The sequence below is a fragment of the Adiantum capillus-veneris genome, chromosome 25 (genome assembly GCF_014529385.1).
Source record: "Adiantum capillus-veneris isolate H3 chromosome 25, ASM1452938v2, whole genome shotgun sequence".
In the NCBI taxonomy this organism is placed as follows: Eukaryota; Viridiplantae; Streptophyta; class Polypodiopsida; order Polypodiales; family Pteridaceae; genus Adiantum; species Adiantum capillus-veneris.
In genome coordinates, this window is record NC_140955.1 from 125,686,542 (window position 1) to 125,964,471 (window position 277,930).

Genomic DNA, 277,930 nt, shown 5'->3' on the forward strand with positions numbered 1-277,930 from the left:
TGGGGGCAAGAGCTTTTGCAAAATGGGGGATTGATTATGTCGGACCCATTTCACCTCCTGCATATAAGACTCATGCACAATACATCATTGTGGCTACAGACTATCTAACAAAGTGGGTCGAAGCAAAGGCAACTCAAAAAGCAGATGCCAGGACCACGGCACAATTTCTGTATGAATACGTCTTTGTACGATATGGATTGCCAATAGAAATTGTGAGTGATCGAGGCACACATTTTATAAATGAAGTGATAGAGATCCTTCTAGATGAATTCATGGTAATCCATAGGAAATCAGCCCCGTATCATCCACAAGCAAACGGACAAGCTGAAGCAACAAACAAAACCATATGCACGGTCCTTACGAAGATTGTATCTGAGTCGAGAACTGAATGGGACCAAAAGTTACATTCAACATTATGGGCATATAGGGTGGCGTATAAAACATCAATAGGAACGACCCCATATAACATGGTTTTTGGGCTAAATGCTATCTTACCAATAGAATTCTTGATTTCAACCTTAAGGGTGGCTAAGGACCTAGAGTGGACAGGGCACGAGCTTTCTGATAGAATAGATGACCTGGAAAAGCTAGATGAGCTTCGCCTAAAAGCAGTAGCTTCTATCTACGCTCAAAAAAGGCGACAAAAGGAATTTTTTGATAAGCATGTGCGGACTAAAGAGTTTAAAGTTGGGGACTATGTCCTAGTTTACACTCTGAAACAGCATGCTAAGAAGCTTAAAAAGCGAGGGATGGGACCTCTGGTGATTAAAGATCTATCACCAAGTGGAGCCGTCAAGCTTGCTACATTAGACGGAGAAGAAATGCCCAATTGGATTAGTGGATGCAGAGTGAAAAAGTATCTGTTGCCGCTAACACAAGACATGCTTCTCAAAATACATCAAGAAAAGCTGCGTGTCCAAAAAAAGAAAAAGATTGTAGAGGAAGCGCAAGCCGAGGCGAAGGAAAGAATGGAGAAAAGAAGACTACTGCGTCAGAAACAGCGCAATGAAGGAGCAATACGAATAAACGCAGTTAGTATAACAGAAATGGGGAATGACAAAGAAGAACCCATCATTGAATGCAAAGTAGGGACCAACCAAATCAAAGCCAGAGCACTATTGGATTCAGGAGCTCAAGCTAACCTACTTTCACTCAGTTTGTATAGACAATTGACAAATGACACGAAATTACAAACTGCCAAGCAAGAGTTAAAAAGTTACTCTGAGAACTCAATCAAAACTGTCGGATGCACAGTTTTACATATACAGATTAACCAGTATGTGTATCCTCATATGTTTTACGTGGTTGAAGACCAAGCTACACAACATCCATTATTGCTAGGACAACCATGGCAGAAGCAATACAATGCAATGATTGACTGGAGTTCTAAATCAGTGCTTATCAAATACGAAGGTGAAAGTCAATCAGTTAAGTTCACCAAAGGAGCAGAGCCAACTCCAAAGGAAGAATCCACGGACAAGGGCAAACAACAAACAGAGAAAAAGAAGAAGCAATGGCAACCAAAAGTTTCTATACAACCGGATTGCTCTTCGACGAGGAATTCTCAACAGTGGATAAGGAAGACAAGCAATAATATAACAGCTCAACCTTGGGAAAAAACGGAGTCAAAGTTGGTATGGAGACCAAAAAAGGCTGTGCCAGAAAACACAAACAGAGTCTTCAATACCAGACAACAGAGTGATCCCCGACAATCAAGGACAGTGAAACAGATCTGGATTCCAAAGAAGTTCATGACGGCACAAAGCTACAGCAAGCAAATTTGGATCCCAAAGATTTGTAAACAGGAACTCCCTTCAGTACAATCCACGGAAACTCCTAGGTATTTCAAGGCGAGGAAATCAACACACAGAACAAAGCAGGTTTGGGTCGCAAAGAGTTTGTGGCAAGCACAAGCAAAGCGGAAGCAGATTTGGATTGTGAAAAAAGACAACAAGGTAACGAAGAATCCATCTACTGATTCTACTACCAAATTGCCAAAACCAACCCAAAACCCGACCACCAATCCATCAATCAAACAAAGAGCAGCTTTATTGGAAAGAATGTTGTATCGTCGCTCTACAATTGCATTGGGAACTTATGACCAAAACAACTACAATGCTTCACCCACAGACACTTCATAGTCGTCCGGGAGGACTCAGACTAGGAGGGGGGGAGGTATACAGGAGCTACAAAGCAGCTACAAGCGGGAAAAACAAAGAAAAACAAAAATTATATTACAAGGGCAGTGTCTTACATGATTTTGCAATTTTTTATGTTTGATTGCGGATATTGATAATATTTATGCCCTTATATACCTTGTTTTGCAACAAGAAGAGATCAAATGATGAATTTGGGTCTCTAGATGTGTAAATATCACTAAATAAGAGTGTTTTTGGAGCTAAAAAGTGGAAAAAAGTGGTAATCCAAGTCCAGAAATCACAAAGAAGTGTATATTCATATACACAGGGTTACCAGCTATTTATCGTGTATGTTTGGAATTTTTTGGCTTCAATTTGCTATTTTCCTTTATTTTTTATGATTTTCTTAATAAAAGTAAAAGAAAAATAAAAAAGCAGGTGAAATGAGATCGGAAAAAAGAAAAGAATAGACGGTGATGGTCCTAATGACAAGGGCAACCCATGGTAAAAATTGGGTACAATTCTGAAAAAGTTGCGGAAAGCCCGAAATGACAATATTTTGGCAAAGTGGACAGATTTCTCAGAAACAGGTCAAAAGGAGTCCAAATTGAGAAATTTCAAATCCTAAAGTGCATTTCACGACGAGATAGGAGCACATGTCAAATTTGGTAACAAGTGATCCGGGAAGCCCGAAGTTAAGTATTTTTCACTTCACTATCAAGCTCATTTCCACTATTACCTTCTTGGAGAGAGCAAAGAGCACACAGGAGCATCCGACCTTCTACCGCCTTCTACGACTGCTACGAGAGCTCAGAGGACACCAGACATGAGAGGTAGACTCGTTGCCATAAGCTTTTGATGCTTATCGTTAACTTTTGTCGCGAAAACTCACCAAAACCAAGAAACAAGAGCAGACGGGGAATGGGGAAGAACGCTAGGTAGGGGCACAACCGCCTAACCAAACCTTGCAAGAACTTAGAGGTGGGTTACCCTAGTATAGGAGATGAGTTTCTAACACTCAAAGCTCGAGAAAGAACGACTGAAAAAACCCTAGGTCAACAGAGCCTGCAAGAGGCAAACAGAAAAAAGTTGTCGGAACGACACAAAACTTCTCAGGAAGCTTAACAACATCGAGGGCAATGCAACCATGGAGTATCTCCGGGTTTGGATCACCAAAAGTAGGTCGGAACAACCGATTCGGCTGCGGACACACAAAGCGTCATTTTGGCATAACGGCTAAAATTGACGACCAAATGACATGAAACTTCACAAGCAGCTTCAAATATACATGGATGACTTATGTTTGCAAGCAAAACCCAAAAGAAAGCTGATTCACTTACCGATGGTGAAAAAGACGCTTTCGGGCAACCAAATGGAGAAAGATGGAGAACGGGGAGCCAAAGTCAAGTTCAACCAAATAGGTGGCTTCACAACATATCCAATGAGCTGGAAATGCAACTCTCGAGAAGAAAAGTTGAAGAAATTCAACTCCAAGGCAAAAAGACGACTTCGGAGACTGAAATGCCTATAAGGGGGCTTTTTAGCTAAACTGATGACTTTTTAAGTTGAAAACTAGTTAGCAGGGCTTAGGGCACTAGCACAAAGCATTCTTTGCACAAAAAAACCAACATTTCAAGAAAAGACATCATACGCGTATGATGTCTCACAGCATGATTTTCACATCCATTTCAACATTTGAGTGCATAGCCTCATTCCACATGTTAATCACATCCTATGAACCAAGTATCATGAGAATTGGAGTTAGAAAACCCAAGGAAAACCAAAAAGACGCAAAGTAGGCCATAAAATTGATTTTTGGTCCTAATTTTCAAAATAACTCCAAACTCATTGAAACTTTGTAGGATTGTTGATTAACACATCTACAAGCTATCTGGAACCAAAAAGCACCATTTTGACACAAAAGACATCATACGCGTATGATGTCTATTTGCACTTACAGAGCAAAAAATGCTCATTTGTCATCATACATCCATTATATATATCTAATACATGCTACATATGAAGTTTGGAACCATTTGGTCAGGTGGATCACCCCATTAGCCAATTAAGAGAAAATCCTTCATACAAAGCCTATTTTTGTCCCAAATCCAACATATTCAAGTCCAAACCAAGATTTGAGTATAAACAGTCCTTCACTAGCACATGGAGAGTCCACAGAACCAATCCCATGAAAAATTGATGAAAAAGACATCATACGCGTATGATGTCTCCAGAGCCATTTTTAGTCCAAATTCTATCCAAACTTGATAAATCCACTGAATAAGCCTATCTAAAGCCAAAACCAAGCTTATAGAGAAAATTGGTCCAAAAATGCACTAAAAGACATCATACGCGTATGATGTCTCACTATGTGATTTTGGCACCTCAGGGCTTCAACCACCAAACAGAAGTGATCTACATGCCATTTGAAGGTGAACCACCAAGTTTTATCCAATTTGGATCATAAAATCCATTCCCTTTCAAAATTTTGCCAAGAGCCTGAACTGGACTAAACTGGCCAAAACTTGACCAAATGGGATCCAAACTCAAATCCAAGCATATGATACTCATGTATACACTATCAGCTACAAGCACAACCAATATGAAGTCATTCTGACACAAAAGACATCATACGCGTATGATGTCTCAAGCATGTTTTTGAGCCGAGTTTGCATATTTTTTCACCTACATTGCATCCTTAGGCCCTGAATAGCTCATGTTTCAATTTTCAAGTCATTTGAATAGTTAAAAGCTTCATTTCGGCTTTCAGTACTAAAAAGACGCTAACTTCTGTAATTGGAGTTACAGGATCCATGGATTCCACTAAGTCATCGGCAACTAAGAGAAAAAGACCAACCATCAAGGATGCTCTTGCAGAAGCAGAACCTTTTGATATTCCAACAGAAACCCTCAAGCCAACCAAGACTTGGGTGGAGGAAGCAGTACTAGAAAAAGAGGGAATAAAGATCTACCAGGGGACTTTCAGAGATCCTCAAGCGCAATCGGTCGATGTACCTATGATCCCACGAGAATTAGTGGATTATAGCAGATCAGAGAACATCAGCAGATACCTGGAAAAGGCTGACTTACATAGGTTCTTCACCTCGAGACCATCAGGTGTAGACACAAGAAGAGTGTATGAGTTGGCAACATCCATTCAGAAGGATGGGAAAGCCACGTTGACAGCCATGGATGGAGAAACAGTTGAAGTACAGATCACTCCACAGCTCATTGCAGATGCATTGAAGCTGCACAACAAAGGGAGTTTTGTCAGAGAAAGAAGGGAGGCCATAGAGGTCTATGGATCAAAGAAACAAAATACAACCTACGGAGATATGGCAGATCAACGAGCGGCAACCCTTTGCCGATTATACAACCAGTTTCTCCATGTGTGCAGTAAAAGACCGCAGAAGTATACTACACCACCCCATGCCATTGCGACAACCATCACATGGGCACTGAAGAGCAACATGCCAAAAGAGGTGAATTATGCTCAATACATCCACGAGCAAGTAATCGCCATGCACAACCAGAAGCCAAAGTACATAGGAGGAGGAGAAATCCTAACAAGAATAGCTTATGAAGCTATTGGAGCGAGGGATCAAGGGCCACGGGTTCCCTCCCAGAATGAGTGGCTTAGAGAAGCCGATGAAGAGAAAGAACAGCAAGAAGTATCCAAGAGGGCGTCCACAAGAGCACGCCGAAAACTAGAAATAGTTTCAGAACCTGAAGAGGCTGTGGACGAGCCGCTCAAGAAGAAAGCGAAGAAGAAGGCTGATCCCAAGCAAACCAAAAGTCAAAAAGCCGCAAGAATGGAAAGGCTGGTGGAGCAGTTTAGAGCGGAAAGAGCTCTAATGGGGGACTTTGAAGAAATGTGGGTGCCAGACCCCACTAAAGTCGGAACCAGCTCAGCCAGGCCACATGTTGATCAATATGATCAATATATCAGAGCTTATGAGGAGTCGGAGGCCATACTGGAGCAGCAACCTGTCGAGCCTTATACTGAAGAGGAAGTACAGCTTTTAAAAGGTGAGCTGAAAAAGGACGACAAGGAGAAGAAGGAAGTAGATGAGTCTACTGAACTTCGAGAGAAAGACGGGCAAGCAAACAAAGGGAAAGCCAAGATGACTGAGGACAATCAACCCTCCTTTACTGATGTACCAAGCCCGAAGAAGTCAGAAATTATTGTGGAGGAGACCACAATAGAAATAGAAACAGAAGTTATGGAAAAGCCGGAGGCCGGGACCAAGGAAAAGGAGATAGATCCAGTTCAGCAAAAGAAAGATGATTATGAGGATCTGGTAGCGATCGGATACAGTGAAGAAGAGGCCCTGGAGGCAGTTTATGGGATATCCCTACGAAAACAAGATGATCGGAAAGGGACGAAGGAAAAGACAAAGGGTACAATGGAGAGTGAAGAGAAAATGGACGAACAGAACATACTAGAAGAGCCGAAGCCATTGGAGGTGGTGGCAGAAAGAGCTGTCAAGTTGACAGATGAAGATGAAAAAGACATGCACATGGTGCATGAACTGCTCAGCAAGATTAAAGAAAGATCCAGAGCAAAGGAAGTAGCAATTAAGACAGCAAAACAAAAGGAAGCAGAGTTGCAGAAGAAGTTAGAGAATGCTATGACTGAATCTGAAAGTCATAAAGCATCACTCTACGACGCAGAAAATGAGAGAGACGGCTTGATACTCCAACTAGCCGAAGCTTCAAGAGAGGTAACAAGTTCACAGGAAGCAAAGGAGCGAATAGAAGATGAGCTGGAGGCAGCCAAGGATGAGCTCATTGAGCTAAGGGAAAGAGTCGAACTTCAAGAAAGGACAATCACGAGACTCAGGACCACCCCTAGAGCTAGCAGAGCAGGAACAAAACAAGAGGGAGCCCTCGTACCAGCTCTAGAAGATCAGGTCAGAAGTTTGCAAAGAGAGCTAAGGTTAGAGCAAGTGCAAAGATTGCACATGGCGGAGGGATCATTGGCTGCAGAGGAGAGGCTCACAACAGAAAACCAAACACTAAGGACAAAAAATGAGGCCCTCCGCAAACAGCTCCAAGACCTCCAAGAGCAACAAAGAAGAGAAACAGAGACACCACAAGAAGAAGCAGGGGGAGCAGCCATAGAGCTACCAGAAACTAGAGAGGCAACCACAATTGAAGATCCAGCCCCAGTTCAAGAAGTGGCCTCAACTTCAGGAATCTCTAAAGAAGAACAAAGGCTCCAGGACCAAATAGAAAAGTCAACAGAGGAAAGTGCCAAGGCGGAAATGGAATGGGAAAGGAGACTCCTCATCTCCATTAGACTTCAAGGTTTAGACACAAAAGTGCTCCATGAAGAGTGGATGCAACCCAGCCTGCCTTTCCCTCTGATGAAATTTGAAGTGATAAAGACGAAAAAGAGAATAGAGGAGGAGCAGTATGTCGCTCTTTACGAAGGCGACATCACAAAAGATGAACAATCAAAGAAGATTGTAGATTCTCAACCTAGATGGAGGAAAGGTTGGCTGAACAAATACCCAGCCTACCTCATCTACTTGGTAGAGGCTCCAAAGGAGATTCGGGAGGATGCAACCTTCTGCCCGGTGCCAAGAGTCAGAAGCTGGAAAGAGCATGGCAGGATTGCAGAAAAGAAGCCAAATTGGCTTAATTACCAAGGATGCCAGGACCAAAGGCAGGAGAGAGAATAGGTAAAGCCTACATGGTGAAAACCCTAACGGGCACCATCAAACTCTTTACTGGCTCTCTTGACCTTTCGTGTCAGATGCTAAAGAAAATCTGCAGGACTCTCTTAGCATGCATTGAAGTGTTCGCGCCAGATAAAGCCACGACCTCGAGTCTACTATCGACGGCCGACACAGTGACGGATATGATGTATGATCTTTCATTGCAGCCATCACCAAAGGTGTTACATCTCTTATACCAAAGAATTATGTTTTTGCCTAGCTTCCACATGCAAACATTCGAAGAAGCTTTCTACACCGGCTTTTTCACTCACGAAAGAAAAATATTTGGCCCAACCTTGACCATCGGCAACCTACGCTACGAATCACATTTGCAGATGCTCAAGACGACAGGACTCTATTGACCAAGCCTAAAAGTCATGTCAGGGACGACATGAACGCGGAGGGGGGGAGTGTTGAGCCAACAGAGGAAGTGTTGAGCCAGCAGAGGATCACACCCACATTTTTGCTCACACCCATCATTTTGTAACCATTGATTGTAATAAATGTCTTTCCGACATTAATTTTGATTTGAGCCATTCATTAAGTAACGGGACTCAATTGAGTTTCCAGCTTGTAATCCCGAAGTAATTTCACCTGTTGATGTAAATAATTAGAGATGTTCTCACCTCCAAGGCTGAGGTATATAAGCCAAAGTTTTGTAACCTAAAGAGGATTCAATTAATCAAAGTGAGTTTTTGAGCGCAGTGACTGTGTCTGAGAGAGAGAGAGAGAGAGAGAGAGAGAGTCTTATCTTCTTGCTACGCGAGCTACGGGGCCGCCATTGGAGAAGCGACACCGCCATTGTGTTAGCAACGGTGAGAGCTACGCACAGATACCAAGAGTGCGCGCTATCGGCTTCTACGTGTGGTAAGTTCCTACGAGCTTCGGTGTGAGTTTTCTTCCAACTCATGTGTCGGAATAGAGCGTGCAGCATATCTATAGAACCACAACGAGTAGAGCTACACATTAGTACCATCGGGGTCAAGTTTTGGTCACCTGTATTTTTCGGCCTGTCTTCATACGCGTTTACCGCACGGAGTGGTTATAGGTTGATTTTGCAGTTCAAGTCTTTAGGGTGTTGTTCTTACCTAGTGTATAGACTTCCCCTTGAGTTTGAGATCGATTCAATGATTCTAGATCCTGTTTTGTATAGCATTCGTTCGTAGTACGGATTTCAGTCACTTGCGTATTTTAGAACTTAGATTTGATTTCCTTAGTAGTGATTGTCATTAGAAGGTCGAGTAGGTGATTTGACACCCACCTAGTTGTTTCCATGCGCCTGCGGGTCAAGCTCCGTCCTCGTCTGACAAATTCTGTTGTTGGTTGAGTTCTTGCTATTTAGCTTCAACTAGCGACGTAACCGCCTTAACAGTAGGCGTCACCCCCCTAGGCGTCGGACCCTTGCGTGTGAAGCCCGGAGGCGTAGTACCCGTGCCTCTGGCTACCCAGTACTGAGAAGCCTCTGCCATCTGAGCAGGCGTCATCCGTGTAACGAAGCCCATGAATGCATCTGCACTCATGGAAGCGGGATCTGGAATCTCGTATGCCATACTAAAGTCCTGCACAAAGAAAGTAAAATAAAACGTCAGAACACAGTTGTTTAAATTAACTTAAAGCTTAATTTTAAATCAAAGTCTTCACACAAACACTTACAGCCCTAGGCCTCGACGAGTGAGGCATCATCGATAAGATCTTGCACCGTATCATCGTCTATCTCTAATTGCAAACATAACTCCGCCCCAACTCGTTCTGGCAGATTGTCTTCATCCATTGCATCTTCATCTACAAGTGTCCATTCTGGCTCGTCTGCGTCATCCCTTGTATATCTGTCAGCTTCCTCTTCCATACCTTCATCCATCTCATCTAATGTCACAATAGTATGGACGTTGTCTCACTGACTTTAGTCCAGGAGATCTTGCCCTTCAAATACTTGTTTATTTCTTGGAGCAACCTGAACCACAAACCACCATTGTCTCTCTCGAGGGTCCGGTACAAAGACCACTTGCTCGCAATGTTCGGGGAGAGCAAATGTGTCGCTCGCATCTGTCCAAGTCTTTGTAGAATCTATTTGCACAAGTTTGTTTCCATCTCTGCGTACCGTTGCATTGCGACCAAAAGTAATCACCTTGAACCACTTCACATCCAACAAAAACATCTCAAACCTCATGAAGCTTACTTTCAGGATATCTGACACCAGACCATAGTAATCCAGGTTGCTAGTGCTCTCATTCGTGTCTCTAGCACTGGCCCTGCTCTTCTGCATGAAACTAACCATTACCCCACTGTCAAACGTGTTTCTTCTGCTGTCAATTTGTTGTGTTCTGAAATGCTTTCCATGCGACCACAGTGCCATGTATGTATGATACTTCAAGTCACATCCAATAGCTAGCTCTTCCTCTTCTAGAGATATGGGTTCTCCGATCTGTCGAGCTGCTCTCACTGTCTTGTCCAACCGTGCCATTGTAGGGAATTCAGGTAGAGGAGCGAGATAGTCTGGCAAGGGTAAGCCTCTAGTCGTTCGACTTCGCCTGAAATCCTGTCGCTCTAGATTGCGTCTCTCTTTCTCTTCTTCGTACCTTTCAAGCCATTTTTGCATCGGCGTTGAATTTAGTATATAGAACTTCATGATCTTTTCTCGCATGGCCAGGTTCATTTTCTTCGGCACCCCTTGCCCTTGCGGCTCCTCTCCCACCAGTCTTGCATCCTCTTCATCGCTCCACAGTCGAGGCATTTCTGGGTCAGAAACGGATAGAAATTCGGTCGTCAATACAAGAGACTCTTGCACCAACCATCCTTCTGCCATGCTCCCCTCTAGACACGCTTTTTGGCGAACAAAACCCTTAAGTGTTTTCATGAACCGCTCTAGAAAGAACATCCAACGGTTGTGGACTGTACCTGCCACTGCAACCTCATCTACTACATGGACGAGCAAGTGCATTTGGATAGTTAGGCAACTCGTGGGTAGATACTTCTCAATCATGCAAACTGCCTCAATGGAGTTAGCCCTTGCAACTGCAATAGATTCCACCCGTATCTCCTTGGAAGAGATCCACCGCACTAGCTCTGAAATCTTGTATATGCAGGTCCGCACTTCCTCCGTTAAACACCCCTTGATCGCAATTGGAAGAATGAATTGCAAGAACTTATGCCAGTCGTGCGATTTCAACCCTGATAGTTGATCGTCACGGGTGAATGCTGTCTTGAGACATCGCATATATCCTGTTGGCGTCCTGAACTCTGAAATCACCCTTTTCACTTGTCGCTTTTCGTTTTTTAGCAATACCCATGGCGCTCTTGGAAGTTTTGTTTGACCAACTGCATTGGTGAAAGGCCACAGCTCTGGCATCTTTCCAACCGACTGCAAATCATCTCGTGAAGCTCGATTTTCTTTCATTCCCATGATTGTCTTCTAGAGGAGCTCTCCCACATTCTTGAATATATGCATTGGATCCAGCAAATGGTTAATTAGTAGATCACCCCAGTACGGTAACGTATGGAGAATGGACAAACATTTCATTCCTGGAACAGGTTGCCCCTCATGTTGCTCCCATCGGCGACGCCACTCTTGTACATGCATAGGACGACATTCGACGCGACCAAGCTGGCCTTCGCGCAAGTGATGGCCATCTGGAAGATAACGGTGGTGGCCTTGATAAATTGTCTTTCGAAGAGAGGTATAATAGCACACATCCAAAGACTGCCCGCAAATTGGACATGCATTGTATCCCGAAGTTGTTAGTCCTGCATATATCAAAGCATGAATCAGGCCAAGGCAAAGGGCTTGCGAATAGCGAGAATTTTGTAAATCAATAACCATTACCAAAAGCTTCTCCGTATCCTGGCCAATCATGCATAGTCCACATAAGAAGTCCATGGATCCTTACATGATGTTGTCCTACTGGTTCAACCGCATCTGCTATGTCGATCCCATGCCATAACTCCTGGAGCTCGTCAACTAGTGGAGCTAGATAAACATCCATGTTTTTTGCTTTGAACTTACCAGGTACAATCAAGCTTAAAATCAAATGATCCTTCTTGATAGCAAGCCACGGCGGGAGGTTGTAATTGATAAGGCACACAGGCCAAGTGCTCCATGACGAGCTTCTCAAGCCAAATGGATTGACTCCATCCATTGCCATGCCCAAACGCAAATTGCGTGGTTCACTCTTAAAATGTGTCAAGGTATCTTCAATGTGCCTCCAAGACTTCGAATCAGCAGGCACCCTAAATGTTGCGTCAGTGGATCTATTCGTAGAATGCCACCGCATCAACTTTGCAATGGAACCACAACGAAACATGCTTTTTATCCTAGGAATAATAGGGAAATGCCGCAACACTTTAGCTGGCATTGTCTCGCCAACTGCATCTTGTTTGTAGCGCATTGCTCCGCACTTAGGACACGACAGACAATCTGCGAATTCATTGCGAAAAAGAATGCAATCATTTGGACATGCATGAATCTTGTTGTAGTCCAAGCCAACTGAGGTCAGAAGTTGCTTTGCGTTTGGCCTAGAGGGGGGCATTTCATTGCCAACCGGGAGAAGTTGCTCCCGCAATAACCTGTTTAAGCCACATTAAATTAAAATTAAAGCTCTCCGAGCACATCACCGTTGCAATCGGAAAATCTCTTTTGTAAATTACGTACCTAAACAAAGCAGTGACGCTTGCATCTGACCACCCGTACACTGATTGAAGATTCAAAAACGCCAGACAAGTACGAAGCACAGATATTTTGGCACCTTCATAGATTGGTTGACGTGCCAACTTTCTCAACATAAGACCATATTAGGTATTTTGGTAAAAATCTCACATTATGGGAATCTCCAAATCGACCAAATTCATGTAATTTGGGAATTTTCCACTTAAAGTGGGAAAAATTGAGGTGTGTGGCTAGTAAATAAAGTGAAAATCTCATAGGATTGTGGTGTTGATAAACACCAAAAGTCAAGAGGATGTACAACACATGGATTTGAATAATAACTATAAATTACATAAAACAAAGGAAGATACAAAAAAGATTTTGTTTACAAATTGACTAGTATAGTCACAATAGAAGCTCCACATAATTCTACTCCACATTTGATACCATATCTGAACTTTGATCCAAGTGTGGCTGATGTGCACGAGTGAGGCCTTCTTTGGCTTTTAGAGCATGTCTTTCTGGAATCTTTATTCTAGAAAATGGTCCTTCTTTGTTGGGTCTCCAGGACCAAACAATTGCATCTATAGTTTCCCACACTTGTGGGTCCTTATAGTTGACAACCCAATAACCCTTCCAACAATTACTGTAAGCTTGAGTATCTGTCATCCCACTTTTTCTCGCGCAAGGTGCCCAATATTGAATCAAGAGTTTTCTGTAGTTTGGTGATGTAGGCTCATTATCAATGTCAGATAAAGCCATTGCAAGCCACACTCGATAGATTTCTGTGTCACTCGGAACAAGCATAAGAAAGTCACCTTGGTGCACATCAGACATAGGGTCAAACTCTTCCCTTGGCCTATCTCGTTGAGGCCCACAAAAATGATCGTTTAACTCTTCAAGGCCTAGGAATCTTTCTGCTCCTTGTTGCAAATTCATTGTAGTGCTTTGTAGGTGAGAATATTCTTGAGTTTTTGGCCAAAACATTTCATACAAGACTCCCTCTGATATGATTGCTTTTCCAATCTCTTCAATTACCTTACTCCAATAATCTATCACGGGTCTATAATATCGCGGAATACTTGAACCATTCCCTAAATTTTTCCAAAATTTTATATAGTTCTTTAGCCCCAAAATGACTTCTTCGTGGGCCTTGACATACTCAGCCATTTGTACTAGAGGTGGATCTCCATGTGGTAACATTGGCTTGCCTTTTGTGTCTATTTTCCAAAGGCGAATACTTCCACTCCAACTTGATACACCTACATGTGCCTTATATTGCATCATTGGTGTCTCATCCTGCATAAAGAACCTGAACTGAAGCGGTTTGGAATGTCCAACAAGTATGTCTTGTCCATCACAAAGATAGCCATCACAATATTGCTTGAAATCGGGGATCTTTGTGAGAAAAAATGGAGCTGGAGATGAAGATGAGCTGTTTCGTAATGTATCCATCAAATGTGGCAAAGTATAGGTTTGTGTAACTCTCAACTTCTCTGAAAACCTACTAAACATGGCGTCTATGTCCTCATGTGTATGCCCAACCATTAAAAATCCCAGCTGGATGGTTTTGAAAACACCCCTTGCAACAAGATTTGACAAATAGGCAAATAAGTATCGATTTTTGTTTTCCCTTGCACAATTATCCAATTGTAGCAACAAGTTCTCTGGCAATCTGCAAAATGTTGACCCCAATTCCTCTTCTGCAATTTCTGACGACTGCACAATGGGCTCTTTTCCATCACTCAAGTTATGGTAGTCCAAAGCATCCCTTGAGTTCAAAGCATGTAGTAGTGAAATGTTGCTCCTTGGAAGTCCATTTGTTACTAGATCACCAAGAGGATGCTTATCTATCCTCTCGAGGTTATGTAAACAATTAGCAATTGAGCCAATTGTAAGATTTGGATCAGCTAGCCACAAACCATTCAAGACAAAGTGTCTGTAATGACCTTCTCCATGTCCATGAGTGATCATGCCAATCAATGCCACCTGTAGATTATATCCTGAATCCACACCCTTGGGAACAATGCGTAATCTAGGAATGGCAGTCTTCTTTTGATCCATCTTATCATGGATTATGCATACATATTTTTGTGGTTGAGTTTCTAAATACGTGCGCCATGCATAATATAGGCTTCTGCAACTCTTTTGTTGTGCCATGTGAACTTCTCTCTCCCTCAAGAGAAGAGCTCTCTCTTCAAGAGAAGGTTTAGCTTCTAACCTTGCCTTGATTGAGCTACAAATATTGCACTTAGAGAACTCACTCGTCTTTGTTAAAGTGACATGTGGGTACTCTTTGTTCCAAATTCTACCAAAGAGAATTGGGATAGCTTCTTCTCATAGCCCATTTGGTCAAGTGTCGTGTTGATTTCACATAAAATATCCACTTGTTTGTATGTTGATGGAATCACCAATTGAGTCTCTCTTGAGCCACCTAGCAGTGTTCTACTTCTATGTGGCATCTTCTCAGAGTTGTTTTCCACAAACTCATTTAGTAGTGCTCTTGCTAAACTAGTATGTTGAAGTCCCCTTCTCAATGTACATGTGTTCCCATGTACATATTGACGCACACCATTTTCAAAGTTCTCCTTGTATCGATAAAATGATGTCTTTGGTATTCCATGTAGCTCATACCATGCTCTACAACAAACAATAGAGCCATTTAGCCTGAATTGGTATCGTGACTTCTCATCTTTCTGATAACATATAGAAAGAACATCATAAACATAATTAGTGCGTGATTTTTGAGACTCTCCCCAAAATTGTTGTCGTAACCTTGTCACCATATCACGATCTGCAAATTGGCAGCATTTTTGTGCACAACAATCAATGCATGATACCCTTTGAATTGATTTGTTTGAAAGGTAAAAAGTCGAAGCTGGTGCTGCTTTTGATTTTTGAGTCCTGTTCATGAAAGTGTATCGTCTCTTCCTTGACAACTGGACAACATTACTCCCATCAAGTTTTTTTCCAACATTGCCATCGTTGGATACATCCTCATATGTAGCATGCATGCCATCAACAGGAACAAAGCGTTGTAATGGGCTCCCATTCAACATTGTTGTCTGCTTGATGGGCCACTTTAGCAAAGTGATGCTACCCACTTCAACCACATCATCAATGCTTGCATTTTCTCTTTCAATACCCACACCCACACAATCAGGACCAAGTTCCTGAAAGTTGACATAATCATGTGGAAATACATATAAGATGGTCCCTTCATTCATGGTTTGCATCATTGTGTCATCTTTTAAAAGGACCCTCTGATTTCTCCAAGACTCTCGAATCATTGCTTCAAATTCTGGGCTTGTCATAGGTATTGCATCTGTAACTAGAGGATCAAAATGATCATGTTCTTCATCACCATTGTAGCTTTCGTGTGGATCAATTAAGTTCCCATTTAATACAAAAGATTGCAAAAGAAGCTTTGACCATCGAACAGCACTCCATAATGAGCCTTGGAGAGATGAAGTATCCATTGTAGGAAAAGGTAGGACCACATCCTTCAAGCATTCCTCCACTAGTATGGAGACATTTCCCAGCCCTATCTTTGTACCACCACAAGTGGAATCTGGATTTGTTCTACACACACAACCAATACCAACGATTTCATTGTCAAGTATCATATGTACTTTCTCCCCAGATTCGAAGTCCATCCTGTAAGTAAAAAGATTACATTGTTAAATCCATAGTTATAGAAAAATACTCTTCAAACAAAAAATCATGCTACAACATGAAAAAGGTTTGCATAGGTTGGACAAGTGGTGAACCTTGAGACCAAATCCTCCTTGCTATATTAATGGAAGCAAGGCTGGACAAGTGGTGGACCTTGAAACCAAAGCCTCTTTGCTATATGAGAGCATAGGTTGGACAAGTGGTGGACCTAGTTGTAATACCCACTGCCACCTATCAACTACTATAGGACTATGCTTTCCAATGTCCAAGTATCCCTTGAGTCTTTCAAGGTTGAACACGTGGTGGACCTTGAAACAAAAATCCCCTTTCTATATCAGAGCATAGCTTGGACAAGTGGTGGACCTAGTTATAATGCCCAATATCCAAGGTGAAATACCTTAGGACTTTGCTACCTTGCTTGCCAATGTTTACGTAGCCCTCATTTCTTTAATGGAAGTAAGGTTGGACAAGTGGTGGACCTTGAAACCAAAGCCTCTTTGCTATATTAGAGCAGGTTGGACCTAGTTTTAATACCCACTGCCACCTATCAACTACTATAGGACTATGCTTTCCAATGTCCAAGTATCCCTTGAGTCTTTCAAGGTTGAACACGTGGTGGACCTTGAAACGAAAATCCCCTTTCTATATTAGAAAGGTTGAACACATGGTGGACCTTGAAACGAAAATCCCCTTTCTTTATCAGAGCATAGCTTGGACAAGTGGTGGACCTAGTTATAATGCCCAATATCCAAGGTGAAACACCTTAGGACCTTGCTACCTTGCTTGCCAATGTTTACGTAGCCCCTCATTTCTTTAATGGAAGCAAGGTTGGACAAGTGGTGGACCTTGAAAGCAAATCCTCTTTGCTATATGAGAGCATAGGTTGGACCTAGTTGTAATACCCACTTCCACCTATCAACTACTATAGGACTATTCTTTCCAATGTCCAAGTATCCCTTGAGTCTTGCAAGGTTGAACACGTGGTGAACCTTGAAACCAAAATCCCCCTTTCTATATCAGAGCATAGCTTGGACAAGTTGGACCTAGTTATAATGCCCCTCCTTTCTTTAATGGAAGAAAGGTTGGAAAAGTGGTGAATCTTGAAACCCAAACCCTTTGGCTATATATATAGGAGGATCTTGGACAAGTGGTGGGCTTAGTTGTAGTATCCAATGTCCAAGGTCCAAGGTGAACTATGTAAAGACCTTACTTCCAAAAACAAAGTCGTACAAGTGGTTCTCCTTGAAACCAAAACCTCCTTAGTGTATTAGAACATAGCTTGGAGAAGTGGTGGACTTAGTTGTAATGGTGAATGTCCAAAGCAAACTATTATAGGACCTTGCTTCCCAAATCAAGTTTGGACAAGTGGTGGATCTTGAAACCAAAACCCCCTTACTCTATTAGAGCATAGCTTAGATAAGTGGTGGACCTAGCTGCCATGGAAAATGTTCAATCTGAACTGCTGCAGACTTGCTATTAAATGTCTAAGTAGAGCTAGCTTCTTTAATGGAATCAAGGTTGGGAAAAGTGGTGCATCTTGAAACCAAAAGCCCTTTATTGTATTAGAGCATAGCTTGGACAAGTGAGGGACCTAGTTTTAATGTGTGATGTCCAAAGAAAAGTATTACAAGACCTTGCTTTCCAATATTTGAATTGGTCAAGTGGTTAAAACTAAGTATAAAACTTTGACCATTTTCTTCTCGAATTGCCAAAAAGCTAGTTTTAGACACCCCTAAATGAAAATGGTTTAGGGTGGCCTTAAACAATGTTTTTTCAAAGACTTGAACAAAAGGGTTGCCGAAGAGTAATGACAATTTATTGTGGCTTGAAGTGCCTGAGTATGTGAAAACAAGCTTAGGTTTTCCACGAGGCAAAAGGTGACATAATAAGAACATTGGAAACTTAGGATTGACTATGTGGCCTAAACTTTGGCAAGTGAAGTGGTGGCCAAGTTTTGTGGCACAGTGTGCACTTGGTCCTATATGTGTTGACCACTTGGCTAAATCTAGGACCATAAGGCCAAACCTTTGGCACCTTAAATATAGTATGGGACATAATCTAGAACTGCTATAGTAAATTAGTAGTATAGCTAATATGTTAATATTTGTATTATATTTAAGTATATGCTGATATAATTTATGTTCAAAATTTCACTAATGAAGAATGTTCCCATTTAGCACTCCAGATGCGGGGTGTTAGGGCAATGCCACAATGGGGTGACAAGGCAGCGCTTCCACGTGAGGTTTGGGGGTAGCGCTCTTGATGGGGACGTGGAATATAGCGCTCTCGATGGCGGGGCTTGGGAGGTTGATTTTGGGATATTGTTCTGGGCGGGGTCAAGGGGCGGCGCCCCCGCGGGGCTAAGGGCAGCGCCCAAAGATTTTATTTTTTTTAAGTGAATTCCTAGTATAGAGTTACGCATGTTTTTCATATTTTCAACCATGATTTCTTTAATTTTGGCCGTGTGAATTGGTTAATTTTTTATATTGCTTTTGTTTTTTTTAATCCTATGATAAAACATGGACTTGTAGCATACGTGGCATTCTAATAAACCCTATCAAGATTAGGCACACAGAGAGCACACGAGCAACGCACACAGAGAAAGCAGGCGAGCAGCAAACACACAGAAAGCGCACACGGATCGCACACAGTTGGAGTATACGTGCGCGTAGAGGAGCAAGCTCGGCATCGTACACAACACACAGGTGGAGTGCACAGGATTGAAAGTTTGCGCACAAGATAAAGAAACAGCAGCGTACACAACGCTTTCCAGAAGGGCAGGATCGGGCAGTCTTCTCAGGAGACATTGCACACCTCACGAATAGAGAAAAAACAGGTATTTCTCTCTCTCTCTCACTCTCTGTCTTTCTCCATATAGAGAAGATGGTTCTCTGTAACTCTTCTTGCACACACACTCTCTCGTCAAAAGACAGAGATACATAGTTTAAAAGTATCCCCGCACACATACACATATTCCCACACATCGTCTTCCTCTCTTCCACATACATAACCACAGTGAAATCTGTTATCTTGCTGTCTCTCTCTTGAAAATACATGCACATATTCCCAGACATCGTCTTCCTCACTTCCACATACATAACCACAGTGAAATCTGTTATCTTGCTGTCTCTCTCTTGAAAATACATGCACATATTCCCACACATCGTCTTCCTCACTTCCACATACATAACCACAATGAAATCTGTTATCTTGTTGTCTCTCTCTTGAAAATACGTGCACATATTCCCATACATCGTCTTCCTCTCTTCCACATACATAAACACAGTGAAATCTGTTATCTTTCTCTCTCCTCTCTCTAAAAAACAGGTATTTATCTCTCTCTCTCTCTCTCTCTCTATCTATCTCTGTATCTTGCTATCTCTCTCTTGAAAATACATGCTCATGTATGTGTGCGTCTGTGTTATCTATGTGTATGTATGTATATTTGTGTTATTTCATTGTAATACTCATACATAATGCAGATACACAATTACACTTAATTACGATATGCACACATAGTATATATACATACATAAATATCACAAATAACTAACACATTGTAATACTAGTAAAATTGAATGGAAGACTTACATGCGTGATCTGTTAAAGTCGATTCTTGTCGCGAGTTCTGGATGTATGCTGAGCTGATTTTCCTCTAATCCATTTGTAGATATGATTGTAACTTCTGTTTCTCAAAAATAGTAGTGTTGTTTAGTGATACACCTAATGGACATAAATGGTTTAAACTAGGACATGTAGACCAAAAATACGTGTATTTCTTTGGATGAATATATACACTTTTTGGTGACCCTTACCACAAGTGGTGGACCTTGAGACCAGTGGACTATAAGGACCTCCAAACAATACCTTGTACACTCAATCCTTCTTGGTATCTAGGTTGGACAAGTGGTGGACCTTGTTCAAATTCTCTAACCACTCTCTCTAACATGGTGACATAATTTAGGTGTGATAAATTCATATCTATGCAAACTAATATCAGTTTAGGCTTGTTAATTTGAATTTGTTTGAATTTATGTACAATATAATGATTTGAGGTTTGCATATTTGAATTTAGGTGGTATAATGATATCTTTTTGTGGTAAACTTGAATTTAAAATCAATTTCGCGTGGAATATTTTAAATTTAAGTAGTAAATTTTAATTTTTTTATAAAAAAGTTTGAATTTTAAAATTTGGGCGGGATATTTTAAAATTTAGGCGGGATATTTAAGATTTGGGAGGGATATTTTAAATTTAGGCGAGAAGGTTTTGAATTTATAGCGAGATCTCCCTTACATAAGAGAGTATAGGTTGGACAAGTGGTGGACCTTCAAGCTAGAGCATCCATGCTACTGGACATGATAGGTAGGGAATCTAGTTGAATATTGTATGTATAATATATATGTAATAGATCTAGCATGGACAAGTGGTGGACCTTGGAACAAAACCCCATGTAAAACATATCATGCACATACCAAGTGGTCAAAAAAAATATCATTTAAGATATAGCCTTATAGGTTGGACAAGTGGTGGACCTTAGCACCCAGATATTCTTCATATAATGACATAGAGTGGAAAACGGGTGAATCTTGAGACCAAACCATGCTACTAGCGATAATAGCTTGGACAAGTGGTGGACCTTGAAAGTAAACCCCCCATCTACGAAATATCGTGGGTTTAATGTATTTCGATGGAGCCTAGCATCTTGGAGACATGGTGCAGCTTGCTTCTCGTCATGTTTCAATGGAGCCTATCTTGGACAAATGGTGGAGCATCCTTCTCTCCATGTTTCAATGGACCCTAGCTTGGACAAGTGGTGGACCTTTGTTTCTCTCTATGTTTCAATAGAGTTAGCTTGGACAAGTGGTGGACCTTGGAACCAAACCCCCATGTAAAACCTATCATGGTCACTCCAAGTGGTAATAAAGAATAACCTTTAAGATGTAGCTTATAGGTTGGACAAGTGGTGGACCTTAACACGCGCATATTCTTAATATAATGACATAGAGTGGAAAAGTGGTGAATCTTGAGACCAAACCACTCAGGCTACTACCAATAATAGCTTGGAATAGTGTTGGACCTTGAATGTAAACCCCTCATCTACGACTATCGTGGGTTTAATGTTTTTCGATGGAGCTTAGCATCTTGGAGACATGTGCACCTTGCTTCTCCTCATGTTTCAATGGAGCCTACCTTGGACAAATGGTGGAGCATCCTTCTCTCCATGTTTCAATGGACCCTAGCTTAGACAAGGGGTGGACCTTTGCTTCTCTCTATGTTTCAATAGAGTTAGCTTGGACAAGTGGTGGACCTTGGAACCAAACCCCTATGTAAAACCTATCATGGTCACTCCAAGTAGTAAGAAAGAATAACCTTTAAGATGAAGCCTTATAGGTTGGACAAGTGGTGGACCTTAACACCCACGTATTCTTAGTAAAAGTGGTCAATGTTGAGACCAAACCACTTAGGCTACTAGCAATAATAGCTTGGACAAGTGGTGGACCTTGAATGTAAACCCCTCATCTATGAAATATCGTGGGTTTAATGTATTTCGATGGAGCTTAGCATCTTGGAGACATGGTGCAGCTTGCTTCTCGTCATGTTTCAATGGAGCCTATCTTGGACAAATGGTGGAGCATCCTTCTCTCCATGTTTCAATGGACCCTAGCTTGGACAAGTGGAGGACCTTTGCTTCTCTCTATGTTTCAATAGAGTTAGCTTGGACAATGGTGTGACCTTGGAACCAACCCCCATGTAAAACCTATCATGGTCACTCCAAGTGGTAAAGAAGAATAACCTTTAAGATGTAGCCTTATAGGTTGGACAAGTGGTGGACCTTAACACGCGCATATTCTTAATATATGAATAGAGTGGAAAAGTGGTGAATCTTGAGACCAAACCACTCAGGCTACTCCAATAATAGCTTGGACAAGTGTTGACCTTGAATGTAAACCCCCTCATCTACGACATACGATTAATGTGTTTATTATGCGATGGAGCCTAGCATCTTGGAGACATGGTGCACCTTGCTTCTCCTCATGTTTCAATGGAGCCTACCTTGGACAAATGGTGGAGCATCCTTCTCTCCATGTTTCAATAAACCCTAGCTTAGACAAGGGGTGGACCTTTGCTTCTCTCTATGTTTCAATAGAGTTAGCTTGAACAAGTGGTGGACCTTGGAACCAAACCCCCATGTAAAACCTATCATGGTCACTCCAAGTAGTAAGAAAGAATAACCTTTAAGATGTAGCCTTATAGGTTGGACAAGTGGTGGACCTTAACACCCACATATGCTTAATAAAAGTGGTGAATCTTGAGACCAAACCACTCAGGCTACTAGCAATAATAGCTTGGACAAGTGGAGGACCTTGAATGTAAACCCCTCATCTACGAAATATCGTGGGTTTAATGTATTTCGATGGAGCCTAGCATCTTGGAGACATGGTGCAGCTTGCTTCTCGTCATGTTTCAATGGAGCCTATCTTGGACAAATGGTGGAGCATCCTTCTCTCCATGTTTCAATGGACCTAGCTTGGACAAGTGGTGGACCTTTGTTTCTCTCTATGTTTCAATAGAGTTAGCTTGGACAAGTGGTGGACCTTGGAACCAAACCCCCATGTAAAACCTATCATGGTCACTCCAAGTGGTAATAAAGAATAACCTTAAGGTAGCCTTATAGGTTGGACAAGTGGTGGACCTTAACACGCGCATATTCTTAATATAATGACATCGAGTGGAAAAGTGGTGAATCTTGAGACCAAACCACTCAGGCTACTACCAATAATAGCTTGGACAAGTGTTGGACCTTGAATGTAAACCCCCTCATCTACGAGTCATTGGATCGTGGGTTTAATGTTTTTCGATGGAGCCTAGCATCTTGGAGACATGGTGCACCTTGCTTCTCCTCATTTTTCAATGGAGCCTACCTTGGACAAATGGTGGAGCATCCTGCTCTCCATGTTCCAATGGACCCTAGCTTAGACAAGGGGTGGACCTTTGCTTCTCTCTATGTTTCAATAGAGTTAGCTTGGACAAGTGGTGGACCTTGGAACCAAACCCCCATGTAAAACCTATCATGGTCACTCCAAGTAGTAAGAAAGAATAACCTTTAAGATGTAGCCTTATAGGTTGGACAAGTGGTGGATCTTAACGCCCACATATGCTTAATAAAATGTGTGAATCTTGAGACCAAACAACTCAGGCTTTAGCAATAATAGCTTGGACAAGTGGTGGACCTTGAATGTAAACCCTCATCTATGTCGAAATATCGTGGGTTTAATGTATTTCGATGGAGCCTAGCATCTTGGAGACATGGTGCAGCTTGCTTCTCGTCATGTTTCAATGGAGCCTATCTGGACAAATGGTGGATACACGCTTCTCTCCATGTTTCAATTGGACCCTAGCTTGGACAAGTGGGTGGACCTTTGTTTCTCTCTATGTTTCAATAGAGTTAGCTTTGACAAGTGGTGGACCTTGGAACCAAACCCCCATGTAAAACCTATCATGGTCACTCCAAGTGGTAATAAAGAATAACCTTTAAGATGTAGCCTTATAGTTGGACAAGTGGTGGACCTTAACACGCGCATATTCTTAATAAAATGAAATATATGTGGAAAAGTGGTGGAACTTGAGAGCCAAACCACTTCAGGCTACTACCAATAATAGCTTGGAATAGTGTTGGACCTTGAATGTAAACCCCTCATCTACGACATATCGTGGGTTTAATGTTTTTCGATGGAGCCTAGCATCTTGGGAGACATGGTGCACCTTGCTTCTCCTCATGTTTCAATGGAGCCTACCTTGGACAAATGGTGGAGCATCCATCTCTCGCATGTTTCAATGGAGCCTAGCTTAGACAAGGGGGGACCTTTGCTTCTCTCTATGTTTCAATAGAGTTAGCTTGGACAAGTGGTGGACCTTGGAACCAAACCCCTATGTAAAACCTATCATGGTCACTCCAAGTAGTAAGAAAGAATAACCTTTAAGATGAAGCCTTATAGGTTGGACAAGTGGTGGACCTTAACACCCACATATTCTTAGTAAAAGTGTCAATGTTGAGACCAAACCTTAGGCTACTAGCAATAATAGCTGGGACAAGTGGTGGACCTTGAATGTAAACCCCTCATCTATGAAATATCGTGGGTTTAATGTATTTCGATGGAGCTTAGCATCTTGGAGACATGGTGCAGGCTTGCTTCTCGTCATGTTTCAATGGAGCCTATCTTGGACAAATGGTGGAGCATCCTTCTCTCCATGTTTCAATGGACCCTAGCTTGGACAAGTGAGACCTTGCTTCTCTCTATGTTTCAATAGAGTTAGCTTGGACAAGTGGTGGACCTTGGAACCAAACCCCCATGTAAAACCTATCATGGTCACTCCAAGTGGTAATAAAGATAACCTTTAAGATGTAGCCTTATAGGTTGGACAAGTGGTGGACCTTAAAACGCGCATTTCTTAATATAATGACATAGAGTGGAAAAGTGGTGAATCTTGAGACCATAACCACTTCAGGCTACTACCAATAATAGCTTGGACAAGTGTTGGACCTTGAATGTAAACCCCTCATCTACGACATATCGTGGGTTTAATGCTTTTCGATGAGCCTAGCAATCTTGGAGACATGGTGCACCTTGCTTCGTCCTCATGTTTCAATGGAGCCTACCTTGGACAAATGGTGGAGCATCCTTCTCTCCATGTTTCAATAAACCCTAGCTTAGACAAGGGGTGGACCTTTGCTTCTCTCTATGTTTCAATAGAGTTAGCTTGAACAAGTGGTGGACCTTGGAACCAAACCCCCCCATGTAAAACCTATCATGGTCACTCCAAGTAGTAAGAAAGAATAACCTTTAAGATGTAGCCTTATAGGTTGGACAAGTGGTGGACCTTAACACCCACATATGCTTAATAAAAGTGGTGAATCTTGAGACCAAACCACTCAGGCTACTAGCAATAATAGCTTGGACAAGTGGAGGACCTTGAATGTAAACCCCTCATCTACGAAATATCGTGGGTTTAATGTATTTCGATGGAGCCTAGCATCTTGGAGACATGGTGCAGCTTGCTTCTCGTCATGTTTCAATGGAGCCTATCTTGGACAAATGGTGGAGCATCCTTCTCTCCATGTTTCAATGGACCCTAGCTTGGACAAGTGGTGGACTTTGTTTTTCTCTCTATGTTTCAATAGAGTTAGCTTGGACAAGTGGTGGACCTTGGAACCAAACCCCCATGTAAAACCTATCATGGTCACTCCAAGTGGTAATAAAGAATAACCTTTAAGATGTAGCCTTATAGTTGGACAAGTGGTGGACCTTAACACGCGCATATTCTTAATATAATGACATAGAGTGGAAAAGTGGTGAATCTTGAGACCAAACCACTCAGGCTACTACCAATAATAGCTTGGACAAGTGTTGGACCTTGAATGTAAACCCCTCATCTACGACATATCGTGGGTTTAATGTTTTTCGATGGAGCCTAGCATCTTGGAGACATGGTGCACCTTGCTTCTCCTCATGTTTCAATGGAGCCTACCTTGGACAAATGGTGGAGCATCCTTCTCTCCATGTTTCAATGGACCCTAGCTTAGACAAGGGGTGGACCTTTGCTTCTCTCTATGTTTCAATAGAGTTAGCTTGGACAAGTGGTGGACCTTGGAACCAAACCCCCATGTAAAACCTATCATGGTCACTCCAAGTAGTAAGAAAGAATAACCTTTAAGATGTAGCCTTATAGGTTGGACAAGTGGTGGATCTTAACGCCCACATATGCTTAATAAAAGTGGTGAATCTTGAGACCAAACCACTCAGGCTTTTAGCAATAATAGCTTGGACAAGTGGTGGACCTTGAATGTAAACCCCTCATCTACGAAATATCGTGGGTTTAATGTTATTTCGATGGAGCCTAGCATCTTGGAGACATGGCAGCTTGCTTCTCGTCATGTTTCAATGAGCCTATCTTGGACAAATGGTGGAGCATCCTTCTCTCCATGTTTCAATGGACCAAGTGGTGGACCTTTGTTTCTCTCTATGTTTCAATAGAGTTAGCTTGGACAAGTGGTGGACCTTGGAACCAACCCCCATGTAAAACCTATCATGGTCACTCTGGTAAGAGAAAGAATAACCTTAAGATGTAGCCTTATAGGTTGACAAGTGGTGGACCTTAACACGCGCATATTCTTAATATAATGACATAGAGTGGAAAAGTGGTGAATCTTGAGACCAAACCACTCAGGCTACTACCAATAATAGCTTGGACAAGTGTTGGACCTTGAATGTAAACCCCTCATCTACGACATATCGTGGGTTTAATGTTTTTCGATGGAGCCTAGCATCTTGGAGACATGGTGCACCTTGCTTCTCCTCATGTTTCAATGGAGCCTACTTGGACAAATGGTGGAGCATCCTTCTCTCCATGTTTCAATGGACCCTAGCTTAGACAAGGGGTGGACCTTTGCTTCTCTCTATGTTTCAATAGAGTTAGCTTGGACAAGTGGTGGACCTTGGAACCAAACCCCCATGTAAAACCTATCATGGTCACTCCAAGTAGTAAGAAAGAATAACCTTTAAGATGTAGCCTTATAGGTTGGACAAGTGGTGGACCTTAACCCCACATATTCTTAATAAAAGTGGTGAATCTTGAGACCAAACCACTCAGGCTACTAGCAATAATAGCTTGGACAAGTGGTGGACCTTGAATGTAAACCCCTCATCTACGAAATATCGTGGGTTTAATGTATTTCGATGGAGCCTAGCATCTTGGAGACATGGTGCAGCTTGCTTCTCGTCATGTTTCAATGGAGCCTATCTTGGACAAATGGTGGAGCATCCTTCTCTCCATGTTTCAATGGACCCTAGCTTGGACAAGTGGTGGACCTTTGTTTCTCTCTATGTTTCAATAGAGTTAGCTTGGACAAGTGGTGGACCTTGGAACCAAACCCCCATGTAAAACCTATCATGGTCACTCCAAGTGGTAATAAAGAATAACCTTTAAGATGTAGCCTTATAGGTTGGACAAGTGGTGGACCTTAACACGCGCATATTCTTAATATAATGACATAGAGTGGAAAAGTGGTGAATCTTGAGACCAAACCACTCAGGCTACTACCAATAATAGCTTGGACAAGTGTTGGACCTTGAATGTAAACCCCTCATCTACGACATATCGTGGGTTTAATGTTTTTCGATGGAGCCTAGCATCTTGGAGACATGGTGCACCTTGATTCTCCTCATGTTTCAATGGAGCCTACCTTGGACAAATGGTGGAGCATCCTTCTCTCCATGTTTCAATGGACCCTAGCTTAGACAAGGGGTGGACCTTTGCTTCTCTCTATGTTTCAATAGAGTTAGCTTGGACAAGTGGTGGACCTTGGAACCAAACCCCCATGTAAAACCTATCATGGTCACTCCAAGTAGTAAGAAAGAATAACCTTTAAGATGTAGCCTTATAGGTTGGACAAGTGGTGGACCTTAACACCCACATATTCTTAATAAAAGTGGTGAATCTTGAGACCAAACCACTCAGCTACTAGCAATAATAGCTAGGGATAACCATTAAGATATAGTCTTTCAAGGGGTGAGAAAGAATAACCATTAAGATATAGTCTTATAGGTTGGACAAGTGGTGGACCTTAACACCCAAATATTCTTAATATAATGATAGAGAGTGGAAAAGTGGTGAATCTTGAGAGCAAACCACTCATGCTACTAGCGATAATAGGTTGGACAAATTGTTGATCTTGAATGTAAACTCCCCATGTACAAAATAACGTGGGTTTAAGGTATTTCGATGGAGGCTAGCATCTTGGAGATATGGTGCAGCTTGCTTCTCTTCATGTTTCAATGGAGTCTATCTTGGACAAATGGTGGAGCATCCTTCTCTCCATGTTTCAATAGACCCTAGCTTAGACAAGTGGTGGACCTTTGCTTCTCTCTATGTTTCAATAGAGTTAGCTTGGACAAGTGGTGGACCTTGGAACCAAACCCCCATGTAAAACCTTTCATGGTCACTCCAAGTGGTCAGAAAGAATAACCATTAAGATATAGTCTTATAGGTTGGACAAGTGGTGGACCTTAATACCCAAATATTCTTAATATAATGACACAGAGTGAAAAAGTGGTGAATCTTGAGACCAAACCCCTCATGCTACTAGCGTTAATAGGTTGGACAACTGGTGGACCTTGAATGTAAACCTTCCATGTTTCAATAGAGTTAGCTTCGACAAATGGTGGAGCATCCTTCTCTCCATGTTTCAATGGAGCCTAGCTTGGACAAGTGGTGGACCTTTGCTTCTCTCTATGAGAAGAATAAAGTTAGCTTGGATAAGTGGTGGACCTTGGAACCAAACCCCTATGTAAAACATATCATGGACATTTCAAGTGGTGAGAAAGAATACCCTTTAAGATATACCCTTATAGGTTGGACAAGTGGTCGACCTTAACACCTAGATCTTCTTTATATAATGACATAGAGTGGAAAAGTGGTGAATCTTGAGACCAAACCACTCATGCTACTAGGGATAATAGCTTGGAAAAGTGACTGACCTTGACGTTAAACCCCACATGTAAACAATATCGTGGGTTTAAGGTATTTCAATGGATCCTAGAATCTTGGAGACATGGTGCAACTTGCTTCTTTTCATGTTTCAATGAAGCCTATCTTCCACCAATGGGGGATCATCCTTCTCTAAATGTCTCAGTGGAGCCTAGCTTGGACAAGTGGTGGACCTTTGCTTCTCTCTATGTTTCCATAGAGTTAGCTTGGACAAGTGGTGGACCTTGAAACCAAACCCCCATGTAAAACATATCATGGTCATTCCAAGTGGTGAGAAATAATACCCTTTAAGATCTAGCCTTATAGGTTGGACAAGTGGTCGACCTTAAACCTAGATCTTCATAATATAACGACATAGAGTGGAAAAGTGGTAAATCTTGAGACCAAACCACTCATGCTACTAAGAATAATAGGTTGGACAAGTGTGGACCTTGAATGTAAACCCCCCATGTACAAATATCATGGGTTTAAGGTATTTCAATGGAGCCTAGCATCTTGGAGACATGGTGCAGATTGCTTCTCTTCATGTTTCAATGGAGCCTATCTTGGACAAATGGTGGAGCATCCTTCTCTCCATGTTTCAATGGAGCCTAGCTTGGACAAGTGGTGGACCTTTGCTTCTCTCTATGTTTCAATAGAGTTAGCTTGGACAAGTGGTGGGCCTTGGAACCAAACTCCCATGTAAAACCTATCTTGGTAACTCCAAGTGGTGAGAAAGAATAAAGTTTAAGATATAGCCTTATAGGTTGGACAAGTGGTGGACCTTAGCACCCAGATATTCTTAATAGAATGACATAGAGTGGAAAAATGGTGAATCTTGAGACCAAACCACTCATGCTACTAGAGATAATAGGTTGGACAAGTGGTGGACCTTGAATGTAAACCCCCCATGTACAAAATATCATGGGTTTGAGGTATTTCAATGGAGCCTAGCATCTTGGAGACATGGTGTAGCTTGCTTCTCTTCATGTTTCAATGGAGCGTATCTTGGACAAATGGTGGAGCATCCTTCTCTCCATGTTTCAATGGACCCTAGCTTGGACAAGTGGTGGACCTTTGATTCTCTCTATGTTTCAATAGAGTTAGCTTGGACAAGTGGTGGACCTTGAAACAAAACCCCCATGTAAAACCTATGCTGGTCACTCCAAGTGGTGAGAAAGAATAACCCTTAAGATATAGCCTTATAGGTTGGACAAGTGGTGGACCTTAACACCCAAATATTCTTAATATAATGACATAGAGTGAAAAAGTGGTGAATCTTGAGACCAAACCACTCATGCTACTAGCGTTAATAGGTTGGACAAGTGGTGGACCTTGAATGTAAACCCCCCATGTTTCAATAGAGTTAGCTTCGACAAATGGTAGAGATCCTTCTCTCCATGTTTCAATGGAGCCTAGCTTGGACAAGTGGTGGACCTTTGTTTCTCTCTATGTTTCAATAGAGTTAGCTTGGACAAGTGGTGGACCTTGGAGCCAAACCCCCATGTAAAACATATCATGGACATTTCAAGTGGTGAGAAAGAATACCCTTTAAGATATACCCTTATAGGTTGGACAAGTGGTCGACCTTAACACCAGATCTTCTTAACGTAATGACATAGAGTGGAAAAGTGGTGAATCTTGAGACCAAACCACTCATGCTACTAGAGATAATAGGTTGGACAAGTGGTGGACCTTGAATGTAAACTCCCCATGTACAAAATATCGTGGGTTTAAGGTATTTCAATGGATCTTAGCATCTTGGAGACATGGTGCAGCTTGCTTCTCTTCATGTTTCAATGGAGCCTATCTTGGACAAATGGTGGAGCATCCTTCTCTCCATGTTTCAATGGACCCTAGCTTAGACAAGTGGTGGACCTTTGCTTCTCTCTATGTTTCAATAGAGTTAGCTTGGACAAGTGGTGGAACTTGGAACCAAACCCCCATGTAAAACCTATCATGGTCATTCCAAGTGGTGAGAAAGAATACCCTTTAAGATATAGCCTTATAGGTTGGACAAGTGGTGGACCTTAACACCCAGATCTTCTTAATATAATGACATAGAGTGAAAAGTGGTGAATCTTGACATCAAACCACTCATGCTACTAGTGATAATAGGTTGGACAAGTGGTGGACCTTGAATGTAAACCCCCCATGTACGAAATATCATGGGTTAAGATATTTCAATGGAGCCTAGCATTTTGGAGACATGGTGCAGCTTGCTTCTCTTCATGTTTCAATCAAACCTGGCTTGGACAAATGGTGGAGCATCCTTCTCTCCATGTTTCAATGGAGCCTAGCTTGGACAAGTGGTGGACCTTTGATTCTCTCTATGTTTCAATAGAGTTAGCTTGGACAAGTGGTGGACCTTGGAACCATACCCCTATGTAAAACCCATCATGTGCATTCCAAGTGGTGGTAAATAATACCATTTAAGATATAGCCTTATAGGTTGGACAAGTGGTGGACCTTAACACCCAGATCTTCTTAATATAATGACATAGAGTGGAAAAGTGGTGAATCTTGAGACCAAACCACTCATGCTACTAGGGATAATAGGTTGGACAAGTGGTGGACCTTGAATTTAAACCCCACATATACAAAATATCATGGGTTTAAGGTATTTCAATGGAGCCTAGCATCTCAAAGACATGGTGCATCTTGCTTCTCTTCATGTTTCAATGGAGCCTATTTTGGACAAATGGTGGAGCATCCTTCTCTCCATGTTTCAATGGACCCTAGATTGGACAAGTGGTGGACCTTTGCTTCTCTCTATGTTTCAATATAGTTAGCCTATATTAGACAATTAGTAGACCTCGAATCTCTCCATGTTGTCTAGAGCTGAGCTTGGACAAGTGGTGGACCTTACTTCTCCCTTCCCTTAGTTTACTAGCTTAAATGATCACTATGTATACTTGCTTAGATCTAGCTTGAACAAGTGGTGGAACTTGTATTCACACAAAACTTAATCCATTACAAAAAAAGTATATGTTAAAATAACATTTGGTTTTTTTTGTTTCAGGAAAGATGGCTCCCAAAAAACCAGGTAGCAAGGGTTGCTGTCTCAGTTGAATATACTTGCAATGATCTTAGGAAATGGTATGTGGACATACATGGTATAGAGGGTGCACAATTTCATAAGGTGCATCTATTTATTGCCAAAAAGGAGAATGACAGCTTGTTTGAAGATGTTGGACAAGTTGTGGAAGCATCTGTCTCTGTAGTTGATAGTCATCCAGAGGTGGAATGCATTGACATTCTAGTTCCAATGAATCTAGAATTTCAACTATCTCCAGGAGCATATGCATTGGAGCGCATGTCTAGAAACAAAGAAGAGACAATGTTTTCTCGAGGATGGAAGTTTGCAGAATCAAATCCAAATATCACAGCAGATCAACTTCAAAGCTCCATCATTGCCACACTACAACGAAAAAAGGTGAAAGCTTCACGACCACCATCCACAAAGAAGCAAGCAAAAGTGCAGAAAGTAGAAGCTAAGCGAACTAGTTCCATTTGGATGTAGACAAGGCATCTTTGGCATCCTCATCAACAGAGGGTTCAATGTCAAAGATGAGAATTGTGGATCCAGATGTTTTAGAAGCTGAGGCCATGAAAGGACAAGAAAAAGATACAGGTGGAATGAATAAGTACATAAATTATTTTCCTTTCCAATATAGGGAATTTGATATCCCTATTCAAAATTGTTGGCTTGCTCCTGATCACTATAATGCACGTATTATGGATAAAAAACACGCTGAAAGTGTGTTATTTGGATTTTCACGGAGTACGACCAAGCCTGCAGCATGTGCATATTTGATGCCTGTTCGAAATGCAAAATCAAAGAAGGGGACTCCTTTGGCAGTAGAAGAGGTAGAGGAGCAAAAAATTAAAGATTATCATTATTGGATTCTTGATGGGCAGCATTCAATCTATGCTGCAAAAGTTTTGCTTCACAATGAACAAAACAACAAAGAGATCTTTGAAAGACTGATTAGCGTGTATAAATTTAGAAAGGCTCGCATTGTTGTGAATGCTCCTCCATTTGTTGCAACTGCTATATCTGCCATTGCAAATGAGGAGGCTCAGGCATTGTATGTCAAGCAACCTTACAGCCAAATATTGAGACATTTACGGAGTCAATGGATCTTCTCAGGACGACCACCAAAGGCAGCAAGTGGAATTGCAGAGGGACATGCATCTCGTGGGATGGGATGTAAGTTATTTTCTTTGTCTTTTTGATAGTGTTTAATTAACAAATCTTGCTCAATAGTTTAATTATTTCTCTATTTCTTTTTAGGCTTTTCTTCGATTGGCAAGAATGAGTGCAGCAGCAAGTTGGATTGCTAAACAGGCACACATGGTCACGTACTCTGATTTAGTTTATGATTGCTGGATAGAAATCATTGAAAATCTAGAAGAGGAGAATAAGAAACCCCCAACAACTGTATTTAGATACCTTTGTGGCCTTGAGGAATCAGAGGTAAAGACTATTCAAGAAGAGATTAGAGATGAGAAGATTTTACTGTCAAAGAGTGCAAAGGATGGTGATGCAACTGACATGTATGATCGAATCAAGCAGTTGAAGCAAGACAAATTGATTCAAGATGCACTTCTTGAAGGCTTCAACAATTTGAATGAGTCTTCACCATGTAAAGACTGGGAGGAGGTGGTCAAAATGTATAACATCAATGATGTTGTTTATAAAACAATTTTAATGCTATGCGAGGAATGGATCAGATCTAGTTTGACGCGTGGAACAAAGAAAATGGCTTTTCCAGATGGAGCAATAAAATACATGCAATGGGCAATTCACCTTCAAAAGGAGAAAACTGAGCCTAGAGATTTGCCATGGTCAATCTATGTGGTGAGCCTACAAATGGAAGGCAATCTCTACTTGATGCGCCACTTCAATAATAAAGTGCCTATTGGCTTATGTGTTTTAGATATGACAAAAAACGTTGGAGGCAATTTGAAGTGGAGTGAGGAGACATTTAACAATGCTTTGGATGGGATCTTGGCTATTGCTGGAGGGTCAACAGATCCTGGATTTGTCTTTCTTGCATTTGTGGATTTCACTAACTTCACAAAATTGCAATGTGCCTTTCACGCCATGGGAGATAATCTGAGCTACCATTGTTGTGGTGCATTGCATCACTTTCCATCAGCTCCTTGCAAAGGAGCAATTCAATTCCTAACAGTTATTGCCTTCTTGGGACAAGGCAATGCATTTGAAGACCTGAGAAGAAGATCAGAGGAACATCCCATGCCAATTGATTGTTCTCTTCTTCAAGTAGCAGATAACGATATGTCAGATTTGCAATATTTGGAGGCCAAAAAAAGAGCTTTGGTCAAGCACTACATTCGTACATATTGTTTTGAAGACCGCAAGCTTGTTGATGTTTTTGGTGATGGCTCCTTGGTTGCACAAGAAGGAATACAACAGAAAAAAGAAGTTATCTGCTTAATTGATAGTGTGGAGGAGGCAAAAAGCGTGGAGACCATGCTGCTAGACTTTGTTAAGTCTCATGAAGATATAGAAAAATGGGACTTCAACAATCCACTTCGCAATCAGGCGACATTGTGCCTGTTACAGAGGAGTGCTCTCCACAAAGAGAAGAAGAAGAACAACAACACCATCCTCTGTCAATGGAGGACTTTTTGGAAATGGAGACACGTATGTTTTGAGTTTCTTGTGCATGTTAGTGTTTCTTGTTACTGATTTGATACTCTTAATGTTAGATTTTGCTTTATATAGTATTGATTGAGTTTGTATTTTTTATCTCAAGCATTCAAGGTTTGAATGTAAATAGTAAATTACTTGAGTTTTTGAATGGTGGATCTGTAGACTAAAACTATAACATTTAATACTCACAAAGACTTAATTACTTAAGAGCTTGAACTCAATAAGTTTTGGACCTTTTATCAATACCCCCTTGATATGATACATTAGATCGTAGCATGGTTAAATGGTGATGCTTCATAAATTGAACCTAGCTTAGACAGGTGCTGGAGCCTAAATTTAAACTAACCTTGCTAGAAGGGAGCTTATGTTTGGACTTTGAGAACTAGCATAAGTAATCAATTAGAGCATAGATTAGACATGTGGTGGTGGCCGGCCTTAGAGACCAAAATCTTAATGAGCTTGGAAAGGTATTTAAGTACTGCAATTTACTTAGTTTTAGTACTCATTAAATGCATAGCTTGACAAAAGGTGGACCTTACATGGATCCTAATTTCAAGAGGTGTGGTAGACCTTCAAAACAAGCTCATATAGCTTGGACATGTGGTAGACCTTGCATGAAGACTAGTTTAGACAAGTGTGGTACACCTTGTAACCAACACCCATTTGTTATATTAGCTTGGACAAGTGGTGGACCTTGCTTTTATGTTTCAATGGAGCATATTTTGGACAGGTGGTAGACCTTGTTTCTCTCCATGCTTCAATGGAGAGAAACTTTAGCTTGGACAAGTGGTGGACCTTGTTTTTATGTTTTAAAGGAGCATATTTCGGACAAGTGGTAGACATAGTTTCTCTCCATGGTTCAATGGAACCCACCTTAGACAAGTGAAGTACCTTGAAACCAAACCCCCATAATACAACCTACTAAATAGGTTGGAAAATTGGTGGGATATGAAACCATCCATGATAGAGCATAGTATAGGTGAAAACGTAGTGGTCCTTATATCAATTACCCATGCATAGCTTGGACAAGTGGTGGACCTTGATTCTCTCTATGTTTCAATGGATCCTATCTTGGACTAGAGATATATCTTACTTAGTTCCATGCTTCAATGGATTGTAGCTTGGATAAGGAGTGGAACTTCAAACAAAACTCCACAGCATAGCATATATTAACAATTCATGGGTTTTATAGAGATTGTCTTGCCTATTTTGGAGAGTTGGTACACCTTTATTCTCCATTCTTCAATGGATCTGAGGTTGGACAAGCGGAGCTGGAGAAGTGGTCAACCTTAAAATGAAACCTCCCATGCTACAACCCATCATAGATCGTATATGTAGTGGACCTTGAAACTCTTTATGTCCCTAGCTTAGAGAAGCATTGCACTCTTGATTATCTCCATACATGAAGGCAAGGTTGGACAAGTGGTGGACCTTCAAACCAGAATCTCTATGCAATAATAGGCAAGTGGTGGAGCTTGTTTTCTCCATGTTCCAATGGAGCCTAGCTTAGACAAACAATGGAGCTTGCTTCTCTCCATGTTTCAATGGATCCTAGCTTAGAAAAGTGGTGGAGCTTTGCTTCTCTCCATGTTCCAATGGACCATAGCTTAGACAAGTGGTAGACCTTGAAAAACCCCCCGTATACAACATATTATGGGGTTTTCATGTTTCAATGGCTCCTAGCTTGGACAAATGGTAGAGCTTGCTTCTCTTTATGTTTCAATGGATCCAATCTTAGCCAAGGGTGGACCTTGAAACAAGAATCCCCCCCCCCCATGTACAACGTATTATGGGTTTTGAAAGCACTGGGAGAAAATAATAGCTTTGATAAGTGGTGGACCTTGCTTCTCTCCATGCTTCAATGGAGCCGAGGTTGGACACATGTTGGAGAGAAGATGGTTGCCCATGAAATAAGACCATGCATGCTATAATCAATCATATGTTGTACACATGGTGGACCTTGCAATTGTTTTATATGCCTAACTTGGACAAGTGGAGGACCCTTGATTACCTCCAGATATCAACAACAAGCCAAGTTTGGACAAGTGTAGTACCACCAAACCAGAATCTATATGCTACAATAGAGTATAGGTAGGACACGCGATGAACCTTGATATCAAACCATCCATGCTACTAGAGATGATAGGTTTCACATGTGGTGGAACCTTGTATCAATGTTCTATGTGTAGTTTTTGACTAGTGATAGACCTTGAAACTAATCCCTCTAGGCTACAAGAAAAAAGAGATGGATGAGGAGGCTAGACTACTTTTGTTGCATCAATGCATCCCATGTTACCACATATACTATAGGGTTCTTGGATAAGTGTTGGATCTTGTGTCAATGCTCCATGTCTAGCTTGGACAAGTGGTGGACCTTGGTTCTCTCTATGCTTCAAATGGGCAATAGATTGGAGACACAGTGGCCTTTTTTTTCCAATGATTTTATTTTTTGGAAACCTTGGAGGCACCATGTAAGAGGCACTCTAAGTCTTCCATACAATGGACCTATTGGACTATAAAATAATGATATCTTTCTTTGATATTGTCATTATTTTATGCATAATATTTTCTTCTTTTTGCAGACACAAAGGAGTTAAGTGATATAAAAACTAGATGTATTTCACACTATGATTGGCATGAAGATCCTTTTGGGACACCAACTTTTCCTATTCCCAAAGATGTAATTTTCCATATTAACGGTGTGGATTTTGAAGTGCGACTTTCATGTATTGAAGGAGCTGGTTATGGGCTATTTGTGCATACTACCCTGGAAAGTGGTTTGACTATTCTAAACTATGGAGGGCATAAGTATAGATTTCAAGACTGGAAAAAGATATGCAAAATATTTCCAAGAGCTTATAAATATTCTCTTCTAGAGGATCCAAACATAGAAGAAGAGGAAGATCAATCATACATTATTGGTTGTGTAGAAGAAGGAAACGTGTCGGGCTATATAAATAGTTCTCACAGTACAAATGTCTGTCCCAACGTACGCTATACATTTGATCCAAATTTGCCACCTTGGCATAAATGCACCTCTTCACACATCAAGTCAGAAGAATATGGCCATGTATGCATTGAGACTATTTGTCAAGTTGAAGCAGGAGAAGAGTTGTTTGCTGACTATAACTTTACTTGACATTGTAAAGTATTGTACATGGATGGAAATCTCAAGTACATGCATCATTTTCATTTTTCATGGATGAAATCTCAAGTGAATATAACATTTGATTATTGTTTAGTTTATGCTCAACGAGAATCTAGAGTGCTCTTATGCTTTGTGTGTTGTCTAACATATTTGACTACCTTGGCCATAGAATCTTGATTCTACTCTAGATTTGTGATAAATCTTACCAAAATTTAATCAATGTCTAGGTTGGACAAGTGGTGGGGCTTCAAACATTACTGTCTTAAACAAGTGGAGTTATCTTACTTGAATAAGTGGTGGCCTTTGAATCCAAATCTAAGCCAAATCTCTAATTATTTTCTTGTAGTCTAGGTTGGACATTTGGTGGACCTTGTATCCATGTTTCCTCAACAAGGGTGGCTTTTAGTTTTCACTTTAAGTACTCATCTTTAATAAAGTGTAGGATGGAAAATGTTGAGTTAGTAGATTGTATTTTAGACAAGTGGTGTTTGGTGTACGAATGCTGAAAATGGTTGCAAGGATTCTAACAACGACTTTACCTTAAATAAATTTCTTACTAGGAGTTCTACATATAAATATGGTGAATAAAATTCTAGTGGTTTTGAGATACCATTTGTGTGTGTGTTTTCTTAGATTCACAAACTGGGATGGATAATGCTCCTATGGTTCAGTCAACAACTATAGAATCCATAGATTCTATGGTTTCTAAAGTGCCCAAGATGGATGATATTTCTATACTAGAGTCTAGTGTTGTGCAACTTGAGCAAGCTTCCAATAATGAGAACCAAGAAATCGATGCTTCAAAAATGCAACATACATCAAAAGAGACTGAAAAGTCCACTCACGAGCTATTGCCAATTGGTACTACGTCATGTAGCGTAGATGTTGAGAAATCCATGCTTACAATTATATTGGATTTAAATGGTCTATTGTTGAAACGTTCCCCTCAACCATCCTCACACCACAACTCAGTGCAAATGGATTCAAAAAGATATATTATACTCAGGCCAGGTTGCATCCAATTCTTGAAGACTATTTTACAAAGGTTTAATGTTGCAATTTGGTCGACAGCTACTAGGAATAATGTGTATCAAATCCTTGCAGCACTAAACAACTTAGCTGAGGATACATTGCCTTTCTTTGCAATTTGGTCGCAAGATGTTTGCTACACCGCTCAAACTCAAAAATTTAGACCCGACAATCCAAACGTTGAGGCAATGTTCAAGCCTCTAGCCAAAATTGCCATGGGGTTTGAATGTGATCCACAAAGAACAGTGCTTATTGATGACTCTCCTTACAAGGGATGTATTTCACCAGCAAACAATTGCATTTTTCCACCACAATTTGATGCTGAGAAGATGGTTGACAATATGCTCTTGGAGGAGCTACTGCCATACTTGATTCAGCTTGATGAGAGAAGGGATGTGCGTGATTTAATTGCTTCTAATCGTTATGGACAACCTATAGTGACAAATGATAGTGAATACAAACAAATCATGGAGTATTGGAAGCAGAAAAATGATGTTTGGTCAGCTAAGGTGTTCTTTACAAGAAGAATACCACCTGCAAAAGGTGACAGAGATGAAACTATCATTGAAGATGCAAGTGACACAAGCCACCGCAATGAAATGAGAAGAGCCCAAATACAAGAGATCTTGGCAAAGGAGCGTACACCCATTGAAAGCATGAAGGCGTCACAATTGACCACTTTAGCTAGGCAATTGGGTTGTAACACAAAAGGAGTTTTGAAGGCAACCACAGCAAAGGCTTATATAAATAAGGTGAAAGCTGAGAACAATCTTCTAAGGCTGGATAGAAAGCAACCCTAAGGTACTAGTGACATGTCATATATTCTTGATACACATGCTTGAACACTCATGTGCATGGTATCTAACAAATCTTTCTTTTTATTCCTTCTTGCAGGATCTTACAAAGGATACTACTAGATGGAGCTCAATCAATAGAGATTTTGATATTTTTGCTCAAAATAATGAAGCAGTCACCTACATTTTTTGTTTATCAATTTCTTGAGAGACTTTATTTTAGTTTGTAATCATCAAATGAAATGAAAAGTATCCTTCTTATTAAGATTGTTGATCTTTTTCTTGTTCAAACCTTTCAATTGTGATTTATAGTTTTGTTAGCATGAGATTGTGCTTTTTTAGTTTGAAAAAAACTGTCAAAGATCCAAGTCTTTTTGGCTTTACTTAAGTTATTAATTGTGAAAGATCCAAGTCTTTTTGCTTTACTTAAGTTATTGATTGCCTATGTAATAGTCCTTAAAACAATATCGGATGGCTTTCTTGCTCCCATGTCTCACATTGGTCTTTAGGTAAGACAAGTGGTGACCTTGAAAGTATGGTCTCATATCTCGATCAAGTGAAGAGACATGAAGCTTAAATATCACTACTATGTATCTAGTGTTAAACTCCATCGAGACAAAGACTAGATAGCCAAATTGCAGTCGAGTTTAAGTGAAAAATCCATTTGAGCTAAGGTAAAACTTATAGTGCCTCATTTTTCTAGGATTCTACCCCATCAAGGAAGTTAGAATCTAGCACAAACCAATTAAGACTCTTTTGGAGCCTAGATAGGACAATTCGTGGAACTTATGAAACTTATTATTGAGTTAGAGTCTAGTTTAGATAAGCAAAAGATCTTCAAACCAGCACTTGACTTTCTTACTATTCAATATTCAAAGTCCCTTGAGGCTAACAAATTACATACCCACTTGTAACCTAACTAATGAGTAATTATATAGATCTAAGCAAGTATATATAATGAGTCTTCAAACTAATAATCCAAGGGAAGAGAGTAGCAAGGTCCACTACTTGTCCAAGCTCAGCTCTAGACAACATAGAAAGATGCTAGTTCTACTAATTGTCTAATTATAGGCATGGAGAAATGATAGAAGGTTGACCACTTGTCCAACCTATCATCTCTAGTAAGATGGGAGGTTTGGCCTTAAGATTCACCATGTAACCAACCTATACATCATTGTATTATGAAGAGTAAAAAAGCAAAGCTCCACCACTTGTCCAAGCTAGTTCTAAAATCCACATGGAGATAAGAAAGCTCCACCATTTGTCGAATCTCTCTTCCATTAAAACATGAAAAAACTCAGCTATGTTGTACAGGGGGACTTTTTTCCAAGGTCCACCACTTGTCCAAGCTAGGATCCCTAGTAGCACGAGTGGTTTGGTCTCAAGATACACCACTTGTACACTCTATGTCATTATATTAAGAAGAACTATGTATTAAGGTCCACCACTTGTCCAACCTATAAGGTTATATCTTAAATGGTATCCTTTCTCACCACTTGAAATGCCCATGATATGTTTTACACGGGGGTTTCATTCCAAGGTCCACCACTTGTCCAAGCTAACTCTATTCAAACATAGAGAGAAGCAAAGGTCCACCACTTGTCCAAGCTAACTCTATTCAAACATAGAGAGAAGCAAAGGTTCACCACTTGTCAAAGCTAGGCTCCGTTGAAGTATGGAGAGAAGTAACCTCCATCATTTTTCCAAGATAGGTGCCATTCAAACATGGAAAGAATCAAGATCTACCATGTCTCCGAGATTCTAGGCTCCATTGAAACACCCTAAAACCATGATATTTTGTACATGGGGTGTTTACATTCAAGGTCTACCACTTCTCTAACGTATTATACCTAGTAGCATGAGTGATTTGGTCTTAAGATTCACCACTTATCCACTCTATGTCATTATATTAAGAATAACTGGGTGTTAAGGTCCACCACTTGTCCAACCTATAAGGGTATATCTTAAATGGTATCCTTCACCACTTGTCAAGGTCCATCACCACTTTTCCAACCTATAAGGTTATATCTTGAATGATATTTTTCCTCATCACTTGTAATGTCCATGCTATGTTTTACAAAGGGGTTTTGTTCCAAGACCCACCACTTGTCCAAGCTAACTCCATTAAAACATAGAGAGAAGCAAAGGTCCACCACTTGTCCAAGATAGGCTCCATTGAAACATGGAGAGAAGGATGATCCACCATTTCTCCAAGATAGGTTCCATTGAAACATTGAGAGAAGCAATCTCCACCATGTCTCCAAGCTAGGCTCCATTGAAATACCCTAAACCCATAATTTTGTACATGAGGGGTTTACATTCAAGGTCCACCACTTGTCCAACCTATTATCCCTAGTAGCAAGAGTGGTTTGGTCTCAAGATTCACCACTTGTACACTCTATGTCATTATATTAAGAAGAAATATGTGTTAAGGTCCACCACTTGTCCAGCCTATAAGGTTATATTTTAAATAGTATCCTTTCTCACCACTTGAAATGCCCATGATATGTTTTACATGGGGGTTTCATTCCAAGGTCCACCACTTGTCCAAGCTAACTCTATTAAAACATATAGAGAAAGAAAGGTCCACCACTTGTCCAAGCTAGGCTCATTGAAACATGGAGAGAAGGAACCTCCACTGTTTCTCCTAGATAGGCTCCATTGAAACATGGAGAGAAATAAGCTCCACCATGTCTCCAAGTTGCTAGGCTCCATTGAAATACCCAATACCCATAATTTTTTGTACATGGGGGGTTTACATTCAAGGTTCACCACTTGTCCAACCTATTATCCCTAGTAGGTTTGGTCTCATGATTCACCACTTGTCCACTCTATGTCATTATATTAAGAGGAATTAGGTGTTAAGGTCCACCACTTGTCCAACCTATAATGTTATAGCTTGAATGGTATTTTTTCTCACCACTTGTAATGCCCATGACATGATTTACATGGGGGTTTTGTTCCAAGGTACACCACTTGTCCAAGATAAATCTATTGAAACATAGAGAGAAACAAAGGTCCACCACTTTTCCAAGCTAGGCTGCATTGAAACATGGACCTTAATACCAAATTATTTCTAGTAGCATGAGTGATATTTTGTACATGGGGCGTTTACATTCAAGGTCCACCACTTGTCCAACCTATTTCCCTAGTAGGTTTGGTCCCAATTTCACCACTTATCCACTCTATGTCATTATATTAAGAATAATTGGGTGTTAAGGTCCACCACTTGTCCAACCTATAAGGTTATATATTGAATGGTATTTTTTCTCACCACTTGTAATGCCCATGATATGTTTTACATGGGGTTTTTGTTCCAAGGTCCACCACTTTTCCAAGATAACTCTATTCAAACATAGAGAGAAACAAAGGTCCACTACTTGTCCAAGCTAGGCTCCATTGAAACATGGAGAGAATGATGCTGCACCATTTATCCAAGATAGGCTGCATTGAAACATGGAGAGAAGCAAGCTTTACCATGTTTCCAAGCTAGGCTCCATTGAAACACTCTAGGGGGTTTTATTTTAAGGCCCACCACTTGTTTAACCTATTATCCCTAGTAGCATGAGTGGTTTGGTTTCAAGATTCCCCACTTGTACACTCTATGTCATTATATTGTGTTAAGGTCCACCACTTGTCCAACCTATAAGGTTATATCTTAAATGGTATCCTTTCTCGCCACTTGAAATGCCCATGATATGTTTTACATGGGAGTTTCATTCCAAGATCCACCACTTGTCCAAGCTAACCATATTCAAACATAGAGAGAAACAAAGGTCCACGACTTGTCCAAGCTAGGCTCCATTGAAACATGGAGAGAAGGAACCTCCACCATTTCTCCTAGATAGGCTCCAGTAAAACATGGAGAGAAGTAAGTTCCACCATGTCTCCAAGATGCTAGGCTCCATTGAAATACGCAAAACCCATGATATTTTGTACATGGGTGATTTACATTCAAGGTCAACCATTTCTCCAACCTATTATCCCTAGTAGGTTTGGTATCACAATTCACCACTTTTCCACTATATGTCATTATAATAAGAGGAATTGGGTGCTAAGGTCCACTACTTGTCCAGCCTATAAGGTTATACCTTGAATGGTATTTTTTCTCACCACTTGTAATGCCCATGACATGCTTTACATGGGGGTTTTGTTCCAAGGTTCACCACTTGTCCAAGCAAATTCTATTGAAACATAGAGAGAAACAAAGGTCCACCACTTTTCCAAGCTAAGCTCCATTGAAAAATGGACCTTAATACCAAATTATTCCTAGTAGCATGAGTAATATTTTGTACATGGGGGGTTTGCATTCAAGGTCCACCACTTGTCCAACGTACTTTTCCTAGTAGGTTTGGTCGCAAGATTCACCACTTGTCCACTCTATGTCATTATATTAATAATAATTGGGTGTTAAGGTCCACCACGTTTCCAACCTATAAGGTTATATATTGAATGGTATTTTTTCTCACCACTTGTAATGTCCATGATATGTTTTACATGGGGATTTTGTTCCAAGGTCCACCACTTGTCCAAGCTAAATCTGTTCAAACATAGAGAGAAACAAACGTGCACCACTTGTCCAAGCTAGGCTCCATTGAAACATGGAGAGAATGATGCTCCACCATTTATCCAAGATAGACTCCATTGAAACATGGAGAGAAGTAAGCTCCACCATGTTTCCAAGATGCTAGAGTCCATTGAAATACCCAAAACCCCTGATACTTTGTACATGGGGGGTTTACATTCAAGGTCCACCACTTGTCCAACCTATTATCCCTAGTAGCATGAGTGGCTTGGTCTCAGGATTCACCACTTGTCCACTCTATATCATTATATTAAGAAAAATTGGGTTTTCATATCTAAATGGATCTTTGCTTGGATAAGTGGTAGACCTTGAGACCTAAATACCCATTCTACACTAGAGCATTGGTTAAGCCTTATACACTTCAAGCATACCTTTAACAACAAGTAGTAGTTATTTGTTGACTTAAGTCTAGTTGAACTCCATGGTATTGAGACTAAGAGAGAGTGTAGCATAAAAAAGAGTCAGGATTTTAATTTGACTTTCTTTCTATTAATGAGTAGATCATAGATGGATTTTGGTATCTAATAAAACCTTAGGGTAGACAATGTAAAACTCATGTCTATTGTTGTGTTTGCATTAAGTGTTCTTGTTCTTTAATTTCAGAACCATTACAGAAAAATGGATTGGCTATATGCTGGCATAAATTGAAGAAAACTATTGAATTACCCATCCAACCTCCTCCAAGACCTTGTCCAAGGAATGAATCACCTCCTTATCACCTACCACTTGCTTTCAAGGACATCAAAAGAGTACTTATCTTGGATCTAGAGGGGTTACTTCTCAAGACAGTTGAAATGAAACATGGAGATTCTATGCCATCTTGGGCTCAACACATGCGACTTGTGGAGGACAAAGATGAAGTTTATCATGTGGTACGACCAAACGCACAAAGTTTTTTGGATTTTTGTGCTGAATACTTTGAGCTATGGATATGGAGTTGCTATAACTTAACAAGGGTGCAACGCATCACACAAAAATGTTTTCCTGAGTAGTATACCAAGTTCAAGGTGTTTATGAGTAACAAAAATTCCAAAATCCAAATATCATGTTAGGATTTACAAGGGTTTATCACAAAAATCTGAGTGATATTTGGAAGATATTTGAGGATTTGGATGCAAACAATACCTTAATTTTTGATGACACTCCATATAGGGTGATGTGGAACATGCCAGGGACATATCTTATATTTCCAAAGATGTGGAGGCAAACTTCCGAGCAACTTCAAAACTTCTTGCAGAGAACCATAATTCCATGGTTGGTAGGATGGTTGTATACAAGAGATAAGAGAGTCTATACATACAACACAATTGTAAATCAGTATAGTGATTCTGAGACAAATTATGTCCTTGGTGTGTACTTGTCAACACGAAAGCATTGAATAAATATGGCTATAAGATGCTTTTTTTATTCTAGTGTGTATCTTTCAACATTTGTATAATTTGATATAGTCTTTTTTTTTTATATAAAAGGTGTGTCAATTTTATGAACACTTGAATGGAGTGCACCCTACTCTAAGGGGACTTCAATGTACTATTGGAGTGCATCCTATTGTAAGGGGACTCTGATGTATTGCTAGAGTGCACCCAAATTTTTGGGGACTCATTTTTTATTTGATTGGGGCCTATGTTGGGTCATATAGTAAAAGAAATTCATTTTTTGTCAATTCATATCGAGGTTGCATTTATTTGGAACTATGAAAGAATTGATGTTTGATGTCAAAATAAAACTTGTAAGTGTGGATCAGAGAATTCATGGACTTTAAATATGTGAGAGGGATCTTTTTCTTGGGCACAAATGTTTGCTTCAAGAATTTTGTCATTACATACTTTATGTGAAAGAGTTTTAGAACCTAAAAGACTTTGAAAACAAAACTATGGAATCTAAGTGCATGTATTCTTGAATGGCTTGAAAGTTGATGTATACATGCATGTCGCCTTGATGAAGATTTAGATCTGACAAGATGGAAAGATATAATTCTTGGACGTTACCTTTGTCAATTTGGTAATAACATATTTAACTTTCTTTTAATATGGGTGGAAAATATATTATTATGTGCATTTGGAACCTAATTGCTTGACCTTCAAACCAAGATTCCTATGTTATTTTTTCATATACTTTTTTGTACTGAATTAAGATTGTGGATGCAAGGTCCACCAGTTGTTCAACCTAGATCTAAGAAAGTATATATACTGAGTCTTCAAACTAGTAAACCAAGGGAAGAGAGAAGCAGGGTCCATCACTTGTCCAAGCTCATCTCTAGACAACATAGAGAGATGTTATGTCTACTAATTGTCCAATATAGTCATGGAGAAATGATAGAAGGTTGATCCACTTGTCCAACCTATCATCTCTAGTAAAATGGGAGGTTTGGCCTTAAGATTCACCATGTAACCAACATATACTTCATTGTATTATGAAGAGTAGAAAAGAAAAGCTCCACCACTTGTCTAAGGTAGTTCCAAAATCAACATGGAGAGAAGCAAGCTTCACCATTTGTCCAAGATAGGTTCCATTAAAACATGGAAAACCTCATATATGTTGTACATGGAAGCTTTTTTCCAAGGTCCACCACTTGTCCAAGCTAGGATCCATTAAAACATGGATAGAAACAAGGCTCCACAACTCGTCCAACCTTTATAGCTGCGAAGTGTACCGGTTGTCTAAACTAGGCATGGGAAAATAATAGAAGGTCCACCACTTATCCAATATATTATCTCTAATAGCATGGGAGGTTTGGTCTCAAGATTTAGGAATTGGATGACCTGTATTTCATTGTATTATGATGAATTTGGTTTTAAAGTCAACTACTTATCCAAGCTATAAGTTTATATCTTGAATGGTATTCCTTCCCATCACTTAGAAAACCAATGATATGTTGTACATGGGGGGGTTTGTTACAAGGTCCACCACTTGTCCAAGCTAGTTTCATTGAAACATGGATGAAGACAAGCTCCACCATTTGTTAAAGCTAGACTCCATTGAAATCTAGAAAATCCATTCTATGTTGTACATGGGGTTTTTGTTTTAAGGTCCAACACTTGTCCAAGCTAAGATCCATTGAAACATGGAGTAGAGAAACACTCCACCACTTGTCCAAGCTAGGCAACATTGATAGTAGTTGGTTTATTTTGAAGATCCACCACGTGTCTAAGCTAACTCTATTGAAACATAGAGAGAAGCAAAGGTCCACCAACTGTTCAAGCTAGGCTCCATTGAAACATGGACAGAAGCAAGCTCCACCATTTCTCCAAGATAGACTCCATTGAAACATGGAGAGAATCAAAGGTCCACCATTTCTCCAAGCCAAGATCTAGTTGTCCAACCTATAAGGTTATATCTTAAATGGTAATCTTTCTAATCACTTGGAATACCCATGATATGTTTTACATGGGGGTTTTGTTCCAAGATCACCACTTGTCCAAGCTAACTCTATTGAAACATAGAGAGAAGCAAAGGTCCACCACTTGTCCAAGCTAGTCTCCATTGAAACAAGGAGAGAAGCAAGCTCCATCATTTCTCCAAGATAGGCTAGCATGGATAAGTGCACCTTGAAACCAACCTTCCTATGAGGCAATAGAGCATATGCTACATATTTTATGTATGCCCCATGCCTCAAATTAAGAAGTTATAGATTAGAAGTGGACCTTGCTTAAATGTCACATGCAATAAATTAAGGAAAAATAGCCAAGTGGATTGTATTCCTCAATGGATCCTTGCTTTCACAAGTTGTGAACCTTGAGTCACTTTTACATTAACTTGGACAAGTGGTGGACCTAGAAACCAAGCTCTCCATGTTGAGATAAGTTGTAGGTAGGACAGTAGAACATAAACAACGATAATGGATGCAATATACTCCTCTCCTAATAATCCAATTGATTGAAACCATGATATTTTAGTTGTTTTCATTGTGTATTGTATGTGCATAAAGTGGAATGAGACCTTAAGAAAACTCAAATTTTTGACAAAATCTCTATATTTTATACATGATATATTGAAAGTTGTCCAACCTGGGAATTGGGATTTTCCGACTTTACCTAATATGGTCTTACATGTCTTTAGGAGATAGGCGCACATCTTCTAGTGCTGCTTCGTTCGCGTTCTCCTCGCTTGTCTGGAAGAAGGCATCCAACATCTCCTCCATGCCATCATCTTCTGTCTGTAAGCCTTTTTCTGCTTCCATCCGTGGCTCTATATTGGTCGGACCTTCACGCATAATATTTTTTTTCTCTCTCTCTCAGATGTAGGTGCTATGTCGCGGAAATCAATGCCCGTTCCGTAGGAGTCGTATCGCAGATTCTGTACGGTTTCTCTAGCAAACTCTCCATACTTGTGCACATGCTCATTACATATCCTACGCTTGCGCAGGATTTGATACTTGCAGAGCGTACACGAGCATGCAATCTTTTCCTCCATGTTATTTGATGACGTTGCCATCTACAATGATTATGAATGTTGTTTTAATATATATATATATATATATATACTCCTCACAATGTAAACTACCTCGCATTCTCTAGTCTTGCCCAATCTCCGTACACCTCGGTCCAGAGGTGTACGGAGATCAGGACCACCGGGTCAAAATCTCGTCTTTATTGGTCAAATCCTATATGGGTAGACACATACGTGCACTCCCATGTGTACATGGCAATGCATGTAGCAGGCAAAACCCCTTTGCCTCTTTTAGTTCCATAGTTTCTTCTCTGTCTACGTACCCTATCTCGTTCTTTCTCTCTCGATCTCGCTCTCGCTATCTCTCTTTCTCTCTCGATCTCGCTCTCGCTATCTCTCTTTCACTATTTTCCTATCTCTCTCTATTTCTCTATTTTTCTATTTCTCTGCCATAACTCCTGGAGCTCCACTTCCCTATCTCTCTCTCTCTCTCTCTCTCTCTCTATATATATATATATATATCTATATAACTCTCTTTCTCTATCTCTAGATCTCTATTTCCTATCTCTCTCTCTCTCTCTCTCTCTCTCTCTCTCTCTCTCTCTCTCTCTCTCTCTCTCTCTCTCTTTCTCTCTAATGATCGAACGAGCGACTGATCTAGGGAGATCTAGACGCCCATGACTACGGAGGACTACACAACATCGACAGAGGCTGCATTAGAGGATCTAGCTAGGTCACTTTGGCTCGACATGCACAACATCCGGTCAGAGTACTGACCATGGAGGAGATCTACCTATCCCAACTAGCTCGTTTAGGCATTTAGTCCACACCCAGCAGTTTACGATTCCATAATATTTTATTTTGTCATCTTCTTACTCTGACTTTGTATCAGATCCATCACATTGTAACTTTCTTGTCTCATGTCTCATAGGTCACTTTGGCCTTTCGAAGACGTTAATATAACATTTCATTTCATTTCTCTCTTTAATTTTTTTTTCTTAAGTTTTAATTTCCTAAGCGTACATTAATTCTCTCTCTCTCTCTCTCTCTCTCTCTCTCTCTCTCTCTCTCTCTCGCTCTTTGATTACCTACACACACACACACACATTTCTCTCTCTCTCTCTCTCTCTTTCCTACATACACACACACACATTTGTCTCTCTCTCTCTCTCTCTCTCTCTCTCTCTCTTTCCTACACACACACACACCGCTCTCTCTCTCTCTCTCTCTCTCTCTCTCTCTCTCTCTCTCTTTCCTACACACACCTCTCTCTCTCTCTCTCTCTCTCTCTCTCTTTCCTACACACACACACCGTTCTCTCTCTCTCTCTCTCTCTCTCTCTCTCTCTCTCTCTCTCTCTCTCTCTCTCTCTACCAGAGAGAGAGAGCAAGAGAGAGGGGTTGGGGAGGGTGGAGATAGACATAATACCTGCGCAGCAGGTTTCGGCCAAGATCGGAGCAGGCGAAAATGGCCCCTGCGCGCGGATTTCGCTTTTTTTCCCCAATTTTTTTGGCGTCGATATACGTGTCGCTATACGCGTGGCAAATAAAGCCTTTCCACGCGTATATCGACGCACATTGCGACGCGTATAGCGACGCTTGCTAATGTCGTCATATACGCGTGGAAAGGCATGGCCGTCGATATAGGCGCGTCGATATCTTCATTTAGTGTTGTAGTGTCAATGCCTATATTTGTGGGTACAAGAAATCTACACACCCACGTCTATATGACAATGCATGTAGTGGACAAAACCCCTTTGCCTCTTCTTTAGCTGTAACAATTCATAGCAGCTTAATATCTCTTCACATAAAAAGAATCAACCTTTGAGTCATTAGTCACCTTGTAGAATATGAAAAATTAACTAAAGAAAGCATAAGTTCAATTGGTGTCATTGGTCCAATGGGAGGCCTAAGGTGCACAAAGATACATGGAAATATCTATAGGTAGGGAAAGATCAAATTGGCCCAAAAAATCTCTCAAAATATGGCATTGCTTGACCTTTTTTTGAGCTAATTTAACATGGCTAGTGGGTGAGTTAATAGGTGTCAGATTTTGATGGGAATATCTATATTGTTGTGTACCTAGTGCTTGCTCTCTGGGCAAAGCATTGAGCTTAGTTGGAACTCCCCCTTCATTGACATGCCCTAAAAGCTCTAATAGATAAGTACAGGTAGCATGTAAATGATTATACGAAGTGGAGTGAATTGATGAGAAAGATTCCACTCATGCCAAAAGTTAAAGACTCCTGTAATTTGTTATTTTTAGATACACACAGTTCAAGTCTTTATGTGTGAACTTGTTTTGCACTTAATTTAGAGTCCACTAACATTACACATTGATTTTTCATTGCAAATATATAGCACAACATAGTAGAAGCATAAATAGGAGCTAAAACAAGGAAAAACACCGAGCCTAACATCTCTTCATAGCAACTTAACATCTCTTCACAGCAGCTCCTTGTTTGAGGGATTACTGTGCACATTACATGTTTGCCTCCAATAAGGGGTGTTTCTTTCAATTATGTGATGGTATTGGCAAGATTCATAATATACACATCCTTTTTTTGCAATTGTCGTTGGAGAGTTTCAACCTCCCTCTTCAAAGAGACAATACTTTCTTGTAATGCCACTATTTTGAGCTGAAGAGCTTGACATTCGTACATCCACAAATACAAAGAAGCACTTACACCCATACACAACTAATTGCAATAGCCTAACAAACCTACTTCTGACCTCCCAAGATATTGAAGAACCATCAACATTCGTCTCACTGATGGTACGACGTTCTTCGGATGACCTTTGCTCACCCTCATGTGCGGCCTTTGGTGCAAACTCCGTGGACAAGCAAATATGTACGCTTTTGTTGTGAGGAGTACACGGTGGTGGGGGCATACAATTTGTGTTGTTCGTGAGCACCATGGTAGCTGTTGCATAAGGAAGCAAAGGATGAAAAGAGAGAGGGGGGAGGAAGAGGAAGGAGAGAAGGGGGCAGGGGGGGAGAGGGAGAGAGAGAGGAGGAGGAGGAGAGAAGGGGGTAGGGAGGGAGAGGAGAGGGAGGAGAGAACAAGATTGTTTTTCCTTTTGCTGGTATCTTTTGTTGAAAAAGTGGACTTTTAGTGCTTGTAGGTTTAAAAAAAGATCAAAAATTGATCTTCTGATATGTATATATGTTGGGGGGAAGTTTTAAGTCAAAAATAAATAAAAATAACTTTTTTTAAAAAAATGGCTCTTAGTGACCCACATTTTTGCTGATGTGGCCAAACCCCTTTACTCCCTTCACTTTCAAAAGGCTAGAGAGAGCAAGTGACCTCTTAGGTCCACATCCTACATATGTCTAAAAAAAAGGCTAGAAAAGTCTACTCAAAACTACCTTAAATACCCTTGTTCTCTTAACCCTACACAACATTAGCCTTAATCCTTAAAAATTAAAATTCCTTATAAGGCCCATGTAAAGTCCATATTTTTGCTAATGAAGGTAGAAATCTTGTACTTTCTCATTCTATATCGAGGCCTTCTTTGTGAATAACAAATAAAAATTCAAAGCCACTAAGCATCCTTAAGTTTTGAAAGGTCTATAGTGTTCCTCTTGTAAAAATAATCAATTTTTTTTTATTTTATATAAATGACACTCTAGTGGGACAAGTAATCGTATAGCGCTACCAAACGTGGTTTTTGAAACTCGCCTAAAAAAGAAATGAGTGAGAGAATATAAGGGTGTGTGGTCCTCGACACTATATGCCACGGGTCTTAATGAACCTAGGGCGATGAGATCGGTGGTGGGGGTTGAGACACACGGATCTCAAGGCACAAAAATGCCATAGAAAAAGTCAATGGTCATTTGATGATTCGGGATTTGAATCCACTACCTCGCGAATGAAAGCATGAGCTAACCACACACACTCATGTGGTTTGTTGAAATGAATGTGAGTTCATAATATTATTAAATTAGTCCATGTTTACTTCTCCCCATGTCGTTGTTTACTTTTCGTATCTTTGTTTACTTTTTAACATCAAACATTTACGTGTGTCTCTGTTTTTCTCCGTCGTTGATCCCACCGCTCTATTTTCATTTACTACCACGTGGTACATAGTGCTGAGGGTGTGTGGTGGGTTTGGGAAACTTATACAAATTAGCAAAAGTTTGCATCGTTTGCATAAGAAAAAGGTGTTCATTGGTCCAAAATAAGGAGCTACACTTTAGTTACCTCTTCCTAATCGCACCAAGTTCAAGTTAGACCCATATCTAAACTTCTAATTGTAATTGTAGGGGATCTTGACAAAATATCTAAGATCTTTGTATACACAACGAACACAATTCAGTTGGTTGACCCTTTGTAATGTAACCCAAAGGTAGAGGTTTTGAGGTTCATGGGTTGCATGGATGGGTGCCACCCACTTTCCTATGGGTATGCTACACAACAATGTCCCATGGTATGGCCCCTTGTGGGTGTGCTCTACAACAATGTATAGTTGTAAATACATGGTTCTCCTTGCTTACTTGCCCACATTAGGCCTTGTCATAGGGCCATAGTATGGTCCCTTGTGGGTGTGCCTGCTTCCTTTCCCAAGTGAATCTTGATGGTAAAAAAATAAAAAGTAAACAAGCTGAAGTGTTCACGGGGCCTTCAAAAGGCAAAAAGTGACTATTGAGGTGTCATGAGAGTTAAAACTCTATTTTAACAAGGAAACAACTCAACCTCTCACTTGCAATTGAAAGCCAAGTGCTTCAGACATGTACTCAAACTTTCAGATTCTGCTATTTTCAGCACCCGTGGAAAGCCAGGAACTATCGAATTTTTGAGAATGACACCATGGCAGCTAGCTTCGAGGACATTATCCTCGAAAGCAGTGAACTGATTATTGCCATGGGAAAAAAGAAGAATTCGGATGAGTGGAGCTAGGCATCTCTAGCGGTCGTGATCTCTTGCAACGAGTAAGGGTGCGTGGATAATGGTTCGCCATTACTTGGCATTGTGTAAGCCTTCTGATGTCTCAAACAGCCCCTCAAGGCTCGATATGAGCTTGAGGCTAGTGTACATTTTTTGATGTTTAATACGAGACAAGTACTCACAATTGTGAGTTTGACAAAAAAAAGATACTCTATAATTTTTTTGTTAGTCTTTTCAATAAGTTTCTTGAAAAAAATAAAAATAAAAAATTAATTTGTTTACTTAAAAACGTAGATTTGATAAGCATAGAAAATAATAAATAATTTAATAAAATAATTTTTTTTGAAACCCTCTATCAATATATTATATCATGGGGTCAAACTTATATATATTGTTTATTCATTTGCTCTTTAAAGGCCTAATTTGTTAAGCATGCCAAAAAATGAATGCACCTTTGGACTTTTGGAGAATAGCATTTAAAAGGCTAAGCATGCCAAAAAATGAATGCACCTTTGGACTTTTGGAGAATAGCATTTAAAAGGCTAGGATTTCCTTTTATTCATTCACAAGACTTTTAAGCTCCATATGTAATTTTGTAAAACAAGAAAATTTGAAAGACCTTGGCTCCTCGGGTACTAAGGCCTTTAGAGGCCAAACTTTTTAAATAATAAATCCATGTTAGATATTTTCGAGGTTGTCCCAACCATGTGCCTTGCAAATCAAAGCTTTTTTTTTTTTTTGGATACACTAGAGGGCCCACAAAGGGAGGTGCTTATCCCTTCCAAATATTAGCCATGTTACATGGTCGGGCAAGTGTCGCATACCATCGGGCAAGAGCCACATGTAGGCATCACCATGGCCACCTAATTGATGCACCATGTGCTAGGAGTGACGAAGAGAACTCATAGCAACCAGCTAGGAACCTCCTCCTCGGGTGACCCACCCCAGGAGGAGGATGCACTCGAGTGTCCAAGAGCAAGAGTCCTAGCAATGTAAACAGCGGGTGAGCACAAGGTGTCTCTCTAGAGTGTGACCCAACGAGGGATTTGACCCCTCAAGGCTTAACCCGTAGGTTGAGAGGCCAAAGCCTTACTGTTAGTCCAACTCTTTTGGGACAATCAAGGCTATTGCTAATTTGTAATTCACCTTTCAAAACAAGTGAAAGGGTCATGACAGCTTTCTAAAACAATAAGAAAGTGATAAAATCATTATGTTGAGTTTAACTGGAATTAATGTTCGAGAAAGGATTGCCTCAGCTTAGCCTTGAGCCGGTTGAAAATTGAGACTGGCCGGTTGCCCATGATAAAGGGAAGAAAAACCGGTGAAATATATGTGACAAAATAGCTCAAAAACCTTACAAATCTCAAAATCTTTGCTAGTATTTCCAATTTGTTTCTTTGCAAGGAGAAAACTGACCGCTTAATAAAAGAGACTTTCCCGAACACTAACTGAAATTAAGCTATAAGATGCAAGAAAAATAAAACCATGTGAAGCTATGAAATAAATGGTGAAAAAAAAAATCATTAATGTGTGTGTGTATATATATATATTATGGATGTAGTTTACTAGAGTTATGCAGGGTGATGATTCGTTTTAGAAAGGTGAAATAAAAAGATTCATTAAATATTTTAAAATTAAAATAACATTTAAGGTAAGTTTCAATCATCAATGAAAACTTTGAAAGCAAGGGACTTGAGTAGCTCAATTCTACTCTAATGCTTCTTTTACAAAGCCAAAATAAAAAAAAAGACTTTTGATTGTACCTCACTTCAAATCACGTCTCTTTTTATCCACCTTTTGTAAAATTAAAAAAGACGTACCTAGTAGCATGCATGGCAACAACATAAGCAGAGCGTCACTTCGAATCAAATCATGCCAAACTCTCTTTGAAGACCGCGGAAGCTGCTCTCGCCAGTGCCGCCACCATGGCCGTGTCTGCGCCTCTCCTGCCTCATTTCGCATTCGGTCACTCCTTCCCCAGCAAGCCCCCATCTCGCCAAGTAAGAGAGAGAGAGAGAGAGAGAGAGAGAGAGAGAGAGAGAGAGCATTCCGGAAGCAGCCCCATTGGTCTTGTCTAGCTGGGAGGGTGCAGCTAAGTATAGGAAATTCTGAAGCTGGGTTTGCATCGACACACACACACACACACACACACACACACACACACGCACACCATCCTTTAAGTGCATGCATTAATTGTATGTGTCATGGAAACTTCTGAATTGTGGTAAGAAAGTACAGGCTGCCTCTTGAATAGATTCAAGCACTATGGGCCTGCTATCAGATGGGTTACGGTACTAAGTTGCAAGCGGATTTTGGAAAGTCTCATGCCAGCTAAGCATAGCAAAGTGGTATGCTCCGTGGTCAATTTGGACGGGGGGACGAGATGAACTACGCCCTCTATGATCTAATAGGTATAGATAGAATCCAACTGTGAAATATATGGTTGAAAGCTGGGATTGTGTTTCTTGTTTTTTTTTGGGGGTGTGTGTGTGTAGCTGGCCGGAAACTAAATCTGCACCAATGGGTCATGGTGCATGAATCAAGGAGTCCCACAGCGCCAATGGAGATAATCCACTGCACTACCAACCGTAGTGCCTCCCTTCTCGAAGCATGTGAACTCTCTTGAGCTGGTTACTGCTCAGTACCGTTGTAGACCAGGAGATAATGTGAGTTTCTCAAGGAGACTAATTGTGAGCCATAGCCCATACTATCTCCTCCTCTGTCCACCTAGACTCTTTTCTGTGGTTTTGTCCTCCCCACTCCCAAATTTAAGCATGGGAGTGCATTCATATGCATCTTTCCCAGTTGTGCATTTTTGGAATGGCATACCTTCTTGAGAGTATCCCAACTCTTTCGCCGGGGGGGGGTGGGGGGGGGGGGCGGGCGGGCGCGTTGTTGTGGCACCAAGCTTTCCTCATTCTTTCCTCCTCAAGAGTAGCATTAACCATGTGTTTCTTGATAACGTCCCTCTCGCCTCTTGTTTCACCTTCTTCTTGACCACGTCCACGAAGAAGATCATGTTTACCCATCCCTCATTCTCTTGTCTCATCAGACTATGCTCTCAATATGTCATGCCGCAACGGTGTTGGGAGTTCGCTGTCAATTATGTGCGATAGCAATCTAGCCTGCTCCATGAGAGCGGCAATAGGCCGTGTCCATACTGGCGCTGCGTACAACAATGCTGGGGTGGCCAAGGTATCAAAGTGCCAGTCCCTTGTGCGTGGCTCTAGGAAATGTGCCTGGTGACATTACCACTCAGATGTTATCGTATCTTCCATTTCATCTACGTAATGTCCAAAGAGAGCAAGTGAGTGATGGGGCAGCCTTGCTTGGCATTGATGGTTCTAGCAATGCTATTTGATAGTCGTCCTAGAGAGAGATGAAGAATGCAGGAGCATTAAGTTTAGCTAACTCTATCTCAAATAACTCTAGAGTAATAACTTGAGAGTTATCTAAAATAATCAAATACAAAATCAAGGCAAGCATATACTGTCACGTGCACATCGAACCCTATGTGCATGTGGACAAGTTGAACTCCTTCTAGGGTTTAGGACAGCCTAGAAAGTGTTCTGGCATCCTTGTGAGCATGTATGCAGGCCTTCATGTGAAGACACTTTAGTGTAGTTGCATACCTCTGATTGCACATGAGCACATCCAGAGTCTGGTAGGTGTAAGGAGTGGGGAGTGTTCCCATAGTCTATTACAGAACCAAGCCTAGGTAGTTTGCATACGAGGCACCTCTTATTAGTAGGTTAGTAACTTATTAATAATTGACATTTAGCCAACATTTAGCAAGTCGAGGGGCTTTTAAGGAGCTTTGTTCTACCTCACTTGCATTTGATATAAAGGGTCACCACTTGGTCAAGTAAGTTAGTACCCTTAGTACCCTATGGGCAGCCAGCCCATCGGAACCCAATTCACCTAGCGTTTTCTCATCAGCACCTTCAAGCACCTCGCATTTCTGAGCCCGGTTTTAGCCTGTAGCAGCAGATCAACACGACACGATAGTACTAGATCAGCCCTAGCTTTAGCAGTTCCCAACCCTCAAGCACCAGTTTCAGCTAGGGGTTTAGATTTCAGCCCATTTCCATCGTCATTAACCCATCAACATCGGCTATAGTAGATCAGCCCATAGCCTAGCGTTTTGCATTTTCAGCCATTAGCCTCGGAGATCCAAGCAGTTACCGCAAGATCCGATCAACATCTCAACATTTAAGACTATTCTTTAGCCAATCTAAAGCAAATACATCTCTACATTGCGGCAGGCCAATCGACCTGAGGTGGGAAAAAGAAACCTTGGTGTGAGCACAAGGCCGCCAAGGGGTACACCCATATGAAGGTGTCACAAACTGCTGACGTGTCAAGCTACTGAAGACCTAAGCCAACTAGCAGATCCTGGCCGAGGGGCCTAAACCCTAAGAAGTAGAAGAAGTTGAAGTTCCCACCAACTTATGGGACCCCGTCCGATGGAGCCCAAGTGACGTAAAGACATTAAAATAAAGAAAGCCCACACACAAGCGCGCGGAGAAGATGACGTGGCAATTGTTTGGATTCGTGGAATTCATGTTGACAGCTCGTACGGATTTTCGGATTTTACGTTGATATGCTGACGTGGTAGAGTTGTATGGATTTTCGCGTTTTACGTTGACTACTGACGTGGGAGAGATGTACAGAATTCTGCTTCTGCACTGGTAGCTTGTGGGCATCTGCTTTTAAGTTTGGAGGCTTTTCATGTAAACTGCTTTTCATAGGCAAAGGGCCTTTAAATAAGTGCGAAGGGCTCAGTCTCTGGCACACTTTAGTGAGAAGGTGCAAAGTGCGAGTACCGGGATTGTACTGAGTTCAAGTAATATGAAGAAATATCGAAAGGGGCGCAAGGGTTTGGGGCCAATACTCTCTGGGGTGGAATCCTGCCACTCCATGTCACGTGTGCTCTCTCTCTTTCAGTTCAGTTGTTATTGAAGTGCTAATAGTCTGTTCAGTCTGTTCTTTTCTATTGGCACGTGGTGCCTGTCTTGTGACGGTGGTATTAGAGCATCAGGCGTGAGCTTTTGTGAAAGCATACTGGTCCTAGAAAAGAGCAGACATAGCAAACTAGGTGTCACGTGACACATCCAACCCTATGTGTCCGTGGACAAGCTACAGCACGACAAGGGTTCAATTGAATCAAGTCGGTCTAGAATAGGAAGTGATCTGGCACTTTTGTGAGTCTGTTGCATGTCCAGACACTTAGAGTAGATGCATATCCTCTGGTTGCACACAGCATGATCATCAGATTACTGTCAGAACCCATCAGGAGCATTTTTATAGTGCATAGATCTATTTTCCCTATTGTTGACATTTTTCACATATTATTTTTAAGTGACTTTTGTTCGGAACTAGGTAGGGCAATTTTCACAAGCAAGTATATCAAGAAACCTAGCGCTAGCACAGGAGCACTTGCTCAACAGGCAACTTCTCAATAAGACCAACCCCCGCAAGAGACCTAGCGTTTTTCAACCATCTGCAAAGCTAGCGTTTTTGCAAGACAGATCAGCCCTGCCGTTTTTGCCCAGCAGATCAGCCCCGGCGACAACAGAAGATAGTAGATTCCACAGCCACATAGCAGATTAGCCCAACGTTAGGAGATTTCCACTACTAGGAAGACATTCAACCGAGAAAAATCTCACAGTCACCTGGCGCTGCTCGCTATTGCTACCCCCCCCCCCCCCCCCCCCCCCCCCCCCCCTCTCTTGCTGCCCTCGCGTTGCTGGCCCCTCCCGCCTGTCCTTGCTCGCGGCAGCCCAGCTCGCACGTTGCCCTCTTCCGCCGCCACCACCCCCCCCGCCCGCTGCCTATTGAACTGCCACCCCCCGGCCCGCCTTATCTGTCCCCCCCCTGGCCTTCCTCTTTCCCGAAGTCTCCCTGCAATTGGCTTTGGAGGCATTGTTTCTTTGGACAGTGCTCGGCGCGCTCGGTTGCAGAGGTTTTTTCTCCGTTCGCTTCTTCGCCACAGCAGTAGACACAGATGGAGGCTCCAGCTCCGCCACAGAGGGACTCGTCCGAAGCCCCCTCGCCCGACCCCGCTGAGCCCACCATTCGACTTGCTCTTTCACCAATAGAGCAAGCGAGCCTTGCCGCAGAGGTAGAGCGCTTGCAGGCGACGTCTGTCATCTGCAAGATTCTCGGCACCCGACCTAGCAGAGGAGAGCTGCGTGACCTTCTCCAGGCCCGCCTTCTCGTAGAGGTGGGCAAGATCTTGGACGTACAGATACTCGGACGAGGTTACTATCAGATCGAGTTTGAGACCTCCGAGATGACGTCCAAGGTCATCGCCATGAGTCCACTGACCATCCGAGCAGCACGAGCCCACTTTCAACAGTGGAGACATGGTTTCGACCCACCTCGGATCTTCTAGTAGAGAAGGCAGACATCCCCATCTCCGTCTGCTTTTTGGGTTTGCGGAGGGAGTACTTACCACTTTTGTCCAGGATAGGCTCAGCCATTGGGACTGTCTTGGAGACACCTCGCACGGCAGCCTCAGTAGCTACCAAGGCGACTGGCATTCCCTTAGTTCGCGTTTTGGTCAGAGACACTCACACGCTCCCGAAGATCATTCTTTTGCCTTGGGTGAGTGGAGGTTGGTTTAGACAGAGTGTGAAGTATTTGGGCCCCCCGAACCAGTGCTTCATTTGTCGACAGATGGGCCATCTTGCGAAGGCTTGTCCATGGAGGAGACCTCGACCTACACCACAGACTCAGCCCCAGCCTGCAAGGGCTGGCCAACAGCCACAGACAGAGACACAACACACACACGCAGAGCCACCCATTGAGCCTGGGGCTCTAGCGGAGGAGGGATGGCATCAGGCCCGTGGTCGACGACGGCAGGGGCCACAGCGACAGCGTGGCACTCAAGAGTGGTCCTCAGGCGCCTACCCAGCAGCAGTGGGTTCCCACGGGGAACCGGTTCGGTCCTCTTGAGCAGGATGAGGTCCCTTCTCTAGTCCCCACCCAGCCTCACCCTCGACAGCCCCTCCCCCCCAAGAGTTCCCCCCCTCCCTCGTCTCCTGCTCCCGCCGCCTCTTCCCTCCGCCCCCTCTACCTCTGTCGCTCCCCCCCGCCCCTCTTCTCCACCGCTCCCCCTTGTTCCTTCTCCCCCTCCCGCTCCGGTTCCACAGTCGACCCAGGGGGCAGGGCCCTCTCCGGCTGCTAGGAGATCTCTTGGCAGCGCCTTTGCCACGAGTCGCCTGGCGAGAGAGAGAGAGCCTTTCTTGCGATCCCCTCTATAGGTACACACGTCTCCCCTTGCAGCTATCCCTCGTGGTCTGACGAGCATTGACATTTGGCGCCGATGGGACTTCTTCGACTACAACTTTACTCGTTTTCTCGGTGACCCCTCAGCAGATCATGAGGCAGCCTGCTTCAGGGTCCATGTTCTGTTCCTTGTAGCTAGGGGGACAGAGGCCTTGGACTCAGCAGTTGGCTTCTCTTTTCCCCTTTGCGGCAGGGACCAGACACAGGTCCTAGAGTTCTCTCACCACATGGGAGAACTAGGAGTCACAGACATGCTTAAGACTTTGTGGCCATTGGCCAAGTTTGTGGTGACACCTCCAGATACAATAGGATGTAGACACATTGTGGTTTACTTCTTTGCCGATACACAGTGCTTGCCATGCTATGTACACATTCATGAGGACTCTTGGATAGAAGAAGTTGCTTTGCGTACGGCTCGCTCTGCTTGGGCTTGGGCCAGGCACTCGTTGCAGTCACGTCTATCTAGAGGACGCTCGGATGCGGATTGCTCCCCATCCAATCCAGCCTCGAAGATAGCCCGTTTAGCCGTTGCGGCAGCATCTATTCTCTCTCGCTCTCCATGGGCGGATTGCTCCCCATCCAAGCCAACCTCAAAGATAGCCCGTTTAGCCGTTGCGGCAGCATCTGTTCTCTCTCGCTCTCCATGAGGATCGTCTCATGGAACGTGCAGGGACTTGGTGGGTCCCAGTTTCAGCGACAGCGGGGTCGACTGCGTCAGGAGCTTCAGCGCTGCCTTGTGGGAGGAGAGATTGATCTCCTTATGCTCCAGGAGCACCATCCGTGTGAGCCGCATTAGACGTTGTAGTCAGCTCTTGCGTGGACGATATGATACTTTTTGGTCAGCTGCTTTTGGACCTGGAGGCATCCAGGGTGGGGTATGTATGACTATTGCGGACACTTTGCAGCATGCCATTGTGGATAGAGGGATTATTGTGCCAGGCAGGGCTCAATGGATTACTATGCAGGTTCAGGGTTGCCTTGTGGGCTTCTTGAACATCTATGCACCCAATGTGGCAAGTGCTCGAGCAGAGTTTTGGTCACAGATAGTTGAGTCTCTGCCGTATGCAGAACACTGGTGCATAGGGGGGGACTTCAACATGTTGGAGGACCCTTTTGACAGGATTGGTGGTAGCCATGCTACTGTGCATGGGGTTGAACTGGCAGCTTGGAAGAGGTTTTATATGACTCTGAGGGTCTCGGATGTTTGGCAGCACTCTAGTTTTGTGAGGCCCCCAGACAGCCTTGCCTTCTCTCGTTCAGACCGCAGAGTGGGAAGAGTGAATCTATCGTGGATAGATCGCTTCTACACTAGTGACCACCTCAGTGACTTGGGAGGGATATTTGGCATTCTGGCAGGGACTTCCTTCTTGGACCATGCACCAGTGATCCTCACAGTGGCAGACAGGTAGAGGAGAGGGAGCACGATGCTTCACATCCCAGAGAGGGTCTTGTTGGACTCTGTACTCAGAGAGCGAGTAGAGGCTCTCTGGACAGAGAGCTTGGACAGACAAGATTCTCCTGTTGACAGAGTGGCCTCAGGACTAGCTCAGATTAGCCGTTTCTTTCTTCAGGAGTCTTTGGCTCGCCGGGCTGCAGCCAGAGAGGAGCAGCGCCTCAGACGGGGCATTGCTTCGTTGCAGAGGATGCAGGAGCAGCATCCAGACAGTCCTTGGTTAGAGGAGCAGCTACAACAGGCTCAACAAGAGCTTGTTAGCACAGAGGAGAGGCGACACGAGTTTTCTTTCCACTGACATGCATCTCAGTGGACACAGGTGGACGACAGAGTGACTGGTGCTTTCTTTGAGGCAGTGGGACCTCGGCATTCACATGCCAAGGTCAGTCAGCTGCGTAGGCCCAACGGGTCAGTTGCTTCTGAGCTTGAGGATATGCGTGCAGTTGCTACTGACTTTTACCGTGAGTTACTGTTTGCAGAGCCTCAGTCAGAGCGTCAGGATGCATGTAGGGAGCAGGTTTGGGCACAGATGCCTTGTCTTGTGACTGAGGAGATGCGTCAGAGGCTTGAGCTGCCTCTTCAGCTTGAGGAGCTGCACACGGCTCTTAGGGCCCTCCCCTGTGGTAGCTGTCCAGGTGAGGATGGAGTGACTCCCAGTTTTTTCGACCTGCTTGGCCCAGATCTCTGTAGTGCTTTTCAATTTATTTTGCACACAGGAGTGATGCCTGACAGCATGAGTGAGGGATTGATCTACCTCATTCCCAATGAGGGTGGCTCCTTGGATGAGATTCGACAGTGGCGCCCCATCACCATCCTCAACTCAGCCTACAAAATTCTTGCTAAGGCTCTGAGTTTGAGGATTCAGCCACTTCTAGAGAGCCTTAAACATGGGACTCAGACAGGTTTTGTCAAGGAACACAGTATCCTTGACAACATCTTTACATTTTGGGAGGCTTCTGCTCTAGCACGGCTTCGTGGTGAGGACCTAGTGATTCTTCTTCTCGATTTTGAGAAGGCATACGACAGAGTTGACTGGGACTTTCTAGAGTGCACTCTACGCAGGATGGGCTTCTCAGATGCTTGGATCAGAGGGGTGTCAGCTTTGTACAGACAGGCTCACAGTTAGGTACTTTTGGCAGGAGGTAGAGGTGATTGCTTCATGCTCACACATTCGGTTAGACAGGGCTGTCCTTTTGCCCCCTTCCTCTTTCTGTTCTATGCGGAGGCGATGAGTAGGTTTTTGGTGTCGTAGCATGTTGGTCTACGGGGCTTAGCACTCCCTATTCGGGGAGATGAGCTACTGGACGCTGAGTTTGCCCACGACTTAGCCTTGTACTTAGATGGCCAGGAGGCCAACCTTCACAGGTGTGAGTAGGCTCTGGAGACCTTCTGTTGTGCATCGGGCGCACTGATCAACTGGAGAAAGACAGTGGCTTTCTCGGTTGGTAGTGCTCTTGTGCTCGATTGGAGGCCAGGAGAGGGTTTTAGGTGGATTCCCCCAGGGACTGCAGTTCGGTACTTGGGCTGTCAGGTTGGTTTGGACTTGTCTCCTGAGCAGCAGATTGCTCCTCTCCTCCTGTCTATCAGGAGGAAGTTGTTACACTGGAGCTCAACACGACTTTCTTTGGCTGACAGAGTAGTAGTGGCCAACCAGGTGATGTTGGCGACTATGTGGTACATCACTTCTTGCTGGATCTTCTCGAGTTCTTGTATCAGCTAGGTAGAGAGGTTGATGAGGCACTTCCTTTGGTCAGGACGTGACACTCAGATAGCCCGAGCCAAAGTGGCTTGGTAGGTCATCACTCTTCCTTGTTCACAGGGAGGGCTTGGGATCATTGACCCAGCACAGCAAAGCAGAGCCCTTCTTAGGAAGTTCATAGTCAGAAGACTTCTTCCAGGTGAGGAGCCCTGGAAAGAGTTCTTGCTACAGCGGCTTCGTGCTAGGGTGCCTCAGGCTGGAGGCCCTTGGTGACCTTCGACCATATGGATCTTCACAGAGATGCGCAGAGTTGGTTTGAGCAGGAGATTGGAGGATCGCTTCGCTGTGAGTTTGCTTCGATCTTGGGAGCTCTTGCGGCGAGGCCTAGAGCAGAGACAGCCTACTTGCACAGAGGAGTGGCTACGGCAGCCCCTTGTCTGGAACCCCGTGGTTAGCACTCAGAGAGGCCACTTGGTTGGTAGTCGGCCTCATGTTTCCTGGGGTCCCATTGCAGCGGGTCCAGCGCGCTCTTTAGGTGAATGGTTAGAGTTCACAGGCTTGTCAGAGGAGGTGCAGGGTCTCCAGCTACAGGGCATGAGAGGGGTACAGAGCATGTGCCAGGACATCTCAAAGGTAGTTCCAGCTGAGTGGCTGACGCCTCTCGAGCCGGTAGCACCCAGGTGGATGGGAGCCTTGACACGATTGGAGGTTCTCATCTCAGTCAGGGCCTGCTCAGAGACTGTTCCATCCCTTTTTTCCGAGCTTCAGGGTGGGGGATGCTTATAGCGAGTTGCAGTAGAGGCCCCGCAAGTGGCAGAGTGCTGTTTTCAGAGGATCCGAGTGGTGGGCATCTGTGGGAGGACTTGTGTCATCGATCCTGACCCAGCAACTCTTGAGACTAGACACTGGAGGCTGTGGGCTTGGGAGTGCTGTCCACCGGCACGAGTACAGTGGGATCCTGGTGAGTGGCTCTGGAGGGACCCCTTCTCTTCTGCAGACCACCCAGGTGTCCCGTTCTTTCAGTACACTGTTCGATTGGGACGTCATATACTAGCAGCACAGAGAGAGGCCCGCCCCGCTGCAGCACCTCATTGGCAGGAGGAGGGTCTCACAGCCGAGTTCTTGGCAGCCTTCTGCGAGAGGTTGTGGGACTCCAGACAGCCGAGGCGAGTCACCTTGACTGGTCGCACACAGAGCTACAGCAGTTGGGAGCTGGCTAGTGCATAGTGGTCTCTCGACCGCATGTGCAGCTTGTGACCATCTTGTGGAGAGTCAGCGTCACTTTCTTTGGACTGTCCTTCGGCACAGCAGGTGTGGCTTCGAGTTCTGCGGCTGATGCCTGCTCTTTCCATTGCTTGACAGTACACTTGGGAAGCAGCTGCTTGGTCCACCCTCACGGACCAGGCACTTCAGTTTGAGCTATCTTCCATCAGCAGGATGATAGTGATGCAGGAGGCAACCTACACTCCAGCCTGCCACAGAGCTTACTCCACAGGAGTGGTGCAGTGAGAGAGAGGAGTGTTGGGAGCCTATCAGTGGCCTGACCCTCTGGTTCATCTGGCGGGCCCGTTGCTTCCGCATCTTTGAGGCTCGCTCTGTGCTCGAGGGACTACAAGGCAGCTCTGACCGCATGCGGGAGCGCAGAGAGGCTTTCCTTCGACTCTGGTGTCCTGGGCCTTTCTACACCATGGTCCAGGGTGTACTCCGAGGGCACTACCGACCACCTGTGTGGCTTTTCCCTCCCCCCATTTCTTGATTTAGCCCTATTGTACATATGCTGGTTTTTTCATTGGGAGAGTCTCCCACCATGGTTGTTGTAGCCCTCTCTTGAAGAGGTGGTTGTAGCCCTATGGGCAGTTTCAATAACTAATAGAAGGATCTTTTTCTCGGAAAAAAAAAAAGACATTCAGCCCTAGCGTTTTTTGGATTGCAGTTCAATCAGCGTTTTGCAGTTCCATCGCGACAAGATCGACTAGTAGACCAGCGTTTTCAGTTTTCAGCAGTCAAGCATCATAGTAGAACCCCCGAACCTCGCAGATCTCACCTTCACGTAGCAGATCCTCGTCGCACGGTCAGATCCGGCGAAGTTTACTGTTTCAGCCCGGAAAACGCAGATTTCAGCATCTGCGTTCGACATAGAGTCAGAATTCAGCAGATAAAGATTTTCAGATTTCAGCCCTTAGCGATTTTAGTTTTCAGCCCGTCCCGTCGTTGTCCTTATCGTCGTCGACATCGTCGGCAAGTCCAAGCATTATAGAGATTTGTGCAAACAATAGCATAGACCGCTCTTGCCATCGAGAGTGGGGCCCTTGGAGGAGGGTTTGGCAACATTCTGGTGTCGTATTCTTCTCTCTCAGTCTCAGTACCTTCATTCATAGTGTTTACCACTTTGGTTGTGATCATTTGCACTCTCTCACTAAAAGAACGGAAGGCTTTCCCTTCCATAAGTAAAAGGAACCCTTGAGCACAGTTCGGAGCACTCATCTTGAGCAAAGTTCAACATTCACTTCTGCTACATCTTACACTAGGGCTACTGGAATTTTATTTGAAGTATCTTCGAGTTCCGACCCTGGACTTATTAGCCACTCCCACCCTTACTTCATCGCGCATCAGGCGCGCTCCCGTCTACACCCCACTCATGTCTTACAGGGCATAAGCCATAAAGATCATTTGCAAGAGAAGGATCCAAGATTTGTTTTGAGCTGCTGTTTTTCTCAGAGGCAGTGCCATGCAGTGGTGGAAGTCTATAGCTACCAAGCCGCACACTCTTAAGGACCTGGCAAGCTTTCAAGAAAACTTCTGCCTGAAGTTATATGGTTTCTGACATCTTCCTTCGGAGTGCAACTTCTGGCAGAGTGGGGTATCTTGAAATGCTTGCCATGGAAACCCTAGCAGATTATAACTTGAAATTTCTCCACGTCTCTCAGTAGGTGTCTCTTTTCGAGCTAAAATCCTTGGAGGTCTAGTGTGATTGCCAAGTCTTGGAACTACCATCACCGCCACAGGAACATTGCTTATCGAGGCTTGTTTCGACTATTCAAGAGTTTGTGGATCATGCTGGGGTCGGCTACGACCTTTTGGAAGGAACCTAACCCTAATTTTTGGTACAGGTTTTAGGATGGAAAGTCAGTCGACTTTTCGAGCTTGACTGATGTCAAGATTGCTTTTTAAGTTTGAATTTTGTCTGAGAATCTGTTTGAGAACTTGTTTGGTGATCTTGTTTAGAATTTGTTTGAAATGGATAGTATTTGTTTTAAACCTGTCTTGGTGCTGATTTGAATTGTTAGACTCTAGTTTTAATACTGGTTTCATTGATTTGTGATTTTACTCCCGGTGGAGAAGTGAGAAATGTTGTTTTGGTATTGTTTGAACCTCAGAACGACGCAGACGGGATGTCTGGGGAGCGTTCCGTTGTATGCTTGAAAACCTCAGAATGACACAGACGGGATGTTTGGGGAGCGTTTTGTTTTATGCTTGAAAACCTCGGAATGACGCAGACGGGATGTTTGGGGAGCGTTTTGTTGTATGCTAGAAACCCTCCGAACGACGTAGACGGGATGTCTGGGGAGCGTTTGGTTGTATGCTTGAACCTCCAAGCGACGCAGGCTGTGGTCTGGGGAGCGTTTGGTTGTACAATCCTTTGAGCTCATGGCCCGGACCTTTTTAGGTTATTTGCGGGGGAGTGACGAGGTAGTCGTTGAGTAGCTTCATACCGCAGACCGTTTGTCTCAAGGGAGTGCTCAACGGCACTGTTCGTTGTGTCTTGTAACATGCATATGTGAGCATTTGTGCTGCATTGTGATGTGCTAACTACTGAATATTCCTAATTGGATGAGATTGCTTGGGTATGTAATTTTAGTGCATCAAGACACCGATGGAAGATCAATGCGTTCTGGGTGTGATGGCTAATTTTTTCTATGCCAGAATATTAAGAGTTCCTATCTTGACAATAGGAGAGGCAAACTCCTTGATCAAAAGAGCCGAAAGGAGAAGCCAACTCCTTAACAAAAAGAGAAAACTGATTGTCCCTCGGAAATTTTTGAGCTAACTTGAGTGGTTTTGCAGATGTGTTGTAATCGCGGACGATTACTTTCTTTCAAGAAGGGGGGATGTCACAAACTGCTGATGTGTCAAGCTATTGAAGACCTAAGCCAACTAGCAGATCTCGGCTGAGGGGCCTAAACCCTAAGAAGTAGAAGAAGTTGAAGTGTCCGCCAACTTATGGGACCCCGTTTGATGGGGCCCAAGTGACATAAAGACATTAAAATAAAGAAAGCCCACACACACGCGCGCGAAGAAGATGATGTGGCAGTTGTACGGATTCCCAAAATTCACGTTGACAACCTGTATAGATTTTTGAATTTTACGTTGACATGCTGACGTGGCAGAGTTGTACGGATTTTTGCGTTTTACGTTGACTGCTGATGTGGTAGAGCTGTACGGAATTCTGCTTTTGCACTGGTAGCTTGTGGGCAAGCAGATTCTGCTTTTGGGGAAGATGCTCTTAAGTTTAAAGGCTTTTCATGTAAATTGCTTTTCATAGGCCAAGGGCCTTTAAATAAGTGCATATGGCTACACGCTTCAGTGAGGCAAGGTGTAGAGCGCGAGTACCGGCATTGTACTAAGTTCAAGTAATCTAAAGAAATACCGAAAGGGGCGCTAGGGTTTGGGGCCAATACTCTCAGGGGTGGATTTCTGCCACTCTGTGTCGTGTGTGTTCTCTCTCTTTCAATTCAGTTGTTATTGAAGTGCTAAAAGTCTGTTCAGTCTGTTCTTTTCTATTGGCAGGTGGTGCCCGTCTTGTGACAGAAGGAGTAGAGCTTGGATAAGAGTAAAGCCTTCTTAAGCCAGATTGCAAGAAGTACCAAGGATCTAGAACCCCAAGTATCTGGGAATACGCAAGTACCCCAATATTCAGTGCATGGTCATCACACGAAACAAAATGGATACTCTGCCTGAAGGAGATCAGACTGAAGTTGGAGAAGAAGTCCCTACAACAGGAGGGCCTTTGTTGGTCCCTCCATCCCTATCTTCACCATGGATTGCACGAAACTCTATGGAGGCTTTGATGAAGTCCATGATGGAGATGATGCTACAACAGGTGGCTTAGACGAGTACATCAAGTACAATGTGAGGGTTTTCCATCCCGCTCACTACAATGACGTCGTGAGGATTGCTCTCGAGCAAGAAATGAAGCACTACAAAGGTAAGCCTACGAAGAACTAGTCGAGTCCCCTGCAGAATCAACACAATGGTAAGAACCACAATACCTCTTCTTCTTCTTCTCAATCTTCCACTACACCTGATGAAAAATCTGGTCAAGGAATAGTAGGAGATTGATTAAGTCTCGAAGAAAGAATCGAGTATGGAAAAGAAAGAAGATGTTTTAAGTGTCATGCTAAAGGTCACATGAAATGCGATTGTCGTACGGAATCACCTAAGGAAGAACTCAAGAATTTGCATCCCTTGTTAGTGTCATAAATGAGCGAAGTAGTGTGCCCCAAGTTTCTAATGATCATTAAATGACTCTCTATTTGATTCTGGCAGTATGCATGATGTGATTAGTGACTAGTCCTCTTGTGAAGAGCGCACAGTTAGAAGCTATTTGAAGAGATCCCATTGTGTCACATGTTGATTATGTGGCATTAGTTGAAGATCAAGGGGGTTAGAACTCCTAATCCTAACAAACCTACAACACTTGACCGTGGGGCATATGATAAAGGCTCAAGTTTGCATAAATTGCCAACGTAGCGAGGTAGTATGGATAGGCCCGCGTTTTGCCGAGGTGCTATTGTGGCACTGTACGAACACCCTCATTTTATGGGCCAGCCTTATTGACACTAGGTTTTTGCATCAGATGCTTTTGGAGAAGCAGCTTTTCATAGCACTGCTTTTGGAAGCCAAGGGCCTTTAAATATGTAGAAGAGGAGGTCTGTCTCTTGCATTCCTAGTTGTAGGAAGCAGAGGAGTTGCCCTCGAAACTGTAACCACTTGAAGCAACATAAAAAAACAGTGAAAGGGGTGCAAGGGTTTTGGGGCCAGTACGACTTAGTGTCTCTTGTGTGTAATGTGCAGCGGAAGTGGTTGATGGTGAATGCTCAGGATGAGTGCTCATTGCGTACTCAAGGTTCCTTTTACGCCATCAGAGCAAAGACTAGAGAGAATGATACTGTGAGTGAAGGTTCACACAGAGAGAGAGAGAGAGAGAGAGAGAGAGAGAGAGAGAGAGAGAGAGAGAGAGAGAGAGAGAGAGAGAGAGAAAAGACCAACACCAAATGGGGGGTTTGGCCCTCCAAGGGCCCCCCTCTCTATCGCTAGAGAGGTATCTGGCTTAGATTGCACAAATGCTGATACAATGGTCCTAAATGCTGAGATGCCGATGGGATCTTAAAGTAGGTGCTTGGTTCTGCGAGGCTAAGGGCTGAAATGCAAAAAACGCTGATGGAACTGATGAAATCTGAAAATGTTGGGCTGATTAGAGGGCTGAAATGCAAAAACATTGATGGAACTGATGAGATCTGCTAGTGCTAACAAGGCTACGGGCTGAAATCTGAAAATGCGGGGACTATGTTTAAAATCTGCAACTTCTAAAAACGCTATGGCTAAAAACTAACGATGATGCAAATTTGCACTATAGACTAAAAACGTTGGTGGACTGAATAGGCTGATGGAGAAACACCATGGATGATGATGGTGGTGTTGCTAGCAAAAACGCTAGGGGTGCCTAGGTACTGCGGGTACTTGGTGTTGGTACTGAGGGCACTGACTTATGCTTGAGAAGTGACCCACTTATATATACTAGGGTCACTTATATATGGGATTAAAGCTGGGTCGGACAAACTCATAAAAATTCCCACAATGTCTAAAATGTCACTTATTAATGAGTTAACAAACTCAATTATAAGAGGTGCTTCACATGCAGGTAAATACCTAGGTTGGATACTATGCAACTGTATGGGAACACTCCCCAATGCCTACACCTAGCAAACACCAGCTGTGCTCATGTGCAATTAGAGGGTATGCAACGAATCTAAAGTGCCTGGACATGCACGTCCTGCATATAGGCTCACAATGGTGCCAGAACACTTCCTAGGCTGTCCTAAACCATAGAAGTAAGAGTTAACTTGTCCACATGTACATATGGTTAGATGTGCACGTGACATCCCCCCCCTTTTGAAGGTTAGGTTCTGGTACGGAATTGCATGGCTTCCTTGTAGTCTGCCAACAACACTGGAGAATGTGTGAAGAAATCATCGTCGGCTAACTTTGCTGCGTGGGTGCTGCGATACTTGAACTTCAAAAAAGACTGGAGTGCTTGCTTCTTTGAGCTGCGCCAAAAGTGATGCAAAATAATCTACTCAAAGATCAAGATTTGATGATCTATTTGGACGACAAAATAAGCACCTAGCAGGTAGTGTTTCCAACTTGAAAGCGCATGAATCACAGCCAATAGCTCTTTCTCATAGATTTACATAGTCTTTTCTGGCCCTTGCAAGATTTTGCTTTGATTGGCTACTACCTGACCATCTTGCATTAAGACTACCCCAATACTCTTGCCACATGCATCACATTAGACCACAAGTGACTTCGTGAGATCTGGCAAAACAATTACTGGATTCGAAGTCATCTTTTCCTTCGAGATTAAAAGCTGAAATCTCTTTTTGTGTCCATTTGAAAGTGACCTCGTTCTTTTGCAAAGCATGTAGGGGTGAAGCAATCTGGGCAAAACTTTGGATGAACCTTTTGTAGTAGGAACACGGTCCCAAGAATTTACAGACATCATGTACAATTTTCAAGGCTGGCCATGTCTTGATTGCCTTCACCTTGGCAAGATCCATTCGGACACCATCCTTTGACACTATGTGTCCTAGAAAGTGGATCTCTTCCAAGAAGAATTCACTTTTCTTGGGGTTGTTGAGCAATTTGTGATTGCGTAGCTCTTCGAACACAATGGTTAAGTGACGCCTATGCTCCTCTTCATTCTTCAAATAGACTATCATGTCATCAAACAATGTGCCCAACAAACTTTTGATGTGGGCAAAAATACGATCCATCATCCTATTGAACGTAGCAGGAGCATTTGTAAGACCAAAAGGCATCACTAAGAACTCATATAGACCAAATGTAGTCTTGTGCACATCATCTGGCCTACTACAAATTTGATGGTATCCACTCTTAAGGTCTATCCTGTTGAAAATTGCTGCACCTCTAAATGGTCAATAATATCATCAATCCTTGGAATAGGGAACTTGTTCTTGATGGTATTCTTATTCAACGGATGGTAATCAATACACATGCGCCAAGGGCTAGCTTTCTTCTGCACTAGAAGCACTGCGGAGCAGAAGGGTGAAGAACTAGGTTGAATCAACCCTTTTTCTAACAACTCCTCTACTTGGCTCATAATCTCTTTTTATAACAGCTACCCTTTTACTACTCGGATTTTAGTGCCGATCCGCCCAACCATCTCATGGCGCCTGGCCTCCACTAGTGCAGGTGAAACTCTCGGCCATTGGATGTTTCACACTAGCCACACAATGTCCGGCCATTTGCGACTTCAAAAAGAGGGTCCCAAAAATTAAATAAAAATCAAGGGAAAGAAACCAACGAATAAGGTTAGTGGTTGTCACAGCCTTGTGACATATCCCCCCTTGAAATTGCAAATGTCCTCGATTGCATGCCAGATATACATGCCATAGATGATTTAGTGCGATTAGCACCCTTTTATCATCACATGTATCCGCAAGAAAGGTCATGAAACATAGATACAAATGACTTAATGAAACCTTTTTAGTTTTTTCATTTTTGTCTATCATAGAAGTGAGCATTATACCTTTAGCACTTGTTAAGCAATGTATACTTCTATTGCATTGAATCCCTATGTACGTATGATGTGCTAGCTCAAGCATCACCCCTCTTTTGAGCACGTTGAATTGGGCAAAGCTGCAATACATGTGGTGACTCTACTAGCTCACTTTCTTCCATCCACTTTGCATCCATAGGTGGATAGTTTTTGAACTTCACCAAATAACGTTGTCGGAGAGCGTAGTTCTCCATGGTCGACCAGGAAAGCACCGGGATTTTGGTTGGAGACATGAGCTTAGCAGACGTTCAAACTAGGATAAATGAGTACAGATAGACTTAATTAAGGTTTAATACAAGTATTACTGGTGATTAGAGAGAGTTTAAGAGAAAAGACTGCAAATAAGAATGCTATTAACTCTTAAAGCAGTTGTCACGTGCACATCTAACCCTATGTGTATGTGGACAAGCTATCTCAGGTCTAAGGTCTAGGTCAACTTAGGAAGTGTTCTGGCACCTTTGTGAGCCTGTGAGCATTCCGTGCATGTCTAGGCACTTAGATTAGTCGCATATCCTCTGGTTGCACACAACATATTCATTAGCATGGCATTCGGTACCCATCATGAGCATTTTACAGAGCATAGGACCCTTTTTCCCAAATACGCATTTTTCACTTATTTATTAATAAGTGACTTTTGTTGGAAAAGTAGGTAGGGAAAATTGCGCTAGCAGTTTTTAGCAGAAGAGACAAAAGACGTTCCAGCAACTTGTAGTGTTCTCTTCTCAGCAAGACCGGTAGAAGACAACCTAGCGTTTTCAGCCAACAGCAGCAGATCATAAACCTCGGGTTCTGCACCAGTTGCGAAAACACATTCACCGTGGCAACTAACTGAGTCTTGAACGCATCATCCTCAAGTTTCCCAGTCATAAATCCATGTACTACTGGAGGGACATTCACATCAACAGGAGGTACAGACTGACGTGGCCGTGAGCTCTCGCCAATCTCGAACACCATAGGAACTTCCTATCTGTCCTTCGAAGAGGAACCCTCTTCGATAATGCCCTTCCCTTTGTCGGCCATAGTGTAATCCCGCATTCCTGTACACTGTCTTTATCCAAAATAGCCGAGGCTCACTTCTTGAGGAAAAAATGATTTATGTCCCGGCAACGGAACCTTGAAACCCGCCCGTAGGGCGGTAGGCTTTGGATTTCACCCGAAATTCTTTACTTTACTTTAGAGAGAGAGAGAGAGAGAGAGAGAGAGAGAGAGAGAGAGAGAGAGAGAGAGAGAGAGAGAGAGAGAGAGAGAGAGAGAGAGAGAGAGTACTTTGCAAGAGGAACCTGCGACGGGAATTAACACTTAAGTATACACACGGCTCGGAAGCTAGAATGCTCCGAGCAGACGCCGACAACCTGTAGGCCCCAAAATTGGCGCCCCTTTCAATATTTCTTTATACTTTAGGAGGGTAAATTACAAAGAAGAGTCTTGGGAATCCTTTATCTGTATCCCGCTAGATACCACCTGTTCTGGCAAAATTTCGGCAGCACAACAGTCCCAAAACTTGCCTGAAACCAATTCCCCTGTTGGAACTCGCTTCTGCTGGCATAAACCCTCTTATTCTTGCCAAAAACAATAATTTCAGCACTCTGTGTTTACTGGTTTTTCATCTCTTTTCAGCCCTAAACAGCTCCCGAACTGTCGTCTAACAGTGGGGCACGGTTCCCAATGCTTCTGGCGTCATTGCGGCTGCAAAACAGTCCAAAAACAGCGTGTACACAGCGCTGAAAACGCACCTGTTTGGTGAGGTTACGACACTCACCGGTGCTTGCTTTGGAGTAGCAATTAGCTACTCCTGTTCTTGCTCAAGGAGGCTCTTGCCTCGGCACAAAAGCATGAAACCACACAGCTGTACATCAGTCAAATGAAGAGCCCTCTTCTGGGGCATCACATAACTGCATGTAGGGGAGAGAGAGAGCAGTGTGTAGTGTGCAGGTCATCAATCCTAGCACCACACTGTATATAGAGAGGAGCACTCCATAGCTCTTAACCTGTGACAGAAGACTGCAAATGAGCTGTCACGTGACACATCCAACCCTATGTGTCCGTGGACAGGCTACAGCATGACCAGGGTTCAGTTCAGTCAAGTCAGTCTAGAATAGGAAGTGATGTGGCACTTTTGTGAGTCTGTTCGTAGACCGTGCATGCCCAGACACTTAGATTAGATGCATATCCTCTGGTTCGACATAGCATGATCATCAGATTTCCATCAGAACCCATCAGTAGCATTTTTACAGTGCATAGACCTATTTTCCCTATTTTTGACATTTTTCACTTATTATTTTTAAGTGACTTTTGTTAGAAACTAGGTAGGGAAAATTTCATAAGTTTGCATATATAGAAACCTAGCTCTAGCACTTTCTGGTAGAAGAGGCAGCAGGAGCGCTTGCGCATAGGAAACTTCTTAGCAGGACCCCAAGATCTCTAGCGTTTTTACACCACAGCAGATGGGCTAGCGATTTTTGGATCAAGAACCTAGATCAGCTAGCATTTTTGCATCTGCATCAGCCTGGCGACATTAGAAGACAGATCACCCCAAGCGTTAGCAATTTGCATCAGTAGATCAGCCCTAGCGTTCGCAAATTTCCTGCAGCAGAAGATTTTCAGTCCCAGCGTCTTTGCATCTGCAAGACACCTCAACGTTTTTGCAGATCTTCGCGACGGAATCAGCCCTAGACTCAGCGTTTTTAGTTTTTAGCAGTCAATACGCGTAACAGAACCCCCAAACCTCGCAGATCTCACCTTTCCGCAGCAGATCCTCGCCGTATGGTCAAATCCCGTGCAGTTTGCAGATTCAGCCCGGAAAACGCAGATTTCAGCATCTGCGTTTTCAGTGCATCGTCGTCGTACCGTCGCCATCGACATAGTCACCGACATAGAGTCAGAATTCAGCAGATAAAGATTTGTAGATTTCAGCCGTTAGCATTTTCAGATTTCAGCCCGTCTCGTGGTCGACATCGTCGGCAAGTCCAAGCATTGTAGAGATTTGTGCAATCAATAGTAGACCACTCTCGCCATCGAGAGTGGGGCCCTTGGAGGAGGGTTTGACAACTTCTCGGTGTCGTATTCTCTTCTCTCTATATCTCTCAGTCTCATGCACCTTTACGCACAGTGTCTATTCACTTTGTGTGTGATCACCTGCACTCTCTCATTAAAGAACGGAAGGCTCTCCCTTCGCTAAGTAAAAGGAACCTTGAGCACAGTTCGGAGCACTCATCTTGAGCAAAGTTCAACATTCACTTCCGTTGCACCTTACATTGGTATCAGAGCTTTGGCAGTGTTCTGTATCACTCAAGGAAAGAACCACATAATTTTTTTTGCTTGTCAAGGTCGCACATAACCCAAGTCCTCTTGGGTGTGTCGATTACTAATTGTGTTTTTGAAGAGTGACAGGCCCCAGGAAAGAAGGGCTTGTCTAGCCTCCCCTTATGCCTCTTTTCACTCATTGAGAGTGGACCGTGCACTTAGTGGCCGGTCAATCGACATGAGGTGGGAAAAAGCAACCTTGGTGTGAGCGCAATGCTGCCAAGGGGCGCGCCCACGGAAAAGAGAAGAAATCGGGTGAAGAGAAGATCTTTCTCTAGCACAGATTGCAAGCTAAAGAAGAACCTCAAGACCCGCAAGAACCTCAAGAACTCAAGAACCCCAAGAACCAAGACCCCCAGGAACCCAAGTTCCTTGTGAACTCAAGAACCCAAGACCACACGAACCCACAAGAACCTACGACTTCAGTGGTTGGTCATCACTAGCGGAATGGATACTTCGCTTGGAGGTGATGAGCATGAGAGAGGCGAAGAAGAATTTTCCCCACCAGGAGGTTTTTCCGACCCACCCCCTTCCCCATCTACGCCAAGGATTGCACAAGCAGTTGTTTATGGACAGGAAGTTAGAACGCGAAGAAAGCAGAGCAGAATTGGATAGCAAGCACAAAGAAAGAAGAGCTGAAATGGAGCGCGAACACGAAGAAAGAATGGAAGCCATAGCCCGTGAAAACAAAGAAAGAATGGCAGCCATAGAGTGTGAGCACAACGAAAGGAAAGCCGCCTTGTTGCGACTCTTTTGTCAAGTGCAGGCACAAATGCAAGAGATTCAGGAAAAGGAGACTCTCTCAGTCTCTTCTTCTCCGAAGCATGACACACAAGATTTGCATGATGATAAGCATGATGATTTGAATGATAATGATAAGCATGATGATTTGGATGACAATGACAAGCATGATGATTTGCATGATCAAGATGTGATTTCTCACGAGCATGATGATTCGTATGACCACGATGTGATTGTTCACAACAATGATGGGTTAGTTGATACTGTCTCTAGTGAAGCTAACCTCATTGCAGATTCGATCAATCACGAAGAATCGATCTTGGTTCTCGAGTCGAGGTCCACAACACCCCCACAGGAAGATTCGATCAATCACGAAGAACCAATCTTGGCTCTCGAGCCTAGGTCCAAAGAACCCTCTCAGGAAGTATTATGTGTTCAAATGATTAGTCAGCACGCATTTGTCGAGTGTTTCATTCGTGATCGTTTTTTGTATTTTAGTTAGCGTCTTTATGGGATCCCTTTTCCTAGGCATGACATATTGTACGTTGAGCACGTTTCACTCATGAATGAGCACGGATGTATGCGAATGATTCATGAAAAGATGAAATGTTTGCATTCCATGTCTCTTCCTTGGCACGACATAGTCGTAGATAGAGCACAAGAAGGATTGAGCATCAAGCATCGGCATTTCCATTGTGATTTGCCACAGTTGATTGATTTAGATCAGAAAGTCAAGATTCGATCTCATTGTTTGCATGTGTTTGATGAATAGTTTGACACTTCGTCTCTATGTTCATCTACATTGCATGTACAGGCTCTACAGAAGAGTCGTATTTTTCCAGTCACTTTACATGGAATGGGTGTATGTTCATGTTTTTGTGTTGGAAGTGGTTTCAAGAATTTTCATCCTCGGAGATTCTTGAAGAAGATAGACGCATGACTATAGACGAAGTTGAAGCATTGAAGGAGCCATAGAAGACTTTGTGTCGCTTTCGCCGTGGCCCAAAGAAGCAAGCGTTGCAGACCTTTATGAAGTTTAAGTATCGCACGACCCACGTATCAGAGTGGGCCGGCGAAGAGTCCTTTCCAGGATTCTAGACGCTGTTGGCGATCTCCCTCGACGCCATATAGTTCGGTACTAGTACCTCACTTTGAAAAGGAGGGGATGTCACGTGACACATCCAACCCTATGTGTCCGTGGACAAGCTACAGCATGACCAAGGTTCAGTTCAGTCAAGTCACTCTAGAATAGGAAGTGATCTGGCACTTTTGTGAGTGTTCGCAGACCGTGCATGCCCAGATACTTAGATTAGATGCATATCCTCTGGTTGCACACAGCATGATCATCAGATTTCCATCAGAACCCATCAGTAGCATTTTTACAGTGCATAGACCTATTTTCCCTATTTTTGACATTTTTCACTTATTATTTTTAAGTGACTTTTGTTAGGAACTAGGTAGGGAAAATTTCATAAGTTTGTATATATAGAAACCTAGTGCTAGCACTTTCTAGCAGAAGAGGTAGCAGGAGCGCTTGCTCACAGGCAACTTCTCAGCAGGACCCCAAGATCTCTAGCGTTTTTGCACCACAGCAGATGGGCTTGCGTTTTTGGATCAAGAACCCAGATCAGCCAGCGTTTTTGCATCTGCATCAGCCTGGCGACAGCAGAAGACAGATCAACCCTAGCGTTAGCAGTTTGCATCAGCAGATCAGCCCTAGCATTAGCAAATTTCCTAAAGCAGAGATTTTCAGCCCTAGCGTTTTTGCATCTGCAAGACACCTCAGTGTTTTTGCAGATCTTCGCGACGAAATCAGCCCTAGACTCGACGCTTGCAGTTTTTAGCGGTCAGTACTCGTAGCAGAACCCCCAAATCTCGTAGATCTCACCTTCCCGCAGTAGATCCTTGCCGCACGGTCAGATCTTGCGCAGTTTGCAGATTCAGCCCGGAAAACGCAGATTTCAGCATCTGCATTTTCAGCGCGTCGTCGTCGTACCATCGCCATCGACATCGTCACCGACATAGAGTCAAAATTCAGCAGATAAAGATTTGCAGATTTCAGCCATTAGCATTTTCAGATTTCAGCCCGTTTCGTCGTTGTCCTCATCGTCGTCGACATTGTCGGCAAGTCCAAGCATTGTAGAGATTTGTGCAATCAATAGTAGACCACTCTCGCCATCGAGAGTGGGGTCCTTGGAGGAGGTTTGACAACTTCTCGGTGTCGTATTCTCTTCTCTCTCTATCTCTCAGTCTCATGCACCTTCACGCACAGTGTCTGTTGACTTTGTCTGTGATCACTTGCACTCTCTCATTAAAGAACCTAAGGCTCTCCCTTCCCTAAGTAAAAGGAACCTTGAGCACAGTTCGGAGCACTCATCTTGAGCAAAGTTCAACATTCGCTTCCACTGCACCTTGCATGAGCCTTCCAAACCTAAAAATCAGCGCCCATTTTTCTGCAAGAGGAAAGTGCACCATTTTGTGCCACTTGGCGCGATCACAAGCATTTTCCCGTTTTGGGGTTGCCGCCTAAAAATCTTCCGACTGGTTGCCCAGTTGACTTCGCGGCAGAGTTCTAAAATGTTCCCCTTGTCATTCCGGATGTAATGATGCGAACAGATTTCATGGCCCAAAATAGCTATTCCCTAAATTTTAGGGGATGCTTTCGTTGGACTCCCACTGGTCATTTGACCATCTATCCTCATTGGGACCGCATCCAAAAGTGCAATGTGGCCCAACTGTCGGATACTTTCCTTTGGTGACCTCACCTTGGCTTTGTGCCTTTATTGAGTTCAGTTCCTAGTATCCACCAACTTGCTAAGTGCGACGGGGGGACCTACATGATCAAACTGAGCCTAGACATCCTCTTACTATACGAATTCCAGTGCGGACCAACTTCGCGTCTGCGGGTGAAACTACCGTTCACATTGGCCATACAATGTCGGATTATTTGCAACTTCAAAAAGAGGGTCTCAAAATTAAAACAAAAATCATTGGAAAGAAACCAACAACTAAAGTTAGCAGTTGCCACGTCCTCGTGACGTAGTTAACAATTGCCACGTCTTCGTGATAGGGCCTCGTCCTGTATGGCAAATAGTGCCACCGGGTCCTCTGTGTCGTATGTCTCACACTGATTCTGGCATGTTCTGGCATTGAAGTCTCCCATAACAAAGACTTCCCCTAATGTAGAGTACTTCAGAATCTCATCTAACACGCATGTGTATGGGGATGATCTCTCCTTCCCCTCCCCTTCTGTCTTTGTGATAGCAAATCTGGAGCTTGAGGGGGCGAAGTAGCAAAGAGCAATGTAGATAATACTTGCCCGCGATAGCTGAAGGAGGATCCAAAGGTAATGGGCCTGTGGGTCTCGTGCACCAATCTGTATCCTGCTCTGGAGTCCTTGTCTGAAGAGTATAGCCACCCCTGCTGACCCTCGTGTGACATGCTGGCGAGTGCTCCCTCGATGTGAAGACTCCCATTGAAAGCCTTTGATCTTCGATAGACTCCGCTCTGGACTCTCACGTGTCTCTATAAGAAGTATGAGGTCCTGTCCTCTCATCACCTCCTCAAACCTCTCTGGGTGTATCCATAGATCCCTGTTGTAGTTCCAAACCGCGAGGTGGATCTCCTTATGTGTCCCATAGGCCTTGAGACCCTATGTGATGGTCTTGCCATCAGTGATGACCCTACCATATATATATATATATATATATATATAGAGAGAGAGAGAGAGAGAGAGAGAGAGAGAGAGAGAGAGAGAGAGAGAGAGAGAGAGAGAGAGAGAGAGAGAGATTAAATGAAATGAAATGTTATATTAAACATCTTCAAAAGGCCAAAAAGACCTATGAGACCAGATTGATACAATCTTGGTGGATCTAATACAATGTTTGGGTACAAAAATAAAATGAAGTAAAGTGAAAAACTAAAATCTTAACTGCTAGATGTGAACTAAGTAGCCAGCTGGAACTGTGTAGGATATGAGTAGGGGGATGAAAGTAGTGACTGGGGGACTAATACAACACAATGTGGGTGTGCGTGTGGGAATATAATTGGTGAGAGCTGATACAAAGGCTGATACAAGATGAGTAGGGTGTACAATCTTGAAAAGAGCTAAATCATAGGAGATCCATCATCGGTCGCTGGCGGATCTCATCAATCTCCTTCATGGTCAATAGTCTGACGGGGCATCGTGCATGTCGGGCCAAAGTGATCCGAATCCTCTGATGCACCCTCCATCAATGCTGGGTAGTCCTCCGTAGTCATGAGCGTCTAGATCTCCCTAGCTTGGTCGCTCGATCGATCAACGTGCCTCTGGTGTGAGGAGAATGTGAGCTTTGATGTGGTAGGTGCTCCTCTAGCTTCCCAATGTCCACTCTAAAGAATTCTGTAATCCGTCTTTGAGATTGGCTAGCATCTCCTCTCATTAGGCTCTCTCTGTGTCCGTGCAGCTCGAGCAAAAACAGACCCAGACATCTCTGGTCCTCATACCCCATGACTCTAGAGAGTGGTCCAAAGCCCTCTCTAAACAGGTAGTGAAAGCGTCCTTGTATCTTATAGTAAACTGGGCAGTGGCATGTGTAGTGCAACTCTGTCTTAGGCTCCATGTGACATAGGGGACATGTCCCAGCCTCTGCTGGTATTCCGCTATATCTACCAGTCTCGATCCGAAGCCGGTGTGAAGATGTGCGTATTTGGCCAATAGCACATTGTATCCCATGAGAGAAGTGGAGCCTCGTCACAAAACCTTCCTCAATAATCTGGAGAAGACGCTCTCTATAGAAATCCATCTTCGTGCCCACCTCTTGTGCCGGCTGTATCCAACTCCTCCTAGTATCTAGCTGAGTCAGGTCTTGGCGGATGAGTACTGGAAGGGGGGAAATTTTTCCATGCTGAACCCATCTGTACCTGAAACCATGATGTCATCTCCCCATACTAGCATGTTGTGTCACCTTGCAAAGCTAACTGTCGAGAGGACTCAAGTGCTAGGTGGGCATATCTGTCTCTGGGAAGGTCCCACAAGCGGTGAGGCTGATCTGGTAAGCGCCTCAACCACTAGTGGGGGGCAGCTAGCTCTGCTTGAATAATGTCATGTGCTATTGAAGCCTTGGCTCTAATAAGCCGCGAGATCATAGAGACTAGAGGCTTCTCCATGTCTCCCCATCCATCAGAGGACCCGACCTCCCGTGATGGTCCAATGAAGGCCCCCATATCTGAACACCATAAAGCAATGCGGAAGCCACCAGAGTGTCAGAGAGAGAGAGAGAGAGAGAGAGAGAGAGAGAGAGAGAGAGAGAGAGAGAGAGAGAGAGAGAGAGAGAGAGAGAAGAATAAGAAGAGAGTTTGAACGTCGTAGGAAACTATCCCAAGAGACCTTAAAGATCCAGCCGACGAGGAGTTGAACTCAAGACCTGTTATTCAAGAGGGAAATGGCATAACCAATCTACCACACTTGGGTGATAGAAAGGTTATACCATTTTCATCTTTTTATTAGCACGCACACACACACCCACACACACACCCGAGAAGAAGAGAGAGAGAGAAGAAGAAGAACAAGAGAGGGAGAAGAAGAAGAAGAAGAGAATTTTAACGTCATAGGAAACTATCCCAAGAGACCTTAAAGATCTATCCGACGAGGAGAGATGAACTCAAGACTTGTTATTCAAGTGGGAAATGGCATAACCAATCTACCACACTTGGAGAGAGAGAGAGAGAGAGAGAGAGAGAGAGAGAGAGAGAGAGAGAGAGAGAGAGAGAGAGAGAGACAGAGAGAAATGAAATGAAATGTTATATTAACGTCTTCAAAAGGCCAAAGTGACCTATGAGACCAGGAAGTTACAATGCGGTGTATCTGATATCAAGTCAGATTAACAAAATAAATTAAACTAGACTAGGGATAACAAGATATAAATACTGCGGAATCCTAAACCAAGCGGATAGGTGTGAAAGGCGAGAGGCGTGAAACGTGTGAACTGAGCTATACAATGTGTAGACAATTTGGGAGGGAAGTAGAGATCTATCTGCATAGAGATCCATCTTCATCTGCACTCTGGACGACGAAAAAGCATGGCTCGAATCCTTTGCTGTAGCCTCCTTCGAAGCTGTGTAGCTCCTCTTCTCCATCGGGGCCGTCTAGATCTCCCTAGCTCAAATGCACGGTCTATGAGAATGCCAGTAGTGCGGGTAGACCTCTCCACTGTTGGTTGCTCCTCTGTCTGTTCTTCTGGGTGTTCAATATCTAGTGTAAAGAAATCTGTGATCTGTCTCTGGGGTTGTCTCTCTTCAGCTCTCCTTAGTAAAGTAGAGAGAGAGAGAGATGAAATGAAATGTAATTTAACGTCTTCAGAGGTCAAAAAGACCTATGAGACCAAAAGTTCACAACGCGGTGAATCTGATACAATGTCTGAGTACCAAAAATAAAAATAAAAAGGAACTGGAGAAGGGGTACTATAGAATCCTAAACTGCTAGATGTGAACTAAGCAGCTAGTTGGAGCTTTGTAGGATATGAGTAGGGGGGTGAAAGTAGTGATTGAGGGCTAATACAAAACAATGTGTGTGTGTGTGTGGAGAGAGAGAGAGAGAGAGAGAGAGAGAGAGAGAGAGAGAGAGAGAGAGAGAGAGAGAGAGAGAGAGAGAGAGAGAGAGAGAGAGAGATGATGAAATGAAATGTAAGACTCAAGGGCCAGTCTAGCATATCTGTCTCTAGTAGTGTCCCACAAGCTGTGCACAAAGGAGACTGATATGGTAAGCGCCTCACTCTCCATAGGAGGGGCAGCTAGCTCTGCTCGAATGATAGCGTGGGGTACGGAGGCCTTGGCTTTGATCAATGGAGACATCATAGATACCAAAGGCCTCTCCATACGTCTCCAACCATCTTGGCCTACAGAAGGTCCCCATATCTGCACCGCATACAACATAGCTGAGGCTACTAAAGTATCAAAGAGCCATAGCTTTGTCCGAGGTTCCTGGAACTGAACCTGCGACACATCCTCTCCAAGCCTCCCAAGGCCGCATAAGCTCTAGTCAGTCTAGTCTTTGCTGCTCTCCCCAAAGAAAACCTCGGCCCAATAAAGACAACCCCAAGGTAAGTGTATTCATTTGTATACTCTACAATCTCCTGACCATATGTGAAAGTCAGTGCTTATCTCCTGATCCACTGTAGTGTGGTGTTAAACACCATAACCTTGGTTTTACCAAGGTTTACAGACAATCCACTATCCTTTGCAAAACTGTGTAATGCATCCAACTGTCGTTGCATACCCTTTGGTGAGTCAGAGATTAACACAATATCATCAGCATATAGCAACAATGGGATCCACGTCCTTGCCAGCTTGTAGCGCAGATAGTGTGTCGTGCTCTCTACAGTGGGTGCTCCTCAGTGCAATGTGCGTGACAATCTCACCCAAAACAGACTGAAAACAGGAAACAATAGACAACAACTGAGCTCACAGAGACACAACAGCAACAGTAGACCACAACAAATGTCTCGACTATCTCAAAGAACTGATACAGACTTTGGCGTGGCACCACACTCAGCTCTAGCCCAGGACTCTAAGGTACAATGGGGTGTTGAGGCTCAGATGTGCAGGGATAGTGAATAAGTGCTCTGTGTATAGACTCCATCCTCCCCACCACGACGTTGGACCAGATGTAAAAGAAAAGCTGATGATCCTGACCCAACAACTACTACTCACATGTACCACCATAAAGAGCCACCAACGGCTCATAAATGTCAGCCATGTGGTGACCTGGCCATGATGTCCACTAGACTAGTCCGTATCTCTGCTGCTACGTGTCACTGCCCAGCCCAGAGAGTTTGTCCAGTGTGAACCAGCCTAGACCTGTACTAACTCTGTGTCCTGTGAAAGTGACACTGTAGCGTGCTATAGGTTGTCCGCCACAAGACCGTTCACCGTCCCGGTGAGAGGAATACTGAAAAAACTGTGAAAAAAAAAACCCCACTAGGTACTGCATCAGTATATCTTTTGTGAAGTAGGTGCTAGGCCCAACCATGACCTTACATGCCTCAAAAAGTGGAGTTAAAAACACTGCACTTCTTGCAAACGCCTTAAGCCTTTGAATAGGCAGGAGCCCAGTATGATTGCATAGTCGAAGAACCCCAATTAGCAAAACAAAATGAGGCTCCACTGCAAAGAGATATTCTCAGTTTGGATCCAGCACATCTTTATCGTCCCTAACCATAGTGAGAGGAAAATGACCTGGTCCATACTTGCAAATGAACCTTGTACTTGTCTCGAAAAGAGGGATGATCATAAGCTCGAGTAATTCCGCAAATAAGGTCAAGCTCCATCGTGATGACAGAACGAAAAGCATTTACAGCAACACAGCAAATAAGGTGAAGCTCCATCGTGATGACAGAACGAAAAGCATTAACAGCAACGGGATGGCAACCAAGTGAATGCTTGAAAGCCACAAGGAAACAGCCAAAAGGCTCTGCTGTGATCGGATTACAAAAAAATTGCTCTCCCCCTTCGTTTGTTGACCATCTCCAGCTTGACCCAATTTAAATAGTTCCTGCAGACAAGTCGTGGGTGAGGGTGAGTGGGGGAGCCCGAATTTGCACTAGATAGGGGCGAGGGGGAGGTGGAACTAGATAGGGGGGAGAGGGGAAAGGGTAGGGGCGAGGAAGTCTAGATAGGGGCGAGTGGTGGAAGGGGGTGGGTAGGTGCGAGAGAGTGTGAGGGGGTGGGTAGGAGCGAGTTGGGAGAGGGGGGACTAGTTGGGAGGGGTGGGGCGAGAGGGTGTGGGTACGAGCTGGGTAGGGGGGGGGGGGGGGGGGGGGGGGGGGGCGAATTTGGGAGGGGGTAGGGAGACGAGTTGGGGAGAGAGGGTATGGGGCGAGTTGGGGAGAGAGGGTAGATGGGGGTGAGAGGGTGTGAGGGGGTGGCATTGTATATGGATTCCATGGTCCACTGGTTGAAAGAGGAGATGCTATAGAGCGCAGCAGTTGATGGAGAGCATGAGGAGGTACCATGAGCAAGACAACAATCATGAGCAAGGAATCCATCGAGCAGGACGGGCTTTGTGAAGGGAGATCACTAGACACAGAGGAGAGCTTTGTTATGTTTGGAGAAGCAGACACTAATGGGGCTGATGTTTGAGGGGGTGTGAACTCCTGCAGATCTTCTACATTGGTTGCTGACTTCGGCGGCTCGTTGGGCTCTTCCTTATCTGAAAATGAAAATGTGGAGGAGTTTGTATTCTCGGGCAATGGCAAAGGTTGAATAGAGACTCCATAACAAGGCGTAGACTTTGTAGCTTCCAACCACTCTAGCAGATCTTCGTCTGACCCTTCAGGTGTAGTAGGCTGTTCTTGTTCAGGGTTGGTTTCCATTGACAAAGAAACTTGCTGCACCACGGGATCCATACCTCCATCTAAGAGAATGGGTTGCATTGGGGAGCCAGAAGTATGTATCTACATGGCATCATTTCCCCAATCATGAAGTGCTTTAGTGTGTCGAAGCCATGGTCTTCCAATGAGCAAGAGAAATCCGCCCTCAACCTGGGGAAGACTAACCACAACAAAATCTAACTTAAAAGTAAAGTCTTGTACCTGCAGAGGCACATTGTCCACTATGACCATTGGGTAGACTGTCTTCTGGTCGGCTAATGTAACTGTGAAGGGAGCAGGGCGAGTAGGGTGTAGACCTAGAGCTAACATACTGAACTCGGGCATCAGGTTGATGCCAGAAGGTTGATGCCAGATCCACCATCTACTATCACTCCTGAATTGCCGACCCAAAACGGACACTGTCTGGCGAGGGCTTCTATAGTCAGTGAGTGGAGCAGCGGGATTGGATATCATATAGGATTCTGATGGTCGCACTGGGAGGTGCCCGCCAGTAGGACTTGCTCCAGGGTAAAGTGACTGAATAACAGCAAGGGCGTCACTTCTAAAACTTGCATCTAGTTGCAGCATGTCATAGAGGGACACTTGTTGGAAGGTGTTCTTCAAGATTGTCTCTGCTGTAAACTTCTCTTTTTCTACCTGTTGTTCCTCTGGTACCTTGATCTTCTGTGGATCGGAAATTGCTTCCAAGAAAGCTTCATCAAGATTGGAGAGCAAAGATTTGGATTCTTGCTTGCCACTGGGTGATGGCTTGTCAGTGGCTGAAGGCAAGGTATCCACTGTTGAGAGAATGTGTGGGGGAGTTGAACGTGTTGGAATACTAAGACCGAGGGCAGCTCTCTGGGCCCGAGTGAGGACACCCGATGGTTCCTCTATCAACTGCAGCGGCTTATTTTGAGGGGTAACCACGCGGGTAGAAGGGGGCGGCTGAGGAACGGTGCTAATTGCTATCAGATTGAGCTTGGGAAAGGTAAACTCATTCTGGCTTTGACTTGGGTTCAAAGCCGTGGATGCACGAAGTTTAGGGCAATCCTTAGTGTAGTGATCCTTCGTTTCAGGGCAATGACGGCAAGGAGGGGACCCTTCTGGCAGGGGGCATTTGCTTTGGTAATGCCCATATTCCCCGCATCTGTAGCACATAATGGGCCGATTCAAAGGGCGAGTTGAAGGGCGAGGTGGTCCTTGCTCCTGGTGCATTGAGCTGGAGGTGGAGGCATAGAAGCTTTGAGGTGATGAGGGAGCATGGGTATGATAAAAGATCTGAGAGGGAAAAGTGCTCTGCATACCTTGCATAGGAGGGGCTGTCAGCAAAGGTGGCATATGGTGTGGATGGCCACAATGAGAAACCATGTTGGATGCAGGTGCTGGCCCTTGTTGAAGAGAAGGACCAAGACTTTGCTGTATTTGTCGCAATCCCTTGAGGTAGTAGCAGTCCTTGTTCTCATGCCCGGACTTTTCGCAGGAGTGGCAATAAGCCCGAAGGGGACAGTCGTGTGGAGGGTGTCTTGGAGAGCGACACGAGCTGCACCATACCATAGCCTTAGTCTCTTGGTGAGACCGAAGCTCTTCTAGCTCCCTCTTAATTTGATCCAAAGCCTCAAGATGTGGTGGTTTCTCCTGGCGAAGAGAGATTGATTTCTCCTCTTGCAGAGCGCGTTGTAGTTTTAGGGCTTCAAGTTCTCTATGTAAGGAAGTCAATGGATCAACAGGACTTTCCGAAAACACAGAGGGGGTCTCTATGGGAGGGGAGTTGTTGAACAGCTTCCTAGCCCCCTCTATCCTAGTAGCAGCTGCGATGAACTCCTCTAGAGTGGCGTCGGGTCGGAGACTCTCTCGAAGTTTTTGCTGAGAAGTTTTGGGAAGCCCCTTCTCCACCCACTTCTTAACCATGAATTCACTGGGTTGCTGGGGAAGCTTGGCAACGAGAGACTTGGTTTTAGTCATAAGCTCTGCAAAAGTCTCCTCTGGCTGGAGCACCATGGTTGCCAACTCATCCAACACCTTCTCCTGGTAGTCACCTGGCCTGAATGTTGCACATAACTGTTGTCTTAAGGCTGCCCAAGTTGCAAAATGGTTCTCTGCAAACTGGCTGTACCATTTGTCTGCTAAGCCATCCAAGGTAGATGGAAAGAGTACCAAATAAGCATCTTCCCTGTTAAGACCTCGACCCCTATAGAGAGATACAAACCTCCTTGCATGGTCCTCAGCATCTTTTGAAGAGAGTCCTGTGAAGGTAGGGAACTTAATGTTTACCTTGGCCAAAACACTAGCCAACGTCTCCATGGCCCCTTGCTTAGCCTGTTGCTCAATAGCCTGCTGTAGCAGAATAGGAGAGAGCTTTACTGGAGAAGGTGATCTGGAAGATGTGGAATCGGATGGAGGAATGGGTGATGTTGTATGTGGAGGTATGGGTGATGAGGTTGGACTTCTACTAGGTACCAAGGGTCGTATTCTGTTGTAGTATTTCAGAGGGCTTAGTAGTGTGCTTTGACGCTCGACTGACCGCCTTGTATGTGTCATGCGGTGACCACCAATCCAACCAAGCTTTGGGCAAGAAAACCTGTATCTGGTTGAAGACAAGTCTAGACTCTACTAGACCCAGGCTGGACCGGGGACGAGGACTGGCTAGAGAGACCAGACCAATTGGACCAAGGCGAGAGAGGACCAGACCAACAGGCTACACAGTGCAAGGCAAAGTAGGCGAAGCTAGATAAACCCAACTAGCTTCAAGATTCGTACCTCACAGAGAGTGAGACTTCAGTTGAGGTCCCACCGTGATCGCCAAAATGAGAGCACTTGTAGCGCAGATAGTGTGTCGTGCTCTCTACAGTGGGTGCTCCTCAGTGCAATGTGCATGACAATCTCACCCAAAACAGACTGAAAACAGGAAACAATAGACAACAACTGAGCTCACAGAGACACAACAACAACAGTAGACCACAACAAATGAATCGACTATTTCAAAGAACTGATACAGACTCTGGCGTGGCAACACACTCAGCTCTAGCCCAGGACTCTCAGGTACAATGGGGTGTCGAGGCTCAGATGTGTAGGGATGGTGAATAAGTGCTCTGTGTATAGACACCATCCTCCCCACCACGACGCTGGACCAGATGTAAAAAGAAAGCTGATGATCCTGACCCAACAGCTACTACTCACATGTACCACCATAAAGAGCCACCAACGGCTCATAAATGTCAGCCATGTGGTGACCTGGCCACGATGTCCACTAGACCAGTCCGTATCTCTGCTGCCACGTGTCACTGCCCAGCCCAGAGAGTCCGTCTAGTGTGAACCAGCCTAGATCTACTGTACTAACTGTGTGTCCTGTGAAAGTGACACTGTAGCCTGCTACACAGCTGGGCACCTCTATTACCCTCTCTGTCAATGTAATCAGACACCTCATCAACATACATACCAAATAGATTAGGAGACAATGGGCAACCCTGTTTCACCCCAATGGTGGAGTGAACTAAATCAGATATCCCCTCTGGGGTGCATACATGTCCCATCACTGATCTGTATAGAGCCATAATCCCCCAAATCAATACTATGGGCACCCTCATCTCCTGCAGTTTGCGCATCAATCGAGCTCTCGGTACCATGTCAAATGCTTTGCGGAAATCCACAAAGCTACAATAAATCCGTCTCCCAGGTGACCTGCTCTCCTCAATGATGGCTCTGAGTGTCAGAATATGATCAAAAGTGGAGAAATCCCTCCTAAAACCGGCCCGGCCCTTTGCTCGTACACCCTCACCCTCTGCCCAATTACTCAACTGCTGCTCAAGAATGGAAGCATACAACCGTGCCAATGTGTGCCCAACCATGATAGTGCGGTAATTCCCAGGCTCTGTAGGATCACCTGCCTTGTAGATAGGCACAATAGTAGACAACCTCCAAGTCTCAGGTAACCCCTCACACATGGCACAATTGAACAACACTGCAAGAACCTCTACGAGCATATCTCTAGCATGTATAAAGTGCTATGCTACTAGACCATCATGATCATATGCCCTGTTGGTCCTCATCCTGTTAATGGCTCTCTTTACCATCTCAGTGGTAAAGAAGGTACTGTTAGGTGGACATGGCTCTGTAGGATCTGGAAGGGAGTCCTGTTCAGGAACTGTATATAACGATGTCGCATACTGGCCCCACACATCAGGAGAAGTAATCACAGGGGGAGGGGAGTGCTCATGAAAGAATTGCCATGCCTCTCCTGAGTCTCTACTCAAGAACAACTGATACAAGTCTTTCCATCTGGGCCAAATAAGCTCGTTTCTTCCGTCACACAAGGTGCCGGGAAGCAATCCGAGACTGTAAGTGATGACTCCTAAAAGAAGACCTCTCTGGAGCTGGGCTCTCATCTCTCTGCACTCATCATCATACCAACTATTATGGGGCATGCTCCCAGAATGTCGCCTCCGACCCGGCTGAGTGTGTGGGTATGCCTTTGATGCTACACCATGCAGTTTCTCAGTCAGTAAAGTGGTGCACTCCTCCACTGAGAGACCAGGACTAGCTGTGCATAGACGGCTATAGATCTCCTCTGTATAAACCGAGTCAGTCTCTGGTGTAAATGTATAACGAGTATGTGACCTGCCTCCTGATGTCTGGACTGTACTATATTTAAATGAAACGGACAATGTCAAAAGAGCATGATCCACTATTACACCCACTGATTTGGCTCCCATTATGAAATCCTGAATACAAGGAATAAAGCTCGGCTGTGCCATAACATAGTCCACTGTACTGGCCCCGTGTCTGTGTGGAAAGCATGTGAAACCGCCTACTCCTGGAAATCGCTGCAAGCCATTAAGTATGGCTAACCCATGTGTGGTCGTCATCTGTGAGAGAGAGAGAGAGAGAGAGAGAGAGAGAGAGAGAGAGAGAGAGAGAGAGAGAGAGAGAGAGAGAGAGATTAAATGAAAAGAAATGTTATATTAAGGTCTTCAAAAGGCCAGAGTGACCTATGAGACCAAATTGATACAAAAGTGGCGAATCTGTTACAATGTCTGAAAAGTGTGAAAGTGTGAAAATAAATGCGAAAAACTAAATACAAAGTATTAGATAAACTTCTTAGGAGCATTTTGGGTGTGTGGCTAGAATGCTTCTAATCCTTTGTTGTAGTCTCCTCCGGTGAAGTGTGCTTATGCATCTCGGTCGTGGTCGTCTCGATTTCCTATGCTCAATCGCCCTGTCAATGAGGGTGCCTTTAGTATGAATGTGGGTACTCCTTTGTGCTCACTGCTGGCCTCTCGCTTCTCCTTCCATTCCTGCTTCTCTCGATCCGAAGAAATCTGTGATGTGCCTTTGAGGGTGTAGTGCTCTTTGTCTTCTCATTAGATTATCCCTGTGCCGATGTAGTTCCAGTAGGTACAGGCCTAAGCACCTTTGATCTTGGTATTGCATGACTCTATCTAGAGGTCCAAAGCCTTCTTTAAATAGGCAATGGAAACGCCCACGTATCTCATAGTATACGGTGCGATGGCATATGTAGTGTAATTTTGTCTCTGGCTCCATTCCACATAACTTGCAAATTCTGCTCTCAGGTGGGATTCCCCTAAATCTGCCAAATTCAATTTCCAGCTGGTGTGAGGATGTACGAATCTGACCAATAGCACATCTCAAACCATGAGACAGGTGGGTATCCATGTAGCTCGGGCGAATCACAAAACCATCTTCAGATAGCTGTAGGAAGTTTTCTTTGTAGTCGGCCATCTTCGTGCCCAATTCTTGTGTAGGGTCTACCCATGTCCTCTTAGTGTCCAGCTGTATAAGATCCTGGCGGATGATTTTATTAATCTAAGTTCGTGTGATTGCCAATGATGGAGCCTCAAGAGAGTATTGGAAGGGGGGTAATCTTTCCATACTGAACCCGTGTCTCTGAAACCACGAGGACACAATTGGGCATACCAGCATGATGTATCTCCTTTCATTGCTAATTGTCGAGAGGATTCGAGGGCCAATCTAGTATATCGGCAATTATTTGTATCCCATAAACCATGTATAAAGGACACTGATCTGGTAAGAGCTTCAATTTCTATCGGAGGGGCAGCTAGTTCCGCTCGGGTAATCGCGTGTGGTATGGAGGCCTTGACTCTAATCATTCGGGAAATCATAGATACCAAAGGTCTCTGCATTGACTTCCAATTATCCTGATCCATAGATGGTCCCCAAATCTGGACCCCATTAAGCATAGCCGAAGCGACCACAATATCAAAGAGCCAAAGTTTTGTTCGTGGTTTATGAAACTGCACTTGTGAACACATGCTCTCCAACCCTCCCAAGGCCGCAGAGGCTCTGGACAATCTAGCATCCGCTGCTTTCTTAAGAGTAAACTTCGGTCCTGCAAATACCACACCAAGGTATGTGTATGCATCTGTGTACTCTACTGTATCCTGGCCATATGCAAATGTAGGTGCTGATCTCCTAACCCACTGCGGTGTGGTGTTAAACACCATAACTTTGGTTTTACCCAAATTTACCGACAATCCGCTGTCCTTTGCGAATTTATGTAATGCATCTAACTGCCTCTGCATTCCATGTGGTGATTCCGCTATCAATACAATATCATCTGCATACAACAACAAAGGGATCCATCACCCTGCAAGTTGAGCACCTCTGTCACCCTCTCTATCAATGTAATCTGATACCTCATCTATATACATACCAAATAAAGTAGGGGACAGTGGGCATCCCTGCTTTACTCCAATGGTGGAATGAACAATGTCGGAATCCCCTTCTGGAGTACGTACTTAACCAGTTACTGACCCGCATAAGGCCATGATCCCCCAGATAATCTCTTTGGGGGGCCCTAACTCTTGCATTCTGCGCATCAATCTAGCCCTTGGTACTGTATCAAAAGCTTTCCGAAAATCCACAAAGTAACAATACATCCTTCTCCCGCTTGCTCTTCCTTCCTCAATAATGGCTCTGAGCGTAAGAATATGATCTAAAGTGGAATAACCCCTCCTGAATCTAGCTTGCCCTATTGCCCTTATGCCCTCATTCTCTACCCATCTACTCAAATTTTGTTCCAGAATGGATGTGTATAGTCGGGTCAATGTGTGACCCACCATATTGTACGGTAGTTCCCGGGTATCATAGGATCCCCTGACTTGAAAATAGGTACGATAGTAGATAATTTCCAAGATTCAGGTAATGCTTCACACATGACCCGATTAAACAGACGAGCAAGGACTTCTGAAAGTAGATCCCTTGCATGGATCAGATGTTCTTCTACTAAACCCTCATGATCATATGCTGCTCTTGTCTTCATCTTATCAATGGCTTTTTCCACCATTTCCGTAGTAAAGAAAGTACTGGTAGCAGGGCATGGCTCTAGCGGATCTGGTAATGGAGGCTGTCCAGATACCGTATATAATGATGTTACATATTGACCCCAAATCTCAGGAGAAGTATTTGTCGGAGGCGATGAGTGCTCGTGAAATAAACGCCAGGCCTCGTGTGAGTCCTGACTCAAGAAGAGCTGATATAAATCCTTCTCCAGTTTGGGTAAGAATACCCTTTTCGTGCGACGTACTATACGCCGAAGAGCAATCCGAGACTGCTTATATGTGATGATCCCAAGTGTAAACTCTTTCTGGACCTGGGTTCTCGTCTCTCTGCTTTCCTCGTCGTACCAACTGTTTTGAGGCATGTTCCCAGATCCTCTCTTCTGATCAGGCTGAGTATGTGGGTATGCTTCTTGTGCTGCTCCATGTAGTATCTCTGTTAGCTGAGAAGTAATCTCCTCTACAATATATACTGGCTCGGCTGCCCACATCCTATTATAGATCTTTTCCACATAGACTGAATTAGTCTCTGGCGTGAAAGTATATCTTGTGTGTGTCTTCTTGCTTTGTACTTGAGAGGCATTGTATTGGAAGGAGATTGATAAGGTCAAGAGAGCATGATTATAACCGGCCTGTACAACGTAGAGGGCGGTACTATTTCAATTACTTGTTAACTTTACACAGTTGCGTCCAGCGACTAGAATGTCACTGCGCACACGAGACCGACACCCTGTAGGCCCCAAAGACTGGCGCCCCTTTCGGTATTTCTTTATTCAAATTAAGGTAGACGATCCGACCACTTTGCACAAGCTTTCACAAAGCTGTCCAAACCTGGCAAGGGCTGAAAACGCAGGTTTTCGACCTGATTTTGGCATCATAACGGCGCACAAACCCCTGTAGGTCAAAAGCACCTGTCTAGGACGGATTCCCTCGCTATCTGGAAACTTTCTGGTGAGCTGTCACAGAATTTCAGCGGGCTGTAATTCCCTGTTTTTCACTGCCAGGTGCCCAAAAGCCTGTACACGCATCCCAAGGCTCTCACGAGGCTTCCCCGGTGTTCCCTTGCAGTTTAGGTGCGAAACCCTAAACCTGCAGAAAAACACAGCAGGCTGTAATTCGCTGTTTCGGATCGTTTTTAGCGGAGCGAACACGCTTACGCGTGTCCCAAGGGCTCCCGCACGCAATGGGACAGTTCCCCTGTGAATTGGACGAGTTTTCACCCGAGAAAACTCTCCGAACTTGCAATCTTTCGCGATGGAACTGTGCGTACCTGTGGGGGATTAGCAATTAGCTAATCCGGTTCGTGTTCAGAAGGCTCTTGCCTTGGCAAAGGCGCATAAACCCCCAGAACTGTACATGTTCATCTGAATGGCCCAACTAGTGGGACATTACCATATGTGCCAAAAGGGAGAGAGAGATGCACGAGAGCAAATCATCGCGCTACATGAGATAGAGGAGAAGGCAAGCTTTCCATTAAAGCTGTAGACCTGCACCCACTACTCACACACACACTGTAGCTCACTTAATGCAAAAATCAGCCTCCTCTCTCAAATTGGGCGCCCCCTCTTGCTGATGGAAGTGGCAAAACTGCCTGGAGCCTCAATGTGTCCAGTTTTTCCCTTTTGAGTTAATTCTCTAGTTCCCACTGACTTATAAAGTTATAAGTGACTTTCCGAGTGGCCCAGACTTCATTTGGCGCACACAGGCTTCCATACTCATCAGAATTCAGTGCTAACCGGCCCGACCAGTCCCAGACTGACCAACCCCGACTCCCGCTGTGAGAACCTATTCGGCCGCAGCCGTTTCACACTGGCCATGCAATGTCCACTCTCACCTTTTCAAGGGTTCCAGGGAAAACAAGTAAAAATAAAAATATCTAGTACTTATTTACGGAAGGCAACAGGAAAAATACACCTCCTGGTGACAATGATCCACTGCAATCCCAACCGGTTTGGGTCCCACCTTAAAGTCCTCGATACTAGAAATAAAGCTTGGTGAAGTCATGACATAATCCACTGTACTGGCCCCATGCCTGTGCGGGAAGCATGTGAATCCCCCATATAAAGGGAAATTCTCTAGACCAATAAGTATGGCCAAACCATGTGTAGTTGCCATTTCCATGAGATGTCTCCCATATTCAGTGTGTTCTTTATCCTGTGAGTTTCTAGTAAGCCCCTCCTGTGATAAATCCACTTCTCTGAGCATTTCCTCAGAAGTATCATAGAATACTACTTGAGAGTTGGCCGTTCTGGCATTAAAGTCTCCTAAGAGAACGATGTCTCCATCTCTAGAGAACTCCCATATGTCATTATTCAATATGGAGAAAGGGGACTGTCCTTTAGGTGAGGAGTAGACTGAGGTATTCGGAGGGAAGTAGCATATAGCGATGTATAGAAATCTACCTGTCTCGGCTCTCATTCTCACCCACATATACCTTGCTTGCTCATCTTTCCTGATAATGTGTAGTAGTGGTTTCAGCTCCTCTTTAAATAAGACTGCTACTCCTCCTGAACCCCGGCTACCTCGTAGAGATCTCTTGTCTGGTCGACCAGCTGTTTCCCATAAATACCCCTTCACATGTGGCATAAGCTGTCCCGGTATCTAGTGTGTCTCTGAGTAGAAAACTATGTCTCTGTCCCTAAAGCTGTCTTCAAAGGCACCTAAATCTAGCCTATATGATCCATTACAATTCCACGCCGCTATCCGGAGCGTCGCCCATAGGTCTCGCACCGTCATGATGAGCGCTTTTCCAGAACCACTACTTTCCCTCCTCTATAAAAGGCGATTTTCCCCTTTTCGCTTGCTGCCCTAATCTCTGGCATCAACTCTTGCATGTGTGCCACTTGTGCCAATGTAAGGTCTCCCTAGAAAATACCGGTTTTCTTAAGAGTTGGCCTCTTCTTTAGAAATTCTTTCCTTATTTCTATATTCGGGAAGCGGAGAATAAGAGAGAGAGAGAAATGTTATATTAATGTCTTCAAAAGACCAAAATGACCTATGAGACCAAAAAGTTACAATTGGTGAATCTGATACCATGTCTGAGTACGGAAATTACAAAGTTACAACGTTGCCAAGTTAACAAAGAACTAACACTAAAACACTAAGGAGAAAGGAAATAAGGGGGAGAAGGGGGGATACGGGGCTCATGGGTTCAGATGAAATCTCTCATCGGTCGCTATCGGATCTCATCGACCTCCTCCATGGTCAGAACTCTGGTTGGGTGTCTTGCATGTCGAGCTAGAGTGATCTGTATCTTCTTTTGCAACCTTCGTCGGTAATGGGAGACCCCCCGAGGTCGTGGACGTCTGCATCTGCCAAGTTCAGTGGCTCTGTCAAGCAGTGTACCTCTAGTATGAGTAGGCTATGAGATCTGCTGTAATGACTGCTCCATTGGCCCTCCTCCGTCTGGTGTTAAGAACTCTGTGATTCGTCTTTGAGATTGTCTTTCCCCTGATGTCCTCAGCAAGATCTCCCTAAGTCTGCGCAGCTCTAGCAAGAACAATCCGAGACACTTCTGATCCTTGTATCTCATGACTCTAGAAAAAGGTCCGAACCCTTCTCTGACCAGGCAGTGGAAGCGGCCGCGTATCTCATAGTATGCCGGGCAGTGACATGTGTAGTGCAGCTCTGTCTCTGGCTCTAAGTTACATAAGTGACATATCCTGGCTCTTGCCGGCACCCCTTGAAATTGGCCAGTCTCGATCAAGAGCTGATGTGAGGATGTGCGTATATGTCCAATAGCGCATCTTATCCCATGAGATAAGTGTGTATCCATGTATGCTGGCCTAGTCACAAAGCCGTCCTCCGTGAGTTGGAGAAGATGCTCTCTGTAGAAGGCCATCTTCGTGCCCAACTCCTGTGTCGGCTGTATCCATGTGCTCTTGGTATTTAGCTGAATCAGATCCTGACGTATGAACCTGGTGATCTCTGTCCGTGTGAGAGACAAGGAGGGTGCATCCAAGGAGTATTGAAGTGGAGGTAATCTATCCATTTTGAGACCATGCGACTGAAACCATGATGTAATCTGTCCATACCAACATGCTGTATCGCCTTGTAGAGCTAGTTGTCGAGATGACTCCAGGGCAAGCCTAGCGTATCTGTCTCTGGGGAGATCCCATAGACTGTGCATAAAGGAAACTGATCTTGTCAGTGCCTCTACCACGAGGGGGGGGGGCGGCTAGCTCGACTCGAATAATCTCATGTGGTATTGAGGCCTTAGCCCGAATTATCCGAGCGATCATAGAGACCAGAGGCCTCTCCATACATCTCCATTCATCTGTGTTGCCAAATCTCCCATGGTGGTCTACTGAGGGTCCCCATACCTGAACTCCATAGAGCATAGCTGGAGTTACTAGCGTGTAAAAAAGCCTAAGCTTTGTTCGTGGTTACTGAAACTGAACCTGCGAACACATCCTCTTCAGTCCTCCCAAAGCTGCATATGCTCTCGTTAGTCTAGTCTCTGATGCTCTTCTTAGTGAAAACATCGGTCCACTGAATACTACCCCAAGATAGGTATATGCATCTGTGTACTTCACAGTCTCCTGGCCATACATAAGTGTGGGTGCCGACCTCCTGACCCACTGTGGTGTGGTGTTGAACACCATAACCTTGGTTTTCCCCATATTGACTGACAGTCCACTATCACGAGCAAATGTATGCAGAGCATCCAAATGACGTTGCATCCCCTCTGGGGAGTCTGAAATCAGCACAATGTCATCAGCATATAGTAACAACGGAATCCATGTCCCTGCTAGCTGAGCCCCCCTGCCGCTCTACATAGTCTGAAAACTCATCCACATACATCCCAAAAAGAGTCGGGGATAGGGGGCATCCCTGCTTTACTCCAATAGTGGAGTGAACCATGTCAGACATTCCCTCAGTGGTGCGTACCCGCCCTATCACTGTCCTACATAGAGCCAGAATACCCCATATCAGCTCTGTAGGCACACCCATGTCCTGTAGTCTGTGTATAAGTCTAGCTCTCAGCACTGTGTCAAAAGCTTTGCGGAAATCCACAAACCTACAATAGATTCTCTTGCCATGGTGTCTACTCTCCTCAATAATAGCTCTGAGTGTCAGAATCTGGTCAAGAGTGGAGAAACCTCTCCTGAAACTTGCTTGCCCTGGTGCTCTTATTCCCTCTCGCTCTGTCCATCTTCTCAGCTCCTGGTCAAGAACGGATGCATACAACCTAGCTAATGTGTGGCCAACCATGATGGTGCGATAATTCGCGGGAATCATGGGATCTCCTGACTTGAAAATAGGCACAATCGTAGACATACTCCAAGTCTCCGGGAAGCCTTCATACATGGCTCGATTAAACATCATAGCCAGGAGCTCTGCAAGCATATCCCTGGCATGGATGAAGTGCTCTGCTACCAGACCATCATGATCATGTGCCCTCCTTGTCTTCATCCTGTCAATGGCTTTCCTTACCCTCTTGGCAGTAAAGAAAGAACATGTCTCTGGGCATGTCTCTAGTGGGTCCGGCAGGGGTGGTTTCCCTGATGCTGTGTAGAGAGATGTGGCATATTCCTCCCATGTCTCAGTGGAGGTGACTACGGGCGGTGGTGAATGCTCGTGGAATACCCTCCATGCTTCGCCTTAGTCCTGACTTATAAATAGCTGATATAGATCCCGCTCTAGCTGAGATAGATGGGCCCTTTTCTTTCGTCGCACTAGGTGGCAAAAGATAATCCGTGACTGTCTATGTGTGGCAATACCTGTGAGCACTTCCCTCTGTAGTTTGATCCTCGTCTCTCTGCACTCCTCATCATACCAATTGTTTTGGGGCATGTTCCTAGATCGTCTCCGTGTTGGCTGGCTGTGGGGGTATGCCACTGATGCTGCATCATGGAGCGTCTCTGTCAATATCTGAGTGAGTTCATCTAGTGGCCGTCCCGGCTCTTGGGTGCATAGCTGCCTGTATATCTCATCCATATACACAGAATCCGTCTCCCTCATGAAGGTATACCGAGTGTGTGGGGACCTCGATTTGTGTGTGTGTGTGTGTGTGAGAGAGAGAGAGGTGTGTGTGTGTGTGGTGTGTGGCGCGAACCCTAAAATGCAGAGGCGAGCAGCAGTCGTTGTCGCGAACCCTAAAAACAGCGTCTGTGTGTGTCAGCAACACCTGCGCGAACCCTAAAACACAGAGGCGAGCAGCAGTCGTTGTCGCAAACCCTAAAAACAGCGCCAACAGGTGTTCGCGAACCCTAAAATAGAGGCGAACAGACTGTTCCCGTGACCAGTAGGGCAGCAGCACGTTGTGTGGGTGTGTGTGTGTGCACGCGCGCGCGTGTGTGTGGGTTGACGCCTGCTGTGTCAGCGCCTTGACAGTCGGGCAGCAGTGTTAGGGTTTTTGACAACAAGATAGGGTTTCACAGTCAAGCAACAGTGAGTTAGGGATTCACAGTGGAACAGCAAAGCGTGCAGGTCTCAGAACTGGCAGCTTGGGTGTGCGTGCGGTGTCCCACCAGAGAATTCCCTGCGGCCTCCCTCAACTCTGCGTCATCTGCAGTTCAGGCTTTGCCTTGATAGCTTGTTTCCGACGCATGTTCTGTACATCTTTAGGTTTTTCAGTTTGATTAAAGTTTTCAAGCAGCAGGTTCTTGTACAGCCAGCTTGTGTGTGTCGGTTGGTGTTATAGCAGTCAAATATCCAAAAACTCAAAAAAAAGTCTGTGTGTGTGTCGGAGTTTCACATGGATTTGGCCAAGCAATGTATATACAAGCGCCAGAAGGCCATGGAATCTTCGGATATGGATGCTTTAAGCCTTATCAAAGAATGTTTGCATGAGGATTTCGAGGATGCTCGCCAAGCCTGGGAAGGATCCGCTCCTGACATGGAAGTGCGCATTCCTATATAGGAGCTTATGGATCCCGTTGCTCAATATGCGCTCAACGTGGTGATTCTTTTTTTCCTGGGAAGAATGCCTACGGCTTAGGATGTAGGCCAATGGGTTGATTTCCTGCTCAAACGGCAAGCAATCCGAGGGGTTTATTTCGGCGCGCACGGGTTCTATGAAGTCTTGTTGGCCGACATGGATGCTCGGGACGCTTTGCTTGAAATGTCTCCTCTTTTCTTCAATACGCAGATGACTCATGTACTGCCCTGGGCTCTCACCAAAGACTATCAAAGTCTCATTCGTCACAAGTGTCCTGTTTGGGTTGAGGTGGTCGATTTTCCTCGCACCTGGCGTCACTTTCTTCCTTTGCTTGCTTCTCAGTTGGGCAAAGTCATTTGCCCTCCGAAGCTAGACGCAAATACAAACCGTTTTTGTATTCTGTGGGACATAGATATCCCCACACCAAGAGGTATTTCCATCGATTCTGGGGATGCAGTGGTTGGTAAGCGTCCATTTAAGCTTAAGTGGGGCAAGTTTGCAAACTCTTGTTTCCGATGTCCGAATGTCCGGAACCCAACCTGCAACCACCACCTTCAGCTGTTCCTACTCCTCAACCCCACTCAAATTCGAAATCTTCTGCTGACGTTCAAACCAAAAGTGTTTCAACCTCCTCTCCGACAGCCGGGGTGAATAAAGGCAAGGGGAAACAACTCCAATTGTCTGCACTTTCTGCCTCTCCGAATATTAAAGACGAAGGCAAAGAATCGGCTTCAACGTCCCAAGCTTGGATGTTGCCCAAGAAACCCGTTAAAGCTGCTACAGCCCGTATTTCGGCATCTTCTCGTAATTACGTGCCCCCTTTGAAGAATGTTGCTCAAAAAAAGCTCCCTTGTAATGACAACACGTCTTTGGCTGAAGCGTGGGACAAGGTGGTCCGTTCTTATAAGGAAGTTGCTACAGGCGAAGCCTCTTCATCGCAAGGTGCTTTTACTTTCAATCTTCCAAGTCCAGGTCTTGACCCACCTTCTTAGGTGATTGCAGCCGGGGAGGATGTGTCGATGGGCACTGGCACTTGAGTTTTTTCCCATTTTCTCATTTCCTCGCCCATTGTATATACCATATCAGAATGCATAGTTCTTTGAAGTGCATCTCCTATAATGTGCGTGGGTTATGCAATCACGACAAGTGGCGGTTAACATGGCACTATGTACATACATGTCAAGCAGATATTGTGGTTCTTCAGGAGCATAACCAGCATCAATTTGCAGGACAGACCTCTTACCTTGCAGGCTACTGGATAGCTTATGCAGGCTCGGCCGGCTATTCTGGTGTGATTATACTTGTTCGACACGAACTCTTCCTGACCTTGGTTTTTAATGACCCAGTTGGGCGATGGATGGTCATCCAATGTATTGTTAATGGAGAAGTTTTTGAATTTGGAGGCTTATATGCATACACAGCTTCTGCAGATAGGGCACGGTTGTGGAGCGCTATCTCCTCTTATTGTTGGCGTTCTAATGCATTTCTTTGTGGGGACTTTAATAATGCACCTAACCATGCAGATAATACTACTGGGCATTCTCACATGCTTCATACGGAACGGCAATCGTGGGATCAATTTATGATGACATGTAATGGACTTGACTTGTGGCCCCTATCGCATGCTGCTGATCCAGGATTCACTTTTCAACATAATGCTCAATCTATGTATCGCGCTCGGCTTGATCGCTGGTATCTTTTTCACATGCAACAATATGATAATTTTGTTTGCGAGTTGAAGATTGATTATGCTATGTGTCTTTCGGATCATTTTCCTGTATGCTTGAAGCTTCGTTTTGGCTCTTTTGATGCCAATGATCGCCTGCCCAAGAAGAGGCTATTGCATGTCAATAATGCTTATCTCAAGCATGAGCCTTTTCGGGCTATGATTGTGGATATTATCCCGCCTTTGATCTCCTAGATGTATGTTGATCTGGACATAGCCTGGTTCCGCTTTGTTATGCGTGTGCAATGTGTTATCCAGGATTATGGCAGGGATTATTTGTCACAATTCAGGGAACAAGTTACTCAGAGGCGAAGGATGCTTGTAGCAGACTAATGCACTTGGCGAATCATTCTTCTCTTACTGACACTCAAGCGACTGAGTTGTTTTCTGCTCGCGTTGTGTTACGGCACAATGATGAGAGGAAATTGGCCAAATGGCAAACTCACGCTCGACAACACGCTTTTGCAGATAAAGGCTGTTCTTCTAAACAAATTTTCCGGCATTTGCATCACTCCAGGCAGTCTCAAGCTATACGAAGAGTTAAATTACCGTCAAGGGAATGGACCTCTACTTTACAAGAGCTAGCACTCGCCTTACATTCTCATTATGGCAAGATTTTTGAGGCCCCTTCTTCTCCCACGAGCGTTGCTTGTCGCACGCGTCGCATGTTTCTATCCCATGTTACTCCCATCCTGTCGATGCGGCAGGCTCCAGACTTGGAGGCTGTTTTCACTGAGCCGGAATTGCATGCCAGCTTGCTTGATTTGGGTCGATGGAGGGCTCCTGGTTGGGATGGCCTCTCTGTGGAATTTTTCTTGTCCTTCTGGGATTATTTGAAGATGCCTCTGTTGCTCATGATGAATACAGCCTGGGAACAACAGGAATTGCCCTCCTCTTGGAAAGAAGGTTTGCTCAAGCTGATACCTAAGCATGCATTGTGCGAAGAATTCTCTCATTGGCGGCCTATTACACTTATGCATGTGGTGTATAAATTAATGGCCAAAATGCTAGCTAACCGACTCAAGTGCTTTTTGCATGAAGGCTTGCATCAATCTCAATACGGCTTCATTCCATGACGTCAAATTACTGATAACCTCGCGAATGTCATCATTGGTATGGAATATGAAAAATACACTCGATAAGATGTATTGGTCATGTAGGTTGACATTGAAAAGGCCTTTGATACTGTGCTTTGGGATTATATTGCGGACACCATGCAACACTTGGAATTTGGGCCTAGGATATCCCGTGTCGTGTTGTTCTTGTATGCACATAGCACTTCTGCGGGTTTGCTGGATGGATTTCTTACAGAATCTTGGCCTTTGGGACGGTCGGTGAGACAAGACTGCCCTTTGAGTGCTATGCTCTATGCGATTGCCACTCATCCCTTGTTTATGTATTTGGATTCCTTGACTTCAAGTGGCAAGCTACATGGCCTATCTTTACCTTCGGGACGGCAATTTGCTGGTCAGGCTTATGTGGATGACTCTTTGTTTATGCCTCGTAACCACTATGAGGATGTACAACAAATTATGCATACTCTTGACTTGTTTGGATTGGCGGCGGGTCTCAAAGTTAACTTTGGTAAGTCCAAGCTATTGCCTCTGAAGGAGTGTGACTGGCATCGGATATTATGGCCTGGGGAGATCGTTCCTCCACATGTTTTGGTTTGTCATTGGGTTATCCGTTGGGTTGGAATGTATCGGCTATGCAAAAACTGGATTGGGTGCTCCAACGTCTACATTCCAAGTTAAATTATTGGAAACTGTCCACGTGGCCACTTCATATACGTCTCAAGATTGTCCAATGCATCCTTGTGGCTTATGTGCAGTTTTAATTGCCTTTGTTATCCTTGCCTCGGTTGCGCTTGCAATCCCTCATGTCCAATATTTTAGAGCATTTTTGGCGGACCTCGTCTACCAAGAAGGGTCATCGGCTTCTCTCTATGGACAAGCTGTGTTCTCCCAAGCGGCTTGGAGGGTTAAATATTTTGGACTTGCGACGTCATCTTTTGGCCCGGAAAGCTATGCTGTTGCCTGTCTTGGTGGAGCAACAGCAACCCTAGACTCTCATGGTTACACATTTGTGTACGCACGTTGTCACCCCAGCTTTTGGTCATTGGCAACCGACTTATTGGGATGTTGTTTTTGGGAAGCTTGAAGGACACATTCCTGGATGTCCCTTTACTTCTCTCATTTTTGATTGGAAAGTTGTCACTTCGCATTTGGCTTGGAATGGTCCCAACTCATCATCAAGAGAAACTTCTAATTGAATAATCCATTCATAGGGCCTTCGCTCATTCACTTTGGTTCAGCAGTCTCCTCGCCAAGCATATTTTTTTTCCCAAAAAGGAATCTGTCAGGTGCATCAGGTGTTGGATGGCTCGGGTTATGTTATTTCGCTGATGCAGTGTCCCGCTTTCGGATGGAATGGGGACCATCAGCTGCATGTATATGTTTTCGTTTAGGAGGTCTGCATGAAGTAGGGCCTTCGCTTTCACTTTGGTTCAGCAGTCTCCTCGCCAAGCATATTTTTTTTTCTGTCAGGTGCATCAGGTGTTGGATGCTCGGGTTATGTTATTTCGCGATGCAGTGTCCCGCTTTCGGTGGGTCCTCACTATTCTTCTCTTTGGCGGAGATTCAAAGGATGCTTGCTGATTACTCACCCATTCCTCCTTCGGATGTGATTCCTCGCTTCTCTGATTGAATCTGGCTACGACTAGATTGGACTGCATCTTAGCTGCAATGTATATGCCATCCTTCAGTCTGATATATGGATTGTGCATCATGGTAATCGGTGTGTTGCTCTCCGAGTCATCCTTGTGTGGCAACACACAATGTCTCGTATTTGGCATAGTCATCTACCTTTGAAGGAACGGGTTTTCTTGTGGCGCTGCTTGTTGGGAGCTCTACCTGTTGGCAGTGTGTTGCATACTCGGCATATTGCACCTCCCCACTGCCCCAGATGCCTTGAAGCTGAGGAGACCGTGCCACACTTGCTGTGGCATTGTCGCCACTCCCAAGCCTTCATTCGGCAAGTGTCGACTGCTCTTCGACTGCGTTTTCCTTCCGGCTCGTTTCATAGACGCTTTTGGCTTTTTGGAGTGCTTCGGCCATCGCATTCTCAGTTTGCCGTGTTCTTCACTTGGGTCAGATTTTGGACCCTGTGGACTATCTGGCACCATCGGAACTCCTTAATGCTCCACGACACCTATGTTGACCCCTTCCACTATTTCAAATCATCTCTTGGTGAAGCACTATATTTTGCTCATGATGTTGGAGACATCACTCTTGATGCCTACAGGATTTACTTTGACTGTTTCTAGATTTTGGAGCCTTATAGTGCTCAGATTTTTGTATCCCTTTCTTTTCGTGGGTTTTCCTCGTTTTGAGGTTTCCCACTTGTAAAGTAATCAAAGCAGATTTACAAAAAAAAAAAAAAAGTGTGTGAGGGCCTCTCCTAATGGAGTTGTGCTAAACTGAAAGGTCAGGGTGAAAGACACGATAGATGATCAATTGCTACTCCAACTGGCCTAGTGCCCACCATGAAATCAAAAGGAATGAGACCCAGCTTGGGCCATAACATAATCCACTGTGCTGGCACCATGTCGGCGTGGAAAGCAAGTAAAACCTCCAGCTGTCGAAAATCTTTGTAGGCCATTCACAATGGCCAATCTGTGTGCAGTTCCCATATCTATCAAGTATCTGCCATATTCAGTGTATTCCTCATCTTGTGATAGTCTAGATAGACCCATCTCTGTGACGTCCAGCTCCCTAAGCATCTCTTCGGAAGTATCATAAAATATTGTCTAGTGGTGGGCAGTCCTAGCATTGAAATCCCCTAGTATGATAATGTCACCATCCTTGGAAAACTCCCATACGTCATTATCCAAAATAGCAAAGTGGGATTTTCCTCTAGGTGATGCATATACTGATGCATATTGTCTGGTGGTGGGCAGTCCTAGCATTGAAATCCCCTAGTATGATAATGTCACCATCCTTGGAAAACTCCCATACGTCATTATCCAAAATAGCAAAGTGGGATTTTCCTCTAGGTGATGCATATACTGACGTACTAAGAGGAAAGTAACAAATAGCAATGTAGAGGTATCTGCCCGTCTCTGCCCTGAGCCTCACCCACATGTACCTAGCCTGTTCATCCTTGTGTGCTATATATATGAGAGAGAGAAATGAAATGAAATGAAATGTTATATTAACGTCTTCAAAAGGCCAAAGTGACCTATGAGACCAGAAAGTTACAATGCGGTGTATCTGATACAAAGTCAGATTAACAAAATAAATTAAACTAGGATAACAAAATATATATACTGCGGGATCCTAAACTAAGCAGTACAATGTGAAGACAATATGGGAGGGGAGTAGAGATCCATCTTCATCTGCACTCTGGACGACGAAAGAGTATGGCTTGAATCCTTTGCCGTAGCCTCCTTCGAAATTGTGTAGCTCCTCTCGTCCTTCGGGGTCGTCTAGATCTCCCTAGCTCCAATGCTCGTCTATGAAATGCCAGTAGTGCGGGTAGACCTCTCCACCGTCACTGGTTGCTCCTCTGTCTGTTCTTCTGGGTGTACAGTATCTAGTGTAAAGAAATCTGTGATCTGTCTCTGGGATGTCTCTCTTCACCTCTCCTCAGTAGGGTTCCTCTATGCTTGTGTAACTCAAGTAGATAAAGCCCAAGACATCTTTGATCCTCATAACTCATGACCCTAGATAGAGCCCAAAACCTTCTCTGAATAGACAGTAAAAACGACCTCGTATCTCATAGTACACTGTGCAATGACATATGTAATGTACTTCTGTCTCTGGCTCTAGATGGCATAAGCGGCATATTCTTTATCTGCTGGTGTCCCTCTGAATCTGCCAGTCTCAATCTCGAGCTGATGTGAGGACGTGCGTATCTGGCCAATGGCACAACGCAAACCATGCGAAAGATGCGTGTCCATATAGCTAGGTCGAATCACAAACCCATCCCCCGTGAGGTGGAGAAGATGCTCTCTATAGAAAGCCATCTTTGTGCCCAACTCTTGTAACGGCTCTATCCATGTCCTTCTCGTGTCCAGCTGGATCAAATCCTGACGGATGAGTCTATTAATCTCTACCCGTGTCAGAGACCTCAAGGGTGCCTGAAGAGAGTATTGAAAAGGAGGCAACCTATCCATGGTGAAACCATGTGTCTGAAACCATGATGTCATCTGAGCATACCAGCATGATGTATCCCCATTAAAGGCTAATTGTCTTGAGGACTCTAGAGCCACCCTGGCATATCTGTCTCTGGTAGTATCCCATAGGCTGTGTACAAAGGAGACTGATCTTGTGAGCGCCTCAATCTCCATAGGGGGGGCAACTAGTTCCACTCGAATGATATCATGCGGTACAGAAACCTTGGCTCTAATCAGTCGAGAGATCATAGATACCAGGGGCTTCTCCATACGCCTCCACCCATCCTGGCCTATAGAAGGTCCCCAAACCTGCACCCCATATAACATAGTAGAGTCTACCAAAGTATCAAAGAGCCATAACTTTGTCCTAGGTTCCTGGAATTGAACTTGTGAACACATCCTCTCCATTCCTCCCAGAGCCGCACCGGCTCTAGTTAGTCTAGTCTCTGCTGCTCTTCTCAAAAAAATCTTGGCCCCGTGAAGACTACCCCAAGGTAATGTGTGCATCTGTATACTCCACAATCTCCTGACCATATTTGAAAGTAGGTACTGATCTCCTCCATTGCGGTGTGGTGTTAAACACCATAACCTTTGTTTTACCTAGGTTTACACCCAGGCCACTATCCTCTGCAAAACTGCGTAGTGCGTCCAGATGTCATTGCATACCTTCTGGTGAGTCAGATATCAGTACAATAATCAGCATAAAGCAACAATGGGATCCATGTCCCTGCCAGCTGGGCACCCCTGTCACCCTTTCTGTCAATGTAATCAGACACCTCATCCACATACATACCGAATAGAGTAGAGACAATGGGCAACCCTGTTTCACTCCAATAGTAGAGTGAACTAAATCAATACCCCCTTTGGAGTGCGTACATGTCCCACCACTGATTTGTACAAAGCCATTATCCCCCAAATTACCTCTAGGGCACACCCCATCTCTTGCAGTCTGCGCATCAATCGAGCCCTTGGTATGCTTTGCGAAAATCCACAAAGCTACAATAGATCCGTCTCCCATGTGCTCTGCCCTCCTCAATGATGGCCCTGAGTGTCAGAATATGATCAAGAGTGGAGAAACCCCTCCTGAAGCCGGCCTGACCCTTTGCTCGTACACCCTCGCCCTCTGCCCAGCTACTCAGGTGTTGCTCCAGAATAGATGCATACAATCGTGCCAATGTGTGTCCAACCATAATAGTGCGGTAATTCCCAGGCTCTGTAGGGTCACCAGCCTTGAAGATTTGAAGATGGGCACAATATTAGACAACCTCCAGGTCTCAGGTAATCCCTCACACATGGCACGATTGAACAACACTGCGAGAACCTCCATCAGCATATCCTTGGCATGTATAAAGTGCTCCGCTACTAGACCGTCATGATCATATGCCTTCCCGGTCCTCATCCTGTCGATGGCCCTTCGTACCATCTCAGGCGTAAAGAAAGTGCTCGTAGTTGGGCAAGGCTTGGTAGGGTCTGGAAGGGGTTCCTGTCCCAGAACCGTATATAATGATGTTGCATATTGGCCCCACACATCAGGTGAAGTAATCACTAGGGGAGGAGAGTGCTCATGGAAGAGTCGCCATGCCTCTCGTGAGTCCCTACTCAAGAACATCTGATATAAGTCTCGCTCCATCTGAGCTAGGTAAGCTCGCTTCTTCCGTCGCACAAGGCGTCGGAAAGCAATCCGAGACTGCTTGTAAGTGATGACTCCTAACAGAAGATCCCTCTGAAGCTGTGCCCTCATCTCTCTGCATTCCTCATCATACCAACTATTCTGGGGCATGCTCCCAGCATGTCGTCTCTTACCCGGTTGAGTGTCTGGATATGCCACTGATGCAGTCCCATGCAGTGTCTCAGTCAGTATATTGGTGCACTCCTCCACTGAGAGGCCTGTACCATTTCTGCCAGCTGTGCCTTCCAATAGATGGTCCGAGATCTCCTCTGTATAAACGAAATCAGTCTCTGGTGTAAATGTATAGCGGGTGTGTGGCCTGCCTCCTGGTGTCTGGGTTGTACTATACTGAAATTTAACGGACAGTGTCAATAGAGCATGATCTACTGCTATGCCCACTGGCGTGGCTACCACTGTGAAATCCTGAATGCAAGGGATAAAGCTCGGTTGTGTCATAACATAATCTACTGTACTGGCCCCATGTCTGTGTGGAAAGCATCTGAAACCGGCTGCTCGAGGAAATCGCTGTAAGCCATTAAGTATGGCTAATCCATGTGTGGTCGTCATTTCCATGAGGTATCTCCCATACTCCGTTTGCTCTTTGTCACCTAAGCATCTGTCAAGCCCCAACTCACCCGCATCCAGCTCTCGAAGCACCTCATCTGAGGTGTCGTAGAAGACTGTCTGCGAGTTGCCCGTTCGGGCATTGAAGTCCCCTAGGAGAATGATATCACCATCCCTTGAAAACTCCCAAATGTCATCATCCAGGATAGAGAAAGGCGACTGCCCTCTGGATGCGACATACATTGATGTACTGGGAGGAAAGTAACATATGGCAATATATAGGAATCGACCTGTGTCAGGTCTCAGTCTCACCCACATATATCTAGCATGATCATCTCTTCGTACAATATGCAGTAATGGTTGTAGTTCCTCTCTGAATAGCACTGCTACTCCTCCTGAACCTCTACTCCCGTGCTTAGATCTCGCATTTATCCTGTGAGCTGTTTCCCATCTGTATCCCACCACATGTGGCATTACCTGTCCAGGGGCCTGATGAGTCTCTGAGAAGAACACAATATCCTTGTCTTTGAAACTCTCCTCAAATGCACCCACGTCCAACCTCATAGACCCATTACAGTTCCAGGTGGCCATCTTCAGTGTGGTCCCATAGGTCTCGCACCGTCATGCAGTACGCCGCTCTAAAATCACCACCCGTCCATCTCTGTAGAAGGCTATCTTTCCCTTCTCCCTTGCCGCTGTAATCTCTGGCATTACCTCTCTCATATGTGCGAGCTGTGAGAGGGTCAGGTCATCACCGAGGAAAATACTTGTCTTTTTGAGAGTAGGCCTCTTCCTCAAGAATTCCTTCTTCTCTTCCAACGAGGGGAAGCGTAGTATGAGAGCTCTCCCCTTTGAAGACTCTCCCGGGCCATCACTTTTCTTACCTACCCTCCATGCCTTTGTGTGCAAAGGCTTTTCCATCCCCATCATGGATGTAAGGCTTGTGACCTCTTTCTCCACGTTGTTTATGTCCTTGAGACCGGTCACTCTCACATGCAGTGCTCGCATCCGCCTTCTTTGTTCCTCTTCGAGAGTCATGTTAATAAGTGTCGGTGTACAAGGAGTTTCTTGACCTTTCCCATTCTTGGCGACCTCGATCCATTTTTCAGCCTCGTCCGCCTTTTTCTGTGTCCTTGTTATCATCTCCGCCCATGAAGATGTCTTTGCCACACTCAGCTTCTCTTCCTCTGTGATCATCCTTACCTGTTCCTTAATTTCCTTGATTTCATCAATTACCGAGGGTTGAAATTCGCCTTCCTCTAGTCCATTGCTTACTCTATCAGGAAGCTCCTGTTTAAGGGCTGATACTTCTTTTTTGAGTACCCGTATCTCGGCGTTTGGGTTCTCCTGTTTGAGGGCTGATACTTCTTCTTTGAGTGTCTGTATTTCTGCGTTAAGGCTCTCTTTCTCCTTCTTCCATTGTGCGCCTTCATTGAAGACCATCTGAAGGAGGTTGGCCTTCTCCTTCCACCATCCTTCCATCTCTGTTTTCCATTCCTTCATTTCCCTCTCCATCTGCGCCATCCGCTTATTCGTGAGCATGAAGGTTGCCTTTGCTCGCGGCTTGCAAACAGGTGAGACATTGGCGGCTTCTGTGTCCTGTGCAGGGTCTTCTTCCAGTGGATCCATTCCGGTGAGGCCCAAAGAATCAGAGAGAGAGAGAGAGAGAAAGAAAGAAAGAAAGAAAGAAAGATTTTTAACGTCTATGTCAGGCCGAAATCGGCCTATGAGACAAATCAAATGTACATGGTGTGTATGTCATCCGTCTATCGGAAAGACAAATGAAACAAAATTGATACAAAACTGAACTGAATGTAGGTAGAGAGAGAGAGAGAGAGAGAGAGAGAGAGAGAGAGAGAGAGAGAGAGAGAGAGAGAGAGAGAGAAGGAGCGATAGATGGGCTGAGGAGAGGGGTGGGGGGGGGGGGGGGGGGAGGGGTGTTTTTACGCGATAGACAGGGAGAAAAGAGGGGGAGAAAAGAGAGAGAGAGAGAGAGAGAGAGAGAGAGAGAGAAGAGAGAGAGAGAGAGAGAGAGAGAGAGAGAGAGAGAGAGAGAGAGAGAGAGAGAGAGAGAGAGAGATGATATGATATATTAACGTCTTCAAAAGGCCAAAATGACCTATGAGACCAGCTGATACAAAGCGGTGAAACTAGTACAATGTCTGAATACAAAAGTACAAAAGTACAAAGGTACTGAATGCAAAAAATAAAAATGAGAAGTGAGTAGTGACAGTGAAAATGAAGTGTAGAGTAAGTTCTCAATGACACTCCGGATGTCGTGCTAGGATGTCCCTGATCCTCTGCTGAAGTCTCCGTCTATGGAGTGTGCTCCTGTGTCTCGGTCGTGGTCGCCTTGATCTCCCAAGCTCAATCGCCCTGTCAATGAGGGTGCCTTTGGTATGCACGCGGGCACAACTCTGCGCGGGTGGCTGCTCTCCTGGCTTTCCCGATCCAAAGAAATTTGTGATCGGGTCTCTGTGACTGTCGTGTCCCATGTTTCCTCAACAGACTATCCCTATGCCACTGTAGCTCAAGTAGATATAAGCCAAGGCATCTCTGATCCTCATACTTCATGACTCTATCTAGGGGTCCAAAGCCCTCCCTGAATAAGCAATGGAAGCGCCCTCGTATCTCATAATACACAGTGCAGTGGCATATGTAATGTAACTCTGTCTCTGGCTCTGTACCGCATAATTTACATATCTTGCTCTCCGGTGGTATCCCTCTAAATCTGCCCGTCTCAATCTCCAAATGGTGCGAGGATGTGCGGATCTGACCTATAGCGCATCGCAAACTATGAGACAAATGAGTGTCCATGTAGCTCGGACGAATCACAAACCCATCTCCCGAGAGTTGGAGAAGATGCTCCTTGTAGAAAGCCATCTTCGTGCCCAACTCGTGCATTGGCTCTACCCATGTCCTCCTGGTGTCCAACTATATAAGATCATGACGAATAAGTCTAGTGATCTCCGTCCGTGTGACTGGTAGTGAAGGTGCATCCATGGAATACTGAAAAGGAGGCAGTCTATCTAGGCTGAAACCATGCCTCTGAAACCAAGAGGTCATCTGCGCATACCAACATGATGTGTCTCCCTGCGTCGCTAACTGTCTAGAAGACTCCAGAGCCAATCTAGCGTATCTGCCTCCACGTGTATCCCATAGGCTGTGCAAAAAGGACACTGATCTAGTAATAGCCTCAATCTCTATAGGAGGGGCTGCTAGCTCCGCTCGAATAATCGCATGTGGTACGGAGGACTTGGCTCTAATCATCTGAGAGATCATAGATACCAAGGGCCTCTCCATGTTCCTCCACTTGTCATGATCCACAGATGGTCCCCACACCTGTACCCCATAAAGCATAGCTGAAGTAACCAAAGTATCAAAAACATCTCAAACCATGAGACAGGTGGGTATCCATGTAGCTCGGGCGAATCACAAAGCCATCTTCAGATAGCTGTAGGAAGTTTTCTTTGTAGTCGGTCATCTTCGTGCCCAATTCTTGTGTAGGGTCTACCCATGTCCTCTTAGTGTCCAACTGTATAAGATCCTTGCGGATGATTTTATTAATCTCCGTTCGTGTGATTGCCAGTGATAGAGCCTCAAGAGAGTATTGGAAGGGGGGTAATCTTTCCATACTGAACCCGTGTCTATGAAACCACGAGGACAGTTGCGCATACCAGCATGATGTATCTCCTTTCATTGCTAATTGTCGAGAGGATTCGAGGACCAATCTAGTATATCAGCAATTATTTGTATCCCATAAACCATGTATAAAGGACACTGATCTGGTAAGAGCTTCAATTTCTATTGGAGGGGCCGCTAGTTCCGCTCGGCTAATCGCGTGTGGTACGGAGGCCTTGGCTCTAATCATTCGGGAAATCATAGATACCAAAGGTCTCTCCATTGACTTCCAATTATCCTGATCCACAGATGGTCCCCAAATCTGGACCCCATATAGCATAGCGGAAGCCACCACAGTATCAAAGAGCCAAAGTTTTGTTCGTGGTTCCTGAAACTGCACTTGTGAACACATCCTCTCCAACCGTCCCAGGGCCGCAAAGGCTCTGGACAATCTAGCATCCGCTGCTTTCTTAAGAGTAAACTTCGGTCCTGCAAATACCACACCAAGGTATGTGTATGCATCTGTGTACTCTACTGTATCCTGGCCATATGCAAATGTAGGTGCCGATTTCCTAACCCACTGCGGTGTGGTGTTAAACACCATAACTTTGGTTTTACCCAAGTTTACCGACAGTCCACTGTCCTTTGCGAATTTATGTAAAGCATCTAACTGCCTCTGCATTCCATCTGGTGATTCTGCTATCAATACAATATCATCTGCATACAACAACAAAGGGATCCATGACCCTGCAAGTTGAGCACCTCTGTCACCCTCGCTATCAATGTAATCTGATACCTCATCTATGTACATACCAAATAAAGTTGGGGACAATGGGCATCCTTGCTTTACTCCAACGGTGGACTGAACAATGTCGGAATCCCCTTCTGGAGTACGTACATAACCAGTTACTGATCCGTATAAGGCCATGATCCCCCAAATAATCTCTTTGGGGACCCCTAAACTCTTGCATCCTGCGCATCAATCTGGCCCTTGGTACTGTATCAAAAGCTTTCCGAAAATCCACAAACCAACAATACATTCTTCTCCCATTTGCTCTTCCTTCTTCAATAATGGCTCTGAGCGTAAGAATGTGATCTAAAGTGGAATAACCCCTTCTGAATCCAGCTTGTCCTGTTGCCCTTATGCCCTGATTCTTTGCCCATCTACTCAATTTTTGTTCAAGAATGGATGCGTACAGTCGGGTGAAAGTGTGACCCACCATAATGGTACGGTAGTTCCCGGGTATCATAGGATCCTCTGACTTGAAAATAGGTACGATAGTAGATAATTTCCAAGATTCAGGGAATCCTTCACACATGACCCGATTAAACAGACGAGCAAGGACTTCTGAAAGTAGATCTCTGGCATGGATCAGATGTTCTGCTGCTAAACCCTCATGATCATATGCTCTTCTTGTCTTCATCTTATCAATGGCTTTTTCCATTATTTCCGTAGTAAAGAAAGTACTAGTAGCAGGGCATGGCTCTAGTGGATCTGGTAATGGAGGCTGTCCAGATACCATATATAATAATGTTACATATTGACCCCATATCTCAGGATAAGTTATCGTCGGAGGCGGTGAGTGCTCGTGAAATAAGCGCCATGCCTCATGTGAGTCCTGACTCAAGAAGAGCTGATATAAATCCTTCTCCAGTTTGGCTAAAAATGCCCTTTTCTTGCGACGTACTATACGCCGAAGAGCAATCCGAGACTGCTTATATGTGATGATCCCAAGTGTAAGCTCTTTCTGGACCTGGGTTCTCGTCTCTCTGCATTCCTCGTCATACCAGCTGTTTTGAGGCATGTTCCCAGCTCCTCTCTTCTGATCAGGTTGAGTATGTGGGTATGCCTCTTGTGCTGCTCCATGTAGTATCTCTGTTAATTGAGAAGTAATCTCCTCTACAGTATATACTGGCTCGGCTGTCCACATCCTATTATAGATCTTTTCCACATAGACTGAATCAGTTTCTGGCGTGAAAATATATCTTGTGTGTGTCTTCTTCCTTTGTACTTGAGAGGCATTGTATTGGAAGGAGATTGATAAGGTCAATAGAGCATGATCCACTGCAATCCCAACCGGTCTGGGTCCCACGTTAAATTCCTTGATACTAGAAATAAAGCTTGGTGAAGTCATGACATAATCCACTGTACTGGCCCCATGCCTGTGCGGGAAGCATGTGAATCCCCCCGATAACGGGAAATTCTCTAGACCATTAAGTATGGCCAAACCATGTATAGTTGCCATCTCCATGAGATGTCTCCCATATTCAGTGTGTTCTTTATCCTGTGAGTTTCTAGTAAGCCCCCTCTGTGATAAATCCACTTCTGCAAGCATTTCCTCAGAAGTATCATAGAATACTGCTTGAGAGTTGGCCGTTCTGGCATTAAAGTCTCCTAAGAGAACGATGTCTCCATCTCTAGAGAACTCCCATATGTCATTATTCAATATGGAGAAAGGGGATTGTCCTTTAGGTGAGGAGTAGACTGAGGTATTCGGAGGGAAGTAGCATATAGCGATGTATAGAAATCTACCTGTCTCGGCTCTCATTCTCACCCACATATACCTTGCTTGCTCATCTTTCCTGATAATCTGTAGTAGTGGTTTCAGCTCCTCTTTAAATAAGACTGCTACTCCTTCTGAACCCCGGCTACCCTGTAGAGATCTCTTGTCTGGTCGACCAGCTGTTTCCCATAAATAACCCTTGACATGTGGCATACGCTGTCCGAGTATCTGGTGTGTCTCTGAGTAGAAAACTGTCTCTATCCCTAAAGCTGTCTTCAAAGGCACCTACATCTAGCCTATATGATCCATTACAATTCCACGCCGCTATCTGTAGCGTCGTCTATAGGTCTCGCACCGTCATGCTGAGCGCTTTTCCAAAACCACTACCTTCCCTCCTCTATAAAAGGCGATTTTCCCCTTTTCTCGTGCAGCCTTGATCTCTGGCATCAACTCTTGCATGTGTGCCACTTGTGCCAATGTAAGGTCATCTCCCAGGAAAATACCGGTTTTCTGAAGTGTTGGCCTCTTCTTTAGAAATTCTTTCCTTATTTCTATATTCGGGAAGAGGAGAATAAGTGCCCTATCCTTTACGTTTCCCTTCTCATCGATTCCTTTCTTGCCCACTCTCCATGCACTCGTGTGAGTGGGCTCTGTGATGCCCATGCGTTGTAGTAGTTCCTTCACTTCTTCATCTACATTCTCTTTGTCTTTGACTCCTGTTACCTGCACATGCAGAGCCCGAGTCTTCCTTTTCTGCTCTTCCTCAATTGTCATATTAATAATGGTGGAGGTAGGTGTGGTCTCGGGCATCTGGGTCTTCCCTTTCTTCGCATCCTCAATCCATTTCTCTGCTTCATCAACCTTTTCTTGTGTCTTAAAGAGACGTTCCGCCCATGAAGATGCCGTTTTCGATTTCTGTTCATCTCCTTCCCGTAGAGCTTTCATTTGATCCTTCATGTCCTCAAGCTCCTTGAGCACCGAAGGTTGGTCGTCTCCCTTCTCCTTAGTTGTAGATTTGCAGGCCGCAAGTTCTCCTTTTAGCTCCTCGATTATTGCATCTTTTTCCCTCATGTGCTTTTCCATATTTGTTCTCCATGCTTCGAAACTTGCTACTGTCTCATCGAGTTTCTTTTGCATAACGCATTCTGTTACATTTACTTCGGCCTTGATTAGGTTTCGTAATTCTGTTTTCAAGATCTGAATCTCCTCATTTTGTATCCCCCGGGTCTCTCCCCTTAGTTCTCTCATCATGTCTCCATACATGGAGTTCCTTTAGATCTCCGCGCTCGCGTGCATTTCCTTCTTGATGTCATCTCTCATGTAGTTTAGCTCTGATTTGAGCATCATCTGGACCTTCTCCATCATTAGTTCATCACGTACCTTGGACGTTTTTCCCACTTGTAATGATCCTGGTGATAGTACAGTATCTCTGTTTCTCCGCTTAAATGTGGCTGTTATTTTTTTTTGGGGTGGTGTAGCTATCTACACCCGGCCCTTCCTCTTCGGTAAGCGGATCCATCGAACCCGCCCCGCAAATGTGGGGTAGGGTACTAAGGTAAGGGACCGAGAATAAGGCAAACTTTAAAAGTGTATTTTAAAGCTTAAAAGCCTTTGAACTTTAAGAGTTTATTTCAAGGCTCAGAAAACCTTTAAACTTTAACGTAGAAAATGTAAGACCTTCTACGCGTAGGTAAAGGAGGGCTGCCGAGGACCTTCTACGCGTAGGTAAAGGAGAGGTGCCGAGAAGATTCTACGCGTAGGGAATCACGGAGTACCGCGTCTCCTGCGTGAGCCCGCTGCCTCACTGCCTCACTGAGAGAGAGACAGAGCGAGAGTCCTCGCGATGGGGCCGCAACAGCTCCTCGCCATGGGGCTGCCTGCGTGGACATCCTGCTGTACTGCTCCCTCCCCAAACCGCGTGCGCTGCCTGCACACACACAGAGAGAGAGAGAGAGAGAGAGAGAGAGAGAGAGAGAGAGAGAGAGAGAGAGAGAGAGAGAGAGAGAGAGAGAGAAAATGAAATGAAATGAAATGTTATATTAACGTCTTCAAAAGGCCAAAATGACCTATGAGACCAATCAGTTACAAAATAGTGAATCTAATACCATGTCTAGGTACAAAAGAACTAGAAAAGAACTAGAAGTGGAACAAAATACTACTACTACTACTACAATCTAAAACTACGTGGGTGTAGCAGCTGATACAATAGGTACCCGGTAAACTGGATGTAACAGTGTGTGAAACAAAGATGGAAGAAATGGTGAGAATCCATCCTCATCTGCACTCTGGATGTCGAGAGAGTATGGCTCGAATCTTCTGTTGTAGTCTCCGTCGATGCTGTGTAGCTCCTCTCCTCAGTCGCGGTCGTCTGTATCTCTGTAGCTCCAATGCTCGGTCGATGAGAGTGCCAGTAGTGGTCGAATGAGTGTGGGACGAGCTCTGCAGTGGTGGCTGCTCCTCTGGCTGTCCCATATCTAGTGAAAAGAAATCTGTAATGTGTCTCTGGGACTGCCTCTCTCTAGCTCTCCCCAGTAAAGTGTCTCTATACCTGTGTAACTCAAGTAGATATAGTCCAAGACATCTCTGATCCTCATAACTCATGACCCTAGATAGAGGACCAAAACCCTCTCTGAATAAGCAGTGGAAACGCCCCCGTATCTCATAGAACACTGTGCAATGACATATGTAGTGCAACTCTGTCTCTGGCTCTCTCTGGCATAATCGGCATATCCTGCTGTCTGCTGGTATCCCTCTGAATCTACCAGTCTCAATCTCGAGCTGATGTGAGGATGTGCGTATCTGACCAATGGCACAACGCAAACCATGAGACATATGTGTGTCCATGTAGCTGGGTCGAATCACAAACCCATCTCCTGTGAGGTGGAGAAGATGCTCTCTATAGAAAGCCATCTTCGTGCTCAACTCCTGAGGCGGCTCTATCCATGTCCTCCTGGTGTCGAGCTGGATCAGGTCCTGACGAATGAGTCTAGTGATCTCCACCCGTGTAAGAGACAGCGAGGGTGCCTGAAGAGAATACTGGAAAGGGGGCAACCTGTCCATGGTGAAGCCATGCGTCTGAAACCATGAAGTCATCTGTGCATACCAGCATGAAGTGTCCCCCTGTAGAGCTAACTGTCTGGAAGACTCAAGGGCCAATCTAGCATATCTGTCTCTAGTAGTATCCCATAGGCTGTGCACAAAGGACACTGATCTGGTAAGCGCCTCAATCTCCATGGGGGGGGCAGCTAGCTCTGCTCGAATGATCGCGTGAGGTACGGAGGCCTTGGCTCTAATCAATCGGGAGATCATAGATACCAAGGGCTTCTCCATACGTCTCCAACCATCCTGGCCTACAGAAGGTCCCCATACCTGTACCCCATACATCATAGCTGAGGCTACTAAAGTATCAAAGAGCCATAACTTTGTCCGAGGTTCCTGGAACTGAACCTGCGAACACATCCTCTCCAAGCCTCCCAAGGCCGCATAAGCTCTGGTCAGTCTAGTCTTTGCTGCTCTCCCCAAAGAAAACCTCGGCCCAGTGAAGACTATCCCAAGGTAAGTGTATGCATCTGTATACTCCACAATCTCTTGACCATACGTGAAGGTCGGTGCCGATCTCCTGATCCACTGCGGTGTGGTGTTAAACACCATGACCTTGGTTTTACCAAGGTTTACAGACAATCCACTATCCTCTGCAAAACTGTGTAATGCATCCAACTGTCGCTGCATACCCTCTGGTGAGTCAGAGATCAAGACAATATCATCAGCATATAACAACAATGGGATCCACGTCCCTGCCAGCTGGGCACCTCTATCACCCTCTCTGTCAATGTAATCAGACACCTCATCAACATACATACCAAATAGAGTAGGAGACAATGGGCAACCCTGTTTCACCCCGATAGTGGAGTGAACTAAGTCAGATATCCCCTCTGGGGTGCGTACATGTCCCATCACTGATCTGTATAAAGCCATAATCCCCCAAATCAACACTGTGGGCACCCCCATCTCCTGCAGTCTGCGCATCAGTCGAGCTCTCGGTACCATGTCAAATGCTTTGCGGAAATCCACAAAGCTACAATAAATCCGTCTCCCATGTGACCTGCCCTCCTCAATGATAGCTCTGAGTGTCAGAATATGGTCAAGAGTGGAGAAACCCCTCCTGAAACCTGCCTGTCCGTTTGCCCGTACACCCTCACCCTCTGCCCAGTTACTCAACTGCTGCTCAAAAATGGATGCATACAATCGTGCCAGTGTGTGTCCAACCATAATAGTGCGGTAATTTCCAGGCTCTGTAGGATCACCTGCCTTGAATATAGGCACAATAGTAGACAACCTCCAAGTCTCAGGTAATCCCTCACACATGGCACGATTGAACAACACTGCAAGAACCTCCATCAGCATATCCCTAGCATGTATAAAGTGCTCCGCTACTAGACCGTCATGATCGTAAGCCCTCCTGGTCCTCATCCTGTCAATGGCTCTCTTTACCATCTCAGTGGTAAAGAAGGTGCTCGTAGGTGGACATGGCTCTGTAGGATCTGGAAGGGGATCCTGCCCAGGAACCGTATATAACGATGTCGCATACTGGCCCCACACATCAGGAGAAGTAATCACTGGGGGAGGGGAGTGCTCATGGAAGAGTCGCCATGCCTCGCCTGAGTCTCTACTCAAGAACAACTGATACAAGTCTCGCTCCATCTGGGCCAGGTAAGCTCGTTTCTTCTTTCGCACAAGGCGCCGGAAAGCAATCCGCGACTGTCTGTAGGTGATGACTCCTAAATGAAGATCCCTCTGAAGCTGGGCTCTCATCTCTCTGCACTCCTCATCATACCAACTATTCTGGGGCATGCTCCCAGAATGTTGCCTCCGATCCGGTTGAGTGTGTGGGTATGCCTCTGATGCTGCATCATGTAGTGTCTCAGTCAATAAAGTAGTGCACTCCTCTACTGAGAGGCCTGGAGCAACTGTGCATAGACGATCCCAGATCGCCTCTGTATAAACCGAGTCAGTCTCTGGTGTAAATGTATAACGGGTGTGTGACCTGCCTCGTGATTTCTGGGCTGTACTAAACTGAAAAGATACGGACAGTGTCAAGAGAGCATGATCCACTGCTACGCCCACTGGTCTGGCTCCCACTGTGAAATCCTGAATACAAGGAATAAAGCTCGGCTGTGTCATAACATAGTCCACTGTACTGGCCCCATGTCTGTGTGGAAAGCATGTGAAGCCTGCTGCTCCAGGAAACCGCTGTAAGCCATTAAGTATGGCTAGCCCATGTGTAGTCGTCATCTCCGTGAGGTATCTCCCATACTCAGTCTGCTCTCTGTCATGTGAGCATCTGTCAAACCCCAGCTCACCCACATCCAACTCTCTAAGCATCTCATCTGAGGTGTCGTAGAAGACTGTCTGACAGTTGCCCGTTCGAGCATTGAAGTCTCCTAGGAGGATGATATCACCATCCCTAGAAAACTCCCATATATCATCATCTAGAATTGAGAAAGGCGACTGCCCTCTGGATACAGCATATACTGACGTACTGGGGGGAAGTAACATATAGCAATATATAGAAATCGACCTGTGTCAGCTCTCAGCCTCACCCACATGTATCTAGCCTGATCATCTCTCCGTACAATATGTAGTAGTGGCTGTAGCTCCTCCCTAAACAACACCGCTACTCCTCCTGAACCTCTACTCCCATGCTCAGATCTCGTGACTGTTCTGTGGGCTGTCTCCCATTTGTATCCCACCACATGTGGCAACAGTTGGCCAGGGGCCTGGTGAGTCTCTGAAAAGAAAACAATGTCCTTGTCTCTGAAACTGTCCTCAAAGGCACCAACATCCAACCTCATAGACCCATTACAATTCCAAGTCGCCATCCTCAATGTGGTCCCATAGGTCTCGCACCGTCATGTAGAGCGCCGCTCTACAATCACCACCCGACCATCTCTGTAAAAGGCCATCTTCCCCTTCTCCCTTGCCGCTTGAATCTCGGGCATTACTTCTCTCATATGCGCAAGTTGTGAGAGAGTGAGGTCATCGCCTAAGAAAATACCTGTCTTCTTGAGAGTAGGTCTCTTCCTCAAGAATTCCTTCTTCTCTTCCAATGAAGGGAAGCGTAGTATGAGAGCTCTTTCCTTTGAAGATTCTCCGGGGCCCTCACTCTTCTTGCCCACTCTCCATGCCTTTGTGTGTGAAGGCTTCTCCACCCCCATCATTGATGTGAGGCTTGTGACCTCTTTTTCCACATTGTTTATGTCCTTGAGGCGACCTTGATGTTTTATAGCTTCACAGAGGGCCACACAAGCGACCTTGACCATGGAGTGTTCCCTCTCACAAGAGAGAGAGAGAGAGAGAGAGAGAGAGAGAGAGAGAGAGAGAGAGAGATCTGGGAAATGCTCTCCATGTTGATAGTAGATACAAAGCTGCATATACAAGTGATTGAGGGTGGTTTGTTGACATGCCCTCTATGGATAGAGCACAACAACTACTGCTACTGCCATCTACTCCTGGACACGAGACCACTGACTCGGCCTCCATATGGGTACCAGCGCTATCATGCTCCGAGAGCATAGATCTAGTGCATCTCCTCATGGCAAGGGAATAGATCTGGAGGGGAAGAAGCGTGACTCAAGGTTGACACAGAAGGAGATTGTCCTCTGGATCTCTCCACTCCTTAGCCTGCATCTCAGACGAGAAACTCTGCAATTATATGATCCCCAAGCATATGAAAGGCTGCCCCTGAGGCTTGATGATCATGCTGTAACATCTGAAATGCTAGAGAAATGCTGTCCTATGAGGGTGCCCCCTGATGGGCTAATCTGCTATACATTGGAGAGAGATTCTCCTAGCTCCCTTTACAAGGCCAGACCCAAGCTTCCCGACCCACTTCTTAGCTCCCACGACTTGGAAAAGAGGGGAAATATGGAGAAAACAGTGGAGACCCATAGGGCTCTATGGAAAAATCTGGTAGGGCTGGGGAAAAATATTCCCAGCCTGCAGGAGCCTATGTGGCCAAGGAAGAGCCAAAACCCAAGGCTACACCTGGCAAGGAAATCCCGACTGATTTCTGTTTGGTAATGTGCTGAATTTCTCTTTGGTATCATGGGGGCAACATGTTTACTATTCAACAAACTGCCTATTCCCCTCCACAATTATTTGGTTTAACAAGTGCATGAAGTGAAACCGCAAGGACCTGTTATAGTTGGGGCTCTGCTGCACAAAGTTAATTTCTTGCTTCTTGTTGTGTGTGACTGTAAACTTGCACTTCATTTTTAATAGCATTTTACTTTCAATGCCAAGTTTTTTTGCATTGTTGGTTGAATTTCATACATGTCTTTCTTAACTTTGCTTCGCAATGCAATATTTAGTCCACAGGGTGCAAAAATGTTGTGTTCTGTGTTGCTTGAAGTCGACATAGTTTATCTTTGCTTTTTTGAATTTAGCTGCGTAACTCTTTAGTTATGCGCTTGCTCTTTTATTTTCTTGGTTTATTGTCCAACTCATGTTACAAGAATCTCATTGATTGAGACTTATTTTGTTCAGCTAGTTTCTAATTTCTTGGGACACAAGCTACGACTCCCAGAGAATGGGATGAAGAGGAGTGTCCACACAGCTTCTTTCTTCATCAGAGCACATTCAAACAAGAACAATGGCAACTTATCGCATGATCTGTTAGAGAGTGGTGAGCATTTTCTGGATGATCTGAGTGACTGGATTTCAAAGAAACTTGCCCAGACAGCTCGTCCTCATCTGCCTGAGAACTTTGACCTTCTTGACTGGATTCCCAGTGGATTACATAGCAGAATTCATTCAGCCGAAAGAGCAGTAAGAATCTGTTCTAACTGCTGCAAGTTTTCCTCCCTCCACCTTTTATAATTGGTGAGTTGTTATTGAATCAAAGATGGCTTGAAGGGAAGGCCACATGCACAAAGAAACCCATAGGTCTCATCACCTATGAAGTTTGAGGGAAGCATAGCTACCATGATAAAAAGAGTGTGCAACCCTTGGGAGGGCTTGTTTTTCAACAAAAAACATGACATTCAAACAGAGATAAAATCTGCCAAAGCAATAGACCATGACTTTAGGCACTGTCACCTTGCATTCCTGACTGGTGTAGAAAACAAAGGCATCACCTAAAAGGAAACTATGCCAAAGGTCCCACCATGAGAGAAAAGCAAAGAACTTATCCCTCATGTCATGATTTTCTATGGACCATTCATGTGTAAATACCAATTGGAAAGGAGAGAGGTGATGCTTTGATGGTCTTGAGCTATGTCATGGGAAAATGGTAGAGACTGATTGAAAAGGACTTGAGCTATGTCATGGGAAAATGGTAGAGACTAATTGAAAAGGACTGCAAACAAAGAGGACTTTATGCAACAAGACACTACTATCTTCATTGATGTAAATAAGTGTTTCTAGAGACAAGAGTTAGGAGAAGATTTTGGGCTTGAATGACTAGGAGAGATTTATTTCAATCAAAGGGATTTTTACCTACTGTAAAGGGTTTTGCTTACATGAAGTGGGGGCCTTGCATAAAGCTTCACAATGTGAGCTTGATATCAAAACCTCCCTTTTAAGTGAAACTTCTGACAACTTCCACAGAACAAGGGTTTGTGACGACAAGCTTGCTTGAGCAATGAGGTAGTCTCTCTCTTTATGACACAAGATGTGAGATCTCTTCTAAGCTCTCTTACAACAACAAGGAGACTGACACGTGGGAGGATAGACAACTGTTGTCACCTGCGAAGAAGTTCTGACATAGGCATTCTCCATACAAAAGAAAATCTTTTATCAAATAAACATCTCCATACAAAAGAAAATCTTTTATTAACATAAACATCTCAAGGGTACAACCTCAAGATAAAATGTACAAAAGCCGATCACCCCCAAAAATTCCAAAAGTATACAACGAATGATCAAGAGTGTTCCTCACAGGGCTGAAGTATGGTCACAAATGGTCTTGGTTACTTAACTATACATATCATCATAATGCTCACAACCAGTATTGGGCACGCTCGAATAGATGGTACTTGTTGCATGCTATGCAGCATGATGCTTTTTCTTGTAAAATGTGGATGGACTGTGATACTATTTTATTAGGTCATGTTCCAGTGTGGCTTGGTTGGCATGAGTACATGCGATGAATCTCTAGTGCGCAAGCGGTCAGTACTCATCAATAATATCTCTCTTACTCATGACATATTTCAGCAGCAAGTGTCATGTTATTGACGGTCTTCATTTGCACGTATTAGATGATGTAGATTGTGCTTGGTATCATTTTGTCATGGGTATCCAACATGTGATATGTGAATATGGTAACTATTACATGGGGACTAATCATCAGCAAGTACAACATGCCAAGCAGGTATTGGGTGAGCTACTGAATGTAGGCGATTGAATTCTGTTGAGTTGGACTCAATGGCTGACGCTCATGATTGTCAGCTGATAATAATTCTTGCAAGCTTCGTAAATGAAAACATTGGGGTCGTTGTAAGCCTAAGGGGGATAAGCCTTAAGGGTTGTTCATTTAAAGGTTTTCTCAAGATTTTACATCACTTCTGACATCAAGATTGCATTAAACATGCTAAGAAGCCTGCTGACGGCAATTGGATGGCCTCCAAACTTGAATTGGAGCAACTATGCATTGATCACTTTGCTTCTCTTTCTACACCAAATGCACCCACATGTGAAATGATTGATGCTTGGAATAAATTGTTAAGCCTTGTGCATCCCATAATTGATCCTTTTGATGCTCATTCTCTGGAAAGACCTATCACAGAGGAGGAATTGCATTTATAAACTGAGTCGATGGAATCCTCCAGGATGGGATGGCTTAACTGTGGAATTTTTCCTTGCATTTTGGGAAGAGTTGAAGATATTCTATTATCCATCAATAAATCAAGCACGAGATGATGGGTAGTTACCTGAGTCTTGGGAAGAGGGCATCATCAAGTTATAGAAGCTATGTGAGTCACTGACAGATTACTCTTATGCTGGTAGCTTATAAGTTAGTCACCAAATTTCTTGCCCTACGCTTGACACCTGTTCTTCATTCAGGCTGCATCAAGCTCAGTATGGTTTTATTCCTCATCGGTAGATCAATGATAAGTGGCCAATGTATTTTTTGGTATAGAATATGCCAAAAATACAAATCAAGATATTTTCTTGTGGCAAATTGATGTAGACAAAGATTCTGATTCTGTGCTTTGGGATTTTATCTCCCACACTATGGCAGAGCTCAGACTATGGCCTAAGTTGCAAAATGCCATTTATTAATTATCTGAAGATATTGATGTTGCATGTATTTTGGGGTTTTTTTTTACCTCATTCGTTCATGGTCTTTGGGAAATCAGTTTGGCAAGGATGTCCCTCGTTCAATGCTTTATGCTATTTCAACTCCCCCCTTGCTATGTTAACTTGACCATCTAACAACCACAAGTCAACTTCATGGATTGTAACTCAATGAAGGATCTACTTTGTGGTGCAAGCATATGCAGATGATTCTTTTTTCCTTCCTCGAGATGATCAAAATGATCTCAAATATATTATGCAAGCCTTAGAAATGTTTGCATTGGTAGCAAGCTTCTTGGTTTGAATGAAAAGCAATGGCATTCTATACTTTGACTAGGACAAATCCTAGATTCTAACACTATTTCAAGGCATATGGGATACCCTATCGGCTGGAATATTATGCTTAAACATATGAGACGATGGGTATTGAACAAGTTGAGGGTGAAGTATGATTATTGGAAGCTCTCCACCTTGCTCTTGCATGTTCGACTCAAAATTGTGCAATCTACCATTTTTTTCTACCTTTGATCATCTGGACCAAATCTGATATTCAAAGTTTTATGCCTCTTGCCATGGAGTTCTTATGGAAAAACAAGCGCCATAAAGAAAGGGATTTGGTTGCTTGCCATGAACAAGGTTTGCTCACTAGAATCGCATGGTGGCCTCAATGTGCTGAACATTCGTAAACATGCTTTGGCTTGCCAAATCTCTATTCTTCAAGGTTTTATGAAAGGTCAGCAACCTTGGACTAAAATGTAGTGGCTTTGGGAATAAATCCTCGCACCAATGCATTTGGAGATTGGATATTCACAGTAAGGGCTGGATTTTGGATCATTTTCATGGTTCAGTCCTAGCTTGCTCTTCTACTACTGGACTAGTACAAATTGAAAGGAAGCTTTAGTTCCATCTAGATGGAGTGGCAGAGAAGAACCAGACGGTAATTCTCTTAGAGATGAAAATATACATTGGGGCAAGGTATTTGACTTGCTCGTAGCTATGGTAGAGCCTCCTAAACAGTTTCTTGCTGCCAGAGGTATATCTAGAGTGGATTATAAGGGTAATGTGATGTCGTTCCCTCTTGCCCAAAGGACCCATGGACTGGGGCATTATCATCGGTCCCTACAGTATAGAATTCAGCAAATGCTATAACCTTTTCAACCAGGTCCTCCATTGCAAACAGAAAAAAGATTGAGAGGTTGGTGCATCCCGTATTGGGATAAAAAGTATCCTCTGTATGATATGACAGCCAAATGCATGTATTAATTGTTGCAACCCGAGCCTTGGCTTGAAGCACATGCAAATTCTTTTTGGCATCGTACAGATTCTGTCACCATAAGGAAAAGAAGGCTCTCAGAAATATGGAACAACAAGATGCCATTAAAAGAAAGGGTCTTCCTATGAAGATGTCTCCTTGGCATTCTTCCTTCGGGCTCATCACTCTTAAAACGAAGAATAGCTTTAGCTTCTTGTCATTGTTGTCGAGTAGCAGTTGAGACTTCTCCATATCCTCTGGTTTTGTTTTTTTTTGAAGCAATTGATTCATCGGGTTTCATCTTCTCTCCGGCTCAGATTTCCATCTCCTGTCTTTGGAAAAATGCTATGGATGTTTGGATCACTTACTATGTGGTTGAAGCCTCATATGATCTTCTTCGCTTGGGTTCGAATTTTGCTTCTCTGGATATTAGGTAAATTACAAAATGCTGCAATTTTCGAGTCTTCCACTTTTGAACATTACACTTACTTTTGAAGGTTGTTGTATCAATCCTTATCTGACAGCGTTGTCACTCAACTGACTCAAGGATTGCATAGACCTCAGTTAGTTTTATTTGTAGAATATTTTGGATAATTGCTGAACCGCATCTTTAATTCAGCAACTTTGTACATTGATCTTATAAATTACCATTAAAAGAAACGGCTGTTTCTTTGGAGATGTATGGTTGGTGAACTGGCTGTGAGAAAGACATTAACTCAGCCTCACTCGTTTGGCAGAGTACTTGAGATGCAAGCGGTACAAGGAGACAATTTCTCATCTTCTGTGGCATTGCATCACGTCTCAAGATTTTTTGGATATCCTTTCTTTTCGATTTCGGGCCCACCTTCCCTTGCAATACTTTGGAAAGTATTCTTGGATTTTCAGATGCTTTCCCTCGTGCTAGACACTCACTCCACGTTTTCACATTGGGTTAGATATTGCGCTTTTGGTCTATTTGGGAGCAGCACAATTGAGCTTACTTGGCATTAGTGCTTTTCATCTCTATCGATGCTTATGTCACTTGCTGCAACAATCCCTTTTTGATTGTTGCTGAATTGGAGATCTTCATGTAGCCCTACTGCAAGTGTTTTATCACCGTTTCTGGTTTAATGCCCCCTCAGATTCACCACTTTGTAACGGATTGGTCTCAAAGGTCATTTTGGCCTTTTGAAGACGTTAATATATCATTTCATTTCATTTCTTCTTGCATTAATATCTCAATAGATAATTAATTTACCAAAAAAAGGTGTGTGTGTGTCTCTCCTATTTTGCACCTTTTTTTGGAGCCTGATGACATTGGTGGGGATGTTGTGGTATTTAGTCATTACTATACAGTATGGAGCTGATGGTCATATTGTCTTGTGAATGACCACTAAAGCCTTTAACTTCGAGATCTTTTTAACAGGGTATTTCGGGTTTTCCCTAGATTCACAGGTATAAGGAACTGATAAAGGTTTATGCACTGGCTTGCATGCTTTTTTTATGCATTACATTCAGCTATTGACTTCATGTACCTTTCTGTCAACTGTAGCAGGGGTAGAGAGTAATAAACTATCTTGTCTGCCTTATCTTTGGCATTAACTATTGTTCAACCATTGACGGCTGCTTCATATTGGTTGTTGGGTTCTTGCCTCTGTAACTTGACTTGCAATTTGAACAGGCAACAGTTTTTGTACGTGAGTGCTTACTACTGGTTATATTTTCTTTCATATTTGCTAGAGTTGGAAGATTTTGTCACTGGCTGAGTAGGTAAGTTAGAGCCACTCTTCTAATCTTCATTCTTTGATTTTGTTCATCATTTTCATTGTTACTATATCATTCTTTTGGTACAGGATCCATCATTCAAGACTTTACAAAGGGAAAAAAACACCAGACTTTGATTACAAAGGCACAGCTTATAGTGCAATGGAGGACCCGTTGAGGGCAGGACTTTTACTTTGGCAGCTAACTCACATGTAAATTACACCTCTATCTGCAAATTTAACATTAGCAGTCCGTCCATGTTCTATAATTTGAACAGTATGTTTTACCATGCATTTTTTACTTACTGAGTCTGCATAAGATCTGCTACAGTCCCATGCTGTCAGGCTTGTTTGATGACAAAGCAGTTGCACAGGCATCAGGAATAGCTTGAAGTTTGATTTGGTTAGAGCCATAAGAACAAAATGGGCGTTTGGTAGTGAGATGAGTACAAAGATGTGTATAATATTAGGGACCGCTCACTACTGCTGCTGGCACGCTCGCCATCGCTACCCCCTGCCCTGCGCTGCCCTAAACCAGCCAAGCTTGCCTCAGCTTCCCCCCCCCCCCCCCCGGGCCCGCGTCCCCCAACGCTCTCTGGGCTACTCCCCTTAGCTCGTCTTTGGTGGTGTTTCCCAAAGGCATCCACTCTGCCTTGTCGCTCCACCTTGCTCTCATTGATGCCCTCGATCCACCTTTGTTCGCCATCACAGTAGCAGACACAGATGGAGGATTCTGCTCCTCCATAGAGGGACTCAACTAAATCCTTCTTGCCCGACTCCGCGGAACCCACCATCTGACTTGCTCTGCTGACAGAGCAAGCGAGCTTAGAGGCAGAGGTGGTGCGCCTTTAGGCCACCTCTGTTATCTGCAAGATCATCGGCATGTGACCTAGCAGAAGGGAGGTGTGTGATCTCCTTCAGGCCCGCCTTTCATCTTCTTGGACGCGGCTACTATTAGATTGAGTTTGAGACTTCCGAGATGGCGTCCAAGGTCATTGTGCTGAGCCCCTTGGCCATCCGAGCAGCAAGAGCTCATTTTCGACAATGGCGCCATGGCTTTGATCCGGCTACCGATGCTCTTGTCGAGGAGGAAAACCTACCCATTTTAGTATGCTTCCCAGGCTTGAGGAGAGAGTACCTCCCGCTACTTTCCAGAATATGTTCCGAGATTGGGACCGTCTTGGAGAATGGACCTCCATTGACAGCTAGGAGGCCTCTTGGTAGTGCTTTTTCCACGAGCCGCCTGGTGCAGGAGGAGCAACCTTTTCCGCGGATGCCCTTTGTAGTGCAGATGTCACCTTTTGCAGCAGTCCCTCATGGGCTGACTAGTTTCGACATCCGTCGTCGGTGGGACTTCTTCGCTTACAATTTCATACGATTCCTTGGCGACTCTTCTCCAGACCTTCAGGCTGCTTACTTTAGAGTTCACGTACTTTTTCTAGGAGCTAGAGGGGCAAAAGCCCTGGACAGAGTGGTTGGTTTCTCCTTCCCATTGTGTAGCAGGGATCAGACTGAGTGGACCTTGGATTCCGTGATGGACTAGCTTCAAGTTCACGCTCTCGAGTTCTTTCACCACACAGGAGACTTGGGAGTGACGAATTTTTTTTTTCCGAGAAAAAGATCCTTCTATTAGTTAATGAAAACTGCCCATAGGGCTACAACCACCTCTGCAAGAGAGGGCTACAACAAGCATGATGGGGAGACTCTCCCAATGAAAAAACAACATATATACAATGGGGCTAAATCAAGAGATGGGAGGAGGGAAAAGCCACACAGGTGGACAGTAGTTCCATCTGAGCACCCCCTGGACTATGGTGTAGAAAGGCCCAGGGCGCCAGAGTCGAAGGAAAGCCTCCCGGCGCTCCCGCATGCGGTCGGAGCTGCCCTGTAGTCCCTCAAGCTGTCCTCTGAGAGTATGGATCAGCTCTAGCCAAAAGTCACGAACAGTCTCTGCTGGTGGCACAGGGCGAGCCTCAAAGATGCGGAAACAGCGGGCCCGCCAGATGAACCAAAGTGTCAGGCCACTGATGAGCTTCCAACACTCCTCTCTCTCACTGCACCACACCGGTGGAGTAAGCTCTGTAGCAGGCTGGAGTGTAGGTCGCCCCCCCTGTATCACTATCATCCTGCTGGTGGAAGATAGCTCAAACTGAAGTGCTGGGCCCGTGAGGGTGGACCAAGCCGCTGCCCCCCAAGTGTACTGGCGAGCTGTGGAGAGAGCAGGCATCAGCCGAAGAACTCGTAGCCACACCTGCTGGGCCGAGGGACAGTCCCAAAGACAGTGACGCTGACTCTCCACCAAATGGTCACAAGGTATACATGTGGCCGAGAGACCACTATGCACAAGCCAGCTCCCTACTGCTGTGGCTCTATGTGCGACCAGCCACTGAAACAAGGTGACTCGCCTCGGCTGTCTGGAGTCCCACAGCCTCTGCCAAAAAGCTGCCAAGAACTCGACTGTGAGGCCCTCCTCCTGCCAATGACGTGCTGCAGCGGGGCGGGCCTCTCTCTGTGCTGCAAGTATATGACGTCCAAGCCGAACAGTGTACTGAAAGAAGGGGACTCCTGGGCGGTCTGCAGAAGAGACGGGGTCCCTCCATAGCCACTCACCAGGATCCCACTGTACTCGTGCCAGTGGACAACACTCCCAAGCCCATAGCCTTCAGTGTCCTGTCTCAAGAGCTGCTGGGTCAAGGTCTATGACGCAAGTCCTCCCACAGATACCCACAACTCGGATCCTCTGGAAACAGCACTCTGCTACCTGCGGGGCCTCTACTGCAACTCGTTGTAATCGTCCCCCACCCTGAAGCTCGAAGAACAGGGCTTGGACAGTCTCTGAGCAAGCCTTGACTGAAATGAGAACCTCTAGTCGTGTGAAGGCTCCCATCCATCGGGGTGCTACTGGCTCGAGAGGCGTGAGCCACTCAACTGGAACTGACTCTGAGATGTCCTGACACATGCTCTGCACCCCTCTCATGCCCTGTAGCTGGACAGCCTGCACCTCCTCTTACAAACCTGTGAACTCTAGCCAGTCACCTAGAGAGCGCGCTGGACCAGCTGCCATGGGACCCCAAGAAACATGAGGCCGACTCCCAACCAAGTGGCCTCTCTGAGTGCTAACCATGGGGTTCCAGACGAGGGCTGCCGTAGGCGCTCCTCCGTGCACGTCGGCTATCTCTGCTCTAGTCCACGCCGTAAGAGCTCCCAAGATCGAAGCAAACTCACAGCAAATCGGTCCTCCAGTCTGCTGCTCAAACCAACTCGGCGCAGCTCTGTAAAGATCCATCTGGTCGAAGGTTGCCAAGGGCCTCCTGACTGAGGCACCCTGGCACGAAGCCTCTGCAACAAGAACTCCTTCCAGGGCTCCTCGCCTGGAAGAAGTCCTCTGACGACGAACTTCCCAAGAAGGGCTCTGCTCTGCTGTGCTGGATCAATGATCCCAAGCCCTCCCTGAGAACAGGGAAGTGTGATGACCGACCAAGCCACCTTGGCTCGGGCAATCTGAGTGTCGCGACCTGACCAAAGGAAGTTCCTGATCAGCCTCTCTACGTGGCTGATACAAGAACTCGAGAAGATCCAGCAAGAAGTGATGTACCACATAGTCGCCAACAACACCTGGTTGGCAACTACTACTCTACCAGCCAGCGAAAGTCGTGATGAGCTCCAATGTAATAGCTTTCTCCTGATGGACAGGAGAAGAGGAGCAATCTGCTGCTCGGGGGACTAGTCCAAACCAACCTGACAACCCAAGTACCGAACTGCAGTCCCTGGAGGAATCGACCTGAAACCCTCTCCTGGCATCCAATCTGGCACAGGAGCACTGCCAACCGAGAAAGCCACTGTCTTTCTCCAGTTGATCAGTGCGCCTGATGCACAGCAGAAGGTCTCCAAAGCCTGCTCACATCTGTGTAAATTGGCCTCCTGGCCCTCTAAGTACAAGGCCGAGTCGTCGGCAAACTTAGCGTCCAGAAGCTCATCTCCCCGTATAGGGAGTGCTAAGCCCCTCAGACCAACCTGCTGTGACACCAAAAATCTGCTCATCGCCTCCACATAGAACAGAAAGAGGAAGGGGGCAAGAGGACACCCCTGTCTGACCGATCGTGTGAGCATGAAGCTCTCACCTCTACCTCCTGCCAAAAGCACCTGACTGTGAGCTTGTCTGTACAGAGCTGACATCCCTCTGATCCAAGCATCTGAGAAGCCCATCCTGCGTAGCGTGCCCTCTAGAAAGTCCCAGTCGACTCTGTGGTATGCCTTCTCAAAATCGAGAAGAAGAATCACAAGGTCCTCCCCACGAAGTCGTGCCAGGGGAGAAGCCTCCCAGAAGGTGAAGATGTTGTCAAGGATACTGCGTTCCTTGACAAAACCTGTCTGAGTCCCATGTATAAGGCTCTCCAAAAGTGGTTGAATCCTCAAACTCAGAGCCTTGGCAAGAATTTTGTAGGCTGAGTTTAGGATTGTGATGGGGCGCCACTGTCGAATCTCATCCAAGGAGCCACCCTCCTGTGGAATGAGGTAAATCAGGCCCTCACTCATGCTATCTGGCATCATTCCTGTGTGCAGAATGTACTGAAAGGCACTACAAAGATCTGGGCCAAGCAGGTCCCAGTACTCCAAGAAGAAGCTGGGAGTCAGCCCATCCTCACCTGGACAGCTACCACGAGGGAGGGCCCTAAGAGCCGTGTGCAGCTCCTCAAGCTGAAGAGGTATCTCTAGCCTCTGGCGCATCTCCTCAGTCACAAGACAAGGCATCTGTGCCCAAACCTGCTCCCTGCATGCATTCTGTCTCTCTGACTGGGGCTCAGCCGACAGTAGCTCACGGTAAAAGTCAGTAGCAACTGCATGTATATCCTCGGGCTCACAAACAACTGACCCATCGGGTCTCCTCAACTGATTGACCTTGGCATGCGAGTGCCGAGGTCCCACTGTCTCAAAAAAAGCACCCGTCACTCTGTCACCCACCTGAGTCCAGTGAGATGCCTGTCGGTGAAAGGCAAACTCATGGCGCCTCTCCTCTGTGCAAGCAAGCTCCTGTCCAGCCTGCTCTAACTGGTCCTCCAACCATGGACTGTCTGGATGCTGCTCCTGCATCCTTTGTAGTGAAGCAATGCCTCGTCTGAGACGCTGCTCCTCCTCTCTCGCTGCAGCCCGTCGAGCCAGAGACTCTTGGAGAAAAAAGTGGCTAAGCTGAGCTAGGCCTAAGGCCACTCTGTCTGCAGGTAGAGCCTGGCTGTCCATGCCCTCTGTCCAGAGAGCCTCTACCCTCTCTCTGAGTGCTGAGTCCAACAAGACCCGCTCTGGGATGCGAAGCATCGTGCTCCCACTCCTCTGCCTGTCTGCCACTGTGAGGATCATTGGTGCATGGTCCGAGAAGGATGTCCCTGCCAGGATGCCCACTGAGCCCCCCAAGTCACTGAAGTGATCACTAGTGTAGAAGCGATCTATCCGCGATAGATTCACTCCTCCCACTCTACTGTCCGACCGAGAGAAGGCAAGGCTGTCTGGGGGCCTCACAAAACCAGAGTGCTTCCAAACATTCGAAACCCTCAGAGTCATACAAAACCTCTCCCAAGCTGCCAGCTCAACTCCATGCACTGTAGCATGGCTGCCACCAATCCTGTCAGAAGGGTCCTCCAATATGTTGAAGTCCCCTCCTATGCACCAGTGTTCTGCCTGCGGCAGCGACTCAACTATTTGAGACCAAAACTCTGCACGAGCACTTGCCACATTGGGCGCATAGATTCAGGAAGCCCACAAGGCCACCCTGAAGCTGCATAGTAATCCACTGAGCCCTGCCTGGCACAATAATCCCTCTGTCCACAATGGCCTGCTGCAATGAGTCCGCAATAGTCATACATACCCCACCCTGGATGCCTCCAGGTCCAAAAGCAGCTGACCAAAAGGTATCATAACGTCCACGCAAAATCTGACCACATTGCCGAAGGCGGCTCTCAGACAAATGGTGCTCTTGAAGCATAAGGAGATCAATCTCTCCTCCCACAAGGCAACGCTGAAGCTCCTGAGGCAATCGGGCCCGCTGGCGCTGAAACTGGGGCCCACCTAGTCCCTGCACGTTCCACGAGACGATCCTCATGGGGAGCGAGAGAGAACAGATGTTGCCGCAACAGCAAGACGGGCTATCTTCGAGGTTGGCTTGGATGGGGAGTAATCCGCATCCGAGCGTCCTCTAGATAGTTGGGAGTGACGAATTGATATAGACTCTGTGGCCGTTGGCCAAGGTTTGTGTGACTCCACGAGATAGAGCAGGATGTAGGCACATTGTGGTACACTTTTTTGTTGACATACAGAGTACACCCTGCTATGTATATGTACATGAGGACTCCTAGACAGAGGAGGTAGCTCTATGGAGTGCACGTTCTTCCTGGGCTTGGGTTGGACAATCACTACAATCACGCCTATCTTGGGGTCGCTCGGATGCGGATTACTCCCCATCCAAGCCGGCCTTGAAGATAGCGTGGTTGGTTGCTGTTGCAACATTTGGTTTTTCTCACTGATCTGAGGATTGTCTCATGGAATGTGCAGGGATTAAGTGGATCGTAGTTTCAGCGTCAGCGGGGTCGCTTGCGTAAGGAGATTCAGAGATGCCTAGTGGGTGGTATGATTGATATACTTATGCTCCAGAAGCATCATCTTTGTGAGAGCCGCATTCGGCGTTGTGATGAGATTCTGTGTGGTCGCTATGAGAGCTTTTGGTCAATTGCTTTTGGGCCTAGAGGCATCCAGGGAGGTGTATGTATGACTGTAGCGCGGATAATGCGTCGTGCTCTCTACAGTGTGGGTGCCCCTCAGTGCAATGAGCGTGACAATCTCACTCAAACAAATGAAAACTCTCTCATACAGAATGAAACACAGAAACAACGGATAACAACACAGAAACAATGGATAACAACAGAGACACAACAGTGGACCAGAACATGTGGACTCGACTAGCTCAAAGAACCATGTACAGACTCTGACGTGGCAGCACACTCCGCTCCAGCCCAGGACTCACAGGTACAAATGGGGTGTCGAGGCTCAGATGTGCAGGGATGGTGAAGCAGTGCTCTGTGTAAGACCTCCTCTAGACGACTACGTGCCAGATAAGATAGAACTGCCCCCCAAAACACGACTACTCATATGTACAACCATAAGAGCCACCAACGGCCCATAAATGTCCAGCCAGCTAAGTCTATCTCCGAACTGAGTGGTGGTGGTGACCTGGCCACGATGTCCACTAGACCACCGTAGGTACCCTACCACGTGTCACTCCCAGCCCAAAGGGTCCGTCCAGTGTGAACCAGACCAACTGTAGCTAACTGTCCAACTGCCTGTCCTGTGAAGTGACTGTAGCCCTGCTACAGGTTGCCCGCCACAAGACCGCTCACCGTCTCGGTGAGAGGAAGACTGAAACTTTGAAAGAAAACTTCTAGTATGCACAATGGTGAGTTCCTGGATCTGTCATCCAAGAGATAGAGTGGTGGCTACTGCTGCATCCGAAGGATCAGCTTCTGGAGGTGGGGCCATCAAATCGATTGTGGGGCCTTGCTGTATGCGAGCTCTCCTGTCAGTAAGTGTGTTTCCTGAGAAATGACCAGCCACCTGCTGCTGAGCCGATGGTAGCACCTGTCCTGTAGTGTACTGAGGACATCGAGTAACACAGCCATGCCGATGTGCTCCAGCAACTCCATCACAACAAGTCATATTTTGCATCTGATGCAATGGTGAAGACTGAAACCCCTGAGGAGGAGGATACTGTTGTTGTTGGTTGTAGTACTGAACGGGAACTGGAGTCTATGAGTAAAGTCCCATAAACTGTTGAGAAGGACCCGTTGCTGCATGCTGCACTGGTGTACCTGCTCCAGTCCACCCATATCCCATACCCATCATCGTAGGCTGCGTTGCCCTATTTTCCTGTAACAGCAATTCTCTAAATCCTTGGAGTTGATTCTGAAGGTCACTAATCACTTGAGACTTTAATTTCAGGGCATGCTGGAGTGTGAAAATAGTGGCATCCCTATCCGCGATGGCGCTTTCAGCAACCTTCAGAGCTCCCTCCATAGCTGCGTAAGTAGCTGCGTGACGCTGGTGTGTGGCTGCTAAACGCTCTGCTCCCAGCTCAATGGTGGCAATGGCTTGCCTAGACTCCTGCAATATATCCTCCGATAGCCGAAAAAATGATGTAGAGTCCGATCCTGTAGAATGTCCTCTAATAGTGTCAGGGTGAAGAGAGCTGGAGAGTGGTACAGCTGGTGGGACTGGTGTGACAAGTGGCACTGCTCGCTGTGGACTAGGAGCATGCCTCTCTGGACTAGGCGCATGCCTCTCTGTCGAAGTAGAGATGGTAGGAGTGGTTGCCGCAGGACTAGGCATAGGAGAAGAAGCAATTGCCACTGGGACATGGGAGCTAGTCACTGTGGTAGGTGTAAAAATAGCAGCAGTAGAGAGAGGAACACACACTGTAGAAGTCACAGCTGTGACATGCATAGTGTGATCTGGACCACCTGAACTTACCATCGAATCAGTAGTGACCGTATGCGAGGAACGTCGAACTGGTTGCTTCACTCGAAGCTGTTGGCTTTCGGAGACTGGCAGGGATACTAAAGATGCTACTGTGTCCTTCACTACCTTTGCCCTCTTTTTCTTTGGCTTTTCAGATAGATCCTTTGTTTGTTCAATATCTTTCCCTTTTTTCTTAGAGCTTTTACGCTGCATCGCCGCATCCACATCCATAGGACTAACAGGTATATTAATCACCCAGGCCAACATCGGAGCTGCGAAGCATTGAAAGCTAGATTGCACAGATTGCACCTGAGCTCTGAATCTTTTAGCCCGAGACTGTAAAGAGGTAAATAAAATTTGATGAAAGCCACATGGGATGGTGTCGATGAGGCAGTATAGGCCTTCGCAGTGCGAGAATATAGTAGGCACGTCACATCTGGCCTTGCCCTTGCCCTTGCCGACTTCAGGATCTCTGACCAAAAAGTAATACTTGAAAATGGACCAGAGCTGTTTATTCCTTGCATAGCCAGCATGATTCGTACTGAGTAGTTCTTTGCATGCCTCGATTGTCGCAGCTTTCCAAAGTTGGGAATAGGTGCGCGTAGCCGGTTTCACTGCAGGAAAAGTTGTCATCCCCAAGGCGTTACCTATTCGTGTAGCACTCAGTGGGTGTCCTCTGACTTGGGGAAAAGACTTGAGGAGTGCATGCACCATATCCATGGGAATATCCGAAGGCAGATCGATGTCTGCTAATGCTGACAATCCTAGCTTGTGTAGCTGGTCTTTTGATAGGACTTCTCGAAGCGACGGATGAGGCTGCTGTAGATGGAAGTTCAATGTGAACTTGGTTTGGGTCTTGGAAGAAGGAGGCCGAGGAATTGGATGACCCAGTACCTGCATGATGGCTTTTCTCTTCTTTTGGTTCTTTACAGCTTCTTCTTCATCATCCTCTTCCTCTACCTCGTTGCTCGAAGACTCGGAGTCGGAAGCAGAGCTTGATTCGGACTCCTTGTAATTTTCATCACTGTGATCAGTGGAGGACACATCAGTGAGGCCATGGCTGGATGTATCCACATCCTCTAACTCTGCAGAACTTTGGGATGTCTCAGTTGGCCTCTCTGGAGAGAGAGCTTTTTTTTCCTTACTTGCTTGCTTGTTCCAGCCATTGTAAAGAGAATTCCTGGTTGTGTCAATCTGCAGTGTGGAGTGCTAACTCTGAAAAAGCTTGAATACGCAAGAAACGAATAGCTTGTCCTTTCAAAGCGATGGAGGCAGCGGATGTGGAGTTAAAAAAAACTATGGCTGTTTTAAAGCACGCGATGGATTGAAAACGATGGGTTCTGATTGCTAATCGATGGATGCAAGCGGAATTGGGCGAGGGGTTTAGGTAGGTTAAGGGCGAGGGGATGCGTATAGGATAGGGGTGAGGGAGTAAGGGAGGTAGGGTCGAGGGATATTTAGAGGATAAGGGCGAGGGGGTTGAGGGTAGGTAAGGGCGAGGGGGAATAAGTGGATAATGGCGAGGGGGAGATAGTGGATAGGGGCGAGGGGGGAGAGAGTGGGTATGGGCGAGGGGGAAAATAGTGGATAGGGGCGAGGGGGCTGAGGGTAGGTAAGGGCGAGGGGGAAAATAGTGGATAGGGGCGAGGGGGTTGAGGGTGGGTAGGGGCGAGGGGGAGAGAGTGGGTATGGGCGAGGGGGAAAATAGTGGATAGGGGCGAGGGGGTTGAGGGTAGGTAAGGGCGAGGGGGAAAATAGTGGATAGGGGCGAGGGGGGAGAGAGTGGGTATGGGCGAGGGGGTTGAGGGTGGGTAGGGGCGAGGGGGAAAATAGTGGATAGGGGCGAGGGGGAATAAGTGGATAGGGGCGAGGGGGAGATAGTGGGTAGGGGCTAGGGGGTTGAGGGCAGGTAAGGGCGAGGGAAGTAAGGGAGGGTAGGGGCGAGGGGCTGGTATAGAGTAGGGATGAGTGTGTTTGCGGAGAGGTTAGGGACGAGGGGTTTGGGGTTGGGATAGGTAGGGCGCAACGATCACACTCGGTACAAAGTGATAAAAGTGATAGCAGAAGCAAAGAGAAGGTACAAAGTGCTAATTTTTGAGCAGCTACAAATCTCGAGCAGATAAAAGGGAGGGTAATTTTGACTCATTAGGAGATTAAGGTTCTACAGCAAAGCTGAAAGTTTAATGGCACCAAAGGTTTTTTCTGCTATTGGAATCAAAGTTCTTTGACATAAACTCTACCATATTCTTCCCCTAGACAGTATGGCATTGGGAGTCTCATCAAGTCAAGTCCTTGATTACACCTTGTTCATTATCCCAATTGCCATCTAAGCAGAGTCCGCAAGAGTCCCCGAGCAGATTCCACTTGTCAAATTGAACAAAACCACTCCGACGAGAAGCTTGACTGGAAGGACCTTAATACTTATCCGCAAATAACAAGACATAGCAGAAATTGAGACAGTAACAGAGCATCCATTCTGGTGGAAAGCTAGTCGTGAGGAGAGCAGAACTGAGACAGTAACAAAACACCCGTTCTGATGGAAAGATAGTGGGGAGAAGAGAGATGGGACATAGAACCTACAGATGGCGGGATAGTTGCAGACCCTTTACTCAGAGGAGTAATAGCACTTGATTCTGGAGCCATTTACCAGTGGCAAAGGAACGCCTTCCAAAGTGACTAACTGGACAGCCCCCTGTGGCAAAACCTCCTGTACTCTAAAGGGCCCTTGTCAAGCTGGAACCAGCTTCTTTGCTTTTTTCAAATATTTTGCCTGATAGAGTAGCACCAATGTGCCTTGCGTTATTTTTGGCTTTCTGAGGTGGCGATCATGCCACGCTTTGCGACGAAGTTGTTCCGCTTGCAGAGCACGAGAAGCTAAAAGGCGGCTTTCATCCAATAAGGTGAGACGGGAGATAGAGGCAGATTCCATGCCCCAACTTGCACGCAGACTGCCCACCCTAGGGGAACCGGAGTTGAACTCAAATGGAGCTATGGCTTCCAAACCGAAAGCGAGTTGAAAAGGCGTTTGATTCGTTGTTGCTTTGAAAGATGTGCGGTATGCCCAAAGAGTGCCGTGCACAGCCTGAGCCCACGATGCTGGATGGAGATGACATGCTTTCCTCAGTAGAGCGATCAGAACCTTGTTGGTGCTCTCGGCCTGTCCATTGGCTCTAGGGTAATAAGAGCACGACTTGCGATGAAAAATCTTGTAATTGGCTAGCAAATTTGAGATCATGTCATTGACAAAATGACTGCCTCTATCACTGGTGATCTCTAAGGGACATCCAAATCTGCATAAAATATTTTCATATAAAAATTTGGCCACTGTATTGCCGGTGCAATCTACTGTCGCTAGTACCTCTGCCCACTTTGTTGCATAGTCTGTAGCCACTAGTAGATATTTGCGATTACCTGGTTGAGCCGGGGGATATATTGGTCCCACAAAGTCCAAACCCCATCTCTCAAAAGGTAGCCACGCCATCGAGACCTGCAAAGGACGGTTGGATTGCTTACTCGGCTTCGGCCCACATCTCTGGCACACATCACAAACCTTAGAATATGCTATTGCATCTTTAAAAATGTAGGGCCACCACAGACCACTCTGTAGAATCTTCTGAGCAGTGATGTGACCAGGGTAATGGCCACCAGTGGGACCATTGTGGGCATCCTCCAGAATATCCTCCACCTCATGAGGCGAGACACAACGCTTCAGAACACCATCTGGTCCCGCTTTGTAGAGCTGGCCCCCGATCAGAGTGAAAGGCCTGGACTTCAACAGCAATCTCCTCTTTTGCAGTGGGGATGCCTTCTCTGGGTGCAGCCGAGTAGATAGAAAATGTAGGACCTCGCCGTACCATTCCGGTGTTGTATCTATTTTAAAAAGACTGCTATCTGGAAAGTCATCCGCAATCCCAGTAGCTTCTTCGCCTGTGTAAATGCGAGAGAGGTGGTCAGCCATTACATGATGCTTACCAGGACGGAGTACCACTTCAAAATCAAACTCCTGGAATAGGAGGAGCTATCTCCATACTCGACATGCAACCTATGGCTTATTAAGCAGATAGCGCAAGGCATGGTGATCAGTGATAAATGTGAAGTGGACCCCTAGCAAATAGTGACGAAATTTGTGTAGAGCATACACTATAGCCAATCCTTCCCTCTCTGTGGTGCTATAGTTTCGCTCTGCTTTGGTGAGCAGGCGACTTGCATAATGTACAGGGCGATCCAAGTTGAACTCTTTGCTAGGCTGAGTCAGCACAGCACCCACAGCCAGCAGACTGGCATCTGTATGCACATGAAAAGGTAGGGCCCAATCCGGGGCAACTAGAATAGGCGCTTCAGTGAGACGTTTTTTGAGGTATGCAAATGCTTCGGCCTCAGGTGTTGACCACTGGAAGGGAACAGCAGCACTGGTGAGCCGGGTCAATGGTTGAGCCACCTGTGCATACATACGTATAAACCTGCGATGATAGCCGGTGTGGCCCACAAAGCTCTGAACACCTTTGGGATTTATGGGAGGAGGTAACTTCAAGATAGCCACTATCTTCTCTGTGTCCGGTGCCAAACCTTGAGCAGACACCACATGGCCCAACAGTGTGCCCTCTGTGACCAAAAAATGACATTTGTTCGGATTGAGCTTCAAACGTGCCTCTCTGCACCTGAGGAAGACTGCAGAGAGCTGAGCAAGATGCTCCTTTAGATTTTCTACTGGGGTCGAACATTGAGCACCCGAGAAGGTGGAAAAGTCATCCATGAATATGCGAAGGTGATCAGTAAGCAGAGGACAAAAGATGAGATATACTATGCGATTGAAAGAAGGCGGTGCATTTTTAAGCCCAAAAGACATTCTAGTGTAGATGAAAATACCCCAGGGAGTCACAAAAGCTGTTTTGATTTGGTCGTCAGGATGTATTCCTAACTGATTGTAGCCGCTGAACCCGTCCATAAAACTATACAGTACATGGCCAGCGACATCTTCGAGGACTCTCTCAGTAAAAGGTGTCGGAAATCCATCCGGGATTGTGACCTTATTCAGAGCCCGATAGTCGACACAAACTCGAATTTTGTTGGACTGCTTCTTTGGGGCAATAACCATAGGAGACAACCATTCTGAGTGCTCTACTGGTACAATAATACCTGCTTCTTGCATTTTTTCTAACTCGATTTTGACTGCTTTTGCATACTTGGGATTCAGTTTGTAAGCACGTCCTCTGACCGGCTTAGCCCCCTCAACCAGAGGAATTGTGTGGACTCCTAGCTCTGCTGGGATTCCTTCTAAATCGTGGTAAGACCAGGCAAACACATCTTTGAAAGAGCGCACGAAAGAGATTACCAGGTCGAGTAGAGCGGGGTGATCCCATAACCAAGTGGCTAATAAGATGGGCTGATGGCTGTCAGGGCCTCCTAGGTTGACCTCTCTGACTGGGTCAGGCGGTGCAGTGGTCGAGGATGCGTCAGGTGGAGAAGATTGTGCCGCCTCTGTTAGCCTTTGGACATTATGAGCTGGCGTCTGATCAATGTTGAAATCAGTATACTCTTCCTGCAACCAACCTGATGGAAGCTCTGCAAATGGTAAATCCTCAGATACCTCAAAGTGCTCCGGCATGGGTGGAGAGTCAGATTGAGTAGAGGCTAAGGAGGGAGCTGGGGTGTTGGCCAACTCTTGCAAGGGAGACTTTTTTCCCCTTCTATGGTGGGTTATAGGCTCACCCAGGCCGACGGTTTCCATCAAGGGACCCTCTGAAGGATGGGCACCAGAGACTGGTCCACTTGGTTCTGACTCACTTGAGACTGGTCCACTTGGTTCTGGCTCACTTGGCTGACTGGGATTCTTGGTCTCAGGTGTAGCTTCAGACGTAGGATCAGGGGGATAGGGTGAATCTGTTGGTTGAAGAGAGACTACATAGCATTGCATCGAAGAGGTGGCTTCTAACCACTGCAGTAAGTCTTCATCGGACCCATCGGGAGGGACCGGCTGCTCCAAGTCAGGGCTGGACTCTACTGACAAAGAGCTATGCTGAACGACCGGATCCATACCTCCTTCGAGACGAATTTGTTGCATTGGAGAGCCAGGAGTATGTATCCACATGGCGTCGGTTCCCCAGTCGTGAAGTGCTTTCGTATGTCGCAACCATGGCCTACCAATCAGCAAGGGATAACCTCCCTCTACCAGGGGAAGATTAACTACCACAAAATCCAAGTTAAAAGTGAAATCTTGTACCTTCAGAGGCACCTTGTCGACTATGCCCACTGGGTAGACTGTTCTCTGATCAGCCAATGTAACAGTGAAAGGAGCAGGTTGGGTAGGCTTTAGACCTAAGGCCATCATAGTGAATTCGAGCATCAAATTGATTCCAGATCCTCCATCAACGATGACGCCGGATAGCTGGTGCCCAAGAATAGATACAGTGAGGCGAGGACTTTTATAATCGGTGAGGGGAGCAGATGGATAGGAAATCAAATAGGACTCTGAGGGCTGTACAGGGAGGTGCCCGCCACTAGGCCCAGCCCCCGGGTACAGAGACTGAATGACTAACAGGGTGTCACTTCTAAGTGTTGCATCAAGCCTTAGCATGTCGTATAGTGACACCTGCTGAAAAGTATTTTTCAAGATGGCTTCTGTTGTGGGCTTGGCGCCTTCGAACTGGGCTCCTTTTGTGACCTTAATCTGTTCCAAGTCAGCCACTGCTTCTAAGAAGGCTCCATCAATGTCAGATAACAAGGAAGTTGGTTTGCTCTGAGCAATTGGGAAGGACTTGTCCTATGGGTCAGGTAGACCAGAGTGAGGAAGTGGAGACCGGCGAGGTGGACCTGTGGGTAGACTGAGACCAAGAGCTGCTCTTTGTGCCAGAGTAAGGACACCAGCAGGCTTCTCCACTTGCAGAGGCTTAACCACATGAGTAGCAGGTGAAGGTTGAGGCACGGTGTTCACAGTAATCAAATTTATCTTCAGAAAGGTGAATTCGGGCTGGTTCTGAGTCGAGCCTGAAGACGTGGCTGCCCTTTGCTTGGGACAATCTTTACTGTAGTGATCCTTCGAATCAGGGCAATGACGACAAGGAGGGGACCCCTCGGGTAAAGGACACTTGCTCTGATAATGCCCATATTCTCCGCATCTGTAGCAGAGTATGGGCCGATTGGAAGGACGAAACGGGGGACGAGGTGGTTGCTGCATGGAAGTTGAGGCCGAGGTGTAGAAACTTTGGGGAACTGAGGGAGTACTGGCATGATAAAAACTGTGGGGTGCAAAGTTGTTGTGCATACCTTGCTGCATAGGGGGTGTTGTCAGCAGAGGAGGCAACTGGTTTTGATGGCCGTAGGGTGAGACCATGTTGGATGCAGGTGCTAGCCCTTGTTTGAGAGAAGGACCAAGATTTTGTTGTATTTGACGCAATCCCTTGAGGTAGTAACAATCCTTATCCTCATGTCCAGCTTTTTCACAGAAGTGGGAGTAAAACCGAAGGGGGCATTCCTGTGGTGGGTGCCTTGGAGAGCGGCATGAGCTACACCAAACCATAGCCTTAGTCTCTTGCTGACACTTGAGCTCTTCTAACTCGCGCTTAATCTATTCCAATGCCTCATTATGTGTAGGCTTCTCTTGTCTAAGAGAGAAGGACCTCTCCTCTTGAAGAGCTCGTTGTAGCTTTAGGGCTTCCAGTTCCCTACGTAAAGAAGTTAAAGGATCAGTAGGACTACCTTCCGAGAACACAGAGGGAGTATCTATTTGAGGAGAGTTGTTGAAGAGCTTCCTAGCTCCCTCTATTCTAGTAGCAGCTGCGATGAACTCGTGGAGAGTGGCATCGGGTCGGAGACTCTCTCGGAGTTTTTGCTGAGAAGTTTTGGGAAGCGCCTTCTCCACCCACTTTTTAACCATGAATTCACCGGGTTGTTGGGGAAGCTTGGCCACCAGCGACTTAGTTTTCGTCATAAGCTCCGCAAAAGTCTCCTCAGGTTTGAGCACCATGTTGGCCAACTCATCCAACACCTTCTCCTGGTAGTCACCTGGCCTGAAAGCTGCATAGAACTGTCGTCTTAAGGCTGCCCAAGTTGCAAAATGGTTCTCTGCAAATTGGCTGTACCATTTATCTGCTAGGCCATCCAGGGTGGATGGAAATAGTACCAAGTAAGCATCTTCTCTGTTCAGCCCACGTCCCCTACAGAGAGATACAAATCTTCTTGCATGGTCGTCAGCATCCTCTGAAGACAGCCCTTTGAATGTAGGGAACTTGATGTTCACCTTGGCCAAAACACTAGCTAGTGGCTCCATGATTCCTTGCTGAGTCTATTGCACAATAGCTTGTTGTAGAAGAATAGGAGAGAGCTTTTCTGGAGAAGGTGATCGCGAAGATGGGGAACCTGATGAAGGAATGGGTGATGTGATATGTGGAGGTATAGGTGATGAGGTTGAAGGATTTCTACAAGGTGTCAAAGGTCGTCTTCTGTGATAGTACTTCAGAGGGCTCAGTAGTGGGCTTTGACGCTCAACTGACCTCCTTGTATGTGTCATACTGTGACCTCCAAACCAACCAAGCTTTGGGCAAGAAAACCTTGAACTGGCTGAAGACTGGCCTAGACTCTACTAGACCAGACGAGTGTCTAGACCAGCTGGACCAGGGACGAGGAGGACTAGACGAGGGTCTAGACCAGACAAGTGACTAGACCAGCTAGACCAAGGTCGAGGGGGTCTAGACCAGAGACGAGGGCAAGCTGGACCAGGGCGAGAGGGGACCAGACTAGCAAGGCGAGAGACTTAGACTGCACAAGCGAAGCGAAGAAACCAGCTACTCAACAGAGTGAGACTTCAGTTGAGGTCCCACCGTGATCGCCAAAATGAGAGCACCTGTAGCGCGGATAATGCGTCGTGCTCTCTACAGTGTGGGTGCCCCTCAGTGCAATGAGCGTGACAATCTCACTCAAACAAATGAAAACTCTCTCATACAGAATGAAACACAGAAACAACGGATAACAACACAGAAACAATGGATAACAACAGAGACACAACAGTGGACCAGAACATGTGGACTCGACTAGCTCAAAGAACCATGTACAGACTCTGGCGTGGCAGCACACTCCGCTCCAGCCCAGGACTCACAGGTACAAATGGGGTGTCGAGGCTCAGATGTGCAGGGATGGTGAAGCAGTGCTCTGTGTAAGACCTCCTCTAGACGACTACGTGCCAGATAAGATAGAACTGCCCCCCAAAACACGACTACTCATATGTACAACCATAAGAGCCACCAACGGCCCATAAATTCCCAGCCAGCTAAGTCTATCTCCGAACTGAGTGGTGGTGGTGACCTGGCCACGATGTCCACTAGACCACTATAGGTACCCTACCACGTGTCACTCCCAGCCCAAAGGGTCCGTCCAGTGTGAACCAGACCAACTGTAGCTAACTGTCCAACTGCCTGTCCTCTGAAGTGACTGTAGCCCTGCTACAATGACTATTGCGGACTCTTGGCAGCAGGCCATAGTGGGCAAAGGTATCATTGTGCCAGGTAGGGCGCAGTGGATTACTATGCAGGTTCACGGTACCCTCAGGGGCTTCCTGAACGTTTATGCGCCTAACCATGCGAGTGCATGGGTTGAGTTTTGGTCACACATTGTGAAGTCTTTGCCCCATGCCGAGCAGTGGTGTATTGGGGGGACTTCAACATGCTGGAGGATCCCTCGGATAGGATTGGAGGCAGCCATGCTACTGTGCATGGAGATAAGTTGGCAGCTTGGGAGCCCTTATTTATGACCTTGAGGATTCAAATATTTGGCAGTATGCAGGCTTTGTGGGGCCCCCTGACAGTCTCTCTTTCTCTCATTCTGACCACAGAGTAGGGGGTGTGAATCTATCTTGGATAGATCAATTCTATGCCAGCGACCACATCTGTGACAGGGGAGGATCTGTAGGCATTTTGGCAAGGACCAGTTTTTCAGATTATGTGCCTGTGATTCTTACTTTAGTAGACAGGCAGGGAAGTGAGAGTACCTTATTGCGCATCCCTGAGAGGATTTTACTGGATACAGAGCTCAGAGAGCAGATGGTGGCGCTTTGGATAGAGAGCTCGAGCACACAGGGCACCCCAGCTCGTAGAGTGGTTACTGCTAGTAGAGTGGCCACTGGACTTGCTGAGCTTAGTCGTTTCTTCCTCGAGGAGTCTGCAACTCGTTTGGCTACAACCAAGAAGGAGGAGAAACGGCTTCAACGAGGCATTGCTTCCCTACAGCGGATGCAGGAACGCAATCCCGACAATCCTTGGATGGAGGAGCAGATGCCGTAGGCTCGACAGGAGCTGATTACCATTGAGGAGCGACGCTATGAGTTTGCTTTCCATCGTCAGGCCTCTCAGTGGACCCAGGTGGGAGACATAGTTATTGGTGAGTTCTTTGAGACTGTGGGTCCTTGCCATGCGCGCACCAATGTTTGCCAATTGAGGAGATATGATGGGTTAGTAGCCACAGAGCCTTAGGATATGCGTGCAGTTACTATTGACTTTTATTGAGAGCTTCTTTCAGTTGAGCCTCAATCAGAGAGTCAGGATGCATGCAAAGAACAGGTTTGGGCATAGATGCCTTGCCTAGTTATTGAGGAGATGCGTCAGAGACTTGAGATGCCTCTCCGGGTGGAGGAGCTTCATGAGGCCCCCAGGGCACTCCCCAGGGGCAGCTATCTAGGGGAGGATGGTTTGACTCCTAGTTTTTTCTTGGAGTACTGGGAGCTGCTTGGTCAAGATTTTTGTAGTGCTTACCAGCACATCCTGTACACTGGCAGCATGAGCGAGGGTTTGATTTACCTTATCTCCAAGGAGGGTGGTGCCTCGGATGAGATTCGACAATGGCGTCCCATCACAATTCTCAACTTAGCCTACAAAATCTTAGCTAGGGGTCCGAGTTTGAGAATTCATCTGCTATTTGAGAGCATTATACATGGGACCCAGACAGGTTTTGTCAAGGAGCGCAGTATCCTTGACAATATCTTCACCTTTTGGGAGGCTTCAGCCCTTGCACGTCTCCAAGGAGACGACCTTGTGATTCTCCTTCTTGATTTTGAGGGCATATGATAGAAGTTGACAGGGACTTCTTGGAGGGCACTCTGCGCATGATGGGCTTCTCAGATGCTTGGATTAGAGGAGTATCGACTCTCTACAGATGTGCGCACAGCCAGCTGCTCTTGGCAAGGGGAAGAGGGGAACGCTTCATGCTCATGCGTTTTGTTAGACAGGGTTGTCCTCTTGCCCCTTTCCTTTTTCTCTTACATGCTGAGGCAATAAGCAGATTTCTGACTTCACAGGAGGTTGGTTTGTGTGATTTAGAGCTCCCTATTAGAGGAGATGAGTTGCTTGACGTTGAGTTTGCTGACGACTCATGCATGTACTTGGATGGCCATTAGGCCAATCTGCACAGGTGTGAGCTGGCTCTTGAGATGTTTTGCTGTGCATTAAGGGCACTGATCAACTGGAAAAAGACTGTGGCTTTCTGGGTTGGTAGTGCTCCTATGCCGGATTGGTCACTGGGCGAGGGCTTCAGGTGGATCCCCCCAAGGACTTCTGTAGGATATCTGGGCTGTCACCCCTGTCCTCCTATCCATTAGGAGGAAGTTGCTTCATTGGAGTTCAACACGGCTCTCTTTGGTTGGTAGAGAGGTAGTGGCCAACCACGTGCTTTTGGCTACTATGTGGTACATCATGTCTTGTTGGATCTTTTCGAGCTCCTATATTGGCCAGCTTGAGAGGCTGATCAGGAATTTTTTGAGGTTAGGGTGCGACACCCAGTCAACCAGGGCTAAAGGGTCCTGGCAGGTCATCACCTTACTATGTTCTCAGGGAGGGCTAGAGATCATTGACCTAGCACAGCAGAGCAGAGCCCTCTTTGGGAAGCTTGTGATCAGAGGACTTCTTCCAAGAGAGGAGCCCTGGAAGGAGTTGTTGCTACATCGGATTCGTGTTGGAGTTCCCTCATACGGGCGGTCCTTGGAGCCCGTCCATGAGGTGGATTTTTACAGAGAATTCGTTGGGTCGGCCTGAGTAGGAGCTGGGAGGACCGCTTTGCTGGGCGTCTGCTTAGGTCCTGGGAGCAACTGAGGAGTGGCTTGGAGCAGCACCGGTCCACTCTCATGGCCTCTTGTTTGGAACCCCATGGTTAGCACACAGAGAGGCCATTTGGTTGGAAGCAGGCCTCATGTTTCTTGGGGTCCCATGGCAAAGGGTCTAGCGCGCACTCAGCGAGGCTTCAGTTTTGAGTCTTTTTCGAGGAGGTTCAGAGCATACAGTTACAAGGCATGAGGGTGGTGTAGAGCATGTGTCAGGATATTACAGAGGCTATAGCAATGGGGTGGCATACCCCTCTTGAGGCATCGGCTCCGAGATGGACGGGGGCCTTCACACAGTTGGAGGTCCCCATTGCAATTGGTGCCTGCTTTGAGTCAGTACCACACATGTTCTTTGAGGTGCAGGGAGAGGGTCGCCTTCACAGAGTTTCAGTAAAGACACCACATGTTGCAGAGTGCTGTTTTCACAAGATCCGAGTTGTGGGCATTTGTGGAAGGACTTGTTTCATAGATCTTGACCTAGGAGATCTTGAGTCAGGAAAATAGTGGCTGTGGGCTTGGGAGAGTTGTCCTTTGTCACGAGTGCAGTGGGACCTGGGAGAGTGGTTTTGGCGGGATCGTTTCTCTTCAGCCAATCACCTAGGGATTCCTTTTTTCCAGTACACAATTCGTTGGGCGACACATATTGAGCCGCATGGAACGAGGTTCGCCTAGCAGCATCACTTCACTAGGAGGAGGAGGGCCTCGCAGCTGAGTTGTTATCAGGCTTCTAGGAGCGGTTGTGGGACAGCAGGCAGACGTAGGAGAGCTACCATGTTTCAGTGGCTGGTTGCTCATAGGGCTACAGCAGTTGGGAGTTGGTACACAGCGGCTTCTCGACAGCCTGTGCAGCCTGTGGCCATCCTTTGGAGAGCCAACATCACTATTTGTGGGACTGCCCCATGGCACGGCAGGTTTGGATTCGGGTTCTTCGGCTGATGCCAGCCCTTGACAATACACTTGGGGTGTTGCAGCTTGGTCCACACTCACGGGCTCTACACTCCACTTTAGAATGGCCTCCATCAGCACGATGATTGTGATTTAGGGGGGTCGACCTACACTTCAGCTTGCCACAAAGCTCATCCCCTAGTGGTGCAGTGACAGAGTGTGGTGTTGGGAGCTCATCCTGTGGCCTGGCACTGGTTCATTTGGTGGGCCCGCTGCTTTCGCATCTTCGAGGCTCGCCCTGGCCCAGCGGCAGAGACTGTTCGTGACTTTTGCCTGGAGCCGATTCATACACTCAGGGGTTAGTTTGAGAGACTTCAAGGCAGCTCCGAATCCCCATTTTTCTGACGTAGCCCTCTCTTGTAGATGTGGTTTGTAGCCCTGTGGGCAGTTTTATTAACTAATGGAAGGAGCTTTTTCTTGGGAAAAAAAGATGTTATGATACTTCTCATTTGGCGTTTGTGGCTAAGTAAAGGTTGGCTTGCAAGCATTGAAGCTTTGCTGGGATAATCAAAATGTTGTCCTGGTAAGAATTAGTAATATTTCTCATGTATTTGGGACACAAAGACAAGAAGACCTTAGAAAATTGAACCTGAACAAAATGGCCGACAAGACCCCAAAGTCATTACAATTGCTTTAGGTATATTATCATGGAGAATAACTGAGAGAGAAATTTTTAAGTCAGGATGAGTTGTTGTCTAGCCCAGGGGAAGAGAATACAGAAGACCTAGCAATCGACAATCACAAACCTAGCAGTCAACAATCACAGCCCTTATGTTATTTTGCATTAGTGTGGTGCCTCTGCATAACGATGGCTTCTTTGCATTAATGATAATTCCTTTCCTAAGTGGAGTCGAGAGGGTGATTTATGTAGGGGACCCCATAATTGCACCAAGGCAAGAAACTACTGATACTCTGATAATGGTGGATTAGGTTGACCAAAATCCAGACATGTAGTAGAGTTCCACTTCCAAATGCAATGGCCCCAAAGTCTGGCACTCCTTTTGGTACTTCTTTTTCTATTGATAGTTCAAAGAGTACAATTTCTGGGGAGTCACTCCATAATCTATGCTTCCAAGCTGATCTGCACAAGTGGTGCGAGACAAAAAGCTTTGCCAAATGATCAGCCTTTATTGTCTTCTTCATTTGTCTAAGATGATCCGGTTTGCTGAATCTATCCACAGTAGTCCAAATACCATCATGATTAGCATCACAAAAAGCCATGCCAAAATCAACTTGCTTCAGATTGGGTCTCTAAAGACAGCATGGGAGTGTCCTTAGAAAGGCCAGGACCTTGCTAAGGACAGTGGTCTAAAATGCAAAGCAACTTGATGATTTTTTACTTTGAACCAGACCTCTTTAAATGTTTTAAAGCTTGTCGTTGCTGAAGAATGAATTTTCACTTTCTTCTTGGAGTTCAGAGCAGTTTCTTATGGGCTAATAGAATGAAATGAATGCAATTGCAGGCTGTATATTGTTGGACCTTTGTTCAAGTTAAAGTTTGGTCTTCCCATTCTTGAGAGAGTGCGGTCAATTGGATTTATAATCGCTGTCACTTGGTTCTTGTTCAAATGGAAAAACCTTGTACTAGAAAGGTGTATTTCTCAGAACAAAACAGATGCGGTAACCCACATTCTCTCTCATACTAGGGACAGGATGCATTGGCACAAGCATACATGGATTACACGACTCTCTCTCTCTCTCTCTCTCTCTCTCTCTCTCTCTCTCTCTCTCTCTCTCTCTCTCGGCAAACCAATGTGGAAAAGTGCATGAAGGAAAAAGATGCAGTGATTGAAGAGCTTAAAGGGGAACTTGCAGCTTGCAAAATTATGCCCAAAACAGAGGGGGAAAATCAGCCCTCGATGTTAAAGGAGCTCGAAGATATTAAGGAGCAGGTGAAAACTCTGCGCGAAGGGGAAGAACAAAACTCGAAAGAGTCTTCCTCATGGGCGGAGCGCCTTTGTAAAACACAGGAGAAAGTTGACGAAGCAGAAAAATGGATTGAAGGTGCAAAGAAAGGGAAGGACCGGATGCCACAAGCCGCACAGACTTCTACCATCATCAATATGACCATTGAGGAGGAACAGAAGAGGGGGACTAGAGCCCTCCATGTGCGTATTACTGGTATCAAAGACACCGAAAATGTAGAAGACGAAGTGAAGGAACTCTTGCAGCGCATGGGCATCCCGGAACCTATGCACACAGGTGCTTGGAGAGTAGGAAAGAAGGGAGTGGATGGGAAGGGAAACGTCAAAGAGAGAGCACTTATTTTGCGTTTCCCGACTTTGGACACAAGGAAGGAATTCCTGAAGAAGAGACCAGCACTTAAGAAAACTGGAATATTTATGGGGGATGACCTTACTTTAGCACAAATAGCACATATGCAAGAGTTGATGCCAGAGATCAAGGCAGCAAGGGAGAAGGGGAAAATTGCCTTTTATAGACGAGGGAAAGTAGTGGTTTTGGAAAGACGCACAACATGACGGTGCGAGACATATGGGACAACAGTCCGGATGGCGGCATGGAATTGTAATGGATCATATAGGCTGGATGTGGGTGCTTTTGAGGATAGCTTTAGAGATAGAGACATTGTCTTTTACTCAGAGACACATCAGAAATCTGGACAGTTGATGCCAAATGTGACTGGTTATTTATGGGAGACTGCTTGTCGGCAAGACGCTAGATCCCAGCATGGGAGTCGAGGTTTTGGAGGGGTAGCAGTCTTATTCAAAGAGGAGTTGCAGCCGCTATTACAGATTGTCCGGAGAGATGACCAGGCGAGATACATGTGGGTGAGACTCAGAGCTGAGACAGGCAGATTCTTATACATTGCTATATGTTACTTTCCCCCTAGCACATCAGTCTATACCTCACCTACAGGGCAATCCCCTTTCTCTATACTAGATGATGACATATGGGAGTTCTCTAGAGATGGAGATATCATTCTCTTGGGAGACTTTAATGCCAGGACGGCCAACTCCCAAACGGTATTTTATGATACCTCGGAGGAGATGCTTAGAGAGATGGATATATCGGGGATGGGGCTCGACAGACACTCACAGGATAGAGAGCACACAGAGTATGGGAGATATCTCATGGAGATGACTACTACGCATGGTCTAGCCATACTTAATGGTCTAGAGATTTTTCCTTCGTCTGGGGGATTCACATGCTTTCCACACAGACATGGAGCCAGTACAGTGGACTATGTCATGACTTCACCGAGCTTCATCTCTAATATTCAGGATCTCAGTGTGGGTTCTAGGCCTGTTGGAGTAGCAGTGGACCATGCTCTCCTGACTTTTTCAGTCTCTTTCGAGTATAATGCCTCTCAGACACCACGGAGGATTGCACACACACGATATACTTTTACACCAGAGACAGACTCAGTTTATGTGGAAGAGATTTACAGACGGATGTGGGCAGCCGAGCTTGTATATACCGTGGAGGAGATCACCACTTTATTGACGGAGATCTTGCATGGGGCAGTAGCAGAGGCATACCCACACACTCAACCAGATCAGAGAAGACGTTCTGGGAACATGCCTCAGAATAGTTGGTATGATGAGGAGTGCAGAGAGATGAGAGTTCAGATTCAGAGCGAGCTTATACTTGGAGTCATTACATATAGTCAGTCTCGGATTTCTCTTCGGCGTTTAGTGCGACAGAAGAAACGGGCCTTCTTAGCCCAGATGGAACATGATTTGTATCAGCTCTTTTTGAGTCGAGATTCAGGTGAGGCCTGTCGTCTCTTCCATGAGCACTCACCTCCTCCAGTGATTACTTCTCCCGAGATTTCGGGTTAGTATGCAGCATCATCATATACAGTACCTGGGCAACCACCATTACCAGACCCTCTAGAGCCATGTCCAGCCACTAGTACCTTCTTTACCACTGAGATGGTGAAGAACGCCATTAACAGGATGAGGACTAGGCAAGCATATGATCATGATGGTTTGGTGGTAGAGCACTTGATACATGCTAGAGATTTACTGTCAGAGGTTCTTGTGCGGTTGTTTAACCGTGTCATGTGTGAGGGACTACCCGAGTCTTGGAGGTTATCTACAATTGTACCTCTCTTCAAGGCAGAGAACCCCACAGTGCCAGGGAACTACCGAACTATTATGATAGGGCACACATTGGCACGGTTGTATGCATCCATTCTTGAATAGCAACTAAGTAAATGGGCAGAAAGTGAGGGCATAGGAGCAACAGTCTAGGCTGGATTCAGGAGGGGTTTCTCCTCTTTGGACCATATTCTTACACTCAGAGCCATTATTGAGGAGGGTCGGGCACATGGGAGACGGATGTATTGTTGCTTTGTGGACTTCCGCAAAGCATTTGACACAGTGCCGAGGGCCAGATTGATGCACAGGTTACTGCAATTGGGAGTACCCACAGAGATCATATGGTGGATCATGGCTTTATACGGCTCAGTGACTGGCCAGGTATGCACCCTTGAGGGGATTTCTGACATTGTTCATTCCACTATTGGAGTGAAACAGGGGTGTCCTTTGTCCCCTACACTTTTTGGTATGTATGTAGATGAGGTCTCAGACTACATTGACAGAGAGGGTGACAGAGGCGCTCAGCTAGCAAGGACATGGATCCCTTTATTATTATATGCTGATGATATTGTGTTAATATCAGAGTCGCCAGAAGGCATGCAGAGATAGTTGGGTGCATTGCACAACTTTGCAGAGGATAGTGGACTGTCTGTGAACCTTGGTAAAACCAAGGTTATGGTGTTTAACACCACATCACAGTGGGTCAAGAGATCGGCACCTACACTCGTATACGGTCAGGACACTGTGGAGTACGCAGATGAATATACATATCTGGGGGTGGTATTCACGGGACCGAGGTTTACTCTGAGGAGAGCAGTAGAGACTAGACTATCCAGAGCCTATGCGGCCTTGGGAGGGCTAGAGAGGATGTGTTCGCAGGTTCAGTTTCAAGAACCACGAACAAAGCTATGGCTCTTTGATACTTTGGTTGCTTTAGCTATGCTCTATGGGGTCCAGGTTTGGGGACCATCTGTGAATCATGACAGTTGGAGGAACATGGAAAGACCCTTGGTATTTATGATATCCCGGATGATTAGAGCCAAGGCCTCCGTACCACATGCGATTATTCGAGCGGAGGTATCCGCCCCTCCTATAGAGATTGAGGCTCTTACCAGATCACTGTCCTTTATGCACAGTCTATGGGATACACATAGAGGCAGATATACTAGATTGGCTCTTGAGTCCTCTAGATAGTTAGCGATGCAGGGAGACGCATCATGTTGGTATGCGCAGATGACCTTATGCTTTCAGAGGCATGGTCTCAGCATGGATAGATTGCCTCCTTTTCAGTATTCCCTGGATGCATCCTCCCTGCCAGTCACTCGGACGGAGATCACTAGACTCATTCGTCAGGATCTTATACAGTTGGACACCAGGAGGACATGTGTAGAGCCGATGCAGGAGTTGGGCACGAAGATGGCTTTCTACAAAGAGCATCTTCTCGAACTTTCGCGAGATGGGTTTGTGACTCGTCCGAGCTACATGGACACTCATTTGTCTCATGGTCTACGATGTGCTATTGGTCAGATTCGCACATCCTCACACCAGCTGGAGATTGAGACGGGTAGATTCAGAGGGATACCACCGGAGTCTAGGATATGCCAACTATGCGGTAGAGAGCCAGAGACAGAGCTACAGTACATATGCCACTGCACTGTGTATTATGAGATACGAGGGCGCTTCCATTGCTATTGAGGGAGGGTTTTGGACCCCTAGCTAGATTCATGAGGTACCAAGATCAGAGATGCCTTGGCTTATATCTACTTGAGGTACACCGACATAGAGATAGTTTGTTGAGAAGACATGGAGTACGACAGTCACAGAGACAGATCACAGACTTCTTTGGATCGAGGGAGCCAGGAGACCAACCACCAGCACAGGGTTGTACCCGCATTCATACCAGAGGCACCCTCATTGATAGGGTGACTGAGCTAGGGAGATCGAGACGACCACGACCGAGACACAGGAGCACACTCCATTGGCGGAGACTCCAGCAAAGGATCAGAGGCATTCTAGCATGACACCCAGATTGTCATTGAGGGCCTATTCTACATTTTTACATTTCACATTTCACATTTCACACTTCATTTTCAGTTTTCATTTTTACTTTTTGTACTTGTACTTCAGACATTGTAGTAGACTCACCACTTTGTATCTGATGGTCTCATAGGTCATTTTGGCCTTTTGAAGACGTTAATATATCATTTCATTTCATTTCATCTCTTTCTCTCTCTCTCTCTCTCTCTCTCTCTCTCTCTCTCTCTCTCTCTCTCTCTCTCTCTCTCTCTCTCTCTCTCTCTCTCTGAGGGCGAGCAGCTGGACCAAGGCGAGCAGACTGTGGCGAGCAGCCCGAGGAGGGCGAGCATTATGTGGCGAGCAGGCTGACGAGGACGAGATGTCTGAGGGGAGGAGACTGAGGCGAAGGCGAGCAGGCTGAGTCAAACCCTCTCGCGCTGCCTTGCTGGACGAAGGACGAGCTTGTCGCGCTGCCAACTTGCTGGACGAGGGACGAGGGACGAGCTCTCTCTCTGCTGGACGAGGGACGAGGGCGAGCTGCTGGTCGAAGGCGGGGCGAGCTGCTGGACCTGGTCGAGGGCGAGCAGGTGGACCTGGTCGAGCTGTTGGTCCTGTGTCAAGAGGGCGAGCAGCTTGCCAAGGGCGAGGACGAGGGCCCTAACCTCTGAAGGACGAGGGCGAGAGCTAGCTGCCTACCAAGGGAGAGGGCTAGAAGAGCCGAGGGCGACCAGACGAGACCAGTGCCAGGGCGAGGACGAGAGCAGTCAAGTCAGCCAGGACTAGGGCTAGGACTTGGTGACGAGGGCAAGGCCAACCAGGGCGGAGGCCAGACCTCAGCTGGTGAGGGCCTTGACTCAGTGCTCGCTTTGTTCTTCTCTCTCGGATGGACCAACCAGTCGAGGATGGTGATGCAAGTGGCTTCACCACGCCACAAAAAATGAAAGCGACATTCAAGCGGAGGAACAGAGATAGCATACTCTCGCCAAGCTCATTGTGGGCAGGGAAAACCGTCAGAATCCAAGATGATTTAATGATGGAGAGGGTTCAAGTGATGATTAAATCTGAGCTCAGCTTTATGAGAGATGACATCAGGAAAGAGATGTACGCAAACGCAGAGAGTTATAAGAATTCTATGTATGCAGATATGAGGAAAGAATTCGATAAAGCGATGCTTGGTAAGCATGATGAGATGTATCTATCTGTGAAAGGGGAGATGCAGGCTCTAATGCGGGCAGAAGTGAATGTAATGGAATGTATTATGCAGAAAAAGTTGGATGAGGCAATTGCAAGCTTTGAATCTTGGAAAACCAATGTGGAAAAGTGCATGAAGGAAAAAGATGCAGTGATTGAAGAGCTTAAAGGGGAACTTGCAGCGTGCAAAATTATGCCCAAAACGGAAGGGGGAAATCAGCCCTCGATGTTAAAGGAGCTCAAAGATATTAAGGAGCAGGTGAAAACTCTGCGCGAAGGGGAAGAACTAAACTCGAAAGAGGCTTCCTCATGGGCGGAGCGCCTTTCTAAAACACAGGATAAAGTTGACGACGCACAAAAATGGATTGAAGGTGCAAAGAAAGGAAAGGCCCGGATGCCAGAAGCCGCACAGACTCCTACCATCATCAATATGACCATTGAGGAGGAACAGAAGAGGGGGACTAGAGCCCTCCATGTGCGTATTACTGGTATCAAAGACACCGAAAATGTAGAAGACGAAGTGAAGGAACTCTTGCAGCGCATGGGCATCCCGGAACCTATGCACACAGGTGCTTGGAGAGTAGGAAAGAAGGGAGTGGATGAGAAGGGAAATGTCAAAGAGAAAGCACTTATTTTGCATTTCCCGACTTTGGAAACAAGGAAGGAATTCCTGAAGAAGAGACCAGCACTTAAGAAAACTGGAATATTTATGGGGGATGACCTTACTTTAGCACAAATAGCGCATATGCAAGAGTTGATGCCAGAGATCAAGGCAGCAAGGGAGAAGGGAAAAATTGCCTTTTACAGAGGAGAGAAAGTAGTGGTTTTGGAAAAACGCACAGCATGACGGTGCGAGACATATGGGACCACATTCCGGATGGCGGCATGGAATTGTAAGGGATCATATAGGCTGGATGTGGGTGCCTTTGAAGAGGCTCGGCTGCCCCCATCCGTCTGTAAATCTCTTCCACATAAACTGAATCCGTCTCTGGTGTAAAAGTATACCGTGTGTGTGCAATGGTCCGTGGTGTCTGAGAGACACTATACTGGAAAGAGACTGAAAAAGTCAGGAGAGCATGGTCCACTGCTACTCCAACAGGCCTAGGGCCCACACTGAGATCTTGAATATGAGAGATGAAGCTCGGTGAAGTCATGACATAGTCCACTGTACTGGCCCCATGTCTGTGTGGAAAGCATGTGAAACCCCCAGACGAAGGAAAAATCTCTAGACCATTAAGTATGGCCAGACCATGCGTAGTTGTCATCTCCATGAGATATCTCCCATACTCTGTGTGCTCTTTATCCTGTGAGTGTCTGTCAAATCCCATCTCCGATATATCCATCTCTCTAAGCATCTCCTCCGAGGTATCATAAAATACCGTTTGGGAGTTGGCCGTCCTGGCATTAAAGTCTCCCAAGAGAATGATATCTCCATCTCTAGAGAACTCCCATATGTCATCATCAAGTATAGAGAAAGGGGATTGCCCTCTAGGTGAGGTATAGACTGATGTGCTAGGGGGAAAGTAACATATAGCAATGTATAAGAATCTGCCTGTCTCAGCTCTGAGTCTCACCCACATGTATCTCGCCTGGTCATCTCTCCGGACAATCTGTAATAGCGGCTGCAACTCTTCCTTGAATAAGACTGCTACCCCTCCTGAACCTCGACTTCCATGCTGGGATCTAGCGTCTGGCCGACAAGTTGTCTCCCATAAATAGCGAGTCACACTTGGCATCAACTGTCCAGATTTTTGATGTGTCTCCGAGTAAAAGACAATGTCTCTATCTCTGAAGTCAGCTTCAGAGCGAGCTTATACTTGGAGTCATTACATATAGACAGTCTCGGATTGCCCTTCGGCGTTTAGTGCGACGGAAGAAGCGGGCCTTTTCAGCCCAGATGGAACGTGATTTGTATCAGCTCTTTTTGAGCCGAGATTCAGGTGAGGCCTGGCGTCTCTTCCATGAGCACTCACCTCCTCCAGTGATTACCTCTCCCGAGATCTGGGGTCAATATGCAGCATCATTATATACAGTACCTGGGCAACCACCATTACCAGACCCTCTAGAGCCATGTCCGGCCACTAGTACCTTCTTTACCACTGAGATGGTGAAGAACGCCATTGACAGGATGAGGACTAGGAGAGCATATGATCATGATGGTTTGGGGGCAGAGCACTTGATACATGCTAGAGATTTACTGTCAGAGGTTCTTGCGTGGTTGTTTAACCGTGTCATGTGTGAGGGACTACCCGAGTCCTGGAGATTATCTACTATTGTACCTCTTTTCAAAGCAGGGGACCCCACGGTAGCAGGGAACTACCGTACTATTATGATAGGGCACACATTGGCACGGTTGTATGCAACCATTCTTGAACAGCAACTGAGTAAATGGGCAGAAAATGAGGGCATACGAGCAGCAGGACAGGCTGGATTCAAGAGGGGTTTCTCCACTTTGGACCATATTCTTACACTTAGAGCCATTATTGAGGAGGGTCGGGCACATGGGAGACTGATGTATTGTTGCTTTGTGGACTTCCGCAAGGCATTTGACACAGTGCCAAGGGCCAGATTGATGCACAGGCTACTGAAGTTGGGAGTACCCACAGAGATCATATGGGGGATCATGGCTTTATACGGCTCAGTGACTGGCCCTTGAGGGGATTTCTGACATTGTTCATTCCACTATTGGAGTGAAACAGGGGTGTCCTTTGTCCCCTACACTTCTTGGTATGTATGTAGATGAGGTCTCTGACTACAATGACAGAGAGGGTGACAGAGGCGCTCAGCTGGCAGGGACATGGATCCCTTTATTATTATATGCTGATGATATTGTGTTAATGTCAGAGTCCCCAGAGGGCATGCAAAGACATTTGGATGCATTGCACAACTTTGCAGAGGATAGTGGACTGTCTGTGAACCTTGGTAAAACCAAGGTTATGGTGTTTAACATCACACCATAGTGGGTCAAGAGATCGGCACCTACACTCGTATATGGCCAGGACACTGTGGAGTACAAAGATGAATATACATATCTGGGGGTGGTATTCACGGGACCGAGGTTTACCTTGAGGAGATCAGCAGAGACTAGACTATCCAGAGCCTATGCGGCATTAGGAGGGCTACAGAGGATGTGTTTGTAGGTTCACTTTCAAGAACCACGAACAAAACTATGGCTCTTTGATACTTTGTTTGCTTCAGCTATGCTCTATGGGGTCCAAGTTTGGGGACCATCTGTGAATCATGACAGTTGGAGGAACATGGAGAGACCCTTGGTATTTATGATATCCCGGATGATTAGAGCCAAGGCCTCTCTACCACATGCGATTATTCGAGTGGAGGTAGCCGCCCCTCCTATAGAGATTGAGGCTCTTACCAGACCAGTGCCCTTTATGCACAGTCTATGGGATACACATAGAGGCAGATATACTAGACTGGCTCTTGAGTCCTCTAGACAATTAGCGATGCAGGGAGATGCATCATGTTGGTATGCACAGATGACCTCATGGTTTCAGAGGCATGGTTTCAGCATGGATAGATTGCCTCCCTTTCAGTATTCCCTGGATGCACCCTCCCTGCCAGTCACACGGACGGAGATCACTAGACTCATTCGTCAGGATCTTATACAGTTGGACACCAGGAGGACATGGGTAGAGCCGATACAGGAGTTGGGCACGAAGATGGCTTTCTACAAAGAGCACCTTCTCCAACTTTCAGGGGATGGGTTTGTGACTCGTCCGAACTCCATGGACACTCATTTATCTCATGGTCTGCGATGTGCTATTGGTCAGATTCGCACATCCTCACACCAGCTGGAGATTGAGACGGGTAGATTCAGAGGGATACCACCAGAGTCTAGGATATGTCAACTATGCAGTAGAGAGCCAGAGCCAGAGCTACACTACATATGCCACTGCACTGTGTATTATGAGATACGAAGGCGCTTCCATTGCTTATTCAGGGAGGGTTTAGATAGAGTCATGAGGTATCAGGACCAGAGATGCCTTGGCTTATATCTACTTGAACTACACCGACATAGAGACAGTCTGTTGGTGAGACATGGAGTACGACAGTCGCAGAGACAAATCACAGATTTCTTTGGATCGAGGGAGCCAAGAGACCAACCACCAGCACAGGGTTGTACCCGCAATCATACCAGAGGCACCCTCATTGACAGGGCGATTGAGCTCGGGAGATCGAGACGACCACAACCGAGACACAAGAGCACACTACATCGACGGAGACTCCAGCAGAAGATCAGAGGCATTCTAGCACGACACCCAGATTGTCATTGAGGGCCTATTCTACATTTTCACATTTCACATTTCACACTTCATTTCAGTTTTCATTTTTTACTTTCAGTACTTTTTGTACTTGTACTTCAGACATTGTATTACATTCACCACTTTGTATTTGATGGTCTCATAGGTCATTTTGGCCTTTTGAAGACATTAATATATCATTTCATTTCATTTCATTTCTCTCTCTCTCTCTCTCTCTCTCTCTCTCTCTCTCTCTCTCTCTCTCTCTCTCTCTCTCTCTCTCTCTCTCTCTCAGCTCAGTTTTGTATCAATTTTGTTTCATTTGTCTTTCCGATAGACGGATGACATACACACAATGTACATTTGATTTGTCTCATAGGCCGATTTCGGCCTGACATAGACGTTAAAAATCTTTCTTTCTTTCTTTCTTTCTCTCTCTCATTTCATTTCATTTCATTTCGTTAATATATCATTTCATTTCATTTCATTTCCGATAGACGGATGACATACACACCATGTACATTTGATTTGTCTCATAGGCCGATTTCGGCCTGACATAGACGTTAAAAATCTTTCTTTCTTTTTCTCTCTCTCTCTCTCTCTCTCTCTCTCTCTCTCTCTCTCTCTCTCTCTCTCTCTCTCTCTCTCTCGTTTTTGCACGTTATTTCATTTGCATTTTTGATACTTGAGACGAGCTTTTTGCATATTGGCTTAAATGTGGTTGGTGTGTGTGCGTATGGATCTGTGAAGGACCAGATCGATTACTTCGCAGAGTTAACAAGAGAATCTCATAGACTGCATGTATGGCCTGGCAGTACGAGATAGCAAAAGTGGTAGTTTATGTAAGATACTAGCTGTTAAGCAGCAGATAGTGGAATAGCAATAAATAAAAAATACCAGCTTTCAAGTAGCTGGAAGGGATAGTGTTCAATAAAACACTGAGGTTGGTAGCCTCCATGTAAGGGATCTGGAAAAAGCAGATGACTGGCTCCATAATATGATAACTGCTGTTGCTCAGCTGTCAAGCAGCTGGAAGGGATAGTGTTCCATAAAACAAATGGGTTGGTAGCCTCCATGCAAGGGATCTCGAAAAAGCAGATGACTGGCTCCATAATATGATAACTGCTGTTGCTCAGCTGCAGGTGGAAGAGCAAACAGATGGCCTCCAAAGGCTGCCAATAGGGTGGATGAGCTCCATCTAGATCCTCATGAACTTGTCCATAGTGGCAGAAGGTTCATTTCCCAATTCGAACAAGCAACGGGCCCTCCATGTACAACACACACAAATAGTTCCCATCAGGTAGGGAAATAGTAACAGCTACTAAGTCTACAAGCATATGCAAACATAAATCACAACAATGGCTGAGATAACTAACATCAAAACTGGATTCTACATGTCCCCTCATATCAAAGTTGAGAATCGGCAATCTGTAAAAGTCCAGGTAATTTCCCCCCAAGTCATGAAGTACTCACGAAGTCCTGCTTGAGAGATCATAAAGCAAACTGATCTGGATTAACTGTGCCTAAGCAGGCATTTGCTTGGAGGACTCTGGAAGTCCGTAATGACATCTCTAGCAAAGGGGAGCATGCCTTGTGCACTTTTCCTAGCATCCACTGCTAATCAAGGATGAATGTTGACTCATGAGCAAGCATCCACATAAACCATATCTCGCCATAAACAACCTGGGCTTCCTGGTTTGTTCCGAAATTCCAAGAGAAGCTTAGGACTGTGCAATATGGCCACTCTCAACCTGAGGGTCTATAAGGCACTGATTTTCTGTTCTCTGCACAACCCTGATACACAGATAAGATAAAGAATATAAGGCACTGATTTTCTGTTCTCTGCACAACCCTGATACACAGATAAGATAAAGAAAAAGGAGCAATGAAAGAGTGATCACAAAGCTATCTGCTAAGGTGCATAATTGTGAAGATTAGATCACCCTAATTTGCTAGGAGAGGACTCAGGATGGCTAGTAAACTCAAAGCCAAACAGTGAGTAACCTTATTGTGTCAGTGAAAGATATGTGTTCACCCCTCGAGAATGACATGCAGGGGTGCTCATGTTTATATCACAGTGTTGTGTGTTTACCATATTTCCGGGCTATAAGATTTTTCCATGGTTGAGCATAGAAAGTAGGAGAACCATTTTTACAGCTTGTCACATGTGTGCGCGTATGGTCTTGAAGGTAGAGGGAATCACGTGAGGATAGCAGAAATCGATGGCTCATCCATCGGGCTTGTGGTTGCCGAGTTATGGCAAGTTGAAGTTAGATGCAAATACTAGGGGGGCAGTGCCTGATGTTTTTCCTTGGTTTTTGGATTCCTAGTTGGCAGGCTCAAAAGCACCGTTCTGCGACGGGGGTTTTGTGAGTCAAAGCCGAGCATGAGGAATTTTGGCATAGCTTGGCATCTTGGGATTCCAACCATTAGGCAAGATCTAGGAGCACTGGGAAGGTGGGATAAATAAGACCTTTTATAAGCTTCATGAGGAGGGTTTTTTGGAGCACAGGGGGCCTAGAGCACCGATTGCCATCACGTGGCCAGCAGATAAACCCACAGGCGCTTGCAGGGCCATGACCCTCCATTGGTATCACAAGACGGACGTGCCCTTGGAGCTTTGAGCTCATGTCTATGGCGTCCTCACCCGGGCTTTGTGCACGCGACGCCAGTGGGTGGTCATGGCGGGTTTTGGCACAAACACCGACGGACGGCAGTGGCGCTTGGTGGGCGGACAGCCATTGGGCTGCGCTACGCAGTGGATGACATGGCAAGAGTGCTCGTAAAGGGGGGGATTCACACAGTCCTCTAATGGGAATGGGATCGTGCTAGCTAGGGTGGATGAAAGGCAAACATGGTGCACACTCAATTTCTTCAAAAAACACGGTATCCATTTCTCTTGCTTTGACACCCCGATTTCTCTTTGCAACCACAAGAAAAAAGGCCCGAAAAATGGCCCTATTTGGTTATTTATAAAGTTTTGTTCGTCCATTTTTAGTAAGTCGATGAGCACTGGACAAGTGTTTGCTTTTCCTTTTTGGACCTTTGCGGCATGTACCAACCTTTCTATCTTTAGACAAGCCCTTGGTTGCCTTGGGGATCCTCCTCCTTTCAAGGAAAGCCATTGACAGGATGAAGACAAGGAGAGCTGAAACCGGCCCGTGGGGCGGTAGGCTTTGGCTTCCACCCGAAATTCTTTACTTTAGACACACACAGAGAGAACGTGCAAAGGAAACTTGTGACGGGAATTAACACTTAAGCACACACACGGCTCGGAAGCTAGAATGCTCCGAGTAGACGCCGACAACCTGTAGGCCCCAACATTGGCGCCCCTTTCGGTATTTTTTTATTCTTTAACAGAGGGAATAAAACCTGTGATTTCCTAGGAGCTGTCCCGCATAATCCGGGCTGAAATCCATTTGTTCTGGCCCGATTTCGGCAGCATAATTGTACTGGGACACTTCACAGTCAGTATCCCCATGTAATAGATGACTTTCCCGACGCATACGGACACTTTGCAAAACCTGGCGAGAATCTGCAGCACGCTGAAGTCTCTGTTTTCTGCCCCGAAAATGTGCTAGATCACCTCTACAGCGTCCCCTCGTGTCCCCGGGCCTCTTGGGGGTATTAGGGACTGTTAGGGAAACCTGCAAAAATACACAGCAGGCTGTAATTCCTTGTTTTGGGCTCCGTTTCACGAGCCGGTCGCATCCGTAGCAAGTCCTCGAGCTCCCGCACCAGTAGGGATACTTGCCCTTTGAATCGGACAAGATTTCTCACGTGAAACCTCTCTGAATTCACTTGTACCTGCGGGGGATTAGCCACTAGCTAATCTAGTACTTGTGCAAGAGGCTCTTGCCTCGGCAATCGCGCATGAACCCACACAATTGTACATCAATCAATTGAAAAGCCCTCTTGTGGGGCATCACATAACTTCACGTAGGGGAGAGAGAGAGCAGTGTTTAGTGTGCAGGGCATCACTCCTAGCACCACACTGTACATAGAGTGGAAAGAAAGCACTCATAGCTCTTAACCTGTGACAGAGAACTCCAAAATGAGCCTCCTAGCTATAAATTCAGCGCTACCTTCTCTTGCAAGAGGAAAGTACACTAAAATGTGCCACTTGGCACGATTACAGGCATTTTCCCGTTTCAGGGTTGCCGCCTAAAAATCTCCCGATCGGTTGCCCACTTGACTTTATGGTAGAGTTATAAATGTTCCCCTTGTCATTCCGAAGGTAATGGCGCGATCACATTTCACGGCCCAAAATAGCAGTGCCCTAATTTTTAGGAGATGCTTCCGTGGGGCTCTCACCGGTCATCTGATCATCTATCCTCATTGGGACCGCATCCAAAAGTGCAATGTGGCCCAACTATCGGATACTTTCAGTTGGTGATCCCACCTTCACTTTATGCCTTTATTGAGTTCACTTCCTAGTATCCACCAACTTGCTAAGTGCGACGAGGGACCTACATGACCTTGGAATGAGCCTAGACATCCTTTTACTATACGAATTCCAGTGCCGACCAACATTTCTTCTGTGGGTGAAACTATCGTTCACATTGGCCATACAATGTCCGACCATTTGCAACTTCAAAAAGAGGGTCTCAAAAATAAAACAAAAATCACTGGAAAGAAACCAACAACTAAGGTTAGCAGTTTCCACGTCCTCGTGACATAGTTAACAGCTGCCACGTCCTCGTGACATACCCCCCTCTTGAAATCGCAAACGTCCTGGATTGCATACTATAAATACATGCCACTGATGATCTTGTGTTGTTAGCACTCTTTTATCATCGCATGTATCCGCAAGAAAGGTGGTAACGCATAGATACAAATGACTTAATGAGACCTTCATACTTTTGTCATTTCCATCTATTACACTCAATTCATATGTACATTTGGTGTGCTAGCCCTATCATTACCTCTCCTTTGCACGTTGGGTTGGGGCATCAGTAGGTTGTAACCCAAAGGCTTCAAGGTAAAGTTGCAATACATTTGGTGACTCTAACAGTTCATGCTCTTCCATCCACTTTGCATCCATAGGCGGATAGTTCTTGAACTTCACCAAGTAGCGTCTTGCAACCTGTCCTTTAACTTTTCTATCCTTATGTGCTAAAACTTGCTCAGGTATCAAGATCTCATCAAGTTCCTCAACTTCTGGCTGATCCTCATCTGGCATATCTTTTGGCACATCACCCACGAAGGGTCTTAGAAGATTCACGTGAAACGCAATATGAATCTTCCACGCATCAAGTAATTTCAGCCTGTAAGCCACATCACTGATCTTGTCAAGCACTTGAAAAGGCCCGTAACGTATGGTGAGCTTAGGAAACAACCGTTCCTTGCCCTTCACCTTCTTTAACCTTGCCTTCTTGAACCTTAACAAAACCCAATCACTAGGTGATAAGAGCAATTCACGACAGTGACGATCAACAGCCTTTTTCTGCTTTGCCCGAGTCTTCTCCAAGGCAACTTTAATTTTCTTGTACATTTCATCCAAGTTCTCAACATATCGATCTGCCTCAAAAATCTTGTCCTTTGTATGCAAAATGGGAGGAACCTTTTTGCCGCCTTCAACAATCTCAAAAGGTGCTTTGCTAGTTGACGAATGCACCGTAATATTGTACGCATACTCAAGCATAGGCAAATACTGTTCCCATTTGCCCTTATTATCTAACACATAGCATTTCAGCAGATCTAGGACAGTAGAATAAGCCTCTTCTGACTATCCATCAGTTTGTGGATGAAACGAAGACGAGAACTTGAGCGTAGTGCCCATGTTCTCAAACAATCCTCTCCAGAACAAACTGGTCATGCGAGGATCACGATCACTGATAATCGATTGTGGCATACCATGGTACTTAAACACATTGTACATGAACAAGCGTGCCATCTAATGATCAAATTTTATCTTCTTCCTAACAGGGATAAAATGGGCCTGCTTACTGAACCTACAGATAATGGTCCATATACCATCATTTCCTATTGGCGTTCTTGGAAGATCAAAGATAAAGTCCATAGCAACGCTTTCCCATGGCTTATCCAGAATCGGCAGTGGTTGTAACAACCTTGGTGCCTTTTGCCTTTCAAACTTGACCTTTTGGCAAATTATGCATGCTCGCACAAAGGCATCCACATCTCTCCTCAAGGTAGGCCACTAGAAATATGTCTCTACCGCTTTAACTGTCACATCAATACCACGATGCCCTGCATACGGTGGGACACGACTCTCTTCCATGACCTTATGTCGCAATGGCCTAGTGACACAAAGTCTGCCATGCATCATCATAAAACCTTCTCTGAAGAGGTAGTGCTCATGATGTTGCCCCTCTTGCAACTGCTCAAAGATCCTTGCAAACTCTTCATCAGTAGCATACTGTTCCTTCATGTCATCTAGCTCATGATGATAAGGAATTGGCATAGCTTAAATTTGTAGCTTCCTTGATAACGCATCAGCCACAACATTCTTCTTGCCTTCCACATGCATAATCTGGAAGTGGAACATAGAAAGAATGTTTGCCCATCGTATATGCTTTTCGGATAACTTTGACTGTGTCAAGAAGCATCACAAGGTCTGATGGTCTGTCTGGACAACAAAATCAGCACCTAAGAGGTACTGCTTCCAACTAGAAAGCGCATGAATGACGGCCAAGAGCTCTTTCTCATAGACTTGCATAGTCCTCTTTGGCCCTTGCAAAATTCGGCTTTCATAAGCTACTACCCGTCCGTCTTGCATTAGCACTGCTCCGATGCTATTGCCACACGCGTCACACTGGACCACAAATGACTTCCTCAGATCTGGCAAAACAATTACTGGATCTGAAGTCAACTTACTAAAAGCTGAAATCTCTTTTTGGGTCCATCTGAAAGTGACCTCTTTCTTTTGCAAAGCGTAAAGAGGTGATGCTATCTCTGCAAAATTCCTGATAAACCTTCTATGGTAGGAACAAATCCCAAGAAGCTTCTGACATCGTGCACGGTCTTCAAATATGGCCATGTCTTAATAGCTTCGACCTTTGCGGGATCCATTCTGACACCATCCTTTGAGACTATGTGGCCAAGAAAGTGGATCTCTTCTAGGAAGAATTCACTTTTCTTAGGATTGACAAGTAGCCTGTGACGGCACGAACACAATAGTCAAGTGACGCCTATGCTCCTCTTCATTCTTCCAATAGACTATCATGTCATCAAAGAATGTCCCAACAAACTGTTGATGCGAGCGGAAAATCTGGTCCATCATTCTGTTGAATGTGGCAGGAGCATTTGTTAGCCCAAACGGCATCACTAGAAACTCATAAAGACCAAATGTCGTTCTAAACGCAGTCTTGTGCTCATCATATGGCCTTATACGAATTTGATGGTAACCACTCTTAAAGTCTATCCTGCTGAAAATTGCAGCGCCCTCTAAATGATCCTGAATATCATCAATTCTAGGAATAGGAAACCTATTCTTGATGGTATTCTTATTCAACGCACGATAATCAGTACACATGCACCATGAGCCATCCTTCTTCTGCACTAGGAGCACTAGGGAGAAAAAGGGTGAAGAACTAGGCTGAATCAGCCCCTTCTCTAATAACTCCTCAACCTGACCATAATCTCTTTCTGCTGCGCCGTAGTAACCCTGTAGGGAGGTCTATTTGGTGGGCTACACCTTGGCACCAAATCTATCCGATGGTCCTTAGGTCTCTTTGGCAGCAATTGCGACGGTAATGAATCAGGAAAACAGTCACTAAACTTTTGCAAAAATGCTGACTCTTCTTTATCTAACATAGATAAATTTGACTGATCATTATATGAGACATCACGTGCAAAAATCAAGTACACAGAAAGACGATTGTTTATTACAGAAGTGATAGCAAAAGCATATATAATAGGGACAGATTTCCCTTTGAGCTTTACATCCAAAACATGAGTTTTTCCCCTATGCTGAAGGGTGATCGTCTCTAGCACACCATGTATTCTGAACATCCACGGAATGCCAAGTAGCGCATCGCACCCTTCCAATGGCATGATATAAAATTCTTTTGTGTCCACATATGACTGGATATGCAGACGCAGCTTTCTAATAATGGGAGTAACACGCTATGAGTGGCTAGGACATGCCAACCCTACCTCTGTTGTGTACCCCATCTCTTCAGCTCTGATGCCCAGCTTCATAGCTAACTCTGGTGAGATAAAGTTGGCTTTGGCACTTGGATCAAAGAAGATGAGTGCCGTCTGATCCCTAACTTTACCCCATGCCCTGCATAACTCACTGGCATCTGTACTGGGCCTATCACCCACCATATCTGGCACCAAACCTGCCGTGGCTTTAGGCTTCTTGCCTTTCTGGTCCTCTTTATCATTTGAGTCAGCTGGTCTTTTCCTTTGTGGACAGTTGTTAGCAAAGTGACCAGGTTGCTCGCATAACAAGCATTTGTTTTCAGCCAGTAGGACCTTCTTTTCCTCAAGCGACTTGCGCACAAAAGGCTTCCTTTTCTGTTTCTTTGCCTGCGCTTCAAAAGTCCTGGCTGAATCCTTGTCCTTGGTGGCCTTTTCTGACCCCTGTGACACTTCAGGAGCCCTTTTCACAAAGGGCTTCTTCGCTGGATTTTTCTTTTACTGCCCTCCTTTTTCGTTGCTCGGGAACCCATTGTCCTCTCCTTTCAACAAGACAAGACCAGTGTTAGTAACTTCCATAAGCTGAGTGAGGGTAGCCACTCTGTTCTTGGTACAGTAGTTGCGAAGCCCTTTAGGCAACCCACAACAGTACTTCTCTATTTTCTCTATCAATGGCACAAATCTATAGGTCACTGAGAGTAACGCTTCTCAAAACCTTCGATTGTACTCCAGCAAGCTCTTGCATGTAGCCGAAGTAAGCTTGCATGTAGCCGAAGTAAGCTGGTGCCAATCTGTCATGATGTCGGCTTCAAATTCATTTGACAGCCAAGCAGATGCAAACATTTGCTTGAAGTAAACCCAAGTGGCGGGTGCGTGTCCTTGCATTAACAATGTCGTCCACCATGTAAGCACATTGTCCTTTAAGAAAGTGGCAGCTTTCCTGACCTTAGAGGCCTCTGTAAAATTCCCTCTTGCATAAGCTGTATGAAACTGCTAGAGGAAAGTGAGAGCCTTTGCTTTATCTCGAAGCCATTGAAAGTACTGAACTTTATAGCTGCACCACCCTCTTTGTAAGCTTTCGGCTTCTCCAATGCCCCCAAATTGTCATAGGGATAGTCTGCAACATGGGCACTGTAGTAGGCATGATCGGCACATCTTGGCCATTAACATTTTGCGTCAGAGGTGCGATATTTGGCTGCTGTCCGGAAAAACCAGCCATGCCAAAACGACCCTATGGCACCCCAAACTGGCCCTAGTTGCATTGAAAACCTTGGTGCATGCCGATACTACCATACATGGGGTTTGGCATCATGCCTTGCATACCCCCAAACACTGTTCCTGGCATGTACGGCTGACTTCCAGGCGCATAACTAGCCATACTTTGGAACATTGGTCCACCCCCGAAATACCCAGGATGTACCGTGGGTGATGGAAAAACTGGATGCATTGCCTGGTAACCAATTTCCTGTCCATTCAAGACAGCATGCGGGCTCTAAAAGATGGCGGGCTGAACTGGCATAACCTGTGGAATAGGTGTTCTAGCCACCTGTTCAAGCACGGGAGGAACCTGTTTTGGAGCCCCTGACTCCGCAACATGTGAGTGTTCCCTATCCTGCTGAGTCGCATGAAGTACTTAGGCTTGAGCCTCAACAAGCTCTGTATGCGGTGTAGGTTGCCTATTTTGTTGTTGCATTGGTGGCACTTGCAAGAACTCCATAAACCTTGGATTTTGCACCAATTGCGAAAAGACATTCACCACAGCAACTAATTGAGTCGTGAATGCATCATCCTCAAGTTGCCCAGTCATAAAGCCCTGTACTACTGGAGGTACATTCACGTCAACAGGAGGTACAAACTGACGTGGCCGTGAGCTCTCGCCAATCTCGAAGACCATAGGAGTTTCCTGTCTGTCCTTCGAAGAGGAACCCTCTTCTATAATGCCCTTCCCTTTGTTGGCCATAGTGTAATCTCGCGTTCCTGTACTCTGTATCTTTACCCAAAACAACTGAGGCTCACTTCTTGAGGAAAATGTGATTGAAATCCCGACAATGGAACCTTGAAACCAGCCCATGGGGCGGTAGAAATTCTTTGTAGGCTTTGGCTTTCACCCGAAATTCTTTACTTTTGACACACACAGAGAGGAAACTTGTGACGGGAATTAACACTTAAGCACACACATGGCTCGGAAGCTAGAATGCTCCGAGCATACTCCGATAACTTGTAGGCCCCAAAATTGGCGCCCCTTTTGGTATTTCTTTATTCTTCAACAGAGGGAATATAACCTGTGATTTCCTACAAGCTGTCCCGCATAATCCAGGCTGAAATCCATCTGTTCTGGCCCAATTTCGGCAGCATAATTGTACTAGGACGCTTCACAGTCAGTATCCCCACGCAATAGATGACTTTCCCGATGCATACGGACATTTTGCAAAACCTGGTGAGAATCTGCAGCATGCTGAATTGTCTGTGTTTTGCCCCAAAAATGCGCCAGATCACCTCTACAGTGGTCCCCTCGTGTCCCCGGACCTCCTGGGGGTATAAGGGACAGTTTAGGGCCGAAACCCTAAACCTGCAAAAATACATAGCAGGCTGTAATTCCCTGTTTTGGGCTCCGTTTTGCGAGCCGGTTGCATCCGTAGCAAGTCCTCGAGCTCCTGCACCTGTAGGGCTACTTGCCCTTTGAATCGGACGAGATTTCTCACGTGAAACCTCTCCGAATTCACCTGTACCTGCGGGGAATTATACACTAGCTAATCCAGTACCTCTGCAAGACACTCTTACCTCGGCAATCGCGCATGAACCCACACAACTGTACATTAGTCAAATGAAAAGCCCTCTTGTGAGGCATCACATAACTGCACGTAGGGGAGAGAGAGAGCAGTGTGTAGCGTGCAGGGCATCACTCCTAGCACCACACTGTACATAGAGTGGAAAGAACGCACTCCATAGCTCTTAACCTGTGATAGAGAACTTCAAAATGAGTCTCCCAGCTAAAAATTCAACGCTACCTTCTCTTGCAAGAGGAAAGTACACTAAAATGCACCACTTGGCACGATTACACGCATTTTCCCGTTTCGGGGTTGCCACCTAAAAATCTCCCGACCGGTTGCCCAGTTCACTTCGCGGCAGAGTTATAAAATGTTCCATCTGTCATTCCGCAGGTAATGACGTGAAAACATTTCACGGCCCAAAATAGCAGTTCCCTAATTTTTAGGAGATGCTTCCGTGGGGCTCCCACTGGTCATCTGACCATCCATCCTCATTGGGACCGCATCCAAAAGTGCAATGTGGCCCAACTATCGGATACTTTCAGTTGGTGATCCCACCTTCACTTTATGCCTTTATTGAGTCCACTTCCTAGTATCCACCAACTTGCTAAGTGCGACGGGAGGACCTACATGACCTTGGACTAAGCCTAGACATGCTCTTACTATACGAATTCCAGTGCCAACCAGCCTTTCGTTTACGGGTGAAACTATCGTTCACATTGGCCATACAATGTCCGACCATTTGCAACTTCGAAAAGAGGGTCTCAAAAATAAAACAAAAATCATTGGAAAGAAACCAACAACTAAGGTTAGCAGTTTCCACGTCCTCGTGACATAGTTAACAGCTGCCATGTCCTCGTGACATAGAGCACATGATCATGATGGTCTGGTAGCGGAGCACTTCATCCATGCCAAAGATATGCTTGTAGAGGTTCTTTCTATGATGTTTAATCGAGCTATGTATGAAGGCTTCTCTAAGACTTGGAGTATGTCTATGATTGTGCCTATTTTCAAGTCAGGAGATCCCATGATTCCTGGGAATTATCGCACCATCATGGTTGGTCACACATTGGCTAGGTTGTATGCATCTGTTCTTGAGTAGGAGCTAAGTAGATGGTCAGAGCGAGAAGGCATACGAGCACCATGGCAGACAGAGACAGGATTCAGGAGAGGTTTCTCCACTCTTGACCAGATTCTGACACTTAGAGGTATTATTGAGGAGGGTAGACACCATGGCAAGAGGATCTATTGTAGCTTTGTGGATTTGACAAAGCTTTTGACACAATGCCGAGAGCCAGACTTATACACAGACTGTAGGACATGGGTGTGCCTATAGAGTTGATATGGGGTATTATGGATTTATACAGGACAGTGATGGGGCGACTACGCACTACTGAGGGAATGTCTGCAATGGTTAACTCACTATTGGAGTGAAGCAGGGATGTCCCCTATCTCCCACTCTATTTGGGATGTATGTGGATGAGTTTTCAAACTATGTACAACGACAGGGAGACATAGGGGCTCAGCTAGCAGGGACATGGATTCCCTTGTTACTATATGTTGATGATATTGTGTTGATTTCAGACTCTCCAGAGGGGATGCAGCATCATTTAGATGCTTTACACACATTTGCTCGTGATAGTGGATTATTTGTCAACCTTGGGAAAACCAAGGTCATGGTTTTCAATACCACATTACAGTGGGTCAAGAGGTCAGCACCCACATTTGCGTATGGCCAGGAGACTGTGGAGTACACAGATGCATACACCTATCTTGGGGTAGTCTTCAGTGGACCGGTGTTTTCACTGAGGAGAGCATCAGAGACTAGACTGACGAGGGTCTGTGCAGCCTTGGGAGGATTGGAGAAGATGTATTCGCAGATTCAGTTTCAGGAACCAGCTCTGACTTTTTGACACTCTAGTGACTTCAGCTATGCTCTATGGAGTTCAAGTATGGGGACTCTCAGTAGACCATCATGGGACATCTGGCAGCACAGATGGATGGAGATATATGGAGAGGCCTCTGGTCTCTGTGATCGCTCGGATGATTCGGGCTAAGGCCTCAGTGCCGCATGAGATTACCCGAATCGAGCTAGCCGCCTTCCCCTTCGTGGTCGAGGGATTGACTAGATCAGTATCCTTTATACACAGTTTATGGGACCTCCCCAGAGACAGATACGCTCGGCTTGCCCTGGAGTCTGTAGCGCGGATAGTGTGTCGTGCTCTCTACAGTGGGTTCTCCTCAGTGCAATGTGCGTGACATCTCACTCAAAACAGAATAAAAACACAGGAAACAATAGATAACAGCAAATCAACACAGAGACACAGCAGCAGACTAGAACATATGGACTTGATTATCTCAAAGGAAACGATACAGACTCTGGTGTGGCAGCACACTCAGCTCCAACCTAGAACTCACGGGTACAATGGGGGTGTCAAGGCTCAGATGTGCAGGGATGGTGCAGACGTGCTGTGTATATAGACTCGCTACTCTAGACGACGACGTTGGACCATATATGAAGAAGACGATAATAATGACCCAACAACTACTACTCATATGTCCAACCATAAAGAGCTACAAACAGCTCATAAATGTCAGCCATCTAAGTCTATCCCCAAACTAAGTGGTGGTGATGACCTGGCCACGATGTCCACTAGATCACTGTCCGTATCCTTGCCACATATCACTGCCCAACCCAGAGACTCCGTCCAGTCTGAACCAGACCAGACCAACTGTACTAACTGTGTGTCCTGTGAAAGTGACATTGTAGCCTGCTACAGAGTCATCTCGACAACTAGCGCTACAAGGCGATACAGCATGTTGGTATGGACAGATGACAGCATGGTTTCAGTCACATGGTTTCAGCATGGATAGATTGCCTCCATTTCAGTACTCCCTGAATGCACCCTCCCTATCTCTCACACGGACAGAGATCACCAGACTCATATGTCGTCAGGATCTGATTTAGCTAAATACCAGGAGCACATAGATACAGCCGACACAGGATTTGGGTATGAAGATGGCCTTCTACTCAGAGCATCTTCTCCAACTCACGAAGGACGGTTTTGTGACTATGCTTGCATACATGGATACGCACTTATCTCATGGGATATGATGCGCTATTGGGCAGATACGCACATCCTTACATCAGCTCCAGATTGAGATTGGCCGATTTCGAGGAGTACCAACAGGGGCCACATATGTCACTTATGTCGCTTAGAGCCAGAGACAGAGCTGCTCTACACATGTCATTGCCCGACATACCATGAGATACGAGGCCGCTTCCACTCTCTGTTCAGAGAGGGTTTTGGACCATTTTCTAGAGTCATGAGATACGAGGATCCGAGATGTCTCGGATTGTTTCTACTAGAGCTGCGCAGACTTAGGGAGAGCCTGTTGAGGACATCAAGGGAAAGACAATCTCAGAGACAGATCATAGATTTCTTTACACCATCCAGGGGAGAATCAGAGGAGCAGTCATCACAGTAGATCTCAGAGCCCATCCACACTAGAGGTACGTTGATTGATCGAGCCATTGAGCTAGGCAGATCCAGACACCCACGACCTCTGGGGGCCTCCTACCATCGACGAAGGCTCTAGCAGAAGATTCAGATCACTCTAGCTCGACATGCAAGACGTAGTCAGAGTACTGACCATGGAGGATATTGATGAGATTCAACAGTGACCGATGAATGATTTCATTTGAACCCACCACCCCCCTCCCTCTATGTTTTAGTTCCGGATCAGCTTCAGATTCATTTCCTTAGTGTTTTAGTATTTTAATTTTAGTTCTTTGTACTTTCCGTACTCAGCCATGGTATCAGATTCACCAATTGTAACTTTTTGGTCTCATAGGTCATTTTGGCCTTTCGAAGACGTTAATATAACATTTCATGTCATTTTCATTTCTCTCTCTCTCTCTCTCTCTCTCTCTCTCTCTCTCTCTCTCTCTCTCTCTCTCTCTCTCTCTCTCTGTGCAGTCAAATGAGAAAGCCTCACATCAGACGTTAGAGCCCACCTATACCAGAGGTACATTAGTTGACAGAGACATTGAGCTCGGGAGAGCTAGACGCCCAAGTATACAAGGGCGACCTCGACATTGATGGAGGTTCCATTAGAGGATCAAGACTATTCTTGCACAACATGGGAGACATCCAACACAACTATTCACAAAGACGGACATTGACGATGCTATTCAATGACTTGTAATGCGATCTCGGAGGACACTCGATAACGGGCATCCTCAGGCATTGATGATGATGATTTTAGTTTTTTCACTTTGCTTCATTTTAATTTTGTACCCAGACATTGTATTAGATCCACCAAGATTGTATTAGTTTGGTCTCATAGGTCATTTTGGCCTTTTGAAGATGTTTAATATTTCATTTCATTTCATTTTCTCTCTCTCTCTCTCTCTCTCTCTCTCTCTCTCTCTCTCTCTCTCTCTCTCATTTTATTTATAGCAGTGATGTTCAATTGTGCCATATGCGAGGGCCTACCTAATGCCTGGAGTGTCCACTGTCATACCTATCTTCAAGTCAAGGGATCCTATGGAGCTTGGGAACTACCGCACTATTATGACTGGGCGCATATTTTCACGATTGTACGCATCCATCCTTGAGCAACAGTTGAGTAGATGGGCAGAGAGAGACGGTGTACAGGCAGTAGGACAGGCGGGTTTCAAGAGAGGTTTCTCTACTCTTGAGCATATTCTAACACTAAGAGCCATTATTGAGGAGGGGAGATCACGTGGGAGACGGCTCTATTGTTGCTTTGTGGATTTCCGCAAAGCCTTTGATACAGTGCCCGGAGCTAGATTTATGCGCAGACTACAGGAGATGGGGGTACCCAAAGAGTTGATTTGGGGGATCATGGCTCTATACAACTCAGTAGTGAGGCATGTACGCACTCCATAGGGGATTTCTGATTTGGTTCACTCCACTATTGGGGTGAAACAATGATGCTCGCTATCTCCTACACTATTTGGCATGTATGTGGATGAGGTTGCTAACTACATTGAGAGCGATGGTGATAGAGGAGCACATTTGCCAGGGACATGGATGCCACTATTGCTATATGATGATGATATTGTGTTGATTTCCGACTCCCTGTAGGAGATGCTGCGCTATGTAGATGCTTTGTACACATTTTTCCACCATAGTGGATTGTCTGTTAACATTGGGAAAACCAAGGTTATGGCGTTTAACACCACACCAGAGTGGGTCAGAAGGTCAGCACCCACTTTTACATATGGCGAGGAGACGGTGGAGTATACAAATGCATATACCTATCTTGGGGTAGTCTCAGTGGACTGGTGTTTTAATTGAGGAGAGCAGCAGCAGAAACTAGATGGACGAGAGCTTATCCAGCCTTGGGAGGACTGGAGAAGACGTGCTCACAGGTTCAGTTTCAGGAACCTCAAACAAAGCTGTGGCTTTTTGACACTCTGGTGGCTTCAACTATGCTTTATGGGGTTCAGATTTGGGGACCCTCGGTGGACCACCATGGCAGATCTGGTAGCATTGATGGTTGGAGATGGTTGGAGAGGCCTCTACTCTCTATGATCTCTCGGATGATTCGGGCTAAGGTCTCAGTGTCACATCAGATTATTAGCGCGCCGAGCTAGCTTCCCCCCCTCTCGTGGTCGAGGCCCTTACTAGATCAGTATCCTTCATTCATATTTATGGGACCTTTCTAGAGACAGATATGCTCAGCTAGCCGTTGAGTCATCTTGACAGCTAGAACTACAGGGGGACACAGCATGTTTGTATGGGTAGATGACATCATGGTTTTAGTCACATGGGTTCAACATGGATGGACTGCCTTCGTTCTAGTACTCCTTGCACTCTCCCTATCTTCACACGGACAGAGACCACTAGACTCATCCTTTAGGATTTGATTCAGCTAGATACCAGGAGCACATGGATACAGCTGACACAAGAGTTGGGCACGAAGATGTCTTTCTATAGAGAGCATCTTCTCCAACTAACAAAAGACGGATATGTGATGAGACTGGCCTATATGGACACTCATTTATCCTGGGATACGATGTGCTATTGGTCAGATGCGCACATCATCGCATCAGCTAGAGATTGAGACTGGCAGATTTAGGAGAAATGAAAAGAAAACACATTCATAGTCTTTCTTTATTTTGAGAAACCGAAAAACCTTCATCACCATAATTTACAAGGCATAGCCACCCAAGACGGGTGAAGCACACTTGGTGACGAGCTCAAACTGCTAAATGAAATGTATCCCAAACGGAAACAATCACGAAGATAAAAAAAGAGCTGAGTACAAAAGTATGGGTAAGGTAGAACTTTGACATTATGAAAAGTGTGTTGAAAGATGCATGGAAAACAGCCCAAAGGACCGGGAAACATTGTTTCATGAAGAGCAAGCACAAGATTTAATTATGATGCCTATTTTGCAAAGAAAATCTGAAACTGTTAAGTTTTAACATGATCTATAGAGCTAGCGGGTCATTGAAACAAAAAAGTGAATGTAGGCAATCAAAACGGATTGCACACTCTACAAATGAACATGTACAGGCCAAGTAGATAGTTTCCAATAATGCAAGTTGTGACGAATATTTTGAAGTACCCATTCCACTTACTGAGAAGAAGTAAAACAAAATGCTAAAGGATATGTGAAATGACAAACAATGTAAGTACGTTGCTAGGTCTAAAGAAAATGCATCAACCTCATGAAGAATAGAACATACATGTCCAATAAGCTGAGCTCAAGCATCCAAAATACAAGAATTAGGTAATGGAGGAGAGGCAAAAACTTCTTTAAAATGAGCATCAGAAGCAACTGATAATTCACTTTTGGAGGAAGTCAACTCCCCATTTGACAACGTAACCGCTTGATGGATTCAAAATGTCAAGATAGCTGAACTTGATCCAACAAGATGAATATTGTGCTCTGTAGGGCGCTATAAGGGAAAATCCCTCCGTAAAGCTTCAAAGAAAGATAGATCATGCTTTTGTAGACAGTTCTTTTTTTCCTATCTAGGTGGTTTAAGTCCGAAGTTTCGTTCCCTTCCTTTCTATTTACGTGGATTATGTAAGCAAAAAGATCTAGGAATGATAGAAGCTGATAAAAAAGGGAGTTGCTCTCCATTAACATTACCATCTAGATTCTGAAGTGAGCTCCTATCCTTATGTTTTAATCTGATCCTTTTCTAGTTCATCTCCACAAGTGCCTTCAGCTTGAAAACCATCACAAGTATCAAGAGTCATGATGCACAATTTTTTCTTGATCATCATAACTCTGCACGAATGGGTGGAGTGATTATCACTTGGGTACTTGGCCAAGCAAGAGAGGCCTTGTGGTGAGAGCCCAGAGCCTCATTGGTAATCCGGGGTAATTCCCAATCTTTCACCCAACCTTGGAGGGATGAAGTTTCCACTTACCCTTGCGTCCAAGTATATCAATGCCCCCTGATCTCTCTCTAATCTTGTGCTCATGCTCTGTCGAGGGGTTTGTGACAACCTTTGGCACATCAAACTCCTTGGCTCTTGCATTGTATGGTTAATCTGCAATTTTATGCCCTGCTTTTATGCACTCATTGAATTCCTTGGCTCTTGCATTATGTGCATAATCTGCAATTATATGCCCTTCTTCTACGCACTCAAAGCTTCCCCCGTGCTCGGTGGAGGGGTTTGTGACAACCTTCGGGACATTGAACCCCTTGGCTCGTGCATTGTGTGGATAATCTGCAAATATATGCTCTTCTTCAATGCACTCAAAGGATCTCCTTGATGCCATGATATCTTTTTCACCGCTATCTCTTGCTCTTATCACGTGCTTTTGAGGTAAAACTATTGACTCTTTTTCCTCCTCCTTTGGCTAAAGAGAATCTCAAGTGAGTTCTTTAGGTTTGCAAGTCCTTTATCCTTGCCTGCAAGACTATGGTAGGTGTTTTGAGCAATCTCTGTCAAATCACTTATGTTGTGCATTTGATATTTGATGCAATAGCAGCAGAGAACTTTAGGTAGCTCGCAACAAAAGTGTCTGTCCTTATATGTCAATGACATTGGGCGGCAAGAAGTTACCAAAAGTATTCCTCTTCACAGAGTTGTCTAGATTCTTGCAATCTCTACAAGTAAGCTATTGCCTTGCCACAAGCATGTGGACCTCAAAATTATATTCGAGAGGACAGTTGCCTTTCTCTATACTAGATGATGATATATGGGAGATTTCTAGGGATGGTGATATCATCCTCCTAGGGACTTCAATGCCCGAACCAGCAACTCTCAGACAGTCTTCTACGACACTTCAGATGAGATGCTTAGAGAGCTGGATGTGGGTGAGTTGGGGCTTGACGGATGCTCACATGATAGAGAGCAGACGGAGTATGGGAGATACCTCACAGAGATGATGACTGCACATGGGTTAGCCATACTTAATGACTTACAGCGATTTCCTGGAGCAACCGGTTTCACATGCTTTCCACACAGACACGGGGCCAGTACAGTGGACTATGTTATGGCACAGCCGAGCTTTATTCCTTGTATTCAAGATTTCATAGCGGGAGCCAGACCAGTGGGGGTAGCAGTGGATCATGCACTTGTGACATTTTCTGTTTCATTTCAGTATAGTACAGCCAAGACATCAGGAGGTAGGTCACAAACCCGTTACACATTTACGCTAGAGACCAGTGTGACATAAAGACGTGTTTCATGCAGATGAAACCCCGAAACTCCGAAACCTATGAAACGTTTTGCCGAAACGCATGAAACGGACAGGCATTTTTTATGAAACGTTTAAAATTGGGGTTTTTTTTTCCAGAAACCCAATGCTGCAGTTAACAGATGATTGTGGTCCCTAAAACTTATTGTTTGTGACATTGAATTAAGTTTGAACTTTGTTCAATAGAAGTACTTTGCTAAATGAATCGATGATGCATCAGTTATGATTCATGAAACTAGTGGCTGTGTTTTAACTTTCATCAATACTGAACATCTCTTTGATCGTGCTCGCTTGAAGTCGCTTCTAAGCAGTGAGCACTGAGTAGTGAGCACGTCTCTCTCTCTCTCTCTCTCTCTCTCTCTCTCTCTCTCTCTCTCTCTCTCTCTCTCTCTCTCTCTCTCGTGGACATTAAAGTCTAGAGTCATGTGTGCTACATTGTATACATATTTATCATATTTTATTAATATATAATTTAATGTTGTTTATGAAACCTGTTTCATGTTTTTGACGCTATGAAACGAAACGTTTCAAAACCTCGAAACCCCGAAATATGACCGAAACCACGAAACGTTTCATGTCACACTGCTAGAGACTGACTCAGTTTATACAGAGGAGATCTATAGCCGTCTATGCACAGTTGGTCCTGGCCTCTCAATGGAGGAGTGCACTACTTTACTGATTGAGACACTGCACGGTGCAGCATCTGAGGCATACCCACACACTCAGCCGGGTCGGAGGCGATATTCTGGGAGCATGTCCTAGAATAGTTGGTATGATGAGGAGTGCAGAGAGATGAGAGCCCAACTTCAGAGGGATCTTCTTTTAGGAGTCATCACTTACAGACAATCTCGGATTGCTTCCCGACGCCTTGTGCGACGGAAGAAAAATGAGCTTACTTGGCCCAGATGGAGCGAGACTTGTATCCGCTGTTGTTGAGTAGAGACTCAGGAGAGGCATGGCAATTCTTTCATGAGCACTCCCCTCCCCTAGTGATTACTTCTCCTGATGTGTGGAGCCAGTATGCCTCATTGTTATATACGGTTCCTAGACAGGACCCCCTTCCAAATCCTACAGAGCCATGCCCACCTACCAGCACCTTCTTTACCATTGAGATGGTAAAAAGTGCCATTGACAGGATGAGGACCAGCAAGGCATATGATCATGATGGTCTAGTAGCAGAGCACTTTACACATGCTAGAGATATGTTGGTAGAGGTTCTTGCAGTGTTGTTCAATCGTGCCATGTGTGAGGGGTTACTTGAGACTTGGAGATTGTCTACTATTGTGCCTATCTTCAAAGCAAGTGATCCTACACAGCCTGGGAATTACCGCACTATTATGGTTGGGCATAGATTGGCACGGTTGTATGTATCCATTCTTGAGCAGCAGTTCAGTAATTGGGCAGAGGGTGAGGGTGTACGAGCAAAGGGTCAGGCTGGTTTCAGGAGGGGTTTCTCCACTCTTGATAATATTCTGACACTCAGAGCCATCATTAAGGAGGGCAGGTCATATGGGACGGATTTATTGTAGCTTTGTGGATTTCCGCAAAGCATTTGACATGGTACCGAGAGCTCGATTGATGTTGGGAGTGCCCATAGTGTTGATTTGGGGGATTATGGCTCTATACAGATCAGTGATGGGACATGTACGCACTCCGAAGGGGATATTTGATTTAGTTCTCTCCACCATTGGGGTGAAACAGGGTTGCCCCTTGTCTCCTACTCTATTTGGTATGTATGTTGATGAGGTGTCTGATTACATTGACAGAGAGGGTGATAGAGAGTACCCAATTGGCAGGGACGTGGATCCCAATGTTGTTATATGTTGATGATATTGTGTTGGTCTCTGACTCGCCAGAGGGTATGCAACGGCAGTTGGATGCATTACACAAATTTGCAGAGGATAGTGGATTGTCTGTAAACCTTGGTAAAACCAAGGTTATGGTGTTTAACACCACACCATAGTGGATCAGGAGATCAGCACCAACTTTCACATATGGTCAAGAGATTGTAGAGTATACAAATGCATACACTTACCTTGGGGTTGTCTTCACTAGGCCGAGGTTTTCTTTGGGGAGAGCAACAGAAACTAGACTGACTAGAGCTTTTGCGGCCTTGGGAGGCTTGGAGAGCATGTGTTCGCAGGTACAGTTCCAGGAAACTCGGACAAAGTTATGGCTCTTTGATACCTTAGTAGCCTCAGCTATGTTGTATGGGGTGCAGACATGGGGACCTTCTGTAGGCCAGGATGGTTGGAGACGTATGGAGAGGTCCTTGGTATCTATGATCTCTCGACTGATCAAAGCCAAGGCCTACATACCCCACGCTATCATTCGAGCAGAGCTAGATGCCCCTTCTATGAAGATTGAGGCGCTTACTAGATCAGTCTCCTTTGTGCACAGCTTGTGGGATACTACTAGAGACAAATATGCTAGACTGGCACTTGAGTCTTCTAGATAGTTAGCTCTTCAAGGGGACACTTCATGCTGGTAAGCACAGATGACACCATGGTTTCAGACGCATGGTTTCACCGTGGACAGGCTGCCCCCTTTCTAGTACTCTCTTCAGGCACCCTTGATGTCTCTTACACGGGTGGAGATTACTAGACTCATCCGTCAGTACCTGATCCAGCTGGATACCAGGAGGACATGCATAGAGCCGCCACAGGAGTTGGCCACGAAGATGGATTTCTATAGAGAGCATCTTCTCCACCTCACAAGAGATGGGTTTGTGATTCGACCCAGCTACATGGACACATATATTTCTTATGGTTTGCGGTATGCCATTGGTCAGATACGCACATCCTCACATCAGTTGGAGATTGAGACTCGTAGATTTAGAGGGATACCAGTAGACAGCAGGATATGCCGCTTATGCCAGTTAGAGACAGAGATAGAGCTACATTACCTATGTCATTGCACAATGTACTATGAGATACGGGGCCGTTTCCATTACTTATTCAGAGAGGGTTTCGGTCCTTTCTCTAGGGTCATGAGTTATGAGGATCATAGATGTCTTGGGCTATATCTACTTGAGTTACACAGATATAGAGACACTTTACTGGGGAGAGATAGAGAGAGACAGTTTCAAAGACAGATTAGAAATTTCTTTTCACTAGATATGGGACGGCCAGAGGAGCAGTCATCATTGCAGAGCTGGGCCCACACTCATTCGGCCACTACCGGCACTCTCATCGACCGAGCACTAGAGCTACGGAGATCCAGATGGCCACAATCGAGGAGATGGGCTACACAGCATCGACGGAGACTACAGTAGAGGATTCGAGCCATACTCTCTCGATATCCAGAGTACAAATGAGGATGGATTCTAGTAGTAGTATCTACTTCTTTTCTACCCAGACATGGTATTAGATTCACCATTTTGTAACAGATTGGTCTCATAGGTTATTTTGGCCTTTTGAAGAGGTTAACATAACATTTTATTTCATTTCAGTCTCTCTCTCTCTCTCTCTCTCTCTCTCTCTCTCTCTCTCTCTCTCTCTCTCTCTCTCTCTCTGTCACGCTGCGGATCCTCCTGAGGTGCAGCTGCCGTGCACCCCCACCCCGCCTCAGCCCATAGCCGCCCTCAGCCTGCAGCTGCTCGCCCTGCCCCACATCAGCCCACAGTCACCCACCCTGCTCGCGTCAACTCGCAGACGTCCAGTTTCATGCAGCACTGTCGTTCCTCAGCCTGCCTGGGCTTGGCTCTCTCTCTCTCTCTCTCTCTCTCTCTCTCTCTCTCTCTCTCTCTCTCTCTCTCTCTCTCTCTCTCTCTCTCTCTCTCTCTCTCTCACGCTGCGGATCCTCCCCCTCCACTTGCTGCTGTGACAGCACGCACAAGTTTCTCCCACCCCCCGCCCACCTGCTGCTGTGACAGCGCGCACAAACTTCCCCCACCTCCCGCCCATTTGCTGCTGTGACAGCGCGCCCGTAGATTTTCAGCCCGCCCATCTGCTGCTGTGACAGCGAGCCTGTAGATTTTCAGCCCGCAGGTACATACGGCAAAATTGCAAAAGTTCAAAACACAGGAGGAATTCCCACAGGAACTTTCAATCTCGGCCTTTCCGGATTTTCCGAATTTTCGCATTCTCAAAATCCTGTATTTTCAGACCTGCAAGGATATATTTGCAAGGAATTTGGAAACTGCAGAGCTCACAGAAATTGCAAATTGACACATACAGAAAGCAAACACATGCCATGTAGGCTGAATGGGGAAACATATGTATGCATAATGCGGTGCGTATAGGTTGCTCTCTCCTCTCTCTCAGAAAGTGAAACAAATAAGGCAAGACAAATGGCGGCGCACTACATGGTCACAAGCAAGAGGATGACAGCCATTGAAAAGGAGTTGAAAGAATGCAAAGCCCACATGGATGAGTGGAAGAAAGAGAAGAATTTAATTCTCGAATGGAAAAAGAGGGAGGAACAGGCGAGGGAACTAGAACGCAAGGAGTTCCGAGATGAAATTCAAGCTTTAAAAAGTAGCATCTCAGCCCTTCGGGAGGAACTCGACGAAACCAAAGAGGGAAGACGCCTTGAAGATGGGGAAATTCAGCCATCAATGATTGACGAGCTGAATAGTATACGAGCACAAGTCAAAGAAATAAAGGAGGAAGGAGAAACGAAGACCTCATGGGTGGAGGTTCTCTCCAAAACGCAAAAGAAAATGGACGAGGCTGAAAAATGGATTGAAGTTGTCAAGAAGGGAAAGGGCAAGGAAATTCCGACTACACCCGACATCATCAACAAAACACTAGAAGAGGAACAACGAAGAAGGGTACGCGCTCTACACGTGAGAGTGACCGGCCTAAAAGATTCAGATAAGGTGGACCAAGAGGTGAAGAGCCTCATGTCCATGATGGGGGTGGAGAAGCCCTCGCACACACAAGCTTGGAGAGTGGGCAAGAAGAGTGAAGGTAATGGGGAGAGTTCAAAAGGACGGGCTCTCATTTTGCGCTTTCCCTCCATGGAAGAAAAGAAAGACTTTTTAAAGAAGAGGCCAACCCTCAAGAAAACAGGTATCTTTTTAGGAGATGATCTTACGCTCTCACAGCTTGCACATATGAGAGAGGTCATGCCAGAGATTATAGTAGCAAGGGAGAAGGGGAAATTAGCTTTCTACAGAAATGGACGAGTAGTGATTACAGAGCACCGCTCTACATGACGGTGCGAGACCTATGGGACCACTCTCAGGATGGCAGTTTGGAACTGTAATGGTTCGTATAGACTTGATGTGGGGGCCTTTGAGGATAGCTTCAGAGACAGAGACATTGTTTTCTACTCAGAGACTCATCAGGCTCCAGGACAGTTGATGCCGCACATATCAGGATACAGATGGGAGACAGCTTGTAGGACATGCACCAGAACTGCGCATGGGACTAGAGGATCAGGATGTGTAGCAGTTCTCTTCAGAGAGGAGCTCCAACCACTATTGCACATAGTTCGGAGAGATGATCAGGCCAGATACTTGTGGGTGAGGCTGAGGGCAGAGACTGGACGTTTCTTGTACATCGCCATATGCTATTTTCCTCCCAACACTTCAGTATATGCTTCACCCAGAGGACAGTCTCCTTACTCTGTACTTGATGATGATATCTGGGAGTTCTCCAGAGATGGAGACATCATACTCCTGGGGGATTTCAATGCCCGTACAGGCAGCTCACAGACAGTCTTCTATGACACATCAGAGGAGATGCTTAGAGAGCTAGAGCCAGAGGAGTTGGGACTTGAGAGATGCTCACACGACAGAGAGCATACAGAGTATGGGAGATACCTGAGAGAGATGACGACTACTCACAGTTTAGCCATACTGAATGGCTTAACGACTTTCCCATTGTCTACAGGTTTTACTTGTTTTCCACATAGACATGGGTCCAGCATTGTAGACTATGTTCTGACACATCCGAGCTTTATCTCTCACATTCAGGATTTCACAGTGGGGCCCAGGCCAGTTGGGATAGCAGTAGATCATGCACTTTTAACATTATCAGTCTCCTTTGAGTACAATACATCTCAGGCCTCACGGGGTGGTGGACATACACGCTATACTTTTACACCAGAGACTGACTCAGTCTATGTAGAGGAGATACGTAGGCTTTTATGCACATCAGAGCCAGTATACACAGTGGAGGAGATCACATCTATGCTGACAGTGACATTACATGGGGCAGCGACAGAGGCATATCCACACACTCAGTCTGGGCAGAGACGTCGCTCTGGGCACATGCCTCAGAACAACTGGTATGATGAGGAATGTCGACAGAGGAGAGCTCAGATACACCGGGACCTTACATTGGGAGTGATCACCTATAGACAGTCTCGCATTGCTACACGACGACTAGTGCGGCGGAAGAAGCGAGCTTTCTTGGTCCAGATGGAGCAAGATTTATATCAGCTCTTCCTTAGTAGAGATTCAGGAGAGGCTTGGCGTCTATTCCATGAGAAGTCTCCCCCACCAGTGATTACTTCTACAGAGATATGGGGGCAGTATGCAACATCTTTATACACTGTACCTGGACAACCACCATTACCAGACCCACCACAGCCATGTCTGGCTACGAGCACCTTCTTTACCACTGAGATGGTACAGGAGGCCATTGACAGGATGAAGACCAGACGGGCACAGGATCATGAGGGTTTGGTAGCAGAGCACATTATACATGCTGGGGATTTGTTGGCAGAGATGCTTGCACGGCTATTCAACCGTGTCATGTGTGAGGGTCTCCCTGAGTCTTGGAGATTATCTACTATTGTACCTATCTTCAAGACAGGTGACCCCACAGTGCCGGGGAATTACCGTACTATCATGGTAGGACACACATTGGCACGGTTATATGCATCCATCCTCGAGCATAGGCTGAGCAGTTGGGCAGAGATTATGGGCATACGAGCACCTGGGCAGGCTGGTTTCAGAAGGGGTTTCTCCACACTAGATCATGTCTTTACACTCAGAGCTATCATTGAGGAGGGTCGAGCACATGGTAGACGGATATACTGCAGCTTTGTGGATTTTCGCAAAGCCTTTGACATAGTGCCGAGGGCCAGATTGATGCACCGGCTTATGGAATTGGGGGTACCCACAGAGCTGATGTGGGGGATCATGGCATTGTACAGTTCAGTGATGGGTCATGTACGCACATCAGAGGGGATATCCGACATAGTTCACTCCACCATCGGAGTGAAACAGGGATGCCCACTGTCCTCTAATTTATTTGGTATGTATGTTGATGGGGTCTCTGATTATATTGACAGAGGAGGAGATAGAGGTGCTCAGCTTGCAGGGACATGGATCCCTCTTTTATTGTATGCTGATGATATCGTGTTGATATCAGAATCGCCAGAGGGTATGCAGAGACATTTGGACGCATTGCATAGTTTTGCAGAGGATAGTGGATTGTCTGTCAACCTTGGTAAAACCAAGGTCATGGTATTTAATACCACGCCACAGTGGGTTAGGAGATCAGCACCTACTTTCACATATGGACAGGACAGTATGGAGTACACTGATGCATACACATATCTTGGGGTGGTCTTTAGTGGACCGAGGGTCACACTGAAAGTGGCAGCAGACACTAGATTGACTCGTGCCTATGCAGCCCTAGGTGGTTTAGAGAGGATTTGTTCGCAAGTTCAGTTCTAGGAACCTCGAACAAAGCTCTGGCTTTTTGATACTTTGGTCGCTTCAGTTATGCACTACGCGGTTCAGGTTTGGGGACCGTCTATTGACAGTGCTGGATGGACTAACATGGAGAGACCCCTGATATCTATGATTTCTAGGCTGATTAGAGCCAAGGCCTCAGTCCCACATGACATCATACGAGCGGAGCTGGCTGCCCCACCTATGGAGGTTGAGGCACTCACCAGATCAGTATCATTTGTACACAGCTTATGGGACACCACCAGGGACAGGTATGCCAGGCTTGCTCTCGAGTCATCCAGACAGCTGGCATTACAGGGAGATACATCATGTTGGTATGCACAGATGAGCTCATGGTTTCAGAGGCATGGTTTCAGCATGGACAGGCTGCCCCCATTCCAGTATTCTCTTGATGCACCATCCTTGGCTCTTACACGGATGGAGACTACTAGACTCATTCGGCAGGATCTTATCCAGCTTGATAGCAAGAGGACATGGATAGAACCATCACGGGAGTTGGGTACGAAGAGGGTTTTCTATAGAGAACATCTTCTTCAACTCACGACAGACGGATTTGTCACACGGCCCAGTTACATGGACACACATCTATCTCATAGGTTACGATGTGCTATTGGCCAGATTCGCACATCTTCACACCAGCTTGGGATTGAGACAGGTAGATTCAGAGGCATACCAACAGACAGTAGGATATGTCAGTTATGCCATGCAGAGCCAGGGACAGAGTTTCACTACATATGTCACTGCACAGTCTACTATGAGATACGGGGACGCTTTCATTGTCTATTCAGAGATGGTTTTGACTCGTTAGACAGAGTCATGAGATATCAGGATCAAAGATGTCTCGGATTATTCCTACTTGAGATTCAGAGACATAGAGACGCTCTATTGAATGGGCAAAGACAGAGACAGTCTCAGAGACGCATCTCAGATTTCTTCAGTCTGAGTACCACAGAGTCAGAGGGGACACCACCACCAGAGAGCTCGGTTCCCACCCATACACACATCAGCGGTACTCTCATTGATCGAGCTACAGAGTTAGGGAGATCGAGACGACCGCGACTGAGGAGGGGAGCCACGCAGCACCGGCGGAGATTGCGGCAGAGGATCCACAGGATTCTAGCACGACACCCAGAATGTCGATCGGGATAGGCTTCATGCTACTGCTATATTGTATCATGGTGACACTTATCCCCACTTTGTACCTTTATGGTGATACCATTGCTCAGCCTACCAACCACCCATAGGAGTCGTTAGCACTCCTATCAGTTTCTTTGTTTGTAGTTTTCTTGTTTGTACCCAGACTTGGTACTAGACTCATCATTGTAATCAGTTGGTCTCATAGGTCATTTTGGCCTCTTGTAGACGTTAATATATCATTTCATTTCATTTCTCTCTCTCTCTCTCTCTCTCTCTCTCTCTCTCTCTCTCTCTCTCTCTCTCTCTCTCTCTAGGGAGACTTCAAAAGGGAGAGCTCTAATCATCCGTTTCCCATCCATGGAGGCAAAGGACTTCTTGAAGAAGCGTCCTACACTAAAGAAAACGGGCATATTCCTTGGAGATGACCTCACTCTCACACAGCTTGCGCATATGAGAGAGGTAATGCCAGAGATTCAAGCGGCAAGGGAGAAGGGAAAGACGGCCTTCTACAGAGATGGCCGGGTTGTGATTGTAGAGCAGCGCTCCACATGACGGTGCGAGACCCGTGGGACCACCCTCAAAGTTTCCACGTGGAATTGTAATGGATCTATGTGACTTGATGTGGGCGCCTTTGAGGATAGTTTCAGGGGAAGAGACATCGTCTTCTACTCTGAGACACATCAGGCCCATGGGCAGTCTATGCCTCACATTAGTGGATATAGATGGGAGAGTGCCTATAGACAGGAGACACGATCAGAGAGCAGAGGGCGGGGATCAGGAGGAGTGGCAATGTTATTCAGGGAGGAGTTGCAGCCATTGATACATATAGCCCGCAGAGACGAGCAAGCTAGGTACATGTGGGTGAGACTGAGAGCAGAGAGGGACAGATATCTTTACATTGCTATTTGCTACTTTCCCCCGAGCACGTCAGTGTATGCACCACCCAGAGGACAGTCCCCTTTCTCTATTTTGGATGATGACATATGGGAGTTCTCTAGAGATGGTGACATCATCATTCTAGGGGATTTCAATGCTAGGACTGCCTATCATCAGACAGTATTTTATGATACTTCAGAGGAGATGCTGAGATAGTCGGATGCTGCAGAGACACGCCTATCCAGACTATCACAAGATGGAGAACACACTGAGTATGGACGACACTTGATACACATGGGGACTGCACATGGATTGGCCATCTTGAATGGCCTATAGAGATTTCCCGCCTCGGGGGGTTTTACATGCTTTCCACACAGACATGGAGCCAGCAAAGTGGATTATGTCATGGCACAGCCGAGCCTCATCTCTAGTATCCAGGATCTCACGGTTGGACCCAGACCTGTTGGTGTGGCAGTGGATCATGCTCTTGTGTCAATGACCATCTCTTTTCAGTTTAGTGTAGCACACAGGCTACGGACAGCAGCCCCTACTCGCTACACCTTCACGCGGGAGACAGACTCTATATACATAGATGGGATCTACAGACGCCTATGCACAGAGGAGTTAGGGAGACCTCTGGAGGAGCTTACTACTATATTGACACAGACACTACATGATGCAGCAGCAGAGGCATACCCACATACCCAGCCTGAGCAGAGACGCCGTTCGGGGAGCATGCCCCAGAATAGTTGGTATGATGAGGAATGCCGGGACACTAGAGCTAGACTTCAGAGGGAGGTGCTTTTGGGGGACATCACTCACAGGCAGTCTCACAGATTGACTTCCGACGCCTAGTGCGGCGGAAGAAGAGAGCATTTTTGGCTCAGCTAGAGCAGGATCTATATCAATTGTTCTTGAGTCAGGACTTACGTGAGGCATGGCGGCTCTTTCAGGAGCACTCCCCCCCCCCCCCCCGCCATCACTTCTACAGAGGACTGGGGCCAGTACGCATCATCTCTGTACACAGTTCCTGAGCACCCCCCCCCTTCCCGACCCGCCCGATCCATGTCCACACACATGTGCTTTTTTCACCACGGAGATGGTGAGGAAGGCCATTGACAGGATGAGGACTGGGAGAGCATACGATCATGATGGTTTAGTGGCTGAGCATTTCACACATGCCAGAGATCTACTAGCAGAGCTTCTAGCAGTGATGTTTAACCATGCCATGTGTGAGGGCTTGCCTGATACTTGGAGCCTATCTACTATTGTACCTATCTTCAAGTCGGGAGACCCTTTGGAGCCTAGGAATTATCGCACTATCATGATTGGACACACATTGGCACGGTTGTACGCATCTATTCTTGAGCAGCAGCTGAGTAGATGGGCAGAGAAAAGGGGATACGCGCAGCCGGGCAGGCAGGGTTCAGGAGGGGTTTTTCTACTCTTGACCATATCTTGACACTCAGAGCCATCATTGAGGAGGGTAGATCGCGTGGGAGACGGATCTATTGTAGCTTTGTGGATTTCCGCAAAGCATTTGACACAGTGCCTAGAGCTAGATTGATGCGCAAATTACAGCAGATGGGAGTACCCACAGAGCTCATTTGGGGGTTATGGCATTATACAGGTCAGTAGTGGGGCAGGTACGCACCTCAGAGGGTCTATCCACACCGATTCACTCCACTATTAGGGTGAAGCAGGGCTGCCCACTCTCTCCTACTCTATTTGGTATGTATGTGGATGAGGTTTCTGACTACATTGAGAGAGATGGTGATAGAGGTGCACAACTGGCAGAGACATGGATTCCATTATTGTTATATGCTGATGATATTGTGTTGATCTCCGACTCTCCGGAGGGGATGCAACGTCACTTGGATGCTTTGAATAGGTTTGCTCTGGAAAGTGGTTTGTCCGTCAACCTTGGTAAAACCAAGGTCATGGTATTTAATACCACCCCACAGTGGATCAGGAGGTCAGCGCCAGCATTCACATACGGCCAGGAGACTGTGGAGTATACAGATGCGTACACTTACCTCGGAGTGGTTTTTAGTGGGCCAGCATTTTCATTGAGGAGGGCAGCAGAGACTAGACTGACCAGAGCCCGTGCAGCATTGGGTAGATTGGAAAGGATGTGTTCACAGGTTCAGTTTCAGGAGCCTAGGACGAAGCTTTGGCTCTTTGACACTCTCGTGGCTTCTGCATTGCTTTATGGAGCTGAGATCTGGGGACCTTCATTAGATCATCACGGGAGGACAGGCCACAGTGATGGATGGGGGGACATGGAGAAGCCTCTGGTCTCTATGATCTCGCGGCTCATTAGAGCCAAGGCCTCAGTACCACGTGCTATTGTTCGAGCAGAGCTAGCTGCCCCCCCACTAGTGGTTGAGGCGCTCACCAGATCGGTCTCCTTCATACACAACATGTGGGAACTTCCCAGAGACGGATATGCCCGCCTTGCACTTGAGTCCTCTCGACAATTAGCCATGCAGGGAGGTACAACATGCTGGTATGGGGAGATGACATCATGGTTTCAGGCGCATGGGTTCAGGATAGACAGATTGCCTCCCTTCTAGTACTCACTGGATGCACCCTCTCTGACTCTTACACAGTCCGAGATCACCAGGCTCATCCGCCAGGACTTGACTCAGCTAGACACCAGGTGGACATGGATACAGCCAGCACACGAGCTGGGCACGAAGATGGCTTTCTACAGAGAGCATCTCCTCCAGCTTACGGTTGATGGCTTTGTGACGAGGCCCAGATACATGGACACCCACTTGTCTCATGGGATACGATGTGCTATCGGCCACATACGTACATCTTCACACCATCTGCGGATCGAGATTGGGAGATACAGCGGAGTACCAGCAGAGGCCAGGACATGCCCCCTGTGTGACATCGAGCCTCAGACAGAGTTTCACTACACATGCCACTGCCCCGTCTACTACGAGATACGAGGCCGCTTCCATTGCTTGTTCAGAGAGGGCTTTGGACCATTCTCCAGAGTCATGCAGTACGAGGATCAGAGATGCTTGGGTTTGCTTTTTCTCGAGCTACGCAGACACAGAGAGAGCCTGATGAGAGGAGAGGCTAGCCAGTCCCAGAGACAGATCACAGATTTCTTTAGAGCTGCCACTGGACACCCGGAGGAGTAACTACCACAGCAGAGCTCGTCGTCTCACACGAGAGGCACACTGATCAACCAAGCGACTGAGCTGGGAAGATCTAGACACCCACGACTGCGGAGGACTACACAGCATCGGCGGAGGCTGCATCAGAGGATTCAGGTCACTTTGGCTCGACATGCACGACGCCCGGTCAGACTACTAACCATGGAGGAGATTGATGAGATCCGCGAGCGACCGATGCTGGATCTACTGTGATCTAGCTATCCCAGCTAGCTGTTCAGCTGCTTAGTCCACACCTAGCAGTTTAGGATTCCATAATATTTTATTTTGTCATTTTGTCATTTTGTCATGTTGTCATCTTGTTACTCTGACTTGGTATCAGATCCACCACATTGCAACTTTCTGGTCTCATAGGTCACTTTGGCCTTTTGAAGATGTTAATATAGCATTTCATTTCTCTCTCTCTTTTGGGGGTGGGTGTTATTTTATACTTTTAAAAGCTCATGGCTTAAAAGCATGGACTCTCCCAAAAGAAGGGTGCTCCCCATGCGATGTGTATGCTTTTCCGAGGCTGGGCTCTAAGTTATTTTTTAATCTTGCGCTATCAAATCTTTGGTCTGCTGTTTCAGGGTACTCATTATTTCTTCCCTGCTTTTCATCTACTGCACTCATTGCTTGTGCTTTCTACAACTTTTCCAAATCAGTACGTGTTCTGGCTACTACGTACTTGCCCTCTCTGCTGCTACATCACCTGGAAAGCCATGCTAGCTGCCATATCACCAGTACATCTGGCTGTCGATTCAGTGATACTTTATCATCAGACCACTTGCCACATCATCTATGCTCCGCTGCAGGACTAGCTGCCACATCATCTGTGTGTCACATGGGCATGCCTATAGGATTTACTTTGACTGTTTCTAGCCTTGTGTACTGGGATTTTGGCATTCTCCCATCTTCCCTTCAACGATTTGCAGTCTTCTTCACATTGGTCAGATTTTCGGCATATCCCTTGATATTCTACAGCTCTTCTAAGTTTGCTTTTAGAGCCTTCCTTTACGGAACACTTCTGTGTTCTGCCCTTCGTATTTGATCTTTCCGATGGGTTTTCCTCACTTTTGAGGTTTCCCATTTGTAAATTAATCAAGAAAGGAGTCGCCCCCCTTTCCCCTCCAAGGTTCCTGCAGGCTAAGGGTTTCTCTTCGTACCTGCCACGACATCGTCTCCTCTTCTTGGACCGCAGCAGCAGACACAGATGGAGGCTCAAGCTCCGCCACAGAGGGACTCTTATGAAGTCCCCTCGCCCGAGCCCACTGAGCCTACCATTCGACTTGCTCTCTCACCGACAGAGCCAGCGATCCTAGCCGTAGAGGTGGAACGCCTTCAAGTGACTTCTGTCATCTGCAAGATTCTCGGCACCAGACCCGGCAGAGGAGAGGTGCGTGATCTTCTATAGGCCCGCCTTCTCACAGAGTGGGCAAGATCTTGGATGTTCAGTTCCTCGGACGCAGCTACTATCAGATAGAGTTCGAGACTTCCAAGATGGCGTCCAAGGTCATCGCAATGAGCCCCTTGGTCATCCGAGCAGTTCGAGCCCACTTCCGACAGTAGAGGCATGGTTTTGATCCAGCTACAGATGTTTTGGTAGAGGAGGCAGACCTTCCCATCTCCGTATGCTTTCCTGGTTTGAGGAGGGAGTATCTGTCACTCTTGTCCAAGATAGGCTCAGAGATTAAGACTGCCCTAGAGACACCTCACACGGTAGCCTCTATAGCTACCAAGGCGGCCGGCATCCCCTCAGTACGTGTTCTGGTTCCGACATTGTTCACTCCACCGTTGGAGTAAAGCAAGGATGCCCACTGTCCCCAACTTTATTTGGTATGTACATAGATGAGGTATCAGATTACATTGATAGAGAGGGTGACAGAGGTGCTCAACTTGCCGGGTCATGGATCCCTTTGTTGTTGTATGTAGATGATATTGTATTGATAGCAGAATCACGAGATGGAATGCAGAGGCAGTTAGATGCATTACATAAATTCGCGGAGGACAGCGGACTGTCGGTAAATTTGGGTTAAACCAAAGTTATGGTGTTTAACACCACACCGCAGTGGGTTAGGAGATCGGCACCTACATTTGCATATGGCCAGGATACAGTAGAGTACACAGATGCATACACATACCTTGGTGTGATATTTACAGGACCGAAGTTTACTCTTAAGAAAGCAGCGGATGCTAGATTGTCCAGAGCCTCTGCGGCCTTGGGAGGGTTGGAGAGGATGTGTTCACAAGTGCAGTTTCAGGAACCACGAACAAAACTTTGGCTCTTTGATATTGTGGTGGCTTTGGCTATGCTTTATGGGGTCCAGATTTGGGGACCATCTGTGGATCAGGATAATTGGAAGTCAATGGAGAGACCTTTGGTATCTATGATTTCCCGAATGATTAGAGCCAAGGCCTCCGTACCACACGTGATTACCCGAGCGGAACTAGCTGCCCCTTTGATAGAAATTGAAGCGCTTACCAGATTAGTGTCCTTTATACATGGTTTATGGGATACAAATAATTGCTGATATACTAGATTGGCCCTCCAATCCTCTCGACAATTAGCAATGAAATGAGATACATCATGCTGGTATGCGCAACTGTCCTCGTGGTTTCAGAGACACGGGTTCAGTATGGAAAGATTACCCCCCTTCCAATACTCTCTTGAGGCTCCATCACTGGCAATCACACGAACGGAGATTAATAAAATCATCCGCCAGGATCTTATACAGTTGGACACTAAGAGGACATGGGTAGACCCTACACAAGAATTGGGCACGAAGATGGCCGACTACAAAGAAAACTTCCTACAGCTATCTGAAGATGGTTTTGTGATTCGCCCGAGCTACATGGATACCCACCTGTCTCATGGTTTGAGATGTGCTATTGGTCAAATTCGTACATCCTCACACCAGCTGGAAATTGAATTTGGCAGATTTAGGGGAATCCCACCTGAGAGCAGAATTTGCAAGTTATGCGGAATGGAGCCGGAGACAGAATTACACTACATATGTCATTGCACCGTATACTATGAGATACGTGGGCGTTTCCATTGCCTATTTAAAGAAGGCTTTGGACCTCTAGATAGAGTCATGCAATACCAAGATCAAAGGTGCTTAGGCCCGTACCTACTGGAACTACATCAGCACAGGGATAATCTAATGAGAAGACAAAGAGCAATACAGCCTCAGAGGCAGATCACAGATTTCTTCGGATCGAGAGAAGCAAGAATGGAAGGAGAAGCAAGAGGCCAGCAGCGAGCACAAAGGAGTACCCACATTCATACCAAAGGCATCCTCATTGATAGGACGATTGAGCTTAGGAAATCCAAACGACCACGACCGAGATGCAGAAGCACACTTCACCGGAGGAGACTACAACAAAGGATTAGAAGCATTCTAGCCAGACACCCAGAATGCTCCTAAGAAGTTTATCGAATACTTTGTATTTAGTTTTTCGCATTTATTTTCACTCTTTCACACTTTTCAGACATTGTAATAGATTCACCACTTTTGTATCAGTTTGGTCTCATAGGTCACTCTCATAGGTCACTCTGGCCTTTTGAAGACGTTAATATAACAGTTCATTTCATTTCATTTCTCTCATGGCTCATTAGAGCCAAGGCTTCAGTACCACGTGCTCCCCCACTGGTGGTTGAGGCGCTCACGAGATCTGTCTCCTTCATACACCGCATGTGGGAACTTCCCGGAGACAGATATTCACGCCTTGCACTTGAGTCCTCTCGACAGTTAGCCATGCAGGGAGATACGGCATGCTGGTATGGGGAGATGACATCATGGTTTTAGGCGCATGGGTTGAGCCTAGACAGATTGCCTCCCTTCCGGTACTAACTGGATGGGCCCTCTCTGACTCTTACACAATCCGAGATCACCAGGATCATTCGTAAGGACTTGACTCAGCTACACATGAAGAGGACATGGATACAGCCAGCACACGAGCTGGGCACGAAGATGGCTTTCTACAGAGAGCATCTCCTCCAGCTTACGGAGGATGGTTTTGTGACGAGGCCCAGATACATGGACACCCAGTTGTCTCATGGGATACGATGTGCTATTGGCCAGATACGCACATCTTCACACCAGCTACGGATCGAGACTGGGAGCTACAGCGGAGTACTAGCAGAGGCCAGGACATGCCGCCTGTGTGACATCTAGCCTGAGACAGAGTTGCACTGTACATGCCACTGCCCCGTCTACTACGAGATACGAGGCCGCTTCCATTGGTTGTTCATAGAGGGCTTTCGACCATTCTCCAGAGTCATGCGGTACGAGGATCAAAGATGCCTGGGTTTGTTTTTGCTCAAGCTGCGCAGACACATAGAGATCTTGATGAGAGGAGAGGCTAGCCAGTCTCAGAGACAGATCACAGACTTCTTTAGAGCTACCATTGGACACCCGGAGTTGTTACTACCACTGCAGAGCTCGTCGCTTTACACCAGAGGCATACTGATCAACCGAGCGACTGAGCTAGGGAGGTCCAGACGCCCACGACTGTGGAGGACTACACAGCATCGACGGAGGCTGCATCAGAGGATTCGGCCCTCGGGTCACTTTGGCTCAACATGCACGACGCCCGGTCAAACTACTGACCATGGAGGAGATTGATGAGATCCACCAGCGACTGATGCTGGATCTACTGTGATCTAGCTATCCCAGCTAGCTGTTCAGCTGCTTAGTCCCACCTAGCAGTTTAGGATTCCATAATATTTTATTTTGTCATTTTGTCATTCTGTCATGTTGTCATCTTGTTACTCTGACTTGGTATCAGATCCACCACATTGCAACTTTCTGGTCTCATAGGTCACTTTGGCCTTTTGAAGATGTTAATATAGCATTTCATTTCTCTCTCTCTTTTGGGGGTGGGTGTTATTTTATACTTTTAAAAGCTCATGGCTTAAAAGCATGGACTCTCCCAAAAGAAGGGACTCTCCCCATGCGATGTGTATGCTTTTCCGAGGCTGGGCTCTAAGTTATTTTTTAATCTTGCGCTATCAAATCTTTGGTCTGCTGTTTCAGGGTACTCATTATTTCTTCCCTGCTTTTCATCTATTGAATTTTTCCTCCCGTATGAGTGTTTCATTTACAGACAGATGGGCGATTTGGCAAAGGCCTTTGCTCGTAGGAGACCTCGACCCACAGCGCATGTGGAGCCTCCCAAGGCTGAGCAAGCCCAGCAGCTAGACACACAAGACGCACAGGCTGGTACCTTGACTAAGACCAGCGATCAGACAGCTGACGGTTGGCAGCAGGTGCCTGGCCGCTGTCGACAGGGGCGGGCTCGCCCCACTGCTCCCCATGGTGGCCTACCTTCTGCAGCTCAGCAGCACTTGGTTCCAACTGGGAACCGTTTTGAGCCCCTTCAGCAGGACCCGCCTGAGGAGGCCTCGTCCACCTCAGTTTCTCTACCTCCACCCCCTCCTCCCTCAGACGTTGTTGCTTCGCCTCCCCGCCTCCTCCCCCTCCCCCACCTCCACCTTCGCCTCCCATCCCTCCTTTCTTCCCGGTGGGGCTCACAGCCTCATCTCCCGACCCCTCCACCACTCCTCCTCAGACGCAGGGCACTGGATACGCGTTTGCCACGAGGCGATCTCTTGGTAGTGCTTTCTCTATGAGCCGTATGGCTCGAGAGGGACAGCCCCACTTGAGGCCGCCTTTTTTGGTGCAGACTTCTCCTTTTGCAGCAGTCCCTAGAGGTTTGACTAGCTTTGACATTCGCAGAAGCTTGGACTTCTTCAACTATAGTCTCACTCGGTTTCTTGGCGACTCTTCTCCTGACCTGGAGGAGTCTTGCTTTCGAGTCTATGTCCTCTTTCTTGCAGCTAGAGGCATTGAGGCTTTGGACACAGTGGTGGGTTTCTCCTTTTTGTTGTGCGGTAGGGATCTCACAGAGTGGACCCAGCACACAGTTCTTAACTGGGATCCAGATTCAGGCTACTGAGTTCTCACACCACACAGGGGACTTGGGGGTGACAGATCTAGTGCAGACACTTTGGCCTCTTGCCAAGTTGAGTGTGATGTCTCCAGATGCAGCGGGTTGCAGGCACATTGTGGTGCATTTGTTTGCTAACACTCAAAGCCCTCCTTGTTATGTATTTGTACTTAAGGATTCTTGGACAGAGGATGTAGCCCTTCGGGCTGTATGCTCGGCTTGGGCCTAGGCGGGACAGTCACTTCTTTCGCGCTTGTCTAGAGGTCGTTCGGATGCTGATTACTCCCCATCCAAACCGGCCTCAAAGATAACGAGGTTGGCTGTTGTGGCAGCAACTGTTTTCTCCCATTGACTCCATGAGGATCATCTCATGGAATGTGGAGAGATTAGGAGGGCCCTAGTTTCAACGTCAGCAACGTCAGAGGGGTCGGTTGCGTCAGGAGCTTGAGAGATGCCTTGTGGGTGGTGAGATTGACATTCTTATGCTACAGGAGCATTATCTTTGTGAGAGTCTCATTAGACGTTGTGGTCAGTTTGCGTGGTCGCTATAAGACGTTTTGGTCTGCTGCATTTGGACCTGGAGGCATACAGGGTGGGGTATGTATGACTATTGCGGATTCTTTGCAGTAGTCAAAGGATTACTTCCAGGGGAGAAGCCCTGGAAGGAGTTTTTGCTTCAGCAGCTTAGTGCTAGGGTGTGTCAAGCTGGAGGCCCCTGGCGACCTTTGACCAGATGGATTTTCACAGAGATGCGCAGAGTTGGCCTGAGCAGGAGACTGGAGGACCGTTTCGCCTCAAGTCTGCTCCGCTCCTGGGAGGCTTGGAGCAGCATCAGCCTACTTGCACGGAGGAGCGCTTGAGACAGCCCCTTGTTTGGAACCCCATGGTTAGCACTCAGAGAGGCCACTTGGTTGGTAGTAGGCCTCATGCTTCTTGGGGTCCCATGGCAGAGGGTCTAGAACGCACTAGGTGACTGGCTTCAGTTTTCAGGCTTATCATAGGAGCTTTAAAGCATCCAACTACAGGGCATGAGAGGGGTATAGAGCATGTGTCAGGACATCACAGAGGCAATACCACACCTCTCCAGTCAGCAACGCCCAGATGGATGGGGGCCTTCATGTTCTCATCATAGTTCGGGCTTGCTCAGAGACTGTATCCTCCCTGTTTTTCGAGCTATAGGGTGAGGGTCGTTTACACCTAGTTTCAGTAGAGGCCCCACATGTGGCAGAGTGTTGTTTTCTGAGGATCCGAGTTGTGGGCATCCGTGGGAGGACTTGTGTCATAGATCCCGACCCAACAGCTCTTGAGACTGGCCACCGGAGGCTGTGGATTTGGGAGAGCTATCCATTGGCACGAGTGTAGTGGGATCCTAGAGAGTGGTTTTGGAGGGACCCTTTCTCCTAAGCCGACCATCCAGGTGTCCCTACTACAGAGCTTACTCCATAGGAGTGGTGTAGTGAGAGAGAGGAATGTTGGGAGCTCATCTGCGGCCTGACACTCTGGTGCATCTGGCCGGCCCGCTACTTCCGCATCTATGAGGCTCGCCATGTACCACCAGCAGAGACAGTTCTAGATCTTTGGCTAGAGCTGATCCATACTATCAGAGGACAGTTCGAGAGACTCCAGGGCAGCTCCAACCGCATGCGGGAGCGTAGAGAGGCTTTCCTTCGACTCTGGCGCCCTGGGCCTTTCTTCACTATGGTCCAGGGTGTGCTCAGATGGCACGACCGTCCACCTGTGTGGCTTTTCCCTCCTCCCATCTCTTGATTTAGCCTCATTGTACATATGTTGTTTTTTCATTGGGAGAGTCTCCCCCTTATGATTTTTGTAGCCCTCTCTAGTAGAGGTGGTTGTAGCCCTATGGGCAGTTTCATTAACTAATAGAAGGATCTTTTTCTCGGAAAAAAAAATTTAATCAAGAAAGATTTACAAAAATAGGTGTGTCACATGGGCACTGATGCCATCCACCAAGGAGGAGATCTAGAAACCCACATCGTAGAGGGATCATAGCTATTATATTGAGCACCATAAGGGGAAGATGCTGTGGTATCTCATTCAGACGGATATACTATGCCTAATTGAGAGAGTGATTTTTTATGATATCTTTTGTGTTTTAGACTATGGATGTATTTCTAGATAGGTAGTTATTAGCCTTTTGCTTTAGGTTTTTCTTTGATTCTTAGATAAGGGATATATATCATGGTATGTATTTTCTTGGACTCATAGGCTACATTAGTTTTGGAGATATTTGTAATACTCTTTCTCACATACGATGGTTGTAACTTTTGGTCTCATAGGTCATTTTGGCCTTTTGCAGACATTGATACTACATTTCGTTTCGTTTCATTTCTCTTGCTTTGTTTCTGTGTCCACTCCCCACATGTAAGTAATATGAGCTCAATTACAGCCAGCTAATAGCTCTTTCAAGAAGCTTTTAAAGCAATAGCTACTTGGCTTCTCAAAAGATTATATGTTCAGACTGTGGAGATTGTTTCGATATAATAAATCCTACAGGCCATAGATTGCAATTTCTCCTTCTTGAAATGGTTTTAACACAAAGCACCAATTGTCTCTCATACTCCATTAGCCTATGGGACTTCAAAATGGTGCTAATTCTTGTGTTCTTTTTCTTTTTCCAGTGTTATTCTGTATTTCTTATTAGTTTATTTCTAACCCATGTTTTCCTATGGCAGCCACGATTTATCGCTCTAGACAAGGTTTTGTCTCTTCTAATGTACTATATAGCAGGAACTTCCATAGGAGAAGTCTCTGGATTTGCTTTCCGATCTGTACTTGCCATAGGAGGCGTTTCTGGTAAACTGTGGGACATGTATATACTTGCTCATTGTTTAATGTTACTTTTCATTCTATATAACAAAAAAGCTGCATAATGCAGGTATTGCAGTGGGACTTGCAGCTAAGGAAATTGTAGGAAACTTCCTTGGAGGAGCTTTACTCTTCATAACGCGGCCATTTGTGATTGGAGATCGAGTGAAGGTATGAACTGTATGTTTTTTCATTGAGCATCAACTAAAGAAGCTAAATAAAGTTCTTGACTTCCTGAAACATTTTGATTCTAGCATGATGCAGCTGCTAGCTTAAAGTATGGTTGTATTTGTAGAGAGTGAATGTGAAAACTTTTACACAATGCTGATCAGAGACACCTCTAAATTTTTTTTGGATTGAATCTGTCAAAGTGGAAATTCTCGCTGCTGCTCACCCTCGCCATCGTGCGCTCTCTCCCCCCCTCTCCCTTTCCCGCCCCTCTCCCCCCCTCTTGCCGCTCGTGTTGCCTCCACCCGCCCCCTTCCCTCCTCGCGCAATTTGCCTGCCTCACTTCCTACTTCGACTTGCCCCCGCCACGCCTTGCAGCCCCATCCTCCTCAAGCTCCCTGCGGGCTGTTTTCAGCCTATTGGTAGCTTTCCGCGTCGTCCTCACCTTCTCCTTCACAACAGTAGACAGGATGGCGGCGGCCCCTACTTCACCTCAGAGGGACTCTACTGAAGCCCCCTCATCCGACACCATGGAGCCGACCCTACGACTTTCTCTTTCGCCAGAAGAGCAAGCGAGCTTGATGGCTGAAGTGGAACGGCTTCAAGCCACCTCGGTCATCTGCAAGATCGTTGGCACAGTGCCCAGCAAAGGCGAGGTTCAGGACCTTCTCGAGGCTTGACTCCTCACCAAAGTGGGCAAGATCATTGATGTGTAGATTCTTGGGAGAGGTTATTATCAAATAGAGTTGGACCCTCCAAAGATGGCAGCCAAAGTGATCTCGATGAGCCTGCTCGGCATTTGGGTAGCTTGAGCCTACTTCAAACAGTGGCACCATGGCTTTGACCTGACTTTAGATGTGCTAGAGGAGGAGGCAAATCTTCGTATCTCAGTTTGCTTCCCAGGCTTGAGGCGGGAGTACCTTTCCCTACTCTCAAGGATTGGTTCCATGTTTGGGACGGTCTTGGAGACCCCACACACTTTAGCTTCCATTGTGGCCAAGTCCACAAGGCTACCCACTGTACAAGTTCTTGTTCAAGACACACATACACTCCTGAAGGTGATTTTATTGTCTCGGGTGGAGTATTCGGATCTCTCGAACCAATGTTTCATTTGCAGACAAATGGGCCATCTTGTGAAGGCTTGTCCACGGAGAAGAACTAGACCCTCGACATAGACCAGGCCAGGCTCAATAGGGAGAGATGCAAGGAGCACGGAGGAGTACCTCTTCTTAGATAGGGGCCTAGGCAAATGAGGGTAGGTAGCACATTTGTGGCTGTCGTCGTCAGGGACAGGCACACCAGTCTGGCACCCCTGGTGGTCAGCCTGCACGAGCCAGCAGTAGTGGATTCTCACATGGAACCATTTTGACCCTTTACAGTAGGATGAGCCGGCGGGTGCCCCCTCCACCTCAGCTTCGCAACTCCCCCCCCCCCCCCCCCCCCACTTCAGATGTGCTAGAGGAGGAGGTATATCTTCGTATCTCAGTTTGCTTCCCAGGCTTGAGGCGGGAGTACCTTTCCCTACTCTCTAGGATTGGTTCCATGTTTGGGACGGTCTTGGAGACCCCACACAATTTAGCTTCCGTTGTGGCCAAGGCCACAAGGCTACCCACTGTACGGCTTCTTGTTCAAGACACACATACACTCCTGAAGGTGATTTTATTGTCTCGGGTGGAGTATTCGGGTCTCTCGAACCAGTGTTTCATTTGCAGACAAATGGGCCATCTTGTGAAGGCTTGTCCACGGAGAAGAACTAGACCCTCGACATAGACCAGGCCAGGCTCAATAGGGAGAGATGCAAGGAGCACGGAGGAGTACCTCTTCTTAGACAGGTGCCCAGGCAAATGAGGGTAGGTAGCACGTTTGTGGCTGTCGCCGTCAGGGACAGGCACACCAGTCTAGCACCCCTGGTGGTCAGCCTGCACGAGGCCAGCAGCAGTGGATTCTCACAAGGAACCATTTTGACCCTTTACAGCAGGATAAGCCGGCGGATGCCCCCTCCACCTCAGCTTTGCAACTCCCCCCCGCCTACCGTCCCCACTTCTCTGCCTCCACTTTCACCTCCTCCACCTGCCCGCTCCCTCTCTCCCATCCTTGGTGCTAGTTCTTCTGCTCCATCTCCTGACCCCTCCCATGCCCCGCCATCGGCTAGGGGATAGGGCACTATTTGGTAGCTTGGAAGTCTATTGGCAGTGCATTTGCCATGAGCCGCCTGGTGCAAGAGAAGAAGCCCTACTTGCAAACCCCTCTCTTGGTGTAGACGTCGCTTTTTGTGACAGTCCCTTGAAGGCCTTGTCGTTGACACTGGCCGACCTCTTCATTTTGAGCCATCTTTAGCTACTAGCAGGATGATACAAGAGGGCCAGCCTACACTCCAGCCTGCCACAAATCTTACGCCTTAGGAGTGGATTAGCGATAGAGAGCTTTGTTGGGAGCTTATCTGCAGCTTGACTCTTTGGTTCATTTGGAGAGCCCGTTGCTTCCGCATCTTTGAGGCCCGCCCCATTCCACCGGTGGAAACTATATGAGATATCTGGCTAGAGCTGATCCATACACTTCGAGAATAGTTCTAGAGGCTTGCAGCTCTGACCGATGTAGGAGTGCCGCGAGGAATTCCCATTTGAGCTCTTGGCTAATTACCACACTCTATGAAGACGTAGAACTTTGCAAAAACAGAGAATTAGAAGCTCTAATTTTCCCAATCTTCTCCTGAAATGCATATAGTAGCTACGGATATTTTTTGTGGGAGAGATAAAAGTGAGCTTTTTGAGAGGGAGAAGCCTTTCTTTGCAAGCTACGGTTAGTCTCCTGTGTAGCTCCTCTATTGTAAAGTGTTCAACACGAAAGTTGTAGATCTCTCCATTTCTAGTCCAATTCACGCGCCATTTTCAGAGATTGGCTCTTTATTGTGAGATATTCGAAAATAATCTCACTAGGTCTCCTTTTGGTAGTTCAGCCACTTGTGGACCTTTCCTTTATTTCTTTACCCACTACTTTCCTCTTGAGGAGTATCCACCATTGTTCCTTCAGAGAGGTGTGTGTGTATGTGTGTGTGTGCGCATAGATAATTAGGGGTCCTCAAGCCATGTTCAAACTAGCCCACATCTCCCTTTAAGCTGGTATTCTTGCACACTTTCGGAGGCATTCAGAATTCCTTTTAGTCCCGTAGCATGTTTCATTCCGGAAAGAATTCCATTGGCACTTCTCATGGTTTCATCATCCTTTTGGCACCTTAAGGTCCTAATATGCACACTAGACCAAGTGCATTGGTAATTTTGAAGGTTCCTTCACCCTTTTGGCATTGTAAGGCCTTGAGACACACCTTACAGACATCTTTGTAATCTTGGTCCTTCGACTCCTTATATTTTTTCTCTTTAAAATGGGCAATTCTAGGGATAGAAAATCATTTAAGTAGACCAAAATTAAATTTGGTGACAAAAAACACCCTTGACAGTGAGTCTAGTCCTTGTTCATTTTGTTTCCTTTGCGGACCCAGTATGCACATGATCTTGTTTCAAGAAACCTGGTCATAGGCCCATTTAGCCTTCAATACACATGATTATAATAGATGTATTTTTGTTTCTAAGAGAAAACTTCCATGGAGATCTGCCTTGAAGCATCCGAAAAGACAGTACTTTTTTTTTCCATGAAAAAGATCTTTTTATTGGTTAATAAAACTGCCCAAGGGCTACAAACTGCCCCGACAAGAGGGGGCTACATCAGCATGAGGTGAGACTCCCAATGAAAAAATGAGATATGTACAATGAAGGCTAAATCAGGAGATGGTTTCTAGGCCTCATGAAATCCGGCCCTCTACACTGTGTCGATATTAAGTTCGGTTGCCTTGAATTTCTTTTTTTTTTCTTTTCGAGAAAAAGATCCTTCTATTAGTTACTGAAACTTCCCATAGGGCTACAACCACCTCTTCAAGAGAGGGCTACAACAACCATGGTGGGAGACTCTCCCAATGAAAAAACCAGCATATGTACAATGGGGCTAAATCAAGAAATGGGGGGAGGGAAAAGCCACACAGGTGGTCGGTAGTGCCATCGTAGTACACCCTGGACCATGATGTAGAAGGGCCCAGGACGCCAGAGTCGTAGGAAAGCCTCTCTGCGCTCCCGCATGCGGTCGGAACTGCCTGTAGTCCCTAGAGCTGTCCTCTGAGAGTGTGGATCAGCTCTAGCCAAAAATCGCGTACAGTCTCTGCTGGTGGCACAGGACGAGCCTCAAAGATGCGGAAACAACGGGCCCGCCAGATGAACCAGAGCGTTAGGCCACTGATGAGCTCCCAACACTCCTTTGTCTCACTGCACCACCCCTGTGGAGTAAGCTCTGTAGCAGGCTGAAGTGTAGGTCGCCCCTCCTGCATCACTATCATCCTGCTGGTGGAGGATAACTCAAACTGAAGTGCCGGGCCCGTGAGGGTGGACCAAGCCCCTGCTCCCCAAGTGTACTGTCGAGCCGTGGAGAGAGCAGGCATGAGCCGAAGAACTCGTAGCCACACCTGCTGGGCCGAGGGACAGTCCCAAAGACAGTGACGCTGACTCTCCACAAGATGGTCACAAGCTGCACATGCGGCCGAGAGACCACTATGCACTAGCCAGCTCCCAACTGCTGTAGCTGTGTGTGCGACCAGCCACTGAAACAAGGTGACTCGCCTCGACTGTCTGGAGTCCCACAACCTCTCCAAAATGCTGCCAAGAACTCAGCTGTGAGACCCTCCTCTTGCCAATGAGGTGCTGCAGTAGGGCAGGCTCTCTCTGTGTTGCTAGTATATGACGTCCAACCAAGACGAACAGTGTACTGAAAGAACGGGACTCCTGGATGGTCTGCAGAAGAGAAGGGATCCCTCCATAGCCACTCACTAGGATCCCACTGTACTCGTGCCAGTGGACAACACTCCCAAGCCCACAGCCTCCAGTGTCCAGTCTCAAGAGCTGTTGGGTCAGGATCTATGACAAAAGTCCTCCCACAGATGCCCACTACTCGGATCCTCTGAAAACAGCACTCTGCCACCTGCGGGGTCTCTACTGAAACTCGTTGAAGGCGTCCCCAACCCTAGAGCTCGAAGAAAAGGGATGGAACAGTCTCTGAGCAGGCCTTGACTAAGATGAGAATCTCCAGTCGTGTGAAGGCTCCAATCCACCGGGGTGCTACTGGCTCGAGAGGCGTGAGCCACTCAACTGGAAATAACTCTGAGATGTCCTCGCACATGCTCAACACCCCTCTCATGCCCTGTAGCTAAAGACCCTGCACCTCCTCTGACAAACCTGTGAACTCTAGCCAGTCACCTAAAGAGCGCGCTGGACCCGCTTCCAAGGGACCCGAGGAAACATGAGGCCGACTGCCAACCAAGTGGCCTCTCTGAGTGCTAACCATGGGGTTCTAGACGAGGGGCTGCCGTAGGCGCTCCTCCGTGCACGTAGGCTATCTCTGCTCCAAGCCACGCCGCAAGAGCTCCCAAGATCGAAGCAAGCTCACAGCGAAGCGGTCCTCCAGTCTCCTGCTCAAACCGACTCTGCTCATCTCTATGAAGATCCATCTGGTCGAAGGTTGCCAAGGGCCTCCTGCCTGAGGCACCCTAGCACGAAGCCGGTGTAGCAAGAACTCCTTCTAGGGCTCCTCACCTGGAAGAAGTCCTCTGACGATGAACTTCCCAAGAAGGGCTCTGCTCTGCTGTGCTGGATCAATGATCCCAAGCCCTCCCTGTGAACAAGGAAGAGTGATGACTTGCCAAGCCACTTTGGCTCGGGCTATCTGAGTGTCACGTCCTGACCAAAGGAAGTTCCTGATCAGCGTCTCTACGTGCCTGATACAAGAACTCGAGAAGATCCAACAAGAAGTGATGTACCACAGTCGCCAACAACACCTGGTTGGCAACTACTACTCTGCCAGCCAAAGAAAGTTGTGCTGAGCTCCAATGTAACAACTTTCTCCTGATAGACAGGAGAAGGGGAGCAATCTGTTGCTCGGGAGACAAGTCCAAACCCACCTGACAGCCCAAGTAGCGAACTACAGTCCCTGGGGGAATCCACCTAAAACCCTCTTCTGGCATCCAATCGAGCACAGGAGCACTACCAACCGAGAAAGCCACTGTCTTTCTCTAGTTGATCAGTGCGCCCGATGCACAACAAAATGTCTCCAGAGCCTGCTCACACCTATGAAGGTTGGCCTCCTGGCCATCTAAGTACAAGGCTGAGTTGTCCAAAAGCTCATCTCCCCGAATAGGAAGTGCTAAGCCCTGTAGACCAACCTGCTGCGACACCAAAAACCTGCTCATCGCCTCCACATAGAACAGAAAGAGGAAGGGAGCAAGAGGACAGCCCTGTCTGACCAAGCGTGTAAGCATGAAGCGATCACCTCTACCTCCTGCCAAAAGTACCTGGCTATGAGCCTGTCTGTACAAAGCTGACACCCCTTTGATCCAAGAATCTGAGAAGCCCATCCTGCGTAGAGTGCCCTCTAGAAAGTCCCAGTCAACTCTGTCGTATGCCTTCTCAAAGTCGAGAAGAAGAATCACGAGGTCCTCACCACGGAGTCGTGCCAGGGCAGAAGCCTCCCAAAAAGTAAAGATGTTGTCAAGGATATTGCGTTCCTTGACAAAACCTGTCTGAGTCCCATGTATAAGGCTCTGTAGAAGTGGCTGAATCCTCAAACTCAGAGCCTTGGCAAGAATTTTGTAGGCTGAGTTGAGGATGGTGATGGGGCGCCACTGTCAAATCTCATCCAAGGAGCCACCCTCCTTGGGAATGAGGTAGATCAGGCCTTCACTCATGCTGTCAGGCATCACTCTTGTGTGCAAAATGTACTGAAAGGCACTACAGAGATCTGGGCCAAGCAGGTCCCAGTACTCCAAGAAGAAACTATGAGTCAACCCATCCTCACCTGGACAACTACCACGGGGGAGGGCCCTAAGAGCTGTGTTCAGCTCCCCAAGCTGAAGTGGCAGCTCAAGCCTTTGACGCATCTCCTCAGTCACAAGACAAGGCATCTGTGCCCAAACCTGCTCCCTGCATGTATCCTGACGCTCTGATTGGGGCTCTGCAGACAGTAACTGACGGTAAAAGTCAGTAGCAACTGCACGCATATCCTCGGGCTCAAAAGCAACTGACCCGTCTGGCCTCCTCAACTGATCGACCTTGGCATGCGAGTGCCAAGGTCCGACTGCCTCAAAGAAAGAACCAGTCACTCTATCGCCCACCTAGGTCCACTATGATGCCTGTCGGTGAAAAGCAAACTCATGTCGCCTCTCCTCTGTGCTAGCAAGCTCCTATCGAGCCTGTTGTAACTGCTCCTCCAACCAAGGACTGTCTAGATGCTGCTCTTGCATCCTCTGTAGCGAAGCAATGCCCCGTCTGAGATGCTGCTCCTCCTCTCTCGCGGCATCCCGGCGAGCCAGAGACTCCTCGAAAAAAAAACGGCTAATCTAGTCTAGGCCTGAGGCCACTCTAGCAAGAGACTCCTGCCTGTCCAAGCTCTCTGTCCAAAGAGCCTCTACCCGCTCTCTGAGTGCTGAGTCCAAGAAGACTCTCTCTGGGACGCGAAGCATCGTGCTCCCACTCCTCTGCCTGTCTGCTACTGTGAGGATCATTGGTGCATGGTCCGAGAAGGAGGTCCCTGCCAGAATGCCCACTGTCCCTCCCAAGTCACTGAAGTGGTCACTAGTGTAGAAGCGATCTATCTGCGATAGATTCACTCCTCCCACTCTACTGTCCGACCGAGAGAAGGCAAGGCTGTCTGGGGGCCTCACAAAACCAGAGTGCTTCCAAACATTCGAAACCCTCAGAGTCATACAAAACCTCTCCCAAGCTGCCAGCTCAACTCCATGCACTGTAGCATGGCTGCCACCAATCCTGTCAGAAGGGTCCTCCAATATGTTGAAGTCCCCTCCTATGCACCAGTGTTCTGCCTGCGGCAGCGACTCAACTATCTGAGACCAAAACTCTGCACGAGCACTCGCCACATTGGGCACATAGATGTTCAGGAAACCCACTAGGCCACCCTGAACCTGCATAGTAATCCACTGAGCCCTCTACCCACAATGGCGTGCTGCAAAGAGTCCGCAATAGTCATACATACCCCACCCTAGATGTCTCCAAGTCCAAAAGCAGCTGACCAAAAAGTATCATATCGTCCACGCAAGAGCTGACCACAATGTCTAATGCGGCTCACACAGATGGTGCTCCTGAAGCATAAGGAGATCAATCTCTCCTCCCACAAGGTAGCGCTGAAGCTCCTGATGCAGTCGTCCCTGCTGACGCTAAAACTGGGGCCCACCTAGTCCCTGCACGTTCCATGAGACGATCCTCATGGGGAGCGAGAGAGAACAGATGCTGCCGCAGCAGCTAGACGGGCTATCTTCGAGGCTGGCTTGGATGGGGAGTAATCCGCATCCGAGCGTCCTCTAGATAGACGTGACTGCATCGAGTGCCTGGCCCAAGCCCAAGCAGAGCGGGCCATACGTAAAGCCATCTCCTCTGTCCAGGAGTCCTCATGAATGTATACATAGCATGGCGAGCACTGTGTATCGGCAAAGAAGTAAACCACAATGTGTCTACATCCTGCTGAATCTGGAGGTGTCACTGCAAACTTGGCCAATGGCCACAAAGTCTAGAGCATGTCTGTAACTCCTAGTTCTCCCATGTGGTGAGAGAACTCTAGGACCTGAGTGTGCAACCATCCCAACACTGAGTCGAGAGTCCACTCTGTCTGGTCTCTGTCGCAAAGGGGGAAGGAGAAGCCAACTGCTGAGTCCAAGGCCTCTGTCTCCCTAGCGGCAAGGAACAGAACATGGATCCTGAAGCAGCTACCTCATGGTCTGTTGAGGGGTCGCCGAGAAAACGAGTGAAGCCGTAGTCGAAGAAGTCCCATCGGCGCCGGATGTCAATGCTCGTCAGACCACTAGGGATAGCTGCAAGGGAAGATGTTTGTACTGCAAAGGGGGTCGCAAGAAGGGCTGTCCCTCTCTCGCTAAGCGAGTCGTGGCAAAGGCGGTGCCAAGAGATCTTCTAGTCGCCGGAGAAGGCCCTACCCCCTGGGTCGACTGTGAAACTGAAGCAGGAGGGGGGGGAGGAGCTGGGGAGAGTGGTGGAGAAGAGGGGCGGGAGGGGGCGGCAGAGGTAGAGGGGCGGGAGGAAGAGGCGGGGGGGAGGATGAGGAAGAGGGGGGGAACTCTGGGGGGGGGGGGGAGGGGCTGTCGAAGGTGAAGCTGGGGAGGGGGTTGGAGTAGGGACCTCATCCTGCTCAAGAGGACCAAATCGGTTCCCCGTGGGAACCCACTGCTGCTGAGTAGGCACCTGAGGACCACTCTGAGTGCCAGACTGAGGCTGGCTCTGCATCTGTGCGTTGTCTCTGTCTGTCTGCTGGCCAGCCCTTGCTGGCTGGCGCTGAGGCTGTGGTGTAGGTCGAGGCCTCCTCCGTGGACAGGCCTTCGCCTTCTTTGAGACAGTGGGACCTTGGCATACGCATGCCAAGGACAGGTCAGTTGCTTCAGAGCCAGAGGACATGCGTGCAGTTGCCACTGACTTCTAGCGTGATTTACTGTCTGCAGAGCCTCAGTCAGAGCGACAGGATACATGCAGAGAGCAGGTGTGAGCACAGATGCCTTGTCTTGTGACTGAGGAGATGCGCCAGAGGCTAGAGCTGCCGCTTCAGCTAAAGGAGCTGCATACGGCTCTGAGAGCACTCCCCCGTGGTAGCTGTCCTAGGTGAGGATGGCTTGACTTCCAGTTTTTTCTTGGAGTACTGGGACTTGCTTGGCTCAGATCTTTGTAGTGCTTTTCAGTACATCCTTCACACAGGAGAGATGCCTCACAACAAGAGTGAGGGTCTGATCTACCTCATTCCCAAGGACGGTTGCTCCTTGGATGAGATTTGGCAGTGGCGCCCCATCACCATCCTCAACTCAGCCTACAAAATTCTTGCCAAGGCTCTGAGTTTGAGGATTCAGTCACTTCTAGAGAGCATTATACATGGGACTCAGAGAGGTTTTGTCAAGGAGCGTAGTATCCTTGACAACATCTTTACTTTTGGGAGGCTTCTGCCCTCGTGCGGCTCCGTGGTGAGGATCTGGTGATTCTTCTTCTCGATTATGAGAAGGCCTATGACAGAGTTGACTGGGACTTTTCGGAGGTCACTTCACGCAGGATGGGCTTCTCAAATGCTTGGATCAGAGGGGTGTCATCTTTGTACAAATGAGCACACAGTCAGGTACTTCTGTCAGGAGGTAGAGGTGATCGTTTCATGCTCACACGTTTGGTCAGACAGGGCTGCCCTCTTGTCCCCTTCCTCTCTTTCTGTTCTATGATGAGGCGATGAGCAGGTTTTTGGTTTCACAGCAGGTTGGTTTACGTGGCTTAGCGCTCCCTATTCAGGGAGATGAGCTACTGGACACTGAGTTTGCAGACGACTCAGCCTTGTACTTGGATGGCCAGGAGGCCAACCTTCACGGGTGTGAGCAGGCTCTTGAGACTTTCTGTTGTGCATCTGGCGCACTGATCAACTGGAGAAAGACAGTGGCTTTCTCGGTTGGTAGTGCTCCTACGCCTGATTGGATGCCAGGTGAGGGTTTCAGGTGGATTTCCCCAGGGACTGCAGTTCGGTACTTGGGCTGTCAGGTTTGGTTTGGACTTGTCTCCCAAGCAGCAGATTTCTCCCGTCCATCACGAGGAAGTTGCTACATTGGAGCTCCGCACGACTTTCTCTCGCAAGCAGAGTTGTAGTAGCCAACCAGGTGTTGTTGGCTATTATGTGGTACATCACTTCTTGTTGGATCTTCTCGAGTTCTTGTATCAGCCAGGTTGAGAGGATGATCAAGAACTTCCTTTGGTCAGGGCGTGACACTCAGATAGCCCGGGCCAAAGTGGCATGGCAGGTCATCACTCTTCCTTGTTCTCAGGGAGGGTTGGGGATCATAGACCCAGCACAGCACAACACAGCCCTTCTTGGGAAGTTTATCATCAGAGGACTTCTTCCAGGTGAGGAGCCCTGGAAGGAGTTCTTGCTTCAGCGGCTTAGTGCTAGGGTGCCTGAGGCTCGAGGCCCCTGGCAACCCTCAACTAGATGGATTTTCACAGAGATACGTAGAGTTGGCTTGAGCAGGAGACTGGAGGACCGCTTTGCTATGAGTCTGCTGAGTGCTCCGATCTTAGGAGCATCTGCGGAGAGGCCTCGAGCAGCGTCAGCCTACTTGCACGGAGGAGCGTCTGAGGCAGCCCCTTGTTTGGAACCCCATGGTTAGCACTCAGAGAGGCCACTTGGTTGGTAGTCGGCCTCATGTTTCCTGGGGTCCCATGGCAGAGGTCCAGTACGCTCTTTAGGTGATTGGTTACAGTTTTCAGGCTTGTCCGAGGAGCTTCAGGGCATTCAGCTACAGGGCATGAGAGGGGTACAGAACATGTGTCAGGACATCTCAGAGGCAGTTCCAGCTGAGTGGCTCACACCTCTCGAGTCAGCAGCGGCCAGATGGATGGGAGCCTTCACGCGGGTGGAGGTTCTCATCTCAGTTCGAGCTTGTTCAGAGACTGTACCGTCCCTGTTTTTCGAGCTACAGGGTGAGGGACGTTTACACAGAGTTGCAGTAGAGGCTCCACAGGTCGCAGAGTGCTGTTTTCAGAGGATCTGAGTGGTGGGCATCTGTGGCAGGACTTGTGTTATAGATCCCGACCCAGCAGCTCTTGAGACTGGTCACTGGAGACTGTGGGCTTGGGAGAGCTGTCCACTGGCACGAGTACAGTGGGATCCTGGAGAGTGGCTGTGGAGGGACCCTTTCTCCTTAGTGGACCATCCAGGCGTCCCTTTCTTTCAGTACATTGTTCGGCTGGGACGTCACATTCAGGCAGCGCAGAGAGAGGCTTGTCCTGCTACAGCACCTCATTGGTAGGACGAGGGTCTCACAGCTAAGTTCTTGGCAGCTTTTTGGGAGAGGTTGTGGGACTCCAAACAACCGAGGCGAGTCACTTTGTTCCAGTGGCTGGTAGCACACCGAGCTACAGCAGTTGGGAGTTGGCTTGTACATAGTGGTCTCTCGGCCACATGTGCAGCTTGTGACCATCTTGTGGAGAGTCAGTGTCACTGTCTTTGGGACCGTCCTTTAGCACAGCAGGTGTGGCTTCGTGTTCTTCAACTGATGCCAGCTATTTCTACCGCTTAGCAGTACACATGGGGAGTAGCTGCTTGGTCTACTCTCACGGGCCCGGCACTTCAGTTTGAGCTATCCTCCACCAGCAGGATGATAGTGATACAGGGGGGTCGACCTACACTCCAGCCGGCTACAGAGCTTACTCCACAGGAGTGGTGTAATGACAGAGAGGAGTGTTGGGAGCTCATTAACGGCCTGACACTCTGGTTCATCCGGCGAGCCCGTTGCTTCCGCATCTTTGAGGCTCGCTCTGTACCACCAGCAGAGACAGTTCGGGATCTTTGCCTAGAGCTGATCCATACTCTCAGAAACAGTTCAAGTGACTCGAGGGCAGCTCCGCGGGAGCGCAGAGAGGCTTTCCTTCGACTCTGGCATCCTGGGCCTTTCTTCACTATGGTAAAGGGTGTGCTCATATGGCACTACCCTCCACCTGTGTGGCTCTTTCCTCCTCCCATCTCTTGATTTAGCCTCATTGTACATATGCTGTTTTTTTCATTGGGAGAATCTCCCCATCATGATTGTTGTAGCCCTCTCTTGCAGAGGTGGTTGTAGCCCTATGGGCAGTTTTCATTAACTAATAGAAAGATCTTTTTCTTGGGGAAAAAAAAATGTATCCTAGGTCCAACTGGGAGTTGCTACTCGGAAAGAAATCTATCACCTGCCTTTGCTAGGGCGTGTAGGACTCCGTAATAAAGCATGCCTGTGCTAGTAAGAATAACCCAAGGCAACTCTCGTGAGTGTACTCCCTCACCCTAGAAAGAGGTCTGAATAGCTCTTTGAGAGACAATAAAACCGTCCCCGTACCTCATAATATAGTGGGCACCAACATATGTAGTGATCCTCTGACGCTGGCTCTAAGTCGCATGGCTGGCCACTGCACTCGAGATACAATTTTGATGGCAAGATGTTTGAATCTGTCCTATGACATATCAAAGCCCATCCGTGAGCTGCGAATCCATGTATCCCATAAAATAAATCCATCATTAGTAATGTGAAGACAATGCTTTTGTAAAGGGCCATTTTCTCCCCCAACTCTCGAGGAGGAGTCATTTATGTCCTCTCTGTATCAATCTGCAAGAGATCCTGTCTTATGATTGTGTTCACCTGTAAATGTGTAAATGAGAGTGATGATGCATCCAAGTAGTATTGAAAGGGTGGTAGTTTGTCCATAGTAAAGCCATGTAATTGAAATTAAGCTAACATTTGTGCATACCAACATCTAGAGTCTCCCCTCATGGCTAGCTATCGAGATGACTCATAGGCTAATCTAGCATAACGATGAGGGGGAAGCTCTTACAAGCCATGTATGAAAGATAATGATTAGTAACTGCCTCAAGACTCAACCACAACTAGTGTAGCCGCCAATTCCACTCTAACAACTCATGTGGCATTGTAACCTTACATTGTATCATCCTAGAGATCATAGTGACTAGTGGTCTCTCTATATCTCTCCATCCCTCAGACATCTAACTAGACCAACTACAATGGTCTTGATTAGGACCCCAAATCTGTACCCTTCACAAAACTTTGGATGTCCCCAATCTATCAAACAACCATATCTTAGTGTAGGGTTCCTGAAACTGCACAAGTGAGCACACTCTCTCCAACCATACAAGGGCTGCATATCCTCGTGCCAATCTCGAAGCTCCGACCTCTCTCCTAGAGAAAGAGGGTCCAGTAAAAATGACTCCTAGATATGTGTGGCAGTCTACATACTCCACCAAATCCTAATCATAAGTAAACATTGGAGTTGATGATTTGTTGTGGTGTCAAATATCATCATCTTGGTCTTGCTAAGGTTCATAAACAAATCTCTATTTTGTGCATAGCTTCGTAATGCATCGATGATGAGTCCGCAATGAGGATAACAATGTCCACATAAAGCAACAAGGGTATGCAAGTGTGCTCTTCTATCACCCTCTCTGTCAATAGAGTCTAATAGCTCATCATATCCCTAAGACTAACAAAAAGAAGTGTAGTGAAGGAAAACAGAGTGCAACCACGTCTAAGTGAGCATGAGAGGTTTTCACCTTATAAAAGTGGATGGAGAGTAACATAACTGCATGATCTGCAAGGTAGGAGCGACGGATCAGATGAAGATTCGTAGCACAATGCAAGAGCAGTAATTGACCAAGTCGCAGAGTCAGGTTAGTACAAGACTTGAGTAAACATTTTCTTTCCAATGTCCTAAATCCAAGGGCAAGATCCAGGTTTACACCACCCCAACAATACACCATGTTCGCACTAAGAGCGTTCGGAACCTATGTACCAAAAAGCCAAATGTGATATATTATCAAGTCCCAATTTGGGAGCGTACTTCAACCCCCATGAGAAGTGTATCATCCATATCACCATATGAATTTCTAGCCCTAGTATCTAGGTTTGGGGGACAAGTGAAGCGAGAAATTTTTAAGTCCACAGAAAAGTAAGTACTAAGTGTGTGTGTGTGTGTGTGTGTGTGTGTGTGTGTGTGTGTAGTGGAAAATTTGGCCAAATGCATCCTGAATGCCAGGAGTCTTTGCGAAAATTGCCACCCTCTACTATTCCTACATATGGAACTCATGTTGCCTCTCCCTCCTCTTCGTCTGTGAAGCCAAAGATGGGGGATGCTAATGGAAGCATACAGGTCAAATAGGGTAAAGATCAAAATAAGAGCTTGGCTAATGTGCATCCTACCACAAAGGCTGATGCCAAAGGCAAAGACAAAATGGGAGATTCCATTGATGGTTGGCACACTCCAAAACAGCCTGCTAAGCCTCGTGCTCCACCTGTTTCTAGAAATTATGTACTTGTGTTGGATGGGAGAAGTGGTGGAATGTCTACATCAATATCTAATGATCACGTCACTGGTTGAAGCGTGGGATAGAGTGGTACACTCATATAAAGATGCTTTGCTTGGGTCGACATCTATGCCGTGGCTGTTGCATCAGAATCCTCTGCAAGGAATGCATATGGAGTCCGCTTTATTGACCGTTAGTATGGAAGCGGATGTGCTTATGAGAAATTCCACTTGATGATAGTGCCTTGTGATTTTCTTGTAAATATTGTATAGATGCATTCTCCTCTTAGATGTTTTATGTATAATGTGTGCGGATTGTGCAACCACGACAAGTGGAAGCTAATCTAGCGTTATGTACATACAAAAAAAGGAGATATAGTGGTGTTACAGGAGCATAATCAGCATGATTTTGTTTGATAGTCTTCGTATTATGTGGGATTTTGGACTGCTTATGCTGGTATTGGTTCTTTCTTGGATGTTTTGATGATGGTGCGGCATGAATTGCAGCCGGTTTTAGCCCATAATGACCCGGCGGGGCGTTGGATGGTCGTCTCAATGTCTTGTACAAGGGAATATTCTGGAGTTTTCTGGTATTTATGCTTATACTGCCTCGGCACAAAGAAGTCGTCTTTGGCAAGATTTGGACAAATACCCTTGGCGTTCGCATGCTTTTTGGTGCGGGGATTTTAACAATGCACCTTCAAACACGGACAATACAACTGGCCATTCGCATATGTTGAGCTCCGAATGTTCTTCTTGGGATGCTATGGTCAGTAATATGGGTGCTTTGGATCTATTGGCGAGTACTCACTCTTCAAAGCGGGGTTATACTTTTACTCATGATGCTCACTCTAGATATAGAGCTCAATTGGATCATTGGTATGTATTGGGCACTCTGCAATACGACATGTTTGTGTGTGATATGAGGATTGATTGTTCCTTTACATTCTCTGATCATTTTTCCCTCTGGCTCTTAGTCCATTTTGAGGCATTGGATGTAGATTCCACGCTTCCCCATAAGCGGTTGCTACATATCAATAATGCATATCTTTCGTAAAAGGCATTCCAAACCTTGATTGCAGCAGTGATTCCTCCACTTGTCTCTCATATGTTTATTGATGTAGATGTGGCCTAGTATCGTTTTGTCATGCGGATCCAGGCATTCATCAAGGATTATGGTTCATGGTACATGCACCAGCTGAGAGACAAAGTGCAAGAAGATAAGGTGACTTGTCAAGCATTGAAAAGTCTTGCAGATACTAGACGGCATACTGATTCAGAAGAAGAGGAATTATGTGCATCTAAAGCCTCTTTGATGCATAATAATAGGAGAAAACTTGAAAAAAGGAAGATTAGATTGAGACAATATGCTTTTATGGATAAAGGTTGTTCATCGAGACAGTTCTTTAAGTATTTGCATCATTCGAGACAATCTATCTCTATCAAGACGGTCAAGGACGATACTGGGCAATGGATGGCTAATAAAAGTCAATTGGCGGATTTCATAGTGGATCATTTTCAACGGGTTTTTGCTAGGCCTAAGGCTCCCTTAAGTGAAGTTTTGCAAGCGAGATAGCTTCTATTGTCTTATGCACATCCTATATTGACAATAAATGATGTAACTATCCTTGAGGCCAGTTTTAGTGAGGATGAGTTGCATGGCATTTTGTTGCATCTTGCTCATTGGAATTGCCTGGATGGGACGGGCTTACGGTTGAATTTTCCCTTTCGCTTTTGGGAGTCCTTAAAGTAGCCTCTCCTTTTTATGATAAATCATGCATGGACTACGCAATCTTTGCCGCAATCGTGGAAAGAAGGGTTGGTGAAATTATTTCCTAAGCAAGCATTGTGTGAATACTCCTCGCATTGGCGTCTAATAGCGCTTATGCCGGTCTTTTACAAATTGTTGTTGAAAATGATAGTTGGACGTATTAATGACCATTTGTTCTCCAATATACATCCGGCTCAATATGAATTCATTCTCGCCAACAAATTATGGATAATACTGCTAATGCTTTCATTGGAATTGAGTATGAAAAATATAATGGACAAGATGTACTTATCATGCCGGCATTCATTTAGTAGCTACGCAGAGCAGCTGTTTTGGCTTCCTTTGTTTTTTTGGCCTCTAAAGGCCTTAGTACCCCAAGGTGGAAGGTTGTTCAATTTTCTTTGTTAGACAAGTGTCCCTAAGGGGCTTTTAAAAGTCTTGTGAATAGAAAGCCTGTTGTCCCACAACCGCTCCCAAAAGCCTAACAAGTGTTGCACCAAACGAGCTGTCTATTGGAAAGGAGTCCTCGGGTGATCGACTAAAGAGAAAGGATCCTACCAGAACCACTCTCTCGAGTCCCACTGCACTCGGACTAGAGGGCGGTTCTCCCAAGCCCAGCCGTCAATGTCCTAACTCAAGATCTGTTGGGTCAGGATCGATGACACAAGTCCTCCTATAGATACCCACAACTCAAATCCTTTGAAAACAGTACTCTGCAACCTGTGATGCCTCTATTGAGACTCTGTGAATCCAATCCTCCCCCTGAATCTCGAAAAACATGTGGACACTGTCTCCCAGCAAGCCCTAACGACAATGAGGATCTCCATGTGCGTGAAGGCCCCCATCCATCTCGAAGCTCCGGCCTTAAGATGGGTATGCCACTCAGCTGGTATAGCCTTTGTAATATCCTCACACCCTTTGCCATGGGACCCTGTAACCGGCCTCTTTTATCCAAAAAGGGCGGTAGACTTTACTTTAAACCTTGATTTAGCTTTCACCCATTATTAGTCGTCTATTATACCTGCGCTATAGTGACACAAGAGAGGGGAATGGGATACAGATGCTAGAATGCACCTGTATGAGAAGACCGACACCAGATTGGCCCCTAACTTAGGCGCCCCTTTCGGTATTTCTTTATTCTTCCAAAGAGGGAATAAACGTTGTGGATCCCTACAAGCTACCCCGCACAAACTTGGCTGAATTTCAACTGTTTTGGCCCGATTTCGGCAGCATAACAGTACTAGGACCCTTCACAGTCAGTATTCCCACACATTGAGTGACTTTCCCGACGCATTCGAGCACTTTGCAAGACTTGGCGAGAATCTGCAGCACGCTGAAATCTCTGTTTTCAGCCCCGAAAATGCGCCAGATCGCCTGTACAGCGGTCCCCTTGCGTCCCCGAACATCCTGGGGGTATTAGGGTCCGTTTAGGGCCAAAACCCTAAACCTGCAAAAATACACAGCAGGCTGTAATTCACTGTTTCGGGCTCCGTTTCGCGTGCCGGTCGCATCCGTAGCAAGTCCTCGAGCTCTCGCACCTGTAGGGCTACTTGCCCTTTGAATCGGACGAGATTTCTGGCGTGAAACCTCTCCGAATTCACCTGTACCTGCGGGGGAATTAGCCGCTAGCTAATCCAGTACCTGTGCAAGAGGCTCTTGCCTCGGCAATCGCGCATGAACCCACACAACTGTACATTGGTCAAATGAAGAGCCCACTAGAGGGGCATAACATACTGCCAAAGGGGAGAGAGAGGGCAGTGCGTAGCGTGCAGGGCATCACTCCTGGCACCGCATTGTGCATAAGAGGGAAAGCAAGTACTCCATAGCTCTTAACCTGTGACAAAAGCTGCAAATGAGCCTCTCCCAGCTTAAAATTCAGCGCCAACTCTCTCTTGCATTAGAAACTGCACCAGAATGTGCCACTTGGCACATTTACAAGCATTTTCCCGTTTCGGGGTTGCCGCCTAAAAATCTCCCAACCGGTTGCCCAGTTGACTTCACGGCAGAGTAAGAAAATGTTCCCCTTGTCATTCCGGAGGTAATGACGTCAACACATTTTCAGGTCCCAAAATAGCAGTTCCCTAAATTTTAGGAGATGCTGCCATTGTATCTTTCTAGGTCATCCGACCCTCTTTGTACACTGCGGCCACATCCAGAATTGAAATGTAGCCTCTGTAGCAAAGGATTCCACTTTGGCTAGTCAATGACCCCACTTGGCTAACCATAGTCCTTGTCCAACCTTAGTGCTCTCTTGCCCTCAGGCCTGGACTCCCTCTGGACAGTTCCACACTAGCTATGCAATGCAGGGCAGTTAGATTTCCCGAGGGGTGTTTCCAAAAAGTGAAAGTAAATAGATAATAAGAAAGAAATCAACAAAAAGGATAGATAGTAGTCACACGCTGGTGACATACCCCCCTCTTGAAATCTCAAACGTCCTCGTTTGCATCTATGTCATACATGCTTACTGTCAACACTGATGTATTCAACACCTGTCGACACATATACGACACATACATGCTCATTGTCAACTCTGGTGTATTCAACACCTCGTCGACTCATGTATTGCCTGCGTGTGAACCCTGTCCCAATGACATAGTGGTAGCTTCGCACTGTGCCATTGCTTTGAGTCACTAACTTTCCAATGACAAATTGGTAGCTACACATTTTGCCACTGTCTTATAGTACACGTTGGATCCCGTAACACTTTCGAGCATACCCAAACTGACAATTTAAGAATACAGTTACACATGTACTCTTTAATAGAAGCAATCACTGTATCCTTGACAAACTGACAAGAAATACTCACTTCTATAGCACTAACCAAACTTTTGGACATTCCATAAGAGCAATTGCCAAACTGACAATCTGTACAGCTCTAAGATTCATGTAACAGGTATTTCATTTGAGCTCACTTTAAATACCATGTACATCATTTGTTTCAGAAGCCATTGTCACACTGACAATCCATGTAGCTTTGAAACTCAAGGGGTCAAGGTAGGTTGCAAATCGAAGGCTTCCAGGTAAAGTGATAACACAGTTGGTGACTCTGCAAGTTCACCTTCTTCCATCCACTTAGCATCCATTGGTGGATAGTTTCTGAACTTTACCAAGTAACGCCTAGCAACCTTGCCTTTCACTTTCCTTTCTTTGTGTGCCAAAATCTGTTGCGGGACCAAGATCTCGTCAAGTTCCTCGACTTCCGGCTGATCTTCAGCTGGCATATCTTCTGGCACATCACCCACATAGGGTCTGAGAAGACTCACATGAAACGCATTGTGAATCTTCCAACTGTCAGGCAATTTCAGCCTATATGCAACATCACTGATTATGTCGCATACTTGAAAAGGCCCATAGTAACGCATGCTGAGCTTTGGAAACAGTCTTTCCTTGCCCTTCATCTTCTTTAACCTTGCCTTTTCAAAGCGTAAAAGCACCCAATCACCAAGTGAATATACCACTTCACGACGGTGACGATCAGCTGCTTTCTTTTGCTTTGCCTGAGTCTTTTCTAAGGCCACTTTGACCTTCTTGTACATTTCATCCATGTCCTGAACATACTTATCTGCTTCAAATATCTTGTCTTTTGTATGCAGTATGGGAGGAACTTTCTTGCCACCTTCAACAATCTCAAAAGGTGTCTTGCCAGTTGATGAATGCACTGTATTATTGTATGCATACTCCAGCAATGGCAAATACTGCTCCCACTTTCCTTTATGCTCTCACACATAGCACTTCAGCAGATCTAGGACAGTAGAATTTACCTCTTCTAACTGCCCATCTGTTTGAGGATGAAATGACGAAGAGAAATTGAGTGTGGTGCCCATATTCTCAAATAAGCCTCTCCAGAACAAACTTGTCATGCGTGGATCACGGTCGCTAACAATCGACTGTGGCATGCCATGATACTTGAAAATATTGCTCATAAACAAGCGTGCCATCTGATTTGGTTTTATCTTCTTCCTGACAGGAATAAAATGAGCCTGTTTGCTAAATCTGCAAATAATGGTCCAAATACCATCGTTTCCTGTCTGCGTTCTCGGAAGATCAAAGATAAAATCCATAGCAATACTTTCCCATGGTTTATCTGGAATAGGTAGTGGTTGCAATAATCCTGGTGCCTTTTGCCTGTCAAACTTGACCTTCTGGCAAATTAGGCATTCTCACACAAAGGCATCCACATCTCTTCTCAATGTAGGCCAATAGAAGAATGTCTCAACCACTTTAATTGTAGCATCGATACCACGATGCCCTGCATACGGTGGGACATGACTCTCTTCCATAACTTTGCGTCGCAATGGCTTTGTGACACACAATCTGCCATGCATCATCATGAACCCATCTTTGAGAAGATAGTGTTCATGACGTTGTCCTTGCATTAGCTGCTCAAAGACCCTTGCAAAATCTTTATCATTTTCATACTGTTCTCTCATATCATCAAGTGCATGATGATAAGGAATCGACACAGCTGAAATTTGTGGCTTCCTTGGCAAGGCATCAGCCACAACATTCTTCTTGCCTTCCACATGCACAATCTGAAAATGGAACATGGACAAGATATTTGCCCATCGCATATGCTTCTCAGATAACTTTGTCTGTGTCAAGAAGTACCGCAAGGTCTGATGGTCCGTTTGGACAACGAAATCTGCACCTAGCAGGTAGTGTTTCCAACTTAAGAGCGCATGAATCACAGCCAGTAACTCTTTCTCATAGACCTGCATGGTCATCTCTGGCCCTTGCAAAATTCTGCTCTCATAGGCTACTACCCTGCCATCTTGCATTAGCACTGCACCAATGCTACTACCACAGGCGTCGCACTGGACCACAAATGACTTCCTAAGATCTGGCAACACAGTGACTGGATCTGAAGTCATCTTTTCCTTTAAGAGATTAAAAGCTGAAATCTCTTTCTGTGTCCATCTAAAGGCGACTGCCTTCTTTTGAAGAGCATGTAAAGGTGAAGCAATCTCAGCGAAATTTCGGATAAACCTTCTGTAATAGGAGCATAGTCCCAAGAAGCTTCGGACATCATGCACCGTCTTCAAATTTGGCCATGACTTGATCGCTTCAACTTTTGCAGGATCCATTCTGACACCATCCTTTGAGACAATGTGTCCCAAAAAGTGAATCTCTTCCAGAAAAAACTCACTTTTCTTTGCATTGATGAGCAACCTATGACTGCGTAGCTCTTTGAACACAACGGCCAAGTGATGCCTATGCTCCTCTTCATTCTTTGAGTAGACTATCATGTCATCAAAGAATGTACCAACAAACTGCTGGTGTGGACGGAAAATTCTGTCCATCATCCTATTGAACGTAGCAGGAGCATTTGTGGGACCAAAGGGCATCACTAAAAATTCGTAAAGGCCAAACGTCGTTCTAAGAGCAGTCTTGTGCACATCCTCTGATCTAATGCAGATCTGATGGTACCCACTCTTTAGATCTATCCTGCTAAACATAGCTACTCCTTCTAATTTGTCCATAATATCATCAATTCTAGGTATAGGGAACCTATTCTTGATGGTATTCTTGTTCAGTGCACGGTAGTCTATGCACATACGCCATGAGCCATCCTTTTTCTGCACCAACAACACTGGAGAACATAATGGAGATGAACTGGGCTGAATCAGCCCCTTTTCTAACAACTCCTGTACTTGGCCCATTATCTCTTTCTGCTGAGCCGCACTAACCCTGTACGGAGGCTTATTTGGTGGGCTACTGCCTGGCACCAAATCTATCGCATGGTCCTCGGGTCTCTCTGGCGGTAATTGAGACGGTAATAAATCGGAAAAACAGTCACTATACTGTTGTAAAAACATTGACCTTTCTTTATCTAGCACAGATAAATTTGATTCATCACAATCTGACACTTCACGTGCAAAAGCCAAGTACGCAGAAAGATGCTTTTTCATTACAGAAGTAATAGCAGAAGCTGATACAGTGGGAATAGACTCCCCTTTAAGCTTTACATCCAGAATGTGAGTCTTTCCCCTGCTCTGTACAGTGATCTTTTTGTTGTAGGCATCCAGGATTCCCTGTACACGAAACAACCAAGGAATACCTAGCAACACATCACATCCGTCCAGTGGCATGATGTAAAATTCTTCAGCATCTACATAGGACTAGATATCTGGCACTAGACCAACCATGGGCTTCTTTCCTTTCTTGTCTTCCTTGTCATCAGAATCAGCTGGCCTTTTCTTTGTAGGACAATTGTAAGCAATGTGGCCAGGCTGCTCACAAATAAAGCATTTGTTCTCTGTCCTCAGGACCTTCTTTTGCTCTTCAGACTTGCGAGGAAAACATCTTTTCCATTTCTTCGCTGGTCCCTTTTCTGATTCAGCCGTAGCTTTATCTTTCCCTACGTTGGCTGACTCCTGAGTCCCTTTAGGAGCCTCATTGGAAACGTGCTTCTTGGCTGAATTTTTCTTGCCTGATCTTGCCTTGACGCCAGTGTTAAATTCACAATCTTCTCCCTTGAGCAAACCATTGCCAGTGTTTGCTACCTCGATGAGCTGCGTCAAAGTAGTGACTTTTGTCTTCGTACAGTACTTTCTCAATCCTTTAGGTAGGCCACAACAGTATTTTTCAATCTGTTCTGTCAATGGCACAAACCTATAGGAAGTTACTGGAAGTAGAGCTTTCCAAAACTTCCGATTGTAATCATCCAGATTTCTGCAAGTGGCAGCATTAAGCTGGTGCCATTCTGTCATGACATCTGCTTCAAAGTCATCAGATAACCATGCTGCTGCAAAAATCTGTTTGAAATAAATCCATGTGCACGGAGCTTGCCCTTGAAGCAATAAAGTTGTCCACCATTGTCCCGCATTCCCTGTCAAGAAAGTGGCTGCCTTGCGGACCTTTGAAGCCTCTGTAAAGTTTCCCCCTGCATAGGCCTTGTCAAACTGCTGGAGGAATGAGAGAGCCTTCTTGCTGTCATCAAACCCTGTAAAGGTCGTGAAAGACACACCTTTGCCACCTTCTTTGTACGGAGTTGGCCTCTCCAGCGGCGTCAAATTGTCATATGGAAGTGACTGAAACATGGGAACACTGTTAGGGTTCATTTGTGTTCCCTAGCCGCAATTAAGTTGACCTGGAAATGCCATATTTGGCTGCTGATTTGTAATTCCATCCATACCAAAATTTGCCTGTGGCATCCCAAATTGGTTCTGAGTGCTCTGAAACCTTGGTAGCATGCCCATGACACCATACATGGGGTTAGGCATCATCGTTTGAGCACCCCCGAACACTGTTCCTGGCGTGTAAAACTGATTTCCAGGTGCATGACCAGCCATGCTCTGGAATACCGATCCACCTCCAAAATAGCCAGGGTGTACTGAAGGTGGTGGAAAGACCTGTTGCATAGCCTGTAGGTTGCTTCCCTGCCCATTAGAACCAGCTATAGGCTGTTGAAAGGTGGAGGGCTGAACTGGTACAGCTTGAAAGACTGGCATCTCAGCCACCTGTTCTTGCACCTTAGGCATAGGTTGTGGAGACTGCATGTTCTCCGTCAAGTGTACATGTGTTTCCCTTGACTGTGCGGTATGAATCACCTGTGCTCGAGCCTTAACAGGCTTTTGAATATGATCCAGTGACCCAACTTGCTGAGACGGAACAGGAGGTTGCAGAAAGGCTAAAAACCTCGGGTTCCGCATTACTTGTGTGAACATAGCCACAGCAGTAGCCAACTGGGTCCTGAATATATCGTCATCTGTCTGTGGTGGTCTTGAGGACTCACCCACTTCATGTGTCTGTTGACCCTGTGAAGAGGAAGCCTCTTCAGTCACATCATCTGGTCTGTCAGCCATAATTGCAATTCCCTGTGTTTGGTCTATGATCCTCTGTGTCTTCAAGCCCAATCTGACCAAGGCTCACTTCTATGGGAAAAAGTGATTTAATCCCGTCGATGGAACCATGTAACCGGCCTGTTTTATCCAAAAAGGGCGGTAGACTTTACTTTAAACCTTGATTTAGCTTTCACCCATTATTAGTCGTCTATTATACCTGCGCTATAGTGACACAAGAGAGGGGAATGGGATACAGATGCTAGAATGCACCTGTATGAGAAGACCGACACCAGATTGGCCCCTAACTTAGGCGCCCCTTTCGGTATTTCTTTATTCTTCCAAAGAGGGAATAAACGTTGTGGATCCCTACAAGCTGCCCCGCACAAACTTGGCTGAATTTCAACTGTTCCGGCCCGATTTCGGCAGCATAACGGTACTAGGACCCTTCACAGTCAGTATTCCCACGCATTGAGTGACTTTCCCGACGCATACGGGCACTTTGCAAGACCTGGCGAGAATCTGCAGCATGCTGAATTCTTTGTTTTCAGCCCCGAAAATGCGCCAGATCGCCTGTACAGCGGTCCCCTTGCGTCCCCGAACCTCCTGGGGGTATTAGGGTCCGTTTAGGGCCAAAACCCTAAACCTGCAAAAATACACAGCAGGCTGTAATTCACTGTTTCGGGCTCCGTTTCGCGTGCCGGTCGCATCCGTAGCAAGTCCTCGAGCTCCCGCACCTGTAGGGCTACTTGCCCTTTAAATCAGACGAGATTTCTGGCGTGAAACCTCTCTGAATTCACCTGTACCTGCGGGGGAATTAGCCGCTAGCTAATCCAGTACCTGTGCAAGAGGCTCTTGCCTCAGCAATCGCGCATGAACCCACACAACTGTACATTGGTCAAATGAAGAGCCCACTAGAGGGGCATAACATACTGCCAAAGGGGAGAGAGAGAGGGCAGTGCGTAGCGTGCAGGGCATCACTCCTGGCACCGCACTGTGCATAAGAGGGAAAGCAAGTACTCCATAGCTCTTAACCTGTGACAAAAGCTGCAAATGAGCCTCTCCCAGCTTAAAATTCAGCGCCAACTCTCTCTTGCATTAGAAACTGCACTAGAATGTGCCACTTGGCACATTTACAAGCATTTTCCCGTTTCGGGGTTGCCGCCTAAAAATCTCCCAACCGGTTGCTCAGTTGACTTCACGGCAGAGTAAGAAAATGTTCCGCTTGTCATTCCGGAGGTAATGACATCAACACATTTTCAGGTCCCAAAATAGCAGTTCCCTAAATTTTAGGAGATGCTGCCATTGTATCTTTCTAGGTCATCCGACCCTCTTTGTACACTGCGGCCACATCCAGAACTGAAATGTAGCCTCTGTAGCAAAGGATTCCACTTTGGCTAGTCAATGACCCCACTTGGCTAACCATAGTCCTTGTCCAACCTTAGTGCTCTCTTGCCCTCAGGCCTCGACTCCCTCTAGACAGTTCCACACTAGCTATGCAATGCAGGGCAGTTAGATTTCCCGAGGGGTGTTTCCAAAAAGTGAAAAGTAAATAGATAATAAGAAAGAAATCAACAAAAAGGATAGATAGTAGTCACACGCTGGTGACAGACCCCAAGAAACATGAGGCATGCTGCCAACCAAATGGCCTCTCTATGTGCTAACCATGGGGTTCCAAACAAGAGGCTATCTCAAGTGCTCCTCCATGCAAGTAGGTTGGTGCTGCTCCAGGCCACTCTTCAACTGCTCCCAGGAGCTAAGCAGACTCGTAGCAAAGCGGACCTCCGAGATCCTACTCAGGCCGATCCAGCGCATCTCTGTAAAAATCCGCCTGATAACCGGGCTCCAAGGGCCACCCATATGAGCAACTCCAACACGAACCCAATGAAGCAACAACTCCTTCCAGGGCTCCTCTCCTGTAGATCAATGATCCCCTGCCCTCCTTGAGAACATGGTAAGGTGATGACCTGCCAGGACACTTTGGCCTTGTCTAACAAGGTGTCGCGTTTTGACCACAAAAATTTCCCGATCAGCCTCTCCAGCTGGCTGATATAGGAGCTCGAAAAGATCCAACAAGACGTGATGTGCCACATAGTAGCCAAAAGCACATGGTTGGCCACTACCACTCTACCAGCCAAAGAGAGCCGTGCAGAACTGCAATGAAGCAGCTTCCTCTGGATAGGAGGATGGGGGCAATCTGCTGCTCTAGAGACAAATCCAGGCTTGATAGCCTAGATATCGTACAGAAGTCCCTGGAGAGATGCACCTGAAACCCTCGCCCGACGACCAATCAGGTGTAGCACTACAAACCTCGAAAGCCACAGTCTTTCTCCAATTGATCAGTGCCCCTGATGCATAGAAAACACCTCTAGATCCTACTCACACCTGTGCAGATTGGCCTCATGGCCCTCCAAGTACATGCCTCAGTCGTCAGCAAACTCGTCGTCAAGCAACTCGTCTCCCCTAAATAGGGAGCTCAATACCACACAAACCAACCTCCTGTGAAGTCAAAAATCTGCTCATCGCCTCAGCATAAGAGAGAAAAAGGAAGGGGGCAAGAGGGCAACCCTGTCTAACTGAACGCGTGAGCATGAAACGTTCCCCTCTTCCCCCCCTACCAAGAGCACCTGGCTGTGAGCACATCTGTAGAGAACTGACAGCCCTCTGATCCAAGCATCTGAGAAGCCCATCCTACGTAGAGTGCCCTCCAGGAAATTCCAGTCAACTCTGTTGTAAGCCTTCTCAAAGTCGAGGAGGAGTATCACAAGATCCTCTCCTCGGAGACGTGGGAGGGCCGACGCCTCCTAGAAGGTAAAGATGTTGTCAAGGATATTGCGCTCCTTGACAAAACCTGTCTGAGTCTCATGTATAATGCTCTCAAGTAGTAGCTGAATTCTCAAACTCGGAGCCTTTGCTAAGATTTTCTAGGCTGAGTTGAAAATAGTGATGGGTCGCTATTGCCGAATCTCATCCAAGGAGCTCTCCTCCTTGGAATAAGGTTGATCAAACCCTCACTCAAGCTGTCAGGCATCTCTCAAGTGTGCAAGATGTGATGGTAGGTGCTACATAGATCCAAACCAAGCAGCTCCAAGTACTCCCAAGAAAAAGTTGGGAGTCAAACCATCCTCCCCCGGGTAGCTACCTCAAGGAAGTGCCCTAAGGGCCTCATGGAGCTCCTCTAGCTAGAGAGGCATTTCATCTCTGACGCATCTCCTCAGTAACTAAGCAAGGCATATGTGCCCAAACCTGCTCTCTCCATGCTGCCTGACGCTCTGATTGAGGCTCAACTGACAGCATCTCATGGTAAAATTCAATAGCAACCGCACGCATATCATTAGGCTATGAAGCAACTGACCGATAAGGTCTCCTCAACTGGCTAACACTCGTGTGCGCATGGCAAGGCCCCAAAGTCTCAAAGAACTCATCGATAATGCTTTCGTCCACCTGGGTCCATTGAGATGCCTATCGATGAAAGGCAAACTCATGGCACTGCCCCTCAATGGTGGTCATCTCCTATCGAGCCTTCTGCATCTGCTCCTCTAACCAAGAACTGTGAGGGTGGCCCTCTTGCATCCGCTATAAGTAAGCAATGCCTCGTCTGAGCCGGTCTTCCTCCTCCTGCACAATCCTGAAGGAAGAAGCCGCTAAGCTCAACAAGTCCAGTGGACACTCTGCTAGCAGGGGTACCAAGCTCTCTGTTCAAAGTGCTACCACCCGCTCTCTGAGCTCTATATCTAGCAAAACCCTCTCGGGGATGTGCAACATCACTCCCACTCCTCTGTCTATCTGTCACAGTAAGAATTACTAGCGCATGATCTAAGAAAGACGTCCCTGCAAGAATGCCAACAGATCCTACCATGTCACAGATACGGTCACTCGCGTAGAAATGATCTATCTGACATAGATGCACTCCTCCTACTCTGCAGTCCAGGCGAGAGAAAGATAAGCTGTTTAAAGGTCGCACAAAGCCTGCATGCTGCCAAACATAAAAAATTCTCAGTCATACATAACCGCTCCCAAGCTGCCAACTAAGCCCCGTGCATAGTAGCATGACTACCTCCAATCCTATCTAAGGGGACCTACAACATGCTGAAGTCGCCCCCAACACCCCACTACTCTGCATGCGGCAAAGACTACAATATGTGACCAAAACTCAGCTTGTGCATTGGGCGCACAGATGTTCAGGAAGCCCATGAGGCAACCATGAACCTACATAGTAATCCACTAGGCCCTACTTGGCACGATAATACCTCTACTCACAATGGCTTGGTGCCATGAGTCTACAATAGTCATACATACCCCTCCCTGAATGCCTCCAGGCCCAAAAGCAGCTGACCAAAAAGTCTCATAGCGGCCACGCAAAATCTGACCACATCGCGGAATGCGGCTCACACAAAGATGATGCTCTTGGAGCATAAGAATATCAATCATAGCACCCACAAGGCAACTCTGAAGCTCCTGACGCAAGCGGCCCCTCTGGCACTGAAACTGGGGCCCACCTAAACCCTATACATTCCATGAGACAATCCTCATAAGACTAGTGAGAAAAGACCGATGCTGCAATAGCAGCCAACTTCGTTATCTTCGAGTCCAGCTTGGATGGGGAGTAATCCACATCCGAGCGACCTCTAGACAAGCGCATCTGAAGTGACTGTCCCACCCAAGCCCAAGAAGAGCGTGCAGTCCATAGGGCTACATTCTATGTCCAAGAATCTTCATGTACAAATACATATCAAGAGTGTCAGCAAACAAGTGAACCACAAGGCGTCTACATCCTGCTGCATCCGGTGGCATCACACTGAACTTGACTCGAGGCCAAAGTGTCTGTACCAAATCTGTCACCCCCAAGTCACCTGTGTGGTGTGAAAACTCTATAGCTTGGACCTGGAGCCAGTCAAGAACTGTGTGCAAGTTCCACTCTGTACTATCCCTGTTGCACAACGGAAAGGAGAAAACCTACCATTGTATCCAAAGCCTCGGTGCCTCTAGCTGCCAAAAAGAGGATATGAACTCGAAAGCAAGCTGCCTCAAGGTCGAGAGAAGGGTCACCGAGGAAACGGGTGAAGCTCTGGTAGAAGAAATCCCACCGTTGACCAATGTCAAAACTCCTTAGCCCACGAGGGACTGCTGCAAAAGGAGAGGCCTGAACTAGAAGTGGAACTCTCAAGTAGGGTTGTCCCTCTTGAGCCAGTCCACTCGTAGCGAAAGCACTACCAAGAGAGCATCTAGCTGCAGATGAGTTTCTAGTGCCCTGTGTCGGAGGAGTGTGGGATGGGTCGGGTGATGAGGCTGAGGGCCCAACAAGGGAAAGGGGGGGAGCGAGAGGTGGGTGGGTGGGGGTGGAGGAGGGAGAGGGGAGTGAGGTGGGGGGAAGGTGGCGGCAGGAGAGAGGAGTCTGAAGATGGAGAGGGGGGGAGGTGGTGCTGGCGGTGAAGCTGAGGTGGAAGGGGACTCCTGTTGCAGGGGGTCAAAACGGTTCCCTGTCGGAACCCAATACTTCTGAGTTGTAGGAGGTTGGCCACCAAGGGGGTGGTGTGGAGAGCTCGTCCGTGTTGACGGCGGTTGGGCCTTTTGTCAGCCATCAGCTGGTTGGTCGCTGCCTCTGTCGACATGCTAGTCTTTGCGTCCTCGGTACCTGTCCGCTGGGTATGTTCAACCTTGGGGGACTGAGCATGCGTTGTGGGTCAAGATCTCCTGCGAGGAGAGGTCTTCGCTAAAAGGCCCATCTGCCTGCAAATGAAGCATTGGTTCGGGAGTTCCGAATACTCCACCCTCTGGCGTAACCACCCATCACTCACTCTAGGTAGAAGAACCACCTTCGGGAGGGTATGAGTGTCACGAACCAAAACGCGAACTGAAGGCACACTAGCAGCCTTGACTGCAACTGAAGTTGCCGTGCACATGGTCTCCAAGACTGTCCCGATCTTGGAACCAATCCTGGAAAGAAGTGGTAGGTACTCCCTCCTCAGGCCGGGGAAGCAGACCTAAATGGGAAGATCTGCCTCCTCGACAAGATTTGAAGTTGAATCGAATCCATGGCGCGACTGTTGGAAATGAGCTCTGACCGCTCAAATGGCCACTAGCAAGCTCATCGAAATGACCTTGGCAGCCATCTCGGGAGTCTCAAACTCGACCTAGTAGTATCCTTGCCCAAGAAGCTGGATGTCAATGATCTTTCCCACCTTTGCTAGAAGGCGGGCCTAAGGAGGTCACGTACCTAAACCTCGACTGGGTCGACTGCCAATGATCTTGCAGATGATAGAGGTGGCCTGAAGGCGCTCCACCTCTACTGCAAGGCTCGCTTGCTCTGATGGCAATAGAGCAAGTCGGATGGTGGGCTCCACGGGGTCGGGCGAGGGGGCTTCATCTGAGTCTCTCTGTGGCGGAGCACGAGCATCCATGTGTGTCTGCTACTACTATCGGGCGAGGTGCCGACACGACCTTTGCTGCTACAAAACCCTTGCTCATAAGGAAAACCGAACCAGGACAAGGGAGGTCGACACTATGAGAACAAGAGGGGTGGGGGGAGTAGAGGGTAGCGGGTAATTGTGTGTGTGGGGGCTGGGGGACAGCAGCGGGAGAACAACACGAGCGGGGGCAAGAGGATGTGAATGACGGGGAGCAGAGCAGCGAGCGCGTCAGCACGAAATTTCATGCACCCAGATGACATGTATTGCAATCCTTGGGCTTTTATCAAAGACTACCAAAGCCTCATCTGGCACAAGTGCCCAGCATGGGTGGAAATAGTTGACTTTCCATGCACCTGGTAGAACTTTCTTCCTATGATTTCTTATCACGTGGGGAAAGTGATATGTCCTCCCAAACTTGATGCCAATAGAAATCGGTTTTGTGTTCTTTGGGATAGGGATGTTCCCACCCCTAAAGGTATTACTGTTAACTCGGGGGACCCTCTCATTGGGAAGCAAGTGTTTTTCTTTTTGTTTAAGTCCCCCTTTCACTCCCTCTCTTTTCCTCTTTTAAAAAATAAATAAATAGACTCCACTCTCTCCCTCTCAGCCCGCCTCTCTCTCTCTCTCTCTCTCTCTCTCTCTCTCTCTCTCTCTCTCTCTCCGATCCCTCTCCTTCCCCTTCTTCCCCTTCCTCTTTTTGTTTGCCTCCCCTCCCGCCCCCATCTCTCTCTCTCTCTCTCTCTCTCTCTCTCTCTCTCTCTCTCTCTCTCTCTCTCTCTCTCTCTCTCTCTCACACACACACACACACACACACACACAAAAAAAAAAACGAGAGGCACAAGCGATACTGCATGGTGGCGAGGGTGGACACAAACACACACACACAAAGGAGAGAGAAGAGGGGGGGGGGGGTGGGGGGGGTGGGGGGGGAGAGAGGGATGACGGGGATGCAGCTCAGTCTGGGACAAGAGGGAAGGCAAGGGTGGGATGGCGGGAGGGGGAGAGAGAGAGAGAGAGAGAGAGAGAGAGAGAGAGAGAGAAGGGGGGGGGAGAGAGAGGCGTTATAGAGTGACAAGAAAAGAGAGGAGGAAGGGAGTGGGAGAGAAGTGGACGTTGAGGAAGGGAGGGTCGTTGCTAGGGAGGATATGGAGGAAGGGTGTCTGTGTGCATACAGCCTCGGGGCAACGGGCTACTTTATGGCGTGAGATGTCTTCCTATCCATAGCCCTCCAATGCTTTGCTTTGTGGTGATTTTAACAATGTGTCCGCTTTATCTGATCACACCAGAGGGCACATCCAACATGCACACATGCTTGATGTGGAATTGCAGGCTTGGACAGATCTTATTGCATGCACATGGATGTTAGATTTGTGGAGCCTTTTGCGTCCAAATGTTTCTAGGTACACTTTTCAACATAATGCTCACTCCTTGTATCATGTACGATTAGATCGGTGGTATGTCCTCAACATACAACAATATGATGAGTTTGTATGCGAGATGAGCATAGACCGCACCTTGCCGTTGTCTGATCATGGCCTTGTTTTGATGATCTTGCACTTCAGGCAATTGCATTGTGATGAGCCTCTCTCTAGGAAACATATGCTACACAACAATAATGCCTTTCTTTTCCATGAGGCGTTTCACGAGATGATTCATGATGTTATTTCCCCACTGGTCGTCCAAACGCATCTTGATCTTGATATTGCTTGGTATTGTTTCATCATGCGCATGCAATGTGTGATTCAGGATTATGGCAAGCACTACATGCTTTAGTTATGTAGGGATGTTGAGGATGTCAAATATGTTTATCAAGAGCTCCAACTTTTGGTTGATATGCGCCTATTGACTCAATGTGAATTGGTAGTTCTTTGTTAGGCTCGTATATGTTTCAACATAATGATAAACGCAAACTACTTAACTGGCAGCATTGAGCGTTTGTGGATAAGGGATGTGCCTTGAAACAATTTTTAAGCACCTACACCATTCAAGTGCGTTTCAAACCATCAAGAGGGTTATGCTCCGATCGAGCTCTTGGACAGCCTCAAAATGTTAGCTTGTTGATGTCCATGGCTTCACATTTTGGAAATGTATTTGCTATCCTCCTCCGGCCTCTACTGAAACGTATCATGCACACCAACTTTTGTTATCTACGTTGCATTCAATTCTCTTGCTTCAAGATGCACAAGCAATGGAGGTGGATATTACTAAAAAATGAATTGCACTCGGCCAATGACGTTCCCCTGGTTGGGATTGGCTCACTGTGGATGTTTTCATCTCCTTCTTGGAGCCCTTAAAAGATCCTTTGCTCTATATGATGAATGTTGCATGGACTAAGCAGAGCTTGCCATTATCGTGGAAAGAAGGCTTGCTGAAATTATTACCCACACGGGTGCTTTGTGAGCATTTCTCACATTAATGGCCGATCACCCTTATACAAATCATATACAAAATATTGGTTAAGACAATTGCACATCACATTAAGGAGCCTCTTCTTGCAGGTATCCATCCAGCTCAGTATGGCTTCATTCATCATCGCCAAATCATGGATAATTTGGCTAATCTCTTAATTGGAATGGAATAATCCAAATATGCCCAGCAAAATGCACTCGTGATGCAGGTAGACATTGAAGGCCTTTGATACAGTACAGTGGGATTTCATTGCTAACAGAATGCAAGCCCTTGGATTTGGTCCTAAATTAGCCAATGTTGTATATTTCTTTTATGCTCATACAACATCTTTCGGCCTTCTTGATGGTGAGCCGACTGACCCTTGGCCACTTGGATACCGTGTTATTGCCCCCTCAGTGCCTCATTGTATGCCATTGCCACTCACCCCTTGTTGTTGCATTTGGATCACTTGACTTCGCTTGGTCATCCTCACGGGTTGCAATTACTCTCTGGAAATGACTTTATTGGGAAGACTTATACTGATGAATTGTTGTTTATGCCTCGCAATAACCAGGATGACATGCAAGAGATAAGAAAACATTGGATACGTTTGGGCTAACCTTGCCACACTTTTTGCAACAACACTCTTCTCGAAAAGAGCTATGACCATAAGCCAGAGTAACACTGCAAATAGGGTTAAGCTCCATCATGATGGCAGAACGAAAAAGCCCTCACAGCAACAGGATGACAGCCAAGTGAAATCTTGAGAGCCAGTTGATCATGCGGGGGAGGGGGGAAAAACTTGAGGGGTGGGGAGTAAAAACTAGCTGAGGCTGAGAGGGGTGGGGAGGGCTAGATAGGGGTAAGTGGAAGGGAGGGATTGGGTAGGGGCGAGAGGGGGTGGGTAGGAGGGTAGGGGCGAGAGGGTAAGAGAGGGGGTGGGTAGGGGCGAGGGCAAGAGAGGGTAGGGGCGAGAGGCGATGGAATAGGGGACAAGGGGAGGCAAGGGCGAGGGCGAGGGGGAAGGGTAGGGTTAGGGCTAGGGGTGAGGGACTAGGGACTAGGGGCTAGGGGCTAGGGGCGAGGGACTAGGGGCGAGGGACTAGGGGCTAGGGGCGAGGGACTAGGGGCGAGGGGCTAGGGACTATGGGCGAGGGGCTAGGGACTAGGGACTAGGGGCATGGGGCGAGGGGTGAGGGGTAGGTAGAGGGGCTAGGGCAAGGGCGAGGGGGTGAGGGTAGGGCGAGGGCGAGTGGGAAGGGGCGAGGGGGTGAGGGGTAGGTAGAGGGGCTAGGGCGAGGGGGTAGGTAGAGGGGGGAGGGCGAGGGCGAGGGGTTGGTAGGGAGAGGGCTAGGGGTAGACAAGCGGTCGACAATTCCATCTGCTGAACAACAGAATGCAGGAACCTGCACCAAGGGAGGATTCTGTAGGAGCCAGCACCAATGGAGGGCCTGCTACACCAAGGGAGGATTGTGTAGAAGCCAGCACCAATGGAGGGCCTGCCACCAAGAGCCTACAGTAGCAGTAGCAGGGGAGAACATTAGTGCCTGCTCTCTATTGTTTTGGTGACTCTCATGTAGATGATGGGAACAACAATGTTCGGCGCTCTTGATCTGTTCCAATGCCTCGTGATGTGGAGGCTTCTCTTGTCTAAGAGAGAAGGACCTCTCCTCTTGAAGAGCTCGCTGTAACTTTAGGGCTTCCAGTTCCCTACATAAAGAAGTTAAAGAATCAGAAGGACTTTCCAAAAACACAGAGGGGGTCTCTATGTGAGGGGCGTTGGTGAACAGCTTCCTAGCCCCCTCTATCCTCGTAGCAGCTGCGATGAACTCTTCGAGAGTGGCGTCGGGTCGGAGACTCTCTCGTAGTTTTTGCTGAGAACTTTTGGGAAGCTCCTTCTCTACCCACTTCTTAACCATAAATTCACCTGGTTGCTGGGGAAGCTTGGCAACCAGAGACTTGGTTTTCGTCATAAGTTCTGCAAAAGTCTCCTCTGGCTGGAGCACCATGTTGGCCAACTCATCCAACACCTTCTCCTGGTAGTCACCTGGCCTGAAAGCTGCACAGAACTGCTGTCTTAAGGCTGCCGAAGTTGCAAAATAGTTCTCTACAAACTGGTTGTACGCCATCCAAGGTGGATGGAAAGAGTACCAAATAAGCATCTTCCCTATTAAGACCACGACCCCTACAAAGAGATACAAACCTCCTTGCATGGTCATCAGCATCTTCTGAAGAAAGACCTTTGAATGTAGGGAACTTGATGTTTACCTTAGCCAAAACTCTAGCCAATGGCTCCATGGCCCCTTGCTGAGCCTGTTGCTTCATTGGAGAAGGTGATCTGGAAGATGTGGAACCGGAGGGAGGAATGGGTGATGCCGTATGTGGAGGTATGGGTGATGAGGTTGATGGACTTCTAACAGGTTCCAAGGGTCGTCTTCTGTTGTAGTACTTCAGAGGACTTAGGAGTGCGCTTTGACGCTCAACTGACCGCCTTGTATGGGTCATGCAGCGACCACGAAACCAACCAAGCTTTGGGCAGAAAACCTTGAACTGGCTGAAGACTGGTCTAGACTCTACTAGACCAGGCAAGTGACTAGACCAAGCTGGACCAGGGACGAGGAGGACTAGACCAGGGTCGAGGAGGTCTAGACCAGAGACGAGGGCAGGTTGGACCAGGGCGACTAGACCAGTTGGACCAGGCGAGAGGAGAACAATGCAAGGCAAGGTCGGCGAAGCTAGGCAAGGTAGTCGAAGCTGGATAGACCCAATAGCTTCAAGATTTGCACCTCACAGAGTGAGATTTCAGTTGAGGTCCCACCTTGATCGCCAAAATGAGAGTACTTGTAGCGCGGATAAGGTGTCATGCTCTCTACAGTGGGTGGTCCTCAGTGCAATGTGCGTGACAAGCTCACTCAAACAGACTGAATCTCCCTCAAACAGACTGAACAGAAAGGAAACAATAGACGTCAACAGAGCTCGCAAAGACACAACAGCAGACCAGAACATATGACTCGACTATCTCAAAGACTGATACAGACTCTGGCGTGGCAGTACACTCAGCTCCAGCCTAGGACTCACAGGTACAATGGGGGTGTTGAGGCTTAGATGTGCCGGGATGGTGCAGACGTGCTCTGTGTAAAAACTCACTCTAGACGACTACGTACCAGATAATCTAACCAAACGCTACTACTCATATATATCACCATAAAGAGCCACCAACGGCTCATAAATGTCAGCCATGTGGTGACTTGGCCACGAGGTCCACTAGACCACCGTCGGGGTGCCTACCACGTGTCACTCCCGAGACCAGAGGGTCCGTCCAGTGTGAACCAGACCAAGTGTAACCAACTGTCCAACTATCTGTCTTGTGAAGTGACACTGTAGCCCTGCTACAGTTAGTCATGTTCCTGGTTGCTCAATTACCTCTAGTTTACTTCTTGCTTGGAAAGCCGTTACGGTTCATCTTTCATGCCATGGCAGACAGCAACCAAATGGGAATTCACTATGCTTGGAAAGCATTCACCGGAGTAGGGAATTCTCTCTTACTCTTGTTGACCAGTTGCCACGCCAGACATACTTCCTTTTTTGTGGAGGCATACGCACGGTGGATGATGTGGTTGACACGTCTGGGAATATATTTCGTTTTTCTCAGGCAACTACACACTTTGGTTTGGGTGTGCATTATCGTCAGATTTGGCGCGCTCTTGAGCATGTGTTGGCGGTTTTCATGCCCATTCCTCCACTGGCCAATGGATGCCACACGTCGGATTGGACTTTATGGGACGCACCTTTTGCTGCCATTTCTGCCAGCAACATTTATGCTTCTCTCGTGCATGAGTCTTGGGTAGCTAACCATTGTAATGAGCTATAGTCTTTGCATAAATCTGATCAATGGTGGAGAAAGGCTGTTATTGCAATTTGGAAGAGCCATTTGCCTCTAAAGGAACGTTTGTTTTTAAGGCGTTGCTTGTTGGGAGTTCTCCCTACTGGAACTCTCCTTAGTGCATGTTACATCAGCTCTTCTCGTTGTGTCGGATGGGCAGCTTGTGATGAGATGTTAGACACCTACTTTGCAATTGTTGCTTACTAGGGCATTCCTTGATCTCATATCAGCCTGACTATGCCTCTGACTTCCATCGGCAGTTTCCCACAAACGGTTCTGAGCTTTTGGCATTCTCCCAACTTCTCTTCAACGACTTGCGGTCTTCTTCGCATGGGTCAGATTCTGGTCTCTATGGCCTTTGTGGCGCCAACGCAATTTTAGCATGTTCCATCAGCATGATGCGGATCTCTTTCCTTCGTTCCAGATTTCACTTAGGCAATCCTTACATTTGTCCCTTGATGTTGGGGGCAAAATGTAAGGATTGCATGGGCCAGATTCTGGTCTCTATGGCCTTTATGGCGCCAACGCAATTTTAGCATGTTCCATCAGCATGATGCGGGTCTCTTTCCTTCGTTCAAGATTTCACTTGGGCAATCCTTACATTTTGCCCTTGATGTTGGGGGCATATCCCCAGATCTCCTACAACTCTGCTATGTTTTCTTTTAGAGCCTTCACATTACGGAACACTTTTGTGTTCTTCCCTTTGTATCTGATATTTCTGATGGGCTTTTCTCGATCTGAGGTTTCCCACTTGTAAATTAATCAAAACAGATTTACAAAAAAAGTTGTGTGTGTGTGTGTGTGCCGTGTGTGTGTGAAAATATTCACACAAGGTTAAAAAACTAATGTTCAGGCTCCATACAAGCATGAGGTTAAAAAACTAATGTTCAAGCTCCATACAGGGACAGTCATTTGCAGGCTGGGTTGAGGATATAGATTTCCTACACACAAGACTGATCGGTTATGACCAATCACCTGTGCTTGTACCGAATGCAGCAATTATGAATGAGGTATGTGTAGCTATCATTTTGTTTTCTACTCTTTTTGTTTAAAGCTTTTCAGCCTACTCATTTTAGAATTTTGTAGGTCGCTGTGTCATAGGTTTTTTTTTTCTTGGTGTCACAGGTAATAGTAAATCACTCAAGGGCCAAATGCAGGCAACTAACTGCGGTTTTCCTCTTGCGAAATGAAGATGTATTCCTTGTTGACAAGATCACAGATGAGATAACAAACTTCCTTCTCAAACATGGAAGGGTTGACCTTGTACATGGCACCAGGCCAGTTTGTTATTTAAAGAGCATGAGTCCTGAAGGACTCGAACTTGAACTCCTGTGCTCCATCAGGGAAGAGGTAACATCTCTTTATTCAAGAATTTTTGGCTGCCTGCATGTAATTTCTCATCATCGAGGAATGCATTATGAAATGCTTTAGATCTCAAAGATCTGTCCGACGAGTCTTGAACTCAAGACTCGTTATTCAAGAGGGAGTTGGGATATAACCTATCTACCACACTTGGGTGACAAGAAAGGTTATTAAAGTTTCCTCTTTGGATTCACACATAAACACACACCAGAGAGAGAGAGAGAGAGAGAGAGAGAGAGAGAGAGAGAGAGATTTTGGTTTGGAATGCATCTTTGCTCATCATTGATAGCATGGCTTAAAATCTGTATCTGCCTGCAAAAACTAAGGTGGTCCTTCTTATGGGCAGGGAAGTGTTGCCTACTACAAAGCCAAACAGGAGATACTGGTCCAGGCAGCCAAAATTGTGACCAGTGCAGGAGCTTGTTTTGAGACAAATGCACTTGTGTTAATGGCAAACGGTGGCGGGGATCCAAATGCTGCATCTTTCAAATAGTGGGAATGTGATGTTATACATGCAATTATGCTGAGTTTTGCTGAGGCAAAAAACGTGCAACAGATCAAAATTGAGCATGCGTGCAGTGTGGATTGGGTCAAGCCTCAATGGCTCAGATCTTGCCTTGAGGTCTTACCTCGGATGCTTATCTTGAGATCTTCATAGAGCATTTTGGCAGAGGTATTGGGGATCCCCATCGATGCATTGCAGGGAGAGTGGAAACTTTGTTAAGATTGGTTCCCATTATTCTCTGAAGAGTAGCAGATGACTATTCTTAGATGAAACTACTTGTTGGCCTATCTATACTAAGTATAATGGGGGGAAGGATTTCGGGCCCCCTCCCTACCACATGTCAAAAGCTCCTTCAAGAGGCGGTGCCCTGCAGCTCTGGGAGCACAGCGATGCATAGAGAGAGAAGGTAGTATTCATAAAATTCTTTATCAACTTTGGTGGCTGCTATCTCTTTTATCCACGAGTAATTGTTGGTGTCTATTCTCTCTTTTCTTTGCCCTTTCTGTCCATTTGATCAGGGCTTGCCAACAACACATTTACCACCCGAAGAAATAAGGGGACATTTAAAACTCCTCCGGTAAATAAGGTCAAAATTTGAAGCGTTTGCCTGTATGTACACTAAACCCGGTTAGGAAAATAAGGACACACTTAAGACTGTTCCAGGTCCGGTTCATAGGTCAAAATTTGAAGCATTCATCGGTATTTACATTGAACTTGTAAGATCTTGCCGGTTTTCCTCAAGGCAAGCTTGGAAACTAGCCGGGATTTTGTAATTTTAGCCAGTTACGAATACACTGCATCCCCCATAGGGAAGAGGATGGAGCCTGAGGGCCTCTTTATTTGTCATGAAATTATGGAGGTGATTAGCATTTTGACAAATAGATGCACGCCATGTGTGCAAAAATGGTGGGTGTGTAAGAAAGGTGTAAGAGTCGTCAAAGGATGCACTTTCCCCTCCTCAAAAAAGAGAGTGGACAACTTTATGATTTTCGGCCTTGCATAACTCCTACAGATGATTTCCGATTTGAGTAGAGATTATACATTTGTAATCTACAAACCGAAATCTTTCCATAGATATGTTACATGATATGGTTTTGTTTGTTATATTTTAAATTTCATTTTGGGGAAAAAATGAATTCAAGCAAATTAGTTGTTTTGCATGTTTGAATTCAAAAATTGTCCTTAGATTGCTTTCTTAATACTAGAAGTTTGATTCCCTTCAAATACCAAATAAAGAGGCTCTCTTAGACCCCATTCTCTTCCTAATGGTTGAACACTGCATTTGATGACTTTTATTAGACAAATTTTACTTTTGTAGGCCTTCAAGCCCTACAAGCTACTTCTAACAATGCAAAACATTAATTTAAAATGCACTTCCAAAAACAAACCCTCCATTCAAAAGAATAGTACTTAAGTGAGGTTGCCGTTGAGGGGACACTTTTTGGGATAGAGACACTTTTAACATTTATCAATATGCAAGTGTACATTTAGGATTTTGGAATTTTTGGGATATACACACTTCATATTTACCAATATGCAATTGCACTTTAGAGTTTTTTACAATGATACTCCTATATACATAGACTTGTAGACATTGCTTGCTTACAGATAATGGTATAGGCATGGAGCTTGTTCAATCTTGGGGCACCTTTTCAAGGCTATTTTTCACTACCTCTGTGTGTGTGCGCACGTGCATGCAGTGTCGTTGTTGACTCGATAGTGACGGCCACTTGTTTCAATAGTGTGTATCTGTGTCTTTTGGACATTTCATATTAGTATCAATTCTTTGTTCAGTAATGTTACTTGCCTCTTTATGCTAAATACTATTCATGGATCTTTTAGGTTTGGATAAAATCTAGAAGCTATCCAATCTTTGAGTTGATAAAAAGAAACTAGCTTTCCCTTTCTTTATTGTGATATTGGCTTTTGCAGGGTTAATAAAATAATATGCATTTTTTGAAGACCACTATTTTGAAAATTCTCTTTGCGTAAAAGACGAGGTAGATGTCCTAAAGGAAAACCAATGACCATGATTATATGATTTTGGTAGAATGTAATCAAAACACAAAGAAATGCTAACATTAATGAGGATTTACTGTGTTTTATTATTCCAAGTTCAACTTTGGTATTCATTTCCCTAAAATTTGATGAATGTTTTTAAACTTCGCCAATAATGCTTTGCATCTTGAGCTTAAATTTCTAATGGAGGTGTTTTCAAAGAGGACACCTTGAGAATATATGTATCAAGGCTAAAAGAAAAAGCTATAAAGGGATTGCCTTGTTGGAAGATTGTTGTAGCACTTAAGGATCGGGCACCATGGTGAAGATTAAAGATTGTTATGAATGTTGCATAGAGAGTTTATACATGTGTGAAGGCTAAATACAAAAGTTATAGCATTTGAGGGATTGTCAGTGTATGTGTGTAGGAGAGATAGTGCACAAAATATTGTGTGTATGTTAGCACGACTGGCATAATTTCTTGCAAATATTGTTCATACGTGAGGAGCAACTAAAAATTTGAAAATTACCAAGCTAGATAGCCAAGAGGAGATTTAGTTTTGCATAAGACACAAGGTGCATGATAGTTCTAAGGGAGAATCTAAACAAAGACAATAATTGCTAGAGTTTACATGCAAAAGATCCATGACTAGGTACATTCAACGGATCAAACTATGTGGAAAGCAATTTCTAGCATCCTAGAAATCACCGTAGATGCCCAATACCAAGTCAACACTTCTAGATTGTGAGAGAGTTCTTACTTGTTTTCATTAATCACAAATAATTCATTAAAGCATATTCCCCAATGGCTAGAAAGCATGTATCAATGCCTTCTCATTTCTGCTATCAATCACAAGTGACTGATAATTGGCACAACTATGGATAAAGGACTAAACAACAAGTAAATGACTATGAAAAGACAGAAATGTTGAACATGAACACATAGGACCATTCCAAGTTCGTATCAAAGCCACTTCTTTTCTTAGAGTGATCTGACTATAAAATTCACTACAAACAAAGACGATTTATTTAGAGTTGAAAAGCTCACGTCTTCCTCCAATTTAGATATCAGCATTGTAAATATGCTAAGCTTCGAAGTTTTAAGCAGCATATTCATATTTATAAGTTTACCACCTTATTTCATGCTTAAGCAAAAGATATATTACACTGCTACACAGTGAGAGAGCGTACTTGTTGTGCTCTCTCTCTCTCTCTCTCTCTCTCTCTCTCTCTCTCTCTCTCGTGTAAGAAAGGAGGAGGTGATGTGGAACCTCCAAGGAACGTGCTCTGATCATTCGTTTCGCTACGGAAGGACTTCCTCAAAAAGAGGCCTACACTAAAGCAAAAGGGATTTTCTTGGGAGATGATCTTACGTTGTCTCAACTAGCACACATGAAAGAATGCATGCCTGAGATTTTGACTGCCAAAGATAGAGGAGGCAAAGTGATAGTACTTGGAAAATGCACCACATGATGGTGCGCGACCTTCATGAGCAAACTAAGCTTGGGGTATGGATTTTCAATGGCTTGTTACGATTGGATGTTGGAAGCTTTGAGGATTCCTTCAAAGGGAGGGACATCATCCATGTATGTATCTTTTGCTCATTAACCATTACTGAGTCAAAATCCTCCATAAGAGTTCGACTTACATCTCTATAGCTATGGTCTCTTGTACTAATCCTAAAATGATATAAAGTTTTTGCCCTTGCCAAAATCTAATATTGTAAAGGTATGTTCATACTCTATTTCACAAGATGCTACCATAATCTGTTCCAAAATACCAACAGGTCTCTCAACATAACTATCTACAAGCTGTAATTTCATTCTTGTTCTCCCAAGAGCTGGTCTTTCCCATTTCTCCCATATCTCTTTGGTGGCAATGGCCACTCCAGCCCCCCCTATCAAGTATAGCAATCATTTTTATCCTTTTATGTTCCACTAGCAAGGTGGTATTCCCTTCTTCTCCTTCACAATAGTCACCCACCTTGTTTATAAGTATAGGATTTACCTTTGGTTTGTCTTGTGTCATTTTATCCATTTGATCATCTAAGGGGATGTCTTGAAGAGGAATTTTCAATCCCATCTTCTCTAATTTTTTTCCCACCTCTCTCCATAGATGTGGTCTAGTTTGTAACAACTTAGAGAGATTTATTATGCATTGTATAGATGTGGTCCAATCCAATCTTCTCTAAGTTTTTACCCACCTCTCTTATGATTTGGTTTTTAAAATTTTCACTTGTGCCCAGTTTAGTGTGTAATTTCCTTGATTCCTTGTTTCTTACACAATCAGACAATTTTGATTTGATTTTTGAAGTCTTCAAGCAAAAGAAATTTGTTCGAACAATATACTAGTGAGTCAAAGTGAGACTGATAAGTTTTTTGCAGAAAAAGCCTCTGGGGGACATGGATCGTTATTCTTGTTCCTCCATAAAATCTTTTGAAATTTTTAGTTTTTTTTCTCAATGAGTTTTTTGAGGTTCTTTGGCATTTTTGGTTTGTAGTTAGCTTTCACGTCTCTACCATCAAATTTTCAATATTTTAGAGTTATGGTCTTTTTATCCAAAATATGATTTTTTGCCTTGGTTGCCCTGATCTTTTTAGACCAATTTGATGGTGATGATTCCTACTTACCCTACTCCTATGGGCTGAAAAGAAACATGAAACAAAAATATGATGTTTTGCCTTGGTTGCCCTAATCTTTTCAGACCAATTTGATGGTGATGATTCCTACTTATCCTACTCCTATGGGCTGAAAAGAAACATGAAACAAAAATGAATAAAATAAATGCAAAAAATGGGACAACGCTCTCAAAGCAATGATAAAATTTGAAGAATAAAATGCCTTTGGCTATCTCACTCACAACTCTATTTACCTCTTAAGAATAGATCTACCAAGTCCCGTCTCTGGAGTATATCAAGAACCAAACCCACGCCTAGTTGCTTTGTTGCTAATGTGTATGGAATGGATGACAAATCTCTAGATAACAAAAACTCTAAATATGCACTAGGTCACTCACCACGTAGGGATCATTCCTCGACATTAGTGCCAAAGTTAGTGGATCGTCGTGATAAAAGTCCATAGCATAGCCTTTTGGTACTAACATGCTTGTGTCAATACTGAGGGAAGTGACTCAATTGGGACATAGAGACTCTTTGAGGGTAACCTCAAGAAGTGAACCTAACAAGCAAGGGTCTCAATCTCTATAAGCTAATCAACAACTCAGAGACCACAAATTTTGTCTATGTCCTATCTCACCAGTCTAGGTCATCGCACTATTTTAATGACTAAACAGGTTTGGATAGCCACAAAACTTTAAGGGAAGCTATAGTAGGTATAAGGAGACAAGTCTACAAAATTTGGCAGCATTCTAACAAGGTACAAAATCATAATCCATCATAAACCAAGTCATCAAAATTGTAACCAAACTATACAAACAAGTCGTCTTGAGGTCTAATAACACTCTCATTTAGTCAAAATGACATTAAAAAAAGTTTTAAGCACTCAAAATTGAAGATATGGCTCATAGACACTTAGTCACAAACCACCACATAACTTGAAATGCTTACACCTAAAAGAAAGAGCAAGAGAAGAGGAACACAATGCAAGTATTAGAATTTAAAGTAGATTATCCAATCAATAGTTCTGTTGATTACAAAGTAGAGTTGAGAAGCTACTTGACAACATGTACAACGAGAGCTCTTTTGTCATCCCAAGAAATTGTCCTTCCAAACTAGAGTTGTTGTCTTATATACCTAGGGCTTTGAAAAATGGTCATTGTCTGGCTATTTTGGGCCTTACATACATAGTAATACATTAACAACTTAGAAATCTATAGCTCTAGGATCAAAACTACATCAGCTCATGTACATGGCTCTCAAAAACAAAAAAGTACCATGTATCAAAAATGTGGCTCTAAAATCTATGTCCGATTAGGAGGGTACCCATAAGCTATAATTGACAAACATTTGTCTTGTCAAACTTGTGTGGTTCAATGTGTAATTAAGCTCTTTTTTTTCCTCAAGCACGTGAATTATGATTCATGTTCCTCATCAATTTGTGATGAATTTTCTAGTTTTATTTTGCAAGGTCTTTGGAAGCTATATGGAGTGACTCCTTGAAATTTGGTCATTGTTTGCCCTATCTACCGATGGTTCTTTGGATTTCAAAGAGTTGCATTCTTTTTGGCCCAAATATGGTTTCTCAAGAGTTTTTGACTAACTTGTACATCCAAAAGTGATGGTTTTTCATCTAGTTTACCTAGTCCTATGACTTGGAAATGATAGTATGAAACATAATGAACAAGATGTGAAAATTTTGCTAATGGGGGTGGTATATACAACACTCTGAAACCAAAGATGAAATCAAATATTAAAATGATTTAAAGTCTCTCAATCACAACATTCTTTGCTACCAAATAGCAGCTCTAAATAGTCATGGACCTCTAGACCATACCAAGTGACAAAACTTGTTTTGCCACTATTTTGCTAGTGAAAAATGGGATGATTTTAAGGTGGTTATTTTAGGAAATATGGATACAATCACAAGGTCACTCGACCATCATAGAATCAATATTTCCTTTGCAATAGCAACACTGTTAACAGATCACCACAATGGATGTCTATAGCCTAGGTATCTAGAACTAAGGTACTCTATGTCAATACTCAAGGAAGCGATTGGGGATGGGGCATTGAGTTTGTCAGACCTAACAGAGCTACTGTTACTGGTAGAGAATCACTATATTGCAATCACAAAATCAACCTAGATAGTCTTCAACTAACCACACTCAAAATCATCACTCCTACTAGAAAATTAATGATTTCCTCAACCAAACGATCTTGAAACGCTACAAAAATTTAGGGGGCTATAGGAAAGGACTAATAGAATCCATATGGACCCCGTAAACTCATATTTGATAGGTACATAAGTCACGATTCATGGATTTTCAGGTATGCAAAACACAAACAAAAGTGGTCGAATAACATCTTAGCCTAGGACCAGTCTCCCATAAAAAAAACTTAGCAATTTCACTTGATTATAGCATAAAAACAATAAGATTATGTTCACACGACATAATCATAAGCTTAAACAAATCTAACAAAATGCATATACTCAAATGAAAGAACAACTGAAGAGAACAAGATGCTATAGTTGAAACTTGATTCTTATTACCAAAGACAAAGAATGTCAATTACAAGATTGCAAGAGTAGGCTCTTTTCTCACACAACTCTACCTTCCAAAAGGAACATCCGTTTTGTTTATAATTTGTCCTTTATACCTAGGGTTACTAAAAAAAGGCTTGAGATTCTATTCCCATGGGATTTCAACTTCTCAAAATGGGAGACAGCTTTATAGACTACAATCAAAATGGGGGTCTTTGGCAATTTTGATATTATCTTGAGGGGCTCAGTGGAAAGATCTAAATCTTGACATCCTTTCTGGATTTAGACTCACAGCTATAGGGTGGGAAATCTAACAGTTAGATGAGCTGGTCAAGCTTTAATTAATGGTTCAAAACTTTAGATACCATATATATGATAAAATGGCATAGAATCAGACAAGGTAGATTCAAATAACTCTAGCACTAGACTTCAGATGAATGAAACGCATGGTCTTACTAGAAGAAGATAACTAAAATAAACCAAATGAATGAAAAAGTTAAGATTATAGAGACACTGAATGAGACATTACCCAATAGGTAGTCAAATTATAGCTAGATATAATGCTTTAGGTTCAGACTCAAGACTCAATGATAAATTGGTAGAAGACTCTAAACATGATAGGTTGAAATCAGATTGTAGGTCAAGGCAATACAGATGATCCAAATGGCTAACAATATCCTTTTGTAAGTTCTCCTAAGTCTCTCACAAGATCATACGGACTTAGAGATGTAAAGACCAACTAAGAGTCTCAAAAGGAAATTAGTGGGCCCTATTTATAGGTGTTTCCATTAGGTCTCTAACTCTTTGACCAACATATAGAACAAAATCATTGCACCTTTGTATGTAATCTATTGCAACACCTCAATATGGGATAGCTTCAAGGAATCACCCTTGAGAAAAGATCTATCATGATAGACTTCTTTGAAGCTGACAAGGAGATTGATTCCACCATCTACATTCCTCATCCCCTTTCTTGAATTTTGGTATATACAAAATTTCATATGACCAAGGATTTATCTTTTCCTTTTTCCCTTCCTCTTGTCTAGTGTCTTCTTGACTTCAATCTTCTAAACTACACCGGATGGCATTTGAGTGAATGGAGTTGGTGGACCACAAGTTTGCTAACTAGTTTCAGATTGTCTAGCATCTATCTAGGTCTAGAAGTCTTGGCAGTGGCATTATTATCCTTCATAATCAATATGTAAATGGGCTCTTGCTCAAGTTGCTCCTTTCTAAAAATCAGTATCTCGTCTTCATGAGGGTAGGCTGATGGTACTTCTTCGTGTCGGGGTCATATATCATCTTCTTACCCTTTGTCAATTTTTCTCTAGCCATTTTGTGGCAAATCAAGACAATTATCATCCAACCGTCTTGATCTTGCTAGTTCACCTTGATTGTAGTCTTGAGCAAAATTCCAACCATCTAAATTTTGCTAGTTCACCCTGATTTAGCCTTGACCAAAATTTTAACCATCTGGACCTAGCTAGTTCACCTTGATTACAGTCTTAAACAAAATTTCAGCCATCTCTTTGAATTGTGGCTCAAGGTTAGCTCTGTTGGGTAGCTCTTTCTCTGAGATCTTTGATGATTGGATGGATAATTGAAGAAGAATATGTATATACTTCACAAGCTAACCCAATTTTTCTTTCCACTGGTGTTAGCAGATCGTTGTGATAGATGTCTATAGCATAGCTATCTGGCACTGATTACACAATGAAATACTCAAGTATGTGACATGAATGAAGCATGGAGACACATTGAGCTTTCCATAATCAACAAAGTGAACCTATCTAGGAAGATGCACAAGAGAAACCTTGGACTAATAATCAACAATTAATCTCATCAAGCATATAGTCAGTCCTCATGCCAACTAATCACTTGATGGTTTCTCATCTAAACAAGCTGAAAACACTATGAAACTTTGGGAGACTATAGGCAATGGCTAATATAAGGTACATAACTTGTAACTCATCGATTTCCAGGTCAAAAGAACATGAACAAAAATATTCTAATAACATTTTTTAAGATCTAAGAATAGCCTCCTATCAAGAGATTATCATTTAACCTAGAAAATATCATCAAAAGTGTAAGTTAAGGCTCACATAGTGTTGACACAAACCATCAAAAAATTGATGATGAATACACTCAAAAGATAGATCAAGAAGAGAGAAACACAATATACTTAATAGAACTTGATTTGGATTATCAAACTGCATGGCATGTTGATTACAATGTATCTTTGCTCATGTTCTTCTTCATATGTACAATGAATTTTGCCAAAGCTTTCCAATAAAAGAGTTTTATATCTAGAAAAATGATCTCTAGGATCAATTCCATGGACAATTTACATTTAAATAAAAAATACGTGGGACACATCCACTTACATCATAATCTGTGAGCTTTATTTAATTTGTAGAATTAGAATAAGACTACAATGAGGATGCCTACCATTGCTTTGCTATCAAGATAGCTAACATTTTAACATTTTGTATTCTACTAGAAATGTGGTGTTTCCTTCTTCTTCTTCGTAATATTCTTCCACTTTTTTTAAAGCATTGGCTCAACACTCTTGGGATTTGCATATTTTGTTTTCTTGTATTCTACTTCCCTAGTTTTGAAGGAAAACTTTATGAATGTTTTTACTAGGTTCTTTTCCAATTCAACCCACATATTTGTCTTAATTTGTAGCAATTTTGCTAAGGTTATCATGCATTAGATAGGAGTAGACAACAATTGTTGTGAACTTGTTAAATCAATCATTTCAAGAATTGCTTTCCATTGTGAAATAAGAAAGCTCACCTTTGATTTGGCTTTGTGCTCTCCTGTATATGATGATATAGGTTTTTCAATTACAATTTACTCTCTTTGGATGCTAAAGATCCATTATCACCACCATAGAAGGAATGGATATCAAGATTTAGATGCTCATGCCTCCATGTTTATTTCAAGGATTAGGACAGATTGATAGTATGCACTTCATCCCTTAACACTTCTAATTGCTTGCCATAACTCATTTGGCCATAGATATTCTAAATTTGCGATAGGTGGTGCCATCATATATAACCTATTGTCATCTATGATATTTACAACCACATGTTCGCAAATTTGAATTTTTGGTTCAATCATGGTCATTTCTTGATAATTATAATTTGAATTTTTGTAGTCATTTCTTGATAATTATAATTTTGGCTCAATAACAATTTGTTGATGAGTTTCTACCTCAATGTCTTTTTTGTGGTTCTGGTTCTATTTTCATTTGAGGCGATGTTTCACCAATCATCTCCTTCAGTATCTCAAGCTCAACTCGTTGCCATTTTTTGTTGTGGGGGTTTGGATAGCGTCCATTAAGGCTTGTGCAATTTCTATTATTTTCTTATACATTTCCACCTTTGTTTCTTGACTTCTACACATGAAATCCATCTATGCTCCAGTATCACGTTGGCATTGAGTCTAGTCTCATATGCTTTGCAACACAACATCTAGTGGCCCAAAGACTTTGTCTACCAGCACTAATCCTCTTGAGCTAGTTGTAGGGGGTTTGCTTGGCTCCACTATTGAAGATCCCTTTTCTTTTGTTTGTTCAGTATCTCTCCAGTTTGAGAAAGTTGTATTGCTATGGTTGCTTGTTTTCACTCTTGTTTTGCTTTCAACTTCTCTCTATTGGTATTCCAAGATTCATGCCGGGTCCTAATGGATTTCAAATTGCTTTTGGTTGGGTTTATCTCCTCTATAATCTCCTCATTTCTCTTTTCATTCATGGATTCTCAAACCTGAGCTCTTACCACGTTTATAGGAGAAATTTGCTCATCATCCAACCACTTGAACTAGGTGTCTATGATGTTTACCTACTCTATCAGGATTTTCAGGGCCATCTTGAATGAGATGCATCATGGCACACTCTGGAAAAAATCCAAATACTACAAATGTTTTCCTTTTGTACAAACAATTTCCAAGCCAATGATTACCTCCACACTCATCGCATGATCCTTTTTCCTGAGATTATTATGATGGTAATGGTTAATGCTTGGGAGATGGATTATATGGGAACTCTTTAACATGGTTATGATTGTAGTAATACTCATTTGTCTCACGGTTTATCTATTTTTATTGAACTATGCACTATTTTGTTTGTTGAGGTACATTTGGCTACAAGTCTTGGTCGTGTGTAACACTACTACGGGGTAGAATGATCACCCCCATATATGCCACATGTCCTCACTTGAGGTTTTCTAATATTTTGTGCTTGTCTAAAAACCTAATTCATGCTTTGTACCCTAATTAGTTATCTGAACTACATCGGCTACCTATTGTAAAGTGTTCATTTTCTTGGTTGCAGTTTCACTTGTTATGGAACCTGTTTCAATGGTTGAGACATTAGTGCCTTCTTATACCTTTCCATAAGCTTTACAAAACCTCCTTATGACTTCTTCTAGAGATGCAAAACCATTTTAGTGAATATACTTTCTTAGTGTATCATTTTTTAGACCTTCAATGAACATCACTACTAATGTTTCATGTTGGGGTACCTCCCATGGTGGGCATCTCTCAAGATATTGCTTGAATCTTAGTGAGGCCTCCTTCACCTTTTTTAAACATTTTTGTTTAAAAGCATGTATCTATGACAGTGTTATGCGTTATTCCCTTTTGGAAAATGCTTCCCCAATCTTTGTTAGGAGATTTTCTATTGCAGCAAAAGATTTTTTATTCAATGACTCGAACTAAGACAAAGACTTCCTAAGCTAAATCCCACATACTGGATATGGAAATCATGAACTTGGTCTATTCTCAAGACTTGCTTAAAAAGAGATACATGTGCATGAGGATCTCTTGATCCCCCATAATTTTTATTCACATTTGGTTAGTTGAAATGGTATCATTTGTCATGTTTCAGCTACATAGCTTATCATTTCTGGTTCTCTTGTGGATACATCTCTCCCTTCTTGTCGTCTTGGAGGAAATACTTGTTGAATCCTTTCTTGGAACTCTATTTTGGAACTGTGTTCCTCTAAACCCTATTATGATAGTATAAATCTTCTATTTGTCTTATGGGTTTAGGAGCTACATTCCCTTGAACTATAGTCCTCAATGTTTGATATCCTATTGATCTTGTAGCTTCAAGCTCCAACACATGTGTATGACTTCAAGATGAATTGAATCCCATTCTTCACATAGTTTGTGTCTCAAATCCTTGCAGATTGGTCTCAAAAGTCCCTCGTGCTCTCACACTCAAATGCATGTAGTACATAAAGATTGGAGTACCCATACAGGTACATCTATCTAGCTCAATTGGATTGACATGTTTGTAGTTGCGTCTATAGTTATCTACCTTCAAAATTTGCATTTGCGTCCATAGTACCAACAAAGCTTGTACTCCCTAGGTGTCTGTATATGTGAAAACATAGAGGCTTTTGTGGTCTACTCTCTAGCATTGGGTTCTACATACTTGTAGAAGTTATGTTGATCAATGTTTACGAACTTGTACAAGCCCATATATGCATAATTTGTAGAGACTCTCATGGAAATGTCTACCTTGATGAATCTCACAATGGGTTAGTTGATTAGAGGATGTTTCTCCTCTAGATCCTCATCAATTTTGCTTTCATGCCTCCAGACGCATGCATTTGGATTAATGAATGTAATGGCTAGTATGGCTTCCAATGAATTGTCAAAGATCCATAAGACAAACCTTGAGGCATGGGATGGTATGATTGATATATCTCTTCATTTTCTCTCAAACCCATTTCTGAAGGTGTTGTAAGATTTCTTGTTGTTTTCATATGTAGTTTATATCTTGGTTGAGTCAAAAACCTCGGTAGTAAATGATTTGACATGGTTGGGGCTCACTCAATACTCTCAAATACTTCTTCACTAACACACCTTGGCCTAGTGCAAAATAGTCCCTTTTGCCCCCTTGTCAAGTCTCTAGAAAGTCAGGTCTTGGTGTCCCTTAGGTCTCTGAATACCTCTTTTGGACACCCTAAAAGTTTGAAATTGGGAATAGCTCTTTTTCAAAGCATATGCACAATATGGATTTTTTAATTGTATTTTCCTTATTACTGATTGTGTCAAGGATCTTATGATTGTTAGCAAAAGGGAGTAGTTGCTCTTGTGTGCATGTCAAAAGACAATTTTTTTTTCCAAATATCGACTAGATTTGGGTGCTTTCTCTTGATTCAAAACAAGTTTCCATGTCTTGCAAAGATTATAGGTGCTATGTACTCAGCGTGAAGTTCAAACCGAGTGGGTCCAAAAAAATTGGACCCAAATTTCAATATGGTTGCATGGAATTGGGTCCAAGCTATAGTGTTATGTTATGTGAATTCTCTAGAGTACGGATATATTATGGATTCTTATAGCCGCATATGCCGAAAGGGTTTTATGAATCTCTAGTGTTTGGACAATATCATACGATCCAAGAGGGCTAGATGATGTCTATGGATTTGGGCAAGCATGTCTATGTGCCATGACATAGGGAATTCATTAGGTATAGGGTACTTATGTTCTTTAAATTTTGTTTTATGCCAACTGGTTCTATGCTTGAAGATATGATAAAGTTGATACATACTGGAGGATGCACATGTTTAGAGGGGGTGGATGTTATGTAATTTTGCAAGAACAAAACGAAAGGTCAAAATTTATATTCATTTCAGGGGGTTTCTTACTTTATGTTTTATGCCAAGATTTGACATGACATCTGACTGCCGAAATGTTCGCTAAATGTGGATTTTGGGGCCATAATGTGTGATTTGATGCATATGAGCCAAGATGATTGAATTTTACCAAAATGCAAGTTTGTGGTTGAAACGTTTATTGCTCAAGACACTCTCCAAGCTTATCTTTCTGGCTTACCAATCAGAGTCCAAACGAAAAAGTTATGGATAGCTTAGCATTTTCTCGAGGCTAGATCTGCAATTTTTGGGTTTGCTTTGAAATGGGCGCCAAGTGGATGGGACCATCTTGACATTCTTTTCTTGATATATTTTGATATGAGCTTACTTATATGCTTTGCAGCACTAAGCATGGGATTATGTTGACCAAATTATGCCTAATTTAGTCAATAATGCATGGGTATGCATGTTTTGTGCAACATTGGACGGGGAAATGTAGTGAAGGATGGCTTAGTTCAATATAATGCAATGGGATCTAGTGTTTTTTATGATGGAGGTGGTGTGGTGGTCCTTTGCCATGACGATGGTGTGGTAATTGGAGGTCCATTGGTGAAGTTAAGTGTGTCGAGCACATGACACATGCAAGCGCCCAGGGTGGCCCCTCTGTTGGGTGGGAAAAGCGGGGAACCTCGACTAAGTGGGCAAGTGAATCTAAGAAGGGAATTAATATTATCATGAAGAAGGGGTTGTGGATCGACATGCAGATGGGAACCCATACTTTTTTCTTTTAGTGTGGATGAAAGTATTTAAAGGAGGGGAGGAAAAAAATAGAATGTGATTTTTCTTAATAAAACATAGTATCTCCAATTTTGTAGATAAATGCGGCATCCAAAAAGCATGTTTTTCCTCCTTGATTTTCTTTGTGAAGGTTTCATTATAGGATGTTGCATGGTTTGGCATCATCCTTAAGGGGAATGGTATGCTAGTATAGATAGATGGGTCAACCCCTTTCAAATCATTATATGACCATGTAAAAATATCTTTATATTGTTTTGAGTGTGGAAACTAGCAAAGACTCTTCTACCTCATTGAGGTCAGTGGCTATCCAAACCCTTTGGGTTTAGCTAAGTTGATTTTCTATGCATTTTCAGGCTCACTATACAATTCCCCTACCACTTGGCTTTCTCAAGAACATTCTTTCTGTCTTGTATGGTGTATTTTTTGAAGTGAGAGGGGAGGTTGAAGTTTGGCCCCCCTGCGTAGCACTCCTCTTTACTAGTTATTCCTAGGCCTATTTTAAAATCCTTTTCCAATCTTTGATGTATTTCCTATGCTTGACATATATTTCTTGTTTTTAGCTTTGGATGGTCATTGACTCCAAGCACCTAGGCTACTTTGTCATCTTCTCAGCAAGATGCTTTGTGATCTTGGCCACCAACTCCCTCTGTTCTTGCCACTCATTTACCTCCTTGGCCTTTCAAGTGGCCCTTTGCTACTCCCATTTTTGAGCTTGTTCAATTTGTTTCATTTCCTTAACTAGCTCATCTACCAACTCTTCAATCATGAATCCAATACTCTTGTTGATTACACACACCGAAATTGGGTCAACTTCTTTTGCTTTAGACAAGAGCAAAAAGAATGATTGTTTAGTGGAAGATAATCAGCTATCATAAACAGGCAACATGTAGACTACCTCCACACGGGCCAACACCATCCAAGTGCTAGTAGATAGGGTTTCAAAATATATATTGACTAAGATAACTCATTGGTGAATCCTTATATTTAGCAATTAAGTATAATGAATATCCAGAGCCTAGGTTTACAATTGGAAATGCTATTGGAGAACCACCCTCCAAACAAATGCATGAAAGATATCATATTGTAGATGCAGGTGTTGCTAACAAAAATGCAGATAACCAGGCGCATACTAGATCAAAAAGTGAAGATCTTGCTTAGAAACAATGCATCCAATAACAGAAGCCCCAATACTAGAATGAGCCTCAGGGAGCAAGAGATTGCATTAAAGAGTTCGTTCCATCTGGTTCATATCTTGCACAAAATGATGATGCAAGATATGAACCAGAGAACTTGATTGTGTCGAGCATCATTGATTTAGTGTTGCTTGATTACCCATTACTCACGTACACGTTGCCAATGAAAGATGATAAGATTCCCAAGTTCTACCCTATTCTATATCCAAAATACAATGAACTAGCTTTTCAACAAAGGTACATCAAGATAGTAGACTGGATCAAGGAATGGTACGAGCAAAGGAAAGCTCTTTGGGTGACTGGAAGAACACTCTCAAGGAAATTGAACAAAAAACAATAGTATAAGAGTTGAAAGATGAGTTAATCAATTTCAATGGAAGAGAAAGATCAATATATTGATAACGTACATCAATGAGCTACTTTAACTATCTAACAAAGCATTCAAAATCCCAGAGAATGAGCTTGCCAAACAAAGCAACATCTAAACCTCAATTCATAAACATGGGTGAAATTATATTTGAGGCTTGAATCAAGGCCAACCAACCATATCTAGCTAGATGGATTCACATGGCATCAATTTGTCACAAGCTCACAAGAGCCAAACTCATCAGAGGACAAAGAACTCTCTATGATGATAATGTGAAGACTTAGAATGCTCTGATGCAATACAAAGTCGAGATGATAATGGATCATAGGGAGAAATTGGAGTAGGAGGCCATCTATAGGCTCATTCAAAAGGAAAATGCTGGCTCCAGTGCTCAATAATGCGTTTACTTGGGAGACTCCAGATCCAAATAAGTGGAAACGGAAGCATTGAAGCCTAAAATCAATTGTAGAAGAGCAAGCTCGGAGGAAATTGGGTGGATTGAGAGTGCTCAACTCATATTGGAGTAAGTAGGATTCCGCCTATAAGTATTATGAAATGATCCATTTGTATCCAACCAATATCAAATGGATATCTACAATTTTGGAATATGCCAAAATTTAAAGAAAGGGGAGGAGGAATGTAGACGATGGAAATAGGCCTTATTCAAGTGCTTATTGGTAGTCAGGTTACATAGTCAGATTTGGCATTTATGAGTTGTAATTACCACAGTAACTATAATAGTGTACAATCAGTCATAATCTAGTCTGAGTACCTATAAATAGGAACCACTACTATATTTTGAGGGTCTTTCACTTTGTAGTTTATAGTGAGTCCTTGTAATCATTGAGATGTTGCTCCTATTTTCATTTGGCTCTATCGTATCAACACATGGCCAGTTGTACTCTTCCTCATTAACTAAATCTACCATTTCTAGCTCTTTTGTCCAGCTTCTGTCTTTGTACTTTCATTTCAATCTGTATCAATTTTCATACTTGTCTAAAGTTTAAATTTGATTCTACTTTTGGTCTAATATCTAGCTCTAAATAGTTGATCTCCAACCTGGAATAGCTATCAGAAGTGACCAACTCAATCTAGAGATCTTGAAGATATTACCCTCTACCAAGGAATTGTTGGTTGCGTCATTTATGTATGCATTACAATGCTAGATATTCAGTTTGCAGTCTCACAAGTAAGTAGATTTAAGCATAGCCTCGGATCTAAGCAGGTAGTTAAGATATTAGAAGTGACCAACTCATTCTAGAGATCTAGTAGATATTACCCTCTCACAAGTAAGTAGATTTATGCATAGCCTAGGATCTAAGCAGGTAGTTAAGAGGTTCTTTCGCTACTTGAGTGGCACTCTATATCGTGGGATGTTTTATTCCAAGGGGAGATCATTGGCACCAGATTCACATGCTTTTTATGACTTGGATTGGGATGATTGCTATGAGACACAAGTGACCATGAATGGTTTTTTGTTTCAGGCTTAGGAGTTCATGCATATCTTGGTTGAGCCCGAAGCAACCAAATACGGTCAACTCTAGTTGTGAGGCTGAGTACAAGGAAACTTTCATAGCCACAACGGAGTGTGTGTGGCTTGGATGCCTTGTGGCTGATTTGGGAGTAGAACTTGACACTCTCACCTACAATGATAGTCAGAGCACATTGGTAGCTACAAAGAACCCAACATTTCATGCTCTCATAAAGCACATTGATGTTCATTATGAGAGACTCTCATCTAGAGAGATCAGGTTGTCTTATATACCAACATGGGACAAATCACAAATCACACTGAGGTGCATTATCACTATTTCAGGGAGAGACTCTCAACTGGAGAGATTAGGTTGTCTTATATACCAACATGGGACAACGTTGTAGAACTGCTCACAAGGCATTTCTTTGTGAGAAGTTCAAATTTTTTTGCAAAGATTTGTACTTGCTTCCCTTTGTGCGCTAATCATGTTCATAGGGCATGGCACTTCCTTGTACTCTATGTGCCAGCTCTCATTCACCACATCGCTCCAAGGGGGGATTTGCTACCATGTATGTGGTGGTGATGTGTGTGAACACATTTAGGACCACTACGGAACTTTTTTTGCTCAATTAAGGTTTTTCGCTTGTGATTTTTATATATGACCATCACTCCTAAGACTATTTTATCTTGTGTTCACACCAAGTAATACATTCTTTTTTATGTTCCTTGAGCTTCTTTTTCATCCTTCAAATGTGTGTGCATTCTTGCAAACCCTAACTCCAACACAAAAAGCAATGAAATAAATTTTCAAGCATCCCCAACAAGCATCTTCTCTTGGATGTCCCTTAAACATGAAGATTATGACTACATTTGGCTGGTTTGATGAGGTAAAGAAAATTTCTATTGATGTTGAGCATAGAAATGCAGAGCATACATCACTAGAGAATTCTAATATGGTGGCTAGTCATATGCCTCTTATGATTAATTTTGAGATGCAAATAGATAAGGAAGATTCTTTGAGGGATGATGTTGTTTTGGAAGGTGGGAAACAAGGATTTGATGATAGTTTGGCTCTAGATATGGCAAGGAAGGATGATATGTATTGTGTCATGAGTGAGATATTCCTTGATGTTTTTGTGAAGAGGATATTGGGTACCTTTGAAAAATATTTTGATGCATCCTTACCATATGTTTATGATTATCATGCTAATATCTTATGGAAAATAAATAGCAGTGTTATGAACATGATAGCTAGTTCATTATATTCTCTCTCTCTTTTATTATGAGGTGTATGGTATATATGTCGGGAGGTATTGTGTTGATCTTCAGTTTGAGATGACAAGTCTTTGAATGGCATATTTTGTATAGTTGGATCCTAGATGCAATATAGTTATGGTTTTTTAGAGAGGGAACATTTGTTTGAGCTCATTCTCTGTGCATGGTATCTTGAATGAGGAGCAAGGTATAGAGATAGTGAGTTGATGCTAGAAGATGCACATGAATCACTTGACACTAGGCTGGTAATGGGGCACTTATATGTTGTAGGACACTTTTATGTCCTACTAAGTGACTATTTTCCTTTACTACTCTATATCCACAAATTTGGATTAATATGACTTTAAAACGACTTATTTTTTTGGGCTACTAATTCCACCTAACGTTAGTCGTGCAAAGCATTCTCAACCTAAACTATGTAAAATACATTTTCAGTTTTTTTTCAAAGAATTGCACCTACAACACGTGGAAACTCATATTTGTGAGATCTATAGTGCTAGAGAATTAGTCTTAGTAGTTCTCAACATGTTTTTATTCTTCTAAGGAGAATCAAATGGTTATTGTGAAGGTTATATCCTAAATACAAGAATTTTCTAATCCTGATTTTTTGCCAGATTTTACGCTGTCGTGATTTTTTAGAAACTTTATATCCAAAGACAATTTTGATTATGCACATGGGTTTCATAACATGAAAATATTATTCCTTGAGTTTTGGGGCACCCAATATTCCATATAGTAAACTATACAAGCATGGTTCGGTTTTTGATTCAACAAGAACTAGAGCCTTTCTACATTAACAACTTAAATCTTCATAGTATTGCTAATTGGCCAACTATGGAAAAATTTTAGCTTATATCCATGTCTTATCATGATCTCTAAATTTGCCTATCTTCTGAAAATTCTCTAGGGATTTGAAAAGATCAAAGCGTGGAGCCCTGTTTTTTCATGTTTGCTATTTTATACTTTCGTATTATGCACAAAATTGTCAATGATCGAATTTTTTGATGTTTTTGAAGTGGTCCATGGCTACTTGTGAATGTAAAGGCCCATTGGGCCATAAGAAAACATGCACTTAGCAACAACAAGGAGCGTGGTTATATACTTTGATTAGAGGTTAGAAGAATGAAACAAATGCAACTTTTTTCAACCTTATTCTTTGTCTCAAAACAAAATTGGCAAGGCTAAAAGAATGGCATGGTGTGATCAATAACTCATTGAAGTTTATGGGGAAAATTATGATACGGTCGAGAAAAATCCTCAACCTTCTATGCAATTGATTGCAAAAAATTATTGTTTTGAGTGAAATGCTATGGTATATCAAATTTGGCGGCTTACTATGATCAAATAGTGAGGAGTTTTCAAAGTTTCTCATTTTTCCCATAAGTAGTGGTATCTTAAATTCAAGCACAAGGAAGGATGTTTCAAAAAGAATGGATCTTGTATGCGTTTGGAGATTTTTTGTAAAACCTTGAAAGGCCACTTTTATGTCCCATTAGGTTACCAACCTAGTGTTAAAAGTGTTCCATTACTGTTTTTTTTTTTGTGGGGTTGGGGGTGGGGGGGCCAAATATATGATGTGTTTTTATGGAATAGTGAAAAACCACAAACATTGTGATAATTTTTTAAATTTCATTTTTACCTCATGGATTCAGATAAAGCATGCTCATACAAAGTGGACAAAGGTGGTGTGTGCCAGCAATCTCTATGCTTAAGTGACAATTGTGCAAGTAGCGTGTTGATGTTGTTTTTGCACATAGTATGGAGACTTGAAAAGGTGAGTAAGTACTTCAAAATTTAAACTTGTATAATATTTTTTTTGTGAGAGAGCTTGGGTTTTGGGGAAAGAGGAAGAAGCTATGTGGAGGTGCGGCTTGCGGTGAACGGTGGGGAGATTTTAGGAATAGAGGTGCTTATGTATTATTGCGAGGGCCTTCAGACTTGATTGGAAAGTGTGTTTCTCATCATGAAGTCCATGAAAAAGGAGGTTTCTCTCTGCATTTTTTTTGTAGTTAAAACCCTATGGTATGAATATAAATGCGTGAGTTATTCACCATGTTTTGCATCACTTTTTTTGAGTTAATCTCTTGAACCTAGCTCTAGTGATTTGTATTAAGGGATTGGATTTTGACCAAAATATGTTTATATATGGGAGTGACTATGGAGTCTCTATCATCACATGAAAGGGTGTTTGAAAGAGAGTGAAGCCCTTGACTTTATCATCAAAAGAGAAAAGATATTCATTGTTTTTTTACATTTTCTCTATGATTTTATTCATCCAATCATTTGAGTGCGATTGAGTGCAGTGGGAGTTGTACAGGTGTTGAGGGAAGATAGTCAAGGTTGTGTGTATGTAAGGTTGAGAAAAATTGTGAGCAGAGATGAAAACTTAATTATCTTTAACTTTCTTGGATCATAATTTCACCTTTTTATTTTTGGGTGTATAACTAAGAATCATCTCCACATACTTATTGAAACTAGCATTCTTATAACCAAAATTACAGAGAAGTTTATTAATGTGGGATGACACAAGATTGAGGACCGAATTTCATAAAGCCAACCCTCGTCAAAAGGCTTTTCAACACTCATGCTCTTGGAGATCTTTACAACAAAGAGAAGCTTGAGTATACATAGGATCGTGGAAGCTAAGATCTTCATGACCCAAGCAACTTCAAGGCTTTCTTGAATTAGGAAGAGAACGAGGTCTAGGAGGGCCTCTTTATTTGGCAGTCTCTAGTATTAAGAAAGCAATCAAAGGACAAATTTTAAATTCAAACAGGCAAAACAGCTAGTTAATTTGAATTCAAATTTCCCTCCCAAAATGAAATTTAAAATCTGCTAGTAAAACCATATCATGTAACATATCTACGGAAAGAGCTTTGCAGGTAGATTACAGATCTATAATCTTCGCTCAAACCGAAGATCATATGTAGGAGTTGTGGAAGGCCAAAAATCATAAAGTTGTCCATCCCCTTTTTTGGGGATGAAAGTGCATACTTTGACCACTCTTACACCTTGTTTACACACCCACCATTCTTGCACACATGGCATGCATCTATTTGTCAAAATGTTAATCGCCTTTATAATCTCATGGAAAATGAAGAGGCCCTTCTAGACTCAATCCTATTACTAATGATCGTGATCTTGAAGTCCGTTTCAAAAAAAATGGAGCCAAAATCTTGGATTATAAAGGCAACACAATGGGAAAGGGCGTAAGGCACAACAACCTCTACGAACTTTTTGCACTTACGGTCATTACAGAAAAAGGTACAACTCAATTATGGCATGAGAGATTTGGTCACTTAAGCATTGATGTGATAAAAGAGATGCAAAAATATGTGATGTTGGAACACATGCTTCAAATCTCAGATATGAATGAAGTTCGTGAAGCTTGCATGATGGGCAAGCAACAAAGAAAGGTATTTTCACAAGAGTATAGTAATCGAGCTCAGTCTCCTTTAGAGTTGGTACATGCGGATCTTTGTGGTAAAATGTCTTCGTCCACTTTGGGTGGGTCTTTCTACTTTTTGCTGTTAGTTGACGACTTTAGTAGAAAGATGTGGGTGTATTTCATTCGTGAGAGGTCTGAAGCTTTTGGAAAGTTTAAAATGTGGCAAAAGCTTGTAGAAAATGAAACATGAAAGAAGGTGAAGAAGCTTCACACAAATGAAGGAGGAGAATTCATCTCAAATGAATCCAACAACTACTGCAACAAGCATGACATAAAACGTCACCTTAATATAGCTTACACACCACAACAGAATGGAGTTGTGGAGTGTTGCAATCGGATGGTGGTAGAAATGGCAAGGTGTATGCTCAAAGCCAAGGGTATGCCAGATTCCTTTTGGGCCAAAGCAATAAGTATAGCAGTGTACATTCTCAATCAAAGCTACAAAAATCTTTTGAAAGGGAAAACATCTCAAGAAGCCTATTCTGGTAAGAAACCTTCGGTGTTGTTTCAAAACATTTGGGTGTTTCTGTTATGCACATATTCCTGATTCACAATGAGCAAAGTTAGAAGCCAAATTAAGAAGTGTGTATTTCTCTGATACATTGAAAAGTCCACGGCTTATAGACTCTATGATCTAGAGGCAAAGAAAATACTCACTAGTCAGGATGTGGTATTTGAAAAAGGGACACATATGGTGGAGAAACCAGGTTCGTCCACTTTCTCATGAAATGAAGAAATAACTCAGCATGTTCCAAACCAAAGTCAAGTAAAAAATCAAGAGGAGGAGTTGTCTGATGATGACAACTCAAAAATCTAACTAACCTGTTGCAGCATCACGGGAAAAGCCACTACCAAACTAGGCTCAATAGCTTTTTGACACTCGAAACCCTCAAGTTCACAATCCTCATGATGAGGAGGGGGTTTGCAACGGTCAAAGAGAATAGAGGAGCAAGGAGAGCCTCCAAACACATCATCAACATGGCTCTCATGATAGAAATTGTGGGCTTTTTGAAGGAGCCAGCCTGCGTCGACGAGGCCATGGCTGATTCCAAAGTGGAAGGAAGCGATGCAGTCTGAGTACGACAACATCACAAAGAATGACACTTGGGAAGTAGTGGATCAGTCTCCAAAGAAGAAAGTCATCGGCACAAAATGGGTGTACAAGCTCAAGCATAAATCTGATGGCTCTTTGCAAAAGTACAAAGCTAGGTTAGTAGCACAAGAATTCTCTCAAGTCGAAGGGTTTGATGTTAGTGACACCTTCGCTCCCACAGCTCGAATGACAACCATTCGTCTTGTGCTTGCTCTTGTTGCTATCTATTTGTGGGTTGTTAAACAAATGGATGTTGTGTCTGTATTTTTTAATGTGTTTCTCAAAGAGGAGGTGTATATTGAGCAACCACCAAGGTTTGAGATGTCTCATTCAAAACAGAAGGTTTGCAGATTGAATAAGGCTTTATATGGCCTAAAGCCGTCTCCAAGAGCATGGTATGTCAAAATTGATAAGTTTTCAAAAAAACTTTGTTTTAGAAGAAGTGCTTTTGAAGTGAAGTTATATGTGCTTAGAGAGAATGGAAAACAAGTCATTATTATCTTGTATGTTGATAATGTGATAATCACAGGTGACCACAAAGAGCTTATCTAACAAACTCGTGAGAGGTTTTCTGAATTTGAAATGAGAGACTTGGGTTTATTGCATCACTATTTGGGGATTAAGGTTTGACAATCCTTAAAAGGTATCTTCATCTCTCAACAAAAGTATGCAACAAATATCCTAAAAGCTTTTGGCATGATGGATTGTAAAGTTGTAAGCACTCCAATGGAGGTAAATACAAAACTCTCCATGAAAGATTCTTCTCCTTAGTCGACATTAAAAAGTACAAAAAACTTGTGGAAAGCTTAATTTTCTTGTGCGACACTAGACCAGATACTTCTTTTGCAGTAGGTGTTTTAAGCAAGTTTTCCAATCAACGAAGAGAATCTAACTAGAAGGCAGGTATGCGAGTTCTTAAGTACATCAAAGGTACTTTGGACCATGGAATTGCCTATGACATTGGCACAAATACTCTTAGTGGGTATTGTGACTCCAATTGGGCAGGAGATTGTGACTCCAAAAAGTCGGTTTCTGGATTTTGTTTCTAACTTGGTTCTGGAGTGTTTTCTTGGATCATCAAGAAGCACCTAACTGCCGCTCTTTCTTCAACGGAAGCAGAGTATAAAGATGCTTGTGAAGCAGTTTGGCTAAGGAGAGTCCTCATGGACTTAGGTGTTTCTCTTGATTCAGCAACAACACTTCAATGTGACAACCAGAGTTGCATAGCGATTGCCAAGAACCCCGTCTTCCATGCACGCACAAAATCATATTGAGATTCAATATCATTTTTTTCGAGAGATAATTGAAGATGAAATTATGGAGCTATCCTACTGAAGATAATTATGCAGATACCTTCACCAAAGCTCTAGGGAAAGACCAGCTACTTCGACATCTTCATCAACTTGGAGTTGGCACACGGCCAACATAGAGCATCTTCGGGTGTTCATTGAGGCGTGGTGTTGGTATACTTGCAATGCCCACCTCTCTTAGTTTTTCCACCACAATATATGTTGCACAGTTTGTAAGGCCCCCATATGAGAAGAAGCCAATGTTGCACATATATTTGGTGGATTCCAACTTTGTATGCTGATGAAATCTCTATTTGTGATCGTGGATGGTACGGAGCAAACTCAGGGCAAACTTTGGTTTTTATTCGCCGAAAGTTCCTTTTGCCCGAATATCTTGATCGAACGACGGCCGGAATACAATCGAAAAATGGAAGTCCGATGGTCATGGTCCGTGGTCGATGGCCGATGGTCGAATTTCCTTAGCCGGTGGCCGAGTTCTAGGAGGACTTGTCTACCCAAAAGCAGCTACACATGGACGCATGGGAGAGTCCTACTTGGACCTGGTTACACAAAGGCGGCCACATACATGGACACAAGGGCGGCTATACGTGGCGTTTAGAGGCTCCCTTACATCTATATAAGGATGCCTTCTCATGAGTAATTTGGTAGAATGGTGTGCACACTTTATGCACACAACACATCCTTGTTGAAGGATTGTTAGTCCCTTGTATTCCTACTTGCTCTACTTGTATAAATCACCATTTAAACTCTACCTTAAGAGCGCATGGGTGGATGACACCATCACTTTGTAATAGTGTGTTAATCTAAAGTTTTTGATTTGCCACTAATCTAATTTTCATCGTATCTCTCTCTACTCTCCTTGCTACTAGGTCCTTATTGTATTCCGCATTTCTTACACCATAGTCCACATAGACTCTAAACTTCTTGTTCTTCTTCAGCGTTAGGACGATTGGCAACAACCATTTTCTTTTTTTTTTTTTTTAATGTGGATGTGCTTCTGTGTGTTTTACATATGTATTACATAATTGTTTGCATGCACCATTTTTTGTCTTTATGAGTAGTTAGTATAAGTTTACTTATGTTGTCTACCATGCCTCTCTTTGAATAGTTTAATAGTGTTGTGAGCCTTACAAATGATTTCATCTTCAATTGTCCTTGAAATAAAATGCACTTTAATATTAAAAAATTCCTAGTAGTTTATCTCATCAAAATGTCTTTTTTTTTAAAGGAAATCTATTGATCAGAAGTCTAATCTCTAATCCATCAAGTATGGAGCTCCATTGTTCTAAGATGCAAACCATTTTGTTTCAAAACACCATCCCCGAGATAGGGATGGAGAAGTATATGGATATGTTAAGCTTAACACCGTGAAAATTTGTGGACCTCCATTGTTTTGAGATGCAAGCCATTTTTGTTCCAAAACACAAATCTCCAAGATAGGGATTGAGAAGTATATGGATATGTCAAGTTGAACAAGGTGAAAATTTGTTTTGACCTGCAAAAGATGTACGATTAGGGAAGAGGAGTAAAGAAGGGAATGTACTTCTTGAGAGTGAAAGTCCCCATGGCACCTATTGCACATGGGGTTTTTCGGTTTTTTACAGTTTTTTACTTTGATTTTGCTTTGTCTTTGAGCATTGCAAAAATGAAACTAAAAAAATACTAAGAGCTTTGGTTGGGAAGCCAAAAATTCTAGTTAAAAACAATTAAGGGCAGATAAAACTAAAAATACACATGAGACTGACTTTGTTAATCTAGTAAAAGAACACAAGACTATATGGAAGGGATGGAGGTATGGCTTAGATAAGTTGGATCTCATGCAAGCATTTCCTTTGTCTAGATCCATTTGCTAAGCATCCCCCAAAACTAGTGTAACCATTTGAAAGGACAAAAGAATTAGAAGGAAAGATCTGAATCTAAAATCCTCAATATGTCAAGCCCATGCATGATCAAAGTGCTTGTTTGGCAACAAGGTGAAGGGTCACATTGGCATTGCGACTTCGCACAAGAAGGTAGGTCTACCAAATGAGGACACATAAGGCTCTCAAATGAAAGGACCCATTTACAAACTAAAAAACCAAAGAAGATTTCAATGCTTCACATGCAAGGGTCAAGTGTACGCCTTTCTCTCTTGTTTGCTAAGCCTTGGTTTAGAATGCCGAAAAGGAAAGGAAGGAAAGAGAGAGAGAGAGAGAGAGAGAGAGAGAGAGAGAGAGAGAGATGTTAAAAAAAAGTGGAAAATGTAATGAGCCTTTACAAATACAATTTGCTAAACTTATAAGCATCGTGGGAAATACCTGAGGGCTGAGAGTAAGTTTTTCAGGTGAGAGAAACAAATTGAGCCCACAATAGCTTTTGAAAGCCAACTTGTTTGACTGATAGAATTGTTGGCAAAGTCACCCACATAAAAATAAAGACTAGGGGTTGCTTTTGTCATTTGGTGACCTGGGGGGGAAATTTATATTGAGCTCAATATGTATTCTACAGAATCCAACACTAGTTTTGCTCTAGAACATGGTAATGGGTATGGCAAAAGCTGTCGGAAGTGCATCCTCAGCAACTGCCATTCTGTAAGCTGTATACCATGTTGATTTTCAAGGGGGATCCACTAGTAAAACTAAGGAGACATTACTTGCGTGCACCAAATTGCCCATAAGCAACCCTGTATACGGGACCTGCTTTGTAAAAGGCACTTTTTTTCCCTTGTAAAACCCCCCTTCCTTATAGTCCCGCAGTACCATACAATAATCCTCGGTGAATCCCTGGGCTGATTCTCGGGGAACTTACTAGTAAAACTACGGAGACATCACTTGGGTGCACCAGATTCCCCTCATTGAACCCAATATACAGTACCATACAATAATCCTCAGTGAATCCCCTGGGGTTGGTACATTTCGCACTTAAGACCACAACTAGAGGAACTGCCTAGGTTCGAGATTGTCAATGATATTGTAGGTAGCCTTGTTGGGTTTAACTCTTTTAGACTGCATTTCCTCTAGCAGCACCCATGCCCTTGTGTCTTCGCCGTTCATCGCATAGGCTGCCAGCATAGCATTCCAAACAAGCACCCCATGCTCTTCAGAGCTTCGAAATACAGCCCTTGCATCCTCCAAGCTCCGACACTTTCCATACATATTTATGAGCGCAATCGATGCGATAAAGTCGAACAAAATCCCGGCACAAACACCGTACTTGTGAACACGTCGACCTTCTTCTAGTGCTCTCATATTTGCACAAACATCAAACACTATTGTAATAGAGTAATTGTTTGGATTGACCCAATTTTCCTGCATTTCATAGAACAACTCTAAAGCCTCCTCATATAGATTATTCAAGGAATGAGCTGCAATCATCGTCGTCCATGTGACGAAGTTACGTTGTAACATCCTGCGGAACACTCTCGTGCTATCTTGAAGACTTTGGCATCGACCATACAAGTTAACAAGTGCATTCTCTACTTTGATGTCTGTGATAAAATCAGTCAAAAGCATTTGAGCATGAACCTCATACCCCTTAGAGAGATCCATAAGGTTGCCGCAAGCGTTGAGAATTGATAAATATGTGGATCTAGTAGGCTTCAACCCTTGCTTTGGCATGTGATGAAACATTACAAGAGCTTCTTCATTGCATCCGTTGTTAACACATGCACTGATCATGGCAGTCCAAGAAAAAGCATCATGATAAGGGAAACGTCGAAATATATCCCTCGCGCTTTCTAGATTCCCACATTGCCCATACATGTTAATGAGCGCAGTGCCGACAATCATATCATAAAACCCATATGCAATTACAGCTGAATGCAACATCATACCTTCGGACAAGGCAGCCGCATCTGCACAAGCATCAATGGCTGACACACAAGTAATTACATTTGGCTGAAATCCCTCTGCTAGCATGCCACGATAGTACTTTAGCGCATCCTTGCCACATCCATTTTTGGCCAAGGCTGAGATGATGGCATTCCATGATGCCCCATTCCGATCAAGCATGCCATCAAAGAAATTCCTTGCTTTTTCCAACTCATTGTTATTTACATACGCATTGATCATTATGTTCCCTGAGTATATATTTGGTTGTGGGATCTTTTGATACACCGCCTCTGCCTCTTCGATGGCACCACAGCTCCCATACATCAACACAAGAAGGTTTCCTAGATACCGATCTGCATCAAGTCCACAAATAGTAATGAGTGAGTGTATCTCTTTGCCAGCGGTGAGGTCTTTAACATGGCTGCATTCTTGTATCTCAGCTGCCAGGCTATCAATGTACTCAGTCTCAAACAAGAGAAGCTCTTCTTGAAAACTTTCAACCGGTTGTTCTGCATTTTCAGGAGGCGAGAACGGATAGCTTAAAGGGCTATCCTCAGCAAGAATGGCGGGTAACTCTTCCGCAACAACACTCGTTGTACTACAGTGACAAGGCAATGATTCCACATGGGAAGGCTTAATATTCCAACTAACAACATCTCCTGAAGAGTAAAAATGCCGACTGCTTCCTGCCAAAGGTCCAGCTTGATTGGTTGTTAATGAAGTAAGAGAGCTAAAAAGCTCAGCTTGCAAAGACATGGTGAAGCATGCGCTTCTTCTCCAGGCCTACGTCTTTTGCAGATTCCTTCACCTGCCATACATAACGATAAAGGAAATGCCCAGATTATGCATGCGCAGATGACGTATCAATCACCATAGCATGTGTGTGTGCCGCCCTGAGTGCGGCCATTGACCTAAAATGAGAGAAGCTATCCACTTTGATGATGCTCAACAAAGTGGATAGCTTCACAATCCTCACCCCTGCGCATTTTGCGAAGAGGCTGTAACAAAGCTGCACGCGAAGCAAAGATATCGAGCAAGCTGAATACAGGTAGATCGCTCACAACAACCATACACTTGGCAATTTTGAGAGGATGCATTATGGATAGAGGTGTGGTCTCGAGGTCCTAGGTTCAAAACCTTTCTGCGTCGCACTTGTCACTCTATGGAGGTGTAGGGTTAGTGTCTTTAGTTGAAGTCTTAGGAGACGCTATGATACCTTATAAGGTACCTCACGGTTTTTCCACCCACATGGTGAATTTGTAACAAGACTTGTGGAGCAAGGCTAGCAAATCTCCTAGGTGCATCAACTGCTACAATCAACCCCCAACTAATCACATTTGGGATGCACACAACCAATGAGCAATATGAGGGACTATTCTTACAATTTGTTCACCTTCAACAAAACCTTCCAAGGTAGTTGTTGAGCATATCAAGGGCTTGCTTCATCCCGCATTTGATATCAATCCATTGCATCACAAGCTCACTATTCTCCAAGTGTGAGCCGACAATAGACCATCCAACCTTTCATGGATGGTAAATACCTTTAGTGTGCTTACTAAAGCATTTTTGAATGCTCCATGGAGTCAGTCTACTAAACTTGAAGACTTATTTCAAATGCTCCTCAACAAGTCATTGATCTTGTTGATTTAAGCATCTCAACAAAGAAAGCTAGTGAGAGTGATTGAGTTGCACAAGCTCAGTAAGGGGTACCAGCTGAGGTAAATTCAATAAAACAAGGGAACCTTAGCTGATGCAGGAATGGGGTGCGAAGGCCGTGGACTCATAAACCCATTTAATGTTTTAATTTCAACCTTTGCAACCCCCATTTGTACTTGCAACGATGGCACAATATTTGTCCTCTCATGCTTGCCCAAAAACTAAGCCATATATGTAAGATTTGTTTACTTGGTGATGCATTATGCAAGAGAAAGATCCTGCAAGAGAGAGAGTCTCTCCTTGTAAGACCCATATTTCATCTCAACGGGATCCAAGCATATAATCACCTTTGAGGGCACACATTTCCACACCTTTGGGAAGTTAAACTAAGGTTTGCAAGAGTCAAGAAGGGTTTATGGGGGTGCAATGCAAGGCACTACAACACGACCACCTTATACCAATTCAAATGAATGGAAAGCGAACGATGAGAAAATCTAGCCATCATTGCACTAGAATTAGGGAATGTGGGCATCCATTACTGTGAAGGAAAGGGTCCTAAGGGCCAAGGTGGGAAAGTCCGTAGGGCAAGGCCAACTCTTGCCCTCGCAATTACATTGAATGCAAAAATGTGCTAAGTATGCATGGGACACTTTAGATACCATCTTTTCTTTGCTTCCGAAGCAAAAAAAACTCCGGATATCATTGCCCATCCAATTATTTCATTTGGCTAAAGAGAGAGGTTTGTCTCCAAGCTCACATCAATCAACTAAAGAGCCTTAGATTCCAACTCAGTGTGAATTAAGCCCAACTTGGTCAAACAAGACAATGTCATTGCACACTATTGCTGAAGAGTTTACTACAATAAGGTTATGGACCATCATTATTGTAATGCCTATAGTGGATAGACCAACGAGGCATTCATCATAGTCACATCGTCATAATAATTAGGAGTAAGTAGATTAGAGGGAGTATGCTCAATGCAAGGAAATGAAACTTGCTTGATTGATTAGAATGAGAGAGTTTCATGTCATGCCAAGGGTAGGACTATAGGAGGGCATGGCCCTGGCCAAGGGCAGACGTATACACATGCGGTATAGGGGCTATATATAGCTATGAGCTAGAGGGCCAAGGGCCCAGAGCTCAGGGAAAAGGATCCATGAAGGAGGGGGGAAAGGAGATCAATTGCATGAGTCATGCATGATCTGTCTCTTCTCTCTCTCTCTCTCTCTCTCTCTCTCTCTCTCTCTCTCTCTCTCTCTCTCTCTCTCTCTCTCTCTCTCTCTCTCTCTCTCTATAGAAGAATAAGGCAACCCTCTCTCCCTCGTTTTCAGTAGCAAAATGTGCATGGTCTTGCATGAGAGTGCAAGCCATGGTGTGCAAGGTGGCTAAGCAAGAGGGTGGGGTGGAGACACACAGCGTGTGTAGAAGCTCTTGTCAAGCAAGAGTGCATGGTCTTGCATGAGAGTGCAAGCCATGGTGTGCAAGGCGGCTAAGCAAGAGGGTGGGGTCGAGGCACACAGCGTGTGTAGAATCAAGCGGGGACGAAGATGAAGCGGTGACCTCGTGTGCAGGACCCCTTGAAGCGAGGGGAGGTGGTGTGTCGACCGGCTCCAAATCGGACACTGTAGAGCTTGACAGGAGCACGAGGCCGAACTGAAGGGAGCCCGTCACTGTGGCGGGCGCAATCAAGCAACGCAGAGCGACTGACAATCTTTCTTGCTCTCGGCGGCGCTACTGTGAACGCCATCGCCATGCCATCGTTTCTCTCTCTCTCTCTCTCTCTCTCTCTCTCTCTCTCTCTCTCTCTCTCTCTCTCTCTCTCTCTCTCTCTCTCTCTCTCTCTCTCTCTCTCTCTCTCTCTCTCTCTCTCTCTCTCTCTCTCTTTTATTTGGGGGTCCACACGCAGGCGCCCAAAGATGGGCACCTTTACCCTAAGGGCCTTAGCCCACGGCAGAGACACCTCGTTTGGCAGCTTGAAGGTAGGCATCGATGCCTTGGGGTTTCGTAGCCTCGGCAAACCGGATTTTTTGGTTCTAAGCTGCAGATACAAGAGATTCTGAAGACTTTGGAATTGTGTGGCTCACACAAACAAGGATCGACAACTCACAGCGATTGACGGGTATGCCCGGCCTATCAAGGGCATATCGGACGCTTTTCCTCAAGGATCTTGGTACCGCATGCACAGCATGCAACAAGCTGTTGCAAATTTGTTTTGTTGCGCTGTGCAAGACTTGGACTAGGTTGTTGAGAACCATTGACATGCAAAAGGTTGTCGATCTCTCGCCTTCAACCCAACAATGGATTCAAGGAAAGCAAGGCTTTCGGTTATCCGACATCGCCACCACTGTGGAGCCATGACCTTTACATCAATAATTGCTTCATATCTGCAGGAGATGGCAATAACGACGCTTTCGATGGCCGGTAAGTACAATAAATTTGAAATTGATGTTTCTCATTCGTTTCAATTTTGCAAAAGTTTTTGCATTAGTGAACGTGAGATTCAGGACCATTGCTTATGGTGGAAGGGGAGCTTGTTCCAAGGGATGTTTGTCAAGGAAAAACGTCAAAGTGTAAGTATGACCGACAATAGCTGCAAACAAGGTTGTTTCGCAGTCCATGCAAGTACATGCAAAAGGCGTGTGTACTGCTATACCAGTTCTCTCACAGGTTGATCCAGTCCATCACTAAATACGTTACACTTACAATTTTAAACCCTCAAGTTATTCGCATATATGGCTATGAGCCGGATTCGAGCACACTACCAGAAACTTGCCCACAAGTGGGCGACAAGCTTAGTCAATTCCAAGTTATGTTTGTTTTTGTTTATGTTTTACTTTTCATTCTTGGAAAGACCTCTATGCTGTGTCAAGCAAAGTGCTTGGGCAGCCTCCGTACGAAGCAACTATATAAAGCAAAGTGCTTTGCCTGTCTTCATCTGAAGCACAACTTATCTATGTGCCATAGTATTATCGATTGACTTTGGATCAATGATAATGGCACACATATAAGCTCATAGTTTACGCAACAACGCACTGTGATGTATCCATGCCAGTGTCATTGTGCACGGCACGTATACCAAGGGCTCACATGGTTAAGACTATCATTGAAGCCAAGGGCTTATCATTCTATCTTTTGATATGTATGCATGGCATACTAGTATGATGGACGTACAACATCCATCAATGCATACTCTTCCGCTATAGCACTAGCTACTCTGTCAAGGACGAGCTCAGTTGTTGCTGTTTTCAGACATTTTATTTTTATGTTTATTCACAGGCAACGTGCCATACATCTGCACCCTGATACAGTCACGATCACATACAAGGTAAGTGGATCAAGATTTGAATTTTGGTACCTCTCTCTACGAGAGCATGGTACAATTACACTGATGTACGCTTATAGAATAAGTTATGACACAAATATGGTCTACACTGGAGAATTTAAAAAGGGCATACAACACATTAGAATAAGGGGATTTTCGCAGCCGAGCATTCTCTCTCTCTCTCTCTCTCTCTCTCTCTCTCTCTCTCTCTCTCTCTCTCTCTCTCTCTCTCTCTCTCTCTCTCCAACTTCTATGCGGGAAAGATGTAACTAGGAATGATTTTATTGAAATCTTTCTATGTCAATATGGTAACAGGAAGTGCTACAAGCCAACAAGAAAGGCTACGAGCATGCAGGAAGGGCTAAGAGCCATCAATTACCACCTATTTTGGCATCGCTAAAAGCCATTTGTTTGTAGTCCATTAGTGATGGAACAATTCTATTTTGCTGAGTACCCATCGATTCTAATGGACAAGCAAGAGTCTTCCCATTAGAAAATTATGGGGCATCCTTTTCAAGCTACACACTTTACGTGTAAACGTCAACTTGAATTGTGAAACTTGTAAGGGATTATCTCTACCAAGGTGTATAGATGACGCCAGCATTTTTGACAACACGACTGCTCACAAAAAACCAAGATCGTGGATTTTTGGGTGTGAACAAGATTTAGTTGTGATTACAACTCCAAATTCAGTGGAGTTCACATTAGCACTAAGAGTGCCTATATGAGTCACCTTTGGGGTACGACCCAGCGCGTGATTACTCAATCACTTAGTATGGGTTGAGGATCAATTTTTGGAACCTTAACACTTGAATTTTCAAGGAAAGAAGTCCCCAAACTGCCAAGGGGTAGTGGAAATATTTCAACTTCAAAAGTAATGAAATGCCACGGGCAAACCCACGGGGGTCACGAACAAGGCCAGCGCGTGATTACTCAATCACTTAGTATGGGTTGATGATCAATTTTTGGAACCTTAACACTTGAATTTTCAAGGAAAGAAGTCCCCAAACTGCCAAGGGGTAGTGGAAATATTTCAACTTCAAAAGTAATGAAATGCCACGGGCAAACCCACGGGGGTCACGAACAAGGCCAAGGGTTGTGGCTGCTCGTTGAGCAGTTTTCATGCAACGTTTAACCAAGAGGTTTGACAATGTTGCTTTAAACCAAGGGGTCTAGATTGCAAAGGCAACACCCAAGGTTACATGTGCAATACTTCTTGCATTTCATTAAATTTCAATTAAAGTTTTAGGCCTTTGGAGGCGAGAAATTTGGGTAGGTGCTTTTCACTCCGCTACAGGTACACATTTGTTTTGGTTTGGTTTCTTTTGGTTTGATTTTTGTAAGTGGATGCATAAACAATGTTTGCTCTTCAGCGAAATGACAAGGTCATGTAAGAGCCATGCAATTTGGGCTGTGGTGCTTGAAATAAGTTTCTGCATTATGCAGCTATAGACCCACTTGTAGGGTTTAATTGGCACATGTTGTCACAGGGGGTGCAACATGTTCTAGGAACTCAAGGATTTCAATTTAGCCAGTGTGGAGCATGGATAATGAGGGTCTCTCTCATGCACGATGCATGCATGTTTACAGTTACCTCCACACCTAAGTACATCTCGTACTTGAAGGACATTTTTTCACACATCCTTACCTGAGCCACATATTCCACATGTGGAGAATATGAGTCTCTAGGAAAGACACTGGCGCCGCTATTTCAATTATGTGTCGTGACGATGTCCCTAGGTGCTGGTCCCATCTGTTTTCTAGACCATTTTCAGCACGACGTATCAGGAGAAATTTCAGTGGCCAGAAATTGTCAGATACTTAGAATGACTTGTTAAAGTACAAGTGCTAGTTGTTTTACATATAGAAAGGCTATGAGTTGTTAATGAAAAAGTTTCATTGTTTGTACCTAGAAGTGATCACTGTTTCACCTTCTATTATGGTTCAGATGTTTCAGCAAGGTTTGCAAATGATTGCAATTGAAAGTATTTAGTTTCTTTGCAGAACCATTTACATTCCTCTTCAATGTGTGCTAGGCGCATCACATTTGCCATAAGTATTGGCAAGGATGATCATGGATATACATGTTCAAATCTCTTTTTTGCTAAATGCATGCACACTAGGTGTTATGGGCCCTAGTGTTTAGCAAAGACTGATTTGGAACGGCATGCGTATTCATCAAGTTGTTTCTTATGAAGCATTTGCAGTCTATGTGCAGTATCTCTATGAGAGTACTTTTGGGTCTGCTAATCACCAATAGAGTTCATGGCTCGGTTTGAGTGTTTGTGGATTTTTCAAGTTAACCACGATGGTTATTCCAAAAATTGTTGA

The 277,930-nt window shown here is 45.1% G+C and overlaps 2 protein-coding genes and 1 pseudogene across 4 annotated transcripts; 1 reads left to right on the forward strand and 2 right to left on the reverse strand.

The window, feature by feature from the left end:
• The first annotated feature begins 55,053 nt into the window (after positions 1–55,053).
• LOC147425607 (mechanosensitive ion channel protein 1, mitochondrial-like) lies at positions 55,054–243,204 on the forward strand. 3 transcript variants are annotated; one of them, XM_086499758.1, is made up of 11 exons: positions 55,099–55,218; positions 55,457–55,629; positions 122,916–123,197; positions 128,579–128,667; positions 128,751–128,873; positions 151,647–151,803; positions 202,767–202,887; positions 202,970–203,070; positions 241,124–241,231; positions 241,347–241,571; positions 241,930–243,204. In XM_086499758.1, the coding sequence occupies exons 3-11, from the start codon at positions 122,964–122,966 to the stop codon at positions 242,074–242,076; spliced, it is 1,305 nt and encodes a 434-aa protein (XP_086355884.1). In that variant the 5' UTR covers positions 55,099–55,218; positions 55,457–55,629; positions 122,916–122,963; the 3' UTR covers positions 242,077–243,204. The 3 variants fall into 3 exon arrangements, with proteins under 3 accessions (XP_086355883.1, XP_086355885.1, XP_086355884.1); XM_086499757.1 differs by lacking the exon at positions 55,457–55,629 and having other exon boundaries at positions 55,054–55,218; XM_086499759.1 differs by lacking the exons at positions 55,457–55,629; positions 122,916–123,197 and having other exon boundaries at positions 55,055–55,218; positions 241,930–243,203.
• LOC147425608 (uncharacterized) lies at positions 96,589–109,248 on the reverse strand (annotated as a pseudogene).
• Positions 243,205–269,149: 25,945 nt separating the features above from the next.
• Positions 269,150–271,697, reverse strand: LOC147425609 (pentatricopeptide repeat-containing protein At2g03380, mitochondrial-like). Its single transcript, XM_086500313.1, has one exon. It carries the CDS (start codon positions 271,375–271,377, stop codon positions 269,725–269,727), a length of 1,653 nt encoding a protein of 550 aa, XP_086356439.1. The 5' UTR covers positions 271,378–271,697; the 3' UTR covers positions 269,150–269,724.
• Positions 271,698–277,930: the final 6,233 nt, after the last annotated feature.

What these genes read in the sequence shown, in the direction of transcription:
- LOC147425607 (XM_086499757.1), top strand. Translation starts at nt 55,144, where the DNA reads ATGGCCGTGTCTGCGCCTCTCCTGCCTCATTTCGCATTCGGTCACTCC. An exon ending in GCAAGCCCCCATCTCGCCAA is followed by an intron (nt 55,219 to 122,915) that starts GTAAGAGAGAGA and finishes TATTTTGTTCAG; the next exon opens with CTAGTTTCTAATTTCTTGGG. An exon ending in TTCATTCAGCCGAAAGAGCA is followed by an intron (nt 123,198 to 128,578) that starts GTAAGAATCTGT and finishes CAATTTGAACAG; the next exon opens with GCAACAGTTTTTGTACGTGA.
- LOC147425609 (XM_086500313.1), bottom strand. Translation starts at nt 271,377, where the DNA reads ATGTCTTTGCAAGCTGAGCTTTTTAGCTCTCTTACTTCATTAACAACC.